The 259,684-nt window shown below is 40.9% G+C and overlaps 3 protein-coding genes, 1 long non-coding RNA gene and 1 other non-coding gene across 6 annotated transcripts; 2 read left to right on the top strand and 3 right to left on the bottom strand.

The window, feature by feature from the left end:
* Positions 1–35,448: 35,448 nt before the first annotated feature.
* LOC131504169 (monocarboxylate transporter 1-like) lies at positions 35,449–66,098 on the bottom strand. Its single transcript, XM_058716177.1, has 5 exons — positions 65,994–66,098; positions 44,430–44,690; positions 43,241–43,384; positions 39,482–40,348; positions 35,449–36,706 (listed from the first exon to the last, which is right to left on the bottom strand). The coding sequence occupies exons 2-5, from the start codon at positions 44,644–44,646 to the stop codon at positions 36,501–36,503; spliced, it is 1,434 nt and encodes a 477-aa protein (XP_058572160.1). The 5' UTR covers positions 44,647–44,690; positions 65,994–66,098; the 3' UTR covers positions 35,449–36,500.
* On the top strand, positions 65,658–123,739 carry LOC131490860 (uncharacterized). The gene is made up of 4 exons (XM_058693304.1): positions 65,658–65,662; positions 65,711–66,391; positions 73,228–73,415; positions 123,338–123,739. The coding sequence occupies exons 1-4, from the start codon at positions 65,658–65,660 to the stop codon at positions 123,346–123,348; spliced, it is 885 nt and encodes a 294-aa protein (XP_058549287.1). The 3' UTR covers positions 123,349–123,739.
* Positions 123,740–132,170: 8,431 nt separating this feature from the next.
* SLC16A1 (solute carrier family 16 member 1) lies at positions 132,171–194,851 on the bottom strand. Of its 2 annotated transcripts, none has more exons than XM_058716176.1 (5): positions 194,728–194,851; positions 149,825–150,085; positions 145,138–145,281; positions 139,811–140,677; positions 132,171–137,281 (listed from the first exon to the last, which is right to left on the bottom strand). In XM_058716176.1, exons 2-5 carry the CDS (start codon positions 150,039–150,041, stop codon positions 137,010–137,012), a joined length of 1,500 nt encoding a protein of 499 aa, XP_058572159.1. In that variant the 5' UTR covers positions 150,042–150,085; positions 194,728–194,851; the 3' UTR covers positions 132,171–137,009. The 2 variants fall into 2 exon arrangements, with proteins under 2 accessions (XP_058572159.1, XP_058572158.1); XM_058716175.1 differs by lacking the exon at positions 194,728–194,851 and adding an exon at positions 177,950–178,102.
* On the top strand, positions 178,288–188,252 carry LOC131504171 (uncharacterized). The gene is made up of 4 exons (XR_009257835.1): positions 178,288–178,523; positions 178,809–178,907; positions 181,323–181,402; positions 185,349–188,252. It is a non-coding gene; the product is annotated as an uncharacterized LOC131504171 (long non-coding RNA).
* On the bottom strand, positions 181,078–181,184 carry LOC131505753 (U6 spliceosomal RNA). Its single transcript, XR_009258529.1, has one exon. It is a non-coding gene; the product is annotated as a U6 spliceosomal RNA (small nuclear RNA).
* Positions 194,852–259,684: the final 64,833 nt, after the last annotated feature.

Below are 259,684 nucleotides of genomic sequence, written 5' to 3'. Positions count from 1 at the left end.
AGTTTTATTATTATTCTCATTTTATAAATAAAGAAGCAGAGGCTCAGAGAGGTTAACTGACTTTCCCAAGGGAAATAAACAAATGAACAAATAGGCAAGTTTTAGGCAGAGCTAGGACTTGAAACCAGTTCTACAAACTGCAAATTCAAACTTCTTTCCACTGTACCCCCACTGTACCACACTGCTCTCTCTACTGTTTCCTAAGCTCCTGGGAATGTGTATATCAAGGCTAGTGCTCACCAGAGGGCACTCAAGTCCAGGACAGACCGAAAATGATCAGTTTTGGGTGGAAAGTGGGAGGAAGCAGCAGCCCTGTGAATTCTCCCCAAGGGCCCAGCAGGCTGTTTAGGGAGAATTAGCTAGTTTTGTCCCCTGAACCCTGCAACCCCCGTGCTCCATCCAGCAGTCAATGGAGTGATCACCTAGGGATTTCCACCTGTCCAGAGCTCAGGCAAGCTCTGAGGGAAGGAGTGGAGCCTGATCACTCTAGAGCCATTCTGTATCTGCAGATGCTGCTCATTCCCACTTTGGCTAAGTGTATTTAGGCAGCTGGAGAAGTGCAGAAACATGAGCTTCTTTTCCAGGCTGAGGCATTAAAGCTTCCTTTGGTTTCAGAGGCTTGTACTGAGGCAGGAAGATATAACTTTGGCCCTATAAGCTCTTTGACATTTGCACACCGCTCATCTTCCAGAATGAGCCATTAGAAGAAGCATGGCGAGCCACGCTTATTCACACTGTCCAACTGTCACGGGCAGGGCCTCATTTATGGGGGTTTGCAATACCTGATGCTTCCTGTTCCAGACCTGAGGGTCCCCTGTGGCAGTTAGAGTGAAAGACATATCAGCAACCGCGTCCCCCCCCCCCCCCCTCCCGGCTCCCATTGGTGTTGTCCCAGGGACACTCAGAGCTCTTGGGGCTTTGCCTCACTCTCCTCTTATACTGCATTCAAGTGAGCTTAATGCTACCTCTTTCCCAGGCGTGAAATGCACCTAGGAAGTCACACCTTCTCTCCAAATGTTTTGTCTGTGCAGGACTCTACTTCCTTCCCTTGGGATTATCATGGCTGAGCACTGCTTCCCCTCCGCGCCCCAGCCACATGTTTTGGAGAGCTGCTGTGTTCTTATAGAACCACACCCCCCCCAGCTAGGTCGGACTGTGCAGGGGCTGGCACTCCCCACGCGTCATACGTGGGACTTGGCTCTTGGTGAGTGAATAAGAAGCTCATATTTACTGAGCACTGATATTAACTCACTTCATCTCTACCCTGAGCTTTCGAATCAGGCACTGTTATGGGGCGCCTGGGCAGCTCGGTCTGTTAAACGAATTAGGCACTGTCATTAGCCTAATTTGCAGATGAAGAAACAGGCAGAATTTAAGTCACTTGTTCAAGTTTACTCAGCTAGAAAAAGGATCAGAGTTAGGATTCAAACTCAGGTCATCTGGCATCCTCTCCTCTCCCCTCCTTCTCCCCTCCTCTTTCCCCTTCTCCTCTCTTATCAAGTTTGAAACACGCAGGAAAGTAGGCAGAATAGTATAATAAATTCCCAGACACCCATCATCTATCTGGATTTAACAGCTGTTAACATTTTGCCATATTTGCTTTATTTTTTTGAAAATCTCTGGTAAGGACTTAAAAAAAAAAATAACATTGCCATAATACTATAATGACACTCAACTAAATAAACAGTAATTTCTTCATATTCTCTAATACTTGGTCCATGTTCACTTTTTTTTCTCACTATATCAGAAGCATCTTTTTACAGTTCTTTTTTTTTTTTAATTTTTTTGGTGAGAACATTTATTTATTCATTTATTTTTAATATAATTTATTGTCAAATTGGTTTCCATGCAGTTCTTTTATATAAATGAGAATCAAATTTACATATTGCTTTTGGTTGATACATCTCCTAAGTCTCTATTAATCTTGCCCCGTCTTTTTCTAAAGCCATTCATTTGTGAAAGAAACACGGGTCATTTCTCACGGGTCATTTTTCACATTCTGGATTTGGCTGATTGTATTCTCCACGTACGGTTGAATGTGTTACTACTCTACTATAATACATTTTTTTAAAAATGTTTATGTGGGGGCGCCTGGGTGGCGCAGTCGGTTGAGCGTCCGACTTCAGCCAGGTCACGATCTCGCGGTCTGTGAGTTCGAGCCCCGCGTCAGGCTCTGGGCTGATGGCTCGGAGCCTGGAGCCTGTTTCCGATTCTGTGTCTCCCTCTCTCTCTGCCCCTCCCCCATTCATGCTCTGTCTCTCTCTGTCCCAGAAATAAATAAAAATAAATAAATAAATAAAAAAATAAAAAAAAAATAAAAAAAATAAAAATGTTTATGTGGTTTTGAGGAAGTGATAGTGACCAACCATGAGTGGGGGAGGGCAGAGAGAGAGGGAACACAAAATCTGAAGCAGGCTCCAGGCTCTGAGCTGTCAGCACAGAGCCCGACGCGGGGCTTGAACCCATGAACAGTGAGATCACCTGAGCTGAGGTCGGACGCTTAACCGACTGAGCCAACCACGCGCCCCTGTACCCTTCCTATTGATTGCATCACACCTCAGGGAACATGATGTTCGGTTGTCCCACTTTTATTGAAGTGAAGACTGATCAGTGGGTTCAAGTAATGTCAGCCTGATCCATTTATGATAAATTTCCCAAGAAAATTCAACTGGAACGAACCATTTCTCCAGATATCCCCAGTTCTTTTTAGTGGGAAATGGTATTTGGGAACACAAAAGGAACAGTAGTGATGTGGTTTTGAGGTGGTGGGGGTTCAGAGCTGACAGCCAAGAAAGAATTCTTGAGATATTTTTGGTGCAAAAAGGTGGTTTTATTAAAGCACAGGGACAGGACCCGTGGGCAGAAAGAGCTGTGCTGGGGCTGTGAAGATATTGACTGGTTTTACACTATGGAGTCGGGGGAGGTGAAGGCACAAGGGAAGCCTCCAGAAAGACTTTTATAAGCTAAAGGGCACTCCTAAGATACCTGAACCTTGCTATTGTCAAGCTAAGGTTGTTTTCCCTCTAGCCAGGCATTAACATTAGGATGGTAGGGGGTTCCTGCAGAAAAGTTCTACTCTGTGTTTGCCTCAAGTATTTACCAATGGGCTGCAGGTTACAAGGAAATTGAATGTTACCTGCCATTTCCTTCTTGCCTTCATTCCTCACATCACTATGGAGGGGAGGGTGATGTTGGCGCTCCAGGAAACTGAGTCCATAAGTTTCTGGTGATTGGGCTGGTGATAAGATTGCCTTTTTCTTGTAGTTTACTAAGACATTTGTAAACTGATGGAGACCCATGCCCTATCAGTTAACCATGATCCCTATCAGTTAACCATGTTTTTTTTCCCCTTTCCTTTGTTCTTGGGCAGCCAGAAGTGCCTGAGGAATATCACACATATACCACCTGGGGGGTTAGCTTGTCCTTGGCCCCTCAGCTTGCCTTATGCTCCCTCATCACTAGCAGTGCCCATTGCTACCAACTTGTCACTATTTCTAGGTCTTTCTGGTGAACAGAGCTGAGAAATACATATTTCTTAGAAACAAATATATAATTTTCCTTAAAAATTACATCTAAAAATATTTAAACATATATATTTTTTCTTTTTCTAATAAAATATGTATCCTGAGCTCATATTATTATTTCCAATTTAAAACACATATGACAGAATTTGCACTTCTTGGTTTTTTGTTTTTTAATCTCATTCGATTTGTATCTCTTGGCTCTTATTCTGACAATTTTTTACCTTAAAAGCATAATATATGACTCATTTGCTTTATCCCACTATACACACACACACACACACACACACACACACACACACATATTTGTGTGGTAGACTGATTGCATTATTAATGGCTCAAATCTGCATCCATACTCTTTGCCATGTGTCTTTTTCAGTCTCTCTCTAAAGAAGTGAAGTCTGTTTTTCCGCTCCCTCCCACCCGTGAATCTGGGCTGACCTCGGGTCTCTCTTTGGCCAACAGAATGAAGCAGAAGTGACCTGTGTTTGTTCCAAGTCCAGGCATTAAGGCTCCTTGGCTATTCTGTTTACTCACTGTGCCTTTACAAAGGCCCAGAACAGGCCCAGACAAGCCTGCCAGGGACGTGTGGTACAGAGCTGAGCCCCTGCCCCCTGCAGTCGTTTCAGCCAGGCTAACCTAGATCAGCCAACAGCTAGTCAAGCTTTCATTATTTAGTTTTGAAAATGTAAGCAATTATATAAGTATATATGTATTCATATCCCCCTCTGTATTATTTTCCTAAGATTGCTATAACAAATGGTACCACCGACTGGTGGCTTGAAACAACAGAAATGTGTTCTTTCACAATTCCGGAGACCAGAAATCTGAAATCTAGGGCCATCCTCCCTCTGATCGTTCTAGGGAAAAGAATCCTTCCTTGATTCTCTTTTACTTCTGGTGGCTGGCAGGGATCCTGGTGCTCCTTGGGTTGCAGCTGTATCACTCCAACCCCTGCCTCTGTCATCACATGGTCTTTGTCTGTGTCTCTGTGTATAAATTCCCCTCTTCTTAAAAAAAATCTTTTAATGTTCATTTTTCAGAGAGAGAGAGAGAGAGAGAGAGAGAGCGAGAGCATGAGCAGGAGAGGGGAGGGGCAGAAAGAGGGAGACACAGAATCCGAAGCAGGCTCCAGGCCCTGAGCTGTCAGCACAGAGCCTGACTGTCAACACAGACCCTGACACAGGGCTCAAACTCACAAACCATGAGATCATGACCTGAACTGAACTGGATGCTCAACCAACTGAGCCACCCAGACATTCCTAAATTCTTTTCTTCTTATTAGGACACTAGTCATTGGATTAGGGCCCACCCTTATCCAGTAGGACCTTCTCTTAAGTTGATTAGATCTGCAAAGACCTATTTCCAAACAAGGTCATATTCACAGGTGCCAGGGGTTATGACTTGATCAGATCTTTTTGGGGGACACATTTCAACCCATAATACAAAATTGCTCTTTGAACACAAAATCGTAGTATACTATTCACACTCTTCAGTGCCTCGAAGATCCACATGAATCTGGCTTCCAGGGCCACCTTTGCAGCAGTTTAGAGGGAGCAGGCAAGGAGGCCCACTAGAAGTAAACTGTAGGGTCACCTAGGTGGCTCAGTCGGTTAAGCGTCCAACTCCGGCTCAGGTTATGATCTCACAGTTCGTGGGTTCAAGCCCCATGCCAGGCTCTGTGCTGACAGCTCAGAGCCTGGAGTCTGCTTCCGATTCTGTGTCTCCTTCTCTCTCTGCCCCTCCCCACTCACATTCTATCTCTCTCTCAAAAAAAAAATAAACATTAAAAAAAATTAGGAGTAAATTGCAGTGGCTTATGTGAGAGATACAGACTGTCTGACATAAGCGAGTCCAACATTCACATAGACAACTTTGCCAACACTTGAAAGCCTCAATCATCCTCAGCTACCCAGTCTCTACCGTGACCATTCCCAGGGCTCTTATCTTAGCGAACGCTACCCCTCTCCTCTGTTTGAAACAAAGCTCATGATCTCCCCGTCTCAGAGGTGCTGTATTCCTCCCATGTCCTCCATCTTGGTGAATGGCATTACCATCTATCTGTCAGTCAGTCAAGGCAGAAGCCTGATGTTGCCATCGATGTTCACACATCCATTAACTGTGGGAGATATTGATGTTATTAATGTTGGCATACCCGCCTCCCTCTTTGCCTTGCAAACCTCACTCACCTTTCAAGACTCATACTCCCACCATAAAATCTTCTCAGACATCCCCAAGGAGAATTGGCCATTACCTCTGTGTGTCCCCTTGTGCAGAGATTTATAACATTCCATTCACTTCTTAGTGAACCTGTCTCCCCTCCTAAACTAGAAGTCCCTCGATTACCAAGACTGTGTCTCATTGACCTTGTTTCCTAGCACTGAGTATACTGCCTGGTTCCTGGTCAGTGCGAGGTAACTATTTGGCCAATGGATGAATAGGCTACTGAGCTTCTCTAGCCAAGGGCTTCGGCTCTCTGGACAAAGGGTACCTAAAGTCACTCTCCTGATCCTGATCCTGGCCTGGAATCTTCCCCCTGCACCTGGGAACTTGCAGCTCTCACTTCTGGAAGAGAGGTTGCTAATCTCCTGCCATCCCTGCTCCCCTGCGCACCCCCCTCCACTGCCCCAACATCTGGTTCTGCCTGATGAGACGCTGGATTATCAATGACTCTCATTTAGCGCGTTCAATTTAAAGCCACCTCCACAGCTGTTTGTATTTTATCAGAGGCTTTGGCAACCTTTTTCCATAGCCCCCAGAGCCATGTGTGGAGGGGCGATGTCAATATGGGACATTCAGATCAGCAGCAACCTATCTGCAGGCTTGTTTTTATCCCCTTCTGTCTCTTATTTCCAGCAGGAAGGAAGCCGATGGGAGCCATGGAGGAAGCCAGGATGACAAAGGGCCTCTAAGGGTGCATTGTTTCCTCTCAGACCAAATTGAGTGTGAGGAAGCATGAGTCAAGCTTTACTGGAGGGGCTGCAGGCAGTGGAAGGGATTTAATGGGAAAAACAAAGTCCTTCCTGGATTTAGGACTGGAGACTTCCAAGCTGACTTGTCTACTCTTGCCGCCACTGCCACCATCAGGGACCACCCCTCTCATCCACCTCACGTCATCTCAGGCCTAGTAGGTCTTCTCTATTCCCTAATTCTGGTCGGCGCTGGGATGGCATAACGTTTGTCTGCAGAAAGGGGATGGCTTAGAATTGGGGAGGGACCTCGGCGTGGCTGCTGGCACCACCGTGATCTGGTTGTGACTTTGGACACCTCATTGTTGGCTTCTGGGCCCGTTTCCCAATTTATAAATCGGGATGCGGAAGCTCAGCTGTTGTGGGGGTGAGGTGCCATTGTGGAAACCGCCTGTTTCCTTGTCTGAGCCTCCCACTCTGGGCTCCTCAGGGTGAAAGCATGTCTCCCCTGTTCTTCATTGTGTTCCCACGCCCTGGAAAAGTCTCTGGCCTGGGAGCTCAATAAAAAAAATGCAGAATAAATCGTTGTAACAGTGTCTCCTGAGCTGTCAAAAGCCATTACACGGGATTACGTTTACTGCCCCTCAGTCTGAGTCATGGCTCCTCCCACCATGCTGCCTGCTTCAGACAAGAGGGGGGAAGGGACACAGGGCCCTGTGCATGCCCTCTCCCACCACCATCTCCTTTCCCAGCAACAGGGGTGGGGTAAGTGCTGCCAGGCTCATTCTCCCATCTTTCAGATCTCTAAAGAACTTTATACTTTCACATTCATTATTGTATGCAACCTTATACCAAATATCGAAGAAAGCAGGGCAAGTGAGCAAGCCGACACCCAACCCGATGAAGTGACCTGTTCAGGAATATACCAGGTAAGAGCAGCTTTGGGCCCCCTGCCTCCTTCCAGTTTCTCTGCCCTCTATATCTGTCCCTTACTATGCCCCCCCCCCCGGCCCCACATTGTGGATGCTGTTCCCTTTGTTAACTGCTACCTGAAGACTCAACTCAGGTGGCAGCTCCTCCAGGGACCCTTCCTTGGCTTCCTAAACCCGGACGAGAAGCCTCTCCATGCACTCCTCATACATCTTGAGTTTACTTCTCCCAGAGCACATGTCCAGGGGAGGTCTGTCCCTCTAGACTGGGGACTCCAGAGGGCAGCCTCATCTCTACATTTGTGAGCTTTAGAAATGTCTGCTGAATGAATGGATGGATGAACAACGCACAGAGTGGGTAAGTGGTTTGTCTGAGGTCACCTAGCTAGGATTATAAACTGAAAATATTTTTATTTAAAAAGAAATTTTTAACTTTATTTATTTATTTTGAGAGAGAGACAGAGCACATGAGTGCATAATAGTGGGGGAGGGGCAGAGAGAAAGGGAGAAAGAGAGAATCCCAAGCAGGCTCCACGCTGACAGTGCGGGGCTCAAACTCAAGAACCGGTGAGATCATGACCTGAGCGGAAATCAAGAGTCAGAAGCTTAACCGACTGAGCCACCCAAATGCCTCGAAAATGCAAATGTTTTTAAAAAGTTGAATAAATGCACAATGAACTCAGGTTTTTGCTAAGTATTTTCCAGTGTCTCGGGCCAAGTTGCCCCGACTCCCAGTGACATACACTTTTCATTGCCTTCCCATGAGTGCCCATCACCCACTCACAAAGTCCAGTAGTAGGATTTGCACCTCCTGGTAAGAGCAGGCCATTCTACCTGGAACCCGTCTTGTAGACCCACCTGCGCCCCACTGGGGGCTCCAGAGAAGCCTGTCAACCACCGTTGTTACTGCTGCCACTGCAGGGCCAGAAGTTAGGGCACCATAAATTGAAGTGACTTGCCTTGGTTTGGGTTCTTCTGAAACAAGACCTGGGGACATGCATGTGAGCACAAAAAGTATTTTGGGAGGTGATCCCATGAAACACTTGTAGGGGTGGGAAAGCAAGATAGGGAAAGGAAGGATGCCTATAAAGGGATGTTATTAAAGCCAGTCACCACTGTGGGCCGCTGGAGCCCCCCCCCTGCCGAGGACCTTTAGGGGGTGCTATGGGACATGCTGTAGAGTCATCTCAGCTGAGGGGGAGGAAGCCAGATGCTCACGCCCTACCCTGTTACTGGCTAAGGGCTGCCCCTGGGGCCTTCAAATGTCTGGTAGTTCTGGTTTGCTGGGCACATAGATGTTCTAAGTGGTAACCTCAGATGTGTGGAGGTGAATGCCAAGGGCATGTGGCCGCGCAAGGGCAGAGACCGGCTATGAAAGAAAGGAAAAACCCACCTCTACAGCTGGGCTGTGGTGAGGTTAGAGGAGATAAAATTAGGTGACACCACTTGGTAAGGTGGAGAGGATGATGACTGAGTCATGGCTAATGACAAGTCCCGCTCTCCTGGCAAATTAAAGAGAGATTAAGACATTGAATGCCAAGGAGAAAGCTGGGACTCCAAGGGGAATGGCTTTAGATTTAGATCTTCGTTACATTTCTGAGTTATGTAATAATGGAGCAAGACGTCCCCAGGCTGCACCCAACTATTGGTCCGTTCACACCCAAACCAAATCCGGGATGAAAATCACTTTCATCTTAGCTCCAACCCTTGGTTGGGTTATTACTCCCCAGCAGGCAGGAACTGCAAGGGAAGAGAGACAAAAGTGTTGAAATAATGAAGGGCTGTTTACCTGCCGGCAGGTGGGAGGGACAGGGCAGGATGTGGTTGGGGACAGATGAAATTCATCATTGAATGAATGGCATGTGTGATTTATAAGCTCTCACCCCTGAAGATCTAGAAATTTCAGAGGTAGGGTGGGGAAAGAATGAAGGAACAGACTAAGAAAGGGAGAGTTCTCTTTTTTCTGCATTTTCTCCAACACTGGCCAAGGCTGCTGGCAGTAAATTCAGCAAATGTATCTGATGCTAATCTTGTTGGAAGAATTTACTGTAATTTGGTTCACTGGGGGCATAATCAGATTTGTGCAAACTTTCACAATAGTCTGCACAGGCTCCATATATCTTGACAGATACAGTCTTTAAAATGCCTATACCAGATCCGATCTTAGGAGAGGAAAGGCAAGACCGGGGGTTAATGGAAACCTTGGTTTTAGGGCCCAGAGAGGTGCACAGGTATGCTTTCCTCCCTGGACCCCACTTGCAGGCCTTCCCTCCACCCCCTCCGTGTGGCCTGGCTCCAACGCTGATGGGGTCCCTCTGGTGGATGGGACTGATAGTGGCCCGGGGTTGGGAGGTTGGGATATCTGAACGATGACAGGGTGGTTACACCCCACTTCCCAAATCTAATTGCCCAGTAATTCCTGATTCAATCAGCCAAAGACATTGCCTTTTAAATTCTTTGTTTTGTTGTCCCAGTAGCAGCAAACTCGATTCTTACCAGTATTTTTCATAATTTTCGATTACTAATAGGATTATTTCTATTTATAGTGTAAAGCCATGGTAACACTTATCGTAGGCAGTTTTTTGTGCCTAGAAAACTCGCCATGAATTACAATTATAATAAGTGTCGTAAGCCTAATAAACATATGTTATTGTTCTCAGAAACAGGTATTTTTGTTCATTTGTTTGTTTATAACAATGGGAACTGGATTCTTGGAGCAAATGGTGACAGACTGACAGCTGCCATCTGGGAGGCACATGCCCCTCATAGCATGAGACGTTCTAGAGGGCATCAATTCATATCGATTTCTGATGACACGAAACTACCAATCTCCTTTCCTCAACAAAACACAGACCCCAACTTCATTCAAACCCAAGGCCTAAACGAACCTGTTATTTTATCATAAAATGCAATTCCACGTGGCCCATCTTCAGGCTTTATGACTTCGGGACCGTGTGAGGTTAAGGATCCAAGAAGCCAAAGGGAGAAGTAGCCTCGGGGAATGATGCCGAGACTGGAAGTTGTACTGATCACCAGCCCAGGTGGGGAGAGCTGAGGCCAAAGTGGTTTCAGAGAAGTGGGAAGATTGAGCTCTAAGAGTTGCCTCAAAGAGGAGAAGCGATCAAACTTGGGATCAGATTAGGTATGGGCTGGGGTGGGCGGGGCTAGGGGGTGGTTGGGGAGTAATGTGTATGACGCGATAGTAGAGTTGTGAGCCTGGGGACTGGAAAATGGAGGCATATGAGGAGAAATGGAGCTGTTGGGAAGAAGGGACTTTTAGACAGAGGAGATGATTAACTCAGTGCTGGGCGTGTTAAACAGAAGTGGCCTTGGGGCAGCTAACTGAAATGTCCTGCATTAATGCTAAAAAGCATAGGAATGAGCAATTAGGGCAGAAATGGAGACTTGAGAATTATTCATACAAGAAGCATTTATTGGTGCCCTGCTGCATGCTAGTTCAGGCAAGTGCCAGGCGTAGAGGTGCCTGGGAGCAGAGTAGGAAAGGGCTCAGACCCTAGATCACACAGACCTGTGTTCTGATTCCCACTCCACCACTTATGAGCCATGGGATGTTGGGCAAGTCGCTTCATGTCTTTAAGCCACAATTTTTCCATCTTAAGAAAGAAAGAGTGTGTTTGGCACACAATTATCAATCATAAAGGCGACTGTGGTGAGAATTGGCCAAGCTAATGCATACAAAGTGGATAGCATTGTGTCTGGGATACAGCAAATGCTAAAAACAAGTTACCGGTTATTCTCAGGAAAAACGTAGTTTTGACTTTTAGGACCTCCTAGTCTAATAGAAATGACGACAGCAAGAGAAGGTGTTAAGAGCTCAGCTGAGCTGGAGGGGAGAGAGAGATGAGCTGTCAGGTGTTGAGTAGTGGATGAAAGCAACCAGCCATAAATGAGTTAAGCTTCTCACTGCTTAGTGTAATGGTATAAACCAGAGGCTCAAACCGAGGAAGCACCAACTCTCTTTGTTCCATTTTTCCCACGAGCTGAAGGTCAAATGGATCAACACAGATGAGGGGTGGTCTCACTCAACAAACAACTCAAGAGTTGGCAGTTTTATGGACACAGGTTGGGGAGGGGAGTGAAAAGGAAGTGTTGGGGTGGAAAACCTTTGAGCACGGAGTCAGAGTAGGGAAAAGTGTCTTCCAGATTCCCCTCCCACCTTCTGGGCAGAAACCCCGGCTCAGGGCCTCAGGTAAAGCGACGTAGGAATGAAGGCACTGGGGGAGGAATGTGAATATGGGGGAGAACATGATGTCCAGGGCCCCTCCTCCCCCAAACCATGCCCTTGACTGCAGTTCCCCTTAGGGACTCAAATGCACTGACTGTAGCCAGGTCTGGCATGGGGAGGACAGTTTCTCTGGGGAGCTGCTAGGTAAAGACTTTGTGATCGCCTCAGGTCAGGCCTGAAAAGACACAAGGTTTTTAACGAGGAGTCAGACTGCTCAGAAGGTACATGACAAAAGAATGGCAGACCAGCAACGTTTCTGTGGCCTACAAGGGGGGGCCCATGAATCTAAGGTTAGGAACAGAAGTGCTGGGCTGTGAATGAGTTAGCCTGGGCTCTGAATGTAGGAGTTCAAATCAGCTTTGCTGAGGACAGTTTGGTAGTTCACCTACACCCCTCACTGACTGCCCCTGGCCCCTCTTCTTTTGGGGTCCCGGCTGGGGTTATAGAGAGGAAAATAAAACTGAAACAAGGTGACTGTGTTTTCCTTTGGACTCTTAGACCTGTCCCCCAGGCTGGTAGCAATCAGAGGGCCGTAGGCTGTGAAGGTAACATGTTCACTTTAGTGTGAACTCTGGGACTTCACTCTGGGGAGCATAAGACAACCCCCCTCTCCGGGAGTGGCAGATGTTTCTCTGCTTCAGAAGAGAGTTGGCAAATGAGTTTTCAAGTAATTTTCTCCCCTTTGCCCTTTAACCCCAGGAGATTAGGGAGATGGTGGCTGACAGTACTTGTAAAAATTTGCATTTCAAAGTAATATATGCAAAAAGAATACATTTTGGCACACGCTTCATTAGCATTAAAACAAATTGGCTTTGGGTCCTTGCCATTTATATCTTTTTCCTCCTAATTCCAATGCCCCCATTGCATTTAAGGAAAAAGGAGAGAAGCCCCTGGAGGGAGGTGTGGAAGTGAGAAGAGTGGAGCTGGGAGCTTTTGAGACAGGGTGTGTGTGTGTGTGTGTGTGTGTGTGTGTGTGTGTGTGAAAGAGAGAGAGAGAGAGTTTGTGTGTTGGGTACTGAAGGATTCACAAAGGGGCTAAGAGGAAAATCGCTCCTCGTGGATGGAAGTTGGGTGAGTGGACCTGTCACCAGCTGGACTCCCAAGACCTGACCTTCACTACCCACCTGCTTGTAGCCACCAACCTTTGTCCCACATTCTCCCTTAAGCTCCTCTTTCCAGCTCATCTCTGAACTCAGGCAAAAGACCCAGGGGCATCACATTCCACGATGCAAACAGAAACTGCCCCTTGAGTATTATCGACTGCCCAGACAAAGAGCTCCAGTGGCCCAGACCACCCAGACCAGTTTCAACTTAACCCCCAACTCACACCTGGGCGGATGGACTGCAGAGAGACCCAAGGAGTGACTAACAGTCACCTTTACCTCATTGTCTTAATAAAATCTCCATCCCAGGAGGAGCACAAGTCTCATTTACAGAACATACAATGTATGTCTAGGCATGTTTCCTTAAGGCGCACACGTGACCTCGAGCTCCCCTCTACATACAATAACAAGGCCCCCTTTCTTTAAAAAAATTTTTTTAACGTTTATTCATTTTGGAGAGACAGAGAGACACAGAGCACGAGCAGGGGAGGGGCAGAAAGAAAGGGAGACACAGAATCCAAAGCAGGCTCCGAGCCATCAGCACAGAGCCCAACGTGGGGCTCAAACTCACAAACCGTGAGATCATGACCTGAGCCAAAGTCGGACACCCAACCTACTGAGCCGCCAAGGTTCACCACCCCCCCCACAATTTTAAATACAACTAAAATTTTTTATATTGATTTAGTATCTAAATATATTTCCTTTACAGTTTAATTTCTTTAGCAGTAAATTAACATCAGTTTGACCAAAAAATAAGGGAAAGATAAGGGGAGGCTGGTCATTCTGCTGGGTGAAATTCCGTGATCTACCCCTAGAGGCTCAGCCTAGAGCCCACCCCTTCGGCCCTTCCAACACGTTTAAAAGTGCCTAATTGGGGCGCCTGGGTGGCGCAGTCGGTTAAGCGTCTGACTTCAGCCAGGTCACGATCTCGCGGTCCGTGAGTTCGAGCCCCGCGTCAGGCTCTGGGCTGATGGCTCGGAGCCTGGAGCCTGTTTCTGATTCTGTGTCTCCCTCTCTCTCTGCCCCTCCCCCGTTCATGCTCTGTCTCTCTCTGTCCCAAAAATAAAATAAAAAATGTTGAAAAAAAAATTAAAAAAAAAATAAAAGTGCCTAATTCTCTGTATTAAATTTTTTGTGTTTAAAATAGCTAGAATGATTTGTTTCTTGGGCAGACTCTGACTGGTGAGTTTGAGGGCACGGGCTAAGGGTAGCAGTGTCAGAGACTCAACGTGACAGAAACAGAAGTCCAGCAGCAGAACACAGAACTGCTCTTTGCTGCGAGTTCCTCTCTCATACCAACCAAATCCCTCTCTAATCAATTAAGCCCATTTACTTCCTTATTATCCTCTGTAGAAAATCAGAAGAACCAGACATTGGGCTCCACGTCAGACGCTGGGGAATTAATATCTGCTGGAGAAAGCTGTGGCACAGCCCCGCCTGGTTTTGGTCCAGGATATGATGGCAGGACTCTTACTCACATGGCGGTTTAAAGCTTTTCTGATGAGCCTTCCAGAAGTTATGACAGAAGCCTGAGTAGGGTTGGAAAGCACCCCTAGGCCACACCTTCTACCCATGCAAGATTTATGTCCCTAGGCAAAAGTACCTAAAAGACCAAAAGCCTCCTACCTTGCTCCTTAAAGTGATTTTTCCTTGGCTGACACTCTGAAGCAAATGTATTAATACCCATGATGAGTGATGAGCCTTCAATAAATAATGCTGGTTGTTCTAATGTACCTGGCATGAAATATTCAGAGCTATTAATGCGTTTCAGTTTAAATAGTCACCGGGGCTTTCTTCCAAAACAGTGGTGAGCCTAGGTTCTATCGGGTTTGTTTTTGCACAAATCAGATGGAAACTGCAGGCCGAAAGTTCCAGGAAAGGCATCAAGTATGCAGAAGGTAGGGAGCTATATGGTGCAAGATGTGATGGCGTAGTGGCCAGAGTCCTTGCTTGGGGGCCAAAACTCCTGTCCTTAGCCTGGCACTGGCTGTGCTGAAGCACTTGAGACTCACATGGTCATGGGAAGCCAGATGGGAGCATGTTAGGATGTCTTCTCTGGTCCTTTATGTTAAATCAGGCATTAAAAAATTTTTTTTTACATTCATTTATTTTTTGAGAAACAGAGTGAGAAAAGCGGGAGCGGGAAAGGGGCAGGTAGAGAAGGAGACACAGAATCTGAAGCAGGCTCCAGGTTCTGAGCAAGCAGTCAGCACAGAGCCTGATGCGGGGCTCGAACCCACAAACTGTGAGATCATGACCTGAGCCGAAGTCGGACGCTCAACCAACTGAGCCACCCAGGTGTCCCTAAATCAGGCATTTTAAATGCTTTCAGTCTTGGGACACCTGGCTGGCTCAGTCAGTAGAGCATGCAAGTCTTGATATTGGGGTCCTGAGTTCAAGTCCCATACTGGGTGTAGCACTTAACTAAAAATTAAATTAAATTAAATTAGAAAAAAAATGCTTTCAGTCTTTTGAGGCCATACAGGGAAAATGGGAGAGTGGAGGAGTCTATATGACCATACAGGCTGGGAGTGGGATTCAAATTACCAAGCACTAGGACCTCCACAGGAAAGCTTGAGTGGCAAGAGCTCTGAGAAGGCTAACCTCAGAGAGCCTGTCCATATGGAGACGGTTGATAGTCTAAATCCCTGGCGCTGTGGTCCTGACTGGCAGATGATGAGCACGGGAAGAATCTGAAGGATGAGCTGACAGAAGTGAGTCAGTCCGCACCTAGTAGGACAGCAAAACTTCCCACCTCTCTTGTTAGGTTTCAGGACATTAAATTACGTTAAAGATTCGTTGGCATTGGGGGAGCCCTCCAGACAGACAACTGAATTGCCTAGGCTCCCCACCCCTTCTCAGATCTCAGAAGTCTCCCACCTGGTCCCATCCCAGGTGAAGTACATTAAGAACCTACTCCGAAGGGATCTGGAAGGAAGCAGCAAGTCTTCCCCGCCCTTCTCTGACCTGACCAGAGATGGATGTGAGGGTGGGGGGGAGGCTTCAGAGATGTCATTAGCTCTCTGAGTCACGGCTGAAAGCCCAAATAGTTTCTCATCCTTACTCCTAGGGAAGGCTGACCTCCCTTACTCTACCCTCTCCTCCCATCCTCCGCCAGCTTAGCTCCTTCGAGTGCTTTCTCTGTGGGTTTCTTACACTGCCAGTTCCTAGGCGTTCCATTCTCAGCGCTAATAGACCGATCTACTTCCCCCAATATGACGGCTCTCAGCTGCCGCCTGCTTCCGCTAATCTTTGCTGTACTCAGCCACCTCTTAGCTCTCAGAGGCCACAGGATAGGTCTGGGAGGAAGCCCTGTGCAGACTGGCCTTAGGCGACAGGCAAGAGCCCTAATGTGTGCCCTGGTTACTTAGGTCTTGTCTCTCACCCGCAAACCTCTTGCTGAGACAAGAACTTTGAAAAACACATTTCTGACGGGCTATTTAGCACCCTGCTAGATTCTGCCAACAGAGTACTCTAGGAGTAGACTGGAAGGTGGGTATACTTTTCCTCTTTACTTCCTGTTCCTGTCAGCACCACCTGCCTGCCTCACACCGGCAAAGGCAGTTTGTTCCAGCTTCAGAAGTTGATTCCAATTTGCAATTTTTCCTCTTCTGCTCAGCTTTCTTCTTTTTTTTTTTTTTTTTAAATTTTTTTTCAACATTTTTTATTTTATTTTTGGGACAGAGAGAGACAGAGCATGAACGGGGGAGGGGCAGAGAGAGAGGGAGACACAGAATCAGAAACAGGCTCCAGGCTCCGAGCCATCAGCCCAGAGCCTGACGCGGGGCTCGAACTCACGGACCGCGAGATCGTGACCTGGCTGAAGTCGGACGCTTAACCGACTGCGCCACCCAGGCGCCCCAGCTTTCTTCTTTTTTTAAGTAGGCTTCACCTCCAGTGTGAAAGCTCAGTGTGGGGCTTGAACTCACAACCCTGAGATCAGGACCTGAGCTGAGGTGGAGAGTCGAACCGCCTGAGCCACCCAGGTGCCCCTCTGCTCAGCTTCTAAATGTTGGATGCAGGGTCCAGTCCTGAAGGCCCAACACTTCTCTGTGTACACATTCGCCCTAAAGATTTCAGCCAGTTCATGGATTTATGTGTATTCGGTGACTCTCAAATCTCTACCTCTAGTACTGACCTTCCCCTAGATCCCAAATTTGAGATGTCTGTAATAGGGATCCTCAATTTAACATGGCCAAACATCATTTCTTATTTCCCCTCTCCAGACCAAGCTTTTCTTTGGGTCTTCTTCATCTCAGTAAATGCTACCACCGTCTGTCCAGCTGCTCAGCCCAAACACCCCCCTGTCACCTTCTCCCCACAACATACACTTCCTTCTTCCCTCCAAGCCATCTGCAAACCTAACCTGACCACTGTGCTCCCTCTTTGTGGCTTCGCCCTCGCTTCAGCAACCATCAGCTCAGAGGGAGCTTGGGGGAAAATTAGGAAAGTTTCTTCAGTAAGGCTTCTGGAGTCTTGGGTTATAGACTCTCAGAGCACAGTGACTTTTCTCCCTAAATGAAGGGACACTCGGGATAACAAATCTGTTGAGGGTGAACCCAGAACTACGAAATGAAGGAGCAGCGTGGGGACCCTCATAAGAAGTGGGATGGAAACAAAGTAAAAATGGGAAGTGGCCCATTTGATGACCTCAGCCTCTCTGCCTTGCAAGGACCACACGATCCCCCTCATTACCAAGTGGGACTGTGCTGTGCTAGGCCACAGCCTGTAATTGCCCGTAATGACTTCATGGGGTTCAGCCCAGGTAGGAGCCCAGACATATCAAGATAATGGCTTTTCTTCCCTTTTTGTTCTGACTGTGTTAGCTCCCGGCGTGGACTGAAAGGTGCTCATTAACACAAGTGCCTTTGATAATTGGGTTGGTCCTGGCTTCATTAAGCACTGATAAGCTTCCTGCTTCTGGGTCCAGACGAGAAAATGAGCCAAAAACTGGATTCTCCTTTAAATACTCTCTGGGATGCAGACAGGGAAGGGGGTGTGCTACCCTCTTGCTCTCCTGGGTTGAGCTAAGGGTAGGGGAGGCAGGAGGCAGGTCTCCATAGGGCAACAGGAAGGTGCCTTCCTCCCAAGCATGCCACCCACAAACTCAGCCTCGATTTTCTTACCTGTTATGTGGGGCTTAGAACAGAGAATGTGAGGGCTAGAAGTGACCTCAGGTATATCAATGCCTATACCTTTAACCTACAGAGAAGATACAGCTATGGGGGCCCAGAGAGATGATGGAACTTGCCTGAGGTCACAGAGCTTAGCTGTGCCAAAGCCATGCTCAGAATCCAGGTCTCTTTTGGTTGCTCCAGCCTTGGTGATCCCTGATGTAGCTGCAGGATTGTCGCAAGTACTGGAAAGTAGAAGACAGAAAAGAGAATGGTGTGAAAAGTGAGACCCACCAGGCATCCTGTCTGGGAGTGGGGGTTGGGGAGAGGGAGAACAGGTTTCTGATGTCCTGGGTTCCAGCCTCATGCCCCTGTGAGCCTTCCTGAGTCTCCTACAGGCCCTGGGGAAGAGGGAGCGAGGCAAGAGAGCCTTTCAAAGCTACCTTGAGAAACAAAGCCCCTCCAGCTGCACATCTGTGGCTTTGCCCTGCCTGTTCCTCTGTCACCCCAGCATCACTGCTCCGGAGGCAAGGGCGCTGCTGAGTCCAGCCAGGCACCAGCCTCAGTCTGCATCTGTAGGGCCCTCACTTCAATTGCCAACAATTAGATCCCAGAGAAACCAGCTCATTTTCATTCCCACCATGCAGAGGCCCTCATTAAAATTTAAACGCATGTTTCCTTTTATGTTTTTAAAATTTCCATGATAGGTAATTAACTTTTCCTTTCTGTGGGTAAGCAATTAATTAATGCTGTTAATGATCATGGAGTTCAGACCAATGTGATTTGCCTGGGAGTCTGTTTCTTTTATTTACTTCCATGTTCTTTTTTTCTTAAATTTTTTTTCAACGTTTTTTATTTATTTTTGGGACAGAGAGAGACAGAGCATGAACGGGGGAGGGGCAGAGAGAGAGAGGGAGACACAGAACTGGAAACAGGCTCCAGGCTCCGAGCCATCAGCCCAGAGCCTGACGCGGGGCTCGAACTCACGGACCGCGAGATCGTGACCTGGCTGAAGTCGGACGCCTAACCGACTGCGCCACCCAGGCGCCCCTTTACTTCCATGTTCTAAATGCATGTTTGGGGGGGAGGCAAGGGGAAGAAAGGAAAGATGCTGTAGTGAGTGTCCACTTTGTTAGGACTTTCATGAAATCCTTAGAGCATGAAACCCTTACAACAGGAGGGCATAAATAGTTTTCCCTGGGTCAACAGAAGCAGCTGAGGGAGACTTCCTTAGGAGGGGCCAGAGAAATGCCACGTGTGTGTGTGTGTGTGTGTGTGTGTGTGTGTGTGTGCGCGCGCGCACATGAGCACACACAGGTTTCCCCACACGGACAAGCAATTTCCGACTCAAGCTGGGCGTCTACAATTTGACTCACTTCTGTCACTATCTACCCAGAGATAGCATCAGATTCCACAGCGAAAGTGCTCAGTCTATTAAAAAGAAACAACAGGTCCAAAAATGGAGTCACTTTTGTTAAGCCCCACAAGCCTTAATGCCTAACCTAATTGCAGTTTCAGCCTCCCCCAGGAGTGGAATTTTAAACCACTCAGTCTGGAATTTCCTGGTTAGCACTGGGGAGGTCATCTGTTCATAAGACCCCCTGCCTTCCCCAAAGGCCAAGTAACACTCCCCGAAGTAACCCACTTTAAACTTCCTTGGTATCCCCTCCTTCTGCCTAGAAAAGCCCTCCCATTTTTGTACAGCTCTTCAGAGGTCCCTTCTACCTGTTAATGGGATGCTTCCCGATTCGTGAAGGGTTGAATAAAGCCAATTTGATCTTCAGATTTATTCAATTGATTGTTTTTTAACAAGTCCTACAAGACCTCCCCCTACCCTTCAGGTACCAGTTGAAAGTCCAGGCTGTCACCTGTATTTCTGGCTGACTGGCTGTAAATCAGAGGTTTCTGCAACCTCCTCCTGATGCTCCATTAATTTACTAGAGGGGCTCACAGAGCTCAGAGAAACCTCTTACTTACTAGATCACCAGTTTAGTGTCAAAGGCTAGAACTCAGGAACTGCCAGGTGGAGGGGCTGTGTGGGGTAAGCTAGGCGGAAAGGGGGTGGTGCTTCCATGCCCTCCCCAGGCATTGCACTCTGCTGGAATTTTCACCTGCTCCCCAACCCTGAAGCTCTCAGAACCCAGTTCCTTTGGATTTTTATGGAGGCCTCATTGCCTAGCCACGACTGATTAAATCATCCCCTGATTAAATCATCCCCGTTGGCGATTGCCCCTCCCCTCCTCACTGGTGGCTTGGGGTGGACTCAAAGTTTCAGTTCTCAAATCACCTGCTGGCTCCTCTGGCAAACAGCTCCCAGCCTTAGGTGGAGGCCAAAAGTCACCTCATTAACATAACCAAAGACCCCTTTGTTGTCCTTGCTTAGGAAATTCCAAGGCTTTTTAGGAGCTCTGTGCCAGAAACGGGAATAAAGAGCAATGTATGTTTGTTATGAAGAAACACAATGTTACAGGGCTGTAACTTCTCTGGCTGAGTTGGGCTGGGGTCTGTGGGCTTCCGGGTTCCCCCACTGCCAGCCTCTGTGCCCCTTGGCCTCCCTCCAATCCCAGCCCCTGAGTCCGTCTTTCCACCACACACACCTCAGCACCAACAGAGCCGGTGCAGAAGTTGCAGGCCACAGGGTGAATTGTTACAATTGATGAGGTTTTGGAGTGGTGGGAGGGTTCAGAGCTGACCACCAAGAAAGAATTCTTGAAGACGTCTTTGGTGCAAAAAGGTGATTTGATTAAAGGAGGAGGACAGGACCAATGGGCAAAAAGAGCTGCCCTGGGGCTGTGAAGAATGACTAGATATATACTATGCAGTTGGGGAAGGTAAAGGCCTCCAGAAGGATTTTCATATACTAAAGAGGATTCCCTAAGATACCCGAGGCCTTGCTCTTGTCAAGCTAAGGTCGTTTTCCCTCTAGCCAGGCATTAACATTAGAACAGTAAGGGGTCCCTGGAGTGATGTTCTACTCTGTATTTGCCTTAAGTATTTGCCAATGGGCTGCAGGTTACAAGGAAATTGAATTTTACCTGCCATTTCTTTCTTGCCTTTGTTTCCCACATCACTATGGAGGGGAGGGTGATATTAGGGGCTCCAGGAAACTGAGTCCATAGTTTTCTGGAGATTAGGCTATTGATAAGATTGCCTTTTTCTTGTAATTTACTAAGCACATTTGTAAACTGGTGGAGACCCATGTCCTGCAGGACTGTGATCTCTATCAGTTAACCATCTGTTTTCTCTCTTTTGTTCTTGGGCAGCCAGGAGAGCCTGAGGAATATCACATATATCCCACCTGGGGTGGTGTTGCTAGTTTGTGCGTGCCTTGCCTTATGGCCCCTCATCACAATCACTTTGGAAAACAGTTTGACCTTATCTTGTGAAATGGAAGGTTTGCATATAGTGGGACCCAGTGCCCCTATGCTTAGGTATGCGTGTGCAAAACTTGTGCATGTGTACCAGGAGACCTGTCCCAAAGGGACTTAGCCTCACAGTCAAATGGTGAAGGAGTGGAAACAACCCAAATGTCCATCACAGGAGAATGGGTAAATAAAGAACATGGAGGTAACCTGGAATAAAAAGACAGGGAGCAGCTACCCTCTCCCGAATGGGGGAACAGAGGGGGAAAAGAAGAGTGTCATAGAAGCTTGGAGCTTGGAGGAAGGAGGTGACCACCTACAGCCAATCATTTCTATAAAGATCAAAAAGGCAAAATGAAACAAACATATTGCTTAGACATATGTACCTTTGTGACAAACTTTTTCAAACGCAAAGAAGGATAAACACAACATTTAAGATGATTGCCTCTTACAACAGACAGCCAGGAGGGTAGATGAAAGGGAATGTGATGATGCCCTGGTTCTTCTGTAAGTGGTGGGTTCATGGGGTTGACTATATGTTGTTTTATAACTAACATTTAAAAATTATGTTTTGTGGGCGCCTGGGTGGCTCAGTTGGTTCAGCGTCCAACTTCTGATTTTAGCTCAGATCATGATCTCACAGTTTGTGGGATCGAGCCCCACGCTGAGCTCCATATTGAGCCCCATGTAGGGCTCTGCCCTGTGAGTGCAGAGCCTGCTTGGGATTCCCTGTCTCCTTTCTCTGCCTCTCCCCCTGCTCATGCATGTTATCTCTCTCTCTCTCTCTCTCTAAATGAATAAACATTTTTTAAAAAATAAAAAATTGGGGTGCCTGGGTGTCTCAGTCAGTTCAGCGTCCAACTTTGGCTCAGGTCATGATCTCACAGTTTGTGAGTTCGAGCCCTGCATCAGGCTCTGTGCTGACACCTTGGATCCTGGAGCCTGCTTCGGATCCTGTGTGTGTCTCTCTCTGCCCCTTCCCTGCTCACACTCTGTCTCTCTCTCTCAAAAATAAATAAAAATTTTAAAAAAATTTGTTGAAAAAATTTTTAAGAAAAAATATATTTAGCTGGCCTCTAAAAAATACCCCAGTGATCACTGCCTCCTGGAATTCATATTTCCTTTCACATTGTCCCAGGATTTGCCTGTGAGATCAATAGAATATGGCAGACTTGCTGGAATGTCACTGCCAGCATTAGGTTCTAATGGACACTGTCTTCTATTTTGGTTTCTCTTGCTCTCTTTCTCTGGGAGCATTTGCCCTGTGGGAAGCCACTAAATATGTTCCTAGCAGCCTTATGGGGAGGCCCCAGTGGCAAGAAAGGAAGGGTTCCTGAGCATGACAGACAGCTGACAGACAGCCACACCAAATGAGCTTGGAAGTAGGTCCACCCAGCTTTCAGATGACTGCAGTCTTAGCCAACATCTCCATGATAATTGTGTGAGAGCCCCAGGCCAGAGCCACCCAGGTAAGCTACTCCTGGATTCCTTTCCTTCAGTAAGGGGATCTGAGTGTTTGGTATTTTATTTACTTTTTTATGTTTATGATGTTTGAGAGAGAGAGAGAGAGAGAGAGAGAGAGCTAGTGGGGGAGGGCAAGAGAGAGGGGGACAGAGGATCCCAAGTGGGCTCGGGTGCTGACAGCAAAAAGCCGGATGTGGGGCTTGAACTCAGGAATCCTGAGTTCATGACCTAAGCCTAAGTGGGACCCTTAATGGACTGAGCCCCCCAGGCCCCCTGAGTGTTTGGCATTTTAAACTGCTACATTTTATTTATTTTTTTTTTATTTAAATTTTTTTTTTTTTTCTTCAACGTTTTTTTTATTTTTTTTATTTTTTATTTTTATTTTTGGGACAGAGAGAGACAGAGCTGAACGGGGGAGGGGCAGAGAGAGAGGGAGACACAGAATCGGAAACAGGCTCCAGGCTCCGAGCCATCAGCCCAGAGCCTGACGCGGGGCTCGAACTCACGGACCGCGAGATCGTGACCTGGCTGAAGTCGGACGCTTAACCGACTGCGCCACCCAGGCGCCCCTTAAACTGCTACATTTTAGAGGTAATTGGTTATACGGGGTTAGATAACGAATACACACTATTTGATATGCATGAATCTTGAATTTCAAAATAGGAAAACGTAAGAGACGGTCGCTTGGGCGTAGGCCCACGGGGGCAGTGAGCAAGGCCCCGCCCAGCACAGGACACTGCTGGTGGGGGGGGTAGGGGGGTGGGGGGGTGGGGGGGTAGGGGTGGGGGGTGGGGGGGTGGGGGGGTAGGGGTGGGGGGTGGGGGGGGTGGGGGGGGTGGGGGGGTGGGGGGGTGGGGGGGGTGGGGGGGGTGGGGGGGTGGGGGGGGTGGGGGGGGTGGGGGGGTGGGGGGGGTGGGGGGGTGGGGGGGTGGGGGGGTAGGGGTGGGGGGGGGTGGGCGCGGCGCAGGAGCGGGAGGTCGCGGAGGAGCTGCAGCACCGCGCCTGCCCACAGGAGGGCGCCGCGCGCTGCCACATCCAGCTTGGGGTTCTGGACTGGAGGAAAGCCGGGGAGGGAGCCTTATGGGGGGAGAGGGGGATGAGTAGAGAGGGGAGGACCTGCTTGCCCCCTGACCGCCCCCCTCTCCGGGCTCTTCGTGTGGTCACCCTCGAAGAAGGTCAGTGTGAGGTTCCCCTGGCAACTGGACTTACGGCCTGCCTTCAGGCCTGAGGAGGAAATTCCTGTGCATTTGTATCAGGGCTGCCAGCACGGAGGGAGGTTTGTGCTGTGAGGGTGTGAGTGTGTGTGTGGGGAGGGGGGGGGGGAGGTTTGTGCTGTGAGGGTGTGAGTGTGTGTGTGTGTGTGTGTGTGTGTGTGTGTGTGTGTGTGTGTGGCCAGTGCAGGGCCAAGCTGGTGGGGAGTCTCAGAGCTGCACGCTGCGTAGGAGAGAGGGCCAGGGTGCCATTTAAATTGTCAGCAGTTTTTCCCATCTTCCCCTGCCCACTCACCTTCTGCCCCAGCTGTAGACCTTCAAAGGTCATCAGGAAAACATCTCTCCCATTGGTGTGACTGGGAGAAGTCTCCTTGGTTTCTCCTACACTGTAAATGCTTATTGTTAGGATGTCCTTGGAACCACAGTAGAGGGACGGCCATCTTGCCCGCGCAACCCAATGAAAAGCCCCTAGCGGCACACCAGAACGAATCGGAGGTCAACCAATCACCGAGCGACAGCAGGACCTGACGTGAAAAAGGCCCACCCGGACCTAAACCCGGAACCGCTGCATCTTAAAAACCCCACCCCACCACACCTGGGGGCGACTTCCCTGACTCCTCTTTCTCTCTCTGAGTCATGGAACCTCGCCCGCGAGACCTTAGTTCCCAAATAAAGCCTTTGACTGCTAAAATTTTTTAGCCTCTGACTCCTATCTTTACCCTGCCTTAGGCCTGACCCTAACACTTATAAATACTGGAGACTTGAATTACAGTCTTAAGCTGATGGGAGGCAAAGGGCTTTCTATGAACTCTGTTTCTGTTCTGTGAACACCACCCCAGGCTGGGTTCCCAGACTTACAAGTGTCCCTGCTCCACCCGGTGCGCTGCCTCACCCCTAGACTGGCCCAGGTGGGCCCCCTGTGCTCTCAGCTCCCTGTGACCCCAGGCTTTTCGCACACACGGTTACACCGATCACTTTCCTTGATGATTCCAGTCTCTGCTGCCCCTGGAGGGCCATCGCATCTTCAGGGTCAGGCCCTGTCTTGTTTGCGGGTGTATCTCCTGGGGCCTAGCCCTGAGCTGCCACCCAGCAGCCATGTAGCCGTCACCACGGAGCCTCACCAGAGCCGCCTCCAGCCAGCAAGTGCTGTGTGCCTGGAGTGGTGAGCGCTCTCCAGGCTTAAAGGTGCTTGACCCTCATGGGGCTGAGGGACCTGTTCCCACCTATTTCCTGTCCTTTGCAGGTAGAAAGCTAAATAAAGCTCCATTTCCCAAACTGCCTCCTTCCAGAGTGGTGGGTGCCTATCGTGAGCCAGCGCTGAGACCCTCACGTGGGACTTGAAGGTGGAAGGAGCCAGAGGCCGCCTTCCTGTGCCTTGGCCACTCCCTTCTGACAGGCAGGCTCGTGCAGACGCGCATCCTTTCCTGCACTGGTGTCCAGGGTGCGGTCACCCCTGGTGGGGGAGGCCCTGCCTGCTCTCCGGATCACGGCTATGTCAGCGTGTCCCCTAACGCAGAGTGCCCGAGGCAAGCTCCGGACACCCACCTGCCTTTGCTGCTCAGGCCAGGGGAGCAGATCCTCTCAAGCCTCAGCCTCCCCTCCTCCCCTCCCCCATCCAGCCACTCCAACCATCCCATGAGCACCCAACCCCCTGTATTAGTCACTTTCTGCTCAAAATACCTCAAGTGTTCCAATTTCCTGCCTGAAGTCCAGCTGATACAACCATTCTTATTACCCTTGTTTTACAGATGAGGGAACTGAGGCACAGAGGTGTGAAGTGACCTTCCCAGAGCCTCACAGCCAGAGAGTGAGAGCCAGGGTCTGAAGCCAGGTGTCTCTGAGCCCAGGGCCACCACACCCCCTTGCCTGGGTGGAAATGCATTGAGGTGTGCCTGGAGGTGGCTGGGTGGGGTTGTAGGCCGGAGGGGGTTGGGCTCACTGCCTTGGCAGGTTCTGAGCAGGTCCTGAGAAGGCAGCATAAGTGCCAGTTCCAGGGGACCCTCCCAGAGGTTGGGGCTGACTCATCTAAGATGTGTGGGGCAGGGAGGCTGCTAGGAGAGCCAGGCTGTGTGGGTACCACGTCAGTCACCTCCCGTGGTTGGGGCAGATCAGCAGTGTTGGGAGAAACACTTCAGTGATGGGTGCAACATCAAAAGAGGCGGATGGTACGGTGGAGGTGCCACCAGGCCTGTGGGTCAGGAGGCTAATGTGGGTGGCACCATCTTGGTGAACTTACAGTGGTTCGGTCTTGTCGGTATCCCAGGGTTGAATGGAGCCTGGAGCCTGACGGACGCTGATCATCTATACACCAGGTCTCCTAGAGGTGAATTCTTGCAGGAGAGTATCAACCATCTGGGCTGGAATGTCCTCGCATACTGGACATTCTGTCTTTCTTGTCTGAGAGAACTATGGGTGGGGGAGGTAAGGCAAGTGCTGTGGGGTGGGGAGAAAAGTAAATCAAAGTTGTTGATTGATGCTTGCAATGCTTAAATGACTCTTCTTTGGCTGACTACATCTGAGCACCACCCGCCCCCAGGAGGTCCATCTCTTGAGTCTCCACTCATTTATATTCAACATATATTTATATTTATATATATTATGTATTTATATTCAACATATATCGGTGAGTGCTACCAGATACCTCACCCTTTGACTGAATATGAGAGATAGAATCTTCAGATACTCAAAATCCCTGCCTCATGGAATTCACATTCCAGCGTAGAACACATTTTCCTGGATTTTCTTTGTTGACTAGTCCTCCTTTGAACCCATTTCTTTAGATATGTAATATTATTTTCTTCTCAGTCACTTTAGATGTGCTACTTCAGCCTCTGTTTACCTTTTCTCTAATCAGGGCCTTAATTCCTGGGGAGTTGGGCTCAGGACATTTCCTCCACGCTCATTACTAACCCACATGCACCCTAAAGAGAGGGAAGGAGGGAATGGGGGAGTGGGGAGTCGGCCAGTGGAGTGGAACACAGATGCTTCGTTCACTTCTCCAAGGCAGCCCATAAACCCACAGGGATGTCCTCGGTTTTCTGCTCTCAGCAGACCTGAGCTTGTAAATACTCTGTCCTTGATTGCCTTTCAAGTCCCTGATGTTTGGCTCCTGGACTTTTAGGGTCCTCATACACTGTGTTGTATGCATTGATTTCCTTTTATTGCCCCCAATATATAGAAAGCCTATTCAACATTCTAGTCTCCTAGCCTAGCCCAGGGCCAGATACACAGTCTGTTTATGCATGCTTTCTCCGATAAGATAATCTGTACAATTTCAGAAACGCCTGGGTGGTTAAGCCTCTGACTCTTGATTTCTGCTCGGGTCATGATCTCATCATTCATGAGATCCTGCTCAAAGCTCCGCGTAGGGCTCTCTGCTGACGATATGGAGCCTGCTTGGTATTGTTTCTCTCCCTCTCCCTCTGCCCCTCCCCTGCTTGCACTCTAAATAAATAGATAGATAGATAGATAGATAGATAGATAGATAAATAAATAAATAAATAGATAGATAAAACTTAAAAATAAAGATAATTTGTACAATTTCAAAGGCTGGTTGGTTCTATCAATGGTCTATATATCCCATCTTTGTTTTTCATTTTCTGGAAGCAATGCCATTTTTCTCTTTTAAAAAAAAAATTTTTTTTTTAACATTTATTTATTTTTGCGACAGAGAGAGACAGAGCGTGAACAGGGGAGGGGCAGAGAGAGAGGGAGACACAGAATCTGAAACAGGCTCCAGGCTCTGAGCTGTCAGCACAGAGCCCGACGCGGGGCTCGAACTCACAGACTGTCAGGTCATGACCTGAGCTGAAGTCGGACGCTTAACCAACCGAGCCACCCAGGCGCCCCCATTTTTCTTTTTATCTACCCATCCCAATCCAGCAATTCAGAGCCCCACTGTAATGTCACCTCTTCCAGGGAGCCTCTCCCAACTCCTCTAGGCATAAAGGATGTCTCACTTCAACATTCTGAAACAATGTTCATTGTCTCAGAAAGTTCACAATCTGGTATGTGTGATAACGGTGGTTCAGAAAAGCAAGTCGATATGATAAGTGCCATTTATGATAGAAGTAATGATAATGGTGAATACTTATTGAGTACTTACACTAGGTCAGGGACTGTGCTAAGGATTTTACTGCCATTAACCTTATTGAATCCCCACAGCAACCTTCTTAAATTTTTTTAAATGTTTATTTATTTTTGAAAGAGAGACACAATGCGAGTGGGGGAGGGGCAGAGAGAGTGGGAGACACAGAATCCAAAACAGGCTCCAGGCTCTGAGCTGTGAGCACAGAGCCCAACGTGGGGCTCGAACTCAAGAGCTGTGAGATCATGACCTGATCTGAAGTCAGATGCTTAACCTACTGAGCCACCCAGGCGCCCCTCCACAGCAACCTTCTAAGGGAGTTCTGTTGTTGTTCCCATTTTACAGAGGTAGAAACTGAGGCTTACAGAAACTAAATAACTTGTCTAGAGACACAAAGCTGGGAAGAGCCTGATCTGGAACTTAACATTAAGGTTCATTCTCTTTATAACTGTTGCACTCCAGCCCACGAGGAGACAGAAGAACCCAAAGGGGCTGTTGAAAAATGGTGGGGAGTGTATCAGTCAGGGTTGTGCAAAGAACAGAATCTCTAAGAATGATATGAAATAAGCAATGATATGAAATAGGAATCAGACCTTATGTAATGGTGGGAATGGTGAAGAATTTTGTGGAAGGTGGTTGTCTGCACGATGTGGGTCTGAATTGCGGCAGTCCTGCAGGGGCAGGAGTTGGGAAGTTGGGAAGAAAAAGTGGAGATGTGGGGAAGAACCACCACCCACCCCACAGGACAAAGGAGAACCCATGTCTATCCCTTACAGCCTCCATTCTTGATGGGCCAGATGGCCAGCAGGGGAAGCTGGCGCCCTTTGGCATGGAGCTGCAAATGCAGCTGGCCCAGGACTTGAAGGAGATACGGGGGAAGCTGGTGACTGTGAGTCGCCATGCCTACAAGATCAGCCCCCAGTTATGCGGCAGTGTTGCAAGAAGACCTCATTTTGGCAGTGTTACACAAAATTATCTAAAACTTAGACATAGGGCAAGGGATGATTATGCGTCCTTTCAAAGTCCTACTGGATGGAGCCTTGTCTAATGGACCCACCCACAGATTATTTAATTCTCTAGGTTCTAGAATCCAGAAGAATAAACCTTTGCTGTCTTTTTACTATTGTTTAGACCCCAGGCTCTGGCATGTGATGTGTCCACACGTGCATTTTGGCCTTGCAGAGATGCAAATGATCTCTTGGCCAGTAAAAAATGTAACTCTGTTGGGAGCTCAGCTGAGCTAGAAGAGAGAGTAGAGCTGTCAGGTGTCAGAGTAGCCGATTAAAGCAACTAGCCATCAATTTAAGGGGTAAGCCTTTAACCACTGACTGCAATCAAGAGGCTAAACCCGAGGAAGCGCCCACTCTCCCTGTTCCATTCTCCGGAGGGGCCAGTAGATCAGTGCAGACGTGAGGAGCCCCGTTACTGTTGAGGGAGTCCCAAACAAAAGGCTCCAGAAGTATGGTGGGCTTTGGGGTTTGGGAAGGTTGAGAAGGAAGGGCTAGTTGTGGAAAGACCTGGGGACTGAGGAGCGGGGAAAAGTGTCTTCATGGTTTCCCCTCTTCCCCTCTAGGAATGCCTGGGCAGATGTGTCCAAGAGGAGGACCTCTGCCCAAGGCCTCAGATAAAGACCCAGGAATGAAGGCCCTGGGTGAGGAACCTAAATGTGTGGAAAAGCAACAGTTTTATTGTACCTAGAAGTTTTAACCTTATTCCAGCATTCTGGTTTTTAGTGAATGTATTTAGTTTCTTGAATTTTCCTTTGAACTCAATTTACCATTCTTCTAGTTTCTTCATGAATGAGTTCTCAGTCTGTATTTATATGACTCTCATGTTTTGACCCTTCAGTGGTTATTCTTTGACAGTGGCGATGTTGAGGTTGGGTTGGAAGTGACAAGTGAGATCCAAGGCTGGGCATCCGTAGAAGGCTCAGAAAACTCCCCTCCCCCTTCTGTTCCCTATCCCCAACCCGCAGGCCCACATCTTCCTTGCTTATGCTTATCCTTAGCATCTGAGAAAGCAGATAACACTTGGAATTTATCCAGTTCTAGGACGGAGCAACAGGTATTACTAAATGTTTCTACAGCTGCAAATGTGAAAAGCATTCAGAATTACAGTCAGTAATTTTTTTTCTTAAAAAAAAAAGGAGGAAGGAAGGAAGGATGGAAGGAAGGAAGGAAGGAAGGAAGGAAGGAAGGAAGGAAGGAAGGAAGGGTGGGAGGGCACAGAGAACAAAACACAGCAACAAGAGAAACACCCCAGGGTGAACTCTCCTAATTATACACCCACAGATTGTTAGCACACCGAGTGGGGTAATCCCAGCCCACTTCCCCTCCTGGCTTCTTAATGGCTGCTGCCACTTCCTCCCGGGACACAGCTGGAGTTAAGCTCAGCAAATGCAAGCTCTTTTAATTCTTGAAACAGCAAAGAATATTAACAAAAGAAATCTGCAAGTGAAGAAATCACATTATGAATTCCAATGCCAAGGAAAAGGATTATAAATCAGATTGTGAATTCTTTGGGGACCAGGAATTTTCTTATTGTTTTTTGGTGCAGGACCCAAATGATTGGTTTGGCCATCATGCACCCTTCAGGACTACCCAAGGCTCAGCCCCTTCCATTCTTGCTTGTTTTCAGAGCTTCCATCCAGCACCGCCTTCGGCTCTAGCCTCTGAGCTGTAATGCTCTTGCTTTGCCCTCTTCTGATAGTAGATGAACTGCTAGGATGAAGGCTAGGGAGTCAGTGTTGTGATCTTTTTTTTTTTTTCCTACTTTTTATTTTGGAATTTTAGATTTACAGAAAAATTAGTACAGGATTCCTAGATACTCTTCACCCAGCTTCCTCTGATGTTAACCTCTTTCATTATCTTAGTATACTTGTCAAAACTTAGAAGTTAACATTGGACAGTCCTATTAACTAAACCAAAGACCCGCTTTTTCCATTAATGCCCTTTTTTAGTTCCAGGACCCAATCCAGGATATCAAGGTGTGCTTAGAGGGGTCATTGTTTCTTTTTATTCTTTTCTTTTTTTTCTTAATGTTTATTTATTTTTGAGAGACAGAGCACTAGCAGGGGAGGGGCAGAGAGAGAGGGAGACACAGAATCTGAAGCAGGCTCCAGGCTCTGAGGTGTTGTCACAGAACCTGACACGGGCTCAAACTCATGAACCTCAAGATCATGGTCTGAGCCAAAGTCCGACACTTGACTGACTGAGGAACCCAGGCACCCCGAGGGGTCACTGTTTCTAATTTACCTACTTCCCTGGGGTTTGGCATGGACTGGATGATAAACTGTATGAAAAGGGCTTTGTAGGAACAGAATAGAGAGCCCAGAAATAAACCCACGATCATATGGTCAATTAATCTTTGACAAAAGAGGCAAGAATATACAATGGGAAAAAGACCATCTCTTCAACAAATGGTGTTAGGAGAACTGGATAGCTCCATGCCAAAGAATGAAACTGCACTTTCTTACACCATACACAAGCGTAAACTCAAAAGGGATTAAAGACCTAAATACAAGACCTGAAATCATAAAAATCCTGAAATCATAAAAATCCTACTGCACAGGCAGTAATTTCTCTGACATCTAGATATGTCTCCTGAGGCAAGAGAAACAAAAACAAAAATAAACTATTGGGACTACATCAAAATAAAAAGCTGCACAGCAAAAGAAACAGTCAACAAAACAAAAAGACAAACTTATCGAATGGGAGAAGATATTCGCAAATGATATTTATGATAATGGACTAGTATCCAAAATATATAAAGAACTTAGACCACTCAACACCAAAAAAACCCCAAATAATCCAATTTAAAAAGCAGAAGATATGAACAGATATTTCTCCGAAGAAGACATACAGGTGGCCAAAAGACACATAAAAAGATGTTCAACAACTGTAATCATCAGGCAAATGCCAATCAAAACCACAATGAGATGTCACCTCACATCTATCAGAATGGCTGTAATCGAAAACACAAGAAAGAAGTGTTAGCGAAGATTTGGAGAAAAGGGAACACTTGTGCGCTGTTGGTGAGAATGCAAACTGGTTTAGCCACTATGGAAAACAGTATGGAGTTTCTTCACAAAATTAAAAATAGAATTACTGTATGAACGAATAATTCCACCACTGGGTATTTACTTAAAGAATATGAAAACACTAATTCAAAAAGATATATTCCTGTGTTTATTGTAGCATTATCTACAAAAGCCAAATTTGGAAGCAACCCAAGTGTCCATTGATAGATAAATGGATAAAGAACACAATGGAATATTACTTGGCCATAAAAAGAATGAAATCTTGCCATTTGCAATGACACATGGATCTAGAGAGTATAATGCTACGTGAGATAAGTCAGAGAAAGACTTCACTCATATTTGGAATTTAAGAAACAGAATCAATGAACGGGGGCACCTGGGTCAGTTGGTGGAGCATGTGACTCTTGATCTCAGTATTGTGAGCTCAAGCCCCATGTAGGGTGTAGAGATTACTAAAAAAAATAAATAGGGGCGCCTGGGTGGCGCAGTCGGTTAAGCGTCTGACTTCAGCCAGGTCACGATCTCGCGGTCCGTGAGTTCGAGCCCCGCATCAGGCTCTGGGCTGATGGCTCGGAGCCTGGAGCCTGTTTCCGATTCTGTGTCTCCCTCTCTCTCTGCCCCTCCCCCGTTCATGCTCTGTCTCTCTCTGTCCCAAAAATAAATAAAAAACGTTGAAAAAAAAATTAAAAAAAAAAATAAATAAACAAACCTTAAATATATACATACACTTTTAGACTTTCTAGGTCCTCCCAAGATGGAGATAGCTGCCTTTTTTTTTTTTTTAATTTTAAGTTTATTTATTTATTTTGAGAGAGAGAGAGAGAGAGAGCAAGCACAAGTTGGGGAGGGTCAGAGACAGAGGGAGAGAGGGAATTCCAAGCAGGCTCCCCACCATCGGCGCAGAGCCCCATGTGGGGCTTTAACTCATGAACTGTGAGATCATGACCGGAGTCGAGGTCAAGAGTTGGACACTTAACCGACTGAGCCACCCAGGCACCCCAATAGCTGCCTTTCTATATCTGCCCCATCACAGCACTCCCTACACCGTCTTCCACACTATATGAGAAGTTGTGGGTGCCAGAAGCCAAATTTTGTTCACTGTTCTATCTCCTCTGCTCAGCAAAAAGCACATAGAAGAAACTCCAAAAAATGCTGGTTTTTAAGTTTTTATTATTTTTTTTAAAGTAGTTCCCATACCCAACATGGGACTTGAACTTACAACCCTGAGATCAAGAGTTATATGCTCAAATGACTGAGCCAGCCAGGAACCCCTCCAAAAAATGCTATTTTGATGAACAAGCTAATGAAGGCTGATCTTATATCAGTTGTTCTATTCTTTAAACTGCTGTTTTCCTTATGACTTAACTGTTCACTGTCTGTCTCCCCTACTAGAAAGGAAGAACTGTGAAAGAGAGTTATGCTTTACTCCCTAAAGAATCTTCAATGCTTACAACAGTGCTTAGAACCGGCCCAGGGTAAGTGTAAATAATATTTGTTGAATGAATGTATGTAAAGGTCGATGGTCAACTTCCTCCTTTGACCATTATTACCCTTTTTGTAACACTGTGTTTTTTCTGATGCTGATCTCAGTAAAATGATGTTCTAGAACAACTGTAACCCTGTGACATGTTAAGTGCTGATTGCTCAGGCTTCCTGAGATGAACATTCACTTGAAGATGAATGATGATCAGAAGGGAAACTACAGGAATACTGTCCCAAAGAGCACTATCTCCAGGAAAGCACCGGTGGCTGACAGACTGTGGACTCTCTACATGCCATAGCTTCTGTCCTGTACCAGCAAAATAGCCTCATGACTTGAGGCTATTTGTGTTTTGTGTTTTTAAGTTCAATGTCACATTTACCTCCCTTTCGCCAGAATCCAACCCTTAAGGAAGCAAAAAGCAATCAATCAATTAATCAACCAACCAATCAATATCTTATAGTAATCATTAGATTTATTTTCATAGAAAATTCCTGTTATTAGTGAAAGGGTAATTATCACATTCACATTAAGGAAAATGAATATAGGAAAAGTCACCATCCTAATACAAGTGTGGTTGGAATTTTGTGTGTATTCCTTTCCCCCTCTTTCCTGTAAAAGTACATTATATATACTGATCTAACCAGTTTGTGTTGTGCTTTTTACATTTAACATTGTATTATGCTTACAACATAAGGATCTTTCCATCCTATTAGACTTCATAACCGTCTATTTAAATACATTACCACACATTTAAGGATTTTCAAATATAGTGCTCATTTCACTGTCAGATGTGTCAGGAAAAGTTTTCTGAAGAGTTTGAAAGACAAAAATTCAAGGCACTAAATTTTTTTTGACGTTTCAATTTTTTACTTAAATTCTAGTTAGTTAACATGTAGTGTAATATTAGTTTCAGGAGTAGAATTTAGTGATTCATCATTGACATATAACACCCAGTGCACATCATAACAAGTAAGGCACTTAAATAAGTGCCTTAAGACTCTGTTAAATGTCAGGATTAAAAAACAAGGCTTTGCTAAAAATATACAGATGACCGAGCACATGAATATATGGTCAATAATGGGGTGCCTGGATGGCTCAGTTAGTTAAGTGTCTGGCTTCAGCTCAGGTCATGATCTCATGGTTCGTGGGTTTGAGCCCCACGTCAGGCTCTGTGCTGATGGCTTGGAGCCTGGAGCCTGCTTCGGATTCTGTGTCTCCTTTCTTTCTGCCCCTCCCCTGCTCGTGCTCTGTCTCTCTATCAAAAATAAATAAACATTAAAAATATTAAAAAAAAAAAAGAAGAAAATATGGTCAACATCATCAGTTGTAGGAGAAATTAAAAGCAAAAAGCCTGACAATGCCAGGTGCTGACAAGGATGCAGAATAACTAGATCTCTCATACTTTGCTAGTTGGATTACAAAATGGTTTGGCCAATTCAACAATAGTTTAAGCATATGTCTACACAGACCTCTGTGTGAATGCTTATAGAAACTTTAGTTATAATAGCCAAAAAGTGGAAAAAACTGAAGTCCATCAACTGGTGAACAGATATCCAAATTATGGTACATTCACACCAAGAAATGTTACTCAGCAATAAAAAGCAGCAAACTATGTATAAATGCAATGAAATGGATGAGTCATAAAACGTTATGTTAGGTAAAGAAGCCAGACATAGAAGGTTACTCTGTTACAACACTTCTGACATTCAATTTTTTCCACAATGACCATTTTTCCAACAACTCTCCAGACTAACCTAGGTCCTACAGTTCGATTCAATGCTGACACTAAGTACCTAGAGTTAGTGTCCAATTCCACAGGTTTAAAGCCTCAGTGCCACAAGGCTGTCCTTATTTCAGATTCCAGCCACAAGTCCCAGGTTGTTTACCTGTACCTTTGACCCACTAGCTGTAAGTTGGGAGTTCCCACAACTCTTTTCTCAGGTTTGGTAATTTGCTAGCATGGATCACAGAACTCAGGGAAATACTTTGCTTACGTTTATTGACATATTCTAAAGGAGACGACTCAGGAACAGCCAAATGAAAGAGATGCATAGGACGCAATGGATGAGGTATGGTGGGGAGGCGGGGCGTGGAGCTTCCGTGTCTTGTCCGAGCATCCTACCCTCCAAACACCAGCCCGTCAATGTATTCACCAACCAGGGAGCTCTCTAAGCCTTGCAGTTTAGGAGTTTTTATGGAGGTTTCACTGTGTAGGCATGGTTGATTAAATCACTGGCTGTTAGTAATTGAACTTAACTTCCAGCCCCTCCCCTTTCCCCAGAGCTCGTGGGAGAGGGGCTGAAAGTCCCAACCCTCTGATCAAAGCCTTGGTCTTTTTGGAGACCAGTCCCTATCTTGAAGCTATCTAGGGGGTTCTAGACACCAGTTATCTAACTAGAATGCAGAAAACACTCATCACCCAGAAATCCAAGGGTTTTAGGAGCTCTGTACCAGAAACTAGGGACAAAGATGAAATATATATTTCTTATTATGCTAGCTACATACTATGTGATTTCATTTACTACCTTCTGGAAAAGGCAAAACTATAGGGGACAGAAATAAGACCAGTGGTTGCCAGGGGATGTAGGGAAGGGAAAGAATGGACTGCAGAGGAGCAAGAGGGAATTACTTTGGCTGTCTGAAATGTTCTATATTGGGGTGGTAGTTATTTATATAGATGCCTTGTCAAAATTCATTAAACTTGAGTCTTATAAAAGAGATTAATTATTGTATGTAAAGTATATCTTAACAAAGATGACTTCAAATAAAAGCATTTTCACCTGTTGTCTTTTGTAAATCCCCTGGCCCCAAAGGATGTGACATATACATTATGACTGCTGTGAGGGAATGAAACAAAAATTCCATCAGTGGGTACCTGGTATGACTTCCACACAAATGTCCACTGGCTGTGGTGAGCAGTGCCAATAGAACAAGATTCAGTAGAATTTTTCAGATGTTTTTAGTCCAAAGCTTCTCTGGTTATCCATGGTTCAGACTGGATGTTTCTCCTCTTTGGAGCCTCATGTGCCTCTCTATCCTCTAGAGTCTGCTGCTTTAATAACTTCTTTTGGCTTCTCTTTACCTTCCTTTTTCTGCTGCTTCTCTGCTTTCTGTTCTTTTGCCACAAGCCGATAATTGATGCCCATGCCAATGAAGAGATAGATGCCTGCGATAATTAGGATCACACCACACGCCCAGTATGTGTATTTGTAGTCTCCATAGATGTCATTCAGACGACCTGAAGATATCCAAAACACAGTTATGTGGGCAAAAGTGAACAAGTATACCTTTCCCAAATGAAGCTGAAGGATCTACTCAGAAAGATGTCAACCAATCCTCAAAGAGCCCATAAATGACAAATTAGTCTAAAAAAAGAACTGCTAAAAATTATCTCATCTTTTATGATGTCACACTTGGGTTGTAGATGGCCTTGCATATTTTGTTATTTTTAGCAACTTGAAAATAACGAAATCTTTCCAAATTTGAGCCAGGAAAGACCTACAGATCATCTAGAATCAATTCTCTGGATTCACAGTGGAAAAATTTGTTGCTCAAGAGAGGTTTAGGAGTCTTGCCCCAGGCCACAGAGCTAACTGCAGTCTCCTGGCCAATGCTCTTTCGCTGACATCAGCATTTCCCAAAGAGCGGTCCCTGTGAACACTTGGCCTGTGCTATACAATTAACAGCAACACCTTTCCACCATTCGAAGTGCTTAATCCTCACAACAGGCAGATTCTGTCATCATTCCCGCTGTATGATGTACAAACTGAAGTACAGAGACCTTAAGTAACTCGCCCAAGGTCACAGAGCTCATAAGTGAAATAACATGGCTTTTAATCCAGGAAGTCTGACACTGAAGCTGCACCTGTAACCTCCTGAGTGTTCCCAAAGTCAAACTTAGGGAATGGCATAACATATTCTTTTCTGGTAAAGATTCACCATGTGCATATTAAATAGGCTTTGCAAGGTCCTCTGGTAATCTATCAAACTTGGGGTTTCCAAAATTTTTTGGCCATGAAATCCTTGTTATAGTAAAATTTATTAGCACCTCACCCAATTGGTTAGTTAAGGAATAAACACCCAAGAAGACTTAATACAACCAATTCAAATATGATTCCATATGCTTTTGTAACTCAGGACATCGTTCATTCAGCAATATTTATCGGGCTGACACATACACTTGGCACTGGGCTGCTGGCCCTGAGGATAAGGGAGAGCAGAGGAGAGAACATCCACAGTTCAGTGGAGAAGAGAAATGTTAATCAAATAATTATACAAGCCGTGACAAGGAGTGTTTGAAAGCAGAAAATAGGGGGTTGGGAGCAGCAAGCAGGGTCAGGAAAGCTTCTCTTACAGTGTAAATGAAGCAGGGACCTAGAGGAGGATGGGACCCATCTAGGAGGAGGGGATGGGAGAAGGATGAGGCCAGAGCACAGCAAGTGCAAAGGCAGGTGGTAGGAAGCTGGGGTGTGAGAGGGGAAGGAGGAAGGGCGGGGCTGTTGGAGCAGAGAGAACAAAAGGTGAGTGACAGGAAATGAGGCTGGAGAGATTGGAAGCCAGGCTGGGGGGCGCCTTGTAGGCCACAAGGGAATTTGTTCTCCACCCCAAGAACAATGGGAAGCAACTGGAAAGATCTCATCAGCTGGAACATTGAGTTTGTATTTGCCTGCAGAGTAGAAAACAGATTGTAGGCTGGCTAGAGTGGATATGGGTAGACCAGCCTGGAGGCTGCTGGAGCAACCCAGATAGGGGACAGGAACTGCGGATGGGGTGGTGTTGTGACAGAAAAAGTGGGCCAACTAGAGAGAGATTTAGGAGCTTACAGATTTAGAAATTTATAGGACTTGGACTCTCATTGGATATAGGGAGGAATGAGGACTGGGAGTCTAGAAAAATCAGTAGTGGATTTTCTTTTATGAATCCTTCCTTACTTATAATGCATAATCTAAAAAGCATGAGTCATATTCAGAGGAAGTCCCAATTACTACTGCATTTTACATTAATAGTAATTTTAGGGGGCCTGGGTGGCTCAGTTGGTTAAGCATCCAACTTCGGCTCATGTCATGATCTCGCAGTTTGTGGGTTTGAGCCCCATGTTGGACTCTGTGTTGACAGCTCAGAGCCTGGAGCCTGCTTCGGATTCTGTGTCCTCTGGCCCACCCCCACATCTCCCCCCACTCACGTGCTGGCACGTGCGCTCTCTCGCTCTCTCTCAAAAATGAATAAACGTTAAAAAAATTATTTTAAATTGTAAACAATTTGGTACTCTCAAAGAATAATCCATCAAGTTTTATGGTCACTTACTTGTTGTGTGAACTTGGGCAAGTTATTTCACTTTTAAAAGCCTCTGTTTCTTCGTTGATAAAGAGGGGACATTAACAGTCTTACCTTATAGACTTGTGAGTTATGACAGGGTATATGAAATTATCTAGACAGTCCCTGGTACACTGTGAGCCCTCGCCTGGTAACTCTTATTATTATTTTAAATATTACTACTATGATAAATTCCACAATTAAAATGAAATTACCGAAGTATTTTAAAGGTAGAGTGTATATTATATGTTTTTCTATAATACACATTAGTTTTATAATCAGAAAAGTTTATCTTAATGAATGTTTAAGTTTGTAATTGTTCTCACTCTCCTTTCAGCTTGATGGTTCAATGTAATTTGATTCTGTAAGTATCTGAGGAATTATGCTGTTCCAAGCATTGTGCCAACACTGAGGCCACAGAGATGAGAAACATTGGGGCGCCTGGGTGGCTCAGTTGGTTAAGTGTCTGACTCTTGATCTCAGCTCAGGTCTTGTTCTCAGGGTCGTGAGTTCAAGACCTTCCTTGGGCTGCACACTGGGCATGGAGCCTACTGATAAAAAAAGAAAAAGGAAAAAAAAAAGAGACATGCTTGCTCTCTGCCACCCAGAGGCTCACTAATCTCTGCTTTTTATCACCTTCCCAATTTTCGATGCCTGTTTTATGTTAAGAGGACCAAAGAGGTAGTAAGGCATACTATACCTAAAAGTGGCGGCCCCAGGAGGACAGGACAGCATTCCACAATGGTCACCAATCCCACAGCGCTGGAGAACCTCTGGGGTCCAACAAGGTCCATCAGTGTTTCGAATAATACGGAGCTGAACCACCCAAACGCAAATCCAAGGAATCCCACATAGACACAGAACCCAATGTAGCTGGAGGATAAAGGTGCTAGCAGATGACACACTCCATTTGCAATAATAGAAGCAGCAAAAAAGTACTGAACTCGAGGTCTTATCCACTTCGTGTTGGCTACAAGTCCCATAGAAGGTCTGGCTACAATATCGACAAAAGACAGAATGGAAAGAAGGAAGGCAGCCTTCTCACTAGAGTAATGTTTACTCTTGCCATAATTACTAAGAAAGACTAAAGGAGTAGCCAGCCCAAAAGCCATCACCACATTCCCAGAGAGGTATAGTAGAAAGCCTCTGTGGGTAAACAGGGATAAGTCTATAACTTTGTTAACTCTTTGAAAAACTGATTGTTTCTCGTCTTTGGGGTTTCTGCCATTAAAATCTGTACTTGCATTATTTGTCCCCTTTTCTACATCAGATCTTCCAGCATCCTGAAGGGATTCTTTAGACCTGTCTTTCCCTGCATTCGTTGGCGGGGGTCCTATTGGTCGCATCAGGGCACCAGCTACACAGCAGTTTAGTAGGAGGCCCCCAAGAATTAGGAAACTTCCTCTCCAGCCAAAGATACCGAAGAAAGCCTGATTGAGGGGGGCCAGGGTAGAGAGGAACACAGGGCTGCCTGCCATGGCCAGTCCATTTGCCAATGGTCGCCTCTTGTAGAAATACTTGCCAATCATCGTCAGAGCCGGATTCAAGTTGAAGGCAAGCCCAAGACCTGTGGAGGGGAGGAAAAGAATTACACACCAGAATAAATGTCAGAAACATATTTGTTATTGATCAACTAGACAAAATGAATGGCAGGAGGTCAAAATCATCATTGTAAGAGAGGTGATTATAACTAGTAAGTAGATGATTAAGTGGGCTGCTATCGAATAAATACAGACATAAAGTCTCTTTATGCAGCAAATACTAGATTTATAATATAACATTAAAATAATTCTTTGATGTTAGCAACAATAAGAATAATATATGTAGACTCCTTAGTTTAATTTCATAATTTAGGTAATTGAAAACAAAAAGGAGAGAGGATAAATCTCATAAATTCAGGAAGTAAGACATAAATGGTGGGGCTGAGGTCAGAAAAAGAAGAAAGAGGGAGGGATGGAAAGAGAGAGAAAACATTTTGGGACAGTAAAACACAACACTGTGAAGATGCTAATACACCTTAGTAAATCCATTAATGTAATGTAATTTCTATGAGAATGCTAACGTATTCAATTTTTCAGATGAGGTAGAATGACTCTAAAATATACCCGGAGAACAAATGCATTAGAAGTATTCAAAAAGGGTAAATAATTGGTGGGACCAACACTAACAGATATATAAATATTTGCTACAGTTACAGCTACAGTAATTAGAACAGTGTGCACTTAGTCAAAAGGAAAAACTGATCAATGAAATTGGGCAAAAAGTCCAGAAACAGAACCAAAAGATACATTTAAATAAATAGGGAAGAGTAGATTTTTCAACCAATGGAGCTGAGACAAGTATCCCAATAACCTACTAAGTGTTCTCCCATTCTTGTTCCCTTCCCAGGGAAACCAGACTAGAATGCCACCCATTCAGTCTCTCCACTGACTGCCATCCACAGCTCTTCACCCTGGATTAGGAAGCACCATGATTTGGCCCTTACCTACCTCCCTACCCACATCTCAGTATATTCTCAGACATTCTGAGGGCATCTGTTCCTCTAGATTTTCACAAAATCTAGAGGAAGAACTCCTACTTATCGTTCACATCTCAACCCAAGATAACCCATTGAGAGGCCTTCCCTTTAGGGGTCATTCAATCCTTCACCAAAATTCTCTGTTTTAAGTTTTTGCAAAGCACTTCTCACTAGCTAATATGTATTTATCTATTCATTTATTTGTTGGTCTGTTTATTGTCTGCTTCCCTCCACTACAAAGGAAGAACCTTGTCTGTCATGTTGACTCTATCCCCACAGAGCTTGGAAACAGTCCCTGACATATCAATAGGGACTCAATAAATATTTATTGAATGAATTAATAAATGAAGTAATGAACAGGCTGAATAGCCAAGTGAGAACAATTAAGTTCTGTTCGTTCCTTATGTTATTCACATGGTCTAGATGGATTAAAATATTTAAATGTTTAAAATGTTCATGAATGTAGTCAAAGTACAGATCCAAAAAGATGATACCTGTTATTGGCATTATCTCACATCCTGCAGGTGGGACTGTACATTATTATAACCTTTCTAAAACAATATCAAAAACCACATCAAAAACCTTTTCCCTGAGTAATTCTACTTCTAAAATTTGTCCTATGGAAATTATCATGTTCACAAAGATGTATAGAGAAGTACTATCATATAAATATGGTTTATTAATAGTGAAAAATATAAACAACTTAAAGGTCTTTCTATTCCAGAATGGTGAAATAAACTATGGTATATCCATCCAATGGAAAATAGTAGCTGCTACAGTATATTTAGTGAAATGGGGGACTATATACATAATGCACTATTATGTAAAACAACCCGGTTACAAACATTATATATAATTTTATCCCCTTTATTTTCTAAGAAAAGTACATGTGTATGCATAAAAAATACGAGCATCAAAATATTAATGGTTTTCTCTGAATTGTAGAGTAATGGGTGATCTATATTCTTTATCCTTAGTAGTTTCATTTTCCAAATGTAGCTATTAAGAAAGGGGGAAGGGAGGTTTTCTCATGTGTGTCCTTAAGCCCTTGAAAACGTATATGGATTCTCAACCAGAAAATTCTTGCTTTGTATCTGACATTTTCTCTTACTCTAAATTGAGCCAACTTCTTCTTGGGTGGAAGGATAATGAGTGGGAATAGACGATAACCCCCATTTCAGCAACTTGTCACACCCTATCACCACTGTTTCTTAAGCTTGAAAAAAAAAGGAAGAAAGAAAAACTTTCAGTAAAATACAACCATCCAATGGCTCAGTCAGTTAATCGTTTGACTCTTGATATAGGCTTAGGTCATGATCTCACAGTTGTGAGTTTGAGCCCCACAATGGGCTCTGCACTGATAGCAGATAGCTGATAGAGAAGAGCCCGCTTGGGATTCTCTCTCTCTCTCTCTCTCTCTCTGTCTCTGCCTCACACTCTGCTTATACTCTCTCTGTTTTAGCAGAGATAAAATAAATAATAAATAAAATAAATAAATCAACTTAAAATAACCACCCAAAGTGCCAGAACTTTCTTTCTTTTTTTTTTTTTAATTTTTTTTTTTAACGTTTATTTTTGAGACAGAGAGAGACAGAGCATGAACGGGGGAGGGTCAGAGAGAGGGAGACACAGAATCCCAAACAGGCTTCAGGCTCTGAGCTGTCAGCACAGAGCCCGATGCGGGGCTCGAACCCACGGACCGCGAGATCATGATCTGAGCCGGAGTTGGACATCCAACCAACTGAGCCACCCAGGCGCCCCCAGAACTTTCTTTAAAGACATGTTTTTCTGGTACTATGAAATTAACATATCTATAGCTCTTAAAAATGGTAACCCAATCATTTTTCTAAGAACTTTCATTTCTCAAAAGAATTGGCAGATGAATGCTACAAATAATCTGCATAAAAATTAATGCTTCAAAATACATCAGTAGCAACTCACCTCCAATGAATCCAATGTACAAGTAAAGTTCCTGTACAGTGTTGGAGAAAGAAGCTGCAATCAAGCCACAGCCTGACAAGCAGCCACCAACAATCATGGTTGGACGACTGCCATATTTATTCACCAGGATACTGCTGATAGGACCTGGGAGAGAGCGAGTAACTCAGTAACATAGAGGAGAAGCCCCCCACTCCCATCCACACCTGCACAAGGCATTACTGACACAAAAGGATGCCAAGACATAAGTACCCCACCCCACAAAATAAACAGATGAAACAGAAGACACTGGTAAGAAATAGTGCTTTCTATTTTATATCATAGTTACAGGTTTGTGTAATGGGAAAAATCTAGCATTGATTGTACATCTATACACTTACAACATATTGGATGGATTTTAACTGAAGTATGGAAGACCTAACCTATCTCCTTTAAGGCAAAATAGGCTGCAAATAAGTATTTATAGGATTCTTCATGTATCTAGGATATTACTGACATATATATATGTAGCAAGTTTGCTCTGTTTTTAATTTTTTAGATGATCATCTGGAGCAAATGCACATGAACATGATGAGATGTATGAGCCTGATCAAACTTCTGACTTAAGAGCATATTTTCAAGTTAGCTAAAAGGTACTTTGTTTCTCAGAGAAAACAACAAAACCAAAACAGAACTACAAAACAAGAATGCCTACCATCACTTTTCTTCAACATTATACTGGAGGTCCGAGCCAGCGCAGTAAGAGAGGGGGGAAAAAGGTATAAGGAAAGGAAGAAACCAAACTATCAGTATTTGCAAAAGATATGTTAGTCTATCCTAAAATTTTGAAAAAAAAAAAAAAAACAACACCTACCAATAAACTATTGGAAGTATTAAGAGTTTAGCAAGGATATATGATTAAAACATAAAACATCAGTTGACATTCCATATACCAGCAACCACACATAATCATTTTTAGTGAAAGTTATCCTTCATAATGATATCTGCTTTGCAATATAACTGAGCTAACAGCTCACAGTTGTATGTAGCCTTTATTGTTAAAGGGAATGAAAAATATGACTCAAATCGCATAGCCTCAAAAACTAACATTTCAAGTATCTTACACAGAAAGGCATCAAGAACAAAAAGTATTCAATATGGGGTTTTTGTCCGCCTTTTGAAAGCTAAAAAAACAGGCCTTCTGGGTACTTACCTCCAGCATACATGACAGCAAACATAATAGAAGAGATCCATGACACCTCGCTGGTGCTGGCATTAAATATTTCTTCAATTTCTTTGTAAAATACAGAAATAGATTTGCCAAATGCACAAGAGAAGCCAATGGAAATAAAAGCTCCAGTAACCACTGCCCAACCCCAGCCTCCATCTGGGGGGCTGGGTCGAACTGGACCTCCATTTGATGGTGACATTGTAAGTGAAGATGAATTCCAAAATGCAGTGCAAATCCAAATATCTAAAGGATATGAAATTAAAATAGTACATAACAAGTAGGTCAATAAAAAGCACTTCCATAAAACCCCTTAAACTTATGTTATAAAATAAGTGAAAAGCTTTTCAATAGTACTTGTACTCTGTGAACACAGTAGAAAAAGTCCAAGAGTTAGAGTATTGCCCCCAATTTTTATAGGCTTGAAGTTAAAAACTCATCACCACTTGAACTGTATGCCCAAGCCCTTTCAATCCTTTTCAATAAATGTTTTGCTTTTTCAAATTTATAAACATACCTGTTTTAATAATAGATTAGTAATTTTCCACATTACCAGAGATAACTAAATAACTCATCTGACTTATCTGCATGCAAATCTCACAAATACACACACTATAAAAGTTTCACAATGCAGTATTTCCTTTATAATTTCTCTCATTTCTCAAAATATATTCTCCAATACTCACCTGGTTTTTATGTTCCTAGAATTTATAGGCTAACTTAGAAGTGTCAGGAAGGGGGCACCTGGGTGGCTCAGTCAGTTGAGCATCCGGCTTCGGGTCAGGTCATGATCTCAAAGTTTGTGAGTTTGAGCACCACATCGATTCACCGCTGTTAGCCTGTCAGCACAGAGCCCACTTCAGATCCTCTGTCCCCCTCTCTCTGCCCTTCCCCCACTTGTGCTGTCCCCAAAATAAATAAATATTTAAAAAAATTTCAGGAAGGACATACTAGTATCCCATAAAACTCACTAGATATATGGCAAGGCAACTTCCTTCCTTCCTTCCTTCCTTCCTTCCTTCCTTCCTTCCTTCCTTCCTTCCTTCCTTCCTTCCTTCCTTCCTCTCCCTCTCTCTCTTTTCTTTCTTTCTTTCTTTCTTTCTTTCTTTCTTTCTTTCTTTCTTTCTTTCTTTCTTTCTTTCTTTCTTTCTTTCTTTCTCTCTCTCTCTCTCTCTCTCTCTCTCTCTCTCTCTCTTTCTTTCTTTCTTTCTTTCTTTCTTTCTTTCTTTCTTTCTTTCGTCTTAGATTATGCAACATGCAAGCGGGTGAGAGGGGCAGAGGGGGAAAAAGAGAGGGAGAGAGAGAATCTGAAGCAGGATTCACTCTCAGTGTGGAGCTTGTTGTGGGGCTCGATCCCACAAACCTGGGATCATGACCTAAACCAAAACTGAGAGTCGGCCACTCAACTGACTGAGCCTCCCAGGCACCCCAGACATACAGCAATTCTTTAAAAAGTTCTTTCCACTTTGGTGCTATTATGAATAATGCTGCTATGAAATTTTGTGCACAGTCTTTTGTGTGGACAGGTTTTCAATTCTTTCAATTCACTTTTACTTAGTAAAAATGCTAGGTCATATGGTAATTCTGTTTAACATTTTGAGAAACTGCCAAACTCTTTTTTTTTTTTTTTGCAAAATGGCTGCACCATTTTACAATTCCACCAGCAATGCATGAAAGTTCCAATTTTTCTACATCATCACTAACATTGTTTATGTCTATGATTTCTAACTATCCTAATGTGTGTGAAGTGGTAACTCATCATTATTTTGATTTTCATTTCTCTAGTAACTACTGATGGTGAGCACCTTTCATGTGCTTATTGGACATCTGTATAACTTCTTTGGATATATGTCTTTGGAGAAGTGTCTTCTTTGGAGAAATGTCTATTCAAATTCTTTGACTAAGATCATGATCTTAGCCGAAGTTGGACGCTTAACCAACTGAGCCACTCAGGTGCCCCCTGATTACTGTAGCTTTATACTAAGTTTTATTTATTTTAATTTTATTTTTTTAAAGTTTATTTATTTACTTTGAGGGGGTAGGGCAGAGAGAGAGAGAGAAAGAGAAATAATCCCAAGCAGTTCCTGGGCTGTCAGTGCAGAGCCAGATGTGGGGCTTGATCCCAAGAAATCTGAGATCCTGACTTGAGTTGAAATCAAGAGTCAGACACTCAACTGACTGAGCCACCCAGGTGCCTCACTAAGTTTTAAAATGAAGAAGCATAAGTCCTCCACTTTTGTTCTGTTCCAAGGTAGTTTTGATGACTCTGAGTTCTTGCATTTTTATATAAATTTTAGGATCAGTTGTCAATTTCTGCCAAAGGGGGTGGGGGGAAAGGCTGAGATGTTGAGAAGGACAATGTTGAATGTAGATTTGGGGAGTACTGTCATCTTAATAATATTAAGCCTTCTGGTCTTCTGATCTAGAACACAGGAAGTTTTTCCATTTATTTAAGACTTCTTTCAGCAATGTTTTGAAGATTTCAGTGTACATGTCTTGAACCTCCTTGTTTAAATTTATTCCTGAATATTTTACTCTTTTTGATGGTATCGTAAATTGATTGTTGATTGTTTTCTTACTTTTGCTTTTGGATTTTTCATTGGTGGTGTATTGTCATATAATTAGTTTTTGAATATGAATCTTGCATCTTACAAACTTAACTCATTCATTACTTCTAATAGATTTATGTGTCGATGTGCGTGGATTCTTTAAGATTTTCTGTATATAAGATCATGCCATCTCTGATCATTTACATCTTCCTTTACAATGTGAATGTTTTGTTTTTTTCATTGCATCATTAGCCTGGATAAAACCTCCAGTACAATGTGAAATAGAAGTCATGTGAGTGGACATCCTTGTCTTATTTTTGACCTTAGAGGAAAAGATTTTATTGGCTCACCATGAAGTATGATGTTACCTATGCTTTTGTTTTTTTGTTTTGTTTTGTTTTGTTTTGTAGATTATCTTTATTAAGCTTGGGAGTTTCATTCTATTTCTAATCGTTGAGTGTTTTTATCATGAAAGTGCATTGGATTATGTTAAATGCATTGTTTAAGTCTATTAAGAGGATCATGTGGTTTTGGTCTTTATTTCATTAATATGGTTTGGCATACTGACTGATTTTTATATGTTGATCCGCATATGAATTCCCATGTTCATGAGATAAATTCTGTTTGTCATGATATATAACCCATTTTATATGCTGTTGAATTCAGTTTAATCCTATTTGGTTGAGAATTTTTACTATATTAGTAAAGGATAGTGGTTTGTAGTTTTCTTTCCTTGTGGTATCTTTGGTTTTGGTATCAGGGTAATTCTGGCTTCAAAGAACAAGCTGGGAAATGTTCCCTTCTTTACTATTTTCTGGAAGAGCTTGTAAAGGATTGGTGTTAGTTCTTCTTTAAATGTTTCACAGAATTGGGGCGCCTGGGTGGCGCAGTCGGTTAAGCGTCCGACTTCAGCCAGGTCACGATCTCGCGGTCCGTGAGTTCGAGCCCCGCGTCGGGCTCTGGGCTGATGGCTCAGAGCCTGGAGCCTGTTTCCGATTCTGTGTCTCCCTCTCTCTCTGCCCCTCCCCCGTTCATGCTCTGTCTCTCTCTGTCCCAAAAATAAATAAAAAACGTTGAAAAAAAAAATTTAAATGTTTCACAGAATTTACTGGTGAGGCCATCTGGGTTTCCAGTTTTCCTTGTGGGATTTTTTGATGACTACCTCAATCTCTTTAATTACAATAGGTCTATTCAGATTTACTTGAGTCACGTTGGTAGTTTTTTTTTTTTTTAACGTTTATTTATTTTTGAAACAGAGAGAGTATGAATGGGGGAGGGTCAGAGAGAGAGGGAGACACAGAATCTGAAACAGGCTCCAGGCTCTGAGCTGTCAGTGCAGAGCCCGACGCAGGGCTCAAACTCACGGATGGTGAGATCATGACCTGAGCTGAAGTCGGACATTCAACCAACTGAGCCACCTAGGCACCCCTGGTAGTTTTTTTTTTAAATATAAATTTGTTAATTTCATTTAGGTTTTATAATTTTTTTTAGCATGTTTATAGTATTTCTTTACAATCCTTTTTTTATTTCTGTAATGATATACAAAGAGTTTAGTCAACCAGGAACAGTCCTCACAAGACTGCCCACACTTTTAACAGCAATTGTAAATTTGGTAGGGAAAACCGTGAAGTGTTTCCAAAAACTCTCTCAGGTTTGGTAATTTAATGGAAGCTCTCACAGAACTCACTAAAAACTATTATGTTTATAATTTCTTGCAGGGAAAGGACACAGGATAAAATTAATCATAGGAAAAGATGCACAGGGCAGAGTCTGGGAGAAGTCCAAATGCAGGTGTTTTTTTTTTAATTTTTATTTATTTATTTTTCAATATATGAAATTTATTGTCAAATTGGTTTCCATACAACACCCAGTGCTCATCCCAAAAGGTGCCCTCTTCAATACCCATCACCCACCCTCTCCTCCCTCCCTCCCCCCATCAACCCTCAGTTTGTTCTCAGTTTTTAAGAGTCTCTTATGCTTTGGCTCTCTCCCACTCTAACCTCTTTTTTTTTTCCTTCCCCTCCCCCATGGGTTTCTGTTAAGTTTCTCAGGATCCACGTAAGAGTGAAAACATATGGTATCTGTCTTTCTCTGTATGGCTTATTTCACTTAGCATAACACTCTCCAGTTCCAACCACGTTGCTACAAAGGGCCATATTTCATTCTTTCTCATTGCCACGTAGTACTCCATTGTGTATATAAACCACAATTTCTTTCTCCATTCATCAGTTGATGGACATTTAGGCTCTTTCCATAATTTGGCTATTGTTGAGAGTGCTGCTATAAACATTGGGGTACAAGTGCCCCTATGCATCAGTACTCCTGTATCCCTTGGGTAAATTCCTAGCAGTGCTATTGCTGGGTCATAGGGTAGGTCTATTTTTAAGTTTTTGAGGAACCTCCACACTGTTTTCCAGAGCGGCTGCACCAATTTGCATTCCCACCAACAGTGCAAGAGGGTTCCCGTTTCTCCACATCCTCTCCAGCATCTATAGTCTCCTGATTTGTTCATTTTGGCCACAATGACTGGCGTGAGGTGATATCTGAGTGTGGTTTTGATTTGTATTTCCCTGATGAGGAGCGACGTTGAGCATCTTTTCATGTGCCTGTTGGCCATCCGGATGTCTTCTTTAGAGAAGTGTCTATTCATGTTTTCTGCCCACTTCTTCACTGGATTATTTGTTTTTTGGGTGTGGAGTTTGGTGAGCTCTTTATAGAGCTTGGATACTAGCCCTTTGTCCGATATGTCATTTGCAAATATCTTTTCCCATTCCGTTGGTTGCCTTTTAGTTTTGTTGATTGTTTCCTTTGCTGTGCAGAAGCTTTTTATCTTCATGAGGTCCCAGTAGTTCATTTTTGCTTTTAATTCCCTTGTTTTTGGGGATGTGTCAAGTAAAAAATTGCTACGGCTGAGGTCAGAGAGGTCTTTTCCTGCTTTGTCCTCTAGGGTTTTGATGGTTTCCTGTCTCACATTCAGGTCCTTTATCCATTTTGAGTTTATTTTTGTGAATGGTGTGAGAAAGTGGTCTAGTTTCAACCTTTTGCCCAGTTTCTGTCCAGTTCTCCCAGCGCCATTTGTTAAAGAGACTGTCTTTTTTCCATTGGATATTCTTTCCTGCTTTGTCAAAGATTAGTTGGCCATACGTTTGTGGGTCTAGTTCTGGGGTTTCTATTCTATTCCATTGGTCTATGTGTCTGTTTTTGTGCCAATACCATGCTGTCTTGATGATTACAGCTTTGTAGTAGAGGCTAAAGTCTGGGATTGTGATGCCTCCAAATGCAGGGTTTTTGATCATCCTCTTCCCATGGTCATGGATAGCATTATGTCTTCCCAGACACAGTGTGTGACAATACAGAGTATTACCAACCATGGAAGCTCACCTGAATTTTTAGTGTCCAGAATTTTCAATTGGGCTTGATCACATATTACTCACATGGATAACCTTTAGTCTCCAGCTTTTCCCATAGGGTAAGCTAATATCTTTAGTTTCCATTTCTTTTGAAGGTTGGAAATGATACAATATGGCCAAATGTTCCAGACAAAGAAAGACACTCCTATTAGGCAGGAAGTTTCAGAGGTCTAGAGATAATATCACAGTAGCCAAGGGCAAAGGCCAGATCTCTCTATGGGTGAGGTTAATTCTTTATTACATGGTGTACCCTCTTTCATTTCTGGTTGAGGCTTCTCTTTTATTTTCTTGGTTAGTTTAGCTAAAAGTTTGTCAATTTTCTTGATCTTTTGAAAGAACCATCTTTTGTTTTCATTGATTTTCTCCTGCTGTAATTTCTAGTTCATTTGTTTATTTTCTAATCTTTATTATTTCCTTTATTCTGGTTGCTTTGCATTTAGTTTGTTTTTCAAGTTTCTTAAGATAAAAGGTTGTTATTAGTTTGAGATATTTTTTCATTTTAAACATGGACATATTCAGCTATAAATTTTTCTCTAAGCACTATTTTAGCTATATTCCAGAAGTTTAGGTATTTTTGTTTGTATTTTTGTTTTCATTCATCTCAATGTGTTCCATAATTTCCTTTTATGATTTCTTCTTCATTAGTTATTTAGGAATGTGTGAATTTCCACATATTTGCCCATGTGCCCAATTTTTTTTTTCTATTGTTGAGTTCTAATTTCATTACATTGTGGTCAGAGAATACATTTGAGTCCTTTTACATTTATTGAGACATGATTGTGGCCTAATACATGCTCTGTCCTTGAAAAGGTTCCATGAATACTTGAGTGTATGTTCAGCTGTTGCTGTGTGAAGTGTTCTATGTTTTTTGGTTTACTTGGTTTATGGTGTTGCTCAAGTCTTCAGTATGTTCCTTGACTTTCTAGGTAGTTGTTCTATTGAAACTCTATTGAATCTCCAACTATTATTCTCGAATTGTTTATTTTTCCCTTTAATTCCATCAATTTTTGCATCATGTACTTTGGAGGCTCTGTTGTTAGGTTTATATACATTTATAATTGTTAGGTCTTCCTGATGGATTGACCCTTTTATCATCATAAGATATCCTTCGTTTTGTGTAGTAACAATTTTTGTCTTAAGGTCTATTTTGCCTGATTTTTAAAAATGCTTACTTATTTATTTTTGAGAAAGAGCAACTGTGAGTGGGGGAGGGACAGAGAGACAGAGGGGGTGGGGAGGGAGAGAATCTCAAGCAGCCTCCACACTGTCAGCACAGATCTTGACATGGGGATCAAACTCACAAACTGTCAGATCATGACATGAGCCAAAATCAAGAGTCAGATGTTCAACTGGCTGAGTCACCCAGGTGCCCTGATTTTGCCTGATATTCTTATAGCCATTCCTGTTTTCCTTTGGTTACTGTTTCATGACATGTCATTTTTTTCATGTTTACTTTAAATCTGCCTGTGTCTTTGAATCTAAAGTGTGTCTCTTCTAGATAGCACATAGTTGGATCACTTAAAAAATCAATTGTGCCCATTTACAATTGCACCAAAAATAATAAAATATCTAGGAATAAACTGAACCATGCAGGTGAAAGACCTGCATTCTGAAAACTATAAAACTTTAAGAAATTAAAGATGACACAAACAAATGAGAAGATATTCCATGCTCATGGATTGGGAGAACAAATATTGTTAAAATGTCTGTACTATCCAAAGCAGTGTACAGATTCCATGCAATCCCCATCAAATACCAATAGCATTTTCAACAGAACTAGAACAAATAATCCTAAAATTTGTATGGAACCACAAAAGACTCCAAAATAGCCAAAGTAATCTTGAAAAAGAAGAACAAAACTGGGGGTATCATAATCCCAGATTTCAAGTTATATTACAAAGCTATAATAATCAAAACAGTATAGTAATGGCACAAAAATAGATGCATAGATCAATAGAAAGGAATAGAAAGCCCAGAAATAAGTCCATGATTATATGGTCAATTAATCTTTGACAACGAAGGGAAGAATATGCAATGGGAAAAGGACAGTCTCTTCAACAAATGATGTTGGGAAAACTGGACAGCTACTCACAAAAGAATGAAACTGCACCAATTTCTTATATCATACACAAACATAAACTCAAAATGGATTAAAGACCTAAATGTGAGACCTGAAAACATAAAAGTCCTAGAAGACAGCACAGGCAGTAATTTCTCTGACATCAGCCAACAATTTTCTAGCTATGTCTCCTGAGGCAAAAGAAACAAAAACAAAAATAAACTATTGGGGCTACATCAAAATAAAAACCTTCTGCACCGTGAAAGAAATAATCAACAAAGCAAAAAGACAACCTACTGAATGGGAGAAGATATTTGCAAATGACATACCTGATAAAAGGTTAGTATCCAAAATATATAAAGAACTTATACAACTCAACATCAAAAAAACAAATAATCCAACTGAAAAATGGGCAGAAGACATGAACAAACATTTCTCCAAAGAAAACAGACAGATGGCCAACAGACATATGAAAAGATAACCAACATCACTAATCATCAGGGAAATGCAAATCAAAACCACAATGAGATATCACCTCATATCTGTCAGAATGTCTATAATCAAAAACACAAGAAACAACAAGTGTTGATGAGGATGTGGATAAAAAGGAATCCTCATGCACTGTTGGTCAGAATGCAAACTGGTGCTGCCACTGTGGAAAACAGTATGGGGTTTCCTCAAAAAATTAAAAATAGAATCACCATATGATCCAGTAATTCCACTATTGGGTATTTACCCAAAGACTATGAAAACACTAATTTAAAAAGATATATGCCCCACCCTATGTTTTTTGCAGCATTATTTACAATAGAAAAATTATGGAAGAAACCCAGTTGTACATCAGTAGATGAATGGCTAAAGATGTGGTGTGTGTGTGTGTGTGTGTGTGTGTGTGTGTGTGTGTGTGTGTATACATACATATATATGGACTATGGACTATTAGCCATAAAAAAATGAAATCCTGCCATTTACAACAATATGAATGGATCTACAGGGCATAATGCTAATTCAAATAAGGGGCACCTGGGTGGCTGAGTCAGTTAAGTGTCCAACTTCGGCTCAGGTCATGATCTCAGTTTGTGTTCGAGCCCCGCATCGGGCTCTGTGCTGTCAGTGCAGAGCCCACTTTGGATCCTCTTTCTCCCTCTTTCTCTGCCCCTCACCCCTTCCCCAGTCATGCACACATGTACACATGCTCTCTCTCAAAAATAAATAAACATTAAAAAAAAAAAAGATGAAATCCTGCCATTTGCAACAATATGGATACATCTATAGGGTATGATGCTAAGTGAAATAAGTCAGTCAGAGAAAGGCAAATATCATATGATCTCACCCATATGTGGAAGTTAACAAAACAAATGAACAAACAAAAAAGGGACAAACAAAAAGACTCTTAAATATAGAGAACAAACTGGTGGTTACAAAAGGAAGGTGGTGAAGGGATGGGTGATACAGAAGATTAAGAATACACTTATTGTGGGGCGCCTGGGTGGCGCAGTCGGTTAGGCGTCCGACTTCAGCCAGGTCACGATCTCGCGGTCCGTGAGTTCGAGCCCCGCGTCAGGCTCTGGGCTGATGGCTCGGAGCCTGGAGCCTGTTTCTGATTCTGTGTCTCCCTCTCTCTCTGCCCCTCCCCCGTTCATGCTCTGTCTCTCTCTGTCCCCAAAAAAAAAAAAAAAAAAAAAAAAAAATGTTGAAAGAATACACTTATTGTGATGAGCACTGAGTAATGTATAGAATTACTGAATCACCATATTGTACACCTGAAATAATAAAACACTATATCATACTGAAAATTTTTTAAATGTTTATTTATTTTTGAGAAGGGGGTGGGGCACAGAGAGAGGGAGACACAGAATCCAAAGTAGGCTCCAGGCTCTGAGCTGTCAGCACAGAGCCCAATGCAGGGCTTGAACCCACAAGCTGCAAGATCATTACCTGGGTCAAAACCATGTTGGACACTTAACCGACTGAGTCACCCAGTCACCCCAAACATACTGAATATTTTTTAAAAATGGGGTACGCAGTCAAAACATATAGGAAAAAATGTGTTATAAATTTGCTATTCAGTTAGTTAATAAAAATACGATGTTGGTTTTCTTCACTTTGGGGGCAAAATAAATTCTGCCAATCACTGCTTTTTGATTGGAGTTTTTTTATTTATTCATATTTAATGTAATTACTGATAAGCAAGGATTTATGTTTTCCATTTCCCTATTTGTTTTCTCTATGTCTCACGTCGATTTTGTTCGTCTATTTTTCCATCACTGCTTTCTTTTGTGTTAAATAGATGTTTTAAGAGTGCCCCTTTATTTATTTATTTTTTATTAAAAAAAGTGTTTATTTATTTGTGAGAGAGAGCAAGCAGGGGAGGGGCAGAGAGAGACACACACACACACACACAGAACCCAAAGCAGGCTCCAGGCTCTGAGCTGTCAGCACAGAGCCCGACGCAGGGCTCAAACTCACAGACTGCAAGATCATGACCTGAGCTAAAGTCTGACACTTAACCAACTGAGCCACCCAGGCGCCCTAAGTGTGCCCCTTTAATTACCTTGTTTATTTCATGCTATTCTCTTAGTGGTTGTATGGATTGCAATTAGTATCTTAATTTAAAACAATCTTGTATGGATTACTACCAACTTAATGGCAATAGTGTACAAAAACTATTCTCCTGTATACCCCCCCCAATTTTTATAGTATTATTGCAATACAAATTACATCTTTATACATCATAAGCCCATAAACAGTTTTATGATCATTGCTTTATATAGCTGTCTTTCAAATCAGGTAAAAGAAAAATGTTACAAACATGTATATTGCCTTTTCTTTTGTAAATTTATTTATTGTTTAATTTACATCCAAGTTAGTTAGCATATGGTGCAACAATGATTTCAGGAGTAGATTCCTTAATGCCCCTTCCCTGTTTAGACCATCCCCCCTCCCACAACCCCTCTAGCAACCCTCTCTTTGTTCTCTACATTTAAGAGTCTTTTATGTTTTGTCCCCTCCCCCCGTTTTTATATTATTTTTGCTTCTCTTCCCTTATGTTCATCTGTTTAGTATCTTAAATTCCTCATATAAGTGAAGTCTTAATGATATTTGTCTTTCTCTAATTTTGCGTAGTGTAATACCCTCTAGTTCCATCCACATAGTTGCAAATGGCAAGATTTCATTCTTTTTGATTGCCGATTAATACTCCATTGTATATATATATATATATATATATATATATATATATATATATATACCACATCTTCTTTATTCATTCATCCATCGATGGACATTTGGGCTATTTCCACACTTTGGCTCTTGTTGATAGTGCTGCTATCAACATGGGGGGTGTTTGTGTCCCTTTCAAACAGCAGACCTGTATCCCTTGGATAAATGCCTAGTAGTACAATTGCTGGGTCATAGGGTAGTTCTATTTTTAGTTTTTTGAGGAACCTCCATACTGTTTTCCAGAGTGGCTGCACCAGTTTGCATTCCTACCAGCAGTGCAAAAGAGATCCTCTTTCTCCACATCCTTGCCAACATCAGTTGTTGCCTGAGTTGTTAATGGTAGCCATTCTGACAGGTGTAAGGTGGTATCACATTGTGGTTTTGATTTGTATCTCCCTGATGATAAGTAATGTTGAGTATTTTTTGTATGTGTTGGGTTGGCCATCTGGATGTCTTCTTTGGAGAAGTGTGTATTCATGTCTTTTGCTCATTTCTTCACTGGATTATTTGTTTTTTGGGTGTTGAGTTTGATAAGTTCTTTATAGATTTTGGATACTAACCCTTCATCTGATATGACATTTGCAAATATCTTCTCCCATTCTGTCGGTTGCCTTTTAGTTTTGCTGATTGTTTCCTTCACTGTGCAGAAGCTTTTTGTTTTGATGAGGTCCCAATAGTTCATTTTTGCTTTTGTTTCCCTTGCCTCTGGAGACGTGTTGAGAAAGAAGTTGCTGAGGCCAAGGTCAGAGGTTTTCGCCTGCTTTCTCCTGGAGGATTTTGATGGCTTCCTGTCTTACATTTAGGTCTTTCATCCATTTTGAGTTTATTTTTGTGTGTGGTGTAAGAAAGTGGTCCAGGTTCATTCTTCTGCATGGCGCTGTCCAGTTTTCCCAGCACCACTTGCTGAAGAGATTGTCTTTATTCCATTGGCTATTCTTTCCTGCTTTCTCAAAGATTAGTTGCCCATATGTTTGTGGGTCCATTTCTGGGTTCTCTATTCTGTTCCACTGATCTGAGTGTCTGTTTTTGTGCCAGTACCATATCGTCTTGATGATTACAGCTTTGTAATACATATTGAAGTCCAGGAGTGTGATACCTCCAGCTTCGGTTTCTTTTTCAAGATGGCTTTGGCAATGACTTCTCTGAGTTTTTATCTGGGAATGTTTTACCCTTTCCTTTATTTTGAAGGACAGTTTTACTGGATATAGAATTATTGGTTGACAGTCTTTCTTTCAGCACTTTGAATATTCCATCCCACTGCCTTCTGTCTTCCATGGTTTCTAACAAAAACTAGCTGTTAATCTTACTAAGAATCATTTGTGATGAGCTGCTTCTCTCTTGCGACTTTCAAGATTCTCTGTCTTTGACTTTCAGAAGATTAGAATGGGTGTCTTTGTGGGTCTCTGGGTTTATCTTGTTGAAGTTTGTGGAACTTTTTAGATGTGTGATGGCTTTCATCAAATTTGCAGAATTTTTGCCCATTATTTCTTCAAATATTTTTCTGCCCCTTCTCTCCTCTTCTGAGGTTCCTATTATGCATATGTTTGTACAGTTGATGTTTCATAGGTCTCTGAGGCTCTATTCATTTTCTTCATTCTTTTTTCTTTCTTTTTGTTGGGTTGATAACTTCAATTGACCTATATTCAAGTTTCCTGAATCTTTCTTCTGCCAGCTTAAGTTTGTTTTTGGGGTCCTCTCATAAATATTGCATTCAGTTACTATACTTTTCGGTTCCAAAACTTCTGTTTTTTTTTTCTTAAAGAATTATCTCTTTATTGGTTGATAGTCTCTATTTGGTAAGACATTGTTCTCAATGTCTTTAGTCATGGTTTTCTGTAATTATTTGAACATCTTTATAATAGTTAATTTAAAGATTTTGTCTAGCAAGTCCAACATCTGGGCTTCCTCTGGAATAGTTTCTACTGAATGACTTTTCTTCCTGTGTATAGACCATACTTTCTGTTTCTTTGTGTGTCACATATTTTTGTTGTTGTTTTTGATAACAAGACATCTTACATAACATATGTCACAGTTGTGGGAATCAGATTCCCTCCCTCCCCACGGGTTAGTTGGTATTGCTCTTTGTGGCTTGTGTTGACACTGCTATTGCCTTTTTTTAAAATAACTTCCTGAACAAAGTATGTTAACTTTATTGTTGTTGTTGTTTTGTTTTGTCATATGTGGCCACTGATATCTCTGCTCAATTAGCTTAGTGTTAAATCAATAACTGGACAAAGACTTCCCTAAATACCTTGAATCGGGATATCTCCTAGGCATTGCAAAAGAGCATTATGTGTGTGGTGTGGCATATTTTCAACTCTCTAGCAGGCAGCTTACGTCTCTACCTTAGTCTTCAGTTCCTGCTCATACAGAGCTTCATGGTCAGATAGAGGTAGTAAATTCAGGCTTTCTCAAGTCCTTCCTGAGCATGGGACCAGTCTTGTACATATGCATGATCTTCTGGAGTCCCAGGATTATATCAGAGCTTTTCAAAAATTCCCTACGGACATCTTATTCCCAAGATTTTCCTTTTAATTGTTTGGTCAGCTTTTTGTTTGTCCCAATTGTTTTTCCAACTCAGGCAGCTGAGATGTTAAATAATTGTCTCTGGTTGTTTTCAACAAATGTCCTGGAGAAAAGGTTGTTCACACTAAGCAAGCTCTGAATTAGATCAAAAAAAGATAAGCCCTGGGAGAGACCTGGACATGTTAAATAATGACAATTCTCTGAGAATAGGGCCTTTTAGAGGGTTCCAAACCCATTCTGCCCACCAGGGGCACTAGATTGCTGGTGTCCACAACTACTGTTATTGTGAGGTTATTTGTTTTTAATCATTTTTATAGACTTGGGGAGAGAAGGATGGGAATGGGTCATGTTTAAACACCACAAATCTTGCTGTTCTTCGATTTTACTATTTTCTGGTATACAGTTTCATTGAGTTATTATAAGCCTTTGGTTAATTGAGTTCTGAAAAGTTGATTTTAGTAATTTTTGCCAGTTTTCTCATTGCTTTTATGAAGGAGATTTTCAGAGAACTTACTCCATAAGTACCACCACAATTGATTTTTGAATACTGTTCTTTAATTTGAAAAATTTGCAAACATTTTATTATTTTTTAATAATTAACTGGTATATTCTTTAAGGTTTTCTACATTGACAATCATGTTATGTGAGATTATTATAGCTTGGTTTCCTCCTTTTTAAGTCTGACACTTTTTTCCCCTATCTTTTTGTGCTGGGCTCACTATCCAGTACAATGTTAAAAATATTGGTGTATTAGTTTGCTCAGTCTGCCGTAACAAAATACCATAGACTAAGTGGCTTAAACAACAGAAATTTATTTTCTTACAGCTCTGGAGGGTAGACGTCCAAGATCAAGATGTCATCAGCAGGTTTGGTTTCTTCGGAGGCCTCTGTTCTTGGGTTTGTAGATGGCTGCCCTATTACTGTGTATTCACATTATCTCTCTGTGTGTGCAAGATCTGGTGTCTCTCCTTTTTTTTATAAGGATACCAGTAATACTGGATTAGGGTCTACTCATGTAGCATCATTTTACCTTAATTAACAATTTAAAGGCTCTATCTTCAAATATACTCATATTTTGAGGTACTGGGGGTTAGGACTTCAACACATGAATTTTGAGGTGACATAATTCAGCCCTTAATAGTTGGCATTCTTGTTTGTGATTTTAAAGGTAATGTATACAATGTTTCATCATCAAGAAAAATATTTACTCCAGAGTTTGGTAGATGCACTATCATGTATAATAAGTTTTACTCCTAGTTCATTAAGAATTCATTTTAGGGTACCTGGGTGGCCCAATCATTAAGCATATGACTCCAGCTCAGGTCATGATCTCACAGTTCGTAAGTTCAAATCAGTGCCACATTGGGTGAGTACGAGCCCCGCTTCAGGTAAAACACAAGACCCGGGTGAGCCCCACTTCTTTCTCTCTCTCTGCCCCTTGTGAGATTTTCTCTCTCTCACTCTCTCTGTGCCCCTCGCTCACTTGTAGCCTCTCTAAAAAAAAAAATAAAAGGAATTTTAAATTCAGTGACCACTTTAATTTTTTAAAAAAATGCCTTCACATGACATTTTTCTTTCATCTGTAAAAGTAGTTAATAACATTTATATAAAGTTTATTTTGAGAGAGAAAGAGAGAGCACAGGAGCAGGGGGAGGGGCAGAGAGAGAAGAGAGAGAGAATCCCAAGCAAGCTCCATGTTATTAGTACATAGCCCAATGTAGGGCTTGATCTCATGAACCGTGAGATCACGACCTGAGCAGAAATCAAGAATTGGACACTTAACCAACTGAGCCACCCAAGTGCCCCAGTACTTTTCTTTTAAAACGATGGTCATCCACAATATCCAGAAAATGCTTTATTTAGATTGTCAATTAAAAATACAAGATATGAAAAATTTTCCTACAGAACTAGTTATTCTCCATAATATGTATATGTGTACACAGATATCTAAGAAATGTTACCTTATTTGTAATCTCATTTAAACACACACATACCAATGCACATATAAGGCTGATGTTACCACAAAAAACAAGAGCTTGGGCAACCTTTTCACATTGCTTCTGTTCCTCCAGGATTTGAGACTTCTTCCAGTGTTCCTTGAAAGGCTCTGGACTTGCCCCAGGCTTTCCCAGGGCCTCCTGGCCAGAGAAATAGAACTGAGATACGACCAGGGCCTGGAAGTTCCACCAATCAGATTGCTTTAAGTCCTCTAAAGTGATTTGGGATAAATGGCCGACACGTCTCCTCCTAACATTTAGAATTTTCCAAGTAGCTGCTAGAGCTCAGAAATTAATGGAATTAAATCTGAACAGGAGGCCACCATTGTTCTAGGGCTTGATAGCAATTACAGAGTCATCTCCTTCAGAGATTTCCTCCAATTATTTTGACTATTCATCAGAATGGGTAAGAGTATGCCACGAAATTATTACAAATACAATTTTCCACACATTTCCATTCACTGATGCAGCAAACAAAGATAAGCGAAAATCCTTGAAAGAATACAGAACATAGTGTCCATTTCCCTACAAAAGAGATATGGTTAGTGTAGGAGCCATTTCAAAGTTTCCCCAACACCACTGGGCCTTGATTTCCCAAAGCACAATTCATCCTTGATAAAGGAATTGGCTGGTTCTGATTCAGGAACTTGGTCCCTAGCTAGGTTTCTGTTTTTACTCTGGATAATAGTGTTGCATCCCATAACATCCTTTGCCTCAGGTCTTTCTGGACAGAGCTACTGAATTTTCTTTCACAACTATAATCCTTTATAAGATTCATATTTGGTGTGAAGCAGAAAAACAAGCAAAATACTGAATGATATAAAGACTTAATTTGTACCACTTTATGTTCTCTTAACCGAACATCCTAAATTTACTTTGAAGGGAAGTAGGTGTATATACAAGTGACTCCCAAGTCTGTGATCTTCAACTGTTTTGTCGCAAAAAGAACTTTAGAAAATATGTACCCCTTACACCTTGACTACTAAAACGGTAAGTTTAATGGTTGCACATAATGTAGTTTCTGGCATATTGTACACGTGTTATATGTGCCTTAGATATATCATTGTCAAAACCTTGGCACTTGGTTCATTATGTTTATGAAAAACAGTCACTCTATAACCTAACTGGCCAGTCCTCATCATCAGAAAAGATCTGACCTCATTTGAATTCAAAACTGAGTTGATAAACACTCCTATTACAAGCTACTCTCTTTCAAGTTCTGAGATTCATAGAAGACAATCAGCAAAGGCAGAGTCTGTGTCTGGGTGAAATATGGTCCTGCCTCCTTCAACATTTCTCTCTCTAGGGTTATGCATTCTGGATTTTTCCCTTTGTTTGGATTGTTCCCCAAAGATTTTTATAGCCTGGGGCAGTACACCAGAGTAAGAACTGGGATGACTGAGATAGCCTTCCTTTCGTAAAGGAGAGGAAATCTGTGTAAGAAGAATTGGTAAAGAAGTCCTCAGGCACCCATTCTCATCTCAGTAGAGATCATTTTAAATTCAGAGTACATGTGAAACAATTTGCAAAATAATTCCATAAAACTGCTGCACCATTTGAAACTAAAGAGTACCTGTTCTAAAAGCATTTCAGGGGCGCCTGGGTGGCGCAGTCGGTTAAGCGTCCGACTTCAGCCAGGTCACGATCTCGCGGTCTGTGAGTTCGAGCCCTGCGTCAGGCTCTGGGCTGATGGCTCGGAGCCTGGAGCCTGTTTCCAATTCTGTGTGTCTCCCTCTCTCTCTGCCCCTTCCCCGTTCATGCTCTGTCTCTCTCTGTCCCAAAAATAAATAAAAAACGTTGAAAAAAAAAATTTAGAAAAAATAAAAATAAAAATAAAAGCATTTCACCTACCTATGCTGAAAGTAGGATTATAAAAATATTTCTAAAAAGATTTCTAAAATTTTCATTTGAGTTATAGAAACCATAACATCTCAGTTCAAAAGAAACAATCCAGGTTTTAAGACTACATTAAATAGAAATGCTCCAGGGCATGAATTTTATGTTTTTCCTCTGAATTAAGATTCAAAAAACAAGGTTAATTCATCTCAGATTATTTATACTTAAATTTTTAATTCTTTTTTAAAGATTTTATTTTCAAGCAATCTCTACACCCAACTTGGGGCACTGACCTTACAACCCTGAGGTCAAGAGTCACATGCTGTATCCACTGAGCCAGCCAGATGCCTCATGAATATTTATGTTTAAATTTACATAGACAGTCACAATAGAGCTGTTTGATACAAGAAATTTCACTTGGAACAGCTAATATAATACATTCTGGATTTGATTAAATGTTGAGTTTAGTTGCCAGTTATGATTTCTCACCATTTGTTTTTAAAAAGTCACAGTTTTTGGGGGCGCCTGGGTGGCGCAGTTGGTTAAGCGTCCGACTTCAGCCAGGTCACGATCTCGCGGTCCGTGAGTTCGAGCCCCGCGTCAGGCTCCGGGCTGATGGCTCGGAGCCTGGAGCCTGTTTCCGATTCTGTGTCTCCCTCTCTCTGCCCCTCCCCCATTCATGCTCTGTCTCTCTCTGTCCCAAAAATAAATAAAAAACGTTGAAAAAAAAAATTAAAAAAAAAAAAAAAAGTCACAGTTTTTGGTCACTAAGAACTGACTCATCACAGTTTTAATAGTAACATTGTCTTGTATTAAAAACTTTATTCCAGGGGCGCCTGGGTGGCGCAGTCGGTTAAGCGTCCGACTTCAGCCAGGTCACGATCTTGCGGTCTGTGAGTTTGAGCCCCGCGTCGGGCTCTGGGCTGATGGCTCGGAGCCTGTTTCTGATTCTGTGTCTCTCTCTCTCTGACCCTCCCCCGCTCATGCTCTGTCTCTCTCTGTCCCAAAAATAAATAAAAAACGTTGAAAAAAAATTTAAAAAAATAAAAAAATAAAAAAAAAAAAAATAAATAAATAAATAAAAACTTTATTCCAGGGTCATAATTATATTTAAAACTGCAAGTGTCTTAGACTCAGAAAGAAAAAGAAAGTGAATAAACTTGAGGATCCAAAAGAAAAATTATGGATTAAAAAATTCACAACTCAGACATGAACTCAACACAATTCTGCCAGATTAACAAATTCCTGTCTTTCTGGTTTGAAATTTATTTTGGCATGATTTCTAAATACAGACCCATTTTCCCCCCACATTTTAAAAAGGACATTAGACTCTGAATAGTGGAAAAAAGGGAGGGTTGAGGCTGTGTCCTTCAGTTTTTTACACTATACAGGAGACTTTTGCTTAGAATTCCAGATTACAATTTAGAATACAAGCTACAAATGCTATTTTCTACAGCAATCCAAAGCAGGCTCTCCAAGTCAAAACCTAAATATACTATTTTAATTAATATATGATGAATTTTACCCCAGAATTTGAAGCAGAAATGTACTGGCTCTTTTAAAATAACAAATAAGTAATTAGGGTTATGGTCATCTACATTACTCCTTTTGAATAGAAATGCTACTATATTCCACTGCTAGCATCCACTTCACACAGTTTTGAGGCCAAGCTGGGAAAAAGCATCACAAAGAGGAAGACAGCAGAGAAAGTTGTTATTCCTTTTCTTTGGAAAAAAAAAAAAAAGTTGAACTACTTACAGAAAGATGTAACACTATCATTAGCTTCATAGTTTTTAAAAACAGTTTTATAGTTTATTGTTCTACGAAAAAATAAATCATAGGTTTTGGTAACTAAAGACCACAGACTAAAATTTTATTTCACAATTTTATTCATTACTCTGAAAGTTCTCATCCCAAATTTGAGACCCTTAAATTTGTCTCCTTCTAGTTCACTCTTGTATACATACTTGTTTAATATTCCATGAATGAATCCGAAGATCATTATTACTGCTGCATTGGAGCACCGTTACTTCAAAGAAGGAATAAAGTTATTTTGTTTCTGTAGAGGGCCTAATCACAAAACACTGAGTATTGTTTGTTTAGCTAAACATTACTTACACTACATACTGATAAATGCTTATTTGCAAAGTTGTTTTAAAAAGCATTTTTGGACACTAAAGAAATATCAATAAGGAAACTGTGTTACCTGAAAATACAATTACAGGTTAAACTTGAGTTTTATTTAAAAAAAATTTTTTTTTCAACGTTTTTTATTTATTTTTGGGACAGAGAGAGACAGAGCATGAACGGGGGAGGGGCAGAGAGAGAGAGGGAGACACAGAATCAGAAACAGGCTCCAGGCTCCGAGCCATCAGCCCAGAGCCTGACGCGGGGCTCGAACTCACGGAACGCGAGATCGTGACCTGGCTGAAGTCGGACGCTTAACCGACTGCGCCACCCAGGCGCCCCTAAACTTGAGTTTTAAAATGCTGACAATATAAGCCCGAGAATATACTTATCATTAAAAATCACTTCCTTTAAAGTACACTTACAATAATTTCAACAATCTATTCCACTTTCCTAAAAAAACCAAGAGTAAATTGTTGATCTGCTCCCCTGCCATATTGTTTTCTACATCACAAACTGAAAACATCAACGTGTTGCAACCACAGCAGAGGGATGTAAACATGTACATTTAAAAAAAAAATTTCTTTTAATGTTTATTTTTGAAAGACAGACAGACTGCAAGCGGGGGAGGGGCAGAGAGAGAGAGAGAGAGAGAGAGAGAGAGAGAGAGAGAGAAGCTGAAGCAGGCTCCAGGTACTGAGCCGTCAGCCTTGAGCCCCAAGTGGAGCTTGAACCCCAGATCTCTGAAAAGGATAAGTTGGATGCTTAACCAACTGAGTCACCCAGGCGCCCCAAGCATGTGCATTTCTAATTTGCAGGTGCGGTAATCCCAAATTTAAGGGTCAAAGTACTCCCAAGAAGTTACTGCAATTGGTATGACAAAGGCTTGCATTAACTCCAGATAAGATTTGGGGCTAATTTAACTAATGTAACTGATGTGACTGGACTCATAAGAAAAGAGTACTACATGGGTCATAGTAATTACCCAAAAGTTGCTCTTACCGTTCAACTATGTGCTATGGGAACTACAAAGATAGTCACTACCGTAACGAAACTCAAAACGAAGGAGAGAAAGTAAGCAAAACTTTGTACAACCATAATAAAGGTTCCCATAATACAAAAAAATTACAATGGAGAACAGGACAGGCAGGATTTGAGAAGAAAGGGGAATTTCTGTGGGCAGAGCAGTCACAGAGAATCAAGAACAGGGGGAAGTGAGTTTGTCAGGATAAATTAAAAAAGGACCAAATATGGGCGCCTGGCTGGCTCTGTCGGAGAGCAAGCGACGCTTAGCTAAGAGTAGAGGAGTTCGAGCCCCACCTTGGGTGTGGAGATTACATAAAAAACAAACACACAAACAAACAAACCCCACAAAGACTTTAAAGATTGGAAAGTTAAAGATGGCATGCCACACCGCCAAAAACGAAAAACCTCCCGCCCGAATCACCTGCCGCAGAGCCACAATCTGACCAACAGAGCCCGGAGGCATGAGGTTGGTCAACCCTATTTGATTTTACAGCCCAGGTCATGTTTCTTCCAGAACAAAAGCATTCCCGGTGGAGACAAAGCGATTTCCCTCAGGTCACCACGACCTCATCCTCTCCCCGGTCGGTGGCCTGCACACCTGCCCGAACCTCCGCCACTGGCCCGAATCTCCCGCTCCCGGGTCCGAGACCTCCCAGCCCACCGCCTCCCTCCCTCGAGACCCAGGTCTGCGCAACTCCCCCCACCCCCACCGCCCCAGGCTCCCTCCCACCCGCCAGGGCAGCTGGGGCACCGCAGGCTCCGCGCTGAGCGCCGCCGCCGGCCGTTACCCAACTAACCGTTATGCGCGGCTTGTGGCGCCGAGCGTGTGCGTGACGCGGCGGCGCGGGGCGGAGCTCCTCTGGGCCGCACGCGGCTCCCACTCCCACGCAGCGGGAGCGCTCCACGCGGAGTGTGGCGGGTGGGCGCCGCTCCCTTTTACGCTGCCCCTGCGGGAGCTTGCGCGCGGGGGCGGAGCTGGCTCTTCTGGCCACCGCCCCCTGCCCCCCAGCGCGCCTACACCTGTCCGGCCCCCACGCGGCCGCGACCGCGGAACCCCCATCCGGCCACAAGTCCCCCGCATCCTCGCGGTGACTTACACGCGTGCGGGACGCCGGCGCCGGCCTCCCCCTCAGTCTCTGGCAGACAAAAGGGAAAAGCCGCGAAGGACGGATGGGGCGTACCCCCGGGGTCTCAGGTGTGGGGGGCGACGGGCGGGGTCGCGGGGGAGGCGGGAAGTTGCTGGAAGAGGAGGGGCTGGGCGGGGTGTGAATGGATGCGGGTGCACCTCGGCCCCGGGAAGAGGCCGAGGGGCGGGCGGTGCGAGCGCGGGCTGTGGCCTCCGCAGAGTTGGGTGAACTCGGGGGAAGTCACTCAAACCGTCAGAGCGCTTTAAATGAGTTTTGTGAGGGAAATTAGGGAACTTGCGTGTGGCATTTGGTGGATGGTGGCGGTTAAACGCAGAAGTCGGGAAAGAGGAGCGGGTCAGAGGGTGGCGGCCCCCGTCTCTAGGGGGAAGGTGCTATGCCGGAAACGGGGAGACCAGCGAATCTGGGAGGCCAAATTTGTTTGGACCCCGCATGTTCGAGACAGGATTTAATTAGAGCTAGCAGTTTTGAGGGACCGATTCTGTGCTAGGCACGTCACTTGAATTCTCATGACCCTGTGATGTGGCTACTACATTTTGCAAGTAAAGAACCCGAGGCTCGGAGAGATTAAGCATTTTACACAGGTCACAGAGCTAGCAGCAGCCAGCCTTTGAAGTCAGACTCCAGAGCCTGATTGTGTCCTAAGAGCCATTGGAGGTTCTTGAGCAAGTCCAGAGACCAGAGTGTGTCAAAGTGATTACATCACGTTGACTTTTAAGAAATACCAAAAAAGTATAGATCAAGGCCTCTGCCTTCCAAGAAATTAGTTTCTTTGAGGAGGCTGAGGTTCGAAAGAGCCAACATTTGTTGAGCATTTGCTGCATTCTGGGATCTTGTCCAACCACTCCACCCCCATCCCCTACCACACACATTTAAATCCCTAACAACCCTAGGAGTAGGCCACTGGTGCTTTAGGGGCTGTTAGGGTGGCGGCAGCATTCAGGGTTGGTTGTAGACCGTTAAGTTGGGGAGAGAGTGGGACACTCTGGTTCAGAAGTGAATTTATAAAATGGCAGTGGGAAGAGATGGGATAGGGTGATTCCCAGGAAACTTCTCAAAGAAGTCTTGTAAAGGAGCAGTGTAGTGGGCTCAGAATATGGACTCAGGAGCCAGACTGCTGAGTTTCAAAAACCAAAGGACCTAATTAGGGTTGTTACGGGATTAAAACTAGTGTTTGTGAAGCATTGGGATAGAGCCTAGCATAGAGCAAGTGCTGAATAAGCATTTGTTAAAAACAGAGAAAAAGAAATTAAGAGAACAATTCCATTTACAATGGCATCCAAAAGATTAAAATACCTAGGGCTATATTTAAAGCGTTTGCAAAGCATTTAGGCAACAGTACAATATGAAGAAACAGCACCCCCAAACTGCCCTTATTTTAGACACCAGCTGTAAGTTCAAGGGTCCCCAGGGCCACCCTCAATTCAAACGATCTGGCCACAAATTGGGGAGTTCCCACAACTACCCTCAGGGTCACTGATTTGCTAGCAAGACTCAGAACTCACTAGAAATTATTATACTCAAGGTTATGTTTTTCGCAGGTAAAGGATAAATTGGAATCAGGCAAGGGAAGAGTAGCATAGGGAGAATCTGGGACTTGATATTCTAGTCCTCTCTCCCAGCTATGATGTGTGACAATGTTCAAACAGTTTTGCCAGCCAGAGAAAGTCACTCAAGACCTGGTATTGAGCATTTTATTGAGGCTTCATTACTTGACATGAATCGTCACGTAGATGATTGAACTCAAATCTCCAGCCCCCACTTCCCCCAACCACAGAGGTTGGGCTGTTATCATGTGACACAAAGCCCTACTTCTCCAAATCACATGGTTCTTTCTGGCTTGCCAGCCCCCACCCTGAGTTGTTTCATTAGCATAAACCATTGGGGTTGATCTGTGGGACATACCCTGAATTACAAAGACACTCCTCTACACTTGGGAAGTTGCAAGGGTTAAAGAAGTCACCTCTCAGGAGCTTGGACAAAGGCCAGACCTCTTTTTAGATGAGGCCAAATTCCTTACTACATAAAGTTGATAGACCAATACATTGAAAACACAAAATGCTGCTGATTTAAATAAATGGAAAGACATCCATGTTCCTGAATAGAAAGAACTAATATTGTTAAGATTGTTAGGTCTTTCTTTGCAATACTACTCAGTATGATCTATAGATTAAATGCAATCCGTATTAAACTTCCACAGCCCCTTTTGCAAAAGTGGAAGAGATCTCCAAATTCATATGCAATTTCAATTCCATATGAAATTGCACGGGACCCCAAATAGTCATAAAAATATTGAAAAAGAACAAAGTTGGAGGACTCACACTTCCTTCTTATAAAATTTATTACAAAGCTACAGTGATCAACAGAGTGGTACTGTCATAAGGACAAATATAGAGACAAACAATGGAATTGAGAGTCCAGAAATTGCCTCATAAATATATAACCAATTGATTTTTTTTATGGCTAGATACATATTTGAAAATATGTTTTAGGCTTACAAAAAGTCCCAAATATTAGGTACTATTTCTTTTCATTTTTAGAAATCTAGTTTTTTATTTTTTCTAATATAATTTATTGTCAAGTTAGCTAACATACAGTGTATACAGTGTGCTCCTGGCTTTGGGAGTAGATTCCCATGATTTATCGCTTACATCACCTAGTGCTCATCCCAGCAAGTGCCTCCTCAATGCCCATCACCCATTTTCCCCTCTCCCCCACTCCCCCCAAATCAACCCTTAGTTTGTTCTCCGTATTTAAGAGTCTCTTATGGTTTGCCTATTTTTTTCCCCTTCCTTTCCCCCATGGCTTTCTGTTAAGTTTCTCAAATTCCACATATAAGTGAAAACATCTGTCTTTCTCTGAGTTATTTCATTTAGCATAATACCCTCCAGCTCCACCAACATTGTTGCAAATGGCAAGATTTCATTCTTTCTCATTGCCAAGTAGTATTCTGCATATAAGCTACATCTTCTTTATCCATTCATTAGTTGATGGATATTTGGGCTCTTTCCATAATTTGGCTATTGTTGATAGCACCCAATGTTATAAACATTGGGGTACATGTGCCCCTATGAATCAGCATTCCTGTATCCTTTGGACAAATTCCTAGTAGTACTATTGCTGGGTCATAGGGTAGTTCTATTTTTAGTTTTTTGAGGAACCTCCATACTGTTTTCCAGAGTGGCTGCACCAGCTTGCATTCCCACCAACAATGCAAAAGAGATCCTCTTTCACCACATCCTTGCCAACATCTGTTGTTCCTGAGTTGTTAATGGTAGCCATTCTGACAGGTGTAAGGTGGTATCTCATTGTGGTTTTGATTTGTATTTCCCTGATGATGAGTGATGTTGAGCATTTTTTCATGTGTCAGTTGGCCATCTGGATGTCTTCTTTAGACATCTGTGTCTGTTCATGTCTTTTGCCCATTTCTTCACTGGATTATTTGTTTTTTGGGTGTTGAGTTTGATAAGTTCTTTATAGATTTTGGATACTAACCCTTCATCTGATATGACATTTGCAAATATCTTCTCCCATTCTGTCCATTGCCTTTTAGTTTTGCTGATTGTTTCCTTCACTGTGCAGAAGCTTTTTATCTTGATGAGGTCCCAACAGTTCATTTTTGCTTTTAATTCCCTTGCTTTTGGAGACGTGTCAAGCAAGAAATTACTGCGGCTGAGGTCAAGGAGGTTGTTGCTTGTTTCATCCTCTAGGGTTTTGATGGTTTCCTGTCTCACATTTAGGTCTTTCATACATTTTGAGTTTATTATTTTTTGTATAAAGTAGGAAAGTGGTCCAGGTTCATTTTTCTGCATGGTGCTGTCCAGTTCTCCCAGCACCATTTGCTAAAGACAGTCCTGGATCTTCTATTGGATACTCTTTCCTGCTTTGTCAAAGACTATTTGGCCTTACATTTGTGGGTCCAGTTCTGAGTTCTCTATTCTATTCCATTGGTCTATGTGTCTGTTTTTTGTGCCAATAATATACTGTCCTGATGATTACAGCTTTGTAGTAGAGGCTAAAGTCTGGGATTGTGATGCTTGCTGCTTTGGTTTTCTTTTCAATATTACTTTGCCTCTTCAGGGTCTTTTCTGGTTCCATACAAATTTTAGGATTGTTTCTTCTAACTTTGAGAAGAATGCCAGTGCAATTTGGATTGGGATTGCATTGAATGTGTAGATTGCTTTGGGTAGTATTGACATTTTAACAATATTTGTTCTTCCAACCATGAGCATGGAATGTTTTTCCATTTCTTTGTATCTTCTTCAATTTCCTTCATAAGTTTTCTATAGTTTTCAGCATACAGATCTTTTACATCTTTGGTTAGGTTTATTCCTAGGTATTTTATGGTTCTTGTTACAATTGTAAATGGGACCAATTTCTTTGGCAAATTGGGAAAATGGGATTTCTCTTTCTGCTGCTTCATTATTGGTGTATAGGAATCGATTTCTGTACATTGATTTTGTATCCTACAACTTTGTTGAATTCATGTATCAGTTCTAGCAGCTTTTTGGGGGAGTCTTTCGGGTTTTCCATGTAGAGTATCATGTCATGTGTGAAAAGTGAAAATTTGACTTCTTTGCCAATTTGGATACCTTTGATTTCATTTTGTTGTCTGATTGCTGAGATTAGGACTTCCAACACTATGTTAAACAACAGTGGTGAGAGTGGATATCCCTATCATGTTCCTGGGAAAGCTTTCAGTTTTTCCCCATTGAGGATGATGTTAGCTGTGAGCCTTTCATATATGGCTTTTATCATGTTAAGGTATGTCCCTCCTATCCCGACTTAATTGAGGGTTTTTATTAAGAAAGGATGCTGTCTTTTGTCAAATGCTTTTTCTGCATCCATTGACAGGATCAGATGGTTCTTATAGTTTCTTCTATCAGTGTGATGTATCACATTGATTGATTTGCAAATATTGAACCAGCTCTGTAGCCCAGGAATGAATCCCACTTGATCATGGTGAATAATTCTTTAATATACTGTTGAATTTGATTTGCTGGTATCTTGTTGAGAATTTTTGCATCCATGTTCATCAGGATATTGACCTGTAATTCTCCTTTTTAGGGGGTCTTTGTCTGGTTTGATAATCAAAGTAATGCTGGCTAATAGAATGAGTCCAGAAGTTTTCCTTCCATTTCTATTTTTTGGAACAGCTTGAGAAGGATGAGTATTAACTCTGCTTTAAATGTCTGGTAGAATTCTCCTGGGAAGCCATCTGGCCCAGGACTCTTATTTGTTGGGAGATTTTTGATAACTGATTCAATTTCTTTGTTGGTTATGGGTCTGTTCAAATTTTCTATCTTCCTGTTTGAATTTTGGTAGTGTGTGGGTGTCTAGGAATTTGTCCATTTCTTCCAGGTTGTCCAGTTTGTTGACATATAATTTTTCATAGTATTCTCTAATCATTATTTGTATTTCTGTGGCGTTGGTTGTGATCTCTTTCATCCATGATTTTATCTATTTGGGTTTTCTCTCTTTTCTTTTTCAGAAGTTTGGATAGGGGTTTATCAATTTTGTTTATGCTTTCAAAAACCAGCTCTTAGATTCATTGATCTGTTCTGTTTTTGTTTTTGTTTTTGTTTTTTTTTTTTTGGATTCTATATTGTTTATTTCTGCTCTAATCTTTATTATTTCTCTTCTGCTGGCTTTGGGGTTTCCTTGCTGCTCTGCTTTTAGTTCCTTTAGGTGTGAGGTTAGGTTTTTTATTTGGGATTTTTCTTGTTTCTTGAGATAGGCCTGGATTACAGTGTATTTTCCTCTTAAGACTGCATTTGCTGCATCCCAAAGGGTTGGACTGTTGTGTTTTCATTTTCATTTGCTTCCATATGTTTTTTAATTTCTTCTTTAATTGACTTGTTGACCCATTCATCCTTTAGTAGGATATTCTTTAACCTTCATGCACTTGGAGGCTTTTCAAATTTTTTCTTGTGGTTGATTTCAAGTTTTATAGTGTTGTGATCTGAAAATATGCATGGTATGATCTCAATTTTTTTGTATTTATTGAGGGCTGTTTTGTGACCCAGTATGTGATATGTCTTGGAGAATGTTCCGTGTGCACTCGAGAAGACTGAGTGTTGTGCTGCTTTTGGATGAAAAGCTTTGAATATATCTGTCAAGTTCATCTGGTCCAGTGTATCATTTAGGGCCATTGTTCATTTATTGGTTTTCTGCCTAGATGATCTGTCCATTGTTGTAAGTGGAGTATTAAAGTCACTTGCAATTACCATATTCTTATCAATAAGATTGCTTATGTTGATCATTAATTGATTTATATAATTGGGTGCCATCAAGTTGGGGGCATAAACATTTACAATTGTTAGCTCTTCTTGATAGACCCGTAATTATGATATAATGCCCTTCTTCATCTCTTGTTACAGTCTTTAGTTAAAAATCTAGTTTATCTTGGGGCGCCTGGGTGGCACAGTCGGTTAAGCGTCCAACTTCAGCCAGGTCACGATCTCGCGGTCTGTGAGTTCGAGCCCCGCGTCAGGCTCTGGGCTGATGGCTCGGAGCCTGGAGCCTGTTTCAGATTCTGTGTCTCCCTCTCTCTGACCCTCCCCTGTTTATGCTTTGTCTCTCTCTGTCTCAAAAATAAATAAAAAACGTTGAAAAAAAAAATCTAGTTTATCTGATATAAGTATGACTACTCCAGCTTTCTTTTGACTTTCAGTAGCATGATAGATGGTTTTCCATTCCCTCACTTTCAATCTGAAAGTGCCCTCAGGTCTAAAATGAGTCTCATGCAGACAGTATATAGATGGATCTTGTTTTTTTTAATACATTCTGATACCGTATGTCTTTTGATTGGGGCATTTAGTCCATTTACATTCAGAGTTATTATTGGAAGATATCAATCTAATTAGTGTCATTGTGTTATCTGTAGGTTTCATGCTTATTATAACCAGTTGATTTTTGAAAAAGGTGCCAAGACCATTCAATGGGAAAAGAAAAGTCTCTTCAACAAGTCATGCTGGGACAACTGGATATCCGTATGTAAAAGAATGAAGTTGCACCCCTACTTCACACCATATACAAAAATCAACTCAATGTGGATTATCCAACAGCCTGAAAGTAAGGACTAAACTATAAAATTCTTAAGAAAACAGGGATAAAACTTAATGACTTTGGATTTGGCAATGGATTCTTAGATACAACACCAAAAGAAAAGCAACAAAAGAAAAATATATAAATTGGATTTCATCAAAGTTAAGAGCTTTTGTGCATCAAAGGATAATTATCAAGAAAATGAGGGATGCCTGGGTGGCTCAGTCGGTTAAGCATCTGATTTCAGCTCAGGTCATGATTTCGTGGTTCATGAGTTTGAGCCCCACATCAGACTTCACATTATCAGCACAGAGCCTGCTTCCCCCTGTTCTCTCTTTCCCCCTCTCTGTCCCCCTCTCTCTCTGCCCATCCCCCCACTCCTCTCTCTCTCTCTCTCTCAAAAATTAATAAATAAACTTTTTTTCCTGTCTAAAAAAGAAAGTGAAAGGGGTACTGTCTGGCTCAGTTGGTGGAGCAGGTGACTCTTGATCTCCAGGTTGTGAGTTTGAGCCCCATGTTGGGTGTAGAGATTACTTAAAAATAACAAAATCTTTGTTTTAAAAGAATGTGAAAAATTTTTTAAATGTTTATTTATTTTTGAGGGGGGTGGAGGATCAGAGAGAGGGAGACAGAGAATCCCAAGCAGGCCCCACACTGTTAGCACATAGTCTGATGTAGAGCTTGAATACATGAATGGTGAGATCATGACCTCGGTAGAAATCAAGAGTCAGATGTTGAACCGACTGAGCCACCTAGGTACTCCCAAAATAATAAAGTCTTTTTAAAAAAGTGAAAAAACCTACAGAATGGAAGAAAATATTTGCAAATTAGGGTCTAATATCCAGAATACATAAAGAACTCTTACAACTCAATAGCAAAAACACTTCTTTTCCAAAGAAGACGTGTAAATGGCCAACAAATACATGACAAGATACTTAACATTGTTAGTGAATAAAGAAATGCAAATCAAACTATAAGATGCCATTTCACATCCACTAGGATGGCTAAAATAATAATTTTTTTTAAAAAGAAAACAAGTAGTAGCAAGAATGCAGAGAAATTTGAAAGCTTGTACATTGCTGGTGGGGGTATAAAATGATATTAGCCACTACGGAAAACAATTCGATGATTCCTCAAAAAGTTAGAGAATTACCATATGATGCCCTCCCCTTGCCAATTCTACTTCTAAGTATATATCCAAAGAATTAAAAGCAAGTATTCAAACAAATACTTGTACAGGAATGTTCATAGCAGCATTATTCATAATAATGAAAGGTTGGAAAAAATGAATTGCCCATCATTGAATACCATCACTGAATAAATGTGGTATAGCCATACATGTGGACTACTATTCAGTCATAAAAAAGAATTGGGTACTGATACATGGATCGGCCTTAAACATATTATAAGTGAAAGTAGCCAGGCACAAAAGGTCACAAGTTATATGATTCTATTTTATGAAATATCCAGAATAGGTAAATCTGTAGAGACAAAAAGAGATTTAGTGACTGCCAGGGCCTGAGGGGTAGGGGAAAGTGAATGAATGCTTAATGGGTATAGAGTTTTCTTTGGAGGAATGAAAATTATTTAGAACTGAATAGAGGTGCTGTTTGTGCAACATTGTGAATGTATTAAATACCATTGAAATGTATACTTTAAAATGTTTAACTTTATGTTATATGAATTTACCTCAATAAATAAACCAAATAAATAAGGAGAAACAGATTTTCCATGAATTTAATAAAGTTTAGCATATGTGTTCATAGGATCATATCTAATTTTATGATTGTAACTTTATTTTTTTCTTCTTAAAGAAGGACTGCGTGGTAATCAGAATAAGCACCCCCTTCAAGATGTTCATGTCCTAATCCATGGAACCTGTGAATACATTATAGTACATGATAAAAGGGAATTAGAGTTGCAGATGGAATTAAATTTGCTGGTCAACTGACCTTAAAATGGAGATTATCCTGGATTGTCTGGGGCCAATATAATCAAAAGCATTCTTAAAAGTGGAAGAGGGAGGCAGAGAGGTCAGAATGATGCAATGTGAGAAGGATTTGACTTGCTATTGCTAGCTTTGAAGTTGGAGGAAAGGGTATATCAGCCAAAGAATGCAGGTGGCCTCTGGAAGCTGGGAAATACAAGGAAACAGATTCCCGCCTAGAACATCCAGAAGGGAACAAGACCCCCGACACCTTGATTTTACCCCAGCGAGGCCTATGTTGGACTTCTGGTCTGCAGAACTGTAAGACAAAAAATTTATGTTGCTTTAAGCCACTGTGTTGTGGCAATTTGTTACAGGAAGGTAGAAAACTAATACTGCTAGCATAAATGTGGAACTTCACACCTCACAAAGGTTGTTCCCACTAACAGGGAATTTTGTCATGAAGAGCACAGGCTTTGGAGTTGGAAGGGCAGGTCCTATAACTGATTAGTTATGTTACTGTGGGCAATTCACTGAAATCTTCCAGACCTCTGTTTCCTCACCAGGTACACCAGAGATAACACAAGCCCTATTTGTTTTGAGAATCAAAACAGAAAACTTGGCAAGTGCTCTGAGAGTGCTTATGTATCATATTATAAGTTGTCAGTGAATGGAGCTTAAGAGGAAAAGGTCAAAAGTACCTCTAAGCTGATTAACTGGAAAAACAAATAGGGAAGGTGGAAAGAGGGACCAGTTTGAGCGAGCTGGAGAAAGTGGTAAAATAAAGCGGGTACAATGCTTACTGTTTTGCTAGATTTTATCCTGGCTTTAAGCAGTACAAAATAGGAATTTTAGAGTTGACAGTGATGAGGGAGCATGGGACAAGTTGAGGGCAAAATACAGGCTGGCACCCCACCCCTCACAGGTGGGGTATGTGTGATATTCCTCAGACACTACTGGCTACCCAAGAACAAAGGAAAGGGGTTTAAGTGCTTGCCATGGTAATGTGGGAAACTAAGGCAAATGAAAAATTAAAGTCCCTTACTGCCTCCAGCCCACTGACAAGTCCTGGAAACCAGCAGAGTGACGTCCCTCTAGGAGCTCAGCTGTGTTGATGATGACACGTTGCTACGGGCAAAAGAGAACCTTAGCTTGACATTGTCCCAACCTCGAGGACCCTGTATGTCTACTTCCTTTATCTCAACTGCCCCAAGACATATGCTGGCAATCATACTCCAAGGTGATGGCCCCCCCAGTATACATCTGAAGTGTCTCATGATTGAGGTTTTATTAAACTGTAATAAGTGGCATCTCCCTAGCAACTGCTAGCGCTTCAAGGTCCTGGAAACCTTGCTTCCAAAATACCTTAGCAACTTACTCTTACACCTGACCCACTCCCAACCTGAGGGTATGTAAGGACTTACCTGTCATAACTGAACCCCAGTGCAGCTCTTCCTGCCTGTGGGTCCTGTCCCCATGATTTAATAAAATCACCTTTTTGCACCAAAGATGTCTTCAAGAATTCTTTCTTGGCTGTTGACTCCAGACCACCCCACCATCACTCCACAACTTCATCAACGGGAACTTGGAAAGCATGTAGCCAAACCTACACGTTTGTAGGTGTAGAAGGTGAAACCCAGAGAAGCCAAAGACTTTCCTAAGGCCACCCAGCTTATGAAGGGTTTGACGGGGTAAATAAACAGCTCTGGGCTTCACCATGAGAAGCATAATCTTTAAGATAAAAAAAGTACTGTTTCATAGAAATCCTCACTGCAAACCAGACAGGATATAGTGCCCTCTAGTGGCTTTTCATTTTATCTTACAAATCTCCATTACTGCACTTTTCTTTTTTATACTTTAAGAATAATTGGAGATGGTGCAAGGTAATCTGCCTTAAATAAGTATTTGCAAACTCAGGACGATTTCAAGAAAGTTTCAATTGCAGAAATTAAGGACAAGGATGAGAAACACCACTAAAGAAAAGGGGGGGAGCAGATCTTATAAATGCAAAATTGGAAATTTATTGCTTTTGCTGAATATATTCCTCAAATATTTTATCTGGAAAATAGGAAAACTAAGTTTCTGTTGTGTTTTCACTGGTAAGTTCAGCTGCCTCACTTCCATTCCCTCCCATATTGTTTCAACCCCTCTCTTAGGTAAGAAACAGGTATGTGCTCTTAACCCTATCACCAATAATAACACATAAAAAAGTTTTTGTTTTATTGAACTATAATCCTCAGATAAATTCGTATATGAACATTACAAAATTCCATATTCCATAAAATACCAAAAAAAATCATTTTACAGTGTACATTTAAGTGGGTTTTATATGTTCACCATGTTGAACAGCAATCACCACCAATTGCAGAATGTTTCCATCTCCCCCAAAAGAACCCCTGTGCTGTTAGCAGTTAGTCTCAATTTTGCCCTCACTTCTCCCATCCCTTGGCATCAACTAATGTACTTTCTGTCTCCATGGATTTTCCTATTCTGTATATTTCATATAAATGGAATAATACAATTATGTGAACCTACGTGGCTTCCTTCTGTAATGTGGTATTTTTCAAAGTTCACCCATGTTATAGCATGCATCAGCACTTACTCCTTTTTATGGCTGAATAACTTTCCATTGTAAGGATATATCATATTTTACTTATCTGCCCGTCAGATGGTGGACCTTTGGGTGGTTTCCACTTTTTGGCTATTATGAATAATGCTGCTAATTCTGTGCTTAATTTTCTGAGGAACTGCCAAACTGTTTTCCACAGCAGCTGCTCCATTTTACATTCCCACCAACAGAAGATTCTAATTTTTCCACATATCCTCCAACACTTGTTATTTTGCATTTATTATTATTATTACCATCCTAATGGATATATAGTGGTAACTTATGTGGCTTGTTTGTTTTTAGTTTTGGAATCGTTTTTTTTTTTTTTCCCTTACTTTAAATTTTGACTCATACTTGTGGTAAAATATACAAAACAAAATTTACCTTCTCAACCATTTTTAACTGTACAGTTTATTAGTGTTAAGTATATTCATATTGTTGTGCAACCAATTTCCAAAACTCTTTCCACCTTGCAAAGCTGAAACTCTGTATTAAACAACTCCCCATTTTTGCCTCCCCCAGTCCCTGGCAATCACCATTCTACCTTCTGTCTCTATGAATTTGATGACTCTAGTTAATCTCATATAAATGGAATCTTTATTGATTTATCTTTTTGTGACTGGCTTATTTCACTCCACATAATGTCCTCAAAGTTAATCCATGTTGTAGCTATGTGTCAGAATTTCCTTCCTTTTTAAGGCTGGATAATATTCCATTACGTATGAGTACACCACATTTTATTTATCCATTAACCTGTTAATGAACCCTTGAGTTGTTTTGTGACTAACGCTGCTATGAACATGGATGCACAAGAATTGCTTCAAGACTCTGCCTTTAAAAATTTTGTTTAATTTTTTTTTTGAGAGAGAGAGAGAGGCAGGCAGAGATAAAGGGAGGCAGGCTCCAGGCTCTGAGCTGTCAGCACAGAGCCTGACGTGGGGCTCAAACCCATGGACCACAAGAACATGACCTGAGCCAAAGTCAGATGTTTAACTGACTGAACCACCCAGGCACCCTGAGACTCTGCTTTTCATTCTTTTGGTGTATGCCTGAAAGTGGAGTAGCTGGATTATATGTAAATGTATTTTTAATTTGTTAAAAACTGCAATACTGTTTTCCATTGCAGCTGTACCATTTTACATTCCCAAAACTTTGGTGCACAAGAGTTCCAGGTTTTCCACATCATCACCAACACTTGTTATTTTCTGATGGTGTGCGTGTTTTTTAAATAATAGCCATCCTAATTGGTATAAGGTGGTATCTCATTGTGGTTTTGATTTGTATTTCCCTAATGACTAATGATGTTGAACATTTTTTCATGTGGTTTTTGGCTATTTGTGTATCTTGGGAGAAATGTATTTCAAATCCTTTGCCCATTTTTAAAAATTAGATTATTTGTCTCATTATTGAGTTCTATGAGTTCTTTATATATTTTGGATACAAATCCCTTATCAGATCTGTGATTTGCAAAAAGATTTATTTTTAAACTGTACTCTATTGAGGTATAATTTACATAGAATAAAAGATCTTAATTGCACAGCTAATGAATTTTGATAAATTTATATATCCCTGTGACTTTCATCCAGATCAAGTTAAAGAACATTTTCATCACCTCAGAAAATCCCCTTGGGACCTTTTCAAACTATCTCTCAATCCTCTTTGCCCAAAGCAATGACTATTTTTATTTCTGTCAACATAAATTAGTTTTCTATGTTCTTGAAATTCATAAAAACAAAGTCATATAATATGTACAACTCATGTCTGACTTGTTTTGTTGAACATTATATTTGTGAGATTCACCTGTGTTACTGCATGCATTCAGTTGGTTCTTTTTTGTTGCTGAGTTTCAAATTTCTATGAACTCCAATTTATTCACTGCTGGGTTTTTGTTTGTTTGTTTTTATGGTTAGCGCTTTTTGTGTCCTGTCTAAAAAATGTGTTCCAACCTCTCATTCCTCCACTCCCAAATTACAAAGATATTTTCCTATGTTTTCTTATAAAAGCTTTAGAATTTTAACTTTCACATTTAGGGTTATGGTGCATTTCAAATTAATTTTTGTATAATATGCAGTGAAGTTGGGGTGGGGGATAGTCTGTATTCTTTTTTTTTTTTTCTCCTACAGATATCCTCTAGTTGTTGCAGCACTGTCTATTAGAAAACTTTCTTCCTTCATTGAATTGCCTTGGCTCTTTTGTCAAAATCAAGTGACGGTAGGCATGTGTGGACCTATTTTTGGACTTTTAATTCTGTATCATTGATTTATTCATCCATCCTTATGCCAATACTACTTTGCCTTTTGTTATTATAGTTTTTCATTGTAGTAAGTCTTGAAATTAAGTAGAATATGCCCTTGAGCTTTTCTGTTCTTCAAGATTGTTTTAACTATTTTGAGTCCTACTTAGAATAAGCTTGTAAATTTCAATGAAAAAGCCCTATTGAAGTTTTTTTTTTTTTTTTTTAATTTTTTTTTTTTTCAACGTTTTTTATTTATTTTTGGGACAGAGAGAAACTGAGCATGAACGGGGGAGGGGCAGAGAGAGAGGGAGACACAGAATCGGAAACAGGCTCCAGGCTCCGAGCCATCAGCCCAGAGCCTGACGCGGGGCTCGAACTCACAGACCGCGAGATCGTGACCTGGCTGAAGTCGGACGCTTAACCGACTGCGCCACCCAGGCGCCCCCCTATTGAAGTTTTTATTGGAATTTTAAAGAAGAGTTGGTAACAATTGTCATCTTAACCATATTTAGTCTTCTAATCCATGAACATGGTATATTTCTTTATCTATTTAGGTCTTCTTTAGTCTCTCAGCAATATCTTATTGTTTTAATGTATAGGTTTTGCACAATTTTATTAAATTATTCCAAACATTATTATAACTTAATATATAAAATACATATTAATATATTACAAATGTATAAACTATAAATATATTATAATAATTATAAAATCATTCCAAAAATAAAATTTTATTTTTTGTTATTTTAAATAGTTTTATTTTAATTTCATTTTCAAATTGTTTATTACTAGTAGATATACAATTTATTTTGCATATTGAATTTGTGTCTTGCAATCTTGTCAAATTCACTTATTGTTTCTAGTAATTTGTTTATAGTTTCCCATGGATTTTCTACATATACAGTCATGTCATCTGCAGAAAAGGAAGTTTTACTTTTTCTTTATAATTTTTACTCCTTTTTCTTTGTCTTGCCTTGCTGCACTGGCTAAAACTACCAATATAATGTTGAATAGTAGTGATGAGAATCTACATCTTTGCTTTGCTTCAACTTAGAGGACAGTGTTCAATATTTCACCATCAAGTCTGATGTCAACCCCAGATTTTATAGACAACCTTATCAGATTAATTGATTTCCTTTCAATTTTCAGTTTGCTGAGAGTTTTTATCATCAACAGGTGTTAACTTTTATGCATTTTGTATATCTACTGAGGTAATCATGTTTTTTTCTCTTCTGTTAATGGAGTAAATTACATTCTTTGATTTCTTTAAAAAAATTTTTTTTTAATGTTTTATTTATTTTTGAGAGAAAGAGAGCATGAGCAGGGCAGGGAGAGATAGAGAGGGGAACAGAAGATCCAAAGTGGGCTCCGCGCTGACAGCAGCAAGCCTTATGCGGGGCTCGAACTCACAAACCACCAGACCATGACCTGAGCCAAAGTTGGAAGCTCAACCAACTGAGCCATGCAGGTGTCCTTCTTTGATTTCTTTTTAAAAAATATCTTTTTATTATGGAAATTTTCAAATGCATACAAAGTAAACAGAATAGTATTATAAACTCCCAGGCAACCATCATCTACCTTCTTTTTAAATTTTTTTTTTTTCAACGTTTTTTTATTTATTTTTGGGACAGAGAGAGACAGAGCATGAACGGGGGAGGGGCAGAGAGAGAGGGAGACACAGAATCGGAAACAGGCTCCAGGCTCCGAGCCATCAGCCCAGAGCCCCACGCGGGGCTCGAACTCACGGACCGCGAGATCGTGACCTGGCTGAAGTCGGACGCTTAACCGACTGCGCCACCCAGGCGCCCCTCATCTACCTTCTTTTTTTTTTTTTTTACTTATTTTTGAGACAGAGAGAGATAGAGCATGAGCCGGGGAGGGGCAGAGAGAGAGAGAGACGCAGAATCCGAAGCAGGCTCCAGGGTCTGAGCTGTCAGCACAGAGCCCAATGCGGGGCTCGAACCCACGGACCGTGAGATCATGACCTGAGCCGAAGTCGGCCATCTACCTTCTTATATCATTTGTACCTTTATGTAATCTCTACACTTAAAAGCTCCTTTCAGGTTTTCTACTTTGGATCTTCTGTGTTTGTCACTTTCTCATTCTTCTCATTCACCATTTTCTCCCTTTTCCTCCTTCTATATCTCCTACCTTCTTCTCCTCCCTCTGCATCTCCCCTTCCTATTTCCTCCCCCTCCTCTCTATCTTCCTCTTCCTCCTTCCTTCCTCTTTCTCCTTCTCCTTTTCCTCCCCCATCATCTCCTCATCTTGTGCTTCTTCTGACAAAGTTGACAAAGTCCTTATTGTTATTTAATAAGGTAAATGAACTCACATAAAATCTTTTTCTTGCCTCCCCTTTTATATACTTAAAGTTAGCAAAGTTTTCTCTGTATTTTAACTCATTAGAATTCTAGAATTTTGTCAAGCACTGAAATGTTACATGTTAATCACAATTATAAATTCCATCAGTGTAGTCCAAACCACATGAGTATATTATTAACTAAAATTTAGTTAATTGCAGAACCTTCTTTCCAAAGACATAAGAAAACACTGAATCATTTTGCTGTTTTGAGTAAATAATCTGAAAAATGAACTGCCTATGGCTATTCTTAACAAGTTGTGATTTATTGTGAAAAAAAATAGGAATGACACAGGGCCAAAAATATCACATTTAAATATTTTATGTTCTTTAGAATTCAGGCCTGGGCAAGTTAAACAAAAAATTTAGGGGCACCTGGGTGGCTCAGTTGATTGAGCATCCAACTCTTGATTTTGGCTCAAGTCATGATCTCACAGTCATGAGACCAAGCCCCATGTTGGGCTTTGTGCTGGGGGTGGAGCCTGCTTGAGATTCTCTGGGGTGCCTGGGCAGCTCAGTTCATTGAGCATCACACTCTTGATTTTAGCTCAGGTCATGATCCCGGGGTAATTGGATCGAGTCCTGCATTGGGCTCTGTGCTGAGCGTGGAGCCTGCTTAACATTCTCTCTCTCTCTCTCTCTCTCTCTCTCTCTCTCTCTCCCTCTCCCTCCCTCCCTCTCTCTCCCACTCTTTCCCTCTCCCCCACTGGTGTGCACTCCCTCTCTCAAAAAATTAATTAATTAATTAAATTTTATATGGTTGTTTTTGTTGTTATTGTTGCAAGTTCTATCTGAAAAGGATAGAATGAAAAGAGAGATGAGAAATCAGCTTGTTATGAAGTTTGTGAGCCAAAAAAAGCAAAAGAATAAGGCAATTTCAATATTAGAGAATACCTTCAAACCTGTTTATTTTGGTAAAAATATGTTTTTTTTATTTTTTTGAGTTTTTTTAATTGAAGCATAATTAATATACAGTGCTATATTAGTTTCAGGTATGCAATATAATGATTCAACATTTCTATACATTACTCACTGCTCATCACTATAAGTACACTCTTAACCCCCTTCACCTGTTTCACCCATCCTCTCACTTATCTCTGGCAACCACCAGTTTATTCTCTGTATTTAAGATTCAGTTTTTTGTTTGTGTCTTTTTCTTTTAAATTTTAAAATTTTTATTTTTAACTTGTTTTATTTTTTATTTTTTTATTTTACATCCAAATTAGTTAGCATATAGTGCAACAATGATTTCAGGAGTAGACTCCTGAGTGTCCCTTACCCATTTAGCCCACCCCCCTCCCACAACCTCTCCAGCAACCCTTAGTTTGTTCTCCATATTTATGAGTCTCTTCTGTTTTGTTCCCCTCCCTGTTTTTATATTATTTTTGTTTCCCTTCCCTTATGTTCATCTGTTCTGTGTCCTAAAGTCCTCATATGAGTGAAGTCATATGATTTTTGTCTTTCTCTGACTGACTAATTTCACTTAGCATAATACCCTCCAGTTCCATCCATGTAGTTGCAAATGGCAAGATTTCATTTTTTTTGATTGCCAAGTAATACTCTATTGTATATATATATATACATCATATCCTCTTTATCCATTCATTCATCAATGGACATTTGGGCTTTTTCCATACTTTGGCTCTTGTTGATAGTACTGCTATAAACCTGGGGGGTGTATGTGTCCATTTGAAACAGCACACCTGTATCCCTTGGATAAATGGCTAGTAGTGCAATTGCTGGGTCATAGGGTAGTTCTATTTTTAGTTTTTTGAGGCACCTCCATACTGTTTTCCAGAGTGGCTGCACCAGTTTGCATTCCTACCAGCAGTGCAAAAGAGATCCTCTTTCTCCACATCCTTGCCAACATCTGTTGTTCCTGAGTTGTTAATGGTAGCCATTCTGACAGGTGTAAGTTGGTATCACATTGTGGTTTTGATTTGTATTTCCCTGATGATAAGTGATGTTGAGCATTTTTTCACGTATCGGTTGGCCATCTGGATGTCTTCTTTAGACATCTGTGTCTGTTCATGTCTTTTGCCCATTTCTTCACTGGATTATTTGTTTTTTGGGTGTTGAGTTTGATAAGTTCTTTATAGATTTTGGATACTAACCCTTTATCTGATATGGCATTTGCAAATATCTTCTCCCATTCTGTCGGTTGCCTTTTAGTTTTGCTGATTGTTTCCTTCACTGTGCAGAAGCTTTTTATTTTGATGAGGTCCCAATAGTTCATTTTTGCTTTTGCTTCCCTTGCCTCTGGAGATGTGTTGAGTAAGAAGTTGCTGCGGCCAAAATCAAAGAGGTTTTTGCCTGCTTTCTCCTCGAGGATTTTAATGGCTTCCTGTCTTACATTTAGGTCTTTCATCCATTTTGAGTTTATTTTTGTGTGTGGTGTAAGAAAGTGGTCCAGGTTCATTTTTCTGCATGGCACTGTCCAGTTTTCCCAGCACCACTTGCTGAAGAGATTGTCTTTATTCCATTGGCTATTCTTTCCTGCTTTGTCAAAGATTAGTTGGCCATATGTTTGTGGATCCATTTCTGGGTTCTCTATTCTGTTCCATTGATCTGAGTGTCTATTCTTGTGCCAGTACCATACTGTCTTGATGATTACAGCTTTGTAGTATAGCTTGAAGTCTGGGATTGTGATGCCTCCTGCTTTGGTTCTCTTTTTCTAAATTGCTTTGGCTATTCGGGTCTTTTCTGGTTCCATACAAATTTTAGGATTATTTGTTCTAGCTCTGTGAAGAATGCTGGTGTTATTTTGATATTGTTTGCATTGAACATGTAGATTGCTTTGGGTAGTATTGACATTTTAACAATATTTGTTCTTCCTATCCAGGAGCATGGAATCTTTTCCATTTTTTTGTGTCTTCTTCAATTTCTTTCATAAGCTTTCTATCTTTTTCAGCGTACAGATTTTTCACCTCTTTGGTTAGATTTATTCCTAGGTATTTTACGTGTTTTGGTGCAACCGTAAATGGGATTGATTCCTTGATTTCTCTTTCTGTTGCTTCACTGTTGATGTATAGGGATGCAACCGATTTCTGTGCATTGATTTTATATCCTGCCACTTTGCTGAATTCATGAATCAATTCTAGCAGTTTTTGGTGGAATCTCTTAGATTTTCCATATAGAGTATCATGTCATATGTGAAGAGTGAAAGTTTGCCCTGTTTGTCTTTTTTTTATTTGTTTGTTCATTTGTTTTGTTTCTTAAATTCCACATATGAGTGAAATCATATGGTATTTGTCTTTCTCTGACTTATTTCACTTGGCATTATACCCTCTAGACCCATTTATGTTGTTGCAGGTGGCAAGATTTCATTCTTTTTTTTATGGCTGAATAAGATTCTATTATATATATATATAATAGAATATATTATATTCTGTATATATTTTGGATACTAACCCTTTATCAGGTATGTCATTTGCAAATATCTTCTCCCATTCAGTAGGTTGTCTTTTGTTTTGTTGATTGTTTCCATTCCTATGCAAAAGCTTTTTATTTTGATGTAGTCCCAACAGTGTATTTTTGCTTTTGCTTCTCTTGCCTCAGGAGGCATATCTAGAAAAACGTTGTTGCAGCCAATGTCAGAGAAATTACTGTCTGTGCTCTCTCCTAGGATTTTTATGGTTTCAGGTCTCACATTTTGTTCCTTAATCCATTTTGAGTTTATGTTTGTATACAGTGTAAGAAAGTGGTCCAGTTTCATTCTTTTGTGTGTAGCTGTCCAGTGGGGAAAAAAAGTGAGACTTTTTCCCATTGCATATTCTTGCCTCCTTTGTCAAAGATTAATTGACCATATACTCATGGGCTTATTTCTGGGCTTTCTATTCTGTTCCATTGATTTATGTGTCTATTTATGTGCCGGACCATACTGTTTTGATTACCATAGCTTTGTAGTATATCTTGAAATCTGGATTGTGATACCTCAAGTTTTGTTCTTCTTTTTTCAAGATTGCTTTGGCTATTCAGGGTCTTTTGTGGTTATGTATAAATCTTAGGATTATTCTAGTTCTGTGAAAAATTCTCTTGGAATTTTGATAGGGATTGCATTAAATCTGTAGATTGCAAAAGCTTTTTATTTTGCTGTAGTGCCAATAGTCTAATTTTGCTTTTGTTTCCCTTGCCTGAGGAGATACAACCAGAAAAATATTTCTATAGCTGATGTCAACAAAATTACTGCCTATGTTTTCTTCTAGGAATTTAATGATTTCAGGTCTTACATTTAGGTCTCTAATCCATTGAGAGAGAGAGAGAGAGTTTGTGTGTGTGTGTGTGTGTGTGTGTGTGTGTCTGGTGTAGAAAAGTGGTCCAGTTTCATTCTTTTGCATGTAGCTATCTAGTTTTCCCAACACCATTTGTTGAAGAGACTGTCTTTTCCCCCATTGTATATTCTAGCCTCCTTTGTTGTAGATTAATTGACCATATAAGCATGGGTTTATTTCTGGGCTCTCTATTCTGTTCCATTGATCTGTGTGTCTGTTTTTGTGCCACTACCACACCGTTTTGACTACTCCGCTTTGTACTTTGTAGTATTGGTTCATTACCTGCATGCTCTAAGAGGTAGTGATTATTTCATCAGAAGATTTGCAGGTATTGTCATATAAGAAATTGCTTTAAAAATCTCATGTATTGAGTAGCTGCATTTTTCATATTACAGGTCTAAGGATAGCTTTGAACATCCCTATGCTACACCAACTCTGAAAATTGCTTGGAAAAAATTTTAGAGCAACTAAAATTCCACAGCAATCATTGGTCATATAAACATGTACTGTCATAGTTTCCACATCCAATAAAAACACATGGATTTTCTCTCCTTTTCCCTCTACCCCTAAGTTAAAAAACAAACAAACAAACAAAAAACTAGGCAGCAGTTGCAGCTACTAAAGAGAAGGTGGAAGTGAGGCTGAGGGCAAGAGCTGCTGGGGCACAGTAGTCCCATCTGTTTCCTCCTCCTCCTTTCTTTCCCCTCACTGCTCCATTTCAAATTGTGATTTTTTTTTCAAACTGTGATATTAAACATAAAATTACATGTATAGATCTTAAGTCATCAGCTCAGTGAGTTTTGACAATTGTATATACCTCTCTAACCACCACCTAAAACAAGATGATATTCTGTCACTTCAGGAAGTTTCTTCATGCCCTTTCCAGTCTGTTCCCCTTCTTCCTGAGGAACCACAGTTCTTTTTTTCTTTTCTTAAAAGAGTTTATTTTTAAGTAATCTCTACACCCAGTGTAGGGCTCAAACTCACAACCCTGAGGTCAAGAGTCTCATGCTCTGCCAACTGAGCCAGCCAGGCGCCCCACAGTTCTGACTTTTGTCTCCATAGATTAGCCTGGGCTTGGACTTCTGTTTACTATTTTGTGTGTGGCATTTTCCCCTCCGCATTAAGATTTATCCATGTTATTGCTAGTTTTAGTAGTTTGTTTCTTTCTGTTGCTGAGTAGTATTTCATTACATGAATATACCACAATTTTTTCCAAGACTTCATTTTTTTTAGAACAGTTTTAGATTTACAATAAAACTGATAGGAAAGTACAGAGATTTCCCATATATCCCTGACCCCCACACATGCATATCATCACTCACCAGAGTAGTACATTTGTTACCAAGGATGAACCTGCATTGACACATCATAATCCCCCAAAGTCCATAGTTTACCTAAGGGTTCACTGTGGGTGTTATACATTCCATAGCTTTGGACAAATGGATAATGACATGTGTCCGTCTTTATAGTATCATACAGAGTATTTTCACTGTCTGCTGTGCTCCGCCTATTTGTTTTCTCTCCCACCCCCAGAAATCCCTGGCAACCATTGATCTTTTTACTCTCTCCATAGATTTTCCTTTTCTAGAATGTGGTATAATTGGAATCACACATAGTATGCAGCCTTTTCAGATTGGCTTCTATCAGTAATATGCATTTGTTTCCTTCATGTCTTTTCATGGCTCGATAGCTCATCTTGTTTTAGTGCTGAATAATATTCCATTGTCTATATGTGCCACAGTGTATTTATCTACACACCTACTGAAGGACATCTTGATTGCTTCCAGGCTTTGGCAATTATGGATAAAGCTGCTATAAACATTCATGTGCAGGTTTTTGTGTAGATATAAGTTTTTAACTCCTTTGGGTAAATACCAAGGAGTGTGGTTGGTGGATCACATGGTAAGAGTATGCCAAACTGTTTTCCAAAGTGGCTGTACCACTTTACATTCCCATTAGCAATGAATGAGGATTCCTGTCGCTCTACATCCTTGCCAGCATTTGGTGCTGTTAGTGGTCCAGATTTTGGCCATTCTAATTAGTGGTATCCGTTTCAGTTTGCATTTCCCTGATGACTTGTGATGTGGAACATCTTTTCATGTGCTTACTTGCCATCTGTGTATCTTCTTTGGTGACTTGTCTCTTCAGGTCTTTGGCCCATTTTTTAATTATGTTGTTATTGTTGAGTTTTCAGTGTTCTTTTATTTTTTCAAAAATTTTTTATGTTTATGCATTATTCTGAGAGACAGAGACAGAGCATGAGCAGGGGAGGGGCAGAAAGAGGGAGACACAGAATCCAAAGCAGGCTCCAGGCTCTGAGCTGTTAACACAGAGCCTGATGCGGGTCTCAAACTCATGAACCATGAGATCATGACCTGAGCCAAAGTCAGATAGATGCTTATCCGACTGAGCCACCCAGGTGCCACAGGTGTTTAGAGTTCTTTGTATCTTTTGGGTAACAGTATGTCCTTTGTCAGGATGTGTCTTTTGAAAATATTTTCTTCTAGTCTGTAGTTTGTCTTCCAATTTTCTTGATATTGTCTTTCTCAGAGCATAGAATTTGAATTTTAATAAAGTACAGCTTATTAATTATTTCTTTCATGGATTTTATCACATTTTTTAACCCACTCTTCTAATGATGTACTTTTTAGGCTGTTTACAATTTGAGGCTCTTGTAATTCACACAGCTATGACTATTTATGTGCCAATCTTTGTGTAGACACATGGTTTTAGTTCTCTTTGGTAGGTACCTAAAAGTGGAATTGCTAGGTCATTGGGTATAGGCATGTTTAAGTTCATTACAAACTACTAAGTTCTTGGGGTGCCTGGGTGGCTGGGTCGGTTGAGACTCCAACTTCAGCTCAGGTCATGATCTCACAGTTTGTGAGTTCAAGCCCCACACTGGGCTCGCTGCTGTCAGCTCAGAGCCCACTTTGGATCCTCTGTTCCCCCTAGGTCTCTGCCCCTTCCCCTGCTCATGCTTTCGCTCTCAAAAATAAATAAACATTAAAAAAGAAAAGAAAAGAGGAGAAAAGAAACCACTAAGTTCTCCAAAGAAAATGTACTATTTTACCGGCAGTCTATGAGAGTTCCAGTTATTTTGTATTCTTGCTAACATTTAACATTGTTAGGCTATTTTACTTTGACCTTTCAGATGGATAGGAAATTGTCTCTAATTGTTGTTTTAATGTAAATGTTCTTGATGACCAATGATGTTTAGTACCTTTTTATGTATTTATTTAACATTCATATATATTCTTTTATGAAATGTCTTTTATCCACTTTTTAAAATATAAATCCAAGTTAGTTAACATATGGTATAAAAGTGATTTCAGGCATAGAATTTAGTGATTCATCACTTACTTATAACACCAGTGCTCATACCAACAAGTATCCTCCTTAATGCCCCTTGCCCATTTAGCCCATCCCCCCACCCACAACCCCTCCAGCAACCCTCAGTTTGTTCTCTGTATTTAAGTCTCTTATGATTTGTCTTCCTCTCTGTTGTCTTTTACCCATTGGAAAAAAAAAAAGATTATTCATCTTTTTATTGTTGATTTGTAGTTATTTATTTTTGCATTTATGTCCTTTTCCAGATACATTTGTTAAGAATACCTTTCCCAGTCTGTATTGTGTACTACTTTTTGTAATGGTGCCTTTTTTTTTTTTTAATTTTTTTTTTTTAACGTTTATTTATTTTTGAGACAGAGAGAGACAGAGCATGAACGGGGGAGGGTCAGAGAGAGAGGGAGACACAGAATCTGAAACAGGCTCCAGGCTCTGAGCTGTCAGCACAGAGCCCGACGCGGGGCTTGAACTCACGGACCACGAGATCATGACCTGAGCTGAAGTTGGACGCTCAACCGACTGAGCCACCCAGGCGCCCCTGTAATGGTGTCTTTTTAAATTATTGTTATGAAGTTATTATGTTTTTAATGTTTATTATACTTTTTGAGAGAGAGAGACACACACATAGAGTGTGAGCAGGGGGAGGGGCAGAGACAGAGGGAGACACAGAATCTGAAGCAGTCTTTGGGCTCTGAGCTGTCAGCACAGAGCCCAACATGGGGTTTGAACCCATGAACCATGAGATCATGATCTGAGCTGACACTGGGCTCAAACTCATGAACCATGAGATTATGACCTGAGCCACAGTTGGACACTCAACCAACTGAGCCATGCAGGCACCCTAAAAACTTTTTAACATACATCAAAGTTGAAAGAGTTTTACTTTGAACACCTGTATACCCACCACCTAGATTCTACCACGAAATTGTACCATGCTTGCTTCATCACCCATCTGTTAATACATCTTATTTTATTGATGAATTTCAGAGGAAATTGCAAACATTCATATACTTCCCTCTAAATACTTCAGCATAGGTATCATTAACTAGAGTTCCATATTTGTTGATAGTATTTTTTCTTTACAGGAAAATTTAAATAAATATATTTTATAGGTTGTAATTCATAACATTACCTTATTAATATTAAGGTCAGTGACTTTACCAGAACAAACTTTTGATCATTGTAAAGAGAAAATTTTAAAATTGGCATGTTGTATAATAATTCATTTCTACATTTTATTTTGTTTGCATGGTATTGAAATGATTGCTGGTTGAGGGTCAAAATAAGTAGTCACAAATTGTAGCCCATTTTATTTATTTATTTATTTACTTATTTTTAAAGTTTATTTATTTTGAGAGAGAAACTGAGAGGTGAGCATGCACATGAGCAGGGGAGGGGTAGAGTGAGAGGGAGAGAGAGAATCCTAAGCAGGCTCTGCACTGTCAGCTCAGAGGCTGATGTGGGGTTTGAACTCATGAACCATGAGATGATAACCTGAGCCAAAATCAGGAGTTGGATGCTTAACCGACTGAGCCACCCAGGTGCCCTGTTAGCCCATTTAAAAATAGCTCACATTATAATTTAGGTCCCTCTTCAATTACATTAATTCCAAAGCTTGAAGGAAGTGTAGTAGAGATTTTTCTGTCTATATTGGTATAAAACTAGTATCTATTAAGAGTTCAGATTCCTGGGGCGCCTGGGTGGCTCAGTCGGTTAAGCGTCCGACTTCGGCTCAGGTCGTGATCTCGTGGTCCGTGAGTTCGAGCCCTGTGTCGGGCTCTGTGCTGACAGCTCAGAGCCTGGAGCCTGTTTCAGATTCTGTGTCTCCCTCTCTCTCTGCCCCTCCCCTGTTCATGCTCTGTCTCTCTCTGTCTCAAAAATAAATAAACATCAAAAAAATTTTTTTAAATGAGTTCAGATTCCTTTTCATATATGTAATAGACATCACTTACCCCAACAAACAATAAATGCTAGAAGAGTCTATAAGTGTTCACTGGTTATTGCACAAATGATCAATGCAATGTAAAGAAAATTTGCTCCAAATAGGTAAACCTTGTGCGTTTTATAGAGTGCTTTACTGAATGTGCCATTGTTACCTCCTCACCTGTACAGTTTTGTAATCTGGATTTTTAAAAAAGAGTTAACACCTTCCTGGTCACCCTCACACTAAAAAGTTCATAGTGAGTGCACAGCAAGGGCAGGAGAAGCTGCATTCAGAGATCTGTTTCTGCCAAGGGAGGAGTCGGAAAACTGCACTCAGATGACCTACAACTCCACACAGGAACGTGGAGGAAGCCCCTGGCAGCTAGGCCCGACAGGCTTGACAGATTAGCCTTTCTAATTCCTCCCTAGGAACACCCTGCTCAGTTGCTATCTGTGGTGGTGGCGGAAAGCCAACTCCCCAGCTCTGCACATAGCAGAGGGCACCACTGCCCTGAGGACTGTCAGCGGCCTGGGGAGCCATTGCCCCAGTCACCAGGCAGACTTATAGCCCTCAGAGCACAAGGCCAGCTGGAACCCCTTGGAGCCTCCAGCTGAAAAAAGTCACAAAACCCATGCATGGTATTTTAAATAACTGCACTTAATTAAGGCAGAGGGCCTTGAAGAAGCTCGGGGCCTTCAGTCCAAGAGTGATTGCCATTTCATTCACTTTTACAAGGAGGAAAGGAAAGTTTCTGGAATACTCAGAAACTGACTTGATGTCACTTGAATGGGCCCAGTCTGTTCTGAAGAAGCGTGCTATGGTTGTGCTATGGCAAGAAGAATACTATTTTCTGAGTAAGGAGACTTAGAGCTTGGAACGTACTATAAAGTGACCTTGAACAAGTCACCTAACCACAATATCCTCATCCCACATCGGTAAATGGATTGCTGTGGAGAGAACTTCATAAAATAATCCATGCGTAAGCACCTAACACTAATTCTTGGTATATATTACTTAACCTGGAAACAATCACTAAATAAAACAAGTATTCTTTAACGCACCAGCAGATGCTCTCAAGTGATGGAGGGATGAAAGAGGCAGGAAGTTTTTGAGCCTCAAATAAATTGGAGGTGTTTGTGTAATTGTAGCTATCATCATTTCACCTTTTAGAGTTGAAAGGGACCTGAAACATCACCTAAGACAGTGTAGATCTAGTGATACTGTGACCTCCTGGGGAGGCCAGATCACAAGTAACCTCAAACACATGTAATAATGGATAGCTTTTACTCTTGTCTGACTAGCACTTACTACCCCTTTTATATTTATAGCACCCAATTTTCCTCTATCATACTCAGGTCACGGGTCCTGGGGGACAAGAGTGCACCCTAACTTTAGAGGTGGGCATAGAAATGAGGCCTAGCCAATCAATGGAGTCTGCCACAGAGGCAGTACTCTGATTGGCCATTCCAATTCCCACCCCCCCCACCCCCTTCTCCCCAGCCTAACTCCACTCGAGTCTGGAAGAGCAAAATACTTGGCTGCCCAGCCTCCCTTGAAGGTAGAGATAGCATTTGTGGCCAATGAGTTGTGAGCAGAAGTCTGCTGGGTGGTTTTGGGAAAGCTTTTGCTTTCCTCAAAGAGGGTCATTTGCTATTCCTAACATCTTTTTCCTGGATGTGATCTATTTCTTTGGAACTGCACTAGCCTTCTTACAATAGTGAAAGCCAAAGAACTATCAAAGATGTTAGTCCATAGAATCATCAGCAGTAGCTATGCATTCCCCGTGGCTTTTTAAATAAGGGACACGAACTGCACTTTCTTTTATCAAGTTCTCTGTTGCTGGTAGTCGAAGGCATTTCTAACTGATAAACTATCTCCTGGGCTGCAGTGACTGGTTCTAGGATGAGCATGCAACTCAAGTTAGACCAATCAAAGCCGATGAGACTCAGTTTTCGGACTTTCACTGGACTGTTAGGATAAGAAGTTCTGGATTTCTAGATATGAGAGTAAAAAGATATTAACCCGGAACTGTTGGCAGCCAACTTGCCCCTATACGGAGTCAGCCAGAGTGAGAATGAAGCCAGTACAGAGGAGATCAGAGATGAGATGTGGAGGGAGAGTGAGTTAGGATGACACATGCTTTGAGACCCTGATACTTACTTGCCTGAAGTTAGGGGGCCTTTGGGCTTTTTGAGTACATGGGTCAATAAATCCCTCTTTGGCTCAAGCTTATCTGAGAGGAGTTTTCTGTCATGTATTGTAACTTAGCAACATACTGCTCATGCTGCTTGTCATCCATGCTTTCCCCTGTCTGCATGGCCTCAAGTGATATTTAGGTACCTAAAAGCAGGGCTTAATATGTATCCATTTTTAGTGAGCCCCCACCTCCTCCACCTTCTCTCTTGAGACTTTTGTGGGTTCACCACCCCCCCCTTCTGCCATCTATAAGGACAGTCTGTGTAAGAAGAGATGAGGGGCACTTGGGTGGCTCAGTCGGTTAAGTGTCCAACTCCGGCTCAGGTCATGATCTTGTGGTTCATGGGTTTGAGCCCTTCATTGGGTTCTGTGCTAACAGCTCAGAGCCTGGAGCCTGCTTCAGATTCTGTGTCTCCCTCGCTCTCTGCCCCTCCCCTGCTTGCGCTCTGTCTCAATCTGCCTCTCAAATATAAATACAATACAATACAATACAATACAATACAATACAATACAATAAAAAGAGATGAAAGATCCCACACATCTTAGAGGCAAGACTTCCCAGCACAGGGAAGCAAAGTGCACACAATTCAATTCCTCTCTGGTTGAAATTCCTTAAGAGTCTGTTCTGGGAGGGAGTTGCCAGGATGAAGGACAGTTTGGCTTATTACTATCAAATTGTTTTACGTTTTCCCCCTGATTATCACAGTCATAGAGAAAATATAAAAAGAAAATAGAGATCACTGTATTTTGCAAATGATTTTTCTCAATAGCCTTCTGTATTCCCTTCTGTCTTCTGGTAAGCATGTATGTCTTTGATAATCAGAAGAAAATGATGACGGTTGAATCAATTTGACAACAACAACCCAAGTTTTCAAGGCTGAGGGATAGCGGTAGTCTGGTCCATTTTCAGGAGACAGAGTGTCAACCCTGACCCCAGTACCTACAGCTAGCTGTGTGATCTCTGATTCTCCATTTCCTCCTCTATAAAATAGAGATAGTATTACCTGCCTACCTACCTACCCCCCTACCTCATGTGGATATTGTGAGAATGGAATGGGATAGTATTCATTAATATTTCTAGTAATATATATTTGGTTTTTGTGCATCCTGTTAGAAGAGGGAGTTTAGAGATGAGTGACTGGGGTGGAGACCACAGGAAAGAAAGACAGGGTGAGATCCTGTCCAAGTTGCCCTCCAGTAGCATCCCATTATCACAGTGCCTATTACATCACCCACCTCCACTGATGGCACTCTCCTTACTCATGTAAGTCAGGTCAACAGGACTGAGAACTTTTTTCCATTGCAAGGAAAAGGCTTATTATTCTATTTCCTGGCTAGCTACTGTAAAGGAAAAACCCCAAACCAATTTGATCTTAAAAGGGAAAGCCATTTCCCTCTGTCAAGCAATTTGATTTTCTGCAGAGAAGAAACTTAGTGTTTAAATGAGTTTGGTCACTATGTTCTTTTCCTCCCTCTCCTGGTTCCCTTTACTGTTTGCTGGAAATAAATGAGTTTTACATTTTACCAGCTATTGGGCATCTTTTAACCCAGTCAAGCTGACTCATAAAATTAAGCATCACAAACACAAATTTCCATCATGTGAATGTATAAACAAATTGTGATATAACCGTACTGGAATGCCATTCAGGAATAAAAAGCAATGAACTACTAGGGAAGATGGAGGGGTGGCGGGGGGCGGGGGGAGGGGGAAACAGATAAAGGAGATTAAGATTACACATCGTGATGAGCACTGAGTAATGTAGAGAGAATTGTTGAATTGTTATATTCCACACCTGAAACTGATATAATATGGTATGTTAATTATACTTCAACTTTTTAAGAAAGCAATAAACTACTGATATACACAACAACATGTATGAATCTCAAAATAATTACCCTGAGTGAAAGAAGACAGACAAAAACATACATTCTGTATGATTCTGCTTATAAGAAATTCTAGAAAATGTAAACTACAGTGACAGAAAGATTAATCAGTAGGTGCCTGGGGAAAGAGAAATGCAGTGGTGAGCAGCAGAAGGGATTAGGAAAAGGCACAAGGAAACTTTTGGGCATGATGGATACTTTCACTATTTTGAATGTGGTAATGGTTCTGTTGGAGTATACATATGTCAAAACTTATACACTTTATTTTTTAAAAATGTTTAAAAATGTTTTTATTTATTTTTGAGAGAGGGAGACGGAGTGCAAGCAGGGGACAAGCATAGAGAGAGGGAGACACAGAATCTGAAGCAGGCTTCAGGCTCCAAGCTGTCAGCACAGAGCCTGACGTGGGGCTTGAACCCACGAACCGTGAGATCATGGCCTGAGCCAAAGTCAGATGCTTAACCGACTGAGCCACCCAGGTACCCCTGTATTTTAAATACGTGCAGTTTGGGGCGCCTGGGTGGCGCAGTCGGTTAAGCGTCCGACTTCAGCCAGGTCACGATCTCGCGGTCCGTGAGTTTGAGCCCCGCGTCAGGCTCTGGGCTGATGGCTCGGAGCCTGGAGCCTGTTTCCGATTCTGTGTCTCCCTCTCTCTCTGCCCCTCCCCCGTTCATGCTCTGTCTCTCTCTGTCCCAAAAATAAATAAAAAATGTTAATAAAAAAAAAAATAATAAAATAAATACGTGCAGTTTATGGTCTGTTGTATCTCAATAAAACTGTTTTGAAAGTGAAAACCACCACCGACCAGTAAACACAAAGGCCTACATGGATTGGAAGATCGGAAGTATGGGCTATAAAGCTATGCTTGATCTGGCCCCCCCAGTAGCTCTCTGACTTCATTTCTGGCTATTCTCTTCTTTGCTTTCTGATTCCAAACACATTGATGTATTTTCTGTTCTCAGAATACTCCTTGAGTGCTTCTAACCCCGGGCTTTACACCAAGGTTTCTTCTACCTAGAGTACTTCCCCCGCCAAATATTTGCATGCCTAGCTCATTCACCTCCCCTCGTGGTCAGTTTTATGTGTCAGCTTGGTTAGAATATAGGCTCCAGTTATTTAATCAAGCATTAACTAGGAGTTTCTCTGGTTGAATCTTGACTAATACACTTCCTCAGATCTTTACTCCAGTGTGATCTTCTCTAGTGGTCCTTGGCAACCCCAGTTAAAATTGCAACCCCTGACCATTTAGATCTCTTTTCCTGCTTTATTTGTCTTTGGTGAACTTATCACTAAGATACTATAATTATCTTATCATGAGCCTTTCCTTCACTAGAGTTATAGCTCCCTGTGGATAGAAATATTTTTCCTTTTTCGTCCATTGTGGTAACCCCCCAGTGTTGATAGCAATACCTAGTATACGGTAAGGATGTATATTTTAGCAAGAGATATTAAGAAAACAGAGAAAGTACACTTAATACAATCCACTCTAGAGGAATCAGGGAAGATTTTCCAGAGGAGACAATACAGTTAGGTAAAGATATTTAGGGTAGGAGGTAACATCTAGGATAAGGGAATTTGATCTAAGCAAGGATAACAGCAAGTTTGAAGGCCTAAAGGCAATAATGGTAAAAACTAACATGTATTGTGTATTTACTATAGACCAGGGACTGTGCCTATGTATTCTCCACGAATTCTCACAATTATATGAGGTAGGTATTAATATTGTACCAATTTTATAAATATGGAAATTGAGGAACAGAGAGATTTGGTAACTTGCCCAAGATCACACAGCTAGGAAGAGGCAAAGCTGGGACTGACCTTAGGCAGTCTGGCTCCAGAATCTATATGTTCCACCGAGAGAGCTGACATGGTGCATATGTGGAACTGCCTATGATTCAGTGAGCTTGGAGGGTGGAATATGAGAGGACATGGAGAGAAAAGGGGAGAAAGAGACAAGTGGACCCCACGTTGTGGGACTAGGTCTTGTTTCTACATCCAACTAGCTGTGGGTCTCTGAACCTCAGAGAGGAAGGGTGATTAGATGATACGTAGGACTCCTTCTAGTTCGGAGAGGCTGTGTCTCTGGGGACCACCTATCCCAGAACTGTGTTAAGTGCTGTTGGAACAAGGTGGGTAGGGAGCAGGCAAAGCACAGATCATAGCCACAGTCTCCACGCCAGCTGAAAAATCACGAGAGGTGCAAACAGAACTACTTGATGATAACACAGAGCAGTCACAACTAGGGGAAGGTATCTGAAGACGTCACCTTAGAGTTTAGAGAAGGCAAAAGTGAGTGGGAGTTTTCTCCTACAGAATGGGAAAAGATACTTGCAAATCATATATTTGGAAAGGAATCACTATCCAGAATATATAAGGAACTCCTACAACTTAACAACAACAAAAAAATCCAATTCAAAAATGAGCAAAGGACTTGACATTTCTTCAAGCAAGATAGACAAATGGCCAATAGGCTCATGAAAAGATGCTCAATATGGCTAGCCATTAGAGAAATGCAAATCAAAACCACAGTGAAATACCACTTCACGTGACCTATACCATTAGGATGTCCATTATCAAAAAAACCAAAAAACACAAAACACAAAAAACAAAAAGGAGGGGCGCCTGGGTGGCTCAGTTGTTTAAGTGTCCAACTCGTGATTTCAGCTCAGGTCATGATCTCATAGTTTGTGAGATCTAGCCCTGAGTCGGGCTCTGTGCTGACTGCACAGAGCCTACTTGAGATTCTCTCTCTCTCTCCCTCTCTCTCTCTTCCCCTCCCCACACCCCACCCCCTGGACACACACACACACGCTCTCTCTCTCAAAAATAATAAATAAATGAACCTTTAAAAAAAAAAGGAAAATCACAAATACTAGCAAGCATGTGGAAAAATTAGAACCCTCATACATTGCTGGTGGGAATGTAAAATGGAAAACAGTTTGGCACTTCCTCACAAAGTTCAACAGAATGACCACATGATCTAGCAATCTCACTGCGGGTATATATCCAAAATAACTGAAAGCAGGGACTCAGATTTTTGCACATGTTCATAGCAGCATTATTCACAATAGCCAAAAGGTGGGAACAACCCAAATGTCCATCGACAGATGAACATAAAGAAACTTTGGTGTGTACATACAAGGGAATATTATTCAGCCTCAAAAAGGAGTGAAATTCTTTCTTTCTTTTTTTTAAGTAAGCTCTACCCCAAACATGGAACTTGAACTCATGACCCTGAGATCAAGGGTCGCATGCTCTACTGACTGAGCCAGCCAGGCACCCTGGAATGAAATTCTGATACATGCTACAACATGGGTGATTATGCTAAGTGAAATAAGCCAGTCACAAAAGGATGTCACCTATCTGAGGTACCTAGGGTAGTCAACTTTATATATAGAGAAAGTAGTATAGCGGTTGCCAGTGGCTGGGGGGAGGAGGGAGTGGGAAGTGCTTAATTGGTATAGAGTCTCATTTTTGCAAGACAAAGTTTTGGAGATTGGTTGTACAACACTGTAAATGTACTCAACACGACTGAGTGTACACTTAAAAATGATTAAGAGGGTAAATTTAATGTTATGTGCGTTTTACCATAATTAAAAACTTTTTTTTAATGTTTATTTGTTTTTGAGAGAGAGAGAGACAGAAAACAAGCAGGGGAGGGGCAGAGAGAGAGGGAGACACAGAATCCGTAGCAGCCTCCAGGCTCTGAGCCATCAGCACAGAGCCCGACGCGGGACTTGAACTCACGAACGGTGAGATCATAACCTGAGCCAAAGTAGGACGCTTAACCAACTGAGCCACACAGGCACCCCTGTAACTTCTTTTTAATTAGAAAAAAAAGAAGCAGTGGAGTTAGGATTCAAATTCAGATCATCTAAAGACAGTGCCTACTCTTAACACTAGGCTACTGTAGTCGTGCATAACATTACCCGTGCACCTTGGATAGCAGTCTGTCTGTCACCTACTCTTGCCAGAGCATGTCCCTTTGGCTTCCATTTATATAAGGTTTACCAGGGGCTGGGAGAAGGAAAGAATGAAGGATTATCATTTCATGAGTACAGAGTTTCTGTTTGGGATCATGAAAAAGTTCTGGAAACAGATAGCAGTAATAGTTACACAACATTGTGAGTGTACTAAATGCCATTGAATTAAAAGTGGTCAAAATGGTAAATTTTATGTTATGTATATTCTACCATGGTTTTTAATTTTTTTATGTTTATTTAGTTTTGAGAGAGAGGAACAGACAGAGCGTGAACAGGGGAGGGGCAGAGAGAGAGGGAAACACAGAGTCTGAAGCAGGCTCCAGGCTCTGAGCTGTCAGCACAGAGCCTGATGCAGGACTTGAACTCACGAACTGAGAGATCATGACCTGAGCTGAAGTCCGATGCTCAGCTGACTGAGCCACCCAGGCGCCCCTCTACCACAATTTTTAAAAGGTAGTTTTTAAAAAGTAAGAGGGATGGTTTCTAAGTTCATGGCCCTACATAGTGTTCACCTCACATTGTCACATTCATCTAGACACACAGTGAAAGCCACAAACACCAACCAGGGGTGAGAGGCAGGCAAACCTTTAATTAGACTAAAAAAGGGGCGACTGGGTGGCTCATTTGGTTGAGTGTCCAACTTCGGCTCAGGTCATAATTTCACAGTTTGTGATTTCGAGCCCCACGTCAAGCTTTGCGCTGATAGTTCAGAGCCTGAAGCCTGCTTCAGATTCTCTGTCTCCCTCTCTCTCTGTCCCTCCCCCGCTCATGCTCCTTCTCTCTCTCTCTAAAAAATAAATAAACATTAAAAAAAATAATTAGACTAAAAAAAAAAAAATCGGTGAACCTGACTGGCTATGAGACAAATTCCATCCTCCCTATCTGTTGCCTTCAGTCAAAACTTCTTATGTACCAACAAGTTCAGCCATAGCCTGTCCACTTGACAGGCTGCCCCTCCCCTCTTCCCCTTCTGCTGCTCCCCTCTTCCCAACCTTCTGTCTTAGCAGTTTTGCTGCTTATGGAAACAAATGGAGTCAGTTTTGTTCTAAACTTCCACTTCCCGTTGTGTGACCCCAGGGAAATCACTATCTGTGCTTTAGTGTCCTTTTCTGGGCAATATTATTATTAGTTTATTATTATTAACATATATATAATATGTTATTAAATATGTTAGTTTAATTATAATTACTATTATTAGTAACTAACTTAGAGGGTTGTGGTGAATAGTAAATGACTTTATCTAAAGAACCTGGAATAGTGCATGGCACAGAGTAAGCACTCGGTCAGTTTTGCTGCTATTACTGTCTTTGTTATTGATGATTCTCCCAGACTAGGCAAGAAGAGTCTTTACAAGGAAGGAAAACCAACAAGTGGGAGTCATATAGTAAACAGAAGAGTCAGTATGTTAATAGTGCCTAAAGACCTCTCTGTTCCAAGTTTATGTTTGACTCTTTCTGGGTTAGTTTCTTCAAAACGATGGACTCTGAGATGGAGATTTGTATGCAAGGAGTTTGCTGGAGAGTACAGTCTCAGGAACAGTGCCTGTGGGGAGCAAAAAGGGCTGCACTGGGCAGAGGGGAAGTTGAACTGCAGTGCACTTAAAGCAAAGGCCTTGGGCAATCCCTTGGTGAAAACTTTAGAGCCGGACTGTCAGAAATGTCCCAGACTGAGGCTGGGAAGGGGGTTTATACTATTTCAGTGGTGGTGCAGGCTGCCACCGAGAGGGACATGTTGTCAGGTGAGTAGACTTCTTCAGCTGAGGGCAATTCCCAGAGAGGGACTTACTTGAAATCTGTCAGCCTTTAACTCTCTTGGCAGCTGGGCAAAGGAGCACATCAGTTCTGGAGGAGGAGGACTCATCTCTTCATCCACCCTTTCTATCTCTTACATCCACTGGCTGCATAAAAGCTTTGGGAGCAACTCTACCAGGATGCTGTTTGGCCTCTTTTCCTGGCGAATCTTACAAAATGAAAGTTAAGAGATGAATTACAAACACAACTGTGAATCATTGCCAAGGACTTTCCAAAGCCTAGAGAAAGTAAACAGAAATTTAGCAACAAATTTAGAATAGTTCCAGGAACATATAATCCAAGATGCCAGATCTATATCAATTGGTTCATACGTTAGTAGGCACTCCACATGCAAAACTATTGGATGGGAAAGTCAGAGTGAGTAGACTCTAAGAGACCAGAACTTGTATAGGAAACCAGAAAGGTTTGAAAAAAACTGGAGATATTGCACAAGATTTTTTGGAAGCCATCCCCAAAGTTTTTCCTATGAGAACAGACTGAAGTCTAATTCAATACTGCAAGCAAAGGAAGGGTGAGTCCAAAGAAGATGGTAGGAATAGGCTCCTTAATACCTTTAGAGAGCACTCTGGAACAAAGTTGGAGGCAGATATGATTCTAGCTCTCTCCTCACCTTCTGTTAATGGCTTTAGGCTAGAAATGGAGGATTTAGGATACAAGCAGAACTTGGAATGGGAAAAGCCTTATTGTCAGAACTCCAACTTCTCACTAAACATTTAAAAAAAATCAATATATAATTTACATACTATAAAAATCATCTTTATAAAGTATGTGGTTCAGTGATTTTTAGAATATTCACAAGGTTATATATACAGTCATCACCACCCGTCTCTAATCGCAGAATGTCTTCATTATCCCCCCAAAGAAACTCTGTACCTATTATAGCCACGCCTAGTCTTGCTGTCCCCAGCCCCTGGAAACCACTAATCTACTATCTGTCTCTATGCATGTGCCTTTTCAGGATATTTTACATAAGTGGAATCAAACATCATGTGCCTTTTCTGTCTGACTTCTTTCAATCAGCATAATTCTTTTGAGATTCACCCATATGGTATATATTAATTGTTCATTCCTTTTTATTGTTGAGTAATATTTCATTGTATCGATATACCACATTTTGTTTATCCATTATCAGTTGATGAACATCAGTTGGGTTGTTTATGCTTTTTGGCTATTATGATAGTATTGTTATGAACACTCATGAGCAAGGTTTTGGGTGAACATATTTTTAGTGTTCTAAGGTATATACTTGGGAACGAAATTTCTGGGTCATATGGTAACACTATATTTAATTTTTTGATGAGATGCCAAAGTGTTTTCCAAAGCAGATGCACCATTTTATGATCCCACTAGCAGTGGGTAAGGGTTCCAATTTCTGTACATTCTCTTCAAAACTTATTATTTTTTATTATGGCCATTTCTATTAGAGCCATCTTAGTGAGTGTGTTACTGAATATTTTTTCAAAAAGCCTTAGAAAATAATCAGATTAAGACCCAGCATAAACTGATGCTCTCACAAATAAAACTAAATACTCTCACCCTCATCATTAAAAACTAAAGGAGGGAAACTTTTGATAAAGATACTTGTAAATATTATAAGCCAAGGGGACACTAAGAAAAACAATTATACTGTGCTAACTAAGAAATTGAAGGAAAGAAATAAGGCAGATGAGCAATGAAGAAGCTCTGAGGGAGGAACCAAGCACCCAATTTCCTTAAACTAAAAGAGAACTAAAATATTAAAGAAAAACTTTGCAAATTTTTTATTGACGCAGGAAGTACAATATCAGCCTTAAGCTGGAACACCTTTATACAACCTCTCCCCTGGAGTTAATGAACTCAGGTGAGGGATGTCTCTAATGACCTTCAGACATTTCCCATATCTCTCCATAATTGTTATTCTCAGACTTCACACCATGGATAATTCTTTCTCTTTTGTGACATATCCACTAACTGAATAGTGCAGATGACATCAGAATAAATACTCTTCTGATCACCTTTACCTTGAAATTCATAAGGATTCTTCAATTCATAATGAAGTTACAGTTCATTCAGACCCAGACTTATTCATATCCTTGTGTCTAACGAAAGCCCAAACTGAAGATCTCCATGAGGTATCCGGATCCTGGTTGGTCAAAAAGTCTACTGAAAGTGTTAAAATCATTGAGACTGCACCTTTCAAGGTTAGGTTGACCCATCCAAAACTCCGTCTAAGCTTGCATACTACCCTCTAGAAGTAGAAACTAAAAAGCCAACACTTGAAATTTTAATCAAGATTTATCATACCTTATGCTACTCCTTGTACTGTTCCTGTCCTGCCAGTTCAGAAATGTAATAGGAGAGGATATACACTTGTTCAGGATGTTCAAACCATAAATAAAATAGTCATTACAGGTTTCCTTGCAGTACCACACTCAAAGGCTATTTAAAAATTTTTTTTTCAACGTTTTTTATTTATTTTTGGGACAGAGAGAGACAGAGCATGAACGGGGGAGGGGCAGAGAGAGAGGGAGACACAGAATTGGAAACAGGCTCCAGGCTCTGAGCCATCAGCCCAGAGCCTGACGCGGGGCTCGAACTCACGGACCGCGAGATCGTGACCTGGCTGAAGTCGGACGCTTAACCGACTGCGCCACCCAGGCGCCCCACTCAAAGGCTATTTTATCTTCAGTGCCACTTGAAGCTACATGTTTTACATCTATAAATCTGTTTTCTTTAGTTTGGGTTAGTCAATGTTTATTTGCCTTTTTCAGAAGGTTAATAATATATGGGGCAAGTTATGCCTCAGGGGTTTACTGAAGTACCCTCCTACTCTTCATAAATTCTTACTAGGACTTTAAAGACCTAAAATTACTTTGTTGTTTTATGTTTATCCAGTACAAAATTAACATCTTGTTGTGTTCTAAAGATGAAATGAGCTTTAGGGCAGATATCAGTTTATTTAAGTTTTAGCTCAGAAGTTTCCAAAGAAAAGTTATAAGTTTGTCAAAAACCAAGTGCAATCCCTAGGGCATGATTTATACCAAGGAAGTAAAGTCCTCACTTACAGATTACCTGCAAGCATTCATTCCCCATGCTCACTGTCAATCAATAGGATTTTTGGCTAGGACTCCCAATTATTGCCAGCAATGGATTCCCAACTTTTCTAAAATTGCTATTTAATGAAGTCCTCAGTAACTCAACCTCTTCTTTGAAAACCTAAACATGAGCAGGCATTGTGTGATATAAATTTAGCTCTTCAACAACTCCTTCAATCTGGAACTACCTAATTAATATAAACCTTTTTTTTTTGTTTGTTTGTACATGAGCAGTCTGGATAGGTCCTTGTTGTCCAGACTCAATTTCATAGAAATCATTAGAGACCTATTGCTTACTGCAGCCTCTTCTAATCATAGGTTTATAATAACTTTTTCTGATGTTGATTTAAAAATTGAATGCCATTCAAACTCTGGTAAATTGCAAAATGCCCCCCTTTCCCCACCCCATTGCCCTGGCCTGGGCCTCTACTCACTGGGGGCCTGTTTTAGTTCTTTCAAGTTGCTATAACAAAATACCACAGACTGGATAGCTTATAAACAGCATAAACTTATTTCTCACAGCTTTGGAGGCTAGAGGTCTGAGATCAGGATGCCAGCATGGTCAGGGGAAGACTCTCTTCTAGGTTATAGAAGCATCCTTATTGCATCCTTACATGATGAAAGTACTAGGGATTTCTCTGGAGCCTCTGATCCCATTCATGAGGGTCCCTGCCATGTAACTTAAGCACTTCCCAAAGACACCACCTACTAATACCATCACCTTTGGGGTTAGGATTTCAACTTTGTGAATTTTGGGGATTCATAAACACTCAGACTATAAAAAAGCCTGTTCTCACTAGTTATCAACCAATTTGTCTCTTTAATGAGTCAGCCAGGTAGACATACCTGGGCTGATTTACCTGGACTTCTCACCTCTTCCAGTGGTTTTATTGTTGCATCTAATAATACTTTGAAAACTCACCAAAGGCTTTGCAAACCAGACTGGGAATTCCAGATTCCATGCAAAGCCTTCTCTGTAAAAAGTAAGGTAGTAACTACCATAGCCATGTCAGAGGAGATATGCTAAAATAGAAAATTTAAATAAAACCCAAAAGTCTTATAATACCCCAAATGTTGATGCTTTGATCAAAAATCACTCATACAATGGGGCGCCTGGGTGGCTCAGTCGGTTAAGCGGCCGACTTCAGTTCAGGTCACGATCTCGCGGTCCGTGAGTTCGAGCCCCGCGTCGGGCTCTGGGCTGACGGCTCAGAGCCTGGAGCCTGTTTCAGATTCTGTGTCTCCCTCTCTCTGACCCTCCCCCGTTCATGCTTTGTCTCTTTCTGTCTCAAAAATAAATAAACGTTAAAAAAAATTAAAAAAAAAAAAAAAAAAATCACTCATACAAAGAACTAGGAAAATCTCTCAACATGAATGAGAAGAGACAATAATCAGATACATCTAAATGACACAGATATTAGAATCATCTTACAGTGTTTTTTTTTTTGTTTTTTTTGTTTTTTTTTTTTTAATTTTTTTAATGTTTATTTATTTTTGAGACAGAGAGAGACAGAGCATGAACAGGGGAGGGTCAGAGAGAGAGGGAGACACAGAATCTGAAACAGGCTCCAGGCTCTGAGCCGTCAGCACAGAGCCCGACGCGGGGCTCGAACTCACGGACTGTGAGATCATGACCTGAGCCGAAGTCGGACGCTTAACCGACTGAGCCACCCAGGCGCCCCCTTACAGTGTTTTTAAGCAGCCATCATAATGTTTCCATGAGCAATTACGAGCACACTTGAAACCAATTCAAACATAGAAAGTCTCAGTAAATAAATTGAAGACAAGTAAGAGCCAAATGGAAATTTTAGAACTTAAAAATATAATAACCAAAATAGAAACTTAATGGATGAGCTCAACAGCAGAACTGAGGGGACAGAGGAAGGAATCCATTAACTTGAAGATAGCACAATACAAACCGCCCAATCTGAGCAAAAGAGAGAAAATAGGGGGAAAAAATGAACATAGAATCAGGGACTTGTGGAACTATAACAAAAGATCTAATAATTGTGTTACCAGAGTTTTGGAAAAAGCAAGAAAGAAGGCAAAGATGAAAAAGTATTCAAAGAAATAATGGCTGAAACTTTTCCTAACTTATCCTGAAAATTGTCCAAAAGACATAAGCTTACAAGTTCAAGAAACTGAGTGAATCCCCAATAGTAAAAACTGTCTTCAAAGACATTCATGCCAAGACACATCATAGTCAAACTTCTGAAAACTAAAAATGAAAAAGAATCTTAAAAGCAGCAAAACAGAAAAAACACCTCATCTATAGGGGATAAATAATCTGAATGACAGCAGGTTTTCTCATCAAAAACCATGGAGGCCAGAAGGAGGTGGTACAGTATTTTTTTAAGTGCTGGAAAAAAAGAATTGTCAACCCAGTGTTCAATATCTAGCATATATATCCTTCAGGAATGAAGGAGAAATGAAGACATTCCCAGAGGAAGGAAAATTAAGCGAATTTGTCCAGCAGACCTACCCTAAAAGAACGGCTAAAGGGAATTCTCTAAACAGAAAGAACATGATGAAAGAAGGAATCTTAAACATCAGGAAAGAAGAAGGAACAAGAGTAAGATGGAAAGTGTGGTAGGAACATATTGAGATAAAGAATACTTTGAATCACTGGATGGAGAAAAGCCCCCACTAACCCACACCAGGGAATTTAAATTTTGTTTTTTTTAAGTCATTAAAATGTTGTTGTATACTTTCTTCTGCAACATAGCCCATTTATGCTGATTAAATATAATAGAATGTTTTAATTTAAGCTTGTAAATTTCCTTTTTTCTATTATATTTATATTCACTATAAATCTTTTTTTTTTTTTTTTTAATTTTTTTTAACGTTTATTTATTTTTGAGACAGAGAGAGACAGAGCATGAACAGGGGAGGGTCAGAGAGAGGGAGACACAGAATCGGAAACAGGCTCCAGGCTCTGAGCTGTCAGCACAGAGCCCGACGCGGGGCTCGAACTCACAGACCGCGAGATCATGACCTGAGCCAAAGTCAGCCGCCCAACCGACTGAGCCACCCAGGTGCCCCATTTTTTTTTAAATTTTTTTTAACGTTTATTTATTTTTGAGACAGAGAGAGACAGAGCATGAACAGGGGAGGGTCAGAGAGAGGGAGACACAGAATCGGAAACAGGCTTATATTCACTATAAATCTTTTAAAAACATTTAATATAATTTAAAAACATTAATATAAAAAATCAAATTGCCTTAAAAATCAATGTAACTTACCACATTAACAGAATATAGGGGAGAAATCATATGACTGGCTCCAATGCAGAAAAAAATATTGACAAAAAAAGTAATTAAAGCAGCATTAGACAGAGTCTCCTGGGTGAGTTGAAGTTTTCAGAAACTGTTTCTTATTTTGTAAAATGAATTGTTTAGAAGATTTAAGGAGATGTTGTATATCAACAACCTGTTGTCTAGCACAGATTAAGGGTTCAGTTGATAACTGTTATTATTAACATGTTATTTACGTAGGATATATGGATTATATATATGCTTGGAGTCCTGTACTAGTGGAAGACATAAAAAAAGACAGATCCTATTTGAGAAAACATAGGAAATAATTCTTGTATCGTTAAGAGGTCCCAAAGGGTTAAAATCTGTACTAAATAAATACCTTATTTAAAGTTGTGATTGGGGCGCCTGGGTGGCTCAGTCAGTCAGGCATTGGACTCTTGATCTCAGCTCAGATCTTGATCTCAGGGTTGTGATTTCAAGCCCCAACGTTGGGCTCCACACTGGACATGGAGCCTACTTAAAAAAATAAATAAAGTTATGATTAAAATAGGCTTTTGGGGTGCTTGGCTGACTCAGTCAGTAGAGCATGTGACTCTTGATCTCAGGGTCATGAGTTCAAGCCCTGCATGGGGCATGGAGCCTACTTAAAAATAAATAAATAAATAGGCCCTCAATAAATAGGCAGTGAATAGGAAGGCACAACTCACAAATAGAAAATGAGAAAGTAGACTAACCACACACAGATGGAAGCAAAAATGATAATCTTCAAGAATTTTTTTCAAGGGGTGTCTGGGTGGCTCAGTCAGTTAAGTGTCCAACTCTTGATTTCAGCTCAGGTCATGATCCCAGGGTTGTGAGATTGAGCCCTGCATGGGGCTCCATGCTGAGCCCAGAGCCTGCTTGGGATTCTCTCTTTCTGTCTCTCTCTTTCTTTCTCTCTCTCTCTGCCCCTCTCTCCCCTGCTCACCTTCCCTCTCTAAAATAAAAAATAATAATAATTAAAATTAAATTTTAAAAAAGAATTTTATTTCAAGTGTGATGGCATTTTTTAAAAGTTTATTTATTTTGAGAGATATAGAGCAAGCAGGGGAGGGGCAGAGAGGAGGGGGACAGAGGATCCGAAGCAGGCTCCGTGCTGAGAGCAGAGAGGCTGATTCGGGGCTCAAATTCACAAACTGTGAAATCATGACCTGAGCCGAAGTCAGATGCTTAACCAACTGAGCCGTCCAGGCGCCCCATAAAATAAAATGTCTCTTAATTATAAAAACCTTAGAGAAAAATGTTTACTGTAAGTGCCCAAATGCTTATTAAATTGGGGTGAGATAGGTATACTCATCTAAGGCTGCAGTAGCTCAAGTTGATACAAAATAGGCCTGAAAAGCCAGAAATTAATGAAAACAATAATGCAAAATGGAATAGGTTTTGTATTATATTACTCTCAGGATATATGTTCAATAGTTTCTTAATTTCTGTAGCAGTAGCTTAATATTGTACATGACAACGAAGTCTCAAAGGGTCAAGTTTGGTTTGATGGACTTGAAGGTGGCCAGTTCTGTGGAGTCCAGGGAATTATCCCACTGCTCCAACCCTTCCAGCAATCTTGAGTGCCCTGGATCAAATTCCTTTCTACTTAGAATACCTGGGACACCTAGAGGGGTCTGGACTTTTTGCACAGAACCCTAACTACCGGTTGGGTTTGACGGAATCGGCCGCAGGAGCAGTGTCAGAGACCGGGCAGTATGGAAACAGCATTCCAGCAAGAGAGACCAGCTTGCTGATTATTGTGAGTTTCTCTCCTGGCAACCTAAATCCCTCCTAAGACAAGTAAAACTATTTACTTCTTTTCAATCCCCACTTGAACAACTACACATGTTGAGCTCCAATTTAGACATCAACATTAACATCTCTGCTAGAGAAAGTTGTGTCTTAGCCCAGCCTGGCTGAGCCTGGAGCATGACTGTGGCCCTCCCTTCCTCACCAAATGGTGGTTGGAAAGGCTCTCGTGATGAATCCCTGGGACAAGTTTTTTCAAAAGTCAAAGTGCGGTTGGGTAATACCACTTGGCCACGTTAGACTTCTCCTGTGAAGCTAATATCCTTCTGGATGACAGATATATTAATACCCATGATGGCTAACCAACCATTAATAAATCATGTCAGTTCTACTCTGATCACCTGTCATGAAATATTCAGAGCTAAAAATGCATTTCAGTTTAAATGGTCGCCAGGGCTTTCATCCAATTCAGTGGTGGGCTCAAGTTTCATCATATTTTTGCACAGCCTAGATGTGGAACACAGACCGAGAGTTCTGAGAGAAGCGCCAAATGGAGGTGCCACCCCATCCTGGAGGTGGGGGATCTATGTGGTACGGGAAGATGTCACAGGAGAAAATGGTCAGAACCCTCCATTCAGATCTAGGACTTCTGGGTTCTGTCCCTAGCCCGACATTGTCTCTGCTGAGAGACTCACGTGCTCACGGGAAGCCAGATCAAGGCATTTTAGGATGCCTTCCCCAGTCCTTGATTGCAAGCATTTAAGCATTGCCAGTCTTTTGAAGCCAAAAAAAGGACACATGAGAGTAGAGGAATCTATAGGAGCATAGTTGGGAGAGGGGCTCAAATTACCAAGCATTCAGTCCTGCCCAGGAAACTCTGGACAACTGGAGGTTTGGGAAGGCTCAACTCAGATACCCTGTCAATACAGAGATGGCTGACATGTCTATAAATCATGTCTGAGGAGCTGTAGTCCTGACTGGCAGGGGGTGAGCATGGGAAGTCTGAAGTATGAGTTGGCAGGACTGAGTGAATCTGAGCCTTTCTGCTTGGAATGCAGAGAGGTTTGTTTCTTGGGTGGACCCCAACAGATGGATGGGTTTGAGAGCACAGGCCAACAGGAACAGTGTCAGAGACTCAGCACGATGAAAGCAGCAGTCCAGCACTGCAGTCCAGTCTATCTTCTTTTGTTCATTTTTAGGACATGATTAGAGTCAAAAGAGAGTTGGTGTAGGGATGGATCAGGATCAGGATCAGGAATAGGAATGCAAGTGAGCCACCCAGGGCACAAAATGTTAGGAGCCACTCACCCATAGGGACCAACTCTACATGTGTATGACCTTGAGTGAGCATCTCCTTAAATTTCGTGCCTCCTTGCCCCAAGATAGACTGGCCCTGGCTGGGAGCTCTCCAGACAACTGAATTGTCCAGGTTTCCCCATCACTTGTGTCCCCAAATCCTCTTCTCCTGTTTCCCAGATCTCTGGAGTTTCCCTCACTGCCCACCCCAGACACGGTACATCGAAAATCTAATGCTAGATTAGATTTGAAAGGGGGTGCCTGGGTGGCTCAGTCAATTAGGCGTCATGATCTCAAGGCCCTGCATTGGGCTCTGTACTGACAGCTCAGAGCCTGGAGCCTGCTTCAGATTCTGTGTCTCCCTCTCTCTCTGCCCCTCCCCCACTCATGTTCTGTCTCTCTCTCTCTCTCTCTCTCTGTCAAAAATAAATAAAACATTAAAAAAAAAAAAAAGATTTGAAAGGAAGGTCAGTGTTAGTTCCATCAAGGCCTCCCTGTATTCTCCCCTGCCTGGACCAAAGATGGATATGGGGAGAGTGATTTCTTTTTCTTTCTTTCTTTTTTTTAAATGTTTATTTATTTTTGAGAGAGTGAGAGAGACAGAGCACGAGCAGGGGAAGGGCAGAGAGAGTGGGAGACACAGAATCCGAAGCAGGCTCCAGACTCTGAGCTGTCAGCACAGAGCCTGATGCAGGGCTTGAACTCACAGACCGTGAGATCATGAACTGAGCCAAAGTTGGACGCTTAACCGACTGAGCCACCCAGGTGCTCAGGGAGAGTGATTTCTAAGATGACACATCTCCTTTATCTCCACCCCCTGAATCCAAGCCTAGCTGAACACCTAAGTGATTTCTCATCCTCATTCTTAGGGAATGTGGTTTGGACTTCCCCTGCCTCTTCCTCCTCCATCAGCTCAGGCTACTCAAGTGCTTTCACTGTGGGTTCCCTTCACTGCCAGCTCCCGGCTGTTCCACTCTGATCCCAGAGCTAAGAGGTGGACCCGCTTTCTCCAGTATGGCAGTTCTCTCAGCTGCTGCCTTCTTTCCTTAATCTTTGCTTTACCCAGCCACCTCTCAGCTCTAAGTCAGCCAGCACCCAGGGGGAGGGAGAAAGCCTTATCACTCCGAGTGATCTTAGGCAGCTGGCAAACCACCAAGTGTGGGATTTCAAGAAATCTTCCTGTTTCCCACCAAATAATTCCTGCTTTACTTACATGTATGTGTCTTGATAAGAATGCAGATAACCCTGGTAAAGTGAGTACTTCAATCTGTCATCAAGCACGCCTTGTGTGAATAAAAGGGATGGAGATAGATTTTGGTAGACAGTTTGAGGCCTTGGATATCTTGTGTCAAGAAGCTTCTAAAGGTCAACTTCGATGTTCCTAATATGACAGTTACAGTTTTGCACAGAGCCTTCCTCACAGTTTCCCGCTCTCCTTCCTATACTTTCCACCCTCCTCCCTTAGCTTCTCACTTCCTCTTCAGGCAAGTCAGTGCTGGGTGCTGACAGGAAAGCCCAGCCCCTTGCTGTGAAGACCTGTGAAGAGGGCTGTGCCTGAATTGAGTGTCCTCATGACATGGCAGCTGCCTTCTCCCAGAGTGAGGGATCCCAGAGAGAGAGCGCAAAGGAAGCCCCGATGCTTTTTCTGTCCTAAAGTTACATACCATCGCTTCTGCCACATTCTACTGGACAGAAGTGAGTTGTGACATTCAGCCCACAACATAAAGGGAGGAGAATTAGGCTTCACTTTTTGAAGTATCAAAATATTTGCAGACATATTTTGTTCTAGTCCTATTTCATTCCATCAGCCAGTCCTATTTCCCTAGGTTCAAAATATATCTCAAACCTGACCGTGTTTTCCCATTTTATTTATTAAGGCATAATTTATTTTTTATTTTTTTATTTTTTTTTCAACGTTTTTTATTTATTTTTGGGACAGAGAGAGACAGAGCATGAACGGGGGAGGGGCAGAGAGAGAGGGAGACACAGAATCGGAAACAGGCTCCAGGCTCCGAGCCATCAGCCCAGAGCCTGATGCGGGGCTCGAACTCACGGACCGCGAGATCGTGACCTGGCTGAAGTCGGACGCTCAACCAACTGCGCCACCCAGGCGCCCCAGGCATAATTTATACACACAAAAAAAATTTACCCTTTTTGACAAATATGTACGTGCAGCTATGTGACCAACACCACAGTCAAGATAGAGAACAGTCCTCCTAAATCCAAAGTCGTCCTCCATGTTCCTTTCAGTCACCCCTTCCCTCATAGCTCCGGACAACCACTGATCTGTTTTCTGTCCCTACACTTTTGCTTTTGCAAGGATATCATATAAATTGAATAATAAAGTATAAATAAAGCCTTTTTAGTTTGGCTACTTAGCATAATGTATTTGAGATTCAACCATGTTATTGCAAATTACAGTAATTTGTTCTTTTTATTGCTGAGTAGTATTGCATTGAATGGATATACCACAATTTGTTTATCCATTTCCCAGCTGAGGGACATTTGGGTTGTTTCCAGTTTGGGCAAATACAAATAAGGTCCTTATAAACATTCATGTAAAAAGTTTTGTGTGGACATAGGTTTTCATTTTGCCTCTGACCACTTTTCATTATTTTCAATGCTTCCACACTAGTCTAAGCCACCATCATCTCTCGGTGGCCTCTACAATTCTCCTTGCTTGCCTCTTGCTTCCCCACAACCCATTCTCCACAGAGCAGCCAGAGTCAAATTTGGAAAATTTCACTCAATTGTATCTCACTTCAATTATATGCTCTTCGATGCATTCCAATTACACTTAGAATAAAATCCAAACTCTTTAAGCTTCGTTGCTCACCAAGTACTTGACCAGGTCCCATCATTCTTCTCTGTACACATCCTTCTATGAGCTCTATCCTCCTCTATGCTCCAGCCCAGGGCAGACCCAGGTTTGAAGGGACCGGAAGCTTATATAAGCTGTGGGCAATGGGGAAGTAGATTAGAAAAATGAGATAAAATGACAAATCAATACAGAACTTTGGAGACCTCTATGAGGGTCCCCGGAAGCTTACACTTTTCTAAAAAAATTTTTTTTAATATTTCTTTATTGAGAGAAAGAGAGAGCCAGGGAGGGGCAGAGAAAGAGAGAGAGAGAAATCCCAAGCAGGCTCCCCTCTATCAGCACACAGTCTGATGTGGGGCTCAAACTTATGAGCTGTGAGATCACGACCTGAGCTGAGATCAAGAGTCAGATGCTTAACTGACTGAGCCACCCAGGTGCCTCTGGAAGCTTACACTTTATTACACTTCATTAACTTTAGGATCAACTCCCTCTTCTTCCAGATTCCTCTTCTTCTTCTTTTCTTTTCTTTTTTTTTTAATTGAAACATATTTGAAACATAACATTGTGTAAGTTTAAGGTATTAGATTCCCCCTTACTTCTTTTGTCCCTGTGCTGTAGGTGTTCACTTTGCTTGAAATGCTCTTACTCCAAACATGCATCTGGGCACTTCTTTGACTTTTGGATGTCAGTTTAAATGTCACCTCCTCAGAAATGCCTCTTCTAAGCACCCAATTTAAGAATCTATCGAGGCACCTGGGTGGCTCAGTCAGTTAAGCATCTGACTTTTGATTTCTGCTCAGGTCATGATCTCAAGGTTCATTAGATGGAATCCCATGACTGACTCTGCACTGACAGTTTGGAGCTTGCTTGGGATTCTCTTTCTCCCTCTCTGCCCCTCCCGCACTCATGTGCACATGTGCATTCTCTCTCTCTCTCTCTCTCTCTCTCTCTCTCTCTCTCTCTCTCAATAAATAAACATTAAAAAAAGGTGGAGGGAGTTATTAGGGCTTCAGTGGGAAATTTGGAAGTTTCTGTTGGGGTAATGGAAATGGTTAATCTGTCTCCATGGCAGCTGAACTCACAGGAAACTCCCTTGGAGGAGGAGCTAATGGTGTTTTCAAGAAGTTAAGTCAGATAAGGGAAATTAAGATAAGATTTCTTTCTGTATCTTCTATCACTGAAAACTTTCACCTTACTAACTCTGGGGAATCCCAATGGGTCCCTCCCCCTCCCCCCCCCCCCCTCCAGAAGGCTAGATTTGGCTTCATAAGGACAATTGTTTTCAATTCCTCAAGGAATTGGGTTGTAATTTAAGTGACATCATAGTTTGATCTACCCATAAATCCTTTTACAAGAGCTTTTCCCTCTGGGCACATTTAGCTTAAGGGAGGAGATCTAAAAAAATTCCTATCAGGCTCTGAATATCAGCTTCCAATTGGCCAAATTTCTGAACACAGAGTTATTAAATCCTTTCAATTATCTTGTCAGGTCTCAAACAGGACAAACATAAATATTTATGGCATTATTGGACAGAAACAAAGGCTGTATCAAACATATTTCTAAAAAGCTCAAAAATAACCAAATCTATATAAATATATAATTTAGGCATATTTAGTTATTTGATGAAAGAAATAATTTTATAAAAAAAAAAAAAACAAGGGAAGAGAAGTCTAGGAAGAAGATGAGTAGGAATGGTAGGAAGATGACTGGGAATCCCATTTGGACTACATTGCATTGGTAGAGTCCATCTGATGTTAACCTGGCTGAAACGCTGAAGGTTACCGAAGGCTTGCTATAAGTTGTGGTTCGTGTTGGCCAACTTTAGCTATTATCACAGTAACAGCTACCCATCTCCCCACCCCCAGCCACATGGCAAGCAGCTGTGCATGTGTTCCTGGAACAGCTTGCACACAGATTATGGGAACCAGGGTGGACGATAACAACCTTGTCCTCCAAATATCTGGGACCTGTTCTCTGCTTGCTTATTACTACTTCTAATCACAGAGGTGCAGACAGAGATGGGCACTCACTGTTGCAGCCCCCACCCCATGTCGCAAGCCCCTACCTCTCTGGCTAAGGTAACTTCCAGGGGATTTAAAATGCCAGAACTCCTTTCCTCCTAATTTTTCTCCATTTCTCCTTTTGGGAGCCAGACATTCAAGACTAGGTAGGACATTCAGAAACAGCTGCATATATGGGGGAAAATTAGAAAGTGACTGTGTGTGTCCAGAAAAGGCCTCTGAGAAGCCCTTAAATTTATACCTCAGGTTAATCCTTGGCACAAGACAGCCTACAACAATCCAAATACTGGGGTGCCTGGGTGGCTCAGTCAGTTAAGCATCTGACTCTTGATTTTAGCTTAGGTCATGATCTCACAGTTAATGAATTCAAGCCCCACTGTCAGTGCAGAACCTACTTGAGATCCTCTCTTTCCCTCTCTCTCTGCCCCTCCCCTGCTCATACTCGCTCTCCTTTCTCTCACTCTCTCTCTCAAAATAAATAAATGAAATTAAAAAAAATCGAAATACTAATACTACTAATAATAAATAACAACCCTAAGGAAAGGGAAGAACCTGATTTCCATAGTTACTACATTATTATATTAAAATGTCCATTTTTCAACAAAAAATCACAAGACATACAAAGAAACAAGAAAGTATGGCTCACTCAAAGGAAAAAAAATGACAGAAACTGTCCCTGAAAAAGATCTGATGGCAGGTATTCTAGACGATGACTTTAAAACAACTGTCTCAAAGAACTAAATAAAGATGTGGAGAAAGTCAAGACAGTGGTGTCTTAGCAAAATGGAAATATCAGTAAAGAATTAGAGGCCCTAAAAAGAAACCAAAAAGAAACTCTGAAGCTTACAAGTACAACTGAAATGGGGTGCCTGGCTGGCTCAGTCAGTGGAATGTGCAACTCTCGATCTCAGAGTTGTGAGTTTGAGCCCCACGTTGGGTATGGAGATTACTTAAAAATAAAATCTTAAAAAAAAAAATAGTATAACTGAAATGAAAAATTCACTAGAGAGATTCAAATACAGATTTTAGCAGGAAGAAGAAAGAATTATGAACTTGAAGATGGGATCATGGAAATTATGGAGTCTGAGGAGCAGAAAGAAAAAATACTGAAGAAAAGTGAACAGAACTTAAGAGACATGTGGAACACATCAAGTGGATCCACATATGCACAGTGGGAGTTCCAAAAGGAGAACAGAAAATGGCTGGGGACTATTTGAAGAAATAATGGCAGAAGACTTCCCAAATGTAATGAAGGACATGAATACATGAATACAGGTTCAGTGAACTCCAAGCAAGATGAACTCAGAGACCCACACTGAGACATATTCTAATCAAACTTTCAAAGACAAAGACAAAAAAGGAATCTTGAAAGCAGCAAGAGAGAAGCAAATTATCACATACAGGAGATCCTTAATACAGCAGATTTCTATCAGAAACTTTGGAGGCCAGACGGCAGTGGGCCAATATATAAAAAGAGTTAAAAGAAAAAAAAAAAAACAAAAACCTGTCAACCAGGAAGTCTATATCTGGCAAAACTGTCCTTCAAAAGTGAGGGAGAAATTAAGACATTCCCAAATAAACAAAAGCTGAAGAAGTTCATCACCACTAAACTTGCCCTTCCAGGAATGCTCGAGAAATGCTGTAAGGTAAAATGAAAGGATACTAGGCAGTAACTTGAAGCCACATGGAGAAGTAAAGATTTCAATAAAGGTAAATACATGGACAATTACAAAAACAAGTTTTATTGTAACAATGGTTATGACTACACTTTTTGTTTCTTTATGATTTAAGAGACTATATAAAGAAAAAAAATAATTATTAGTATTAAAGTTGGTATTGTTTTAACTGGTTTGTAACTCCAAATATTGTTTTCTACATAATTTAACAGACTAATGCATTGAAAAATATAGTTTAGGTTTTGGGGCACACAATGTACAAAGATGTAATTTGGGGACATCAACAACTAAAAGGAGTAGAAATGTAGCTATTATAAAGAAGGGGTGTGTACATGGTTCAGTTGATTAAGCATCCAATTCTTTTTTTTTTAATTAGTTTTTAATCTTAATTAACATACATTGTTACATTAGTTTCAGGTACACAATTAGTGATTCAACAATTCTAGACATCATTACTCAGTGCTCATCATTTTTCACCCATCCTCTCACCTATTTCCCCTCTAATATGCTTTATTTTAAATGAATACCCTCCGTTGAAGCATATTTCAGATTACTTTATATATTACAAATATATATATATTATAAATATTAAATATACTATATATATTTAAATATATGTTATATATGAAATATATGTATGTATTACTTGAGAGAGAGAGAGAGAGAGAGAGAGAGAGAGAGCATGGGCAGGGAAGAGGGGCAGAGGGAGAAAGGTAGAGAATCTTAAGCAGGCTCCAGCTCCACACTCAGCATGGAGCCTGCCTCCAATTCTTAATTTCGGCTTAGGTCATGATCTCACGGTTTGTAGGTTTGAGCCCCATGTCAGACTCTGCGCTGACAGTGCAGAGTCTGTTTGGGATTCTCTCTCTCTGCCCCTACCCTGTGCGCACACACACACACTCTCTCTCAAAATAAATAAATAAACTTAAAAAAAAAGAAAAAAAAAGAAGGTGGGGCACCTGGATGGCTCAGTTGGCTAAGTGGCTGACTTCAGCTTGGGTCATGATCTTGCAGTCTGTGGTTCGAGCCCCTCATCAGGCTCTGTGTTGACAGCTCAGAACCTGGAGCCTGCTTCGGATTCTGTGTCTCATTCTCTCTCTGCCCATCCCCCACTCATGCTTTGTCTCTCTCCATCTCTCAAAAATGAATAAACGTTAAAAAAAATTAAAAAAAAAAGAAGCAGATTTTTTAGGTTACTGAAGTTAAACTGGTAATAATTCAAATTAGAGTGTTATAACTTTAGGGCATTAAATGTAATCCCTGTGGTAACCACAAAGAAAATAACTATAGAATATACACAAAAGGATATGAGAAAGAAATTTAAACATTCACTAGAAAAAAATCAACTAAAACACAAAAGAAGACAGTAGTGCAGGAAAGGAGGGACAAAAAAAAATGATATAAGGCATATGGAAAACAAATAGCACAAGAAGTTCCTTCTTATCAGTAATTACTTTAAATGTAAATAGAATAAATTCTCCAATCAAAGACCTAGATCGGCAGAATGGAGAAAAACACATATCTATATGCTACCAAGAGATTCACCTTAGAGCCAAAGACACAAATAGATTGAAAGAATGAAGAAAGATAGTCCATGAAAATAGTAACCAAAGAGATCAGGAGTGGCCGTAGAATATCATACAAAATAGACTTTAAATTTTAAAAGTTCATAAGAGACAAAGAATGCCATTATATATTTATAAAAGTTTCAATATGGCAAGAAGATATAACAATTATAAACCTTCACATATTTAATAACAGGCCAGGAAAATATGTGAAACAAAAATGGATGGATTGAAAGGAGAACTAGAAGGTTCTGCAATAATAGTTGGAGACTTCGGTACCCAACTTTCAATAATGGATACAGTACCCAGAGAGAAGATAAGTAAGGAAGTAGAGGACTTGAACAACACAACAGAACAACTAGGTCTAACAGACATGTAAAGAACACTCTATCAAACAACAAGACACACATCTTTCTCATGTGGACACTGGACATTTTCTAGAACAGACCATATGTTAGGTTATAAATCAAGTCTCCACAGATTTTAAAAGGTAGATCTATGAAACAATCTTCTCCAACCACAGTGGGATGAAGTTAGAAATCAGTAACAGAAGAAAAACTGAAAAATTCACAGAACTGTGGAAATTAAAGAACACACTTTTAAACAACCAATGGCTCAAAGAAGAAATCACAAGGGCAACTAGAAAAGATTTAGAGATTAATGAAAATGAAAATACAACATAACAAAATTTATGGGATTCAGTGAGAGCTGTGCTAAGGGGGAAATTTATAGCTATAAACGCCTACATTAAAAAACAAGAACAATCTTACATCAGCGACTTAACTTTATACCTTAAGGAAGTAGAGAAAGGAGAACAAAGTAAACCCAAAGCTAGTGGAAGGATTAGAACAGAGATAGATGAAATAGAGAATAAAAAAAAGATCCTCTGTCCCCACCTATATGACCCTCCCCTGCTTGCACTCTCCCCAAAATAAATAAATATTGGGGAAAAAAAAACCCTACAAAGTTACAAAAATCATAACAGTAGTATTGGCATAAAGACAGACGTATTGGCCAATGGAGTAGAATAGAGACCCCCGATAAAAACACTAGCAAATGTAGTATAACAATTTTTAACAAGGCTATCAAGACCATTCAGTGGGGGAAAGCACAGTCTTTTCAGTGAATGGTGCTAGGAAAATTGGATGTCCACATGCAAAAGAATGTAGTTGGACTTTACCTAACACCATATACAGAAATTAACTCAAAACGGATCAAAGACCTAAACATAAGAATTAAAAAGATAAAACTCTTAGAAAAAGACATAGGACAAAACTTCATGACATTGGATTTGGCAATGTTTCTTGAATATGACACCAAAGGCACAGGTAACAAAAGAAAAAAAGACAAATTTGACTTCGTGAAAATTTTCAAATTTTGTGTATCAAAAGATACTATCAACAGAGTAAAAAGGTAACCCATATAATGGGAGAAAATGTTTACAACTTATATAACTGAAAAAGGACTGTTACTCAGAATATATAGAGAACTTCTAAAACTCCACCACAAATAACCTGATTCAAAAAATGGGCTAAGGGCTTGAATAGATGTTTCTCTAAAGAAGATATACAAATGGCCAATAAGCGCATGAAGAGATGCTCAGCATCACTAATCACGAGGGAAATGTAAGTCAAAACTGCAATGAGATACCACCTCACACCCATTAGGATGATTATTATAAAAAACAAAAACAACCAGCGTTGGTAAGGATGTGGAAAAATTAGAACCCTGGTTGTGAGTTCAAGCCCCATGTTATGCGTAGAGCTTACTGGAAAAAAGAAAGAAAGAAAAAAGAAAAAGAAAAAGAACCCTTGTGCACTGTTGGTGGGTATGCAAAATGGTGCAACCACTATGGAAAACAATATGGTGATTCCTCAAAAAGTTAAAAATAGAATTACCATGTGACCCAGCAATTCTGCTTCTTAGTATGTACCCAGAAGAATTGAAAGCATGGTCTCAAAGAAACATTTGTACACATATATTTATAGAAGCATTATTCACAATAACTAAATCATGGAAGCAACCCAAGTATCCATGAATGGATGAATGGATAAGTAAAATGTATAACGCCATGTATGCACAATGTAATATTTTTCAGCCTTAAAAAGGAAGGAAATTGATACATGCTACAACGTGGATAATTTTTTTTTTTTTTAACTGTGTATTTATTTTTGAGAGAGGGAGAGAGAGCAGGGGAGGGGCAGAGAATGAGGGAGGCACAGAATCTGAAGCAGGCTCCAGGCTCTGAGCTGTCAGCACAGAGCCGGACAAGGGGCTCGGGCCCCTGGACGGTGAGATCATGACCTGAGCCAAAGTCCAATGCTTAACCAACTGAGCTACCCAGGTGCTCCAACATGGATGAATTTTAAGCACCTTATGCTAAGTGATATATGGACAGTCACAAAGACAAAAACTGCATACTTCCATTTATATAAGATACTTAGATTAGTGAAAGTCATAGAGACAGAAAACAGAATGGTGGTTGCCAGGCTAAGGGAGCAGAGAGTGGGTATTATTTAATGGGTATAGAGTTTCAGTTTGACAAGACGAAAAGAGTTATGGAGATGGATGGTGCTGGTAGTTGTACAGCATTCTGAATGCATTTAATACTACAGAACTGTACATTTTAGTTTACATATATTTTACCACAATAAACATAAGTGAAACAAAAAGCAAGAGAAAACATGAAATTAGGGACGGTGAAGAGGAACACAAAGGAAGATGTAACTTACAAAGTGATGATTCAGCTCTCTTGTCAGGCGGCAGGCTCGTGGGTATCAACTATATTGTTTTATAACTACCGTTTTGTTAAATTGTCTTTTCGTATGCATGAATATCGAATTAGAAAATAGAGGGAGTAAATATTAAAAGGTAAGAGACGGACAGACGGTCGCTTGGGCGCAGGCCCACGGGAGCAGTGAGCAAGGCCCCGGGCACAGGACTCTGCTTGAGGGGGCGGGCGCGGCGCAGGAGCGGGAGGCCGCGGAGGAGCTGCAGCACCGCGCCTGCCCACACGAGGGCGCCCCGCGCTGCCACATCCAGCCTGGGGTTCTGGACTGGAGGAAAGCCGGGGAGGGAGCCTTCTGGGGGGTTGGGGGCGAGTAGGGAGAGGAGGTCCTGTCTGCTCCCCGACCGCCCCCCTCTCCGGGTTCTTCGTGTGGTCACCCTCGAAGAAGGTCAGTGTGAGGTCCCCCTGGCAACTGGACGCACAGCCTGTCTTGAGGCCTGAGGAATTCGTGCGCATGTGTCGCGGCTGCCTAGTGGGGGAGGGGAATGTTTGTTTATTGGGGTGTGTGCCTTAGGTAGGGGTGTGGGTGTGGAGGTTTCCCCGGGGATGTAGTGGCGAGTGGGAGGGGGCGTGGGGGGGGGGAGCGGTTCCTGCCTGCCGAGGGCTGTAACAAGGAGGGGAACCTGAAGCAAGAACTAGCCCAAGTGGTAGACTCGGCGCTCCCTCCCCGCCGGAGTCCCGGGTCTGACCGCGGGAGACATCAGCCTTTGCTTTCAGCACCCGGGCTGGTTGGAGGTGGAGGGCGCCCTCCTCAGCCCGGCCCAGTGGGATGTACATTGAGAGCTTCTCGGTGGGCTTGCAACTACCCAAGCCTTCTAATCACCCATCAAAGGCTATGATGTCCCCCGACTGCCAGGCACCGAAGCCCACCCAGTCCTGCTGCTCCGGGACCTGGTGTGACCAAGATGTGTCCAGCGGCACAGTCCGTCAGAGGTCTTGTGACCTAAGAAGCCACTGGTTCTCACTCTGACCAGAACATTTTTTTCTCTCGAAAGCTGCCTGGGGCCATGGCAGGGAGCCCGGGTTTGGAAGGGGTGGTTGCGGGGGAGGCTGAGCGCGCGGGGGGGGGGGGGGGGGGGGGTAAGGGTAGCAGAATATGCCACCCCAAAATATGCCTCTTGTCCTAAGGATTATTTTGAGCTGATTATTTTGACGAAGAACAGGAACAGACACCGGAGAAACTCCACAAACCGTGGAACTTACTCTTTTGAGCGGGAAATTTAGAGGAAATCTCTAAGTGTGTCTCCGTCTCCGCACTGGGAAGAGAAGATAACTCTTAAGTCTCCAGAGAAGCTTAACCAATGGAGGGAGCAGTGATTTAAATCTGCCTAACAAGCTTTATCCTTGTTTACCCTGCTTTCCCTGCTAATCTCCCATACAGACCTCCCCCCTCTCACCTTTTTGTTCTTTTGTCTTTAGCTGAAGATGGTATTTAAGCTTCTGGTTTAGGCCACCTGCGAGGGTTAACTTGTTTTTCTCTTGTCCCAAATATACACGAGGTATACATGTGAATAAACTTGTTTTTCTCTGGCTAAACTGCCTTTTATTACAGGGGTCTCAGTCACGAACTCAGAAGTGTAGAGGAAAAATACTTTTTCCTCCCCTGCCTGGGAGACAGCTACCAGGGGCCTTAGAGGCTTCTCTGTCTCCCCCTGTTCCCCCCCCCCCCCCCATCCCCTTGGTCACTGGGCAGCTACCGCACATGAATAAGCTCTGCAGGCTGTACCCTGGCCTGGCGTCTCAGCCGGGGATTGGAGAGCATTAGGGTTGCTGGAATTAAACCCAGGGTGGGAGCCCCAGGCTAGTAGGCTGAGGCCCTGGACAGTGTCCCAGAGCAGGATGAGGAAGTCCTGAGGTTTCTCAGTGCCAGAGTAGGAGAAGGACTGTTCCTAGGGTCCTGAAACGGGTTGGGGACAAAAGCAGGATGTTGCAGGGCCTAGGAGACCCCCTGCGGGGGAGGGGTGAATAAGGACAGAGCCTCCCAGGGCTCCCATCTGTCAATCCCTGCTGTCCTGGTTCAGGCTTCTTCCCAGCAGACCTTCCCGTCCTTGGTTCTGTACACTTCATCTCTTCCAGGAGCTTCCATTCCCAGGCCAAGCCAAACAACCATGAGAAAGATTTGAGAGAATAATCTCCTTCTGGGATATGACTACTCTAGGGAGCAGCAGGACCTAGCATCGCACAGGAGGTCCAGGGAGCAAGGCTTAATTACCATGTAGTCATTTAGAAAAAGGCATTGGCATCAGGTTTGGGTTGGTTAAAATTGTAGTTCAGCCACCTAGTTAGCCATGTGACCCTAAATGAGCAAATTTCAGAACCTAACTGAAACTTAGTTTCATCATCTGCAAAATGGGAACAATAATCACCTTACAGAATTATGGAGATTGAGAAATTAGAAACGTAGTGTGTTCGTTCATTCCATCAATAGTAAACGCTGTTCCTGTCATGGTTTTCCAGTGCCCGGACCCCCAGAGGGTGGCTCCAGGCCTCTCACCTTTCTAAAAAGCAGGCCTCCCTTCTGGGCTCAGACAAAAGCAATCCTATAATTTGCCTGCACTACTGTGCTACTGCATTGGTAAGGAGTTAATACATTACCCAGGCAATAATGGGCTAATATCTTCCTGTTAACAGCCTCTGGGAAAATGCCTTGGTTCCAAGGAGTGAATCTATTGAATGGCAGACAGCAAGTCCTATCGGTGAATGTGCAGATGGATCTCTCCTTCCATCTGGGCTTCATGGCAGATGGAACGCAGAACTCTTTGAGGAGAAAGAGACCAGGGGTGGCTGCCTGTTCCAGTAGAGGTTGGGGCCCAAGGGCTTTGTCTAAGGCTCTGCTGATGCCCCTTGTACCCTTCTATCATAGGGGGTGAGAGGTCATGGGTCAAGACACCTCCTACACAAGGAGAGGAGGGAAGGCCTGAATGTGGGCTATGTATCCACAGCTTCTCCCTGCCCACATTCAACCTCCCATCCCTACTCCCGAGTCTCTTAGTCATCCAGTTTAAACCCCCTTAGGTGAGACAGGGAGAAGCCTCCCTGCTTCCTGGCACATAAGAGCTGCTTAATAAATGTTGGTGGCATTGAATTGCATGTAGGCCATAAGGTTCACGGGAGGGAAGAGGCTTTCTGTGAACTCAGTTCAGTTCAGAGGCAGGGAGCCTGTAGGTGGGCACCACCCCAGGATCAAGTGCCAGGAGTTGGTGGGGGCCCACCCTTCTGGGTGTAGTTGGTGGTGAAACCTGGCAGCCACCCCAGGTTTCTCTCTGCTCCCACTCCCACCCCCTCCCGGTTGCTCCGCCTCCCTAAACTCCCAACAACCTGCCTTGTCTTTTCCCTAGTCCTCCTCTCAGCAGCCATGATCTTCAGCCCAGACAGCTACAATATCATCGTTGAGATCTTTGCCCACAGTCCTGCCCTCTCCAGCCTGCAGCACAAACTGCACTGAAGTGATATTTCAGAAACCAGAATGGTGATTCTCTCCCTGCTTAAATGCCTGCTATGGCTCCCCATTGCCCACAGGATAAACTCAAATTCTTCAAAATGATGTGGAAGCCCCTTGAGGTCTCCAGTTCCCTGCTTTCCTCTCCAATTTTGTTTCTTACCCACTGCCCTCACTCATCACTCTGTGCACTGGTCAGACTGAACTGTCCACTGGTGGAAAATGCCAAACACCCCCACGATCTTCCAGGGGTTTGTAGATATACATATGCTCCCTTAAGACGGAAATAGCATTGTGTCTCTCTCACACACACACGCCCTTTGTTCCCTCCTGCTTAATTTGGATTTGGTTAATTTGTAGTTTTCCCTTTAAGCTTTGTATTAGACTCTGCTACTACTGGAAAGCTGGCTTTTACCATTCTGCTTCCCACCCCCAGACTGGTCCAGGTGGGCCCCCTGTGCTCTCAGCTCCCTGTGACCCCAGGCTTTTCGCACACACGGTTACACCGATCACTTTCCTTGATGATTCCAGTCTCTGCTGCCCCTGGAGGGCCATCGCATCTTCAGGGTCAGGCCCTGTCTTGTTTGCGGGTGTATCTCCTGGGGCCTAGCCCTGAGCTGCCACCCAGCAGCCATGTAGCCGTCACCACGGAGCCTCACCAGAGCCGCCTCCAGCCAGCAAGTGCTGTGTGCCTGGAGTGGTGAGCGCTCTCCAGGCTTAAAGGTGCTTGACCCTCATGGGGCTGAGGGACCTGTTCCCACCTATTTCCTGTCCTTTGCAGGTAGAAAGCTAAATAAAGCTCCATTTCCCAAACTGCCTCCTTCCAGAGTGGTGGGTGCCTATCGTGAGCCAGCGCTGAGACCCTCACGTGGGACTTGAAGGTGGAAGGAGCCAGAGGCCGCCTTCCTGTGCCTTGGCCACTCCCTTCTGACAGGCAGGCTCGTGCAGACGCGCATCCTTTCCTGCACTGGTGTCCAGGGTGCGGTCACCCCTGGTGGGGGAGGCCCTGCCTGCTCTCCGGATCACGGCTATGTCAGCGTGTCCCCTAACGCAGAGTGCCCGAGGCAAGCTCCGGACACCCACCTGCCTTTGCTGCTCAGGCCAGGGGAGCAGATCCTCTCAAGCCTCAGCCTCCCCTCCTCCCCTCCCCCATCCAGCCACTCCAACCATCCCATGAGCACCCAACCCCCTGTGTTAGTCACTTTCTGCTCAAAATACCCATGGCCAGAGGGTGGTAGAGCCAGGCTCTGAACCCAGGTGTCTCTGAGTCCGGGGCCACCACACCCCCTTGCCTCAGTGGAAATGCTTTGAGGTGTGCCAGGTGCCTGACGTGATCAACGTGGTGCCCACACAGTTTGGCTCTCTCAGCAGCCTCCCTGCCCCACACATCCCATCTGAGTCAGCCCCAACCTCTGGGACGGTCCCCAGGAACTGGCCCCACTTGTGCTGCCTCCTCAGGACCCGCCATGGCAGTGAGCCCAGCCCATGCCTGTAAGCCCGCCCAGCCACCTCCCGTGGTTAACAGATCAGCAGTGTTGGGAGAAACACTTCAGTGATGGGTGCAACATCAAAAGAGGCAGATGGTACGGTGGAGGTGCCACCAGGCCCGTGGGTCAGGAGGCTAACGTGGGTGGCACCGCCTTGGTGCCAGGGTTTGGTCTTGTCGGTATCCCAGGGTTGAATGGAGCCCGGAGCCTGACGGACGGTATATACCAGAATTCACAGGGAGAGTATGGCAGGCACTCAGATTGAATGTTCCTGCCGACGTGCTGAGTTTATCATCTCCTATCAGGTAACTAAACATATAGAGGAGGCCAAGCGAGGAGAAAAGTAAATCAAAGGAGTTGGTTGGTGCTTCGAGTATGTCAATGCTGCCGGTCTTTAGCTGACTACCTCTGAGGGCAGAGCAGGGCAGCCAGTCAGCCAGTTTCCTCTCCCTGGACAAATCCTCTGGAGTCCCCATTCATTCATTCTTTCTTTTTATATATTCAACAAACGAGTCCTATCAGATAATGAGCAAATTCAGATACTCCCTGCCTCACAGACCTTAAATTCCAGGAGAGAACACATTGTCCTGAGTTTCCTTGTTGATTAGCCCCCTTTCAACATACTGCCTTTCGGCTGGCAAGGACTATTTTCTATGCAATGGCTTTGTGCGCTAGTTCCCGAAGTAAGACTTTGGAAATGCTTCCGGGTTGCCCCTGCCCATAGTGAGGACTTCCATTCCCAGAGATTTGAGGGAACTCACCCTACTTCTACATTGCCACCCATCTGGCCAGAAAAGTCTGATGAAGAGCAAGAGCAGGTCTGACAATGAGTGTAGAACAGATATTTTTTCATTGATTTCTCGGAGGCGGCCCAGAGGCTCCCAGCAATCTCCTGTCTTTGGTCCTTCATCAAACCTGGGCCCAGCAATTTACTTGAGTTTCTAAAGTTTGGCTTGTGGGTTTTAGGGCCCTCCTCATACTGTGTTGTAAGCCTTGATCTCCTTTTATTGCCTGCAATGGAGTGCTTCTTGAAAACAAGATCAGGCTTCATTCATCTGTCTTTCTAGCCTAGCCCAGGGCCTGGCATATGGTCTATGTTTAACACCTGCTTGCCAGTCATTTCTGCCATGGCCCCACACAGTGGACACTGTTCTCCAGGAGATATGTAGCCTTCCTGTCCTCTACCCAGCTCAAATGTCATCCCCTGCAGAAGCTTCTCCAGCCCCTAAGATCAAAAAGGATCAAGGAGTTTGCATGTTGCTCCCTCTCATCTTAAGCAACTCATAGCTGGTGGGATTTGGGTGTTTAGAAAGGCAAAAAATAGTGCAACTATTGTGGTAGGAAAAACTGTGAGGTTTTACAAATGGGCCAAGGATTCCTGGGTGTTCTCTTGATGGGATGCTGGGTGTTGTCTAGGGTTCCAGGCCACCTGGTTCTATAGGGACGTCTGCATCTGTCTTCTGCTGGGCTACATTTCAGCTCTGCAGAGATGGAAGCTAACCTGTGGAGGGCTGACAGTGGTGCAGGTGCTCCCTGTCTGATGTATGATGCAAATTGTTCCTGGTTCATGGCAATGCAAATGCATTTTGTCCAGTAGAGAATAAATCTCCTTAAATCCAATTCTCAGTTGAAACAGTTGTAAGACCTTACTGGTTCCCTCCTTAATGAGTTATATAAACATGTGCATTTTATAACTATATGAGAGTTATTTTACCATTTTGAAAATTCTTCTTTGGCAGTAGGAAGATCTAGGACAGAGGTGGCAATAATTCTTACTGAGCATTTATTCTGTCAGGTGCTATGCTAAGGGTCTTATAGACATTGCCATATTTAATCCTCATGGCAACTCTATAAGGTAAGTTCTTTCAGCCCTTAGTCTATTAGTGCATATTTATGGATGTATAAAGTGTGGCCTAGAGGTTAAGTAACTTGCTTAAGGACTCAGAATTAGTAAGTGGCCTACCTGGAATTTGTACCCAGAGACCTGGGACTTGACACAGAATCATTCTTGGTGCTGTAGACCTAAGGGCAATTGAAAACAAATTGGGGAATCAGCATGGCCTCCTTTAAGACATGAACCAAATTGCAAAGGATGAACAGGAGTTGGTGCAGAGAGAGGAGGGAGGGGTTTCCAGGCACAAGTCAGCATGTAGGAAGGCAGGGAAGTGTGGAACCAGAGCCAGCATTACTAAGAAATTCAGCTGGCTCAAGAGCAGGGTGCGGCTGAGGACTGGCAGGAGATAAGACTGAAGCAGTCCACAGGTGCTGATAGCTGACAGAGAAGGGCTCTGGGCAGGGGTCAAACTGAGATTGGACTTTAACCTCAAACTACAGAATATTAGGCAGAGGAGTGACATGATTAGATGAGTTTTATTATTTTTATCTTTATTGCTTTTATGTGAAGTTATAAAAGCGGCTGAGAGACTGCCAAAAAATCATTTTGGCATCAGTGTTGAGGTTAGATGGGAGTTGGTGAGAACAGAGGTAGGGAGGCTGTTAAAAGACAAGCCTATGGCAGGGGAGAAAGAGGAAGGGATGAAAGGAGAAACGGGAAAGCTGTTCAGTCTACCCATTTGGGCAGCTGAGGAAGCATGTGGGGGTAGGAATGGGGAAGGGGAGGGAGGGGCTAGGGCACAGGCAGAAGTTTAGGAACCCTCTCCAAGTGCCTGGCTCACTTGACCCCCTACTACAGGCCTGATCTTGCTCATTCTCAGCATTTGAGAAACAAGATGGTACCTGGAATTTAAAAGAAGGGTTGTTAATCAAAAGTAAAGCTCCCCTTTTGAGAAGAGTATATAAATAAACAGGGCCTGACATAAAAGCACCCAGGCCTATTTTTTTGGTCTTAAAAGGGATAAAAAATAAAGCAGTGAGAAAGGAAAGAAAGATGAATCACAACGACAAGAACCATTAGAAGCCTTCTCTTGATAATTATTGATGTACAGATTGTTAGCACACCAGGTGATTTGTAATCCCAGCCCAGTTCTCCTCCTGGCTTCTTAATGGCTGCTGGCCACTTCCTCTTGGAACCTGGCCAGGGTAAGCTCAGGAAGTGCAAACTTTTAATTCTGGAATTAGTAAAGCATATTAGGAAAGGAAATCCACAAGTGAAGAAATCACATTATGAATTCCAAAGCCAAGGAAAAGGACTCTAAATTATATTGTGAATACATTGGGGACAGGACCATTTTACTCCTTTTGGTGTAGGACCCAAGTGATTGGTTTGGTCACTGTTCCAGGATTACCCAGGATTCGGCCTCTTCCATTAGGTACCTTCGGCTCTAGCCACTGAGCTGTCTGCAGTCTTGCTTTGCACTCTCTGACAGCAGGGGAGATGCCCTGCTGGGATGAAGACCCAACTAAAGGGTATTTTCCATTACACCCACCTCCCCAGGATTTTGTGTGACTCAGATGATAGAATATACTTGAAAGGCCTTTGAAAACTCTGATGAGCCATACATATATTAGCAGCTGTTTATTCCTTCTTGTTCTGGTTGGTGACTTGCCACTTGCCACTTAATTTTTAACACTATGAGCTCAATGTAATGCTACTATATACCCAGCAGCACGCCAAGTACTTCCACACTTAATCCTCACAATTTTACTGTGTTTATTTTACCAAAGAGGTTCAGAGAAGTTAACTTGCAAAGGAATATACTTTTTGTCCTTTTGAGGGCCCTCTTGAGGTTGGGTTAAAGAATTCCCCATGTTCTGCCCTACAACACTGACTACACAGTCCTACCCACTACACTAGAAGCTGTGAGTGCCACGAATCAAATTTTGCTCACTGTTATTATCTCCTCTATCCAGCAAATAGGCACAAGATGGTTAAAAAAAAAAATACTGCTACTTTCCTTAGAACTTACTGTTCACGGTCCTTCTTCTGCCACTAGAATGTAAACGCATGGGAAGACCTATCGTGTTTTGTTCATGGTTGGATTCTCAAAGCCTAGAACAGTGCCTGTGACATAGTGAGAGTCCAATAAATACTTGCTGGTAAATAAATGATAGCTGTGCAGACAAGCAAATTCTCCTTGTGTGACATCAATGAATTTTTTTTCGATGCTGATTTCAGTAAGATAACGCTTAAGACTGCAACATTGTGATGTGGGTAAGTGCCAAATGCTCTAGCTTTCTGAGTTAAACATTCACTTGCAGCTAAATGATGATCAGAGGGGGAACTACAGGAATGCTGTCCCCAAGAGCACTGTCTCCAGGAAGACAGCACTGGAGGCTGGCACAGGCAGCCCGTGGACTCTATGCTCCACAGCTCTGGTCCAGCACCAGCAAGATCATGCCTTGAGAGCACTGTGCTCTTGAGGTCCAGGTCTTACTCCCCTCCCTTTCACCAGATGCAACTATCGAAGAAACAGGAAAAAATAACCTGCTTGTAATAATCATCAGCTTCATTTTCTTAGGAGTCATGTGTTTCTTGTCAGAACACTTCTAGATCAAATGTACTATTTTTTTTCCCCTCTGTAAACCAGTAGTATCTCCTACATTAAATATTTTCTTTTAGTATAAAAGTTATCACATTAAGAAAATTTAGGATATGGAAAAAATATAGAAAAAGTAATCTCTAATTATGGTCACAAAGTGATTAGCCTATTTGTGTATGTTCTTTCCCCCAATGTGAGTGTGTATAGGCATTATGCATATATGTGTGTGTGTGTATATATATATATATATACATACATATATATGTATGTATATGTATGTACGTAGTGTATATAGATGTATGTATATATGTATGTATGTATATATGTAGGTGTGTATATATATATATATATATATACACACATAGACAGACATGTATCATAGTAGTTTGTGTTCTGCTTGTTTAACATTGTGCCATGTTTATACCACAAGGACATCATAACCATCCATTTAGTTACTGATATACACCTTAGGACTTTCCAAAGAAATTGACAATTTCAAAGACAGACATATTTTTCTTACATAAATTCCGTACCTGGAATGTGATGTGAACTCATGGCACTTGACACACATCATGAAATATGTCTCATATACTCTGTCAATATGTTACACCAATTTATTCAGCCACCAACTGATAATTTATAACTTAAATCATGTTACCTATATAGTAGGTAAAAACTAAAACCTCACCAATTTTTCAATTTGCATTTAAGAACACTGGTAGGGACAGACAATTTTAATCACGACTAGTTATGGCTTAGTTATATTTCTTCTTTTAGAATCATCACAAATATCGAGAGGAGAGCTTTATGTGCTGCTAGTCAGGCATCTCTTCCTTGGAGACAGTGCATTGTCAGAATATCAGGAGTGCAAGGGCTTTGAGATTTACAACCCTTTTGCTCACAGAGCTAGACATGTATGTACCAACCGTGTAAATTGTTCATTTCACCCATTCATTTACCAAAGAAAGACCATTACATTTATAAGAATAAAAGGGGGATCTAATCAGAAAGGAGAATCTGATAATTTAGTTAATATTCTTATCTTTAAGAGTCTCTTCCAAACTATCCTCTCCAAGTAAGGATCCATTTTGGGAATTAGAAGAGCTCAATTTTTTCCCCAAGACTTTTTTTTTTAATAGTCAGGTATTTACACTTATTAAGCCCTTACTTAACACCAGCTGTCAAATATCAACTAACCTACCGGACAACTCTGCGGGGGGGTGGGGGGGTGTGCTACCAATTATTCTTAACCCCTTTACAGAAGAGAAAACCTGACCCTTATGGAGGCTAAGTAATTTGTTTGAAGTCACACAGCCTCAATTTGAACCCAGGTGGCCTATACTGTTAAGCAACCAGCAGGCTACAATTCCGTTGCTAGCTATCCCAGTCTCCTCTAGGCAAGTCAGGGTAAAGCTCAGCAAAATGGAGTAGATCAATGCTGTTCAGTTGAGGAGAAAAATAATCTACACATACACATGGTACTTTTTCCAACTACTCTCATTTGAAAGCTTTAGTCACTATGGCCCAGACTGAATGGGGGAAAAGGGGAGACAGAATCTAAAACGCTAAAGCTAAAACACATTTCAGAAATGATGTACCTGAAATCCCCTTAGATGCTTCTGAACTCTGAAGCAACCTGGCTTCATTGCTCACATCTGGGAAGCCAGGCAAGCTTGGGCTGTCGCTTCTTGTCAAGAACTGAAAGAATTTTCATATTGACACAAGTCTGTCATTAACCTCTTTCTTCATGTCTTCCAGGCAAATGCCTGATCTGATTATTAAAACAAGTCATGTTGCAAAGGTGGAAATCTGCTGTTCACCTTTCCTCGTCTTTCCAAGCAAAATGGTGGAGGGGCACATGGCTACCTGATTATTAAGTTTATTATACTATGAACCATTTGCTAGGGAAGGTAAAACCCAGACATTTAGGTTTTTCACACAAACCAATACCCAATTTATCAGTCTGAAATTCAACACAGTAAAACACTGGCTCATACAAAAATATTAAGTGGTTTTTGACAAAACTTTTTCCTTTTTAAAAATACAGGATTAATATTGACATACGTATCTATAATACACACATAAACTAAATTCAGATAACCCAAGAATTCAGGACTAGTCATCAGTGTGATTAAATCAGGGATAAAACACCTCTGAATTTCCCATAATTTGTTTTACCATCATGTTTTCCTGAATATGTTTTATAGAAATTATTCACTTATCATGACTAGTTCAGATAATTTAAATTCTCAACAAACTTGTGTAGAGCATGAGAATATGGTCTTGTCACCATGATAATCTGCAATTGTCCAACCTATCAGCTTCTTAAGTAATTTCCCAGCTTTGGCCTGGGAGCCTGTTTCAGAGTATACTCTTGAACAGAGCCAAGCACTACGACTACCTAAGAGCTGTATATGTCCTGTGACTTACAGAGGGTGTGGCACAGAGAAAAAGCAAATACAGGCAGGTACTTTTTGCATACATCTATTTTCCCAAAGCAGCCACTGAAACCATGTGAATTGGAATAAAACTTAGTCCTCACACGGAATAAAGGACAACAGACAGGATCAGAAAGCTCGGTTGCTTCCCAGTGTTGAACATAACCTACAACACAGAGAAAATTCACGGGGACTGTTAGCAAGGAAGACGGCACAGAGTAGGCCTGTATCAGGTTTTAATGTTGGCTGTTACCAAAATTGATGTTGAATAAATAGTTTAAATCCTCCTCTTTAGGGGGAGAAAGTCAGGGTTGGACTGGCAATAAAATGTTTAATTCCAGCTTGGAGGCGGTTTTCAACCCTTTTTGCTAATGAGTAGTGGTCAGTCTGCACCCCAAATCCCTCACCTCACTAAAAAGATTCAGCTATTAAACAAAGACTAAGCAGGCTCTTAGGTACGGATGTAGCTCAACTGTGATGGGAGTGATGGGGTCCAGGACAGGGCTGCCCCAAATGTGCCACTTTAGCATGTGGATTATTTGAGCTGAAGGCCACCAATGCCTAACAGACTCAAAGAGAACTTTTTACCTCCCCTGGTACTGCCTGAAAGAATTCAGACAGGGAGTCTGTACCAGGGAAGAGAACTATTACCAAAGTTAACTTTTTTTTTTTCTTAACATAAGAGTTCTCCACATGGCATAGTTTACCAAACATTTATTCTTCCCATCTTTCTATAAATTGTTTTTATTCCTTTTAAAGCTGAAGACCCCTATCCCCCTTCTCCTTAGCCCAAGATGGCTTGTAAGCCTTGGTTGCCTAATTATTTATGATACTGTCATGAATATGTGAAGTTCCCACATGTATGAAATTAAATTTTTCTCCTGTTAATCTGTCTTAGGTCAATATAATTATTAGGCCAGCCAAAGAACCTAGGAAGGAAGAAGGGAAAAGTTTTCCTCCCCTACTGGGGAAAATAATCCTGCACTCCTCCTCCTCCACCCTACCTCCCCTTCCCATTTCCTTTACTTGTATTACCTCACTGACAGTGATCCTCGTTTTTATGGAAGGGGAAAGAAGCACATAGAGGTTATGGACTCAGGGCCATGGAAAATAGCAGAGTCCCAACTGGAGCCGAGCCTGCCAACAATCACAGCAGGGTTCTCCCCTAAAATGCCTCCTCCATCTGCCATGATACTCAGGCACTGAAAGGGAGTTTTCATTGTGTCCTTAAGTCTAACTGCTTTGGATGCTTTCAGAGAGGTGATTTCAAAATTCCCCTCTTCTTTGCCTTAAAGAAAAGATGAAAGAAGAAAAATATAAATAAAATTAGCAATATACACAATTCCCACAGCACATAAGCTAAATGATTTAATATTAGCAAGGGCCAAAATGGATCTTGACACTGAAAATAAAGACACACTAATACTTTCTCAAGAAAATAAACATTTGGAGGGAGAAACATTTCTTAAAAAAAAGAAAAAAAAAGTTTATTTGGAAAAGCCAGCCTCTTACACAAAAGGTTTTGTACCTATACTTTCTTTCACTGTGTCAATTACAATGATATTTTTAAATTCACGGAATATAATTTATCGAGTGTCTATCATTATCTTCTTGCGCATTTTAGAAGATATTAGGTTAAAAAATATTTACAGTGTTCATTCTGGTCCATCCTCCCTATCCTTATATTAAACCCATTTCTCTACTTCTCAAGTAAGTAAAAAGGGTCACAATATCTTTAGGTTTGTGTGGAAAGTAAGAATGTATCCAATAATTGTAAGCAAAACATAATTTTCTGTCAGGCCTGAGAAAAAGAAAAGGAGCAACTTTCCTCCAAATCTTATCCTTATTTGTTTGCCTGGGGCCAAATTGCTCTGGCTTTCTTTAATTAGCAAACATTAAAGAAAAAACCCCAAATATACAAAGATTGAATATCTCACACGCAGCTCTAAGACAGACACAGATATAAATGGAACCACTATGCATCAATGGGGGAAAATTCCAGGAAAATCATTAACAAAAAAAGATTCCAAGTCTCACAGTTTAACTGAGGTTTTGGTAAAACTGAAGCTGAATTCAGCTGCTGTTTGAAATATCTGTCTGCATTTAATTAGATGTGTTGTATTTACTAAGGAGGCACAAATACATAGTTTTGCATATTTTAAAATTAACTTTTACACTGAAAAATACTAAGTGACCTCAAAGGGGGCAATGGCCTATAACCACTCAAAATGCATCTTTGAAAAGGGAAAAGAGTAATGTAATGAAATCAATTCTCAAACACTAATAATATTAGCATCCCAAGAAAAGATTCCAGAGAGGTGCTGATGAGTACAATGTGTCTAGAATGGCCAAGATGTTTCCAAAGCTTTATGCCTTAAATTTCCTAAATACATAGCTAGCAGGCACTATGCCAGGCAACTATTGATGCTAGGAAAATATTTTAGTCAGGATTTTATAAAATCCCAACTTGCAACGAATATTTCTACTTATAAATCTTCCAGTGATGATGTATGACACTATATTACAAGTAACAATGAAACAAAGATTAATTTTAAATTTTAGATTGGTCTCAAACAAGTTAGTTGTTACTCTTCCTTACAACGTAACACTTAAAATAGATGAATTCAGAATGGTTTAAAAAGTTAAGGCTCCCTAAAGAGTTCTAAAGACTAAAACTTAAGGCACATATTATAATCTTCTGGACACTGGTAAAAGCTAAGATTTAAACAAACAAACAAACAAACAAACAAACAAAAAAAAACCCATACTACTTCCTTCTGTCATTCTTTGCCAACCACTCCCTTCCCAAAGGTATGGCATTTTAAATTCAGGCTACTGGTAAGGAGTGAAACAAAAATTCCATCACTGAACACCTGGTATGATTTCCCACACAAATGTCCACTATTTGCATTGAGCACCACTGCTGGATTACAGGCCAGAACATTTTCAGGTATCTTGGGTCACAAGCTGCTCCATTGACCCTTGGGCCCCACACGTTTAGACTGGACTCTCCTCCTCTTTGGGACTTCCTTCTGTGTCTTTCTGCTCTTCAGATTCTGCTGTGTATTCTTTTGGCTTCTCAGCAGCATCTACACTGGTCTCCTCCTCTTTATTTTCCTTTTTCTGCTGCTTCTCTGCTTTCTGTTCTTTCGCCACAAGCCGATAATTGATGCCCATGCCAATGAAGAGATAGATGCCTGCGATAATTAGGATCACACCACACGCCCAGTATGTGTATTTGTAGTCTCCATAGATGTCATTCAGACGACCTGAAGATATCCAAAACACAGTTATGTGGGCAAAAGTGAACAAGTATACCTTTCCCAAATGAAGCTGAAGGATCTACTCAGAAAGATGTCAACCAATCCTCAAAGAGCCCATAAATGACAAATTAGTCTAAAAAAAGAACTGCTAAAAATTATCTCATCTTTTATGATGTCACACTTGGGTTGTAGATGGCCTTGCATATTTTGTTATTTTTAGCAACTTGAAAATAACGAAATCTTTCCAAATTTGAGCCAGGAAAGACCTACAGATCATCTAGAATCAATTCTCTGGATTCACAGTGGAAAAATTTGTTGCTCAAGAGAGGTTTAGGAGTCTTGCCCCAGGCCACAGAGCTAACTGCAGTCTCCTGGCCAATGCTCTTTCGCTGACATCAGCATTTCCCAAAGAGCGGTCCCTGTGAACACTTGGCCTGTGCTATACAATTAACAGCAACACCTTTCCACCATTCGAAGTGCTTAATCCTCACAACAGGCAGATTCTGTCATCATTCCCGCTGTATGATGTACAAACTGAAGTACAGAGACCTTAAGTAACTCGCCCAAGGTCACAGAGCTCATAAGTGAAATAACATGGCTTTTAATCCAGGAAGTCTGACACTGAAGCTGCACCTGTAACCTCCTGAGTGTTCCCAAAGTCAAACTTAGGGAATGGCATAACATATTCTTTTCTGGTAAAGATTCACCATGTGCATATTAAATAGGCTTTGCGGGGCGCCTGGGTGGCGCAGTCGGTTAAGCGTCCGACTTCAGCCAGGTCACGATCTCGCGGTTCGTGAGTTCGAGCCCCGCGTCAGGCTCTGGGCTGATGGCTCTGGGCTGATGGCTCTGGGCTGATGGCTCTGGGCTGATGGCTCTGGGCTGATGGCTCGGAGCCTGGAGCCTGTTTCCGATTCTGTGTCTCCCTCTCTCTCTGCCCCTCCCCCGTTCATGCTCTGTCTCTCTCTGTCCCAAAAATAAATAAAAAACGTTGAAAAAAAAATTAAAAAAAAAAAATAATAAAATAAATAGGCTTTGCAAGGTCCTCTGGTAATCTATCAAACTTGGGGTTTCCAAAATTTTTTGGCCATGAAATCCTTGTTATAGTAAAATTTATTAGCACCTCACCCAATTGGTTAGTTAAGGAATAAACACCCAAGAAGACTTAATACAACCAATTCAAATATGATTCCATATGCTTTTGTAACTCAGGACATCATTCATTCAGCAATATTTATCGGGCTGACACATACACTTGGCACTGGGCTGCTGGCCCTGAGGATAAGGGAGAGCAGAGGAGAGAACATCCACAGTTCAGTGGAGAAGAGAAATGTTAATCAAATAATTATACAAGCCGTGACAAGGAGTGTTTGAAAGCAGAAAATAGGGGGTTGGGAGCAGCAAGCAGGGTCAGGAAAGCTTCTCTTATAGTGTAAATGAAGCAGGGACCTAGAGGAGGATGGGACCCATCTAGGAGGAGGGGATGGGAGAAGGATGAGGCCAGAGCACAGCAAGTGCAAAGGCAGGTGGTAGGAAGCTGGGGTGTGAGAGGGGAAGGAGGAAGGGCGGGGCTGTTGGAGCAGAGAGAACAAAAGGTGAGTGACAGGAAATGAGGCTGGAGAGATTGGAAGCCAGGCTGGGGGGCGCCTTGTAGGCCACAAGGGAATTTGCTCTCCACCCCAAGAACAATGGGAAGCAACTGGAAAGATCTCATCAGCTGGAATATCGAGTTTGTATTTGCTTGCAGAGTAGAAAACAGATTGTAGGCTGGCTAGAGTGGATATGGGTAGACCAGTCTGGAGGCTGCTGCAGCAACCCAGATAGGGGACAGGAACTGTGGATGGGGTGGTGTTGTGACAGAAAAAGTGGGCCGAGTAGAAACACTGGATATGGGGAGGAAGAGAGCAGTATCAGAAGGAGAGCTATAGGTCTTCTTTATGTATCCTTATTCCCCAAATCATACTTCTAAAAGTATACATCTTCACTAATTTGTTATCTAGTGAGCTATTAACTGAAAAGATAACCTTAAGAAACAGTTCCCAAATTATATACTCACTTACTAGCCATGTGATGTAAGGCAAACTATTTAACCTTTCAAAGCTTCTATTTCTTATGAAGTAGGAACTATGACAATCCTATTTCATAGGCTTATGAGCTCTAAGAGGATACAGAAAATGTTTAGGACAGTCCCTGGTAAACCAGGAGCTCACATGGTAGCTATTATCAGAGGTGTTGTATTTTACATGTTTTCTACAATAAGCACCTAAGTTTTATGAAGATAAAACACTTCAAAAAAGAATGCCATTTGTAAAAATATTGGACTCCCCTTTCAACTTGATGGTTCAATGCAATTTGATTCTGTAAGGATCTGAGCAATTATGCTGTGCCAAGCATTGTGTCAGCACTGAGGCTACAGAGATGAAAAATGCTCTCTGCCACCCAGAGGCTCACTAATCTCTGCTTTTTATCACCTTCCCAATTTTCGATGCCTGTTTTATGTTAAGAGGACCAAAGAGGTAGTAAGGCATACTATACCTAAAAGTGGCGGCCCCAGGAGGACAGGACAGCATTCCACAATGGTCACCAATCCCACAGCGCTGGAGAACCTCTGGGGTCCAACAAGGTCCATCAGTGTTTCGAATAATACGGAGCTGAGCCACCCAAATGCAAATCCAAAGAATCCCGCATAGACACAGAACCCAATGTAGCTGGAGGATAAAGGTGCTAGCAGATGACACACTCCATTTGCAATAATAGAAGCAGCAAAAAAGTACTGAACTCGAGGTCTTATCCACTTCGTGTTGGCTACAAGTCCCATAGAAGGTCTGGCTACCATATCGACGAAAGCCAGAATGGAAAGAAGGAAGGCAGCCTTCTCACTAGAGTAATGTTTACTCTTGCCATAATTACTGAGAAAGACCAAAGGAGTAAATAGTCCAAAAAACATGAGCACATTTCCGGAGAGGTATAGCAAAAAGCCTCTGTGTGTGAACAGAGATAAGTCCAGGAATTTATTAATTGTTTGGAAGACTGATCGTTTCTCTTGTTTGGGGTTTCCTCCAATAAGATCTGTATTTGCATCACCTACTCCCTTTTTTCCTTCAGATTTTCCAGCATCCTGAAGGGATTCTTTAGACCTATCTTTCCCTGCGTTGGTTGGCGGGGGCCCTATCGGTCGCATCAGGGCACCAGCTACACAGCAATTTAGTAGGAGGCCCCCAAGAATTAGGAAGCTTCCTCTCCAGCCAAAGATACCAAAGAAAGCCTGATTGAGGGGGGCCAGAGTAGAGAGAAACACAGGGCTGCCTGCCATGGCCAGTCCATTTGCCAATGGTCGCCTCTTGTAGAAATACTTGCCAATCATGGTCAGAGCCGGATTCAAGTTGAAGGCAAGCCCAAGACCTGGGGTGGAGTTAAAAAGAATCACATACTATAATAAATGTCAGCAACGTATTTGGAATTACTTAACAAAACAAAGAAATTAAAATAAGAGTTATAAATAATGCAAACAAGACAAAAATCCTCACCATTACAGGATATACCGTATAATGGTTTAAAGTGTGGTATCTAAAAGCAGACATATGTGGGTTCAAATCTCAGCATCGCGACTTGCTGGTAATGTCGGACATGTGAGTGTCTCCTAATACGTAAAACAGGTGCACAGTGCTGTTGGTTAAAACAGTGCATGGCATTGGAGTCTGCACTCAATAAATGTTAGTTATTTTTATTATTGTTTATAGTATTTGAAGGTGAATAACTATTTGTCTAATCTCGCAAAACCACCTGAGGAATCACTATAATGACAGAAAAATCATTAAGTGGATAATTATCAGCTAGAGACAAGTTTTACAACAGAAAGTGCAACACAAAATTATTCCTTTTATAATAGCACCAAAGGGGCACCTAGGTGGCTCAGGTGGACAAACATCCAACTTGAGCTCAGGTCATGATCTCATAGTTCATGAATTGAAGCCCCACATCAGGTTCCTGTTGTCAGTACAGAGGCTGCTCCTTCTCTCTCTGCACCTCGCCTGCCCGTATTCTCAATCCCTCTCAAAAATAAAGAAACATTTTAAAAAATGACTTTACAATAGCACCAAAAGTAAAAAATGTGCAATTTTAATCACTGCAACTGTGTAACTTTCCTAAAGGGTCAGAGAATGAAAACATACACACAAGCGCACACACAGTTTTTGGACAATAAAACACAACATCATCAAGATGTCAATACTCCCCAAATGAATGTATTAATTTAATGTGATTCCAATGAAAATGTCAGTGCATTTCATTTTGGAATAGGGTAAAATGACTCTAAAACACACTTAAGAGAATGCATGGGAGTCAATCAGGAAGTCCTGTGGTACAGGAGGAGTGGGACAAACAGTAACAGATATTTAAATGGACTTACAGAAGCTACAGTCATTACAACAGTGTGGCTCTGACTCAGGCATAAACACTGATCCGTGAAAGTGGACAGAGTCCATGAACATTTAATGTAAAAAAATATATTATTATATATATATAAAATAAATATTATGTATATATATAACACATATATTTTAATGTAAACATTATATATGCATACACAATGTAAAAGTGAAGTTTTTAATTCCTGTAGAAAGAATTGTTCAATAAACAGTGCTAGTAAAAGTGAATATTCAAATAACTTCTAGATGCTTTCCCTGGTCCCTGCTTGTTCCCTACCATTTATATTTAAGCCATTCACAGAGCATTAAACCAATACACCAGAGCAGATCACTCCACTGTTTCAAGCCTGATAGTGGCTTCCCAACCATAACCTTCCCTTAGGTTAACTCCCTTCCTCATCTCATACCAGACCATTCTCACCTGTGCCAAGAAGTACACTGTTGACCTGGGGCTTAGGTTCCCCTAGATTTTCACAAAGCTAGTTCCCTGTTTACTCAGATTTCTTGGTTAAGGACATGTCTCCAGAGCACCCTACCTTCATAGACCACCTAGTCTTTCTCTGTCAGAACACTTTGTTTTGAGGCTTTGTATAGCATTATTACTAGCTGATATTTTCCCTATTTATTCATATATTTGTGAGTAGTATTGTCTGCCCCCTCCCATTAAAGAGTATGATTTAGCCCAATTTTGTTGTTCTATTCCCAACAATATCTAGAACAGTGCTTGATACACACATGGTTGTTAATAAATATTTGAGGAACGAATAAAAGAGAATAAGCTGAGTAACCATGTAGGAGCAAACATACTTTTATATTTCTTCTCATTTTATGTAAAATGTTTTCTTCTATTCAGAAGTTTTAAATGTAAAACATGGCAGGGGGAGGGTAGGGTACCAGATGTTTAAAAATAGGCAAATAGGGGTGCCTGGGGTGGCTCAGTTGGTTAGGCATCTGACTCTTGATTTTGGCTCAGGTCATGACCTCACGTGTTCGTGAGTTCAAGCCCTGTGCATATTAGGCTCCACCCTGGCAGTGGGGAGCCTGCTTAGGATTTTCTCTCTCCGCTGCTCCCCATTTGCCGGTGCATACAGGCTCACGTGCATGCTCTCCCTCTCCCCCTCACTAAATAAATACATAAATCTTATAAAAATTTAAAAAAACTTAAAAATTTTAAACGTTTACTTATTTTTGAGAGAGAGACAGACCGTGAGTCAGGAAGGATCAGAGAGAGATGGAGACACAGAATCCGAAGCAGGCTCCAGGCTCTGAGCTGTCAGCACAGAGCCCTACATGGGGCTTGAACTCATGGACCACGAGATCATGACCTAAGCAAAGTCTCATGCTTAACAACTGAGCCACCTAGGCGCCACCCCTCTTTCTGGTTTTTTGATGTTTATTTTTGAGAGAGACAGAGTGCGACTGGGGGAGGGGCACATAGGGAGGGAGACACAGTATCCGAAGCAGGCTCCAGGCTCTGAACTGTCAGCGCAGAGCCCGATGCAGAGCTTGAACTCATGAACCATGAGATCATGACCTAAGCTGAAGTTGGACTCTCAACTGACTAAGCCACCCAGGCACTGCCCCCCACCCCAAATTTTTCTTCCAAAGAAAAGTCAACAGAAAAAAATTGGCAACAGATTATTTGGAGGGATGGGGACTGGGAAGTTATTGTTTAATGGGGTCAGAGTTTCAGTTCTGCAAGATGAAAACAGCTCTGAAAATGGATGGTAGAAATGGTTGCAAAACAATGTGAATATAGTTAATACCACTAAACTGAACACTTAAAAGATGGTTAGGAAAGTAATTTTATGTTATGTGTATTTTCACAAATGTAAAAAAAAATTTGGAAAAATAACTGTGTCTTATGCAAAGGGACAATAATTTAACATGTAAAGTTACTACACATTATTCTTAAACAAGTACACAAAAGCCATTAATAAGAATTTTGTACAAAGACAACAAAAAAACCCCAAATACACAGCCACAGACAAATTAAAAATATTTACTTTCCCAATAATCAAAAGAGATTTAAATTAAAACGAGGAGAAGACACCATTCATCTGATGAAATGATTTTTAAAAAAGATAATATCCTATTTTTGCCAAGGCTGTATCCCCTCTCACATGATGGTAGAGCTCTTAGTGAGCATGACCTTTCTGGAGGGCAATTTAGCTTATATGTATTTTTCAAAAAAATAGCAGTTCCACTTTTACAAAGTTATCCTAAGAAAATATTCATGTTCATAAAGGACTATTAATGTAATACTGTTTACTAACAGTAAGAAAATGCAAAAAAACCCCAAAAAACAAAAATTAAACCCTAAATATTGAACAATTAACTAAGAGACTGGTCAAATAAAATTATGGTATATATTAGGGAGCCTGTTTGGCTCAGTCAGTAGAGCATATGACTCTTGATCTCAGGGTCGTGAGATCTTTGCATACAGCTTAATAAAAAAAAAATTTTAGCATATATCTATTCAATGGAATATTGTTATCAGAATATTTAATGACATGGAAAGATGTTCATGGTATCTTGGTAAGTGAAAAAAAAAAGGTTACAAAACATAATCTTATCATTTTTTGTATTAAAAGGCATGTACACAGAAAAAAGTATGGAAAGACATACATTAAAATGTTAACAGTCACATCCTCTGGATTGTGAAGTTATAAGTAATCTTTATTATACTCATCAGCAGTTCATTATTTTAATCTGGCTATCAAAAAAGGCAGAAGGGAGTTATTAAGTGGATCTTTTATCCCTCAGAAATGTATCTGGACATTCTGTCAGATAATTCCAGCTTTATGTTTTATGCTCTCCTGCTCCAATAGAAGGCTATTCCCTGTGTGAGGAAGAGGTAATGAGAAAGAGTAATAACCAATGATCAACCTTGCAAGAAGTTGCCTGACACATTTTATCTACCACCATTGACTATTCTTAGGACAAGAGATGCTATCATCTCTTTGATTCATTCATTCAACAATGAACACATACTGTATGATAGCAATTTTCTTTAAAAGTTTGATTTTCGGGGCACCTGGGTGGCGCAGTCGGTTAAGCGTCCGACTTCAGCCAGGTCACGATCTCGCGGTCCGTGAGTTCGAGCCCCGCGTCAGGCTCTGGGCTGATGGCTCGGAGCCTGGAGCCTGTTTCCGATTCTGTGTCTCCCTCTCTCTCTGCCCCTCCCCCGTTCATGCTATGTCTCTCTCTGTCCCAAAAATAAATAAAAAAACGTTGAAAAAAAAATTAAAAAAAAAAAAATAAAAGTTTGATTTTCTAGTACCCTTAAAAGTATTTATATAGCTCTTCAAAATGATAATCAAGTAATTTCCATAAGGAAGGAATTTCACTCAAAAGATCTGAAAGATGAATGTAAGTGAAAAGCAAATAGCCAGTAATAAACTAATGCTTGAAAATGAACCAACAGCAACTCACCTCCAATGACTCCAACACACAAGTAAAGTTCCTGAACGGTATTACAGAAAGAAGCTGCAATCAAACCACAGCCTGATAAACAGCCACCAGCAATCATGATTGGACGACTGCCATATTTATTCACCAGGATACTGCTGATAGGACCTGGGAGAGAACCAGAAATTTAGTAGCATAGAAGAAAGGAACCAACTCCTGCACATCTATACAAGGCATTAATGACACTAAATGACAAGTTCTCCAAAATAAACAGAAAACAACAAAAGACGATGGTTAAGAATATTGCTTTCTATAATTATTTCATAGTCAAATTGTATTAGAAATAAAGATGCTAAAAATCATCACTGTGTGCCTTCTACATCTATAAATGTTGGACAGAATTTTGCTAAAATATAAAAGGGCTCTGGTCTCTCCTCGGTCTTCTTCTTATAAGGCAGAACTGGCTGAAAACACCTTGGTAATGGATGTTTGTAGGCTTGTTGTCATATCTAGGATATGATCAACGTATTTTAATAAGTTTGCTCCGTTTTCATTTTTTGGACAGGCACTCTGACATGATGAGATGATTTTAGAGTATTATTTATACATTATCATAAATGCAGTTTGTGTCATATTTTTAAAAAAGAAAAAAATGAAAATGACCAATATTTTTTCCAAGTTTAAGTAATTTTTCAATTAGGAAATCTAACTTTAAAACAAAAAAAAACTGCTCTCAGTTTTACCTACATGTCTCAGGTACTGAATTGAGTCTTTCTTTCAGAGTTAACTTGGCTCCTTGCCTATATTACTGTTTCATGGTAACAATACTGTGGGGAAAAAAGCTTGTGGGAGATTAAGTCAAATAATGGTCAAAATATCTTGGGTCTAACAACTCAAGAAGATAGAAAATAGAGTGTTATTCTGAGAAAATCAGATTAAAAACAAAAGAAAATCTGATTAAATTTCCTCTGCTAAACAGATGAATACCAAAATATCAGCTTTTCTTGAACATGAGAGAAGGAACCAAATAAAATTTGAAGTATCATAAGGATCAGGAAGAAAAAGATTTGTTGTATTTATCAGTTTTCAAATATGAATATCAAATGGCCTCTCCTTACTTGCTACAAATAGGTATAATCTGTAAGTCCTTTTACCAAACTTTTAAATGTTAATTATAAGAAAGTCTTATCCAAACCAATGTTTTAAAAGCTGTAACACAATTCTTAAGTAGACTAACAGTATTTCTAATTACACTGAATGACACTCATTGAATTTCATTTATGTATAAGAATACTTATGTCTCTACTTCATGGATATGGACTTGTGGGAACGACACCTTTGTTTACCTGACACTGTACCTCGTCTGCCTGGAAAAGGTAGATGACTGCAAACAGAAAGGATCACTGCAATGCATCAGTAGGGAAGGGGACACAAGGATATGATCTGCTGTTTGAACACTGCAAAGTCACAAAGCTACTGAAAACCAAGTTTCAAATCCAGCCCGTTTCTCCCCATTACATGCACTCTATGTGTGTGGAACTAAGCTACAAAGCAGAAGTCATATAAATCATGTTTCTCTTCTATTAGCACAGTAAATTCTGACCTTCTTCTGTTCATTCTATAATTAGTTCCCTAGAAGACAGTCTACTTTTTAAAACAAATATACAGTGTATGTATTCAGAATATACTACTGGTTATATGTTGACATATTCTATTTCCATAAACACTATGGAAAATTCTGCAGTTACTTATATTGTAGTACTACACTCAAAGTTGCAGGATGATACAATTAAAAGGTCAGGCTCTGACCCCAGGGAATCCAAATTCAAATTATGGTATGTATGCAAGAAGGAATCAAACCTTTTGACATCCTAGTGTTTCAGAGTACTCACTAAGTCTATCTCAGGGGCTGGTTCCAGAAATGGCTGCTAGGAGAGACTTCAGGCTCAGCTTGAATTTGTATAAAAATTTTTCATTGACCTTCTAAGTCACTTCATGAAAATATCAGACCATGGCTGGTTTGGAAATAATTTGAATTTATAGCTTATGTAAGATGAAATAATTAAAGGGGCGCCTGGATGACTCAGTCAGTTAGTTAAATGTCCGACTCCTGATTTTGGCTCAGGTCATGGTCTCACAGTTCATGAAACTGAACCCTGCATCAGGCTATGCACTGACAGTACGGAGCCTTCCTTGGATTCTCTCTCCCTCTTTCTCTGCCCCTCCCTGGCTAGCGCTCTCTCTGTCAAAAAATAAACATAAAAAAAGATAAAATAATTAAATACTGGAAGAATATTCATGAAATATTTCCATATAAATTCCATATAAATTTCCATATACATTCTGTATAGTCAGAATTACAAAGATCAAAATAACTGCCACATCGTTGATTCTGTGAATTAGAAGTTAATACTGTAAAGCCCACAATATTAAAGTAGGGATGTCAAAATGACGTTAGTGTGAAACTGAAAATATGCAAATTTACACTTTCACGTTTAAAAAAAAAAAAACTCAAGTAAATAAATCAGGAGTAGGCAACTAAGATTTCCTCCCTTAAAAATACACTTACGCTCTAACAAGCATCAGTATGTATCTCTGAACCAAAGCATTAAAAAAGCCCACTAAACCACTCATAGGTCAAAACATATTAGTGTTGAGGGTGTGGCCCAAATACAGAAGTTACAGAATTATGGCAGTTTAAAAACTGATGATAATTCTTAGGGGATATACCACTGAGGAGCCAATCAAAACAAAATAACCCATTTAGGAAAAATTCCACCACAGGCTCTCAATAGGCAATTTGTCTTTCAGAGTTATTTCAGGAAGGATGGCCCCAATTAGCTATCATTAAAAATAGAGAGGGGTACAGTTCATAGGCCTATTATAACACGAATTCAGAGAAAATGTGCTAGTTATCTCTGGGTGAGGACAAAGAAGGAACTGTTTTCCCAGAAGAAAGTGTCATGTGCAATTAGCACAACTGACATCACTTACTTTTGATGCAAAATACAAGTGGCTCTCAAGCTCTGTGACAGCTCCAAATTGCAACATGTGAAACCTCTGGTTCATCCTCAGCTCAACACACATTGAACACACACCTGGAGTACTTCTGGATAATACTTATGCCAAAAATTTCTTCAAGCCATCATAGTCAAAACCTGATTTGAAAATTCAGGCACATGGAGTTCAAAGCCTCTAAAACTACTGGCTCTTACAATCTAAATAATGTCCAAAGTCCCTTTTGGTTTCTCTGAATTTATAAAAAGAAAATAACTACTACAATATAGCACTTAGGCTCTCTTAAAAGTACTTAAACAAAACAGGCATACCTTCAAAATTCAAAAGGCATAAAAAGATACGCAGTGAAAAAAGAAGCCTTCCCACTCCTGTTCCAAGTCACCCAATTCACCTCTCTGTAAGGCCACTAGGTTACCTGTTTTTTCTGTGCATGAAATTATATACTTAATTAAATTAGGACTTCAACTATTTACTGTTTCAGAAGTTTATGTTATTGTCTCAGTTGGATTATGAACTCCCCAAAGGCAGGAATCAGGATCAAGTGTTCTCTGTCACTCACAAGACCTAGCCTAGAGGAGGTGGGGTGGAGAGAAAAAAACAAACAAACAAGACCCAGCCTAGGGTGAAATATGTGCCTAGTGCTTAATATTGGTTCAATCTGCCACCAGGTTAGAAGCCCAAGGCTAAAGTTTTACAGTTGAAGTATAGAATCTTTATATCGGCTGGCTATTAAGGAGCTACATGTGAAAATAAGCTAAGGTACTAAACTGCCACCAAAAAATAGTATTAACAGAGGTGAAAGCTTGGCTAAATAAGCACCATGAGACACTGTCAATCTCAGTAAATAAATACACTTGGCTTTAGAATCTCTCACTAAGCAACTATACATTTTAAGTATTATGGAAGGTTTTGACTTCTACACGTTACATTGTGATTTGATGTTCCAAGGTGAAACAAACTATTTTAAATGATGTTAAGTAAGCAACTTACTCTCCGTATCTCCTTTACAACATGTCAAGGAAAACAGAAAGGAAAAAGTGATGAAACTTAAGCTAAAATTTAAGTTTAAGGCAAAGCTGAAATGCTTTTTAAAAAATTCTTTTAATGTTTATTTATTTTTGACAGTGCGAGCGGGAAGGCAGCAGAGAGAGAGGGAGACACAGAATCTGAAGCAGGCTCCAGGCTCTGAGCTGTCAGCACAGAGCCCGATGCGGGGCTCGAACCCACAAACTGTGAGACCACGACCTGAGCCAAAGTCGGATGCTTAACTGACTGAGCCACTCAGGTGCCCCCGAAATGCTTTTAGGACAAATAACATCACAAGGAACAAGGGGAAGATTTTATTCAGTTCTTTAATGCTAATGCCACGAAAAGATTTTATCTGAGACTTTGAACCATGCTACTATTCAGGTGAGCCTGATTTATTTCAATTCTCCCAACATCAATTTAAGAAAAACCTTCATGTTTACATCTCAAGAATCTAGCAGAGAGCAAGAAGAAAAACCAGTTGTGCACATGTCATTTTTCTGAGCGCTTTTTAAAGCTCAATGATTAGGAGCTAGACCAAATCACAGCTCCTCACAGTTTCTCATTTCTGTTTCAGAATACTACAGGGGAACAAACAGAGCAAGAGTTGTCATGGTTAACAAGAATGAAAAATATGAATAAAACAGCAGGCCTTGGGGGTTCTTACCTCCACCATACATGACAGCCAACATGATTGAAGATATCCAGGACACTTCACTGGTGGTGGCATTGAAGATACCTTCAATTTCTTTGAAGAACACAGTAATGGATTTGGGAAACGCATAAGAGAAGCCAATGGAAATGAAGGCTCCAACTACTACTGCCCACCCCCAGCCTCCATCTGGGGGAGTATATCCAACTGGACCTCCAATTGCTGGTGGCATTTTATGTGTAGATGGATTCCAAAATGCAGTTCAAATCCAAATATCTGAAAAATATAAAATTAAAATACCATGTCAACAATAAAGCACTCCCACCAGCAAGGCACTTGCACACTTCATGGCCAGCTCTCAAGTAACTGAATTGTTTTTCAATATTACTTTTCCAATAGAGATTATCTTCTAAGGGCATTATCAGAAAAAGAGTCTTAGAGCCATGGTATTGCCCATAGTTTTTAGTAGGAAAACAGCTCCTTACCATTTAAGGAACCATAACGGAAATAAACCCTGTTCAATAAATATAGCCTTTGTATTTCAAGTAAGCCTACTTGTTTTAGAAGTTAATATAATTCCTCAAATTATTGTGAATAACTAAATGCCTCATTTGATTTATCTGCATGCAAAATCCACGTAACACATGCCACACACAAGTTTCAAGTTTTAAAACAGACTTTTATAAGTTTTCCCCTTTCCCAAAATGTATTCTTCAATACTACTTTCTTTTTACTTTCTCTTATATGCTGACAGAATATTAGGAAGTGGGTACCCAAGTCACCAGATACATAGCAATTTGCAAAATAGATCATTCTGAACACACAAGAATTTCATTTAATGGGCTGGAAAATTATCTCAGAAATGTTTCTTTTTATTTATCTAATTGCTTTGACTCAAGATATTTTTTTCCATTATATGACAAGAAAAGCCCCTAAACAATAGTTCAGTCAAGTATCGTTAAATCCACAAATTGAACTATGATGTCAAAAGATGATACTTCAAATTAAAAATTGTCCCCTTTTCTTGAAGTGACCTAGTACTAATGAATAGTATGGTTAGAAAATGCAACTTTCGGGGTGCCTGGGTGGCTCAGTTGGTTAAGCGTCTGACTTTTGGTTTCAGCTTAGATCATGATCTCATGGTTTGTGGGATCAAGCCCTGCACTAGGCTCCGTGCTGACAGCGTGGAGCCTGCTTGGGATTTCTCTCTCTCTCTCTCTCTCTCTCTCTCTCTCTTTCTCTCCTCCCTCTCCCCCCCCCCCCACTCCATCTGCCCCTCCCTTGCCCACATGCTCTCTCTCAAAATAAATAAATAAACTTAAAAAAAAAAAAAAAAAAAAAGAAAATGCAACTTCCTGTTAAATTATGAATAAGAAGATACGAGTGAAAGGAAACAATCAACAAAACTAAAAGGCAGCCTACGGAATGGGAGAAGACATTTGCAAATGACTTATCTGACTAAGGGTTAGTATCCAAAATCTATAAATAACTTATCAAATTCAATACTCCCCCCAAAAAAACTCAGTTAAGAAATGAAAAGACATGAATAAACACTTTTCCAAAGAAGTCATCCAGATGGCTAACAGACACATGAAAAGATGCTCAATATCACTCATCATCAGGGAGATACAAATCAAAACCATGATGAGATATCACCTCACACCAGTCAGAATGGCTAAAATTAACAACACAAGAAACAACAGGTGTTGGCGAGGATGTAGAGGAAAGGGAACCCTCTTGCACTGTAGGTGGGAATGCAAACTGGTGCAGCCACTGTGGAAAACAGTATGGACATTCCTCAAAAAACTGTTTCTTCCAATCCATCTGAACACTTCAAATAGGATTTAAGAAATGAATGTTGCAGGATAGGAAAAAAGTAGCCCATAGTGGAAGCTTCCCTAAAAGCAAGGACATAGGTTGTCTTTATTCACAAAGGACATAATTGTCCATATAGGCAATGCTAAAGAATATTAAGAAAAAGGTACTAGAACTAAAAATAAATTTAGGTTTCAGGATACAAGATTAATAAACAGAAATCATCTTTTTATAAACCAGCAATCAGAATTTTCAAGTAAAAAAATAACATTTACAACAGCATCAGAAAACTACTGAATAGGGATACATCTAATAATGTACAAGATGTATACACCGAAAACTATGAGATATTATTAAGAAATTAAAAAACAAAAAAAAAAATACAAAAGATAACCCATCCTCATGGTTTGAAAGACTCAATATTTAAATTAGGCAAATATTTCTAAAAGCATGTAACACATTTATTAAAAAGTATCTAGGGGCGCCTGGGTGGCGCAGTCGGTTAAGCGTCCGACTTCAACCAGGTCACGATCTCGCGGTCCGTGAGTTCGAGCCCCGCGTCAGGCTCTGGGTTGATGGCTCGGAGCCTGGAGCCTGTTTCCGATTCTGTGTCTCCCTCTCTCTCTGCCCCTTCCCCGTTCATGCTCTGTCTCTCTCTGTCCCAAAAATAAATAAAAAAAAAAAAACGTTGAAAAAAAAAAAAAAAAGTATCTAAATTGGATTTCAAGCTACAGGTTGGGAGAAAATATATATAAAATATATCCAACAAAAGACATGTCCAAATCTTTTATAAAAAGATCTTGTATGGCTCCGTAGTAAAAGACAAGAAACTCAAATAAAAATGGACAAAAGATTTGGGTAATTTATCAATATACATGAATAACCAAGAAGTACACGAAAAAATGATCAAAATTATTAGTCACTTGTGAAATGCAAATTATAATAAAGAGGTACTAATATAGGGGCACCTGGGTGGCTCAGTCGGTTAAGCATCCGACTTTGGCTCAGGTCATGATCTTGCAGTTAGTTCACAGGTTCAAGCCCCACATTGGGCTCTGTGCTGACAGCTAAGATCCTGGAGCCTGCTTCAGATTCTGTTTCCCTCTCTCTGCCCCTCCCCTGCTCGTGCTCTATCTCCGTCTCTCTCTCTCTCAAAAATAAACATTAAAAAAAAAGAGAGAGATACTAATATATATCTACTAGAATGACTAAAATTAAGACTGATAATACCAAGAGTTGGTGAGGATATGAAGCAAATGGAACCCTCTGTTGCGGGTGGTAAAGCAAAATGGTACAGCCAGGTTGGAAAACATTTTGGCAATTCCTTAAAAAGTTACACAAACATATGATCCAGCCATTACATCCCTAGGCATTATCCAAGAAATGAAAACATACATCTTCATAAAGACTTTTATGAGAATTCTCTAATAGCTTTATTCATAATAGCTCAAAACTGAAAACAATCCAAATATCCATCAACAAGTGAATGGAAAAACAAATCATGAGATAGCCATAAAATGGAATACTACTCTGCAATAAACAAAACTACTGATGCAAACAAGAACATGGGTGAATTGTAAAAATGTTCTGCTAAGTGAAAAAGGACTAGACCTAAAACTATATTCTATATGGTCACATTTATATCAAGTTCTAGAAAGGCCAAATTCTAATAATAGAAAACTTATCAGGGAGTGAAGAGAAGAGACTGACGGCAAAGGGGCATGAAAGAACTTTTCAGGGATATGTAAACACTCTTATGATTTGGCAGTAGTTACTCATCAAATTGTATATTTAAAACTGGCTAATTTTACTGTATGTACATAAAATTGATTTAAAAAAATAGTTCAAAGGCAGTGTCAAGGCAGATAAAATCTGTTTAGTGGCACATGGAGACAATACAAAAGCAAAAGATGATGGCAAGCAAATTTTCTCTCTTGGCCATCTGGTGGTTAAAAATAAGAGGAGGGGCGCCTGAGTGGCTCAGTCAGTTAAGTGTCTGACTTCAGCTCAGGTCATGATCTCATGGTTCATGGGTTTGAGCCCCGCATCCAGCTTTGTGCTGACAGCTCAGAGCCTGGAGCCTGTTTCAGATTCTGTGTCTCCCTCTCCCTCTGCCCCTCCCCTGCTCATGCTCTGTCTCTGAAAAATGAATAAACCTTAAAAAAAATTTTTTTTTAACAAGTAAGAAGAGGAAAAGGAAGAAGACAAGGAAGAGGAGATAGTGCTCTCTTCTGAGAATTCACAACTACAGGCCTGGGTGAGCTTATGGTTGGCAGGGCAATGTCTGTGGGAAATTTCTGTTGTTCTTCCAGAGATATGTTTGACTTTGCCAGTAAGATTTCCCACAGACAAAGCCCTGCCAAACATAAGCTGATGATCTAAAATTTCAAAACACTCAAGAACCAATTAACCATGAGTGAAGTAAAGCCAACTCAATATAGCTGGATTAGACACAAGAACTAAAGACAATGGTATATTTGAAATGATTAAAAGCATGAAATAAGAAATTAAGAACACTAAATAAAAACAACACATTAAAGACTATTAAAAGAGTAGTTGACTTGAAACAGAACTTCTAGAAATAAAAAGTGTACACAATGAAATTCATAACAGGTTAACCAGCAGACTGAACATAGCTAGAGAGACCATGAACCTGACGACAGGTTTGAAGAAAAGTCAATTAGGGGAGAGCTTTCTTCTCGATCTGTGAAAAATTTAGAAAAATAGACTTTAGAATGGGAGGATGTGCATACATCTAATGGAGATTTGGAAGAAGACAATGGAAAGAATGGGGAAGAAGCAATTTTCAAGAGTTAATGCCTATACCTATTCCAGCTTCGATGAATATGAACCTACAGTTTGAGGAAACTCAACCAGATAAAGAAAAAAAAACAAAACAAAAAACTACCAAGAAAATATAGATTACATAATCTGGAGATAATCACACTGACAAAACAGAATTCTCACTGATTTTGAAAAACTCTCAGCCACCATGTCTTCAAATATTTGTTCTTCCCTTTTCCCCTCCTTCCACTCCCTGAGACTCCAATTGGATGTGGACTGAACCTTCTCAAGGTATCTACTCTCTTTTTCTTCTGTGTTTTCCACCCTTAGTACAGTTCCATCCATACTGAGAATTTGAGGCTTGGATATTATCTTCCTCCAGAGATGATTTTCATTTACCTAAGGCTATATAAACCCAGAATCTCTTTAAGAATGTTTCAAGGACCAAGATGTTTTGTTCATCCAGATGACCTGAAATCACGTTGCAGTTCCTTTGAGGACTGGTTTATCTCAAATACACCCTTACTCCTATGGCACAGCCCTTTAGGATCCCAACCAAAAAGAACAGGATTTACCAGAGCTCTTACTCTTGGTGAGCCCTAGACTCCAAAATTTGTTCCTTTGGATCTCTGAAGCTTTCCAAAGCACTACTCAGGCTCCCAAGAGAGTTGCTCCTCCTTCTATAACCAGAAAGCTGCTGACCCCATAATCATATCACTATTGCCATAATTAGGAAGCCAGCAAAATAAGAAGCTGCCAAAAATCACGTTATCATCAAAATCAGGAAGTCGGCACAAAGGCTGTTAATATCTGCAGTTAGCTCAAGAACAATATGTACCTCCTATGACATCATCAAGATGGATCTCATGTGCTCTGCTCCTCAAAATCTCAAAGCCAATGAGTAGACATAGAGACCTCTGTTCTAATTTTGCCTTACAAATGTCAGATGATCTATATGACTGGCAGAATTTAAATCAAATTCAGAAATATAGTTGCAAGGGAACCTGAGAAATGAAGTTTAGCTTTAAAGCCTATGCAATATATTAATGTACACTAGAAAAGAGGATGTAATGGATGCTAAACACCATTTCCAAAATATACCTTAGACATATGCAGTATGATTTATGTAAAATCTAAATTATGTAAAACTATGTATGTATACACACACATATCTCCATACCAGTGTCTTCATAAAAAGTGTACATTGATACTGTTATATACAGACATACACGAAATGGGTATATAAAAAAATGAAAAACTGTTACAAAAATTTCTAAATGCTTACTTACTGTCAGTATTTGTATTTATCTCATCATGGACTAGCAATATACAACAGACCAGCACTGATCTGTGGGCCATACTTAGTAGTGCTCCTTCAAAATTATCTGGGAGAAGTGATTCAAGAATGCTAGGAAGCTTTAAGAAAAAAAAAAAAAGAATGCTAGGCAAGGGCATCTCCTCCATATCCTCCTGGCATTGGAACTAGCCAAGATTGAGAGGATCAGATATAGACGGGAGGCCACCACAATTGTAAATTTGTTCTTATCAGGAGTTTCCCTTGGTTAATTCATCAGGATGGGTGAAATTATGCCACGATATAATTCCCAACCTATTCTTGTTCACTGGTGAAACAAACAGGGCTAATGAAAAGGTGAAGTGCCCAAGGAAATAAAGAACATACTGTCCCATTTCCCTTATAGAAGAGGTTTAGACGGTATGAGAGGACATCTCCAAGAGTTATTCACAACCTCACTAGAGTTGCAGATAGGTCCTAATCTGATGCATAATTCTCCCTTCTCTAAGAATATTGTTTGCACAGCAAGAATTGCTGGCTTCTCTGGATTTCAGGTACTTCGCCTATCCGAGGATCCATAGCTTGTTCTCTATGTGAGAACAGTGTCAACATTCTAAAGTAATATTCTTTTCCTTGGAACTGTAGTCTTTAGTTTTACTCAGTGTGCACATCATTATATGACACATCATTACTTGACTCTATAGTTTGCCTTAAGGTTCACTCTTGGTGTTGTACATTCTATGTCTGGACAAATTTATAATGATATGTATCCATCATTATAGTACATAATAAGTACTTTCATGGCTCTAAAAATCTTTTGTGCTCCCTCTATTCATCCCTCTCTCCTCTTTAACCCCTGGCAACCACTGATCTTTTTATTGTCTCCATAGTTCTGTCTTTTCCAGAATTCCATATAGTTGGAATCATACAGTATGCAGACTTTTCAGACTGGCTTCTTTCACTTAGTAATAAACATTTAAGTTTCCTCTAGGTCTTTTCATAGCACATTTCTTTTTAGTGCTATATAATAATATTCCATTATCGGCAGGTACCAGTTTGTTCACTTACTGACAGAATCTTGGTTCCAAGTTTTGGCAGTTGTGAATAAAGCTGTGTAACCTCTATATGCAGGGTTTTGTGCATATAGAAAATAACCTACTGCCTTGTATATTAATTTTAGATCTAAAGTTTATTATTAAGCTTAGGTTACATATAATATAATTTCTGGCATATTATATGTTGTAGTCTATGCACTTCAAATAGATTTCAAAATTTTGGCACTAAATATTTAGCCCAATTTATAGAAAATACCATATAATCTAACTGGCCAGTCCATTTTTAAACCAGTCAAGCAAAACAGATTTCTGTCAAAGTCATACCTCATTTTAATTGAAATAAATGTATTGACCCACATCCTGTGGTAACTATTTCATTTTTAAAATCTAACTTAAAAAACAGAGAGGAAAGGAGTTTGTCATCCAGAAGGAATAAAGTCCTGCCTCCTCCAATATTTCTCACCTAACCCCTCTTTGGATTTCTGTCATAAGACTCTCTCTGGGACAATGCATTCTGCAATTTTCTTTTGTTTGGGGATTCCAGAGACTTTGATAGTCTGGGGCAATGAGCCACAGTAAGAATTAGGATAAGTCAAAGATATACTTTTCTTTCATAGTGGGGTTAAGGGCTTTTAGATAAAACAAACTGAAAAAGGAAAGGAGAAAACTTCAGGCATCCATTTTCAGGAGACATGATTTTTAGTTTAGAGTACATCTGAATCTGAAAATCTGAAGAATAATTCCCTTAAAAATATAACCCAGTTTAAAGATTAAAGATCTTTGTCCTAGGGCATTTACCTATGATTCAGGTGGGATAAAAATATTTACAAATTGATGCTTCCTAAAATTTCTATTGGAATAAATATAATAAAAAGTTATTTAACAGCTCAGTTCTGCTAAAGGAAACAGTCTTGATTCTAAAATTATATTAAACAGAACTGCTCCAAACATTAGTTTCATGAGTTTTTCCTCACTTAAGTATGAAAAAAGAGAAAAGCACATGAAATTTTTCAAAGAACCACTAAAAAGATTAGCTCACCCCAGATTGTTTACACACATAGACATCCATGCAGATGGCAAAGCTATTTAATGCATCAAGCTCTGACTCGAAAAGCTAATACGTGCTGGACGTGATTAAACTTTTAGCATAGCTGCCAGCTATGATTTGTCCCGGTTAGTTAAAGCAGTTACAATTTTTAGTCACTAAGACTTGCCTCATCAAGTTAAAAATACCTTATTCCACAGTGTCAAAAATTTAAAACTTCAAGAAACTTAAAAAAAAAAAAGATTCAGAAGTTAACAAGAAGTCTAAAAAATTAGAGTATACAAACTGTGAAAACACTTCAAAAAACCAGATATAGATTCAACATAATTCTGCTACTATCTAACAAATGGCTCTCCTTATTAACTTAAAAATTCTGATGGCACCTAGTAAAAAATTGTGTAATGTCATTATTTAAATATAGTACTTCCTTTAAAAATAAAAAAAATTAAATATATTAGTTCCTTTTAAACTGACCATATCTCAGCTATAAGCATAAGGATTCATACAAAAAGTAAATTATGAGAACAGGGTCCCTTGCACAGTATTCAGAGCCCTGCTGAGAAAGAGTGCCCAAGTCTAGAGGGTAAAAGGGATTAAAGTTTAAGATTTTAATCCTTACAGTGTGCACAGTAGCCTTCCTATCAGCTAGCTATTATTTTATGACTCTCTAACAGTTCCCTGAAAATGATGGAGAGATTAAAAAAAAAGTGATATGGTGACGAGAAAGTTCTTCATCCCTTTGCCTTGTAAAGGACAATGAGAAACAACCTTAACTTCTTGGCAATGACTGTAGTGCAACAATCGCCTAATTTCTCTTCTAATTGTCTTCTGATTTATTTCCTTTTTTCATGACTCTCAGGAATTGTGCAAGTAAACTCATCTGGAAAGCTGAAAATTTTCTCCATACCCCCTGTGCTCTGCCCCCACTCCACAAGAGTTACAAAAGCCCTTGCAAATAGTACTACTCATTATGTTTCCTACACTTTTGAGATCAACGTTGAAAACAAAGCCTTTTTTTTAAAATGACAATGGCCAGTTTGTGAACTTAAAAGACGCAGAAAGTATCTAAAATCAATAATTTTAAAATAAATTGTTACTAAGTGTAGACTAGTTTAAGGTTTCGAATTTACATAGAAACATTCACATGGAAAATCCAGAAGGCTGATTTACTAAAGCTATTACTGCTAAAGTAGCTAAATTACTACTCATTACTACTGGCACTAGTCCAGCTTCATAGCTTACAGAACCACCCACCCCAAGGTAAATCCCAAGATTCAAGGTCTAGGAAGCCTCATCTTTTTACCCTCTTTTCCACTTGAAACTGAACAGAAAGAAACAAATGATTGTGAAGAAAGCAAAAACAGTAAAAAAACAAACATAAAGCACCAGTGAAAGCAGAACCATAACTATACTATTGTTGGCTAGCCAAATACTCAATAGTTATGAAATGCATGATTTTGATCAAACGGAATATAAAGAACCTAGAAAAATATAAACCTGGCTCTGCAAACTTCCAACTTATCACTTGAGGGTAAATCCAACTCGCATTGTAAGAAGTTAAATACACCACCCTTTTTTCCCCCTTAAGTTTATTTATTTATTTTGAGAGAGGGATAGAAAGAACCCCGAGGAGGTTCGACAGTGTCCACACAGAGCCCGACGCAGCTCAGGATTTCACCAGTGTAAGATCATGACCTGAGCCAAAACAAGAGTCAAGACACTCAACCAACTGAGCCACTCAGGCACCGCTAAATACACTATTCTTGAAGAGAAATGAACAGTTGCTTAAAGATTTTGGGTCTGTCCTTAATATATGAAAATTAACTCTAGATTATGCTTTTATTTAGCTCATATTAATAATCTCTAAAAATATCAATATTTTAATTACTAATAACTTCCAGATTTTTTATTATTTATATGCTCAGACTATCCTACCAATAAATATAAGATATATTTCTTTTTTAACACAACAGATCTCATAAGTTTTTGGTCTAAAGCCACCTTAAGCAGATACGTAATTGGACAAGGGAGTATTTTAGCAGCCTATTCAGATAATTGTGGATATTCTACATTGATCCTACACCAAAACTTGATAAATTATCATTTATCATTTCTTAGTGATTAGTTACAATGTGCAAACTCCAACCCTGAGTCTTGAGGGGGCCCTTGGGGGGGCCCATAAACCACACTTTGAGAGAATGGTAGGAGATGGTACAGAATGTACTATTTTTCTATTTTTCATTGTAAGTTGTAAATCTATTTAAACTATATACATGTATTTTATAATTTGATACAATTATAAGTATGTATATAACCTCTCGCTTAATAAGTAACTGGGAGCATGCCTGGGTGGCTCAGTCGGTTAAGCATCCAACTCTTGATTTTGGCTCAGGTCATGATCTTGAGGTTCATGAGATCAAGCCCCACACTGGGCTCTGCACTGACAGCTCACAGCCTGCCTGGGATTCTCTCTCTGCCCCTGCCTTTAGAGCACTCTCACTCCCTCTCTCACTAAACAAACAAATAATTTTAAAATAACTTTGAGTAAGTATGTCAAATCTTTGCTATTTTTTAGTCAGTCAAAAGAAAAAAATGTAATGCTTCCTTTAAGAGTTCTTTGTCTTACTAGGTATTCCCTGTCAATCCCTTAAAATATTTAGTCTCAAATACCATATGTAGTCTTGGAGAGTATTTTCTACCCAAACTGGGGAATTTTTTCTAAGTTTTTCCCAACAGAAAGCTCACACAATACATACTTGTCAGGAGGCTGAGCACCATGAAACAGATGAAACCTAACATTTGTAACTGTCCTCATTTCTATTGTGATCTAGAAAAGGGCTGCTGTTTTAAGTAAATGTATCATGTGCCAAAGGACATGTGATGAAATGGAGAGTGTATGTAGGATCTAAGGGCCCTTTCACCACCTAAATAAGACTGAAAGGGGGGGGGGGTGTCAGAAGTCAAGGGGCAAGAGTTTCTCCAACATAAACAACCAATACCCTTAATTTCCAGCTTTTCTGCCACCTCTTTGTCCACTGTGGTCTTATGTACAGATTGTTCAAGCATAACACTTTTCTATCTTTCCATGAAGGATCTTCTTTAAATACTAGTCAGCTACCATATGCTCAGCTGAGCAAAGCCACAAGGCTAAAATTTTTTGAAAAGGCAGAAATAAATATTTGTCAATAACATAGAGACATGGGGACATAAAGACTCACCACTGAGAAAGGTTTCCAGAGAATGGAATTTAGTGCCACCACTGAATGACAGGCATCGTAAATTTTCCTGGCTTGTTTTGTGAAATGGGTTTAAGTTTTCCTACAGGGCTTCCTGGCACTCAATATATCACCTTTTATATCAATATATCTATATAGCAACAGTTAGAACTACTTTTGCTGTACCATGAACAAAGCCAGGTAAGCAACTCAATGAATGACAAACATGGTATATTTTGGCTATTTCCAACTTCAACTAAATTCCATAAGAAACTACAAAATGCCCAAGACTTTAATATTAATAGTGAGTGAAAATCAATTTTTGCTTATATCTGCTTGAATGGGCCTACACTGATGCACTTCAAATTAATTTATCTTGACTTTGTTTAATGCTCTACAATAGCCCTATGAAGTTGCTATAGCAACCCAAATTTTTAAATGTCAATCCTAATTTCTTGTAGCTGTTTTAAAAGAGAGGATTAAAGTTTTGTAAGTACCACAGAGAACGGGTGAAACTGATCATATCTGCAAATGAACAAATATGCAAACTTAAAGGTAGTGAATATACATATATGAACATCTGTGTGTGTACGTGTGTATGTATACATATTTACTTATTTAATCTGCTTTTGTTAATCTCAGTTAATGTCATACGCAATCTGAATTATACCACTCTCAATTCTCCTTGTAAGAAAATGATTTCTGGCATCTATTCACCCAAATAAGCATAATTTTATGCAAGTGGATGGGGGAGGAAGTATGGTCCCTGTAATGTGTAGAAACTCTGAATCTGGGTTCTGGTTTCCCTGTTGAGGGTTAATTTTAGTATTTTATTTCTCTCTTGTCTCCATACCAGTGCAATTTCTTTCAAAAGTAATCTACTTGTAGACCCGCAGAATAGATGGGTTTATTTATTTTGAGAGAGACTAAGAGACTGTGAGACAGGGAAGGGCAGAAAGAAAGGAAGAATCTCAAGCAGGTTCCTTACTGTCAGAACAGAGCCTAACAGTGGGCTCAGACTCACAAAACTGTGAGATCATGACCTGACCTGAAATCAAGAGTCAGACACTCAACTGACTGAGCCACCCAGATGCCCCAATTAATATGCAGTTTATACTGAGAACAAGAGTTTTCAAAATAAAAAAGAGAAACCTCCACTTACTTTTAAAGTCTCATTTGCCAACTATTAGCATAATCAAACTAATGCCAATAAAAATATTTCTCCCTTTAATAATTAAAAAAAATTATTTTGTGAGAGACAGAGAGAGTGTGCACACGCACAAGTGGGGGAGGGGCAGAGAGCAGGAGAGACAGAATTCCATGCAAGCTCCATGCCATCAGCGAGAGCCAGATGTGGGGCTCGAACTCACCAACTGTAAGGTAATGACTTGAACCAAGATCAAGAGTCGATGCTTCACTGACAAGCGCCACCCAGGTGCCTTTCTCCCTTTAATAATTTAATGTGAAACTCAAAACTTCCATGAAAAATTGTGAAATTTTTTAAATGTTTATTATAAAAAGGTATCAAGAAACTAGCAACTATTTCTACTCCAGCTGACAAATAGCAAAACATGACAACAGAATAAAACAGTAAGACCCAACTTAGCATCTTGTACTACTAGGGTTATGGCTCCCAATTCTAAAACTAAGGTGACTTCATCTAAGGGGCCACAGCATGAAAAACATAAATCTCCAGTTTAACATTGCTCCTAGTGAATTAGTATTTCAAAAAGAAAAAAAAAGTGAAGCCCATTAGCTATTGAATACTATCCGGGATGAAAAGTAATAGTCTTACAACACAAAGAAATGGAAAGATGGGTGCTGTCAGTGAGCAGCCTGCTTGGGATTCTCTCTCTCCCCCTCTTTCTCTGCTCCTCCTCCTACACGCATACGTGTGCGCGCGCTCTCTCTCTCTCTCTCAAACTAAACTAAAAAAAAAAAAAAAGAAATGTAAAGATATTCATGGATTGAAAGAATATTGTTAAAAAGTCTATACTACCCAAAGCAATCTATACATTTAATGCAATCCCTATCAAAATACCAATAGCATTTTTCACAGAAGTAGAACAATCTGAAAATTTGTATGAAACCACAAATAGCCAAAGCAATTTTGAAAAAGAAAAGCAAAGCTGAAGGCATCAGAATTCCAGATTTCAAGTTATATCACAAAGCTGCAGTAATCAAAACAGTATGGTATTGGCACAAATATAGACATGTGAGATCAATGAAAGAGAATGAAAACCCAGAAACAAACCCATAATTACATGGTCAAATAATCTTCAACAAAGCAGGAAAGAATATCCAATGGCAAAAACATAGTCTCTCCAATAAATGGTGTTGGGAAAACTGGACAGCTACATGCAGAAGAATGAAACTGGACCACTTTCTTACATTATACACAAAAATAAATTCAAAATGGATTAAAGACCTAAATGTGAGACCTGAAACCATAAAACCTAGAAAATAGGCAATAACTTCTTTGACATTAGCCATAACAACCTCTTTCTAGATAGGTCTCTGATGTAAGGGAAACAAAGCCAAAATAAATTACTGCTACTATCAAAAAAAAGTTTCTGCATAATGAAAGAAACCATCAACAAAACTAAAAGGCAATCTACAGAATGGGAGAAGACATTAAAAAATGATATAACCAATAAAGGGTTAGTATCCAAAATATACAAAAAACTTATAAACTTATGAACTCAAAAACTTATAAAACTCAAAACACCCAAAAACAATCCAATTAAAAATGGGCAGAAGACATGAAAAGACATTTCTCCAAAGAAGATATCCAGACACATGCAAAGATGTTCAACATCACTCATCATCAGGAAAATGCTCATACCTGTCAGAATGGCTAAAATCAGCAACACTAGAAACAACAGGTGTTGGTGAGAATGTGGAGAAAAAAGAACCCTCTGGCACTGTTGGTAGGAATGGAAACTGGTGCAGCCACTGTGGAAAACAGTATGGAGGTCCCTTAAAAAGTTAAAAATAGGACTGTCTTTTGATCCAGCAATTACACTACTGGGTATTTACCTAAAAAATATAAGAACACTAATTCAAAGGGATACATACACCCCCTTCGTTCACTATGGCATTACTTACAACAGCTAAGACACGGAACCAAGTGTCCCATCAGTCAATGAATGGATTAAGAAGAGGTGGCATATATATACAATGGAATATTATTCAGCCATAAAAAAGAATGAAAATTTCCCGTTTGCAATGGAGCTAGAGAGTATAATGCTTAGTGAAAGAAGTCAGAGAAAAACAAATAGCATATGATTTCACTCATAGGTTTGTTTAACAAACAAAACAAACAAGGGTTAAAAAGTAAGAGAGAGAGAGACAAAGAAACAGAGAACAAACTGATGGTTACCAGAGGGGAGATGGGTGGGAGAATGGGTTAAATAGGTGATGGGGACCGAGGAATGCATCACTTGTGGTGATGAGCATAGGGTGATGTATGAAAGTGTTGGAATTTCTATACTGCACACTTAAAACTAATATAACACTGTATGTTAACGACTAAAATTAAAATAGGGGCTCCTGGGTGGCTCAGCTGGTTAAGCATCCAACTGTTTATTTCAGCTCTAGTCATGATCTCACAGTTTGAGTTCAAGCCCTACTTCCAGCTCTGCGCTGACAGTGAGGAGCTTGTCTGGGATTCTCTCCCTCTCCCTCTCTGTCTCCCTCTCTCTCTCTCACTCACCCCTACTCACACACTCTCTCTCTCAAAAATAAATAAACTTAAAAAAATTAAGTCTTATAGTAGCAGATTCTTTTATTCTTCTATATAACAACTTCCTAAGTGACACACTGCATTTCTTGGCCATTTCACCTTTCCTTTCTACTACCCAAACACAAACTGTGGTGTAACTTTCTTTATGAACACTATGATCCCAAAAACAAGTGTTAGTTTTCATTAGTGCAATAAAGAAAGGGGCATACCTTGTTAACAATAAAGGCAGGATGTTCATACAAAGGCAGGATTTTACAGTCATGAGACCCAAAGACGATCAGCTATCAATGTCCTAAATTTCATGAATGTTTTTGTAACTCAGATTTTTAAAAAAATTTTTAAGTTTACTTATTTTGAAAGAGGGGGAGAGAGAGAAAGAGTGCGTAGGGGAGGAACAGAGAGAGAGGGAGAGAGAGAGAATCCCAAGCAGGCTCCACACTGTCAGTGCAAAGCCTGGAACCAGGCTCAATTCCATCAACTGTGAGATCATGACCTGAGCCAAAATCAAGAGTCATATGCTCAACCAACTGAGCCATGCAGGTGCCCCTGCAATTCAGATTTTTAAAGCTACACATAATAGAACTGTATAATCATTTTAAAATTGTATCAGGATATACATCAAAGTTTTTTGCCATTCATTTAATAAAATTTGAGTGCTTGCAGCAAAAGCTGTAAACTAAACAGACATGGTCCCTGCCTCATGGAGTTCAGATTACAGGGAAGAAAGGGGGAAAAAAGGTAAATTAAGTGAATTCAATAAATATGTTCAAATAAATGCATCTGAAACTTTATATTGGTTGGAGGTTGTGAGGAGTAGATAATAATCCTCCTACGATAACTGTGTTGTTTGACTTGTTCCAATGAACATATATTACTTTATAATAAAAAACACAAAGTAGCAAAGTTTTAAAAGATGACAAGTTATACATACTCATTATAGAAAAATTAGAGGATATACACACGTACAGTTTTTAATGTTTATTTTTCAGAGACAGAGCATGAGTGGGGGAGGGGCAGAGAGAGAGGAAGACACAGAACCCGAAGCAGGCTCCAGGCTCTGGGTTGTTAGCACAGAGCCTGATGTGGGGCTTGAACTCAAGAGCCGTGAGATCATGACCTGAGCTGAAGTCGGACGCTTAACCAAATGAGCCACCCTGGCGCCCCTAGGATATACATATATTAATTGAAAATAAAATATCTCTGCCATTCTATCATCCTTGTATCAGTTATTCTACATTTTGATGAGAATTTTCTTAAATTTCTTTCTAGGATAGCATGCATAACCATATATGTGATATAAACATGGGATTGTGTTTTATGCTGCTTTATACGCTTTTTCCATTCAATACCAGAAACATCTCTGAATATGTATACAGATCAATGGTATTATTTCTTCTACTTTATGGTAAGGTTTATTTTAAGACAATAACCAATATCTTCATTTTTTTCTGTATTTAAAGTTCATGGATTGTTTAACATCAGATGAATTAAAAAATAGGTAACTCTTCAATATAACAGGCCTGGGGTGGTTACTTAGGGCTCAGCATTAAGGTTCCTGAACAAAAGTTGGGGACACCTAGCCAAACAAAGTGGCAAACTCATTTTTACTTTTCACTGCAAATCCCTAACTTTAGAGAACTTTCCCACTTCGCTGTGGTTAGCCACCTAGGCTACCCCTCAAAGTCACACCATAGAGAAAGTCACATTCAGAGAAGCTGAAGTTATGTAGGTCTGTAATACAGATTAGAAAACAACAGTATAATTAACTAAGACAAAACCCATGAGATCAAGTTAGTTTAGTTCTCTTTAATACTGGGACTCACTTGTGGGGATAAGGAAGCAGATAAGGGTGTCCAGAAATTAATAATAACTTCTATGAATATTTCAAAGCTTTAAGAGAAGTTAGTAGAACCAATTCTTTATTACATCAGTCATGATTAAAATGTATACTTACAAGTTTCCCTTTTCCTTGACACTGTTATATCATTAGCACTTCTCACACTTATTAACAAAGATTGAGGCTTTTTTTGTCTCATAAACCAGAGAGGAAAGAAGGAAAGGGAAAAGGAAGAGATATTCTGGTAATGCTACTGTGTAAGAGTTGGAAGTAGAGGAAGGGAAAGTGAGGGACTCTGAAAGTATGTATTTATAATTCATGATGAAATCATGCTTCAGGCAATCTCAGTTGTGGAAGAGCAAAGAAGGAAAGAGAATGTGAGCTGGGGGCACCTGGGTGGCTCTGTTGGATGAGCGTCCAACTTGAGCTCAGGTCATGATCTCACGGTTCGGTTCATGAGTTCAAGCCTCACATCAGGCTTGCTGCTGTCAGCCTGTCAGTGCAGAGCCTGTTTCAGATCCTCTGTCCCTCTCTCTCTCTGCCCCTCCCCCATTTGCGCTCTCTCAAAAATAAACAAACATTAAAAAAAAGAAAGAAAATCAACCGTATGACTCCCCAGGGAGAAAAGGACAACAGGCCATCAAGAGGCACCATGGTTTTAGGACACCTTAGTCTTAAAGGCCAAATCAGAAACAAAGGCAAAAAGATAGTATCATTTTGTTCCATATTCACATATTGAGGTGATAAAAGCATTTAGTAACTTGTAAAAATGAAATTAATTTTCACTGACGATTTCCATAATTCTAATTTCATCTAATACTAAAAATCTACTCTAGTCCACCAATATCCTTACTGCTTTTCTGAATACACCATGTCACATGAAGTGAATTTCCTCCATGATATCTTAGTGCTTCTTGGGTAGCATTCTGAAAACTCTAAGATACTAAACTATATGTCTCTTTCTTTCTTTGTAAGTAATTATTTCCCTAATTAGTTTAGGTGTGTGCTTTTAGATCATGAATTAAGGACAGAGGCTATTCTTCCCACTTTTAAAAATTTAACCTCCTCCTGCCCCCAAAAGTTAGCATTAGGTGAACTTCAAAGACTCTGATTTCCCCAGTTTTTGAGAAGCAGAGAAAAATATGAAACAAGGAAAAACTCCCCAGTGAGTGCTTTCTGGACCTAGTGTCCTCTACAAAGAGGCAGAAAAGGTTTTTTGTTTGTTTTTACATAAAGAAAAAAAATTACTGAATACAACTTTTGGCACATAGAACTTACCTGATCAGGGGTGCTAAGGGGCTCAGTTGGTTAAGCGTCTGACTCTTGATTTCAGCCCTGGTCATGATCTCACAGTTTGTGGGTTCAAGCCCCATGTCGGGCTCCACACTGACCAGTGCACGGCCTGCTTGGGATTCTCTTTCCCTCTCTCTAACCCTCCCCTATCCATGCTCTCTCTTTCAAAATAAATAAATAAACTTAATAACACCAACAACAAAAAGATCTAATCAGTCTCACTTTCTGAGTTATTACTACACCAGCAGATCTTGGCCTTCTTTAATGCTTCATTTTTGCCTGTTTCTCACACTGAAAAATTGGCTATATTCTATGCTGAGGCCAAGTCCTGTTCCCTTTCAAATGCTAATTTGTTTCTTGCTTGGGCAAGAGTTTCCAAATACAGACCCATTTCACATTATATAAAACAAAGAGTGTGAATAGTAGCAAAGAAGGGGAAGTTGGAGACTATATCCTTCAACAGCATGTTCTGTTTGGCAGAATTCCAGATTATACTCTGGAATACCTGAATATGTTGTTTTTCTTCAGCAATCCAAAAATATATTCACCCAATCAGTATCTAAGGTGAGTCATTTCAATTTATTAGTGTAAGACCTACCTTGTTTTAGAATTTGAAAAAAAACGTACTAGACTAAATTTACAAATAGATATGTTGTCGGTGTTGTGTCATTTATATTACTTTGAATATAAATGAGTATTTGAATACAATAGGTGATATTTCTGCTAGAATCTATTTCACTCCCAGTATTCTGAAGCCTAATGGGGAATATAAGTGGATTACAATTCATTAAAAGATAAACAAAGAAACCTTTTCCTTTTCTTGCAAAAAGCAGATTTGAACTATTCACTGGCAGAAATAATTAACACTATACTTACTTTCACATAAAAATATCTTAAGTTTCGAGGACTAAAAACAACAGAGTAACATACTAACATTTCATTTCAAAGCTTTATTTTCATTCTGAATGTTCTCAAACCACATTTTATTTTTTTAAAGTTTATCCATTTATTTTTGAGAGAGCATGAGTGGAGGAGGGGCAGAGAGAGAGGGAGAGAGAGAGGATCCCAAGCAGGTTCTGAGCCAACAGCACAGATTCCAGAGGGGGCCTGAACTCACGAAACTGTGAGATCATGACGTGAGCTGAAATGAAGAGTCGGATGCTCAACTGACTGAGCCACAACTGAGCCACAGTTTGAGGTACTCCTCAAAGCACACTTTAAACTATATATTCTTTCATCCCTTTCTAGTAATTTCTTGTACACATAGTCACTATTTAATAAACATGCCCTGAATGAGTTTGAACTTCATTAAGTTCAAACTTTGACCCTCATTATCTCAAAAAACTAAGTTGTTTTGTTTTGTTTGTTTCATCAATAACAAACCACACGAAAGTATTAAATTTGAGTATTGTTTGGAATTAAATCATTACCCACCATTCTCAAATGTGTATTTGCAAAGCTTTTTTAGAAGATATTCATAGACAGTAAAGATGTAGCAAACAGCATACTACAATTAAACTAAAATAGTCTTTTTAATTGCTGACATTATAAATCTTAGATTATACTGTCTTTAAGATAATTATCAGTTCCGGGGCACCTCAGTGGCTCAGATTGGGCGTCTGACTCCTGATTTGGGCTCAGGTTGTGATCTCACAGTTTGTGAGATCAAGCCCAGTGTCAGGATCTGTGCTGAAAGTGCAGAGCCTGCTTGGGAATTTCTCTCCCTCTCTCTATGCCCCTCCCCCATCTGTGCTCGCTCTCTCTCTCTCTCTCAAAATAAATTAAAAAAAGATAATTATTAAGTTCCTTTACTAAAAATATACAACTTTCAAATTAATGTTTTATTTTCCTAGAAACCACAGTAATTGTTAAACCATTCTTTTTCCCTCTACTAACCCCATCAGGTAGTTTTCCAAGTAACAAAGTAAATACATACAACATCATTACACAACCACAACAGACTGAAGTAAGGACGTGTATTTCTAATCTACAGAGCAGGTATTTCAAACCTGACTTCCACTGACCTCTTTAGGGGTTCACTTAGTTGAGCAAAATAAAAAACCCTACATCTAATAGAGCGAGCTTGTGAAGTTAAGATCTGAAGCAATTTGAAGCACCTTTGCTGATATATCCAAAAGAGGGCAAGAAAACTCCAAGTCAATGAAGACACCCCCTATTCCATTTACCTTATGGTGTATTTTTTAAGTAAGCTCCAAGCCCAATGCAGAGCCCATCGCGGGCTGATAACAAGACCTGAGCTTAGATCAAGAGTCAGGACACTTAACCAACTGAGCCACCCAGGTGCCCCTAACTACGGCATTTAAAACAGAATTTTGGGTGTACCTTCCTGGCTCAGTCCATGGAGTGTGTGATTCTTGGTCTCAGGGTCATGAGTTCAAGCCCCATATTGGGCCTAGAGTTTACTTAAAAACTTTTTTTTTTAAATTTAAAAACAAACAAAAAAAACATTTCGGATGTATTAAGTTATATAAACATATACTTCCTGAATACAAAGGAAAATTATTCTGCCCATATTTGTGGAAATCATCTTACTAGCCCTTAGCAAACACAAGTATTTTGTTCCCTACCATTTATGAGGTCAAAATTTATGATGATTTAGTACACAGAAGTCAATGGCCAAATAATTTACATAAACCTGTGACATCATGATTTGTATTGTATATTCCATCACAGGTTCTGGCTAACTACTCTTCTATCAGAATACACATACAAGAATATAAACAGGAGTCCTTAGGCTCTTTGGTGCCTTTGACAGATTCCTTTGACAGTTTTGTAAAAACTGTCATTATTCTTCTTAGAATGAGGTTTTTAAATGCATAAAATACAAACGTATAATTGTCAAATGTATAATTGTCAAAATATTTTTAATTGATATATACTTTTTAATTGATACGTCTTTTCAAAATTAAATTAGATAAAATCTAGTAGGTCTAATAACCACAGTAATTTTGAAGTAATTTTAAGTTTAAACAATTTTAAGATGGCTACAATCACATTATGATATGAAAATATGTGATTTCTATTGGTGACTGTCACCAGGCACTACTAAAACTACTATAGCTTAGTTGTAGCTATAGTTGCCTACACTCATAGTTGAAATAAATCTAAATTTTACTTAGAAGTTAATGAAAAGGTGTAATTTTTTTCTTTAGCCAAGTTCACAGACTCTCTGAATTCCATCCATCAGGGAGGACCAATCTGCAGATTCTAGGGTACAAACCCCTGATACGGGAACAGAAGAGAAAGTTAATACAGTAAAAGTTTTGAGTCTCAAAACTATTCAAGGCAACTTAAAAAGCCCTGCTACAAGTATGCTTATCATGATGAGCACTGAGTAACGTATAGAATTGTTGAATCACCATTTTGTTCGCCTGAAACTAACATAGCACTGTATATTAACTATATTGGAATTTAAAAATTTAATAAAAAAGAAGTTCCATTACTATTCAAAATAGTAACACACTAGAGCAGTATTATCAGACTTTCATTTACTCAATAGTCTTTGGTGATTTACATAGGAAGAGCAAAATCAAAGAGAAAAAATATTTTTCTTTTTTTTAAAAAAATTTTTTTGTCTTTTATTTTTGAGAGAGAGGGAGGGGCAGAGAGAGGGAGACACAGAATCCAAAGCAGGCTCCAGGGTCCTCACTGTTAGCATAGAGCCTGATGTAGGGCTTGAACTTACTAACTGCGAGATCAGGACCTGAGTCAAAGTCAGACACTTAACCAACTGAACCACCCAGATGCCCCTTTCTTTTCTTTTTAAGTGTTTATTCAGAGAAAGAGCACAGGGGAGGGGCAGGGAAAGAGAGAATCCCAAGCAGGTTCTGTGCTGTCAGCATAGAGCCCGACACAGGGCTCAATCGCACAATCTGTGAGATCATGACCTGAACTGAAATCAAGAATTGGATGTCTAACCAACTGACCCACTTAGGAGCCCCAAGAAAAAATACTTTTCAACCAATGATCAAATATGCAGCTTACAATGCTTGTATGTTTTGAGGAATTTCTCCTTCACAGGAGGACTAAGTCATTGTAATCAAATCAGATTAGGTTCAACAACATTATGAGATGTGATTAGCAACAGAGTAGTGTGGACAAACAACACAGCTGGATCCCACTACTTCTGCATAAATGGTCAGTGGTACTCCTAAACGGCTCAGCCCTTTTGCAGCCAGTCTCGCTGTCGGTAGATGTGAACTCATGCTGTCATTGTGTGTGCTGTGACCTCAGAAGAGAAATCACCATTTCCTTAAGATTGTTATTGCTGTTTTATCACTTCTTTATAGAACACAAGGGTTCAAATATGTCACCTATACTAATCTTGGCATAAAGATCCATTATAAAATGGATCCCATGACCAGGAAAAGAGAAAACAAAATTACAGGGAAAAAAAGCATGGAGAAAAATTTCAGTTTGTCAGTGCAAGTTAAAGGAAGAATAGCATACAACTTAGAAGGATAATTTGGAGTTATACATTGTAGAAGACTTAAATCTATACAGGCAAATACTAAATTTGGTAGGCACTAGAAAGCTATGAGAAGGTTTTAATTAGAGAGATGACATGAGGGGCGCCTGGGTGGCGCAGTCGGTTAAGCGTCCGACTTCAGCCAGGTCACGATCTCGCAGTCTGTGAGTTCGAGCCCCGCGTCAGGCTCTGGGCTGATGGCTCGGAGCTTGGAGCCTGTTTCCAATTCTGTGTGTCTCCCTCTCTCTCTGCCCCTTCCCCGTTCATGCTCTGTCTCTCTCTGTCCCAAAAATAAATAAAAACCGTTGAAAAAAAAAAAAAATTTTAGAGAGATGACATGATCAGAACTGGCAGCACACTATAGAGCAGATTGGAGAAGGGGGATGACAATGAGAGAAGGTATAAGGCCATGCCACAAATCATGGCAGCAGCCTAAACTAGGGAGTAGTAATAAAAATGAAAAGTAGAGTGGGGGAAGCAAATGGATACAACAAAGGAAAGGTCTGGCACTTAATTGCACTTGGTAGGGCAGGCGACCTACTAGAGAAGTATTAAGATGACTCAGAGGTGTTTAACCCGGACTACCTGAAAGAATGGTAATCAGAAGAAAAGAGTAGGTTGGGGGTGGGGGGTGTGAGGAATGAAGGGAAGTTGGGAACAGGCAGAGATAATGAACTTTAAGCAACATTTTAATTTTGAAATGCCCAAGAATTAGAAAAGCAGATCATTGATAAGAGTAATCAATCTCTGTCCTCAAGGAATTTAAAATCTGTAATGTGGTTACAGCTAGAGATTTAGATTTGGTAGTGATTCTACCAGAAACTCCCCAAAAGCTATGGGAACAGATAAGTTCTTCAAAGAAATAGCAGAGAAGACCAAAAGAAACCCTATCAATTTAACAACAAAATTCTAAATATCCCAAATAGTAAAAACCATTTGAAACATTAACATGAGGTGCTAAAAACATTTTAACAAAATACTGGCTTTTAAAGAAAATGAACCTTGATACACTTAAATACACCTCTCCAAAAAGACAGTGTCTCAATCACATAGGATATTGTATTAAAACACAAACTTTAACTTACCCTTACATTCAAAAACCACTTGGGGAAGGTGGTCAAAAGGTACAAACTTCCAATTATAAGAATAAGGGATAGGAGGTACAACATGGCAACTATAATTAACACTAATATGACACATATGAATGTTAAGAGAATAAATCCTGAACTCTCTTTGGGACAAAAAAAATTTTTTTTTGCTTTCTTTTTACTGTATCTAATGAGCTGATGGATGCTAACTGAACTTACTGTGGTAATCACTTCACAATATATGTTACTCAAGCCATCATACTGTACACCTTAAACTTATACGATGATGTATGTCAATTATATCCCACTAAAACTGGGGGTGGGGGGGAAAGCCCTACTTCTCTTTATAGAGGTATTCCAGTTGATCAACTGAGAAGGAATGTTAGAATTAGAGGGCATTTGCAAACCACTAATGAAAAAAATGGAACCATGCCATTAATATAGCAGAGTCAGTAGCAACCAAACATAGGCCTCCTGATGGAAATATATATCATCATCTACGGATTATATTTGCCCTCTCCCCCACACTGTCCCTACCCTCAGAAATCAAACCTAAACAGATCTAAGCATGCTCAAAGTCTTAAATCTAGCCACCAATTTACAGGAAATACAGGGAATCAAGAGACATGTTTAACTAGAACATATTAAAACTATTCCAGAGGGACAGATTCAACTAAATCCAGAATGAGGGAAACTTTAAGAAAAATAACCTGGTTCCTTCAGCAAATAAATTATGAGGAAAATGAGAAGGTGGGGGGGAACTGCAGGTTAAAATACATACCAACCAAATGTAATGTGTGATTGTGTTTGGATCCCAAACCAAGCAACCTAGTTATTTCAAACAATTTAGGGGGACACCTGGCTGGCTCAGTCCATAGAGCATGGGACTCTTGATCTCGAGGTTATGAGTTCAAGCCCCATGTTGGGTATAGAGCTTACTTTAAAAAAGGGAAAAAAAAAAAACTTAGGAAAATTTGAATTTTCTGCTTATTTGATGATGTTCATTTTTACAGGTAAGATAATGGTATGTGGTTATGATATTTTGGAGTCATGTCTTTTAGAGACATACTGAAATATTTACAAATGAAATAATTGTATATCTAGGATTTGCTTCACAGTAACCCAGTAGCAGCTGTAGGGGAACGGGAAAGGGTATAGATGAAACAGTACTGGCTCTCAATTGTGTATGAAATTTTCAATAATAAATTGTTTAGAAGGGAGTAAGTAAGTGGGGCGCCTGGGTGGCTCAGATGGTTGGGCGTCCGAACTTTGGCTCAGGTCATGATCTTGCGGTTTGTGAGTTCGAGCCTCACGTCGAGCTCTGTGCTGACGGCTTGGAGCCTGGAGTCTGTTTCCGATTGTGTGTCTCCCTCGCTCTCTCTGCCCCTCCCTGGCTTGCACTGTCTCTCTCTCAAAAATAAATTTAAAAAAATACTAAAAAAAAAAAAAAAAATTTAGAAGTGATTAAGAAAAAAAATCACTATCAATAACACCAACGGAACTAAAAAGACAGGAATGGATTTGTTTTGTTTCCAACACTCAAACCTGAGCAGCCCTGGGCTAGTCACATGTCTTAAATGTCCCCATTGATTAAAGGGAGATAAATACCATCTAATAAATCTGTAAAATCATATTTGGTCAAGCTAGAAACCTATGAGATATTGTTAACTCTTCTGGATGTCCCAGTCTCTCCCATCTGGTCTGCCACAGAATCCTGTGTGTTCCCTCTCTCTTCCATCCTCCCACTACTGCCTATCACTGTGGTCTCGCACATTCCAACAGCCTCCCCATCAGCCTATTCCCCACATTGTATACAGAACGATGCTTGTATACAGAATGATGCTCCTAAAATGAAAAATGTGATCAGGTCATTCCCAGTCCCACTTAAAACCCTTAAACTGCTTTAGACTGCCTTCAAGGCAAGAGTGCTTCCTTAAATTTTTGACGTAGTCCCTTCCCTAATTCCTTAAAATAATTTATAAGGCCATTATCTGAGATTATCTACCTCTCCAACTTTCATCTCTCCTTAATCTCCCTTCTCCCTCTATGCTATGCTTTAGCTTTGATTAAATTCTTGCAGTTTTTCCAATGTACCCTGTACTCTGACTGCAGTTTCAGTATTCATGTCTGGAATGCTCTTTCCACCATCACTTCCTGGCTCAGTTAGCTCCTAACCTTCAAGTCTAAAAAGCTAAGTACCATTTCTTCAGAGAGGCCTACCCAGATCGCTTCTATACTAAGTTGGGTGTCTTCTCATATCTCCAGAATACACTATTTGGTCCTTTGGGAACCTGCACTTCCTCTACCAGGACACTCAATACTTGTGGTAATCACCTTTACCTATCTATCTGCTCTTCAGTTAAACTACAAACTCCAGAAGGGATAGGGCTGGAACTTGTTCACTGCTGAATCCTAAGTCTTTCCTAGTGCCTAGTAGCTAGTACCAAATTGCTGAATACATAAATATTTATAACTTCCTGGTCTATTTTTCTTATAACTAAGTTCCATCTTCCAAGTCTTCATCTGCAATAAAAAAAAGACTGGCCATGTAGGCATTTACAGGACCTAAATCCTACAAAGGAATGTACTATAAAGTAGACTGAAAACACAATGGGAATGAAGAACATAAATTGGGAAAAAATTACTCAAAATAATTTTAGTATAATTTATACCCACATTAACAATTTTACAGAAAGCTCAAGAGTGCCAATCTGATTAAATGAGAGTCAAAAGACACATTAATTCCCACCCAAGTATTAACAAGTTTTCAGACCTAGAATGTTAAGTCACTTAACTTCTCCAACCTCAGTTTCCTGATGTGTAAAATAAGAGAATCTCACTAGGTAGTGATTAAGATCTTTTCCAGGGCTAATATTATATGCATTAATATTTAAAAGATGAAAACACATGTAAACTATTGAAACATTATCAACTGGTTTCATCCTATGACCTTTTACCCCTTTTTTATCTGCTTAGGGATGTTATAGCCTGTTATGTTACCTTTAAACCTACTCAGCTATAAAAATCTCACAAAAAGCTCTCCACACCATTAACTTACATGTTTAACAAGAGTCACTGTAGTATGATTAAAGAACAGCATTTATCTAAACCCTGAATTACTCAAGTATGTTAAACTTTTAAATAATACTTACCCATTACCTATATTAAACGCTAGATGTCTTGAATTCCTGATATTTTCCATGGCAGTTTGAAGGCAAAGTTGTACTTGAGGGCATAAGACTTGGATTTATGGGCACAATTTAATGCCAAACTAAAAAGCTGAAGATTCATAGTTTAATTCACTCATAGGTCTGGTAACTGACATTGAAGTTGTTTATTAATGCCTAATTCCTGGTCATACTCTTCCAAACTCTCACACAATTCAGAGTTCACCCTATCACGACATTCCAGTAGTTACTAAATCCACATTTGTTTCATTAGGGCACTGACGTGTACGCATTTTATTTCGAAACCGGAATAACTTTTGAAAAAAAAAAACTAGCTATGGTAAGCTCTGTAAACATTCTACTGTTATCAGTAGACGCCTAGGTTGTAAGCAAACGATGGAAACTCCAGTCAAGTAGAAATCCGTTTGTTTCTTGGTTGAAAATAATTTCAAAGTAGTTTTGGCAACTGCGTGTCACACCAAATAAGTCATGGCAAGGAAATGAAATGTTAAAATGCACGTGGGGAAAAAAGGATGTACTTGGAACAAACCGAGTGCATCTGACCAAGTGTAACGCTATCCTTCAGACTGCTCTCAACAGGGCCACCTTCAAGCCCAGGAGCGCGAGGGCGCTACAGCTGACGTTCCGCAGCCACAGGTTGAATGACAAAGAGCCTCCGTCAGCACCAGTCCCGGGGCCGGCCAGCTGCACTGTTCCCTCCGCAAAGTCCACGCGCACCCTGCAGTCACGCCTTAGTTGCAGGGACTGCGGCTCCCCAAACCACCCTCGCAAGTCACCAGGTGGGGCAAGGATTGGCTGGCCCAGAAGGTTGGGGCGGGCATGCCACGAGTCCAAAATAACTCCCGCCCCGAGTCCCTTCCCTCGGATCAGAACGCGGCCAGGAGAGCCGGGAGGCACCACGTGAATCAGCCCCACGTCGTCCCTTTTCCAAATCAAAAGCATCTCTTGAGAAGACTCCTGAAGGCTGGGGAAGAACGACTTTCCCAAGGTCACCGGCACCAAGACCCAACTCCTCGGCCAGGCCGGTAGCCGGCACCTGACCACGGGGGCCGCAGCTCAGCGGGGCGAGGCGCTGTCCCCACCGCCTCAAGGTCTCCTTCACCAACGCCGCGCTCCGGGGCCACGCGGCGGCCCGCGGCCACGATGCCCCTGCCGGGCCGCCTCCCTCCCCCGAGACTCAAGTCTGCATGCCCCCCACCCCATGGCTCCCGAGGCTCCCTCCCATCCGCGAGGGCAGCAGGGGCACCGCAGGGTCCGCGCCGAGCGCCGCCGCCGGCCGTTACTCAACTAACCGTTATGCGCGGCTCGCGGCGCCGAGCGTGTGCGTGACGCGGCTGGAGTTCCGCAGGGCCCAGGGTCCAGGTCGCGTCCTTCACCAGCTGCCTCGTTCGCTCGTTCGGGAACCCACGCGGCCGGTTGGTCACGTCGCAGCTCGCCAGCACTTTGTGGGGCCGGGCCCGTGGCGGGGCTGCCTTATAACCCGCCGGGACCGGAGCATGCGCACAGGGGGCGGAGTCGGCCCTCCCGGCCGCCGCCCCCTCCCCCCTATACATACGCCCGAACCGCGACTCGCGCCTCCACACGCTCGCAGGCGCGCGCGCCCGCCCGCCCGCGCGCGCCGGCGCCCCCTCCCCGCCACGTGACCGGCGGCTCAGCACGACCCGCGATTTGCACCCCCGCTACGCGGCGCGGACGGAGCCGCAGCGCTCCTCTGCGGAGCTTGCCCCTCAGGTCCTCAGTCCAAGGAGCTCGCGGTGACTTACACGCGTGCGGGACGCCGGCGCCGGCCTACCCCTCAGTCTCTGGCAGAGAAAAGGGAAAAGCCGCGAAGGACGGATGGGGTGTACCCCCGGGGGCCTGACTCAGGTGTGGGGGGCGACGGGCGGGCGCGCGGGGGAGCCGGGAAGCTGCTGGAAGAGGAGGGGCTGGGCGGGGTGTGAATGGATGCGGGTGCACCTCGGGCCCGGGAAGAGGCAGAGGGGCGGGCGGTGCGAGCGCGGGCTGTGGCCTCCGCAGAGTTGGGTGAACTCGGGGAAGTCACCCAAACCCTCAGGGCCTGTTTCCTGTTCTCTAAAATGGCAACGGTAGTAGATCCGACCTCATAGGCGCTTTTGGTGGTTTTGACGAATTTATGGAACTTTCTTAATACAGAGCCTGCCCTGTGGTATTTGGTGGATGGTGGTGGTTAAACACAGAAACCGGGAAAGAAGAGCGGCTCAGAGGGTGGTGACCCCTGTCTCTAGGGGGAAGGTGTGTATGCCAGAAACGGGGAGACAAGGGAATGCAAAAGCCAAATTTCTATGGACACCGAATGTTCGGGACAGGACATAATCAGAGCTAGCAGTTTTGAGGGACCGATTATATACTTAGCAGTTCACCTGAATTATCCTCATAATCTTATGAGGTCGGTAACTATTAACATTTTACAAATAAGGGACCTAAGGCTCAAGAGAGGTTAAGTAACCTTCCAGAGGTCACAGAGTAAGTGGCCAACACCTACAGTCAGACTCCAGAGCCAGATTTTGTCCTAAGAGCCATTGTAGTTTCTTGAGCAAGTCTTGACAGGGGAAGTGGTTCTGTTTAAGTGATCAGATTGAATAATTATGAGGTGTCTCTGAAGTTGGCCTTCAGGAAATACCAAAAATGTATGAAGGCCCCTGCCTTCAGAGAGTTTACAGATTTTAGGGGCAATCTCCCATTCAGGCAGAAGAAATCAGCCAGCATTTGATTACCATTTGCTCTTTCCCCCAACCGAGTCCTTCCTTCCTCCTCCCACCCTTGATTCTCACAAAAACCCTGTGAGATTGGCTCTAAGATGAAGAACTGAGATTGAAGAGTGGGGATTGAAGGGTCCGGTTCTGAGAGGTGATTGTGCTTTCCCCTTACCCACTCTGCTTCTGTTTCACACAACGAAAAGTTTTCAGTAATAGTTCAACACCTTAGAAGACGGTATGGAATCTATGGCCAAGTACTGCGTATGAGCAGCAATTAATTGTTTCTCACCTTTGATAAATGCTGAGAAGGAAGGCACTTTAGGCCATGGGGGTGTCTAGGACTTAGAACAGTAGTGCTTTAGGATTATTAGGGTGGTAGCAGCATTCATGGTAGACGGTAGGAGAATTGAGTTAAGGAGACAGCATGGGACTGGTTCGGACATGAGTTTATCAGGGCCCGAACTATAGAATGGAGTGGGAAGCAGTAGATTAAGATGATTCTAGGAAACCCGAAAAGAAGACTTATATAGGGTGGGATGGGTTTATATTATCAACCCAGGAGCCAGATCTCCACAGTTTCAATTTTGATACTTGGCACTTATAAGCTCTATATCCTTAGGCAAATTATTTTACTCTCTAAGCCTCATTGTCTGCTTTGTAAAACAAGGATAGTACCTACCTCCTAGGGTTGTTATAATAAAAATACTATTTACTTAAGTGTTTGGCAGAAAGTAAGCACTAAATAATTGTATAACCGTGGAAACCCGTGAAACCGAGCCCTAAAGATTAATCCTAAAGGCACTTCACTTGAATAGACCCCTTCCAGGACCTGACAGGGGCCCTAACAATGTGTTCACAGGATTATATTAGTGTTTTATTGTAATTTCATATTCCTTTTCTTGAAAATGTCCACCAAAATTGTGTATGCTGCATGCTCCACAAAATCTGGATCTGTCCCTAGTAGAAACTGTAGTGTTGTGAAGAGTACATACTTTGGGATCAGAAGGTTTGTTCCCATAATTTACTATTGGTGTTACTCTGGACAGTTAATTCATTGCACCATTGAACTCTTCTGGGCCAGGTAAATTGGAGATAATATCTATCAGCCCAAGCTATTGTGATAATCAAGTAAGAGTATATGCAGAAGGGGTTGGTAAAACTTGGAAAGCACTCCACAAGTGTTTATGATTAACATTATAATTTGTTCATAAAGTGCATAAGAGGGAAAGAAAAGCAAGGAAAAGGTTCTTAGCTGAAAAAGTAGAAACAGGGTGGGTGAGCTGGCAAAACTGATGAAATAATACAGGTAAAATGTTTTTCTGCCAAGTTTCTTCCTGATTAATCCATGAGACATCGAAGAAATAAAATTGTAGTAGTTGCAGGATCAGAAATTTAGAGCCGAGAGGAGGTTGAAGATCATCTGACACAACCCACCACATTTTACGGAAATGGAAATTAAGGTCCAGAGAGCTAAAAGATTTTTCTAAGGTCACTCATCTAATAAATGGCATGTACCAAGTAATCTTTTTTTTTTTTTTAATTTATTTATTTATTTTTTAATATATGAAATTTACTGTCAAATTGGTTTCCATACAACACCCAGTGCTCATCCCAAAAGGTGCCCTCCTCAATACCCATCACCCACCCTGCCCTCCCTCCCACCCCCCATCAACCCTCAGTTTGTTCTCAGTTTTTAACAGTCTCTTAAAAATATGGAACGCTTCACGAATTTGCGTGTCATCCTTGCGCAGGGGCCATGCTAATCTTCTCTGTATCGTTCCAATTTTAGTATATGTGCTGCCGAAGCGAGCACCCAAGTAATCTTTAAGATAAAAAGCATTTCACGGTGGGGTCTTTCAGAATCATTACATCAAAACCAGAGAATGCATGATATTCTCTAGTGGCTTTTGGTTTTATCATGAAATTCTTCAGATTCACCTTCCTGTTTTAGAGGCTGATAGACTGGATGATGCATGGGTAATCTGCTGTTGGCAAGCTTGTTAAGTGAGCAAAACTTCTGAAGATTTTAAGGTAAGAGTTATAACCAGAAATTTGTAATGGGATGAGAAATGCAAAAAATTTGAAAATGTGTAACAGTTACTATTTAAGCTGAGTAAGTTATCCAGTTGCTTTATCTAAAAAGGAAAATAATAAAATTATAATTTATTTTTTCTGGAATTAAAATACTACACTTACATTCCCCTTAATTATTCCATCATTTGTCTGTGTTAGGAAATAGGAAGATGCTGTTATTCACATTTCACTTAGCACCAAACAAAGCAGGAAAGGGTTTTTTATTATAAACACAACAAAACTTAATTGATTAAGAAAAATTCCCCATTTATAATTTATGATAACTCAAAACAGAATATAGAAAATGAAATTTGAAATTTGCCCTCAACCAAATTGCCTGAGGCTCTGTTTGTATGTGGCAGTCCAGTTCCTATACCCTTACTCCATTCATGGTTTGATACAGCTTGTCTCCTGCTGCTTCTCTCTGCCAGCACAGAGACAGTTTTGGTCTATGCTCTTTCTAATCTATATCATTGTTTAGGATCTTTCCTAGTAAGCATTCCTTCTAGGTGTGGCCCTCCATATTTGCCAGACCTGTCTACCTCCTTGATCCTGGCTAACCCTGGTCTTCTTCCTTCCTTTTACCTTTTCTCCCTCCTCCCTTCCCTCCCTTTCTTCCTGTCTTTAGTATTCTAGGCAGATGGGGTAGGGATTGGAAATATAATAATAATAATAATAATAATAATAATAATGATAAATTGGTGTTATAATTAGGGAGTGCTTATTATATGCCAGGCATTGATCTTAGCACTTCATATAGTAATTCATTTACTATTCATAAAAATACTATGAACTAGGTACTGTTATAATCCCCATTTTACAGACAGATACAGATACAAGAAGTTAACTTGCTTAAGGGCATATAATATTTTCTGGAATCATCAGGAAGTATTCATTTAGTTTTCACCAAAAATACAGGAGCAGAAGTGGTTATAAATAACTATTAATACCATAGGAAACTAATCCCTAGAGTTTGAAGACCTCTTGATTTAGGAAGATCCTGTTCTAGTTTCCTTCTACCCATCACAGGGCTAAACAATCCTTATAAAAGCTGTTGGCCACAAAATCTGCCTTTGAAACCAGAAAGTGCACTGCAGGAAACTACTCCCTGATTATCTGAATTTGGGATAGTTGTGAGCCTCTAGGCAGTAAGTTGGGGGTGGAGACATTGGGACATATTTTTTAAGCTTAATTTTAAGATTACCTGTATTCCAGGAAGTTCTGGGTGTCCTGGCGCCTATATTCCATGCTGTAAGATCTTTCATTGTGAGAACTTGGATCTTATGGCTCTTACCCAACAGCAGCAGCAGGCAGTTGGAAATTCTGAACAGCTGCACCTCAAGCTTGATGTGAGTTAGAAGAGGGGTGCATGCAATGAAGGAGACCTCTTAGATCATAATGATTAGCTTTATGTATCCACCTGCCTGGGTAGCCAGACCTGGGTGTTCTAACTGGACCTTGATGCTGCTGCACTGGTGAATGAGATGAGGCTTAAATAAAGCATGAGCTTAATCTGTGGTGACCTCTGAGAACTGTGAATCTGCCACAGTGCCCCGTGCCACATAATATCTATGACACCTGTGCCCAAGTGAGGTCCAGGGGCTACCAACCTCACTTCTGAGCTGTGTATTAATAGAGTGAAGCCTCCTCCCTCCCCCTACCACCTTACATTTTGCACAAACCATGAGTTCAGATGTTATGCCTGCTGTGCTTTGGTAGGATTATTTTTATGGCCATAGAGTGAAGTTATACCTGTTTGGTAGGTATATCTACCTTTGGGTAGGGTGCAGAGTTTCCTTAAATAAGACATTCTTATTATCAGTCATTCAAAGAAGAAGAAGGTCCTCATACAGGAAAAACTTGGAACATAGAACAGATAGAAGGTGGCACTGGTGGATTTACCTTTTCAGGGTTTGAACTTAGAGGAGTTAGAAAATGTTGAGGGCCCTCCCCACTTACATAAGGGAAATGGCCTGTGCCACAGAGCTGCCTAGTAGGAACCAGGCTGACAGGCTTCTGTGGATACCCAAAAGGGAAGGTAAGTACTCATGTTTTATAAGTCTGTTGATTAATGCATCACTCTACCTTATCCCTGAATTTTAGCCAAGTTTAATCTAAATCACCAATTGAAAATTGAAAAGCCTTCAAGGACTAGGAAAAGGTAACCAAGCCCAGTATAAGGAGTGGTGAGCAGCATGGTGAAAGTGACCATACCCATCTAGGCCTCAAAGTTCAGATGTTTCAAATGTGCTTCATGAAGCCCTTCCCTAAATAATACTAATCACAGTACAAGTTTACTGGACATTTTTACATCATACATTGTTCAATAATGCAGAAGAAAATAGAGTTTTTTAAACTCCTAATACTTTATTTTTAATCAATATGAAGGGGAAAACAATAGTGATAGGAAATTGTGTGGAGGGTTGAAAATGAGGAATGGGCAGGCAGTAGGGAGGAGGCCAAACACAAATTACAGCAGCTAGTCTGTTCCAGCTTGAGCTCTGCTGAGCTATTTAAGAAGCAGGTAAGGAGTGCCTGGGTGGTTCACTCGGTTGAGCACTTGACTTCAGCTTGGGTCATGATCCTAGGAGTTGTGGGATTGAGGCTCAGCATGGAGCCTGCTTGGGATTCTCTCTCTCTGTCCCCCCTGCCCCTCTCCCTGCTCACACTCTATGTCTTAAAAAAAAAAAAAAAAAAAGAAAGAAAGAAAAGGGAATGCTCCCAACCCCCAGTCTTCCTCATGGTGTCAGTGATAATTTATGAAAGTTTCCCCAAGGAAAAGTTTAAGTCAGAACAAGAGTCTTAGTAACAAGATTTGGCAGTCTCCTCCCTATGTGGAGATTCTCCTTTCGTTGTCACCTTTGGCAGATCAAGATTCAAGTTTAAGAGACCCAGTGGATTTCCTGACAACTTCTTCCACAATTTTCTCTCATCTCAGGCCATGGTTCCATTTGGTCATGGCTACAGTGACTGAAATGGCCCACTATACTCTTGGTGGTGGACAGCCTTCAGCCTCAGGTGCCAAGCTAACTGCTTATAGACAATTCTCTCTAGTGTCTTCAAACTCATAGTCTCACACTGAGGGCTTTAATTTTATCCTGTTTTGGTAGAGCCCTCTTTAAGTCTTCTAGGTGTGCATATATACCTCTGACTTTATCACCTCTAATCTAGTAGCAAGAAAGAAACTGGAAAATCTTGTAGTAGAGGAATACCCTTTGTACTATGCTACCAACTTCGAGGACTGCTGGCCTGCTCAGTACCTCAGGGCCAGAAGTATAGTAACTCTCATCAAGCTCAGAATACACCATTCTGGGGCCACCTGGGTGGCTCAGTCAGTTAAGCATCTTGACTTTCGGCTCAGGTCATGATTTCACAGTTCGTGGGCCCAAGCCCTGTGTCGGACTCTATGCTGACAGCTCAGAGCCTGGAGCCTGCTTTGGATCCTGTGTCTCCCTCTCTCTTTGCCCCTCCCCTGCTCATGCTTTCTCTCTCTGTCTCTCTGAAAAATAAATAAACATTAAAAAAAAAAAAAAAAAGAATACACCATTTCTGCTTCAGCCATTGTTTTCACCAGTCTCTCGTCCCCACCATGCACACACACCTTATTGTTTGTATACTCACCATAGCCACATCAGTGGGAACAAGAATCTAGAAAAGTTAAATGCTGCAGGAAGTTAACAAGAGGCACAAAGACATAAATTGCAACAGGTAAGACTCATCAGGTGTAGACGTCTAAGTAGAAGACTGCATACGGCCTTCGTCTCATATTCCATTAGGCCCAGACAGGCTGGTAATAGGGTTTTGCTTCTGTTTGCAATGAAAAGATGAAGTTAATCTGGGAGCCCCCTAACTCCCATCTTGTATATCTCCTATGGTTCACTAGTCATTCTTTTGACCAATGCAGGTGTGACCACATCATGCATGAAACAGCCCAGACGTGCTTCAACCATAACATGGGAGTACATGATTCAGACTATGTCGGCAACATAGCTCACTTACGGAATCCAGTGGAATGAGAGACAGATGGACTCCAAGAGTCATTGGGGAGAACTCTTCATCACTGCAGCCATGCACCTAAACCTAAACAGGTTTTTCTGCCAAGAATCTAGGGAAATCCCATCCCATCTCCCCAGATTTATAGATAACATCACTAAGGTTTTTTTTTACCTGACAAGTACTATAAAGCTGAGATTGTGCTCACTTTGGTAGCACATATACTAAAGAAAAGCTGAGATTTTTTTTTTTAATGTTTATTTATTTTGAGAGAGAGAGAGAGTGGGGAAGGTCCAGAGAAAGAGAGAGAATCCCAAGCAGGATCTGCCATCAGTGCAGAGCCTGACATGGGGCTCAGTCCCATGAACCGTGAAGTCACGACCTGAGCCTGAAAACAAGAGTTGGACACTTAACCAACTGAGCCACCTAGGCGCCCCTATTAAGTTGAGATTTAAACCTAGGTCTATTTTACTTAGCCTGTGTTAAATACTAGGCTATTTTCATTTTATTTTGTTCAAAATCCTGAGGTCATAGAGAAGAATAGAAGGGTAGTGATGAGGTGGATAATAGGAGGCAGAAAACGCTGGGTTGTTTTAAAGTCTCAACCCTGAGCCTTCTATCTTTTGTATACTGTTTCTTCATAGAAGACACTTTCTCCTACCTGGTAAGTTGTGTACAGGACAACATGGAAATAAAGGAGAGGCAGATAGACCAACAAGGGAGTAATTTTAGTAATTCTATTATATAATTCAAACCTCCTTGTAATGCAATTTAGCTTCCCCACTGGTTGTGAATTAATCAGGTTTCATAATTATATTTATAATTAGGTTCTTTCTACGTAATTATTGTTTGTACTTGAGCAAATTGCTTAGGAAGGCCACCTCCAAATCCAAATTAAATGTTTCATTTCCTATTTCCTTTATGGGGGCACATGATTATTTTGGGAAAAGCATTGGCTTGACAATTAAATTCCATGTCTTGCTGTATCTCCTAGGGAAGACCTAGATCTCTTTTAATTATTTTTTAACATTACATATTCACAAGTCTTACCAACCCATGGATGGGAAGGAAGGGCTCTTAGTGGATCCCTGAAGTATTACAGACCTCAGGCAAACTTGTATGCAGTCTTTGTATTTTAAAAATTCAGGTATTCCGGGAAGCCTGGGTGGCTTAGTCAGTTGAGCATCAGACTCTTGATTTTGGCTCAGGTCTTGATCCCAGGATCGTGGGAGCAAGCCCCACATCAGGCTCCATGCTGAATGTAGAGCCTGCTTGGGATTCTCTGTCTCCCTCTGCCCCTACCCTGCTCATGTTCTCTCTTCTCTCTCTCTCTCTCTTTAAAATGAATAAATAAAAAGGGAGTAAAATTCATGTATTCTAAATCCCTAATGAGTTGTCCACTATTAAAAATGCAAAAGCTTCAGAATTCAGAAATTACCTTAACAATATCAGATAGCCATATAAACATGTTGTGATCTAAATTAAACATTCTCCATGTAGAAAACTTTTCTTCGTGTTAGCAAAGCAAATAAAATTTCTCCTTAATTTTCACCTGAAGAGGGAAAGCTAGGGTGAGTGAAGAACAGGGTGTATTTTAAGCTAGGTATGAAAGGCCTAATAGAAAAATCAAGGATAGATTTTTCTCTTGTATGTTGAAGAGAAATTTAAATTACGTGTTAGTGTTTGGTATGCTTTCCTGTCAGTTTGGAAAGTTAACCTTTCCAGGACAATCTCTACCAGAAATTAAGGCGCTTTTTTCCCCCCTAAAGTTTATTTATTTATTTTGAGAGAGAGAGAGAGAGCATACCCGTGGGAGGGGCAAAGGGTGAGGGAGAGAGAGAATCCTTGCCGTCATTGCAGAGCCTGACACGGGACTCAATCTCACAAATCAGGTGAGATCTTGACCTGAGCTGAAATCGGGAGTTGGACACTTGGGGCTCTGTGCTGACAGTGTGGACCCTGCTTGGGATTCTGTCTCCCTCCTTCTCTCTCTGCCCCTCCCCCACCTCAAAATAAATTAAAAAAAAAAAAGAGTGGGATGTTTAACTGACTGAGCCACTGAGCCACCCCAAGCTTTCTTTTCAAAAAGATTTTTGCCTACTCCTTTTCAGAGAGATAGCAAGACATGTTTGACTGAAGAACATTTGCCACCTTTTGGTTATCCAGTATAGTGTAGTACAGTTCCTTTTAATCCCACTTCCCTTTATTTTCATAGACTGGAAGATATCCAAAAATAAACGTGTTCAGAAATGGAGGTATACATACATGAAAGCTAAGGACAGTCCCGTGTATCTAGGTCTCTAGGCAATCTTTTCCTGGTCTTTTCGTCTTGGTATTCTACCCTTATCAGAAAAAAAAAAAAAAAAAAAGAAAGAAAGAAAAAGGACTGTGCTGTAGACTCACTATATGAAAGTGCCTTACTTTCCTGAGAATTTTGATCCTTGTATTCAAGATATATGTGGAGTTTGGTTCAGTTAGATTTATGACACCAGAATTGTTGAAAAGCAATAAATTACTACTATAATTTCTGTTTTATTTTAAATAATAATGATCTCTGTTTTTAACTTGTTTGGGAAAGAACAAGCTATGAACTTTTCTCAGCCTTTGATGCAGGACTCCAGCTAAACTAGCAAAAGACACTGCCTCAAAGAAACTAAATGTTTTTTTTCTTTAACAATTTAACTTTCTATCTTTTCTCCTTCAAGATGTATCATTATAAACTTCTTACAAACAAGGACTGTTTCTTCTCATGGTATCCTGCAGATTGCCTTATACAGACCTACATATGGCTAATAAAAACTTGAGTATTTTAAAACGGCGAGTCTCAATGTAATGATGATGATGGTAAATGGCAACTAACATTTATATAAAAAGTCTGTGCTAGATGCCGTTGTAAACGTTTCACACAGAATTGCTCAATGTAAAACCACTTTTATCCAGTCATCCTTAATTTTTTGGCAAACCTCTTTCAGAATCTGTGTTACAGTGAATTCCACAATTCAGCCTTCATCTCCCCAACAAGAATAGCTAGAATTCCACTCTCATCCTTTATTATTTTGACTCCAGGAAACTGTCACTTTTTCCATCCATGCTTGTCCCTAAGGCTTGACCTGAATACACACAGCAGGTTGCTGCTTTGCTTATCTTAGGACATAAAGAAGTAAACAAAGCCTAAAGTAATTTTGCAGTTGGTGTAAATCCTTGCTCACCTTCACCGAAGTGAGAGATACAATAAACATGTTGATTTGAAGTCTGTCTGCCCTACCTTTTACTATTTTTCAGAAAAATATTAGGACCAGCTTCCTCAGCAAATGTAGGGAGATAACAGATCTTCCTGGATATTATGATGGAGTTATATCCTAATAAATCCATTGTAAATTGAAAATATCCTAAGTTGAAAATGCATTTTTTAATATACTTAACCTACTGAACATCATAGCTTAGCCTAACCTACCTTAAACCTACTCAGAATACTTATGTTAGCCTACAGTTGGGCAACATCATCTAACACAAGACTATCTTATACTAAAGTGTTGCATATCTCATGTAATTTATTGAATACTGAAAGCGAGAAGCAGAACGGATGTGTGGGTACAAAGTGGCTGTAAGCACAGGGTTGTTTACCCTCACGATCACAGGGCTGACAGAGCTGCAGCTCAATGCCCCTGCCCTGCTTCATGGGAGAGGATCATACTGCATGCATATCACTAGCCAGGAAAAAGATCACAATTTGGAAGTAAGGTTTCTACTGAACGTATCACTTTCACACCATGGGTAAGTCAAAAAAATCGTTAAGTCCAATCATCCTAAGTCAGGGACCATCTACATTATGAAACTTCTTTGTAATATAATAAAGAGTAATGGGTTGTTTCCATTTAGAAATCTAACAAAGTGATAATAGTTTTTCTCCCCATTTGGTCTTGATTTCTGTTTTAAAAAGCCATTCAGTCTCATGTAATTAGGAAATTGCACTGCTTAGCAGTGAGATGAAGGTTGATAAAACTGCCATTAGACAAGCTTGGGACCTGACTCTTTAATAATGGAGTTAGTACACTTTCTTCCAGACCACAAGAGGTGTTTCTGCCAGAGTGGTGGTTCACAGACCTGGAGGGTGGAGGATAATCTGGCTTTGTTTACTGAGGAATTTTTAAGGCACTAGCCTAGAACACACTTACAAAAATGCTGTTCTGCCAACCAAAGCTCCTTTCTTGGTGATATCACAATTCTGCCATTTCTGAAGATTTACAGATATTGACCATTTACAGCCTTAAGACTTTGCTGTGGTTTTGGCACATAACGCCACTGCTATACATTATGGATTACACAAGGCTTTTGTGCAAGTTTTAAGTGCAAGGGCAAGTGTAAGGCACTGATTCATTTTACTTAATTCATCCATTTATTCATTTAGTCTTTCACTCCGTGTTTACTGAGTGCCTACTATGTGTAATAAAATTTTTATTAAATTCTATTTTTAAATTGTTAATTCCTGTACATGGAATAAAAATTATAAGGTACAAGAAGTATACAGTGAAAAGGAAACCCTGCACCCCTGATACCCAGCCATTCACTTCACCTGGTGGAAAACCAATATTAATACTAACATTTTGGTACTTTGTATCCTGTGTATATTCTATGTATATAAATACACATTTTTTATGTTATGGTGGCATACTGCATATAATATTCTGTCCCTCTTTTTTTTTTTAAGTTTATTTTGAGAGAGAAAGAGAGAAAACCAACAGGGGAGGGGCAGAGAGAGAGGGGACAGAGGATCTGAAGCAGGCTCTGTGCTGAAAGCAATTAGCCCTATGCGGGGCTTGAACTCACAAACCATGAGATCATGACCTGAGCCAAAGTCAGACATTTAACCAACTGAGCCACCCAGGCACCCCATGTTTCTCTCTGTTTTTCACTTAACTGGTTCTAAGATTTATTGCTCTTTTGGTACATTGGATTAATTTCAACATCACAACCAACACATTTCAATATTAAAGTGTTAGTTGAAAAACAGGATGTCCCAGAAAAGACCTTGAAGTGATTTCCTTAATGTCAGTAAGGACAGTGTTTGTTACAGAATCAAAAAGTAACACAAACTTTTGTCTTTTCTAAAAAACAAATTCTAAAAATAGTTATACACATGAAACAACCCAAAATACAAGAGAAATTAAAAGATATATTCCAAAAAAGAATAGACACAGGCTCAGAGAAAGGTAAAGGGACAGTAAGTTATGTGAAGATGTGCTTTGTTATTCCGTACGTGGCCAGTGAGTTACAACTTGTTCTTTTGAATGATCAACAATCAACAATAACCTGCTGAGCCAGTAAGTCAGAGCCCAGCAAGGGGGTTCTGTGGGTTTCCAGTGCTTCTAGCTTAATATCCTAAAGGCTCTAAAGAGCACCACATTTGTTAGGCCACAGAAGACTTATTTATTTATTATTATTATTATTATTATTATTTTTTTTTTTTTTAAGTTCTGGTGAAGGTAGCCACTTCAAGGTGTTTGCCTATTTATTTACCTAGCTAGTCCATACACACAATGTGCTGAATCAAATTGTAGGTACATACCTGAATGTAAATCTTTTCTTTTGCTGCCATAATTTTGATACATACACTATAATAAGTTGTACATTTAAAATTGAATACCCACAATGTGCTAATGTCCTGCCAATTTATCTGGTATTGGCCTACCAATGTTTAAGATTTATTAATGTTTCAATGCACAAAATTAATGAAGTTCTCAGTATTTTAATTCAAGATACTTCATTTTTAAAATGTTGCTGGGAATGGTGCTCCAGAAAAGAGTCCTCAAAGGATTTATTGGTAAGTTTGTGATTTACATTGCAAAACAAAACAGGGACGCCTGGGTGGCTCAGTTGGTTAAGTGCCCAACTTCAGCTCAGGTCATGATTTCATGGTCTGTGAGTTCGAGCCCCACATCAGGCTCTGTGCTGACAGCTCAGAGCCTGGAGACTGCTTTGGATTCTGTGTCTCCCTCTCTGGCCCTCTCCCACTCATGCTCGCTCGCTCTCTCTCTCAAAAATGAATAAACGTTAAAATTAAAAAATAAATAAAATGCAAAACAAAATCATAAAGTGGTTCATGGATAGTCCAGAGGAAAACTAAAAAAAAGGGGGGGGACATTAGTTGAAGTTTGGTCTGGGACCATAATTATGATGATTATGATCTCCAAAAACAACTTTGAATCTCCCTGAATCTGCAGGGTACCTTATAAAATTTATCCCATCAAAAATAATGAGGCATTTTGAGGTGTCTCAAAAAGGAAAGTGGTGAGCAAGTGGAGAAATGAACACAGTAATGGAGTAGACACTTAACCAAAAAAAGAAGTGCAAATGACCAAAGCCAAATAGAAAAATATTCAGTAATAATCAGATATGTATATTGACAAGGGCTCCTCTAAATTACAAAGCCTAGAACCTCAAGGTTTTTTTCACAAGGCATATTAGCAAGGATTTCTTTAAATTATAAAACCTGTTTCATGGGGCAGCTGAGTGGCTGAGTCAGTTGAGCGTCTGGCTCTTGATTTTGACTCAGGTCATACCAGAGTTGTGGGATCAAGCCCCACATCCGACTCTGCATTGAGCGTGGAGTCTGCCTAGGATTCTCTCCCTCTACCCCTCTCCCTCGCTCTCCCTCTAGCTCTAAAATAAAAACAAATACAGAAAAGAAATATAAATAAAAACTATAAAACCTGTTTTATAACCCCCAGGGTGTCTGGAAACCAGCACTCAAAAATTGCTAGTGGGAGTAACTCTAGTTATGAAATTTATTCTTAAGAACTAATCATTTATTCTTGTACAAATTTGTTCACTACAGTGTTACTTATAACACAGATTATAAATAACCTAGATGTCTAACAATAATAGATGAGTTAAATTGTAGTATTTAATAGTGGATTACAAATACAGCATGAGAGGGGCGCCCAGGTGACTTAGTTAAGCATCCGACTCTTGACCTCCAATCAGGTCATGATTTAACAGTTTGTGAGTTCAAGCCCTGTGTCAGGTTCTTCACTGACAGCATGGAGCCTGCTTGGAATATTCTCTCTTCCCCTCTCTCTGCCCCTCCCCTGCTCACACATGTGAGCATGCTCTCTCTCTCTTAAAGCAACAACAACAAAATGTAGGTTTCAAATAAGTACAAAGTGATCACAATTTTATTTTTTTAACAAATACGCATAAAAAACTAAAGTAATATTAGAAGATTATAACTCAGATTATAGAGTGGTATTATCTTTTTTATTTGGATATATTTTATAATTTCAAGTAGTGCCATGATTACCTGGGGTAAAAAAAAAAAAAAAAAAGGCATACATTCTATATAGAGAAAGCTATTTTATTCTGAGCATCTGTGGTGATTAAAAAATAAGTTGGATAAAATTGAGGATTCCACAAACGACAAGAATGACAAAGGGGAGAGTTTGCTTGTCAGATGAAATCACAGAAAATTCAAACTGGAGGACAGGTTAGAAATAACCCAACTCCCTCTATTTTATGGATGAAAAAATTAAGTCCAAACTTAACCAAGGCCACAGAGTGTTTAGAATTCAAACAATACTTGGATTGATCTTTATCTCATCTTTCTTCCTTTCTACTTATGTGTTATAATGCCATAGTTGGCAACTATGTTTTTTAAGTCTGAAAAATGGAAATGGAAAAAGTTTAGGATAAAGAGGAAAAGGTTTAAGATACAGGATATCTCAAATAAACGTAGTAACATAACTGTTCTTCCTATTTTTGAATCTGCATTTGCCAAGAAAAAAAAATACATACATACTTTGTACTTATCTTCAGGATAGCCCATTGGAAATAAAACCTTGAAATACAACTTCAGGATAGTGAGTTAAATATCCCTTTTTCTTATACTCTCTCTTTTCCCCCAGCCAGTGCTATTAACCTTCCTCAAGGCCACAGACTGATTACAAGAAGTAAAAATGAAAATCAACTATTTCCATGGCCCCTACTAAAATCTGAGTTATTGATGGATGATGTTGAAATGTTTATGAGATTTTAATCAACAATGTGGTTGTCAAAGAATGTAATACACACATATTAAAAAAGTAGCATCGTATACATATCTGTCCATACATATACACATTCAACCAATATTTACTGAGCACCTACCATAAGACAGACACTGCTATACTTTGATATAAAGTGGTAATTGCAACAGACCCAAAACCTGACCTTGGAGTTTACAGTCTAGTGTATAAATAGCTTCCACTAAATTGCATATTAAAAGGCAGGAATCATGTCTTATTCAGTACAATGAATATAGTAGATTTTCTTTGAATATCTGTAGACTAAATAATGAATTTACCAGGAGTTACTTTGCCCTAAACTGAGAAGTTGTTATTACTACTTCAGACATGGACTTGTGGCAGTTGAGGAATAATGTGGACTAAGAAACTGTGATAAAACCTCACTACTAACTTTAGCATACTTCTTCCAAAGCCAACCCGTCTTTCAAATCATCTAAAATTGGGCCTAATGTCTGGTTATGAAAAGATTTCTGACAAAAAAAAAACCCTATATAAATGTGGCCACCCAGTGATAAAACAAGCAGCCTTGATGCTCAGAGATTGTAGTCATTTGGATTAGAACAAATTATTGTTATTATTGTAATTTTGCTCTTTAAAAAGAAAACTCTCTGACATTTATTTTACAGTGGTTTTTTTTTAAAGAATTTTTTTTAAATGTTTTATTTATTTTTGAGATAGAAAGAGACAGAGCATGAGCAGGGGAGGGGCAGAGAGAAAGGGAGACACAGAATCTGAAGCAGGCTCCAGGCTCTGAGCTGTCAGCACAGAGCCCAACGCGGGGCTCAAACTCACGGACTGTGAGATCATGACCTGAGCTGAAGTCGGACGCTTAACCGACTGAGCCACCCAGGCGCCCCATTTACAGTGGTTTTTATAGTTGCATGACATATTTGGAAAAGTAATATGAGATTATATGACCCAGCATTTTTAGAACAAGTAACAGATTTCAACCACCAAAACTTAACAGAAATCTCTAAAGTAATACATTTTCAAATGATCAGAACATCATGAACACTTTTAAGTTTTGGTGTGCAAACATACCATTTACTGACATCTCAGTGTGCTCTTGAATCAAAGAAGCAAAGGCCTATAAGGGCTTTCCTGTTATCTCCCCTGAAAATAATAGATTTTTTCTACCTTAATTTACCTGGGGAGGTAAACACAATACAAAAAGGCAAAGACTTAGCTTTCCTTAGGTCTAGTCTACCTAACAGATAAAGTGGCACTTACCTGGGACCTCCAAGAGTTTGCCTCTACTGTGTCCTCCAAGGGAAAGAGAATGGATTGTCCTCCAGGCTGATATAAACGGGGGAAGACAGCAGCTGTATGTGACCTTGTGTTCTGATACGGTTCTGGCATCTGGACAGAATCTTTTTGGTGGCCTGTGCTTTGTCACTTTCTAGCAAGTACAGAGGCTGGACATGTCGGCCTGCCTCAACCAAGACTCCAGACCTCCTTAAGGGTAGGAGAAAGGGACCCCAATATTCTCAGCATTTGGTTATCACTCTCAGATGAGCTTTTTAGTCCAGTTAATTAGCAGGCACCATGCCAGGAAGAGATACATGAGCTTGGACCTCGAAGGGTATGTACTCTGAAGCTGAAATCATAAACCAGAACATCTGATGTGTGTCTCATACACAATGAGGGAGGGAGTGCTGTTGATGGAAATGTCACACGCAGCTGCTTTTAGCGCTTGGCTCTCACCAATGAAGCTTCCCCCTCTGCTACCACACCCCTCCCTTCCTGCATGAAAGCCTTTAGGGCTCTTTAGTTCTCATCCTGAACGCTGTGAAACAGGCTGAAAATTTATATCTGTTACATCAGTCTGGTTCATGGCTGACTGATGCACCTGATGGACTACAGGAGTGACTGGCTTAGCTACGTTTGAGTCAGGAAAGAGCCTACTTTCTACAATTGTGTGCCCTGCTCTGTAAAGTAACGAATATGGCTTATGGTCCTAATTAAGCTACTTATTAAACAGCATCCTTTGAAGAAGTCATTTCTGCCATCTCTCCAGCTATATGATTGAGCACGTAATCCTGTTGAGATTTCACAGTGGGGTTGAGAAGACAAGCTATTCCCTCCATCTGGAATTCTCTTTCCCTGACTTTTCATGCCAAATCCTCCCTATCTTCTGGATTTAAACTGAAACACCTGTTCTTGAGATCTTCCCTGACTGACCCTACTTTCTTATTGCTGAAGACCAATAGTTTCCCAGTTCACTCAATAGCACCTGTTACTTCCCCTTTTGTAACCTATGTCATGCTTATTATAATAGTTGTTCAGTGTCTCTCTTCTCTATTAGATCATAAGTTCCATTGGGGTAGGACTCATATCTGTCTTTTGCACTGGAATCTCCTGTACCAAGCATTCTGCATGCACGTATTTGGTGCTTAATAAACATTAGTTGAATAAATGATGAATTACATCTTTTTCTAAAATGTTTCTTTTTGAGAGAGCATGAATCCCATTAATTTTTGAGAGAGAGAATCCCAAGCAGGCTCCTTGCTCTCAGTGCAAAGCCTGACGTGGGGCTTGAACCCACAAACCATGAGACATGACCTGAACTAAAGTCAGACACTCAGCCGACTGAACCACCCAGGTGCTCTGAATAAATGATGAATTACATCTTATAATCGTTTTGAGATTCCTTTGTGAAAACCAAATATTGAACCTTCTGTGCCTTCCTAATCATGTGGGTAATGTTAAGAACAGGTGTTGAATTAGAGCCAAAAGGACAGCTACTTATTGTGCCTTCCCCATGCCTGACTGCTGCTTGCCTTCTCGTATCACCACAATCTAAATTCTTATCCTGGCAAATTGTTCCCAACTCCCTAAGCAATCATTTTTGGGAAGATTGCAGTCTGTGTTCATTTGTTAAATGAAACCAACAACCCAAACTGGCTTTTAGAGTTCAGTATTATATTTCCTCATATTTTTGTCAATTTAAAGAATCATTAAGCTCCCATAGAAAAGATTTCATGTAATTTGTAATTACATTTAAGAATGAGTGTGCCAACTTCAAATAACTTCTTATCAAACTGGCTTCTTCTTTTTAACACTAGGTGTTTCTGAAATATTAACCTGAACTTGAATATCTAATTCTACCTGGAAACTGCAGATTCGTAGTTAAAATGAGGAAAAGCAGCTTCAGATGCCATTTATTCATTCATTCATTTATTCATTTAATAATTGCTAGTGAACACTGTAGGCCAGACACAATTCTAGATATTTGGGAATACCAGTAAATAAAAGATTCCTGCCCTCAAGAAATAGGACTACTGTGGTATAGATAGTACTCACCAAATATTCTATTGCTGCTTTGCCAGCTCCCTTCAGGTAGGTTAGGGTCCTGTGATCACTTCTGCCTAATGGCCTGTGAAAGAAGTGATGTGTATCCCTTTCGGGCGTCACTTTCAGACCAGACAAGTTATAAGCCCATGTGCCTTTCCTAACCCTTTTTACCCCGTCACAGCAATCTTGGAGGTTACACGTTCCACTTGGTGCAGCTAGAAGATGGTAGAATGTGAGTCATGTTGGCTACTGCGTAAAGGTGTGGAATAGAGTGACACACAGCTTTCACTGCCTGCCAACTTGTGCTAGATCTGTGACCTGCACGAGACAAAGTTTTGGTGGTTAAGCCACAGAAGATTCAGCGTTAGCTGAATTAAGTTTTGTTGGTTAAGCCAGCACTAGCTATCCTGAGTAATGCAACATGTATTATTTATTTAACATCTTTTATGTGCTAGGCAGAGTAGTAGGCTGTTTGTAATAGTGATTTATTATCGTTAAAACTCTGACAATTCACTTTCCTTGCCAAAAGGGAGGCACATTCAATGTTTTTCCTGAATTACTATGTTCATTTTCATCAGAGCTGCCTTTTTTTTATATATATAGTAGTAAGATTGATATCAGCCTTGTAACTTTAGAGGGAAAAAAGGATTTTAGGCTTATTCTAGAGGACTAAATAAGGATGAGTCCTTATCCTGGCTGTTTGAATAGGTTATTTAATCTGCCTTATTTTTCCATGGATAGAATTGGGGCTAATAGTTTGCTGCTAATATTACAAGGTTATTATGATGACCAAAATGAGTTAATATATAAACCATGAAACACACAAATATAATATGACTATTCTCATTGAATCTGAGACACCACAGATTGTAGAGCACACCATTATTTTATAGTCCACTAAGAAACTAATGATACAAGTTAATCTGTTACACAATACTTTCTTATCACTCAGTCCTTATTAAAGGGCTTATTTAGGTGTATGTAAAATTGATTTTTGTTATATTTAAAAGCTGTGCATTAAACAGAACAATTCAGTTAAGGTAGTCCAAAATGTCTATATCTAACGAATAACTTTTCAACTCTGAATAATTGATATACTGAATTTTTCTTTTTTTAAAATGTTTTATTTATTTTTGAGAGAGAGAGAGACAGCATGAGCAGGGGAAGAGCAGAGAGAGACACACACACACAGCCTGAAGCAGGTTCCAGGCTCCAGTTGTCAGTACAGAGCCCAACACAGGGCCCGAACCCATGAACACACAACCTGAGCCAAAGTCAGACACTTAACTGACTGAGCTACCCAGGTGCCCCAATATACTGTATTTTCAATACAGTGCTACCTTCTGTGCCACCAAAAGCAGTGGCAATGCAGCAGTCCTTAAACAGGGCTCCATTTGGGGGTAAGATTTTCTTCAAACCTTCTGGCATCAATTCCGCAAATTTTGATGTTGATGCGCTCTTGTGCCTGATAAGCTATATACAAAAAGGTGTCAATGGAAGTTTTTCAGACAACAACTAGGATCATATTTCTTGTGCAAATGTTGCTTAAGTGGTTGGCTGACTGAAATGTCCCTGGGTTTTAGTTGTCCAATCATTCAACCAGGAGGAACAACCAAATTTGCAGATAAGCAGACAATAGCAGTGATATCGAAAGTGCATAGTGGTGGAAACAGCTGAAGAACACCAATTGTCTCAATTTCAGAGATGTTAAAAGGTGACAGTATATGTATCTTGGAATAGGTAAAATAAAGTATTGAGTTTTTTGTTGTGTTTTACAAATAAAGGTGTATAATAATAAGGCCTCAGAAAGAGCACTGGGAGTTATATGTATGTGATGAATTGCTAAATTCTACTCCTGAAACCATTATTACACTGTTATCTAACTTGGATTTAAATAAAATTAAGATATTAAAAAAAAAAACAACAATAATAAGTCCCCAGGAAGCTCAGCTATGCGGGAGCTTCAAGATCATTCTTTGATTCCATCTCATTGTAGCACTCTGATCCAGGCCTACACAATCTTCCGTCTAACACAGCACAGTAAGAAGAGTCTTGGGTGCCAGGGAGAGAACTCGCTTTGGGGTCTGAGTCTGACTCTCAACCCTGCCATTTTTCAGAAGTACTGTTTTTGGGGTCAAGTTACTTCTCTGAGGGAAATTACTAAGGTTTGGGGTGGGGGGCTAATATGTACGAAAGCAGGCTGTAAACAGTAAAATCCACATGCAAAGGGAAGAGAACCAACATTTTCATTAAGTGCCAGGAACTGTGCTGGGTACTTTGCATCATCTCATTTGTTCTGAGGCATATAGTGTCTTGATGGTCACCTTGACATCTGACACATTTTATGCTATGTTAATTTTTTCCCAAAATACCCCTTTCATTGTCTCACACTTTTTTAAAATTAATTAATGAATTAATTTATTTTTAAATTTACATCCAAGTTAGCATATAGTGCAATAATGATTTCAGGAGTAGAACCCAGTGATTCATCCCTTATGTATAACACCCAGTGCTCATCCCAACAAGTGTCTTCCTCAATGCCCCTTACTATTTAACCCATCCCCTCACCCACAATCCCTCCAGCAACCCTCAGTTTGTTCCGTATATTTAAGAGTTTCTTGTGTTTTGTCCTCCTCCCTGTTTTTATATTATTTTTGCTTCCCTTCCCTTGTGTTCATCTGTTTTGTATCTTAAATTCCACATAAGAGTGAAGTCATGATATTTTTCTTTCCCTGACTAATTTCACTTAGCATAATACCCTCTAGTTCTATCCACGTTGTTGCAAATGGCAAGATTTCATTCTTTTTGACTGCCGGGTAATACTCCGTTGTGTGTGTGTGTGTGTGTGTGTGTGTGTGTGTGTGTGTGTGTGTGTACACCACATCTTCTTTAACCGTTCATCTGTTGATGGACATTTGGGCTCTTTCCATACTTTGGCTATTGTCGATAGCACTGCTATAAACATTGGGATGCATGTGCCCCTTCAAAACAGCACACCTGTATCCTTTGGATAAATACCTAGTACTGCAATTGCTGGGTCGTAGGGTAGTTCTATTTTTAACTTTTTGAGGAATCTCCAGACTGTTTTCCAGAGTGGCTGCACCAGTTTGCATTCCCACCAGCAGTGCAGAAAAGATCCTCTCTCTCTACATTGTCTCACACTTTAAAGCACAAATCGTCTAAGGCAATTCTTTGGATCATAAAACAAGCTGATAACCATGATCCCATCACAGAACTGCAGCCTCTCACTTGTTTTTGCTTTGTAGCCCAGAAACATTTGAAATAAGAGAACCTTGGGCAACCAGTGTACCACCTTCTCTGTGACTCTGTCACCAAAACTAGCCCCTGGGGACCATGCAGAAAGTTTTTAATCTATGGTAAAAAGTCCTAAATGAATGTGAGATCCAGGGTGTGGATCTAAAAGGGCATTAGGCAATTTACACAGATTCAGGTGCACAGAAAGTTGATATCCAAAAAACCTGACCATAGAAACCAGAGGCCTCAATGGGGGCTGCAATTCTATTTTGGGAAGGAGAAGTTACCAGCAAGAGAAGTACTGGGGAATAGAAATATAAGGCAGGAGCCGCCCCAAAGCCTGATTGTCTTTGAGATTTACTCTTTGAACTAATGACCCATTCTCCTCATGTTCTTCTACCAGGAAGAATTGGGGTCCTTGAGTTGGAGCAAAGCTTAATCTATAAGTTAGGGTTACAGATTCAAGCTCAAAGGCTAGAGAGATAGGAGTTTAAGAACTAAGCATGCTATTACATGAGCTATATATGAAATGGTGTCTTGAAATACTAATAGGTGGGGATAAAGTGGATGGGGGGGGCGGTTAAAGCAATAAAATGTCTTATGTTTCAAATGTCCACAGGATAGAGAACTTTGTGAAGGCTCAAAAGAACAAAGACCTACAAAAATTAGGGGACTCCCAAGATCCATCTCCAAGAGCAATGGTATAATGTTTAATTTGTAACTCAATGTAACACTCATTGCCTTGTTCTCTAACTAGTTTGTGTATGTACACATTGAATTCCCACTAAGATTTTTCTTTAAAGTTTATTTATTTTGAGAGAGACAGAGACAGCACAAGTCGGGGAGGGGGAGAGACAGAGAGAGACAGAGAATCCCAAGCAGGCTCACAGAGCCCAGTGTGCGGCTCAAACTCATGAAACTGTGAGATTATGACCTGAGCCAAAACGAAGAGTCGGACGCTTAACCAACTGAGCTACTGAGATGCCTCTGAATTCCCATTGAGATTTTAAGCTTGAGGTCAATAGTAACAATTAAAAAAAAATATTCTGCATGTATGGCATAATGCTGTGTAGTGCTAAGAAAACTTATTAATGTCACTCCTTTCTATTTGAATCTAGCAGAGATTATATCTTGCTACAATGATTACTGTAAAGGTGAAAACCCAGATTCCTTTTTGCCATTCAGCACATGTTTTTCCATGAACCCAGCCACTCCAGAAAATCTATCTTATTTGCAGAACTATTGCAAAATCTGACACTCCTCTTCACTTCACTGGAATGCCCTTGTAATTGCCAAATGTTGCCTTGCCTCATGGAAATTCTTGGCCAGAAACCTATGGATTGCCAGCCCTTGCAGCTGTTGACCCTAATTCTCCTATAACATCAAATCAACATTTTTTAATGACCTACTGAGAACAGGCACTGGCTAGTTGTCATTGAAGGTATAGAGATATGATTACTGCCCTCAAGTAGTTTATGGTGTATATGAAAACAAACATATGAATATTTAAATACCAGGTAAAGACTTACTTAACAGTCATCAGTCGTAGAAGGGTTAGCAAAGGCAATGGTGCAAAAAAAAAAAAAAAAAAAAAAAAGACTAAGAATTCACAGGAAGATGAGGCATCATTTCTACCCCCTTCTATCTAGAAAGCCAAGAGCCCAGTGTAGGAGCCTCTCATGTCCTTTCTTTTGTGTCACTATTTTGAAGTATACTAATGGAAAAAATATGGTGTCCTTTTCCCCTATAAATATTTTGTGTATTGTGGGTCACCTCCTGGGTCTTAGGTTCTTACCTCTTGACCTGAGGTCACTCAGTGGCACCCATTGAGATTCCTGCTTTGGGAAAAGTTCACCTCCTGTCTACTACTAATTCTATACTCTATATATTAGAGTATATATATATTTTTCTAAGTAAATTCTTCACCCAACATGGGGCTTGAACTCACGACCCTGAGGTCAAGAGTCACATGCTGTACTAACTGAGCCAATCAGTTGCCCGTACTCTCGTTGGCTTGTTTTTAAGTTTTGTAGACCTGGGGATGTTGGACTGGTAGCAGGCCACAAAGACCTATTTATTCCTGTTGCCACAAGACTGACTCTCTTCTAGGTTGGTGGGCCAGAATATATAGGATTTCTACTCATCCTTATCCTTCTGCCTAGAATATGATCTTCCTGGAACAGTCTTTTCTTCTGAGATGAAGAGACTTTATCAAAAGTAGTGTAATAGCCCCTTTCCCTATTCCTTCACCTCATTTTCCCTGTTCCCTCCCTACCCTCTCTTCTTTGGTGACTTCATCTGTTTCTCTACACGAATGAATGTTATCCCATTCCAAGTCTTCAATCAATGTGTTCTAAAAGGAGAGAAAGCCTAAGAGTATGAGTCAACTTTATTCCTGGTACGGAACGATGTTTGTTCTCTTATTAGTTGCCCTGAGGAACAGGGAAAGGAAGTGCAACTTCTATTTTTCTTGTGATGAAAAGGAAGTAAATGGCAGTCAACCTAATTCATTAACTTAAAAGATACATTTATTTTTTTTTTTTAAGTTTACCTATTTTGAGGAGAGAGACAAAGCACATGAGTGGGAAGGGGCAGAGGGAGAGGGAGAGAGAGAAATCCAAGCAGGCTTCACACTGCCAGCGCAGAGCCCGATGCAGGGCTCAAACCCACAAACTGAGATTATGACCTGAGCCCGAGTCAAAAGTGGGATGCTTAACTGACTGAGCCACCCAGGCTCCCCTAAAAGAGATCCATTTATTTTTTATTTTATTCTAATTTTTTTAAACGTTTATTCATTTTTGAGAGACAGAGTGTGAGGGGGGAGGGGCAGAGAGGGAGAGACAGACAGACAGACAGAATCTGAAGCAGGCTCCAGGCTCTGAGCTATCAGCACAGAGCCCGATGTGGGGCTCGGACCCATGAATTGTGAGACCATGACCTAAGCCAAAGTGGGATGCTTAACCAACTGAGCCACCCAGGTACCCCTAAAAGAGATCCATTTACAGGAAAGTGTTACCCTGAGCTACTGTTACATGCACATAGAGCATTACAAAATATTTACTTTATGGTGCATAACATGTTGGCATTGGCATTGACCTTGGCTTGGCATTGGCTTCTGAGGCAAAAACAATCAGACTACCCCAGCTGATCAACAGGCATAGGCTTAGTGGCCTCGCAGACTCACCTTTAACTTTTCCAGGTTATAACTGTGACCTATCCTTACATGCTTACCTTGTATGACAGTGATTTCTGTGTGCATCTATGTCTCCATTACAATGTAGCCTTTTTAAGGAGGGATCTGTTTTCTTATCTCTGTTTCCCCTCCACATCATCAGGTTGTACATTGCATGTGCCAGTGCTCAATAGATGTTTTTGAATCAATCAGTTGAGCAAGCCTTGCTAAAGTGGTAACCTGTTTTCTAGTTTTGTGGAAGTCTTTCTACTTTGTGTTCCAGCCTTCTAAGTATTAAAAATAATGGGTGGCTCAGTCAGTTAGGTGCCCAGCTCTTGATTTCAGCCTGGATCATGATCTCATGGTTTGTGGGATTGGTCCCTGCGTGGGGCTCTGTGCTGACAGCTACTTGTGATTCTCTATTTCTCTCTGCCTCTCTCCTGCTCTCTCTCTCTCTCTCTCTCTCTCTCTCTCTCTCTATATATATATATATATATATATATATATATATATATATATGTAAATATATTTTTGAAAAGAAACAGGAAAATAACAACAACAATCATAATAGGAGTTCCCTGTGGCAATCATGAACAGCAATTCCCCTGACAGCTGGTGACAACAAGAAAAAGGGTAAGGAGTCATGCTGGGAATCATCCAGAACCTAGCTCACACAGACCCAGGGAGCAGCTCTGAGGAATTACATCCAGAACAGGGCTGCTGGAAAACACCCGCATTAAACAACAGCATCTCTCTCAGCACTCCGCAAACAGCCTCTGAGAGACCTTGCTCCATGTGTTACACAGTGAGTGAGGAAGGGGAGACTCTCTATGGCCCCAGCCTGTAAACTTGAGAGGTTCCCTGACATGAGGATTGCTGAGAGACTGAGCAGATGCGATAGGAATGCCTGTGCTCTTCCCTGACTGCCTATTTTGGCCATCTCCCTGCTTTTAGACTCTGCAGTGGAGAGGTCAGAGGCTTAGCCAACTGAAAGATACAGGAGAAAGATGTGGAATCTACCTCAGTGGGTAGGGCCAATTAAGACAAGAAGGGAGTACACAGAGGGGAATATTCAGAAAACAAACGTCTTGCAAGAATCTGGAGTCATAAAGGGGCCAAGTCTTCCTACTCAGTTAACCCCTAAACACTGGTGGGAGCTTCATTTTAATGTGTGAATGTTGGGGAGATGTGGGATATGGTGAGAAATCATGATATCTTGAGTGAGTGGACTTGATAGTCTAGTCCCCTGGTTGGCCTTCGGTGAAGAGAATTAATAACTGTATTTTGACTTCCCGATCAGCCCAACTCCTCTTTCCCAGCATCATCGAGGTATCTTTTCAGGGAGAGAGAGGCTGTGGGTATCGTGGACTCTGTCCAGTGTCCTGTCTACGCACTAGGAGCTCTGGATCTTCTGAGATACTTTTTTTTTTTTTTTTTAAGTTTTATTTATTTATTTTGAGAGAGAGAGAGAGAGAGCATGAGCAGGGGAGGGGCAGAGAGAGGGAGAGAGAGAATCCCAAGTAGGCTCCATGCTGTCAATGTGGAGCCCAGCCGTGGGTCTCTAACTCACAGACTATGAGATCATGACCTGAGCCGAAATCAAGAGTTGGACACCTAACTAACTGAGCCACCCAGGTGCCCCTGAGATTCTTTTTATCCTGTAGAAGGGAAATGGGAATGGTAGGCCCCAAAAGCCAAAGGCTTCAGTTCTTGTGCCTTCCCAGTAATGCTGGAAAAATTCTCCTCTTCCAGGGTGCTCTGCCTTTTCTTTATACCCGAAGATATGTAAATGCCGCACCTGCAGAAGAGGACAGGAATTTGTCCACACTACTTTTTTTTCGTATGATCTGCTGTGCATGGCTATTGTGTGGCATGTGTACACACTGAAGCATCCATTCCTTGCCTTTAGGTTCTCTCTCTTTTTTTTTTAAAGTATTCTTCACACCCAGTGCAGAGCCCAACATGGGGCCTGAACTCACAACCCCGAGATCAAGACCTGAACTGAGATCAAGAGTCGGATGCCCAACCAACTGAGCCGCCCAGGCACCCCTTGCCTTTAAGTTCTGAAGTTACCCTGAGCCCAGAGGTTCTGGGGTAACTGCTCTGCTTTAAGTCTTGGCTGCTGTAGGTGGTAGGGCTTCCAACCTCTTTGACTAGTTCCAGGCATTCCATATTGTTATCAGCAGGAGACTCCCAGGCATTCTGGAAGCTTTGCATGAGGGTAGGAACCAATGCTGTTGCTGTTGCTGTAGCTGCCTGGACCTACAGCAAAGAGCCAAGAAAAAAAAAATCATTTCACACTCTGTACACCAAATTCCCCCGGTGCTGGCAGAGCCAGGAAGTCTGCAGAGCCATGTAAATCTCCCTTCAAGCAGTCTGTCTCTTCAGTAGCTCCAGAAATGGTGTTTGTTACCTTTTAGATTTTAGTAGATGGGTGAAAACTGCTGGCAACAGTCCCTGTTTCTCAAGCTGGAGAGCCAACCAGCAGGAGTTTCATAGAGAAGGCAGCTTCCACCAGAGGGGTCTGTCTCTTATTGCTGCTAGTAGTACTTTGGGCCTCAGTGAGAAGATTTCCCACCAAGAACCTGGAATTCAAGTTGCCATTTTATTTTATTTTATTTAATCATTTTATTTTATTTTAATTTCAAGTTGCGCTTTTAGATTTAAACCTTCAAATCAATGCAGAATACATCAAAGTATAGTTGTTCAAAATCTCAGTGAAAAAGAATTATGCTGTAACCTGGAAAAAAAAAAAAAAACTAACCTAAATTCAAGAAAGAACATGGTGTCAGGGAAGGTTAGCCCTGAAAACTTAGGAATAAAGAGGATCTATGAGGCAAATCCTGGTGGTATTTATCCAAGTGGTTTTAGGTGAGAGGTTACATTGGTTTGTTCAGTTTGGAGGCAGGTAAATTGTTGCTTTGGAGTTGGATGGCTTTTTTGTCAAACGTTCACACATAAAACAGACACCCTTATTTTTAGTTCCATGCTCTGTAAGCAACCTACTCTTACAATCTGATTCCCCAATGTTGGTCACAGGACATGAATGTTTTTATTCATCTATTTATTTTTTTAAGTAATCTCTACACCCAATGTGGGACTCGAACTCACAACTCTGGTAAGCAAGAGTTGCCTCCGCCAACTGAGGCAGCCAGGTGCCCCAGGACATGAATGTTTTAGCCCGTGGCTATTATATCTTTTTCTGTTTATATTCATAATGTTCATTATGGACAAACTTGTGGTTTTGAACACCAGGCTCTGGGAGCATGAGTCTGCTTTGGGAGATGAATTTATAGTCTGTGTGTTAGCATATTGGATTTCTAAGCCTATATGGCTGAGGACCAGAACCTCACTCTGATGAAAGATAAGACCATACCAATGGAGGACCTTTGGGAGTTCCTAGAAACTCCCTAACTGGCCAGTGGTCAATATCCTTACTACTCAAACTGCTGATGTTATCAGGCCTAGTGGGAGTTTTGTCTATATTCAGGGACTGGCAGGATAGAATTATATTTGGGATCCTGGTCTGGAGTCAGATAGACTTGGTATAAATCCTATCTTTCATGTTTAACTTAAGCAAATTGTGTAATCTTTCTGTGCCTCAATTTTCTCATCTGTCATTTGGGCATAACAGGAGTGTCTACTTCATGGAATTGTTAGGAGACAATAAGACAGCATGTTAAGCACTTTATGTGTACTAGGCCTTATGTAACACCTAACATAAAATGTTGCTTAATAAACAGTAGCTACCCATCTTTTTAGAGCTCTTACTAGATGCTAGACACTGTGGTAAGCATGAATATATTTGTCCATAGTCAAACAGTTGGCAAGTGCTAGAACTGAGAGTTGAACCAGGCCAAAGCCAATGTATTTGACTACTAGCTTAAACCGTCTCTGATGGTTTAACAAACACAGCAAACCTTGCGCTTCCAGAAAGTATTGCCTCCTTTAAAGGAATAAATTTGGAAGTCTGTATATTTATTCCTAAGCCTATTCAGGACTCCTGTTTTGAACTGAAAAGTCTGTGATTTATTTTTTTTAACATTCTTAAGAAGGGCAAATCGTTGTTCTTTGAGAGAAGATTTGATCTTCCTTAATAACCAAAACTTACTCAATGCCAAGCCCAGTAAGTAAAGTGGAGAATTACATTGGGACATGCCATCTGTGGCTGAAAGCATGGGGCTAAGAAAGCAATCCCACAGTTTTGACAGAAGTAGCAAATACTTCTTTGTCACAAAGCATTTTCTTTAAAAAAAAATTTTTTTTTAATGTTTATTTATTTTTGAGAGAGAGAGAGACAGAGTGTGAGTGGGGGAGAAGCAGAGACAGAGAGGGAAGCACAGAATCTGAAACAGGCTCCAGGCTCTTAGCTGTCAGCACAGAGCCGGATGCAAAGCTTGAACTCGGGACTGGCAAGATCATGACCTGAGCCGAAGTCGGACGCTTAACCAGCTGAGCTACCCAGGTACCCCGTCATAAAGCATTTTCCATTGTGGCTGACTTCACTTTCCTATCCCACTCCTTTTTTATGGGGTTAAATAAGAAAATATGTGTTGTTATTTGTAAATTAGGTTAGCTACAAATGGGTTAAATTATGGTAACTAAAGTTAGCAGATGAATACAAACATAAAGAAAGATTGCCAACGAAGGCCATGTCTTTTTAACAACTCTATCATTGACACAAAAATATGCTCATCAAAATAATTTGAGAATGGGTGATTTTTAAAAAAGGATGAGGGATTGAAAGTTAAGTTTAGCAGAGTTAAATGTAAGATCCTGTACTTCAAGCTGGGAAAAAATAACTGCACATACAGAATGTAAACAATATAGCCTGAAAGTATATAAGAAAATTGCTTAGAAGTTTTAGTAGATAAGAACTTAATCTAAGTTAATGACTGCCGAGAAAAATACTAAGGTGTCACGCTGAATTAAAGGAAGCCTAGACTCTAGATGAAGGAGGTGACCTATCCACTCTACTCTGCTGATTAGATTTCTGGAAGCTACAATTTCAGAGGCTACAATTTGAATATGGCCATACTGCATTCAGAAGAGAGTAATCATGGTAAAAGAGCATGAGAAATGTTGAATGGTTTGGAGATGTGTTGTTTGAAGGTGAAAATATTGGGGCCATGATAGATTTCTTTAAATATTTCATGTGCAATCACATGGGGAAAGGATTTGGTTCATTTCATATGGTAGCAAGGGGTGGAATAAGAAAAGTGGGTGGAAGCTTCAGTGAGATAAGAGTTTTAGTTCAGAATGCAGAAGAAGTGTATAAAATTGACAAACTAAAAATGAAATGAGGTTTCAGGGAGAAGTTTCTCCACCACTTGAGTTGCTCCCACAGAAACAGAAACTGAACCACTTCTTTCTCCCTAAGAAAGGTCTTAAGCCTATCAGATCCTATTTGTAATCACCACTATCATCCAAAAGCAACTTTATTTATTTATTTTTTTAAGTTTATTTATTTTCAAAGTGAGAGAGAGCAAGCAGGAGAGGAGCAGAGAGAGAGGGAGAGAGAGAATCCTAAGCAGGTTCTGTGATATAAGCACAGAGCCTAACTAGGGACTTAATCCATGAACCATGAGATCATGACCTGAACTGAAATCAAGAGTTTGACGCTCAACCGACTGAGCCATCCAGGCGCCCCCATCCAAAAGCCCCTTTAGAGCACCCCTTATGTGTTGTGAAGCTAGAGCCACCAACTGTCCTGATTTTTCCAAGGAGTGTGGGAGTTAGTTTGCTAAAACTATGAAAGGTCCCATGTGAACCGCAGCAAGTTTATCACCCCAGAGCAGAAGGAGTTTTGGATAAAGAAGGTCCTTTAAGGGGCACCTGGGTGGCTTTGTCGGTTAAGCATCTGACTTCAGCTCAGGTCATGATCTTGCAGCTCATGAGTAGGAGCCCCACTTTGGGCTCGCTGCTGTCAGCCTGTCCTCACAGAGCCTGCTTTGGATCCTCTGTCCCCCTCTCTCTACCCCTCCCTGACTTGTGCTCTCCTAAAAATAAGTAAATATTAAAAAAAAGAATGTCCTTTAAGTCGTGGTTGAGACAAACATAGAAGATATGCAATCAAACCTTCACTGAAGGTTTGGTTTATAAACCTTCATGAATTAAAGGAGTTGTCTCGTCTTCCATATAAATGAAATTTCCAGATATTCGAAACTTACTGTTTAAATACCAACAAATTTATATGTATTAGATTAGATTTTTTAAATAATTTTAAAGATTACTTATTTTGAGAGAAGGAGAGAGAGCATGAGCAGGGGAGAGGCAGAGAGAGAGGGAGACAGAGAGAATCCCAAGCAGGCTCCACACTGTCAGCACAGAGCCTGATTAGAGGTTCAAACTCACAGACCATGAGATCATAACCTGAGCCAAAACCAAGAGTCACACGCTTAACTGGTTGAGCCACCCAAGTGCCCCTGTATTAGATTTAAAATGTCTTAAAACATATTACATAGTTCCCTGTGCTGTTTATCAGATAATATGGCATATAGATGTCTTCTTTTGAAAATATGTTAGGAAAGAATTAGGATTGGAATATAGGGCAATAAAACAAAATAGGTAAGACTTAAGTTTTTAAGTTTTACAGAGGTGGGTTTGAACTGGCCTCTATCCATTATAGCATGCCAAGTTATTTAATCTGTGTCTCAGTTTTCTCAACTGTAAATTGGGGGTAATATGTACCTACTGCATAGAATAGTGCCCGGTAGACCATGAAGAGCACTGAGTAAATAGTAGCTGTTTTATCATCATTATTAAAACCCCTAGAGTTATTGTCTGGACTAAACAGCTGCAGCTGGTTACACCATCTTCTAGATCATCTGAATGGACTCTGCTGCTGCCATCGTAATCTCTGGTCTGTGTGCTTGATCTTTATTTTATGCATAATTGAATGACTGTGTGAGAACACTTAGACTTCCTAAAGAACAAAATGCATGTGCTTTTTGATGTCTGTTTACTCATTCATTTTTAGTCCCTGGACTATATTCCAAATACTGGAGTGTTTTGGAAACATTACCTACTTATAAGTGTGGCATTACAGAAATCAGTTGATTAATCTGCCTATTTAACCAGCAGTTCAAAGTTTAAGTGATTGTTTTCTTTTTAAAGGCATTAAATGTTTTTATTTATTTATTTTTGAGAGAGAGAGAGAGAGAGAGAGAGAGAGAGAGAGAGAAAACACAAGTGGGGGAGGGGCAGGGAGAGAGGGAGCACAGAATCCAAAGTAGACTCCAGGCTCTGAGCTGTCAGTGCAGAGCCTGACACAGGGCTTGAACCCATGAACCCTGAGATCTTGATCTGAGCCAAAGTTGGACGCTTAACTGACTGAGCCACCCAGGTGCCCCTAAATGATTTTTTTCAAATAGAATTTTACAAAGGCTCTTCTCTTTGTTCTACCACCCATTTGGTCCAAAAAAAAAAAAAAAAAAAAAAAAAATCCTTATTCTTTTCTTACGGTTCCTAAAATACCAAAGTACTTGGACAAAGTATGCATCTGAACTTTATTAGTTTTCTTTGGGAAGCCCAAGAGGATAACATTCTTAAAGCACAAGTCCGTAATTGCTTTTCCCTTATAACTTTACCCCTTGGTCCTATGCAAAAAAGCAGTAGATAAACATGTCTGCGAGATTCATAAGAAAGGTTGAAAAAAGGCACATGGAGGCACATTTAACATGGCTGTGCTGACTTTCCCTATCCTTCCTTCTCTTCTTTCTACCTGCAGACCTAACCATGCCAACCCAAATCTGTGGGTCATCATGTAATCAATTGCACTTTTCATTACAAGACTGGATAAAGATTACCCATTAAACTCGTTCTCTTAACTCCATACTACTCCCTTTAGGTGTTCCCTGGGAGGGAGGAAACTCTTCAGAAGAGCAGATAAAGTCAAGCATACTGGCATTGCTCACACATCTGTCAGAAAATTGCGGAGTTTTAAAAAATCACTTCAGTCCAAAGTTAACCTATTTGAAACTGACCACTGGGAGTTGGCCTCCTGTCTAAAGGTTTAGCTGTAAGTAAACAAACAACCAAAAAAATTAAAGACCTTGTTTTTGATCAGACTGTTCAAAGAAAGATTTTTGTGGGTGAAAGTTCACCAGGCTGAAACAATAGAAACACTTGAGAGTGGAATATGGCCTTCACCCTTAAAGCAGAGGTCTTCGTTCACCTTGGCTGGCCTCCTTCAAGAGCACAGACATGACTTGTTTTGCCTCTCAGAATATTTTGCACGTTCATCTTTGATACTAGGGGAGTCAGAAGACACTATGTTCAGCAGTTGGGCGTTTAGGTCTAGAAGTTGGCAACGACTTTCATCAGGGTTGGTCTTTACTTGGCAATAACCTCGTGAATAGTTTTTAATGATTAGAAAGCAAGAGGAAAAAGTAGCAGAGACTTTCTCACTCCCATGGCTCTGTATCAGTCCCAGTGTAGATTCTTAAGCTGCCTAATAAAAACCACCCAGAACTGAAAAAGTAGCCAGTCTGACCCTTCCCCTGATTTAAACCAATTTTTTAACCTTTAAGGGAATCTTTAAGAGAAAAATGAACTCAATCCTTAATTAATGAAGCTCTAACTGAGAAAAGGCCAAAAGTAATTACTACTTAAAGAGTATGAAGGTATTTACTTGTCCATGCGTCTGCCAGTGTGCTCCAGTTGTGGCCACTATATGTGCTAAATTATCAGGGAAAGTCCAGATTTTATATATCTTCTCTCAGAAATCCTTTACTCCTCAGATTATGAAGTTCAGAAATTTTTCAGTTTGTAAAATATGATAATTTTTATTATTTTAGCTCATAAGCTCTGTTAAAAATAATGATGTGGAAGGGCACCTGGGTGGCTCAGTCGGTTAAGCATGTGCCTTTGGCTCAGGTCATGATCTCACAGTTAGTGGGTTCAAGCCCCACATTGGGCTTTGTGCTGACAGCTCAGAGCCTGGAGCCTGCTTCAGATTCTGTGTCTCCCTCTCTCTCTGTCCCTCCCCACTTGCATTCTCTCTCTCTCTCTCTCTCTCTCAAAAATAAATAAACATGAAAAAAATTAAAAAAAAATAAAGATGTGGAAAGCTGTTTGTTAATCTTAAAAATAAAATTGTCAGTTATTTTACCAGCAAAATGGGTTTATTCAGGAATAATGGAGAATTGCAATTCAGGGCATGCAACATATGAAAAGCAATAGGCAACTCCAATAAACAAAGACGAACCTCATGTTATGGAGGAAAAGGAGGTTGGGGGTCGGGGTTATTTTGAATGAAAGTCCATTGAAGGAAAGAAAGAGTTCAGGGTGATGATGCTTTCTCATTGGTTGGGTTGCTGGGGCACTCGATTTCTTGCATGAGATGCAATGCATGTAATTGATGATTCTTTCCTTTGATTCTTCTTTTGGGGTCTGTAATTGACAGTTCTTCTTATAATTAATGTAGGGCACCCCCTTCCAGGCTCCCATTCTAGATTCCCAAGTCCACTTCAGTGAGGTGCCTTTTTTATTAATTTTCACATGTTTTAAACTGAGGGAAAGCTATTGAAATACAAATAGTTACTATCCACCATCTATGAAACCTTACCAATGTAATTAACAAGTCATATCCCTGTATGATTTTAATGCACACGAAAAGAACAGAGCATAAACACAATTACCGCTTAAATTATCCTGACCTCTGTCCTCTAGTGTAAGTGGAGAAAGGAGAGGGGTATTGGTTTATGTCCCTTCTGAGTATCCTTCTCCTAATTTGGAAATTACATGCTCTTCACCAGGCATTTGCTCCATCATGGGCCACCATTCACTTAACTACAGATCAATGCTTCAAACTCCTGGACACAGTTCTCTTGTAGGATGTTGTTTTCTGTGATGGGTGCAACATAAGATTAAATGTGAGGCAGGGCACGCTTCTCTTTACAGTTTCATCCCTTTATCCTCCACACCTCCACTACACAAGGTAGTGTACATCTATTAGACTTAGTGAATGGTTGGATTAACTTAAGGAAATCACAGTGTTGGAAGGGGAAAAAATGTAAACTGAATGTGAAACCTGCTATAATCACCCACCTCACAGCGCATTTGATAGGTAGGAACTCTACTTAAACTACCTTCCTGGAAATCGCATCAAGCCTTCCACTTAATACATTAATAAGAAACTTAGACTCCTGGCCACATAAACCTACTGCTTCAAGAGTGAAGTCCACATTCTACTCTTGAATTTTTCATGTCACTCTGGTTTCAGCCTAGTGACCCACAAAAGACTGCAGGAGGGAGGCCAGCAAAATTAAGTGCCCTGACCTCTCCCCCACCATAAGGGAAAGTCAGAGGTTGAAGAACAAAATGAGAACAGTGATACTAGTTGATCAAGTTACATATTTTTTGTACATCCTACTTTCAGTGTATCAATGGTAATTCAGCTAAATAACCTTTCCCATCATCCCAGGAAAGTGAGTAAGACATTACACCTTTGCCGGGAGATTGATTGCCTTCTAGATAACCCAATTCATAATCTTTCTGCCCTACCCTCAAGTTTGAGAGCCCTGCCATTTCCTAACCTCTGCTATTTGGCTGTCTGCCTATCTTTGACAAACTCTAGTCATCACCCATGGAGTTGGTCTCATTCCAGGAACTATTCCAGTAGTTCATTCTTCAAGTCTCAGTTATTCAGTTAAAACAGCCCAAATGCTTTAGACAACTCCCACAGACCAGTCACGGTTCTTTGGTGCTAGAGCCCTACAGAACAGTCCAGGTAGGCACGTAAGACCTCCAAGTGTGATCCCTGTTTGTCTCCTCACTGCTGTGAGTAGCAAATATGCCTCTTTGTTCTTAAAATTGTCTAGCTAGTAACTGTTAGAACACAGATGGACACACACACACACACACACACACAAAACACCTTTCAAGGGCAAATGTTAATCATGGAGACAATATACAACCAAAAGCCCTCAGACTGCCTACATAGTGAATTCTTCCTACAGACATATCTGATCTCCCTGTTGTTGTTGTTGTTGTTGTTATGGTCTTCAAATGATTTGTAATGTCTTTAGAAGGGGCATGCAATTGTTGTTTCCCCCCAGTCTCTACTCTTTCCCCTTATTCACATCCAGCTGCATCACTCATTTATATACTGGTCTGATCTTTAATTTTTTTTTTTTTTCAACGTTTTTAATTTATTTTTGGGACAGAGAGAGACAGAGCATGAACAGGGGAGGGGCAGAGAGAGAGGGAGACACAGAATCGGAAACAGGCTCCAGGCTCCGAGCCATCAGCCCAGAGCCTGATGCGGGGCTCGAACTCACGGACCGCGAGATCGTGACCTGGCTGAAGTCGGACGCTTAACCGACTACGCCACCCAGGCACCCCTATACTGGTCTGATCTTGAAAAACGTTTGAGTTTGAGATCCCTGCATCTAAACCCATAATGAGGGCTGCTTGGGTGGCTCAGTCCATTAAGCATCCAACTCTTGATTTCGGCTCAGGTCATGATCTCATGGTTTGTGGGTTCAAGCATAATATCAGGCTCTGCTCTGACAGCATGGAGTCTGCTTGGGATTCCCTCTCTTTCTCTGCCCCTCCCTCATTCACATGTACATGCACTCTCTCTCTCTCTTAAAATAAATAAACATTTAAACCCATAAGGAGGAAGATATACATTTTCCTAATTACTTTTAATATATGAACATATCTCCTTTCTCCCCCTTCTGCTTTTAAACTTTGCCCCTTGGGTCTTCAAGTTATACCAGGCCACTCCCTTAGCTAATCCCAAACCACATACAGTTTTTACTATTTTTAATTTTTAAAAATTTTTTGTAATGTTTATTTATTTTGAGAGAGAGCGAGAGAGCACATGTGCATGCACATGCAAGTAAGGGAGGGGCAGAGAGAGAGGGAGACAGAGAATCTCAAACAGGCTCCATGCTTTCAGCACAGAACCCATCACAGGGCTCGATCCCACAAACTACGAGATCGTGACCTAAGCCGAAATCAAGAATTGGATGCTTAACCAACTGAGCCACCCAACCATGCCCCCCCAAACCACATAAAGTTTTTAAATGTTCCCTTAAGGATCTAGGTAAGTTCTTAGCAAGACTTCTCCTCTCTCCCTGCCTTTGAACTACTGGAGATGGAAGGGAGGTTTGATTCTTCAGGCCACATTAATAGTAGCCAAGTTCTTCCTTAGCATTCTCATGGATATTGTTTGGAATAGTTATAACTGGGCAATAATTCCTTCAGGATTTAGTTTTAATACTTTTTCATTTCGTATTGTGCCGCCATTTTCATGTGTTCAGATATGTATTGAGCTCCTACTACAAATCAGGCATACTTGTACTGGGAATAGAGCAATGAACAAAGCAAAGCTCCCTGCCCTCATGAAACTTGCATTCTAGTGAAGGAAACAAGACTTCCGGGAAGATGGCAGAGTAGGAGGATCCTAAGCCCACATGTCCCATGGACACGCCTAGATAACAGCCACATCCTAAACCCACAAAACAGCAAGAAGACTGGCAGAACAGACTTTTCACAGTTCATCATAGAGAGGGGGCCACATCTAGTAAAAGAAACAATTTCAGTAACCACGATAGAGTTCCTATTGTTAATGTCTGTAACGCTGCTGATTTAGTATCCTCTGGCTTTAATTCAGAATTATTCATGTAATCAGGAGATTTTATCTCAACTCAAGTAAAGTAACTGTGTGTTGTTAAATACCAATTTAGTAATAAAATGGCCAAATGTAACCTGTCTGTGACCAGTTAGCTCAATAGATTGAGAAAGGTATGATGACATCAAGGTCATTAACTCTTGGGCTTATTCTACACACAAACTAGTTAATATTAGTTAATATCTTTCAGTCTCATTGCCACAGACTACTTTGCTAACGTGGCCAGTCCTCCAGAGGCATCCCGTTGAAAACAAGAGAAATAAGGGGATGATAGATTAGGTGTCTGTTAGCACTGTTAGAAAAACAACTTAACACCCATATCCTGATGATGGTGTTCTAAGAGGCATGCCAGACAATAGTGTCATTGTGATCAAATATGGTGCAGGGCCATCTTCAAACTGAAAGTTCTCCAGGCTTCTGTCTCTGCCAGCCAGGAGAATCATGAAGGAGTTCTTTTCCTTGAATAAGATCCTTGGGATGAGATTGCAGTCCATTTATTTCTGCGCTGCTTCCATGGTATAGTCCTCAGTCTTCAAGAGAGTTTCTCAATTAAACTATTAATGCCAGTAATTTTAAGAGCGTAATGAACGTGACGGGGTGTTTTGAGAACTTAGGCTGACACATTCTCACATTCAGACGTACCTGGAGGACCTGTCTGCCAAGGTTCCGTATATGTGAGAGATTAAGAACTATTTCATTCTAATGGAAGAGAGTACCACAGGACAATGTTGACCATAAGAAAGGAGTGATTCTGGGCACAGACCAGATTCATGTTTGAATCCTAGGGAAAGGGAGCTAAAATAAAGGGCATGTAAATTTCAAAAGAGTAATTTCCATTAAATCTCTGAGTCATCAGGACCTTAATGCAGCCCTTCCAGATTAGCTGTTTCACTGTGTGGAGAAAATTTGGAGTGAAGAATGCTTTTTCCTGGTGGAATTTCTATCGCAAGCATTAACAGGCTGAAAACCAGAGAAATCAGTCAACATTAGGGCCCCACAAAGAAGCAGAAGAGACATTACCCTTCAGTTGAGCATTGGGAATGTAGCGAAATTATCAGTGCTTCAGGTGCTTTCGGCCCCAGTATCAGTGTGTGTATACAGTTTGGCTTAAGGATAACAAGAGATTGCACTGAAGTGAAGTGGGAAGGTTAAGAGTGCATGTAGGAGTGGTTAAGTGTAGAAGTTAAGACTGTGGTTCTGCAGATTTCTCACTGTCAGAGAAGGGGATTATAAGTGTATGGGAAGGGAGAAGGCTCGAACGAATCCCGCGGTGCTGGACTGGAATTGGAAATATCAGTATGAAACCATTGTTTTTAAGTGTGTGTGTGTGTGTGTGTGTGTGTGTGTGTGTGTGTTGGGGAGTGGGGAGGTTGTTCTCTGAGAGGACCTACAGGCAATGACACACTAGTGCAAATTAACACACCTAGAACCCAAGTCTTTCTAAACGCTATTCTCCACCAAAGGAACCAGTGCTTCTTAGAAAAGTGGCTGATTTCAAGGCTGGTGCTAGGAAAACACTAGAAAAACCTGGACTATCTTCTTGTGTCATAAAGTTAGGAAGCTCAAAGAATTTTAGGGACATGTCAAAAGGACAGTTTGAAGGGACTCCCACTAGCTGTATCAGGGACAATTTGAGTATCCTAATAAATAGTGTCAGTAACAGATTATAACCTGTGGAATAAAATAGGAATCTATGAGTCTCTACAGGTATAAATAAACACCCAAGCAAATCATGGAGAAAAGTACATTTTTCCTTACAGTAGAACACCAACTAAAAAATAGAAAAAGAATGGAAGAATTATGAAATCACCATTTGGCAATCATCGTGGTAATAATTGACTCAGGTAAGAATCATCATGCATGCTAAAACTAGTGGATAAAGTTTGATGAAGGATAGGATAGTTACATAGTGTCAAAGTATCTCCCCACAAGATACTTGTTAATGATGAAGAAAAAAACAGTAATTTTAAAGTGGAAAAACCTTAACCAAGTCATTAAAGGGAACTTCAACTGTAATGGAACAAATCAACTAATATTATATACTGAGAAGATCACAACAACACTTCTGAGGTATTTCTGCTAAGAATGCATAACCTGAATCTAATCATGAGGAAAAATCAGACAACCCAAGTTGAAAAACACTCTACAAACAACTTGCCTATAACTCTTCAAATATGTCAAGGTCATGAAAAACAAAGTATGGAAAATCTAGTCTAGATTAAAGGAGGCTAAAGATACTTGACAACTGAATGTTGATCTTGACAACAGTGTATGGTATGGAATTTTATTTAATGGGCATTACCGAGACAATTGAGCAAAGTTGGAATGAGGTCTATAGATTGGATAGTATTACTGAATCAATATTGACTTCTTACTTTGCATAATTACACTGTGGTTGTGAAAGAGAATGTCCTTGTGTTTTGGAAATACACACTAAAGTACTTAGGAGGAAAGGGCATCATGTCTACAACTTATTCTTCATTTATTTATTTTTTTTAATGTTTATTCATTTTTGAGAGACAGAGACAGAGCATGAGCAGGGGAGGGGCGGAGGGAGAGGGAGACACAGAATCTAAGACAGGCTCCAGGCTCCAAGCTGTCAGCACAGAGCCTGACGCGAGGCTTGAACCCACAAACCATGAGATCATGATCTGTCGGATGCTTAACCGACTGAGCCACCCAGGCGCCCCTCCAACTTATTCTTCAACAGAAAAAATTATAAATAAATATGTACAGATAGTACACAAGTGCACACAAGGTTGGCCTAGGTTGCTAGGAGAAAGAATTAAAATTAACAAGCAATTTTTACATGACTAATCAGAAATTCTGAGACTATGCCTCAAAGCTCTTTTTATTTGGTGCCTGGTGCCAATTTAAGATGTAAGATAAGACAGCAGCCCATACGGCAGAAAGTCTTGAATACCAATGAGTCATTCTCTATATTTGAGACACCTATAGAACACACTCTTCCAACCCAGTCAATTTAACTCACCTCAACTTCAATACCACAGGTTCTTCTACCAAAAATTATTTCTTTCTTTAACTTTCATATTCAGACAGAGTTATTATAGTCACAAATTCCATGCAACTCTCCTACTTGAGCAATAGAATAATCCATTTACTGATGAACAGGTTTAATCCAAATAAATTCTAAACACTTATCTTAATATAGCGATAAAATATTTTGGACCTAAAAGTCATAGCTGATTAAAAAACAGCACAGATAACAGATTGAACCATCACTAACCTTTCTTTGCTCTATTATTTGTTTGCTCTCTTTGCTCTGTTTTTTTCAGTATCACTTGTGGGCAGGAAGCAGCCATATTGAAATACAAATTTTACTTGTTTCTTTAAAAAAAAAAAAGAAAAACAAATAGATGGTTTATTCTAAGAACGTACAGGAACTTATATTCTAAACGTCCATAAATACATATTCCAGGGACTCTTATCACCTCAGAACTCTACTACAGCTTCTCTTTAATCTTTTTAAACATCCTGTTACATAAATTGCAGCTGCATCTATAGCAGGAAAAATAATAAGATAATAATTGCTCAAACATCAAAAGCACTTGGGTGGGTCTTACATAGGCCTTTAGTCTTCTCTCCCACCAACACCACGTTCTTAAATTTTTTTTTTACCCACCCACATTAATGTATTTTTTGTTTGTTGGTTTCTCCTTTCCTTTCCCCTGAGTAATTACTATGAATTTCTGCCAGGTCAGAAACTGTTCCAAGGAAGAGACCCTGAGTATTAAGAAAGCAGACAAACAGTACCTGAAGATAAGATGTAACTCTTTTCAGGCCTGCCCCTCCCTTAGATTTCTTTCTCCATTTGAATGTAATTAATTGGTGGAATTGCACGTCCTCAGTGTTGTACGAGGGAGAGTTCCTCTGCCTGACCTATGCTAGGAATTTCCTATTAACTTTAATGGGACCTTAGAACTGTTCTTACCACCCAGTATTACGGTAAGAACCACACAAATTGTTTTATGAGGGCTGCGAGTCTAATATATCCATTCCTCCAAGAATTATTTCTTGATCATATGTTAGAGTTAGGAAGAGTTCTAGAAGTCATTTGGCTTGACCTGTTTTCCAAAGCCAGCATTTCTTCCATACTTTTTCTAACAAATGGTCACCAGCCAAGACTCAGTTATTTAGTATAATGAGGAACTTGCCATGGTGTTGGACAGCCCATTTCATTGCTGGACAGCTCTCATCATAACCCTTGCTGCTTGCTGTGGTTCTTTGCAGCTTCACAGAATATGTCTACCCCTAGTCCATATGACACACCATTGGATGCTGCTGATTTGTCCTAACTAAGTATCATCACTCATAATAGTTTTTTCAGATCACGTTGAATAATGGACAAACATCCAAAAGTTAATAGTAGTTAATCTAGGAAGGTAAGATTGTGGTTGTTTTTAAATTTTCTTGCTTCTATGTAGATTCTAATTTTTGCAATAAATATTTACTTTAATATCTGACAGTTAAATTATTTTGGGGGGGTTTATTCTAGATACCAGTCCTAGAATGCGTATAGAATTATCCTATAATAAACCTGAGAGATAGGAACTATAATTTTCCCCATTGTACAAATGAAGAAACTGAGGCATAGAGGGATTAAGTAATTTGCCAAGGTCACACAGTTAATTAAGTAAGTGGCTGAAAAGAAATTGAAACCCAGGTTTGCTTAATTCTTGACCATTCCTCTTATAAAAGTAAAACAATTTTTTTTTTTTAAATAGGCTCCTTGTCCAATGTGGGGCTTGAACCTGAGATCAAAAGTCAGATGCTCCATCAACTGAGCCAGCCAGGTGCCCCCGCAAAAAAACAATTTTTTGAGGGGCAGGAAAAATATTTATTTTTAGTGTGGTGGCCAGAAATTGACACAACATTCTAAGTTTGATCTGGAGAGCATAAAGTACACTGTGATTATTATGCCCTTGGATTTGGACACATTACAATATATTAATGTCCCTAAGACTTTATTTGATTTTTCACCTAGTATATGACTCATATAGACCTTTGCTCTTATTTTATTTTTTCACTTTGACTCCCACCTTATCTCTCCTCCTTTGTCACCCCAACAGTTCTAACCCTTCTGTAACCATTTTATCAACCTATTTAATATTTTTCTCCATGCTCTATAATAACATATAGACAAATACAAATGTACACATATTCGTTATAGACTTTTTTGTAATTTAAGAAGTGACTAGGGGTGCCTGCGTGGCTCAGGCAGTTAAGCATGTGACCCTTGATTTTGGCTCAGGTCATGATCTCACTGTTCATGAGTTCAAGCCCCATGTGGGACTCTGCCCTAACGGTGCAGAGCCTGCTTGGGATTCTCTCCCTCCCTTTCTCTCTGCCCCTACCCCCTTCACAATATACAAATAAAAACTTAAAGGAAAAAAAGAAGTGACTACATTTTTGCCTCTCACTTTTACTTAAAACAATTTCTTGTATAAAATCTCTCTAAATTAGGGGCACCTGGGTGGTTCAGTTGCTTAAGAGTCCAACTTTGGCCCATGTCATGGTCTCACGGTTTGTGAGTTCCAACCCCACATTGGGCTCTCTGCTCTCAGTACAGAGCCCGCTTTGGATCTTCTCTGCACCACCCCCTCATCTCAAAAATAAACATTAAAAACAAAACAAAACAAAACAATCTCCAGGGTGCCTGGGTGGCTCTGTCGGTTAAGCGTCTGACTTCAGCTCAGGTCATGATCTCATGGTCTGTGAGTTCGAGCCTCATGTCAGGCTCTGTGCTGACAGCTCAGAGCCTGGAGCCTGCTTCGGATTCTGTGTCTGCCTCTCCCCTGCTCACGCTCTGCCTATCTCTCTCTCTCAAAAATAAACATTAAAAAAAATTTAAGTTTCTAAATCAAATTCATTCCTTTTAATGGATGTTCCAAATGTGGATGTACTATAATTTTTGCAACCATTCCCCTATCGATGGGCATGCATGCTATTTACAACGTGTGTGTATGTGTGTGCATGTGTTAACACTGAAAACACTGCTCTAATAAATATCCTGGTACATTATGTACTATGATGTTTTTCAACAGTTTTATTGAAACTAGTAGTTTATTTTAGTAGGATAGATTTCCAGAACTGAGATTGGTAGGTCAAGGGATATATGTATTTTAAAGATTTTATTTTTCAACAATCTCTACACCCAACATGAGGCTTGAACTCACAACCCAACATCAAGAGTTGCAGGCTCTACCAACTGAGCCAGCCAGGCACCCCAAGGGGTGTATATATTTACATTTTTTATTTTATTTATTTATTTATCTATCTATCTATTTATTTATTTATTTATTTATTTATTTTGAGAGAGATTGGATGCAGGGGAAGAGCAGAGAAAGTGGGAGAATCTTAGGTAGGCTCTACGTCCAGCGTGGAACCCAACACAGGGCTGAACTCACCAACTATGAAATCCTGACCTGAGCTGAAATCAAGAGTTGGATGCTTAACAGATTGAGCCACCCAGGCACCCCATTTTTTGTATTTTTAAATAATAGGTGTTGCCAGATTGCTTTTAAAAAGCCTGTAATGCTTTGTATTTCAATAGTGACACATGAAAATACTCTTTATCCTATATCCCTGCAGCAATAGGTATTACAGCAGTCATTCTAATAAAACCCCTGTGAAACAAGAGATAAAAGGAAACTACTTAAATATAATAAAAATTATTTATTTTATTTTTTAAATTTACATCCAAGTTAGCATATAGTGCAACAATGACTTCAGTAGTAGATTCCTTAATGCCCTTAATCATTTAGCCCATCCCCCCCTCCCAAAACCCCTCCAGTAACCCTCAGTTTGTTCTCCATACTTAAGAGTCTCTTATATTTTGTCCCCCTCCCTGTTTTTTATATTATTTTTGCTTCCCTTTCCTTGTGTTCATCTGTTCTGTGTCTTAAAGTCCTCATATGAGTGAAGTCATATGATATTTGTCTTTCTCTGACTAATTTTGCTTAGCATAATAATACCCTCTAGTTCCATCCACATAGTTGCAATATAATAAAAATTATTTACTGCAAGTCAACAGCAATTATAATCCTAACTGGCAAAATATTATAACTCTTTCATTTAAAATCAGGAACTACAATGGGGCAGCTGCATGGCTTAGTCGGTTAAGCGTCCGACTTCAGCTCAGGTCATGATCTCACAGTTTGTAGATTTGAGCCCAACATACAGCTCTGTACTGAGAGCTCAGAGCCTGAAGTCTGCTTCAGATTCTGTGTCTCCCTCTCTCTCTCTGCCCCTCCCCTGCTTGTGCTTTGTCCCTGTATCTCAAAAATAGATAATAAATATTTTTTAAAAAGTGTTAAATATACCTGTCAGGTCCTTCTTACCTCAACTTTAAAAGTGTATAATATACATATAAAAATGTAGATAAATCATAACTGCACAGATCAATGAGTTATTGCAAAGTAAACACATTTATACCACCACCTAGGTCAAGAAATAGACACTGGTTCAAGAAATAAACACCTCAAAAGCTTTCTTCATGCCCCTCCCATTGCTCTCTTCCTCCTTCCTTAAGAGAACCACAGAATAGTTTTGCCTGATTTTGAAGTATATAGAAATAGAATCATGTAGGACATACTCTTTTTTGTGTGTGTCTGGTTTCTTTCCCTCATCATTTCCTTAGTGAGGTTCCTCCGTGTGACAGATACCAGTAGTTCACTCATTTTCATTGCTGCACAATAATTCGTTGTATGAATAATATACTACAACTAATAACCTGTTGTGTTGTTGACGGACCTTCAGGTATTTTTGAATCTGAAAGCTGTCATCCAATACATTAACCACCAATACTCCCAGATTTGTACGTCAGAAATTTGGATGATCACACCATTTTTGTCTACAGAAATCATTGACATTTATCCGTTTGACAAGACCAGATAGATTTGTATCAGACAATTAGAGATCTCTCTTCAGGTTAATCTTAATGCAGTAATAAATAGTATTCGGGCGAGTCGTTCAATTAGCTAACACGGAACTGTCTGTAGTGTCATTTAGCGTGCATTTCTGCACCTCATCTGAATTCAGTTTAACAAATATTTATCGAAGGTATACTATGTTCTAGGTATTGACTGGGGACGAAGCAGTGAACCTACCAGATCAGATCCATACCCTCGTGGAATTTACATTCTAGTTGATGAGACCAATGTAAACAAAAATCAAATACTCTGGATAATGTTAGGTAAGTGCATAAGGAAAGTGAAGCAGGGCAACATCATAGGGAGTGCTGAGGAGGGAGGCAGACAACTTTAGAAGAAGCTAGGAATATAACGTGAAGGCCGGGAATAGAACACTGAGGCAAGTACAAAGACCCTGAAGAGGGGATAAGCTTCAAGAAACAGGCAGGCCAGTGTGCCTAGAGCCAATTGTTAACAGAAGCCAAGTGGAGGAGAGGTAGACAGGAGCCAGATCATTCAGGGTTTTGAAGTCCTACATGTCTAAATGCAATGCTGACATGGATAAGAAGATGCAACAACCAGATATCCCTTTAAGGAAGTGCTTGATGCCCAGAAATGGAGAGTGTGGTCAGCAAGGAGCCTTGAGCTGACAGCTCTTTCAGGTCTACCTTAGGTGCAGAAAGCCTTGCTGCCTGAGGACATACCCCACTTAGAACAGACCGTGTCTGTGACTGAGTGGGCGGGGATATAAAGGCTCAATCATTTGGATCATTTGGATCTTGCACCGCACAATTCTGACCGACCGCACTCCTTCCTGGGCTCCCTGGTGGGTTAGCCCAAGCTTTATTGGGTGTGTATCACTGATTTCTTCCTCTGCCGAGTCCTGCTTCCTCTTCTTTCCATTCAGAGGTGTTAAGCCCTGATATACATCTTGGATCCCAAGCTTGGTCCCCACGTCTGTGGAGAGCCCAACCTGTTACAAATGAGAAGCCACTGAAGGATTTTAAGCAAAGAATTCAAATGGTATAATTTAGTTTTTAGATCACTCCAGCTGCTGTACAGAGAATGGATTGCAAGGGGAGGGGGTAAAAGTGAAAACAGTGGCCCAGGAGAGAGATGGTGGTGGCCTCATCCAGGGAGGAAACAGAAGGTAGGGGAGAAGTGGGTGGATTTTGGACCGAATTTGGTTATAAAACTGGTAACTGTGGTTCTTCCCAAGTGCTTTGATCAAATGGCTTGCTGAAAATAAATTTAGTGTGTCTTTGTATTTCTTTAATCTACTGTCCTGTCATTTCAAAAAAGGAAATAGCCACAGGGCTCCTGGCTGGCTCAGTTGGAAGAGCGTGTTACTCTTGATGTCTGGGTGATGAATTTGAACCCCGCATGGGGTGTAGAGAGTACTCAAGTAAATAAAAACTTTAAAAAAAAGAAAGAAAGAAAGAAATAGCCTGCGTGGTATGGCCCCTAATTACCTGGATAATCTCATTCTTGCACTCACCTCCTGTTTACTGTTCCAGCCACATCAGCTTTTTCTCCTTCCTCTAGAATGCCAAGTTTATTGCTGCCTCATGTATTTTTCACATGTGGTTTTCAGATTTTCTCTGTAGCACTCCCCACACTTTGCCGATCTAAATTCTATTCATCCTTCAGGGCTCTGATTACATGCTGCCTCCTCACAGAGGATTTCTCTAGCATCACCCTCTCCTGCAATGAGGCCAGTTCCTCTAATTATGTGCTCACATAAATCCCTATGTTTTCTTTCATAGCACTTATCACAAGTTGTAATTATGCCATAATTTTTGTTATCATTTGTCTTCCTCAGTTCCACAAGGGGCAGGAACATACCTGTTTTGTTTTCTGCTTCATCCCAAGTGCCTTGCACAGTAACCAGGACCAGTAAATAGGTGCACAATAAATATTTTTTCAGTCAATGAACTTGCCCTTAGTGGATCCATATTGGTTCCTAGAGTCAATTCCTTTAAGTGCTCATAAAACACCTTTAAAATTTTTTTTTTAAGTTTATTTATTTACTTTGAGAGAGAGAATGAGCTTGAGCTGCAGAGCGGTAGAGAAAGGGGGAGAGAAAAAAATCCCAAGCAGGTTCCACATTGTCATTGTGGAGCCTGATGTGAGGCTCGAACCCATAAACCCGTGAGATCACAACCTGAGCCAAAATCCAGAGTTGGACACTCAACCAACTGAGCCATGCAGGCACCCCCTCTTTTTTAAAAAAAAAAATTTTAACACCTTTTAATAATTCACACCAAAATCTCCCAGGGGTCGCTGAAGATTTTCAGACTATAATTTTTAGGATCTCATTTTTTTACACACACACAAAAACCACTTTTTTTCTTTTTAAGATTTTATTTCCAAACAATCCCTACATCCAATGTGGGGCTCAAGCCCACAACCCCAAAATCAAGAATGGCATGCTCCACTGACTAAGCCAGCCAGGCACCCCTGCCAAAAACACTTTTTGAGTGAAGAAGTAGTACCAAATATTTATAATGAAAAGAGTAATACTCTTGAGGTAGGCAGCTACTTCAAACTAAACAGGTTTGACCAATCTTCTATCTTTAAAAGAAGATCTTATTCACCCTTGAAAATCAATACATCTCACCTTCTGACATTTTTCCCACTGTCAAAATAATTTTTATATTTTCATTCATGGTTTATAATCACACTGGCCTTACAGTATTTGGGACTAGAAATCTTGCTTTGTTAAAAGTGACAGAATACTTCATATTATTTCACCTCTGTGGAATTTCAAATTTCTTACCTATGTTTGTTCTTCCCCTTCCAGCATGAAAATTATCTTTCTTTATTTTCATTGAGTTATAATTCACATACCATAAAATTCACCTTTAAAAAAAAGTGTCTTAAAGACGATAGAAAGAAAACCAGACCTTACCTGGTTTATCAGCAGACATTCTACTGTTTTCTAGAAGCCAAAGCCAAAGTAAGCAGGGAGGGCAATAGTGAAAGCAGAATTAGATGTGGATTTATTCTTTATACAGTTTGGAGTGTTATGCTACCCAGGTCTAATTTAAGAGACTTTTGTGCTCTAGGCATTTGTAGTATTCTTTGCAGTATCCTATATACATAGAGGAGATCCTGTGTAGTATCCTATATACATATTAAAATATATAATGATATCCAGGGCCACCTGGGTGGTTCAGTTGGTTAAGCATCTGACTTCGGCTCAGGTCATGATCTCGCAGTTTGTGCGTTCGAGCCCCACATCAGGCTGTGTGCTCAGAGCCTGGAGCTGCCTCGGTTTCTGTGTCTCCATCTCTCTCTGCCCCTCTCCCACTGGGGGTCTGTCTCTCTCTCTCTCTCTCTCTCAAAAATAAACACTTAAAAAAATTTAAATATATATATAATGACCTCCCAAATCAAATATCAAAATACGCTGTAAAATGTTGACAGAATTTTGTATAATTTTTCTTTTGAAATTTATTAAGCTATGAGCAAGTAACATTTAAATTTTTTTTTTTTTAACATTTTTTATTTATTTTTGAGACAGAGAGAGAGACAGAGCATGAACAGGGGAGGGGCAGAGAGAGAGGGAGACACAGAATCGGAAACAGGCTCCAGGCTCCGAGCCATCAGCCCAGAGCCCGACGTGGGGCTCGAACCCACGGACTGTGAGATCGTGACCTGAGCTGAAGTCGGCCGCTCAACCGACTGAACCACCCAGGCGCCCCATGAGCAAGTAACATTTAATGTACGTTTGGTTATCATTTCTCAAAAACTGTTATATAATTTTGTGAACTTGTGCAGAATGAAGTAAAATTTACTTTCAAATACTTCTTAATTTACAGTGTTATGTTAGTTTCAGTTGTGAATTTAATGAGTCAACACTTGCATGCAACACTCAGTGGTCATCACAACAAGTGCACTCCTTAATCCCCATCCCCTACTTCACTCATCTCCCTACCCACCCACCCCCTCTGCTAACCCTCATTTGTTCTCTATAGTTAAGAATCTGTTTCTTGGTTTATCTCTCTCTGTCTTTAACCTTCAAATACTTTTCAAATGTAATAAACTTCTTTTGAATATCAACTACATAAGCAATGAACTTCACATGTTGCATGTGTAGACATTTAACTGTTTTATTTATTTCCAAAAAAACTGTGCACAAACATAACTTTTTTTTAGATGGTAGTTATTTTTTATTTCAATACTAATAAACGTTAAAAAAATTTTAAAAAAAGGGGGAGCGCCTGGGTGGCTCAGTCGGTTGAGCATCCCACTTCAGCTCAGGTCATGATCTCACGGTTTATGAGTTCAAGCCCGGCATCAGGCTCTGTGCTGATGACTCAGAGCCTGGAGCCTGCTTCAGATTCTGTGTCTCCCTCTCTCTCTGCCCCTCCCCTGCTCACACTCTGTCTCTTTCTGTCTTTCAATAATAAATAAACGTTAAAAAAAATTTTTTTTAGATGGTAGTTATTTTTTAAATTACATGGTAAGCAAATCACTCAATCCAGGAAAGTATAAAGTAAAATCTTTTTTCATATCAGCTATTCCCTTTTTTTAGAGTCTACAAGTAGTGGCTGTTGAATGTATCTTGTATGTCCTCCCAGAAAATTTGCATACCTATCCCAGCATGAGATATATTTATAAACATACAAAAATAGTATTGCATTATAGATAATGTTATACACCATGCTATTTTCACTTGACAGTTACTATGGGAGTTTTTTCAGATGCATAGATTTATCTCATTGTTTTCAAATGTTGCATAACATTCCACAAGATGAACTATAATGTATTGAGCTAGTGCCTTATAAACATAACTTTTAAAAAATGTTTATTTTTGGGGCGCCTGGGTGGCGTAGTCGGTTAAGCCTCCGACTTCAGCCAGGTCATGATTTCGCGGTCCGTGAGTTCGAGCCCCGCATCAGGCTCTGGGCTGATGGCTCGGAGCCTGGAGCCTGTTTCCGATTCTGTGTCTCCCTCTCTCTCTGCCCCTCCCCCGTTCATGCTTTGTCTCTCTCTGTCCCAAAAATAAATAAAAAACGTTGAAAAAAAAAATTAAAAAAAAATAAAATAAAATAAAAAATGTTTATTTTTTTAAGGGTAGTGGCATTGTGGGTGACTTTTTCTGCCTTTTATGTAGAACTGTATTAATGTTGCTATACTGATCATGAAATTAAAATTTTTTTAACTTATTGAAAAAAAAAAGACCCATCCTTTAGAGTGTGATTTGCAGTAACAAATTGAGTAAGAGACTCTGGATGCCAGTCAAGACTGAGAAGGGACATTTGAATCCACCTATTCCAGAGTAGATAATGACCCCTAATTACATTCTCAATAGAGACCAAAACTGAATTATTGGAAGTTAAGAGCTGAAAATAAATGTGAGTGCAGATAATTTGTCACAGGAGTTTGGCAAAGAAGGGTAGAAACAGGACAGAACCTTTAGCGGCAGAGTTGGGCAAAGCTTTTGTTCTGAATTGGAAAAACACAGACAAGAGAGGTATAAGCTCTGGGTCTTGACTATTTCAATTACAAGTCTAAGTCTGAAGAAGACCTGATTAATAGTGGAAAGTTGATAGCATGCAAAGAGAGCTTCTACCCCCCCCCCACCCCTTTTTGTTGTTGTTGTTTTACTTTGAAAAATGGAGAAGACTCTTAAAATAGAGAACAAACTGAGGGCTGCTGGAAGGGAGGTGGGGCAGGGGTGGAATAGGTTAAGTTGATGATGGATATTAAGGACAGCACTTGTGTTGAGCACTAGGTGTTATATGTAAGTGATGAATCTGTAAATTCTTCTCCTGAAGCTAACATTATACTATATGTTAACTAACTAGAATTTAAATTAAAAAATTGAAACAAAAAAAAAGGGGAGCAGAGGGTAAGGGTCTTCATAAATTATGCTCTTGGGAGGTCAGGGTCAGGGCACTGGGAAGGGGAGGAAGCTTTTGATTATACATTCCTCACATTTCACCCATAAGCAAAATCTCATTTGTGTCCAGCTGGCTCTTCTAGAAAATGTGGGGCTGTTGGAAGAATGTATCACATTTAAAATCCTAAAATTAGATCTGCCTTAGTGAGGGCCCCTTAAGGCTTCCTCAGTTGAGTATATGTTTTGAGGATGAGAATGGGGAGAACAAAATCATCAGAGAAAATAATTATTGGGTTGATGAACAGAAAGCCCATTAGGCAAAATTACTGAGTTTGACCATTTCCCTTTTCCTATGTAGTTCTGGAGGTAATATCCCCATATTTGCTTAAAATTTTTCTTTTAAGTTTCATTTATTTATTTTGAGAGAGAGAGAGAGAGAGAGAGAGAGCGCACATGGGCAGGGGAGGGGCAGAGAGAGAGAGAATCCCAAGCTGCACTGGCAGTGCAGAGCCCAATGCGGGGCTTGAACTGTGAGATCATGACCTGAGCCGAAGTCTCAGGTCACCAACTGAGCCACCCAGGCGCCCCTCCCCATCTATGCTTCAGTGCAAAGTGGGTGATGGGTATTAAGGACACTCACGGGGGCGAATTTCCTACTAGTTTGAAGGGGAAAGTGATACCCGGCTGATGGAGATATATTTCAGACAAGGCATCGGATCTTTCCACACTTATCATCACACCATATGAACAGTTTTCTCTTCTACTACCTAGAACCCTCTGTGTTTAGGCTGAATCAAGGTCTCTGGAGACCCTGTGGTGGTCAAGCTGGCTTGGGGGAATTAGAGGTGGGAGGATGACTTTTCTATCTATTATTATTTTGCATCTTTTGAAAATTGTATTGTGAACATGTATCATTTCATTTGAAAGCTTAAGTTGTTTTAAAGACTTGATTGAGACTGAAGGAAAACTGAAGTCTCTGTTGTCTGGTCACTATAGCCTCCTGGATTTACTGTAGTAAATCTGTACTTGGATTTACAAGTAGTTTCATATAACCTACTTGTTCATCTGATTCACGACTTTGTTGTGTGATCTTTTAGTTTAAGAACCTCTTCCTGAGAACTACACCCCCAACCTGGGTTATCTAATAGAATCTAAACAGGTCAATTTCTGTGTGACATCTCATTTTCTTCCACCCCACTTTTTGTTTGCCATCAGCAAACAAAACATCTTTTTAAGCACAGACGATCTACCTCAAGTTTGAGATCAGGATTACAGGCAGGTGCCAGCCTTGCTATTTACTAGCTATGTGACCTTCTGCAGGGCACAGAAAATGCTCTGGGATTCGGTTTCCTTGTGTGGGGCTGTGGAAGGTGCACCCACTAGATCAGGGGTCAGAGCGGGTGGGTTCAACTTCTGGGTCTGCCACTTGGTTGCTGTGTGACCTCAGATATGCTGCCTGGCCTGTGAGCTTTGGTTTCTATGAAATGGGTGCAACTCTTATTTTTGGGAGTAAGGGAGGTTGTGAAAGAGATCAGGGATACGAGGTGGCTGACAAGCGGCTGACGTCTGAGACACAGGGGCTCTCAAGACATATTAGCATCTTTTTCTTCCTCTTCACTTCCTTCTCTCTGTTTTTGTTGCTGTTGTTGTTTCCTTGTTTGTGTTGCTTTGTAAAACCGGCCTGTTATCCAGATCCCCAGCCTCTCATCCATCGTGTTTTATAAACTGCAAAGCAGAAAGCAGAATATGTGGTTGTTTTGGCACCAGGCAGACAGAAACGGGGCCCCAGGCTGTGAATTTCTCTGACCTCTCTAAACTGTGCTTGAATTCCAGAGGAGAGCTCTGTTTTTCTAGGTGGAAGTTAGGTAAACTTTTCTGGGAGCTTGCCCCAGGCAACAAGCTGGGGGCTGGGGACTACCTTCCTGAAGTCCTTCCCATCATTAGCAGAAGAGACTCAGCAGGGTGGGGCCACCTGGGTGCTGGCTCACTGCCTCCAGGTGAGAAGCTGCTCAGGCTTTCGAAATTCTTTTTCTTTCTTTCTTTCTTTCTTTCTTTCTTTCTTTCTTTCTTTCTTTCTTTCTTTCTTTCTTTCTTTCTTTCTTTCTTTCTTTCTTTCTTTCTTTCTTTCTTTCTTTCTAATTTTTTTTTAAGTTTGTTTTTGAGAGAGAGAGACAGACAGAGACAGAGAGACAGAGTGTGAGCAGCGGAGGGGAACAGAGACAGGGAGGCACAGAATCTGAAACAGGCTCCAGGCTCTGAGCTGTCAGCAAAGAGTCTGATGTGGGGCTCGAACTTACTTACGAACTGGGAGGTCATGACCTGCCCCGAAATAACCGACTGAGCCACCCAGGCGCCCCTGAAGCGCTTTTTTTTAATGAGAGTAATCTTTACACCCAACTCAAAGTCTCAAACTCACGACCCCAAGATCAAGAGTCACATGCTCTACTCACTGAGCCAGCCAGATGCCCCTAATAGTGCATTATTAAAAACCTATTCACATACAGAAGACAGATAAGGATGATGATGTTAATAATGCTAATAATAGTAATAATAAACCACACCTGCTGTTCACTATGTATACTGTGCTCTGGGGGAAGTCAGAATGCCTTCAGCCCAGTACTTGATTATTAAAGATGTTATTGCAGGGGCTCCTAGGTGGCTCAGTCGGTCAAGTGTCTGACTTTTGATTTCAGCTCAAGTCATGATCTCACAGTTTGTGAGATCAGGCCCCATGTCGGCCCCATGTTAGGCTCTGCACTGACAGCACAGAACCTGCTTGGGATTCTCTCTCTTTCTCTTTCTCTCTCTGGACCTTTCCCCCTTATTCACTAGCTCACTCTCTCTCTCTCAAAATAAATAAACTTAAAAAAAAAAAGATGTTATTGCATTTGTATCTCCTCTGAGATTTTACTCCTACAAGCTCATCTAGGTAGATATAAAATAGAATAAAAGTTCTAAGCCAGACACACTAAGAGAAGGGAAGAGAGAGGACAGTTATTCTAAAAATTGGCAATTTTGTCATTTTAACTAGTTTGGACATGAGCCAGGGGTACAAGTGGAAGTTCAGAAAAGTCATTAAGACGCTTGGCTCTGCCACTTAGTGGATTTGTAGTCTTTATTAAATAAGCAACTCTCCCTGGGTCTCAATTTCCCTGTCTCAAGGTGAGGAAAATCGGTGAAATCCTATCTAACACTTCCTAGCTCTAAGTTTCCTAGGCCAGAGGCTTACACGCTGAAATTCTTTGAAATTCTTCTGAGTCAACTCTGTCCTCTTCTGTGGACAAAGAGGGAGGAGAGAAGCCTTCCCAGTTCTGATAGAGCAGCTAACACATGCCAGGCATTGCGTGAGGGATCTTGTGTACATTAATGTATACATTAACTCGTGGGACAGCAGAGCTGTCTTAATTTGACTAGTGATCTTAAGAAGGGGGTGGGCACACACACGAGTGGTATCACGAGGTTCTCTTATTTATGTATTAAGAACACAAGGAAAGGGGCACCTGGGTGGCGCAGTCGGTTAAGCGTCCGACTTCAGCCAGGTCACGATCTCGCGGTCCGTGAGTTCGAGCCCCGCGTCAGGCTCTGGGCTGATGGCTCGGAGCCTGGAGCCTGTTTCCGACTCTGTGTCTCCCTCTCTCTCTGCCCCTCCCCCGTTCATGCTCTGTCTCTCTCTGTCCCAAAAAAAAAAAAAAAAAAAAAAAAGTTGAAAAAAATAAAATTCTGTCTTTTAAAAAAAAAAAAAAAAAAAAAAAAGAACACAAGGAAATAGGTAATCGACAGAAATGGATAGATGGAAGTATCTATGCATATAAAATCACTCTAAATGGTTTATACAGACATAAATTACATATATATGTGTGGCACATAATTGAAATTTTACATTAGAAATGTAAAAGTAAAGAAAAGAAAGAGTTGTTATCCTGGACACTGGAAGTAAGAACATCGCAGTTAACCTACCAAATAGATACTTTACTTTGGGGGGAATTGAGAGCTCATAATATGCTTAAACAAAGTATAAATCACAGGTGGGCTATTTCTCAATCCATTATTTCCTTTCTTCCCTGGCTAAAAAAAATTACGCATGCAATTCACTAAATCACTCTCATTGTGAAAGAGTCCAGCCATACAGAGCCAAGAGCCCTGGGGCGTTCACACTGCCCTCCTCCCAGCCCCAGCTGCGCTGACCTCTCACCAGAGGTAACCACAATGATCATTTTGGTGTGTGTTCTGCCCACTTTCAAATTACAGTTTCATTATTGCTATCCTTAAGTTGTTGCCTTAAGGAAAAAGAGCCTGGAAAGAATAAGGGGAAAGTGGGATTCAGTAACCTACAAAATATTTTAGGCAGGACACTTTGCAAAATGCAGCGGGCAGAAGTGGAAGTGGAGCCGTGTGTGGTTTCCAGGGCAGGGCTTCAGGCCACGTCCACCTTGGTAAATACCGCTGGTTGGCTCTGGCTCTGGCCTGCCTGCCAGACAGCCAAACACAGGAAACCTGACAAATCCTCACATCCTTCACTTCTTTATTTTTATTCTTTATACTCATCAGTCTCCTGTACCCCGATAACGGCTGGGCATGGCAGTTTCTCTTACACACAGTAGCAAGGACCTACTTTCTCTCCTTCTCTTTCCTTGCTGAAGGACAATGTCAAGGGCATGTCTAGGCCAGGTCAGAGAATGTTACATCAGAGATACTGCTGCTATATTTACCTCCACTTGTCTTTCAAGCAAAGCAATTTGTATGATGAGAAACAGTAGAGACGGGCTGTCCTGGGTTATCTTCAGAGAAGGAAAACATTGAATTTTAAAGCTGTGTATGATTTTATGTTGCAGTACATTTCTCCATTTCTCGGGGAGCAAAATTTCTTTTCCTCTTTCTTTTTGCCTTTTTAAAATTCTCTTTGAGGACGGAGTTAAAGAGACATTACTTCACCCCAGGCCTAGAGACCAACAGTTGCTAGTCACGGTTTAATCCATTCCAGGCTGTCACCGTAGCCTTGAGACAAGAGAGACTAAACAGAATGACAAGCAAAATCATCACTGGGTTTGTTTTGCTATGGACGTTTCCATATTGGCCTCTGTCGCCCTCACACCCCCAACCCCCTCTGGACCAATTATTTTTATTCTCCAGGCCTCAATTTCCTGCTCAGTAAAATAGGAAGAATCAATTCTGTTTCCCTTGGAGGAGCGTTGTTAGGAGAATAAATATGAAGAGAGTCTTGAGGGGGAAGGAAGGTTATTCAGCTCTGATCCAATTCAGCAATCCCTTCTTGAGTACATATTAAGTGTCAGCAGAGGGGACCATCCAGTCAGACATCTCACCTATGCTTAAGCAGTCAACAAAATGATAACTGGTAGAAAACAAGATTTACAGAGAACCTTCCATCCCCCAAGTTTCAGAGGAGGGAGTGCTGGGGGAATTGGGAGAGGATTAGAGGAAGCTTCTAAGGGAGGAGTGGCGAGTGGCGTTTGAGATGGGAGAGAACCAGAGGACATTCCTGAGAGAGAATAAAGAATAAAAGGAAGGGAGAGCCTGGGTGGCTCAGTCCGTGGAGCATGGGACTCTTGATCTAGGGGTTGAAAGTCTGAGCCCCATGTTGGGTGTAGACATTACTGAAAAATAAATGTCTTTAGAGAGGAGGAGGAGGAAGAGGAGGAGGAGGAAAAGGAAGAAAGGTGCAGAGGAGCCAGAGCTCAGGATGAGCTCAGGGGACAATGAGTACCACAATCTGGCACATGACAGGGAGCACAGGTGATAAGGTGGGTTCACACTGGAGAGGCTACAAAGTCTGTGCTTAATTCCGCAGGTGTCACCAGCATTTAGGTGAAGAGTGACATGATTGACCTAGTACTTTAGGGCGATTACTATAGCAGCTGGTGGGGCAGGGCGGCGGCGGGGGGTGGGGGGGGGAGCGGGGGGGAGTGGGGGGGGGTGGGGACAGCTTGGAGGGATAAAAGGAGCTTCAGTGAGGTGAGGCACAGCACTGCAAAGCTTTCCTTGACCAGTTACCCACCATGAACCTCTGAGTCCACTGCTGGTAAAGGAAGGATTTCCCTCCTAGCACTTGCACATTCAACATTTATCCTTACCTGAGTCTGGTTTTGGTGGGTCTCTCTCTTTTCCAAGCATGACTCCTGGCTCCCCATCAGACAGTGAGCTTCCTGTAAACTGGACCTTTATTTGTCCTTCACCCTCCTCTTTGTGCCAAGGCCCTCTATGCCATAGCCAGCTGTAGTCATCACTTAGGGCGAAAAGATTGCTGCTTAGCCTTCGGACCCAGACTACACTTTCCTTCTGCTTTTGTTCCAAGAGTTTTCCAACATCAGCCAAAATATCCAATGAGCTCAGGGCTTGAAAAGGAAATAGTCAGTAGGCAGATGGGGGAGGAGGAGATGTCCTGTGGCATAACAGAAGACCAATTTGGGTTATAGTCCTTTGAAAAAAATGTAAGGCAGCATTTCTTAACGGTTATTATAGTGTGAGGCACCTTGCACTCCAAACACGTTATGGCATTGCATCCAGTTGGCAATCCGATGAGATGGTTGCTATTATTTTACAGATGAGAAAACTGATGTACAAAGTTCAATAATTTGGTCAATAACTCCTAACAAGTGACAGAGTCAGGATTTGAACAGTGTCTCTCTGTTGTCAAAGTCCATTACCTTAACCACTGTGGTCTATTGCTTCTTTTGCATTATGGACCTAGATATCCAGGTCAATGTATCTTCAGCCTTTCAACCCATACCCTTCTTCTCCAGCACAATGGCAGTGTTGCTTGAATGTTTTACTAAAGAGTTGATCCATTCGGATTAAGACTGTGTTAGTGGAGATTAAGTTGCAAAGCCCTAACCTTTCACCACTCTACAGCTTTCAGGGGGGATCTCAGTGCTTCAAAAGATTTCAACCTGCCAGACAAATATCCTTTATTGATTAATTCAATTTCCCAACTCAGGCCAACTACACTGAGTTGATGGGACACCAGAAAAAACAAAGGAATCTGAGTAGCCTAAAAAGAATTGACAATTTCTCTTTAGACTCCTTTGAAATGGAGACAACAGCTCTCAGACTCCCTTTGGAGCCTCCAAGGTAGTAGTGTGGGGGCAGGGGTGGGGGATTGGGTTGGGGGAGGTAGTAAAAGTCCTGGACCCCTGTTGGAAAATGCTGCTCTGACCTTTTATGGTAGAATGCATTCTAGAGAGCTCTGTTTGATGGTAAGAGAAGAGAGCAGGACACCTAAGTAATGAGGGAGAGAAGGGAGGGTGAGAGAGACAGAAGTTGAGACAGAGAGGGTCAGAAAGCCCCGTTCCAGTTATTCTCCTGCCTTAAGATAATGCTTCTAGCTTTTAGCTAGTTAGCTAAATTAGAGCCTGCTTTGGTTCAGTTGGGAAGGCAGTATTAGGACAAAAAGATCTTGGATTGTAAAGAGAGGCACATTTGGACTCCAATTATTGCTTTTTCTCACTACCTTGCCTAACTTCTGAATCTCATGGAACAAAACAGTTACTTTTTAGGATGGTTATATATGAGATAGGATTTTTTTTTTTTTTTTAAATCCTGGTATTAACAGGCATTGAATAAAGGTCACTTAGTGAAAGTCTTGAGAACCACCATTTGGTACTGATCTAAGAGGTTTCAGAATCAGACAACTTGCATAATTCAGGCTTTCTTATGAATTTCAAGCTGTCATCACTAAAAAGTAATGGTTGAAATAAACTAGAAAGACCTCAGACATTTTTAGTAGATGATAGTGGTCAGCCAAACAGAAGAGAAAGACCTTAACAGATTTGCTGATCCTCAGGAAGACAATATGTTGAAGAAGCCACAAAATTGTCAGAATTTTTCATTGAGCTTTTCTAACACCGTCTGGATCAGTTTTAGACTGATAATTGATTATTTTCAACATGAAGATCACCGAGGACGTACTAAGTGGGGTTGTTTCAAGTTAGATCTTGAGACATAATTTTTGTTTATTCCTGTATGTAGAGTCCTCATTCCAACATCTGCTGGGTTGGAGGCTTGATATTTCAAGGGTCTAGTTTTAGCTCCCTAGCTTCTTCCTGACTTTCCTGTTTTGTTTTATTTTGTTGCCTGAGGCCAGATGCTGAACCTTAGTGGCAGGCAGAGTCCTATCTAAACAAATGGCCCTATCTCACAATCTCTCCAGGGAATGCAGGGAGGAAGGGGAGTGGGGAGGCTGTCTCTCTAGCACTACTCTAAGTGCCTCTTAAGCAAGGCTATGAATGGGGAGTAGGGAGGGGGCTGGTTTGTTTTTTTTAAGCATCCCCAAGTAGTGACAACATTTGCATATTCAGTGGATATTCTTAACGGATTTCTGAATTCAAATAATTTTTTGGGGGGGTTAATGTTTATTTGTTTTTGAGAGAGAGAGAGAGAGAGAGAAAGAACATGACAAGGAAGGGGCAAAGAGAGAGGGAGACACAGAATCTGAAGCAGTCTCCAGGCTCTGCGCTGTCAGCACAGAGCCCGATATGGGGCTTGAACTCACGAACTGTGAGATCATGACCTGAGCCAAAGTCGGACACTCAACTGACTGAACAATCCAGGTGCCCCTGAATTCAAATAATTTCAAAAAGTGTAACAAAAAAAAATTCAAAGAATGAGCAGAGTAGGTGTGTGCTATCTCTCTTCCCCGCCCCACGAGAGCTCTGTCCCTTCAGAAACTGGTTTGGGCAGGTAGGGCTCGATGGATACCTTTCTCTCTCCAGTCCAGCTGTATTCAGAGACAGGAGTTGAAAATCAGTGTATGTTTAGCAGATTTCCCCCAAGTTAGGAGCGCTACACATCAATGTTATGAAACGCCAAGACCGTCCCCTGGTCCAGCAGGATTTCTGCCGGAGACCTCCTTCCCTATGTCTTCACCTGGTTGGAGTCAACTCAGCCATCCCCTTCTCAGGGCAGGCCTTTCTAGTCACTTCTTTCTTCATCAGTCTGGGTTAAATACAGGCTTAAACTTCCTTCTCATAAAGCCTTAACCTCTGTGTGGCATTATAATGGGCTGCTTACAAATTTATTGCTTTGCCAGAGTGTGTTTCCCAAGAGAATTTTTTTCACCCTGTCTATAGAAAGTAGCACAAGACCCGGTAAATAATAGGTATATAATATTGGTTTGCTCATGGAAGGGGGGAAGGAAGGGAGGAGGGGGGGAGGGATGGAGGAAGGGAGGAAGGAAGGTCAAGGAAATCCCATCCATCCCCCTCTTCACTCCCCTACCCCACTTCTCCCCCAGCCCCCACCACCTGCCCAGCTCTGTTAGATGAGAGGACCAGTCTACCCAGCTACTAGCAGGGAGCAGCGGTAGAGGTCTTTGAGCATTAAAAAAAAATAATAATAAATAAATAAAAAGCAAATGCATTTTGGGTTCCTAATTCACCCAAGTTTCTCCATTTGCTAGGTCTCAGTGTTCTGGCATCAAATAACTGAGCATGGCAGAGAGCCCACACAAAAATAGGCAAGACGTTTATGCACCAACATAGCATTTAAAACAAAAAAAAATTTTTTTTTAAGTAGGCTCCATACCCAGCATGGAACCCAATGCAGGGCTTGAACTCATGACCCTGAGATCAAGACCTGAGCCGAGATCAAGAGTCCGATGCTCAACCCCCTGAGTTACCCAGGTGCCCCCAAGATAGCATATTTTTAAAATTATCCCTTTCCAATCAAAGGTGTTGTTCTGAGTGGAATCTAACTCCTTGCAGGAAAAGTTGGGAGTGCTAGCCCTGGTTTTGACGCTGGTGGTGTGACCTGGGGCCTTTCCTTTTGTTTTAATTTGCTCATCTGTAAAATGAGTCTGGGTTTAAGAATGAATTGTGAGCCATTAATAGCCTGTGTTAATTTAGCCAGTGACACCTGACATTTTAACATTGAAACCATTGAATAGTTGTGGTAAAGCAAGGGCTGTTTCCTGAAACTTGGTTTGGTTGTACTCTATGTGCACAGGTACTAGGTCAGGATATAAAATGCACTTCTTACCGTGTTGCCACGGTCCAAATGTTCAAAGAATTGGGTTGGATGGCAAATGAGGCCCTTCCAATGTTAACGTGTGTGAATGTGGCAGGACTGCAGTGAAGTCACCTAAAACACAAGGCAAAGAGGGGCTGGCAAGAGTGAAAGACAGATCAGTTGGAATAGCGGGGAACCATTGGCCAACTGTAGAACAGGATGAGCTGACAGAAGAGCACCTGAAAGGTACAAAATAGAAATCCTTCAGGGAAGTGGGAGTTTGGCTCTTCCCCACCTTCCTTCCTGACCTTAAATCTCTGACCTGTCTGTTGCCTTTATTTCTGTTAGCTGGGAAGAACATTGGCACAGATTTTTATGAGCCGTTCCCTCCAGCCCCACCCTTACTCTTCTCCTCTGGTTATAGATAATTCCTCTGTGCCCCTCCCCCTGACCCCATCCTGGTTTGCCCACAAATATGCACAGGCACTGGGCCTAATTTGCTGGGTGTCTTGCTCTCACCTCTTTCTGTTCATCTTTGGTGGTCTTGCCACACGTACCCTACACACTCCTGGAGCCAAGAAGTGTGTGTTGGAATGTGGGGTCTAGGAGGTGTAGATAAAGGGGTGGAATGTTTCTCTTGGAGGAATCTTCCCAAGGAGGCAGGATCCTCTGCCCCTTCTCTTCCCCCCCCCCCCGCCCCCGCTCATGCTCTCTCTCTCTCTCTCAAGAATAAATAAACATTTTTAAAAAGTTCTGTTTTCATTCCAAACATTGTGTCAATTTACATGAAAAAAAGGTATAGGACTTTATTATTATTATGTTTTAGTCAAAGGAGATCATGAGCTTTAAAATTTGGAGAATGGAGGCTCAACAGAGTCAGCAGCAGTAGCAACAGTACCTCCACCAACTCTAGTCACCTGTCTTGGTTTCAAGGTGGCCTGGTGGGACAGCACAGAGAACACAGGTGGAAATGCTCTTTTGGAACCCTGCTGCAGGGTGACTGATGAGAAAGGTTTGGGCCTCAAAGCTGGGACAATCTGATTTCTTTCTTTCTTTCTTTCTTTCTTTCTTTCTTTCTTTCTTTCTTTTTTTTTTTTTGAGAGATCTTTTTTACAAGTGTATTTATTTTGAGAGAGAGAGAGAAAACAGAGCACATGAGGAACGGAGGGGCAGAGAGAGAGAGGAGAGAGAGAGAGAGAGAGAGAGAGAGAGAGAGAGAGAGAGAGAATTCCAAGCAGGCTGCACACTGTCAGTGCAGAGTCTGATGTGTGGCTCTAATTCACAAACCATGAGATCATGACCTGAGATAAAACCAAGAGTTGGAGGCTTAACCGACACCCAGGGGCCCCAGGAACAATCTGATTTCTAAAGTCCCTTTTAGTTATCAGATTGTTAAAATCTAAGATTTGTATGATTTAATGAACAAATGAGAAGTGATAGAAGATTTTAGCAGTTAACTACTCTTCTGTTATGGGGGGAGGGGCACAGCCTGAAGACATGGAGACATAAGACCTCAATGTGTAAGCCTAGGCCCCCTACTCTGGTTACAGATGCTTCTGGGCGGGCAGAAATCCATGAAAGAATAGACTGTCCTCAAGGCCCGTGTTGGGAAAAGATGTTATGAACCGTGCCTCTAGATTCTTAGATGAGCTCTGAGTCACTGCCAGAAAATAGAGGCCAGTAGGCTAAATGCTACCTTTCTAAGGTTCTAGTCCTTTGCAACTGACCTATCAAATGACCTTTGACATCTGGCTTGACCTCTGTTTCTCATTCTTCCTTTTCTGTTAAGTGAGTATTCAGATAAACAACAGTTGCTTCCACTGCCAAGCATTCTTAAGGTAACATACATAAATTAAAAGTAGTGGAAAAAGAAGTAGAAATAGAAGAAGCAGTAAATATCGCTCCCATTTTATAAATTAGAAAACTGAGGTACAGAGGGGTTAAGTACCATACCCAGGGGTATGGCATTTGTGTACGTGACTGAGTCCGCAGCCTCCAGAGGTTATGTGACTGGGAGGTGAGTAACTGGTGTCAGTTGCTGGGAACAGGGGGTGGAAGTTGCTACAAGGGGAAGACAGGTCTGGCCCTGCCCCAGAGGAGTCTCGAAGTGATGCTGAGTCACAGCCCTGCGAGGTCCCCCTCCGGAAATGACATTGGTTGGAGCCGCGGTCCTCTAACATTTTTGCTCCTGTATCTTTTAAAAGAGTTTTGAAAAATCTTGTACCTCCTCGTACATTTAAAGTTGGCATCTAACATTTTTCATCATTAGCTCGAAGAGTTCTAAAAGTTGTAAAATACTGTTGGCCTTTTGTAAATATCAATAAAAACTGTGAAATCACTCTTTTAAATGCATCTAAAGGATTCAAATAAATACCAGAGTAATTTGATATTACCCTTGTCGATTTAGCTAATTCATGATGAAACTCTTTAAAATGGAAGTTTTATATTGTTTCTTTCTCTCTTTGAAGTCACATTATCACATTTCGATTCCTCTTCCATGTAATCTTAAAATGATTTAGTGATAAAAACATTTTATTGGTCTTTGATTACACATACTTTTCTGCAACAAAAATACATAAATTGAAATCATTTTAAAAGATATTTCCAGTGACAGAAGGTTCTAATTGTTTGAAAATATATGATTAGTAACATTTATCACAACAACAGGTATTACAAATTTTTATAATTAGTAAACACTGGTTCACTTCTTAAGAAGTGAAATTTTATTGGGAATTTGTCTTATAAGGAGATGGAAAGACTGGGGAGGTATTTATGGTTCCTTGATTAGAATAATTGTGGAATTGTCCCTTTGATGTCCCAGAGGTTCTTATACCTTAGAGCAATGCATCAGCTAGCAGGATTAGAGAACAATGAGCAGTAAACTTTTTTGTGTGTGTGAAATGGGAGGAGGGCAATTGAGGAAAAAAAGGTAAGGAAAAGAGGAGCCCCTGGCTGGCTCAGTCAGTAAGTGCAGACAACTCTTGATCTCGGGCTTTTAAGTTCAAACCCCAAGTTGGCTGTAGAGATTACTTACAAATAAAATCTTTAAAGTGTGTTTTTTTTTTAAATTTTTTGATGTTTATTTATTTTTGAGAGAAAGAGAGAGAGATAGCACAAGCCAGGGAGGGGCAGAGAGAGAGATGGGGAGACACAGAATCCAAAGCAGGCTCATCTCTGAGCTGTCAGCGCAGAGCCCAACACGGGGCTCGAATCCACAAACCATGAGATCATGACCTGAGCCAAAGTCAGATGCGCAACCAACTGAGCCACCCAGGCAAAAAAAAAAGAAAAGAAAAATGGCGGTCAAAGGAAATCAGGGCTGCAGATGCCCTCTGAGGCACATCCGTTTAGGGAAGAATATGAATGGAAACTGAAGACCTGCAAATTGATCCCTTTGAAACTGACCAGTGTCCCATACCCTTTGGAAAGTATCTGTGTACCTAAACTACCTGCCTTGTTAACACCCGTGCCCCACACCAGCCTAGCAGAGAAACTGGGTATAGCAGTAACCAAGCAGTATTCTTTATTCTCTATCCACAGGGTTTGCACCACATACAGCCCCTTCAAGGTCTTCCTGAGTCATTCTGGAGCCGTTGGGGTGGCTTTCTTGTGCCCACAAGCTGGTCTTCTTGGTTTTTCTATGGCTTCTGCCCATTTTGATCTATCTTCTGTGCAACAGAGCTGCTCACCCCTTAGCTGCCAGATCTAGTGTAGACAGTTGCACTTGAGGAAATTAAGCTTCAGACCCCACACCCATAGGCTTCTTCTGGCTCAAACAGTGGCCCTTCAGAGGGAGAAGTGTCCCCACCCTCCCCCAATGTCTCTCCCTGGGATGAGGGGTCTTGGCAGGGGAAGCACCTCCAGCTGACAGTTCTTAGAGGGTACTTACTATCCTGGTACATATCTCTTACATATTTGTTAGTCTTTCTCTCTAAACTGTGGGCTCCTTGAGAGCTAGGTCCAGCTTTATCAGAGACTATGTGTCCCCAGAGTCTGACATGGGGTGTGGACAGAGTAGGTGCTCAAAGGATGTTTGTTGAATTGAATGTCACGTCATTTAGACAAACTTAGAGGGGGGAGAAAGGACAATAATTTCGGCCTATGCCATAAATGGGGATGAGGCGAGGATAAGCAGTGTCCGTTGATACTTTGTTCTGTTATGTTCTGGTGCATGGACAGAAGTGAGTGGCTCTCTTTCGATCACCCAAAGTGCCTTTGGGTGCTCACCTCTCTTGAGGATAACCAGCTCATCCCACTGAGCCCTGGGATCCAGAGGTTCTAGAGTTTGGAGGGTGCTGAGGAGGGGACAGAGGCCTTTGGACATAAGCTGTTACACACAGCAGGGTTCTGTAGATAGAGTTTCCATCTCCTGCCCAGGGGTGAAGGAGGGGCCTACTGTAATTCTCCTGCCAGTTGGGATGAAAAACAGTCAATGGAGAACCATCTTATTATCTGAACTCAGCCCCCTCCAAACAATGCTCTGGTTGATACATTCTCTGCTCCTTTTCCAAGGGGAGGGAACAGCAGCAGGCTGATCCATGAGATCTTCTGGCCTAGATTTAGAAGGATCTGGACTTACTATTCTAGGGGAAATTCATCTTATCAGGATTTTATCCAAGCAAGCCCCTGACCCAGATTTATAAACTTATTCACTGCATTTGGTGTACAACAGGGCTACTGAAAACGTGGTCCACCAGTGATAGCATTAAAATAGCTTGGGAGTGTTAAGAATGCGAATTCTTGGGCCCTGCTCCAGACCTACTAAATCAGAACTCCTGGGTGAGGCCCAGGAAACTGTGTTTTAACAATCTCTCAAGGTCGTTTTTATGTATACGAAAGTACACACACATACACACCACACACACAGAGCGCTGCCTCTAGCTCCTGCAGCTGCTAATGCCACTTGGTCGTTTCCCTGTGGTTTTCCCCGGCAGGGCCCTGGGATTTGTTTTTCTCCACTGTGGACCTTGTTCATTTCCTGCTGCTTCCAAGAGGTTGGGAGAGGAAAGAGAGTGAGAATGAAGGCAGGAGGGAGGGGCCAGGGGTTAGCTAAGGCAGTGGAGCTTTCAAGAATGAAAAGGAAAATGCTTAGTGACAATGTTCCTTTGTCAAGAGTTAGCTTTATGTTGATGGAGCTGCAAGTCATTAGCAATCCGGGCACATGGCAGGAGTTGACCCGGTCATTCTCCAGAGCCAGATCGCCCTCTGCTGCCTACCAATAAATAACACTCTGGGACTCGGGAACTGCCAGAGAAAAGAGTCTCTGGGGCTGAGGTGGGAGAGAGGACGTGACTAAGGCCAAGAGGTCACAAAGTCACCACTTTGGGCTAGAAGAATCTTGTTAGGATCTTGTTTGCAGGGAAGGAAAATGTTGCCAATTCAGTGGGTGTTTCCAGGATCCATCCAACAGTGGGCTTCTGCCAAGCCCTACACTGGTTCCCATGATTCCAAGCTCCCAGCTTGATTTGGCTCTGCAGACACTCTCCCCCTTCTTCCTCACCCTTCCCTCACCTTGAAAAGAAAGGGTGTTTAAAATCAGAGGAAGACAAAAGAAAGACGGAATTTTTTGCTATGGAGGCATCTAGAGGCAGTTAGTCAAGGCTCAGACTTTTTAAAAAATCTCCTTTTCGGGATCTCTTTGTTTCTTCTGTCTCTAGGTCTCTCTGTCTTTATTCTCTTGCCAGGGAACTCTTACCCCGCAGCTGTGGAGTCAGACCTTCTTTATTGCCCCACTTTATTGCTGTTGGGAATTATGGTTCATGTGGGTCACTGGTGAAGAGAGCAAAGATTTGTTCCCAGAATAAAAGTTCAGGCACAGCAGATGCTCCTGCCAACCGCGGGGCAGTGACCCATTTCCTCCTAGTTCTTGCTTTTGCCCCTTTTCAGCTCTGACTGGGGCTGGCCCCTGGTGGGCAGTCATGCCTGTACCCTCTGTCCTGGGACTTCTGCAGAGTGTAGGACTCCTGCTGGGGAGATACCTTTAGAGCCAGGTCTGGAAAATAACTGCCCCAAAGGGGCTGGGATGGAGTCGAAGAAGGGAGGGGAGGAGAGGGTCGGAGATGGGGGAGATGAAGAGAGAGCGGTAGAGATGAGAGTGGAGGTCAAATTTTTCAGAATGTTCTGGTGTCATGAAATACTCTAGTCTCTTCCCAAAATATCCTCATGTACAGAATAAGTCTATCTGTGATGCCAAGCCCCTCAACCAAAACAGTTATCTTTAGATAAAAGTTTGGTTGTTTGCTTGTTTTTTTTTTTTTTGGTCTACATGGGACCGAATATCTGGATCTTTAGATAAGCACATTTAGATAATTTTATTTATATGACCGCAGGTATATATGCCTGTTGTGTATTTGTATTACAATCAAAGTTGGATGGTGCCTGGTTGGCTGAGTGTCTAACTTTGGCTCAGGTCATGATCTTGCGGTTCGTGAGTTTGAGCCCCGCATTGGGGCTTGCGACTGTCAGTGCAGAGCCCTCTTCGATACTCTGACCTCCTCTCCCTCTGAACCTCCTCCGCTCGTGCTCTCTCTTTCAAAAATAAACCTTAAAAAAATCAAAGCACCCTTATAGTTATAAAATAAATAAGACCTGGAGATACAATGTACAGCATAGAGAATATAGTTAATAATAGGTGATAACTTTGTATGATGACAGATGGTAGCTAGATTTATTGTGGTGATCAGTTCCTAGTGTATATAAATGTTGAATTACTAAGTTGCACACATGAGACCAATATAATATTATGTCTCAACTACACTTCAATTAAAAAATTTTTTTTTTAAATCAAAGCACCTTTCCACTGCCTTGTGGTTATGATACTTGAAAGACAATTTCATCTCTTGTAACTCATCTACTTGGTAGCCTTCATTGTGAGCAGGGTTGCATCTCTGGAGCCATTTTGTGCCTGGAGTTGGATCAGAACTCCAAGAAGAAGGGGCATAATCATAGGTACTTAGGCTGCAAACACAGGCAAGCTAAGGGTTAAGGAGAAGGATGGTATTTAATAGAGGGTGTGATTATGACAAGGTATGGTGGCAGATGTTAATTAGACTTACTGTAGTGTTCATTTTGCAATATATACAAATATCAAATTGTTATGTTGTATACCTGAAACTAATATAATATTGTATGTTGATTATATCTCAATAAAAGAAAAGAGGGTGTGAGTAGCTACTAATTTGCTGTGCTCAATACAAAATGAAAACAGGGGCTTCTTGATAAAAAGTTATTAAGAATTCCAAGATGGCAACAGCAGATTAATAAGTATGGGGCCCTTGTAAGCACAGGGCCTGTGTGATTGCACATGGCCCATGGAGACAGCTCTGGTAGAGGATCCTGTAGGGAGCGTGTGGAAAACAAATTTAAGGAGGAGTGATATGTCTCGTCCAGTTTAAGTTTCCCTCCATTTATGCGATCCTCAAGACATCTGGCAGGCTTTTTTCAACACCCACTTGCTGGTCCTAGCTGTACTTTGGGGAGAGGAGGATAGAGCCTGTGCTCAAGTTGGGGGAGACACAGCTGGGGGAGAGCAGCAGTAGTCTGGGAGGAGTGAATCCCCACATGGCTTCGGGTGGCCCCAGAGCTGTGGAGAAGCACTAAGTGTGGCATATGTACTTAGGGGGAAAACCTCCAAAGGCCAGGATTATGTTGGCTTTCTTCCACAAACAAACAAAAGGGGAAATCCAATGAGAATCACAATGCTTCTCATACTCCAGAGGAGACAACTTGGAGTCATTGAAATGTGTCTATTGAAGAAATGCGACCTGATTCTGTAGTCTTGGGCTAATGAAGTCTTGGGACACTGGGTTGCATATATAATCAGGCATAACTGGTATGACATGCTTTGTGGCTTGGGGTATAAATATAGTCTTATCTTTCAGGTTTTCATTAATCACTTGAGCCAGGCAACTGTCTTCATTATTTTTCCAAAAAATTATTTTGCCCAATGTGGGGCTTGAACTCACAACCCTGAGATCAAGAGTCACATGCTCTACCTACTAAGCCAGCCAGGTGCACTCTTCTCCCCCCACCCCACCCCCCTGCAACTGCCTTTAGTGGCAGGAAGCCCAACATCTCCCTGGAGACCTTACCATTATCCTTGTGAGTTGTTCAAGAACAGGGAGGGGGCTTCTGTAGGTCTGGCCAGGTCCTTGTCTGGGAGGAGGAAACAGCCATAACCAGTAGCTCAGAGAGTGGAGGAAGAGATGATACCGAGTGTTAACCGAGGTTGAGAAAGCAGCTCCACTCAAGTTCTACTTTATTTCCTTCCCCTCCCGGGCAGAATCAGTGCTATATTTGTGCATGAATGACCTAAGGACATCCTTCCTGACTTCTTTCTCAGAATTAGGAAACCCTGCTGAGTATTCAAATCTCACTGTTCATAGTGAGTCATTTTATCCAGTCATTAAAATATCAAGACCTAGGCATCACACTGATGAAATTTAATATTAAGGAAGATAATGAAATATATTTAAATATGTTTAAAATGTGTATTTTAAAATGTGTTTAAAATATGTATTTGAAATGTTTGTTTCTTTTTTTTCCCAAAAGGTATATGCAATAATATTTATTTATTATTTATTTTTATTTTTTAAATTTACATCCAAGTTAGTTAGCATATACTGCCATAATGATTTCAGGAGAAGAATCCAGTGGTTCATCCCCTGCATATGACACCCAGTGCTCATCCCAGCATTTAGCCCATTCCTCAATGCCCCTTGACTATTTAGCCCATCCCCCACCCCAACACCTCCAGCAACCAACCCTGTGTTTGTTCTCTATATTTAAGAGTCTCTTATGTTTTGTCCCTCTCCCTGTTTTTATATTATTTTTGCTCCCCTTCCCCTATGTTCATCTGTTTTGTATCTTAACTTCTACATGTAAGTGAAGTCATATGATATTTGTCTTTTTCTGACTAATTTCACTTATCATAATACCCTCTAGTTCAATCCACGTTGTTGCAAATGGCAAGATTTCATTCTTTATGATTGCCGAGTAATACTCCATTATATATATACACCACATCTTCTTATTCCATTCATCTGTCGATGGACATTTGGGCTCTTTCCATACTTTGGCTATTGTTGATAGTGCTGTTATAAACATTGGGGTGCATGTGTCCCTTCAAAACAGCACACCTGTATCCTTTGGTTAAATACCTAGTAATGCAATTGCTGGGTCATAGGGTAGTTCTATTTTTAGTTTTTTGAGGAACTCCATACTGTTTTCCAGAGTGGCTGCACCAGTTTGCATTCCCAGCAGCAGTGCAAAAGAGATCCTTTTTCTCCACATCCTGGCCAACATCTGTTGTTGCCTGAGTTGTTAATGTTAGCCATTCTGACAAGTGTAAGGTGGTATCTCATTGTGGTTTTGATTTGTATTTCCCTGAAGATGAGTGATGTTGAGCATTTTTTCACGTGTCTGTTAGCCATCTGGATGTCTTCTTTGGAAAAGTGTCTATTCATGTCTTTTGCCCATGAAATGTTTATTTCTAAGTTTCAATGATTAAAATTGCCATTTAAGACAAGAATTGATTGTTGCTGTTGCTTCCTGCTTAGGGAGGTGATAGAATGCACTTTGATATGGAAATAAATCTCTCTCTTGGTCCTTAGTCCTCCCAGGAGCTATTGAGGAAGGAGAAAGGAAAAGATTTCCAAGTGGCCCTGAGGAGTTGGCTCTGAGAAAAATGCTTGCAGGTTAGAGGAGGTCAGTCTGCAGAGAAGACCTGGGGTTGAGTAGTGGATGAAGAGGTCAGTTGTTTTGCATAATAGGGTGAATTTCCCAGAGACCAAAGGAAGGGGACGCCTGAAAATTAAATAAACAAGGAGGCTTTCGGGAAGAAATGATGATCAAATTCAGTTTGTGTTGTTTTTCTGTAAAGTAAATCTCTTCCTGTCCCCAAATCTTCAGTAAAGTGTGTTGCACACACAGGTGCCTTGGGCTAACAATGAACAAACAACACATAATACTTACTATGTATCATATGATATTGTGAGAACTTTACAGACACAAATTTATTTAATCTTCATAATAAAATTATGAAGTTGGTACTATTGTTCCATTTTTTTAAAATTGAAGTATAGTTGACGTACAAGCTTCAGGTTAAAACATAGTGACTTGACATTTATATACATTACAAAATGGTCTCCATGATAAGTGTAGTTACCATCTGTCACCATACAACGCTATTACAATATTATTGATTATATTCCCTGTGCTGTATTTTTCTTCTCCATGACTTATTTGTTTTATAACTGGAAGTTCCTACCCTTTAATCCCCTTCACCTATTTAGTCTGCCACCCTCTCCCACTCCCCTTTCATAAACACGTTTGTTCCCTATTTATGAGTCTGTTTCTGTTTTGTTCATTTGTTTTGTTTTTTAATGTTTATTTATTGTTTGTTTGCTTATTTATTTATTATTTTTGAGAGAGAGAGAGAGAGAGAGAGAGAGACAGAGCGTGAGCAGGGGAGGGGCAGAGAGAGAAGGAGACATAGAATCTGAAGCAGGGTCCAGGCTCTGAGCTGTCAGCACAGAGCCCAACACAGGACTCGACCTAGTGAACTGTGAGATCATGACCTGAGCTAAAGTCAGCCATTTAACCAACTGAGCCACCCTGGTGCCTTTGTTTTGTTTTTTTAGATTCCACATATGAGTGAAGTCATATTATACTTGTCTTTCTCTGACTGACTAATTTCACTTATCATTATACCCTCTAGATCCATCCATGTTGTTGCAAATGGCAAGATTTCATTTTCTTATGGCGGAGTAATATGCCATTGCATATCTATATTTATAGCTACACACACATACACACACACGCACCACATCTTTATCCATTCATCTCTGGATGGATACTTGGGCTGCTTCTATATCTTGGCTATTGTAAATAATGTGGCAATAAACATAAGAGTGCATATATCTTTTCTAATTAGTGTTTTAATTTTCTTTGGGTAAATACTCAGTAGTAGAATTACTGCATCATATGGTAATTCTATAGTAATTTTGAAGAGAACCTCCCTACTGTTTTCCACAGTGGTTGCACCAGCTTCCATTCCCAGCAGCACTACACAAGGGTTCTTTTTATCCACATCCCCACCAACACTTCTTATTTCTTGTGATTTTGATTTTAGCTATTCTGACAGGTGTGAGGTGATGTGATATCTCATTGTAGTTTTGACTTACATTTCTCTGATGATGAGTGATGTTGAGCATCTTTTCATGTGTCTGTTGGCCATCTGTATGTCTTCTTTGGAAAAATGTCTGTTCATGTCTTCTGCCCATTTTTAATGGGATTATTTGTGTGGTTTTGGTGTTGAGTCATATAACTTCTTTATATATTTTCGATATGGACCCCTTATCCAATATATCATTTGCAAATATCTTCTCCCACTTGGTAGGTTGCCTTTTGTTTTGTTGATGGTTTCCTTTGCTGTGCAAAAGCTTTTTATTTTGATGAAGTCCCAATAGTTTATTCTCACTTTTGTTTCCTTTCCCAAAGGAGGCATATAGAAAAATGTTTCTATGGCTCACGTTAAAGAGATTACTGCTTGTATTTTCTCTAGGAATTTTATGATTTCAGACTCCACATTTAGGTCTTCAATCCATTTTGAGTTTATTTTTGGATATGCTGTAAGCAGGTAGCCCAGTGTCATTCTTTTGCATGCAGCTGTCCAGTTTTCCCAGCACCATTTGTTGAAAAGATTTTTTTCCCCATTGTATACTCTTGCCTCCTTTGTTGTAGATTAATTGACCATGTAATCCTGGGTTTATTTCTAAGCTGTCTATTCTGTTACATTGATCTATGTGTCTATTTTTGTATATCACATCTTCTTATTCATTCATCTACCGATGAATAGCTGGGTTGCTTCCACATCTTGGCTATTGTAAATAATGCTGCAATAAACAGAGGAGTACATATGTCTCTTTGCATTAGCATTTTTGTTTTCTTCAGGTAAATACTCAGAAGTGGGATTGCTGGATTGTATGGTATTCCTACTCTTAATTTTTTGAGGAGGCTTCATACTGTTTTCCATAGTGGATGAACCAATTTACATTTCTTTTTTTTAATGTTTATTTATTTATTTTGAGAGAGGGAGAGTGAATGAGTAGGAGAGGGGCAGAGAGAGAGAGAGAGAGAGGGAGAATGAGAATCTCAAGAAGGCTCTGCCCTATCAGCACAGAGCCCAGTGCAGGGCTCAATCTCACGAACCATGAGATATCATGACCTGAGCTGAGATCAAGAGTTGGACACTTCACCAACTGAGCCACTCAGGTGCCCCCACAACTTACATTTCTACTGATAGTGCATGAGGGTCATTATTCCGTTGTTATGGATGAAGAAACTGAGATAGAGAGAGGGCAAATAATTTTCCTATAGTCACGCATGGTTAATATATTTTGAAACATCACTAGATATTAATATGCTATTTTTAATTTAAATTCCAGTTATTCAAAGTTACAAAAAGTTATACATGAAATACCTGGTGAATAAATTTTAAATGATCAAATTTGTTATATAGAGAGATACAACAAAAAGGAATGTGTGCCAGGACTGATTTTTATTTATTTGTTTGCTTTCTATTTTTCTTTTGCAAACTAAAGAAGCCCTGAGGACAAGACTCTGGTCACTGCAGAGTAAAAGGGCATTAACATAGCAAGTAAAAGACTTGAAGGTCAATGCTAAGAAGAAATTGGAGTTGGAGAGAGTAAGGAGATGGTGAATGAACTTTTTAAAAATGCCTCCCAAGGGGCACCAGCCTGGCTCAGTCCATAGGGCATGGGACTCTTGATCTTAGGATAGTGAGTTCAAGCCCCATGTTGGGCATAGAGCCTACTTAAAATAAAAAAAACCACATACATACATACATACATACATACATACATACATACTTCCCTTCAAATCTCTGGGCCCAGAGAGTTATACTCTATAGTAGTAAAATGATTTGTGGATGGGATCATGAATCTACCAGAAAATTTCTGTCTTTAAGCATAAAGATATACACATTTTAACTTTAAATATTCTTGAGACATTGTGGTGAAAATAAAAGGGTGTCAGGAGGATGGAAAACATCATACATTTCATAAATGGGAGAAGGGCAGATTCCAGAAACTCATACCAGGAAGTAGGATGTTGTTCACAGGAAAAAAAAAAATCCCAAAATAGTATATTAAATACATTAGTAGTATATTAAATAGTGTATTAAATGTTCTGTGGATACTTCATAAAGAAAGTTGTTGACACTTGGAATGAGTTTGAGTTTTCTCGGAATGTTTCATGTCAAATTATATTTTATTTTATGATAAAATTACCAGATATGTAAATTAAGGAGAAGTAATAGTTAACCTTATCCTGGTTTTAGCAAGATGTTTACAGAGTCAGTTGATGTCACTATAGAAATGATGAAAAATGTGACAAGATTCTAATATGGTTTGCTGGGTTACATGGGTTAAATCACTCATGTCAATGTGAACTGATTCAGGGCCTTTAAAACTGTCCTGCGTGGTGTCGAGGACTTAAGAAAGCATTTTTATTAAATTTCTAGATGACAAATTTGGGAGCAATATTTAATGAGTTAAATAACAGAGTCAAGATTAATAATGATCTTCTTATTTTGGAATCATTACCTCAAACCAACAAGAATATTATTTAATCCTACAATTAAGTCTAGGGCTAGATTGAACAGGTATGAGCTTTTGGATAATGGCTCGAAGGAATATCCTATGAAAAACTATGGGCTGGCAAGGTGGTCTTCATTATTTTTACTATAACTACTAAAAACAAATGAACGAACAAACAAAAACAAAAACTTAAAGAACTCTTCCCTGGGTGGTTACATCTGTATATAATTTGGTGAGCTATGCCATTCTATGGAAGGATCCTTAAAAAACCAGGGGGATATTCAATGATAATAACACTGTTCAAGGGGCTTCAGTATACATTTTCTCAATTATTCTTGAAATAGTCTTGTATGATAACTATTACTACTCTCATTTCACAAATGGGGAACTGGGACATAATAAGATTTGCCCCAAATCATACAGCTATAATTAAGTTTTGAACACAGTCTGGCAGACTTCTCCGCCACTATGGATGCTACCTTGCAGAAGAATGACCAAGTTAGTATGATCCTAACTTAAACTGTGCCTTAACACAAGTGGTTAAAGATTGCGGGTCTGCATTTTCAAATATTTTTTTATTTTGTATGGAAAATGTGATTCTAGAGGGCATAATTAGGACAAAAAGTTTGATCAGTATCTGCTTCACATAAAGAAAGACTTTGTTGGGGCGCCTGGGTGGCGCAGTCGGTTAAGCGTCCGACTTCAGCCAGGTCACGATCTCGCGGTCTGTGAGTTCGAGCCCCGCGTCAGGCTCTGGGCTGATGGCTCGGAGCCTGGAGCCTGTTTCTGATTCTGTGTCTCCCTCTCTCTCTGCCCCTCCCCGTTCATGCTCTGTCTCTTTCTGTCCCAAAAATAAATTAAAAATGTTGAAAAAAAAATTTTTAAAAAAGAAAGACTTTGTAATCATTAGACTTGTCCAAAATGGAATGAGCTGCTCGAAAGAAAGAAAGAAAGAAAAAGTGTGCGCGCACACGTGTGCGTGTGTGTGTGTGTGTGCATATGTGTGTGTGTGTGTCCGTGCTCTGGGTGCTGGAATATGGCACTGACCAAAGTTTCTGTCCTCAAGAAGTTCTTCTCAGTGTTTCAGATTTTTGCAAAATGTGTTCGAGATAGCTGGTGACTCTCTGGATTCCTGTCCAGAGGTGATGACATTTGAGTTGGGTCTGTACTAGGTGGGAATTTGGACTGGTAAATCTAAGTTTGCAATAAACTCAATGATTCTTATTTGTAAATATTTGGGTGATTTGATATTTAAGATTTTATACAACTGTTAGCTACACATACTTGAAAGAAACAGCTCACGTTACCACTATCACTTCTGAGGACAGAAACTTTGGTCACTCCTGTATTCCAGCACCCAGAGCACAGACACATACACATACAGCACCCAGAGCACACACACACACATGCACACAGGCACACTCGTGTGCACACTTTCTTTTTTTCTTTTTTTGAGCAGCTCATTCCATTTTGTCCCCCCTCAGTCACTCATAGCTGTTGCTATTGTTTCAATAATTATTCAAATCAGACTGCATGATATGTCTTCACAGACCTGTCTGCAAACATTCAGAGCGGTTTTATTTTTAAAAGACAAAAACTGTAAATGGCTCAAATGTCCAGCAGTAATGAATGGATAAACATAATAACATGGAGTATTACACAGTAATAAAAAAGAATGAAATGTGCATACACACAAAAGCATGATGGTTCTTGAAAGTTGGAAGAAGGTAGACAAAGAAAGAGTCCCTGTTGTGCTATATGCTATTTAATTTATATAAAATTCTAGAATATGTAAACTAATCTCTAGTGACAAGACAGATCAGTGGCTGCCTGTGGATAGGGCTGGAGGGTGGTGGAGGGAGGGGTGGATTACAAAGGAGTGTGTGGAGGCTTTCGGGAGTAATGACATACATTCTCTTCGTCATGGTGGTGGTTGCACACGTGTCACAACTCACCAGCCTATATACATTTTAACATAGGCATTTTGTGATATCTCTGTTATACCTCAATAAAGCTGACATGAAAACAAGAAACTGCGTGGAAGGACATACAGGAAACTGGAAGTGGCAATTAGCTCTAAGGTTAGGATTGGGGAAGGGATGAGTTTGTTTTTCCTTTGTGTGCTGTTAAATTTTATGAAAAAAAAGGTAAAACAAAATATTTATTTTTATTTTTTTAAGATTTTTTATTTTCAAGTAATCTCTATACCCAACATGGGGCTCAAAGCCATGACCCTGAGATCAAGAGTCACATGCTCCACCTACTGAGCCAGCCAGGCGCTCCTGAAACAAAACGTGTTAAAGATAAAACTGTTCACACGAACAAAAAATCCAGGCCATTTTGAGCCTAGAAATTAATGGGTTTGGAAAAACTGCTCAAAATTCTTGCGTCCGGAACAAAACAGGCTGCTTTAAGAAGCTGTGCAGGGGTGACCTCGTTACTGAGAACCTTAAAGGCTGAGCTGTAAGTCCTCTCAAGAGCTTTCCTCACGTTCCTCTTTCCTTGGGGTCAAAGTCTTTGGGACTCAGCAGTAATCAGAGAATAACATTCTGCCGCCCTGGGATTAAATGAGAGGTCTTTAGGTTAAGAAATCTGGTTATTGTTCACTGTTAACAACACGTACTTAGTACTTAAAACACGCAAGCCACCAGGATGGGTACTAATCGTCTTTGTTGTCGGTTATAAGCCCCACTGTCTCCGCTAACCTGTGCAAAGCATTCTGCCTGAGGACTTTAGATACAGTATCTCCTTTAGTCCTCACAGCCATCTAGGATACAGATATTATTTTTAACCGTCATTTTATGGGTAAGGACATTGAGTCAAACTGAATCTGTTACCCAAGGTAATAGAGTTAATAAGTAGTAGAGCTAGGATTTTAATCTAGGCAGCCTTCCTCCAGAACCAGTGTACTTAACCATGACTTTATACTGCCTCTCTAAGGATACTGAAATGAAAGAGGTAGAGTCCCTGCTCTTGAAGCGCCCATGATCTGGTGGAGGAGATTGGCACAGAGACCATTGACTCCAGCATGTGAAAAGCACTATAACGAAGGTGCATATGAGGTAACACGAAAGGACTAAGGAAGGCTCCCTGCCTTGCCTTGGGGAAAATAGGCAAAGTGGCATTTAAGCTGGACCTTGAGGTATAGGTGGGATCCTCCATGGAGAGAAGGGGGAAAGAGTATGCAGGTAAAGGGAACTGCAGGCACAAAAGGCAATGGAAAATGAAACCTGAAAGCATATCGGGTTTGGAGAAAAGCAATAGTTTGAAATGAGAAAAGGGTGGTGCAGCAGGAGGTGAGAGTGGAAGCAGCTTTGAGAGGCTTTGCCAGGAGCTGAGGTGCCACAGGAGGTGGGTGAGCAGAGTAACAGGGTCAGAGCTATGGCAACCATTCTGGTTTAACTCACCTCGACAAGTTAATGAGGAGAGCCTGAGACTTTTGCCACAGTTTCAAAAACCCCTGAGCTCAAACTGGTTCTGCCTAGCTCTGTTTATCGTTGATTTGTTTTTGCTTGGGCTGTTGGTTCTAGAAGGGGCAGGAAGCGGCCCTAGCAAAATACTAGCTATTTTCCTGTGAAATAGAAAGAACACCACGTAGGCTGGCTTGTCCATTGTTATTGCTACCCACATGAGGGGTACTCTGTTGGGATGCCTTTAGCTGCAACTGAGAGAAAAATCGAGTTGCATAAGGAATTTATCAGCTCATGATGTTAGAAAGTCCAGAGGTGGCTAGTTTCAGGTGAGGCTCGATCTAGCAGCAAAAACAATGCCTTCTCTTCTTCCCTGCTCTCTTCTTAAGAAAGCGGACTCCCTTTGGGGTCCCACGATGACTTAACACAGCTCCCAGGGCTACCTGCTTTCTCATTCACACTCAGCAGGAAAGAGAGCATCTTTGTCTTTGTCTGAGAGTCACCCTGATTACAACAGCTTTGGTCACATGCACCCTTTAAATCAATCATAGTGGCAGTGGATAAAATGCAGTGATTACCTTAGCTTTCAGGGGTCTACTGCTTGACCTCTGAAGTCAGGAAAACAGTTGTCTTCCCTAGGGCCACACAGACTTCCAAACGTAAATAAAACAGGACTACTGGAAAAGTGAAAAGGGGTCAATGAACAGCCATCTTCGGCAGTCAGGTATTAGAGGTTCAGAGGACTCGCTCAGTTAAAGCCTTGGGTTTCACATAACCTCCTTCATCGTTGTTAGTGCCCACCCCCCAAACTTCATACTCCCGGCAACCTCTATTTAATCCAGTGATTCCTAACACCCTCAGAGATTCTGAGTTCATTGGCCGAGACATCAGTATTGTGTTTTCAGCTCACCAGATGATTCCAGTGGACAGCCAGAGCTGAGAACCACTGCTTTTATCTTTTATTAATGCCACTTCTCCAGTCTCAGGTTCGGTTTTATGTACAGCTGAAGTGGGCTGAATCTAAACAAATAAGAAGAATATAGGCAAACATAATAAAAATTAGTAATAACTAACACTAATTCAGATTTACATGTTCCTTGTGCATTGCAAGGTGTTTTACCTGCATTATCTCATTGTATCCACTCAACCATCTTATTGAGATAGAGAATAATATCTCTTTTTCACAGGTGAGAAAACTGAGACCCAGAGAACTTAGCTTAGTTGTCCAAGGTCCTGCATCTAGGATGTGGTTAAAATAGGACTTGAACCCAGGTAGATCGGACTCCACAGTTCCATGCACTTAACCTGTTATACATTGTTTGGAGCCATGAGTATGAGAGATCTCATTTATGGTTCATTTCCCAACCGTTTTTAGGCCCTGATACGTTTTTTTGTCAGGCCCTGCCAGGTGACATTTGGGTGGGTTTTATTTTTAAGCCACCTCTTAGTGTCTCTTATGCCACCTACCACATTTTATATACCTTGTATTACACACACACAGATTACACCCAGTGTATATCTGTAGGTATAAAATGGGGTGTGACCTAAATATGTGTTCACAAATTACACACTGTGCATTTGGTGTTTATATCTGTACATACACCTATATTTCATACACATATAAAAGTTGTCGATATCGTGTAAGGGAGAGAACAGGACTAGCACTGTGACCTTAGGCAAATCAACCTAAATTTGTTAATTCCTTTTTCTCATCTCTAAAATGGGAAAATGATGCTTGCTTTTCTTTTCTTAATTTTTTTAATGTTTATTTATTTTTGAGAGAGAGAGAGAGAGAGAGAGAGAGAGAGAAAGACACAACGTGAGGGGAGAAGGGTCAGAGAGAGAGGGAGACACAGAATCCGAAGCAGGCTCCAGGCTCTGGGCTGTCAGCACAGAGGCGGTCATCGAAGTCACAAACCGTGAGATCATGACCTGAGCCGAAGTCGGACACTTAACTGACGGAGCCACCCAGGTGCCCCAATGCTTGCTTTTTCTAACTGCATGATTATCTGAGGATCAAATGGGATCCCAAATGCAGCAAGGAGTCTTGGGCATACATATTTTGCTGGCTAATGAGCTGTAAATACATATGATGGGTTGGCATCGTCTTTTACAGAGTAATACTGCGTTTCTGTGTCTCCCAGTGATGAGCCGTGAGGTCCCCCTCCTCTTGCTTTCTCGTCTACTGACAAACCTTTGGATTCTGTATAGTATGCATGGATCAGAGGTCGTGAATTTAATAGAAAGCAGAGGAAAGGACAGAGGAAAGGGAAAGAGTGGGAGAGGCATTTTTATGAGTTTTACAATTTACATAGTGCTGTGTTGTTTTACTATAAAAGAAGTCACCGTTGGCTCAGATGGAAGGAAATGGGCCTTTTTATACACGGTTGAGATGTAAATTGCACTAACATTTTGGAGACTTACTCCTTACATTGGAGATCAGTCTAGCAATCCCATTTTTAAAAAATGTTTATTTATTTTGGAGAGAGAGGGAGAGCGAGTGGGGGAGGGGCAGAGAGAGAGGGAGACAGAATCCGAAGCAGGCTCCAGGCTCTGAGCTGTCAGCACAGAGTGCAACTCAGGGCTCAGACTCACAGACTGCCAGATCATGACCTGAGCTGAAGTCAGATGCTTAGCCAACTGAGCCACCAAGGCTCCCCATAGCAATCCCATTTTGTGATAAATACAAAATTTAAAAATGTAAGCTCATATTTATACCAAGATTTAACAGAAAAAGATAGAAAAGATAGATAACGAATAGCAGTGGTTATCCCTGGCAGGTGGCAGTGTCTGGGAGGCGAAGTTTCGCTTTTTACTTTATATTCTTCTGGGTGATTTGAACTTTTGCCTACAGGCATTTTTTGCAAAAAAAAAAAAAAAAAAAAAAGAGAGAGAGAGAGAGAAATGCAGAGGATAGCTAGATGTGCACACATCAGCCATGCTCCTGTGTTCTTAATCCTTGGCTCCTCTCTGCAGGCAGGCCCAGCGGTCCCTGGAGGGTGCTGACCCTTGCCTGGCAGGCCCTCCTCGTGCTGTGCTGCTTCGCAGTCCA

The sequence above is a fragment of the Neofelis nebulosa genome, chromosome 2 (genome assembly GCF_028018385.1).
Source record: "Neofelis nebulosa isolate mNeoNeb1 chromosome 2, mNeoNeb1.pri, whole genome shotgun sequence".
In the NCBI taxonomy this organism is placed as follows: Eukaryota; Metazoa; Chordata; class Mammalia; order Carnivora; family Felidae; genus Neofelis; species Neofelis nebulosa.
The sequence above is the reverse complement of the archived record's forward strand: the minus strand, read 5'-3'. Positions and strand labels throughout refer to the sequence as shown.

What these genes read in the sequence shown, in the direction of transcription:
- SLC16A1 (XM_058716176.1), bottom strand. Translation starts at nt 150,041, where the DNA reads ATGCCACCAGCAATTGGAGGTCCAGTTGGATATACTCCCCCAGATGGA. An exon ending in GTGTGTTGGAGTCATTGGAG is followed by an intron (nt 140,678 to 145,137) that starts GTGAGTTGCTGT and finishes ACTCCACCCCAG; the next exon opens with GTCTTGGGCTTGCCTTCAAC. An exon ending in CCTGGGGCCGCCACTTTTAG is followed by an intron (nt 137,282 to 139,810) that starts GTATAGTATGCC and finishes GGATATCTTCAG; the next exon opens with GTCGTCTGAATGACATCTAT.
- LOC131504169 (XM_058716177.1), bottom strand. Translation starts at nt 44,646, where the DNA reads ATGTCACCATCAAATGGAGGTCCAGTTCGACCCAGCCCCCCAGATGGA. An exon ending in TGCTGTCATGTATGCTGGAG is followed by an intron (nt 43,385 to 44,429) that starts GTAAGTACCCAG and finishes GCTCTCTCCCAG; the next exon opens with GTCCTATCAGCAGTATCCTG. An exon ending in CCTGGGGCCGCCACTTTTAG is followed by an intron (nt 36,707 to 39,481) that starts GTATAGTATGCC and finishes GGATATCTTCAG; the next exon opens with GTCGTCTGAATGACATCTAT.
- LOC131490860 (XM_058693304.1), top strand. An exon ending in GCGTACCCCCGGGGTCTCAG is followed by an intron (nt 66,392 to 73,227) that starts GTGTGGGGGGCG and finishes TGTTATCTGTAG; the next exon opens with GTTTCATGCTTATTATAACC.